At 49.7% G+C, this 238,408-nt stretch overlaps 3 protein-coding genes across 8 annotated transcripts; all 3 read left to right on the top strand.

The window, feature by feature from the left end:
• The first annotated feature begins 12,195 nt into the window (after positions 1–12,195).
• PPP1R16B (protein phosphatase 1 regulatory subunit 16B) lies at positions 12,196–111,967 on the top strand. 2 transcript variants are annotated; one of them, XM_042980410.1, is made up of 11 exons: positions 12,196–12,269; positions 39,408–39,758; positions 87,171–87,241; positions 90,987–91,132; positions 93,043–93,146; positions 94,806–94,930; positions 97,803–97,928; positions 98,462–98,537; positions 99,474–99,603; positions 99,695–99,863; positions 107,173–111,967. In XM_042980410.1, the coding sequence occupies exons 2-11, from the start codon at positions 39,509–39,511 to the stop codon at positions 107,680–107,682; spliced, it is 1,707 nt and encodes a 568-aa protein (XP_042836344.1). In that variant the 5' UTR covers positions 12,196–12,269; positions 39,408–39,508; the 3' UTR covers positions 107,683–111,967. The 2 variants fall into 2 exon arrangements, with proteins under 2 accessions (XP_042836344.1, XP_042836345.1); XM_042980411.1 differs by lacking the exons at positions 12,196–12,269; positions 39,408–39,758 and adding an exon at positions 54,088–54,374.
• A 2,329-nt stretch (positions 111,968–114,296) lies between these two features.
• On the top strand, positions 114,297–134,997 carry FAM83D (family with sequence similarity 83 member D). The gene is made up of 4 exons (XM_042980409.1): positions 114,297–114,791; positions 125,996–126,163; positions 130,360–130,484; positions 133,568–134,997. Exons 1-4 carry the CDS (start codon positions 114,315–114,317, stop codon positions 134,556–134,558), a joined length of 1,761 nt encoding a protein of 586 aa, XP_042836343.1. The 5' UTR covers positions 114,297–114,314; the 3' UTR covers positions 134,559–134,997.
• A 7,067-nt stretch (positions 134,998–142,064) lies between these two features.
• DHX35 (DEAH-box helicase 35) lies at positions 142,065–207,990 on the top strand. 5 transcript variants are annotated; one of them, XM_042980403.1, is made up of 22 exons: positions 142,065–142,126; positions 147,098–147,231; positions 151,707–151,799; positions 158,736–158,813; positions 163,820–163,924; positions 166,039–166,100; positions 166,943–167,012; positions 169,202–169,261; positions 175,593–175,705; positions 176,891–176,987; positions 177,855–178,013; positions 179,913–180,123; positions 184,393–184,517; positions 187,247–187,301; positions 190,733–190,828; positions 192,632–192,726; positions 194,621–194,698; positions 196,205–196,334; positions 198,463–198,544; positions 200,405–200,476; positions 203,129–203,240; positions 206,761–207,990. In XM_042980403.1, exons 1-22 carry the CDS (start codon positions 142,087–142,089, stop codon positions 206,803–206,805), a joined length of 2,112 nt encoding a protein of 703 aa, XP_042836337.1. In that variant the 5' UTR covers positions 142,065–142,086; the 3' UTR covers positions 206,806–207,990. The 5 variants fall into 5 exon arrangements, with proteins under 5 accessions (XP_042836337.1, XP_042836340.1, XP_042836342.1 ...); XM_042980407.1 differs by lacking the exons at positions 142,065–142,126; positions 147,098–147,231 and adding an exon at positions 153,193–153,277 and having other exon boundaries at positions 151,734–151,799; XM_042980405.1 differs by lacking the exons at positions 142,065–142,126; positions 147,098–147,231; positions 151,707–151,799 and adding an exon at positions 153,302–153,361.
• Positions 207,991–238,408: the final 30,418 nt, after the last annotated feature.

The following is a 238,408-nucleotide window of genomic DNA, read 5'->3' as shown; positions in this document are numbered from 1 at the left end:
TTGGAGCCTTTGGTGCAATGAGAGGAGGGGGGGCCGTGCAGATTGTGTTTTCCCAAGATGGCCGTAGGACTGTCTCCCATCCCACATGCTCTTCTGACAGTGTGGCTGTTATAGGCTGAATTGAGTCCCCCCAAGTTCATATGTTGAAGCCCTAACCCTAGTATCTCAGAATGTGGAGATAAGGTCTTTAAAAATGTGATTAAGGGGCTGCCTAGGTGGCTCGGTTAAGCGTTGGATTTCAGCTCAAGTTACGATCTCACGGCTGGTGAGTTTGAGCCCCAAGTCGGGCCCTGTGCTGCCAGCTCAGAGCCTGGAGCCTGCTTCGGATTCTGGGTCTCCCTCGCCCTCTGCCCCTCCCCCACTCACACTCTGTCGCTCTTTCCTTCCAAAATAAATAAGCATCAGGGTGGCCCTAATCCAGTTTGACTGGTGTGCTTATAAGAGGAAACGTGGACACACAGAGACACAGGGGTGGGCACACAGAGGAAAGACCATGTGAGAACAGAGCAAGAGGGCCGCCAACTGCAAGCTAAGAAGAGAAGCCTCAGGAGAAACCAAACCCACTGACACCTCCATCTTGGACTTTTAGCCTCCAGAGCTATGGGAAGTAGATTTTTATTGTTTAAGATGTTCAGTCTGTGGTATTTTGTTATGGCGGCCCTAGCAAATGACCACAGTGACCTTGACATTCCTTCCATCCCGTGGCGGACCGTGTTCCCTCCCCTTGAGGCTGGGTGGAGACATTCACGCTTGAAGCAAGCTGCCATGTTGCGAGGAATGGAGAGACCCCACGTAGATGTTCCTGTTGCGGACCTAGCTGAGGTCCCCGCTGACACCCAGCAAGGACGTCACACACGTGAGGGAAGACACCTCCAGGTGATTCCCGCTCTGAGCTGTTGAGTCACCCCCAGCCCCTGAGTCTTCCCAGCTGACACCCCAGACATGTGGAACGGAGACAAACTGTCCCTACTGTGCCCTTTTCAAATTTGAGATCCACAATTTATGAGCATAATAAAATGGTTGTTTGCCCCACTCAGGTTTTGGGGTAGTTACATAGCACCATGAATTCCCAAAGGCTCTTCTAGAGCAGCTACCATGAGCCTGGCTCTCTCACGGAAAGGCACGGATCGCCCCTCTCCATCCAATGTTCTCCCCAGCCTTGAGGCAGAGCTGTTGCTGCCACCTGGTGGCCAATAGAATGCGAGACCTACTCTTCTCCCTCACGAGCAGCTTATTCTCACTCATTCATTCAGACATTCACAATCCCTGATGGTGGCGGGTCAAGTGTAGTTTTAAAAAGAATAATCTGGGGTGCCTGGGTGGCTCAGTCGGTGAACCATCCGACTTTGGTTTAGGTCATAATCTCACGGTTTGTGACTTCGGGCCCCGCATCTGGCTCCTTGCTGTTGGCGCAGAGCCCGCTTTGGAACCTCTGTCCCCCTCTCTCTCTGCCCCTCCCCAGCTCGCCCTCTCTCTCTCAAAAATAAATTAAAAAAAACAAAAAAAAAAAAACATGAAAAAGCATAATCTAACACTACTGTTTCTTGTATGCGTTTGTCTTTGGTCATGAGATTTCATTTACAAGTCCCCAATCCCTTAAACTTTCCTTTAAAATCCAAAATTCTCTGAAAAGTGAAAGGTTTTCATCAGTTTGCAAAACTCGCTCAATAGCTAGACCCAATCTGAACTGACGTGAGGCCATGCATCGTCTCTCACCGACATTTCACAGCAGAAATATTAGTGTTTGGTTATGGGGTGCTGCCCTAGATTCCCTCTAGGGGTATTATATAATAGCACTGGTTCTCTTGGGGGACCTGGGTGGCTCAGTCGGTTAAGCGGCCAACTTCGGCTCAGGTCATGATCTCGCGGTCCGTGAGTTCAAGCCCCGCGTCCGGCTCTGTGCTGACAGCTCAGAGCCCGGAGCCTGTTTCGGATTCTGTGTCTCCCTCTCTCTCTGACCCTCCCCCATTCATGCTCTGTCTCTCTCTGTCTCAAAAATAAATAAACGTTAAAAAAAAAAATTTAATAGCACTGGTTCTCAAGTGTGGTCCCCAGACCAGCGGCATCAGTATCAACTGGGATCTTGTCAAACATGGAACTTCTCAGGCCCCACCCCAGACCTGAGTCAAAAACTCTGGGATGGAGTCCGGCCATCTGTGCCTTAACAACCCCTAAGGGTAATTCTGATTCATGTTCAAGTATGAGAATCACCGATATCGAGTATATGCACCACATTATATTTAGTAAACCCCAGAGCCTGAATTCCAGAGCACATTTGGTTCCCATGGTTTCAGAGAAGAGATTCCTTGCAGACTTGTATTTTGAAATTTCAAGTCACGTTAAAGGAAGCCAGGAGATTTTTATGTGTAAGAAAGAGGGCGGTGCTTCCTTGTAGGCCTAGAGAAAGGATGACTGATGATAATAAAAGCTAACTTTCTGAGTGTTTATAACCTGGCGGGCACTGTGCCAAGTACCTGGGCTCACCAGGTCCACACAGTGAACTTAGAAAGTAGGCATCTTTATCATCCCCATTTTACGAATGGGAAGACTGAGGCGAGGGGAGTCAGCAATTACCAAAGCACAGAGAGGACCCCCAAAGGAGGCCCTGGGCTTCAGCGGAGGGATACAGGCAAATCACAGGGCCTTGTTCTTCAGTGTTCCGAAACCTGCTGGTGCCTCCCTTTGGCTAAGCTCTACGAGAAGCCAGAGAACAAGGGAATCCCTACGGCTTAGCCCACAGCGGTGCAGAGCAGAATAGATCTACGGGGGCCACTGTTTCACACTTCTACGGCGAGCGTATGTATCATAACTGGTTGCTGCTGTGTGTTTAAATATAAAAGAATCACATTGCAAGGATCCATTTGCAACTTGCTTTCGTTTTCACTCACATTTTTGTTTTCTACATTTGTCTGTGTTGACACCGGTAGCTCTATTTTAGTTCATTTTCTCTGTTGTCTAGAATTCCATCATAATAAAAGAGCCCTTCGTAGGGGCGCCTGGGTGGCTCAGTCGGTTGAGCGACCAACTTCAGCTCAGGTCATGATCTCACGGTTTGTGAGTTCGAGCCCCGCGTCGGGCTCTGTGTTGGCGGCTCAGAGCCTGGAGCCTGCTTCGGATTCTGTGTCTCCACCTCTCTCTGTCCCTCCCCTGCTCATGCTCTGTCTCTGTCTCAGAAATAAATAAACATAAAACAAAATTTTTTTTTTTAATAAATAAATTAGCCCTTCGCTTATTGATCTCCAGTCCCCTGTTGGTAGATATTCAGAATGTTGCCCATCTTTTACCATTACAAATCAAACTACAATAAATATTCTTAGACCCCTCTTTTCCTACACCGGTGGGAGCCTTGCTCCAGGCCAGGTCCTCCTAAAAGTGGAGTTTCTGGGTCACAGGACATGCATATCCAACTTTTCCAAACAAGTGCAAAAGTCCTCTTCAAAGTGGCTGTACCGGTGTTGGGTTCCCCCTCACTCCAAGGGATTCCTGTGTCGTATCCCTGGCCTGTTCCTCCCTTGAGAGGAAGGACTTGCTTTGCCTTTCTGCCGGCCGGCAACCTTTCTCCCCTGGGTGTTTTGCTTGCCTTCGCTCAAGAACGCAGAAGCCGAGCCTCCTGTGTGGGGATAAGCGCTGCTTCATCTGCCCAGCCTGGATTTCTAGCATTCCGCCAGACCCTTCCTCTCTTGTCCCAGGCGTAACCCAGGATGAGCGCTTTGGCTTTCCAGCGTGGGTGTTACCACTCAGGAGTGGAGAACGACTTTGTTTGCTCCGGGTGGTCTCTGTCCTCCCCCAGAGGCAAAGAGTGACAGCGGCCAGATGGACACAGAGCTGAGGGCCACCACGGCGACCACAGCAAAACACAAACCTGGAGCTGCCCGCTGTCCAAAATGTTGCCGCATCCGGGAGCTGTTTATTGAACCCCGGAGCGAGCTGGGACCGGCGGCAGGGCCTCTGTAAGCCCTTCCCACACCTTGTGAAGCAGGATCCCTTCATCCTCCCTGTGCTCCTCCTACAGACAAAACAGACCTGGCGCCTGCTGGGGGATGCGCCCCACCCATCTGTCCGCTGGGAGAGGACAGGACAGGACAGGACAGGAGACACACACTGGGGACTTAAACTGCAGAAACTCCTTTTCCCACAGTGCTGAAGGATGGAAGTCCGGGATCAAGGTGTCAGCCGGGTCCTGTCTCCAAATGCAGTCACATTCCGAGGTCCTGAGGGTCCTCCCCACATTTGAAGGGAGGGGGGGGGGGTGGAGGGGGAAACACCATTCAACCCCTCACACTGTCCAAACGGGAGAGGCAGACCTGAATCCAATGGTGACAAAGAGATGTAAAATGATAGCTGTGGTCCCGGGGACCATGAGAGCCAAGGCCAGGGGGTTTAACTGAGAGGCTTCCGGGAAGCCTTCACTGAGGAAGTGACATTGGGCTGAGACCCGAAAGACGCGTGGGGTTTCAGCAGAGAACGAGGGAACAGGATGTTCCCGGAGATGGGAGTACCGTATCTGCAAGGTGTTGGGGAACTGGAGGGCAGCCAGTGGGGGACGGGGGGGTGCTGTTAGCTGGGGGGGGGGGGGGAACCTCCAGGGATGGTGAGGCCCTGCATCAGGGAAAAATCACCTGGGCACCCCTTAAAACCACAGACCCTGGGCCTCACTCCAGGCCCACGGAATCCGAACCTTCAAGGGACGGGGCTCCGGGATCTGCATTCCTTGCCAGTGTCCAGATTTTGTTATTTCGAAAAATATCAAACTCGCAGAGAAATCGAAAGCGAAGTACAAGGAACCCTTGAATACCCTTCACCTAGATTCACCGATGGTGAACATTTTGGCACATTTAGGCTTTTCTTTCTTCCTCATTCACCCTCCCCTTGGCAGGCATCCCCGAAGAATGAGGGAAGGAGCTGTCCTCCATGACCACAACACCGTGATCGCATCTCAGAGTATTAACGTTGCTTCGGTAATGGCATCTAATATACACACAAGAGCTAAATTCTCTATAGTCTACAGAATTCTTTTGTAGCCCTTCACTTCCTCAATCCAGGATCCGACCAAGGTCCACGCTTTGATGCCCCTTTATTCCCTCTTAATCTAGAATAGCTCCCCACCTTTAAATAAAAAATTAACTTTGTAAAAGAGAGTCCAGGCTGGTGGAATGCCCCACATTCTAGATTTGTCTAAATTTTCCTCATGATTAAAATCAGGTTAAGTATTTTTGGCAAGAATATGCCATAGAAGGTGACGCGTACGTCATATTGCATCACATCAGGGCACACACACAATGTCAGGCTGTCCCATTCTTGGCGAGGCTGGGTTCCATCACTGGGCTGAGGTGGGGCCTTCTGGATCTCTCTATTGTAAAGGTGCATGTCCCCCTTTTTAAATCAGTACATAATTTGGGACGTGGTCATTTGAACCATGTGAACATTCTGTCATCCAGCAAATTTTTACTCAGTGGCTCTAGCATCCATTGATGACCCTTCCTTCCTCAATTGTCATTATAGTGGTGACCGCACGGTGACATCTGCATTTTTAATAAGTGCCCCAGGTGATTCTTTTACTCAGGAAATTTGGGAAATCCTGCTTAAGTCAAGGTAAGAGTTGCAGGAGAAGGAGATCACTATGGCATTGGCAGCGGGAGGCATTAGCTAAGACCTATTGTTCTTTGGGGATCAGTTAAAATGCATATTCCTAGGACTGTATTACACCAAAGAATGGAAAAGCACTGCCAAAGACAGGCCTGGGGAGCAGCGTTTTAACACCCTCTTCCTCCCTTTGCCCTAGGTAATTCTGTGCTCTGTGAACTTTGAGAAACACAGACTTAGGTGGTGATCCTTAGCCTGGATGCACATCACATTAAAAAAAATTTTTTTTTAATGTTTATTTATTTTTGAAAGAGACAGAGCATGAGCGGGGGAGGAGCAGAAAGAGGGAGACACGGAATCCGAAGCAGGCTCCAGGCTCTGAGCTGTCAGCACAGAGCCCGACGCACGTCTTGAACTCACAGACTGTGAGATCATGACCTGACCCAAAGTTGAACACTTAACCGACTGAACCACCCAGGCGCCCCAAGGATGCACATTGAATTTTCAAATCACCTGGGGAGTTTTTGTGATCCCTGTATATACGTGTGTGTTTATTTTTTTTTTAATGTTTATTTTTGAGAGAGAGAGAGAGAGAGCATGAATGGGGGAGGGATAGAGAGACACACATACACACACAGAATCCAAGTCAGGCTCCAGGCTCTGAGCTGTCAGCACAGGGCCTAATGCGGGGCTCGAACTCACAAACTGTGAGATCATGATCTGAGCTGAAGTTGGACACTTAACCACCCAGCCACCCCAATAAGTGTGTGTTTAAAAGTAGGAGCCGCATCTCCAGAATCCGATTCAAGTGGCCTGGGGCATCCATCCTTTCCAGCGCTCCCTCAGTGATTCCAACGTACCGCCAAGATCGAAAGGCACTGTGTTACGAGAATTCTCTGTAAACGGAATATAAAAATGAAATCCCGTCCGCCCCCTCCCCCAGTCACCCTGAAACTCACAGTATCCCCAGCACGGAGCTCACCTGCTAGCCGAGAACATCTAGTGTTCCCTCCACACCTCTATGGGTCTCCCACTGTGTGCAAACATTTCTGACCGTGCTCTTTGGGAAGCTTACAAAAGAGGTCGAAGAAAGGTCACTTCCCTCAAAAGCACGAGGACGTGGGAAAACACACACACACACAAACCCGTGCGAGTATTGTACAAAAGGAGTTTTACCGACCAGGAAACTGACACCCTGGAAGGGGAAATGACCACCCAGCAGGTTCACAGTGGAGCCAGGACGCTTACCCAGCATGCCTTTCTACCACCCTGGCTCATTTTCCCCGGAGCCCACGCTGCACCCTCTGCACTCCCTGCTCTCCTGCCGACACCTTCACCAGCAGCACCTGCCTCCCAGCAAGGCTCACCGGGGGCCAGCCATCGCAGGACGTATTTGTTGAATGAATGAATGTAGCCAGCCCGGCACCTGCCCACCGGCTGGTACTAAGAACCAGTGGCTCAAATAACCTCGAAAATGAATCCCTGTGAGTGGGATTAGCTCATTTTTCCCACAGACTCAGGAGCCTCTGGGCCTTTCTTCTTCTGGACCCCTTGCTTTACCTCATAACAACCATATAATGAGCCCCCGTTCTACCTCCTGTGTAATTATGTAACTGTGAGTTCACTTGAGCTGCACTTGACTAGTGGAAAGTTACGTAGATATTTAATTCTGTATTTGTAAACACCGATGTGTCAGATTTTATATGTTGGGGCCAATCTGTTTATTTTTAGGTCCTCAAAGATTTCCTGCCATCTATTAGAATGTTCATTGGCCTTGGACTGTATCCTAATGTCTCACAGACCATAGGTGAGCTCAAGATATAAAGCAGGGCTTTGGTGCCTGGGGACAGGGGACAGGCTGGGAGACACAGTCCTCTGGTTGCTTTCAAGGGACCAGTTTAACTTTTTTTTTTTTTTTTTTTTTGGTGAAAACTTTATTGCGATCCATATACTACACAATTCACCCACTTAAAGTATACAATCCAGGGGTGCCTGGATGGCTCAGTCGGTTAAGCATCCAACCGGCTCAGGTCATGATCTCACGGTTCGTGAGTTCGAGCCCCACATCAGGTTCTGTGTTGACAGCTCAGAGCCTGGAGCCTGCTTCCGAGTCTGTGTCTTTCTCTCTCTCTCTCTGCCCTTCCCCTGCACACACTCTGTCTCTCTCTCAAACATTGAAAAGATTAAAAAAAAATAAAGTGTGCCATCCAGCGGGCTCTGGTATATTCATAGTTGGGCAGCCATCACCGCATCGGTTTTACTATGTTAATCACCCCCAAAAGAATCTAGTGCCTTTGATCAATCATGCTCCCCTTGCCCCCCAAACCCTCTCCCCGTTCCAGACAACCACTGATCTGCTTTCTGTCTCTATACATTTGCCTGTTCTGGACATTACCTACCAGTAGAATCGTACAACCTGGGGTCCTGTGTCTGGCTTCTTTCGAGGTGCGTCCGTGTTGTGGTATGTATCGGTACCTCATTCCTCTTGATCGCCAAGTAATACCGCATTGTGTGGACATATATCGCATTTTATCTACCCATCCAACAGACGATGGACATGTGGGCTGTTTCCACTTTGGCGCTGTTGTGCAGAATGCTCTGTGAAGGTTCGTGCACAGGTTTGTGTGGAGGCATGCCTTTATTTCTCCCGGCTGTGTAGCTACCAGTAGAATTTCTGGATCATCTGGTAACTCTACGTTTAACATTTTGAGCAACTGGCGGGCCGTTTTTGAAAGCAATGACCCCATCTTACATTTCTCCAAGCAATGTATGAGGCGTCTAATTTCTTCACTTCCTTGCCAGCCCTTGTTATTGCCTGTCGTTTCGATCACAGCCTTCCTATTAAGTTTCAAATGGGATCACATCGTAGGTTTGATTTGCATTTCCTTGATGGCTAATGACGTTGAGCGTGTCTTCGTGCACTTACGGGCCACTTCTGTATCTTCTTTGGAGAAATGTCTATTCCGATTCTCTGTCAAATTTTGAATCGAGTTATAGCAAACCCTCGGTTTGCGAGCATAACTTGTTCCGGAAGCATGCTTGCATTCCAAAGCACTTGTATATCAAAGCAAATTTCCCTGGAAGAAATAAGGGACACTCAGATGATTCATTCCACAACCCAAAAATATTCATATTAAAATGATTACGATACTGTAATATAAAACAAAATAACAAAGAAAATACAAAATGTAAAGAAAAATAAACAAATTAACCCGTACTTACCTTTGAAAACCTTCCTGGCTGGTGTGCGGGAGACAAGAGAGAGGAGGGTTATTGTGTAGGACGACTGTCACTATCACTAATGGAATCACTGCTGTCTGTTGGCTCAACGGAATCTTCTGCACGGGGGCCATCGTAGACACTCGCACGGATGTTGACCACAGTCATATACTGTATGTAACGTAACTGGCAATAAGGCAGCAGAGGAAAGGGTTTCTATCCGCAGGCAGCCTGACCCCGGATGAAGCAAAGCATTCCTAAGCTTACTCTTGTATGGGAAAGCAAAGGACTGTCCCTAGATGCTTTGAAGTGACAAAAAATACAGTAGTGCCTGTTGTGGGCACCTTCCAACGTTCTGAAAACTCACTGATTTCTGCCAAGCACTGAGGCGTTAAGACCAAGCATCTGAGCATGAGAGACAATCACCCAGAATCCCACGGGGAAGGAGGGAGAGGGAGAGAAGAACCATTGGCTCAGTTGTGATCATGTGACTTTTGGCATCAGGTACTACTTGTATTGCAAGACATCGATTGTTTAATCAAGTTAAAATTTATTAGAAATGTTGGCCCATCTGGAAGAACACTCGTAGAACGAGTTACTCGCAGACCAAGGTTTTTACTGTTTGCCTTTTTATTATTGAGTTGTAAGAGCTCCTTACATATTCTAGATACAAGACCTTATCAGATTGCAAATCTTTCCTCCCATCTGGTGAGCTATTGTATTAGTTTGCTAGGGCTGCTGTGACAAAATGCCACATTCTGGGTGGCTTAAACAACAGAAGTTTCTTTCTCACAGCTCTGGATGCTAGAGGTCCAAGATCAAGGTGTTTGCAGATTTGGTTTCTCCCAAGGTTTCTCTCCTTGGCTTGTAGATAGCCATCCGTTCCCTGTCTATGTCTTCACAAGGTCTCCGCTCTATGTGTGCATCCCAGATGTCCTTTTCTCCATTTATAAGGACACTAGTCATACTGGATTCAGGCCCTATCCTAAGGGCCTCAGTTTGACTTAATCACGTCTTTAAAGGCTTGTTTCCAAATACAGTTAATTCTGAGGTACTGGGGGTTGGGACTTAGACATGTGAATTTTTGCAGGGACACAATTCAGCCCATAACAGTTACTTTCTCTTCACTTTCTTGATGGTGTCCCAAATTAAAAAAAAATTTTTATGTTTTTATTTATTTTTGAGAGAGAGAGAGAGAGACAGAGCGTGAGCAGGGGAGGGGCAGAGAGAGAGAGGGAAACACAGAATCTGAAGCAGACTCCAGGCTCTGAGCTTTCAGCACAGAGCCCGACGCGGGGCTCGAACTCATGAGTTGTGAGATCGTGACCTGAGCCGAGCTGGACGCTCAACGAACTGAGCCACCCAGGTAGGTACCTTGATGATGTCCCAACTTTTGAAGCACAAACTTTTTTTTTGATAGGACCTCTCTGTTTTTTTTTTCTTTGTTGCTTGTGCTTTAGGTGCCACATCTAAGAAGCCATTACTTAATCGATGGTCACAGTTTATGCCTACATTTTCTGATGAGTGTTTTGCACCTTTAGCTCTTACGTGTCAGTCTGGTCCGTTTTGAGTTAATTTCTGTACACGGTGTGAGGTAGGGGTCCAGCCTCATTCTTCTGCACAAGGAAATCCATTTGTCCCAGCGTGACATCCAGTTGTGCACGAAAAGATTTGTTGAAAAGATTATCGGTTCTTCATTACATTGCGCTGTCACTCCTGTTGAAAATTAATTGGTCGTAGGTGGAAGGGTTTATATTTGGACTCTCAGTTTTATCCCATTGTCTGCATATCTGTCCTCGTACCCATACTTCACTGCCTCGATTACTGTAGCTGTGTTTTGAAATCAGGAAGCGTGAGTGCACCGGAACTTTTGGCATCAGATACGGTGAAAGGTGTGAATGAACAATACAACATGGGGATTTGGGCCCATCCTCAGGGCTTCATGTCAGGAACATAGGCTCCAAGTTCAATACCTGCCTTAGATGGATTCCCGCCCTCTGAGCTCACAGCTGGAGCCGGGGTGGGGGGTGGGGGTGGGGGGGGTGGTGAATGAGGGAGGGGGCTTTCAGAGGACTTGAGGGGCCCCAGGGCCTGGAACAAGCCCAGCCCTGAGTTTTTCACCTTCCCCAAGGAAGGTTACTGAGTTGCCTTAGCAAACAGGAAATCCCTAAACTCGGGTTCTACCGGCCACCGCAAAAGGACATTGCTAGTGTGATGGCCAAGAGGAATTCTTCCTTCAAACTGGATTGCTGGGGCGTGAAAAACTGTGCATCACCCCAAAACTCCCCAAACTTAAACCTTGTCTGCACCATCACTGACTGGCCCTGGGCTGCCTGGGGCTCTAAGCTGAGGCGGAGAAAGCTCAGGAAACAAGGCCCTTTGTGGACAAGAGAATGCTATTGTTCTAAAGCCAGTGTTCAGGGAGTGTGGATTCCAGAGAATGTTTTGGTATGGGTTTTTTCCCTTTGTTAACTTTCTCTTCTCTTCCTGGGGGGTGGGGTGGGGAGTAGGGCCCTCTCAACAGCGACGCAAAAATAGTTAGATCCTGTAAAAAAAAAAAAAAAAAAAAAGAAAAAAAAAAGATGGTGTTCAGAGTGCTGAGGCCTTCAGCCCCGGAAAGAGGCTCGAATTCGATGATCGAAACCACCTCGGTGTGTTTTGCTTTTCGTTTTTTCATTTTTACCACTAGATCTCCGGAGGGCAGCCCCTTTCTGGATGCTGCACACCTCAGACAGTGACAGACGTCAGCGAAGGTGCGACCACTTCCTTCCTCCTTCCTTAGCCTCCTTTCTTTACAGAAAGAGGAAATGATGACAGTCCATGTCGCAGGCCACAACCCCCAAGCTCCCACCGATCTCTCCTCACCCCCCACCCCCGCCCCGTCTGGGGAACCTGCCCCCACAAACCTGTCCCCAGGGCAAGGCCTAGTTGGGCTTCTTGAGGTCCCGGAAAGGCTTCAGACTCAGGCTGCGCAGGCCTTCGAGGTAGGAGACCTGGGTTTCTGGCACTGGTACTGATTCTGTATGACCTCGGGCAGGTTACTGCTCCCCTCTGGGCTTCATGATGCCCTTCCACGAAATGGGAGCAGGAATGCAGTCCTGGGCTTCCCCCTTTCCGCGTTTGGTGATGGTGAGGAGAGGGCGTGAAAGGGGGAAGACTGTAAGGACGACTGTTCCGAAGCCTGGCAACGTCCATGGCCCTCGATTTCCGCTGCTCAGTGGAGGGGCCCGCACCCCCAGGGTGCCGGGACCCTTCTGTGAGCTCCCAGGACGGCGGGAGGAGCAGGGTGAGCGTGCCCACCCACTTCCCGGGAGCTCAGGCCCCGCCTAGGGGGAGGAGCCGAGGGGCGGCGCGGAGGCTGGCGGCCGGGCTCAGCCAGCTTCTGTCGCCGCACCGGCAGCTGCGGCTCGGGGACCGACTGACAGAGCCAGGGCCGGAGCCGCTCGGGGCCGGGCTAGGGAGAGCGGGTGAGTTCCCCGGCGACGCCGCCCCTCCCTGGCTGGAGCCGGCGGGGAAGAGGATCGCGGCGGGGAGGTGGTCCCAGCCGCGGAAGGTCTGGTTGGGGGTGTGTGGGGCGCGTGGGCCAAGGGCCGGCGGCTGGAGGTAATTGGGGGAGGGGGCGCTGGAACGGCGGGTGCGGGGAGCGCAGGCCGGGGCGTCGGGCTGGGGTGGGGGCGTTCTCCGGGTCTGGCGCGCCTACGACGAGGCTGGGGTAGGGGGCGCATCGGCAGGCTGTTGGCCGGGGCCACCGGGGCCCGCTCTTGGGGCAGCCTGTGGGATTTCGGCTGCTTCTGCCGGGGGTCGCGGTGCCGCGAAGCGGGAGCCACAACCAGCATCAAACGGCCGGGGCGCCCAGCCTCGGGGCCCGCCGTGGGGGCGCCGCCCCCTCGCGTGGCGGCGCCAGATCCCCGCAGGGAGCGCTTCTGCCCGGGCGGGAAAGGTCCCCAGGGCGGGCGCCCCCGCGTGCGGACCCGCCCCGACGCTGGCTCCAGCTGACAGCGCCCGCCGACCCCGGGAGACCCCGCGCGCTTCTTCCCCGCGGGAGGTGCTCCCGGCCTCTCCAAAGGGCCGCCGTGCGCGGGCTGCCGGGTCCCCGCGCCAGGAGCGCGCCTCTCCTCCCGAGTCCCGCGCCCCGACTCCGGCCCGAGGAGCGCCCCCGAGAGCCTGGGATGGGCAGAACCCGTGCAACCCGCCCCAAAGAGGTCGCGCGGAGGGGTCTGCCCAAGGTCACCCGGAGCGCCCAGGCTGAGCTGCCCAGACCGCCCGAGTGGAACGCAGGGAGGGGGAGGCGCCCGCTGCCAGCCTCCTTTCCCTGATGCAGACTCCCTCCCTCCCTCCTCCTCCCCCAGTCTGGAGCCGGCTCCTCGGGAGCCGCTGCTGATGCAGCTCCCAGCCCCGAGCGGATGATTGAGCCGAGGCGAGCTTTGAATCCGGTGTTCCCGGGAGGGCCGCGCTCAAAGCCTGGGACCCGGGACTCCCGGGCACTCGGGAGCGGGGAGAGAGGTGGCTGCATAAGCGCTTCTCAGAACCGAAAGCCGAGCTGCTTGCGCGCCCATGTGATTGGATTCCACATAATGGGCCCCTGTTCTCGCTGTCAGAAGCGCTCACCAGCTCCCCGCGGCCGCGGGCACCAGGTGCCGCCTCTGAATCGCCCTCTGTGGAGGACCCAGGGCCCCGAGGTACCAGGCTCCCTTTCCCGCAGGGCTGTCTCTGGAAGGGGCCTGTCATTAGCCGCCTGAGCCCACGGGGTACTTTCCTGAGTGCCCTGCCATTTCCTGCGGCTGGTGAACCAGCGAGGGGAAAAACCCTCCATCTGGGAGGCTTCCCCCTAGGTTGGTAATAAAGCTTCTTAGCTCAGCCAGTGACTGGCGCTGGGCTGGAAGGCAAGGCACTTGGCCTCCAGGAGCCTCAGTTGCCTCTAAGACAATGGGGCTAATACTCAGGCCGTGGGCAGGGGTGGCGAGGGGACCCACGTGAAGTGCTTGGTGCAGTGGAGCGGGACGGGAGGAATGCTCTTAGGTAAATACTGGCGCCCTTCCTAGTGGTTTTGAGTGGGGTGTGTCTCCTTTAGGCAGGAGCAGGCCGTGGAGTCCTGGAGGGTGGTTCTGCGGGGGCCGGGGGAGTTTCCACATCTTCCCCCAGCTTGGTCACAAAGCTCCAGCCTGCAGGCGGCTTGTGGGCCCTGGTGAGCGAGTCCTTTCAGCTCGCCGCCTGCTCACAGAGCCATCCCACACAGATTTCCCCGGCCCCTTCTCTCCCCCCTGCCAGCAAGATGCTGGAGACAAGATGTCACCCAGGCCACTCTGGACGTTCGACTTTGAACCCTCTGGTCAACTGGAGCGTACCCAACAGTGTCGCCCACCCTGAAACCTTCCTGACCCGTTTCCTGGTCCCAGCCTCTGCAGTGGCTCCTTCAGGAAGACCAGTTGACCCTCCCTGTCCCTCTGTCAACCTCCTCCCACTGGGACATTCACCTGCACATTCCCTGGTTAGCGTGCGGAGGCTCCTTGCTTCCTGGAAGGACACGCGGGCAAGGCCAACGTATGCTCAGACTTCATTCCGGTCACTGGTGCTGGAGGGAAGGTTAAATCCTAATCTAGCTGCTAAAGTCTGTTTGGGAGCCTGAGGGACAGGGGGAAGGGGATGCTGACTCAGGAAGGTGGGATTTTTCCCCAAGGCCAGAACCTTTCGGCAGAGCCCATTTGGACTGTTGGAAACTAGGGCCTCAGTTTCTTTTCAAAACCAGCCCCATCCCCAGAGGGACCTTTCTCTGGCCGACAGAGGTTGCAGCTAGCCTGGTTTTGCAGATGGCGGAAGGCACCTTCCTGGATTCCTGTGACGTACTTGGACCCTCAAGAACCCCACCCAACCTTGCTGCCTTCCCCCAACTAGCTGCCCCAGCCTGTACCCTGCCTGCACCTCGGACTTGAACCATTTGGCGTATAGTGGGTCCCGCAGGGCATTCTGCCAGCAGAGATCAGGACAAACCTTCTTTAGCCCGAGCACATCTTAGAGGCTGGGCTCAGGGAGGGCTTGGACCAGCCTGCCTCCTGCAGAAAGCTACAAAGTTTGCAGACCACGAGCACCAGGCAGGTTTAGTTCAAATGATAGCTCGATACTTAAAAGCTGTGTGATGACAGGTAAATTACTGCTCTCTCTGAGTCCTGGTTTTCTCATCTGTAACATGGGAGCCAATAACACTGCCTACTTCGTGGGGTTGTGAGGATTCTGTGAGATAATAATGCACAGAAAGTGTTTAGTGCAGCACCTGGTGTGGGCAGGAATGCAGGAAATGGTTATCGTCACCATCACCACCATTTCCTCCTCTGCCTTGGGCTGTCAAAGGCCCCACCGCCTCCAGTCTGGGGGAGTCAGACCACTTCTGCCTCTAGCTCTCAGGACAGGGAAAGCCTCTTGGCTGGGGAGGCCTGACTCCTGGGAACTGGAGTCCAGCCTGGGCCTGTCCCCAGGAAGTCTGTGAGTTAGCCTCTCACATCTGGCTGCCATTTTCCAGGATTTGTGGGTTCATTCGATAGATGTTTACTCCATTGTAAGACCTTGTGCTTAGCGAGGGATTTCAAGATGAATCAAGCAGCAATCAGGGCTCCCCTCTGCGGGGGAGAGGCAGGCCTGGAAACAGATAGCAAGGACACCGTGGGATAACAGCTTCACTGGTGAGAAGGGGAGGGGAGAGCCGAGGGGTGGGTGGACAGGTGGCCGGGGCTAACCAACCCAGGTTTCCCTCCTGAAGCTGCCACCTTGCTGCTGGCTGGTGATGGACAGATGCCTGGGTAAGAAACTCAGTGCAGGGCCTTTTAGATATTAATCAGAGCTTTGCACATGTTAGTTGCTATTATTACTAGTCTGTGATGACCGATGACAGGTGGGCAAGCTGCTGTGGGAGCGCGTCGCGGGCCTTCAGAGACAGTTTTCCAGGTGGCGGGTACTAGAGGGGCGGGCAGGCTGAGCAGAGGGAGCGGCTTGCGCAACAGCACAGGGGCTTGAAAGCGCTTGGTGTCTCTGAGAGCAGTGGGCAGAGGCCGCGGCTGGAGTGCCATCACCATAGGGCGTGACGGACGCTGGGGCGGCAGGTGAGGCCAGGGAGGTGGGCAGAGGCCATCCTTCCGAGGGGTCCCAAATGATTAAACACTCGCTGACCCGAAGCAGGCACCCTGCGGCCTGTGGAGGGCTGTCCGGTTGCACACCCAAGAAAGTCTAGGATTAACTTCTGCACGGGAGGGAGGGCTGGCCCCGGGCTCATCTGCCAGTATGTTAGCTGTCCCTTCCTCTTCCTTCTACTAGGAAAGCACGGAGATCCCCTCCTTCTTCCCGAGATGCTTTTCCTACTTCTTCATCTGTTTCTCTCTTCCTGGGACTCAGTAGCTCATTTGAAGGAAGGGGATGTACGTGGAGGAAGTGCCGTGATCTGGCTCCTTATTGATTATAACATTGTACCAGGTGCCGGTACACTTCCTGGAGGCTGGTCACTGTCCAAGGTCTTTGCTTGCATTGCCATGGAATGCTCATACCGACTGACTTGAAGTGGATGCATTTATCCCTGTTGTACAGAAGGGGACACTGAGGCACCAAGGGTGAGGCGATTCGCTAAGGGGCCTGGGGCTCCTAAGTGGCGGGAACTCATGTCGGGGGTCTCCAAAGCTTCCACGTGCTGTCCCGTACCACTTCACTCATGCTCCTTGTAAATTGCTAAATGTTTCACTCATGCAGAACGTCTGGTTTCTTCCACTGTGCACCCTTGGATGCTGGGCAGTAGGCACCTTGAAGATGGGTCACGGTGGGGAGTTCTCTGGCTGCCTGGACACTGCTGCATTCTCTCCCTGCCCTGATTTTTGGGGAGGCCCCGTGGGCAGGCATTTGGCAAAGGGGAGGAGGTGTTCTTGGATGTCTCGGAATTCAGGGCCGCATCCCTTGGCCCGTAGGGTCCCACAAATGTGCCTTGAGGCAGGCAGTTTGTAACCTCATTGATGTGGCAGGTGGTGGTTGAGTTCTACCGGGACCCGCTAGGAAGGAATGAGTCTTTTAGGACGGCTGGTCAGTGCAGCGTGCGCGCGTCACGTGACCTTACCTGTTTTCAGAAGGCAAAGGCTCAAATTTCCTTTTCCATAGGAGGCGGAGTTTAGGGCTGGGGTTCAAATCCAGGTTCTGCCTTCCACTGGCTTTGGGGCCTTGGGCAATTTCTTCTCTTCCTTGAGCCTCAATTTCTCCACCTGGAAATACAGATCATATATACTATATACATAATATGTATAATTTGGAGTTGTAATAAAGACTTGTAATCATACAAAGAAAACCTGGCTTCCACGTCGTAGATAACATCGGTATAATATCCACAACATTGACCTCTGTGGTACTTATCGTTGTTGTGATCATATGGTTATTTGTGGTCATTACTTTTTGAGTCTGTCTTACTCGCTAGACGAGCGGTTCTCAGCTGGTAACAGTTCGGCCCCCAGGAGTCCTTTGGGAATGTCTGGAGACATTTTTGGCTGTCACAACTGGGGAGGTGCGGGGTGGGGGGGGGCTGCTACTGGCGTCTAGCGGGTACAGGCCAGGGATGCTGCTGAATTTCTTGCATCACACAGGACAGCCTTTCATAGCAAAGAGTTACCCAAATGTCAATAGTGCCGAGGCTGAGGAAAGTTGCACTGGGCTATGAGCCTCATAAGGTCAGTGACTGTGTCTAATTCATTCAGCTCTGTGTCCCCGGTTGCCCAGCATGGAGCCCCGGTACATGGGAGACAATCAATATGCATTAAAAGGATGAATGAGGACTTGGAAGGCCTTGTGTCCCCTGGAGTCCCAGAGGTTTGGCTTGTAGGACATTTTGAATGGGCAGGAGAGATTTAGATGAAACTGAATGATAAATGGCCAGTTGGTGATGCAGGCCAAGGAAATTCAGACCAAGCTATTTTCCTTCGCCAGCAGGTGCTGGGGGGCCCGACTGATCTGAACCATTGCTGCAGTCACCAGTGCATTTTGGTCACGTGCCCGTAGGACTCACCTTTATCTGGACGAGCCGGCCGGGGCAGGCGAACTAGGTGCCGACAAGGAACGCCCTGTCAGCGGGGCCCTTGGGATTTGCCAAGCTGGGCCACAGCTGCTGTTGCCTTCCTGTTTTTTCCCTTTCTGGTGGAATGAAGGAAACCCACTGAATGGCTATTTTTCCACTGACATTTACAGCAATGTGATAGGCTTTGGATTAATGAGGTCAAGCTCCAGTGTGAAATCTGCCTGATAACTTGAAGCTGGGCCAACAGGAAGACACGGCTTGTTTTCTTTGGGCTATTTGATGTCTTTGGATGGCTTTGGCCAGGGAAGCAGGGGTCACAACTCCGTACAAAAGAAGGGAATGTTTTTACGCCCCAGAATTCCAGAGGCTGGTGTTGTTGTCTCTTTTTCAATTCATTGGGAAGGCTTATTTTAAATTTTTTAAAATGTTTTTATTTATTTTTGAGACAGAGAGAGACAGAGCATGAGCAGGGGAGGGGCAGAGAGAGAGGGAGACACAGAATCCGAAGCAGGCTCCAGGCTCTGAGCTGTCAGCACAGAGCCTGATGCCGGGCCCGAACTCACGGACCATGAGATCATGACCCAAGCTGAAGTCAGACGCTTAACCGACTGAACCACCCAGGTGCCCTGGGAAGGCTTATTTTAATGCCGACTTAGAAATAAGTAACTCATTTAAGCAGAGGTTCACTGTGAGCCCTAGGCTGGCTGCCGAGCATGGATCTGGGCTATGCAAAGCTGTTTTTCTGGGGCTGTCTGGGAGTCCAAAGGAAAAGATCGGCCCCAGAGGGTGCTTGGACAGATTAGAGGTGCGCACGAGTTAGAACTTATTCTGATGGGGGACGCCTTCTTGGACAATGTGCCTCAAACTTGCTCATGAGTCATCTGGGGGTTCCTGTAAAACGCACAACCTAATTTAGTAGGTCTGGGTCCTGAGTGTCTGCATTTCTAACAGGTTCCCAAGGGGGAGCCATTCTGCTGGTTTGTGAGCTGTACTTTGAGTGGCAAGGGTCTGGGGAAGCCCACGTCTCCAGGGGAAGGGTCTCTGGTGTCACTCACGCAAACACAACAGCACTCAGCTCGTCACTCCTGTTGGCCCAGCCATCTGCTCTGCCGGCTGGCTTGCAGGGGCACATGTTTCTTGCTCCCCCTCTCCGTGTGTCCAGACCTGGGACCAAACATGAAAACGAGGCCGCTTGCTCCCAAGGGCAGGAACAGGTGGGGACGTCTGGTGCTTCCAGAGATGTGTGTCCAGGGACATGCCGTTCCCACGTCACTGATCACCTGGGGCTTGTTGAACATACAGATCCTCAGGCCCTGCTTAGCCCAACCCGCCTGTATCAGAACAGGCCCTGGGAATCTGTGTTTGTAAAAAGTGGGCCAGGAGATTCTGATCCACAGCCAGGCTGGCAGAGGGGAAGCTGGGAGGAAAGAATGGCTACATGTGGAAGTGAATCGCTCAGCAGGCGTGATATGTGAGGTTGTGGACTTGTGCACTGCCCGATGGCACAGGGAGGGGGCAGAAACCTCGTCTGCCCCACTTGCTAAGATCTGCACCCTGCAGGGTTGCATCTGCCTGGAAGGAAGGACACCTTTTTCTTAATCGTAATAATAATCGTCAACATCTGGTACGTATCATGAGGCAAGCACTGTTTATTTAACCCCTTTAGTCTCATCCTCGCAAACTGTAGAGGGGGCATTACGGCGACCTTGATTTTACTGCTGAGGAAAGCGAGGCACAGAGAGGTCCAATGACTTACGTCAGGTCACATGGCCATTAAGTGCGGGAGTCAGGATTTGAATACAGGACGTCTGGCTTCAGTGTGCTGGCACTTAAATCATTATGTTCTCTGGCTTTTCTCTGGGCAAAAACGCCGTTGCGCTTCGGGGCTGTCCCAACTCCGAGGAAGTTCCTTTTTCTATTTCTTTCCCAGATAGGGGAAAGGCTAGCAGTGGCCTTGGCCGTCCCTGGAGTCAGACCTGGGTTTGATCCCCGCCTCTAGCACTTACTGTAATCTTGAGCAAATTACTTGCTTAACTCCGCTGAGCCTCAATTCCCTGCATGTAAAATAGGAAAAATAATAGAATAGGCTGGCATGATTAACCATTTTGCTCCATGCAGAGGATGTACTCAATAGTATCTGCAATTTTGATTACATCAGCATCCGTCACGTCTGCCCTGGGAGCATCCCTTCAGAACAGAGGGGATAGGTGTGCAGAGTCCTGGGTCATTTACGTCCCTGGGGCCTGAGCTCACCCAGATTACTTATTTACGTCTATTACTTACTTAGGCATCCCTAGCCTTTACTTCTTGGCACTGGTCAGAGGCCCCATGTACATTCCAGCTTGGTGAGTTCTCAGAATTTCTTGGCTCCCAGACTGATTCAGAGTCTCAATCAGAACTGGCTTTATTTTCTGTCATCCAAGAGCAACTAAAGGCACGCATTCCCATATTTATTTCCTTCAGGGCTCTTGGCCCTTCTCGGTGTCTGTCCCTGTCTCCAGGTTCCTTTCTGGAACTCTGTAGACATCATTGGCGCCTCATGAACTGGACAGAGAGCGAATGTTGCTTTATAGACATTGCCTATTGCCTTATAAAGAAATAAGGAAGATTTTCTCCAAAATTTCATTAGTTATCTTCTTTTTTTTTAAATGTTTTTATTTATTTTTGAGACAGAGAGAGACAGAGCATGAGCAGGGGAGGGGCAGAGAGAGAGGGAGACACAGAATCTGAAGCAGGCTCCAGGCTCCGAGCTGTCAGCACAGAGCCTGACGTGGGGCTCGAACTCACGGACCGTGAGATCATGACCTGAGCCGAAATCGGACGCTTAACCGACTGAGCCACCCAGGCGCCCCAGTTATCTTCTTTTTTTTTTTTAAATTTTTTTTTTTAACGTTTTAATTTTATTTTTGAGACAGAGAGAGAGCATGAACGGGGGAGGGGCAGAGAAAGAGGGAGACACAGAACCGGAAAGCAGGCTCCAGGCTCCGAGCCATCAGGCCAGAGCCCGACGCGGGGCTCGAACTCACAGACCGTGAGATCGTGACCTGAGCTGAAGTCGGAGGCTTAACCGACTGAGCCACCCAGGCGCCCCCCCAGTTATCTTCTTTTACATATAAAGCCAAGCTTTTGTTTTCTTATTGCAGCATTTTATCCTGTTTAGTTATAAAAAGAATACAAAATCATTGTTAACATCCGAATAGTACAGAAATGTGGAAAACAGAAAGTGAAATGTCCCCAACCATCATCTCCAGCCACTCATTTCTTTTCCCCAGAAGAAATCCCTGGATGTTTTTGAAACTTTCCATAAATGTCTTATATACATACATACAAACCCCTATTCATTTATGTGTCTGTCCTTTTTTCTTGACACACCTCTGCAGCATGCTTCTGAAACTCCCCCTTTCAGCTCATTTATCTTAGCACATGTCAACATACCTCTGTCTCTAGGGCTATGTGGTACTCCAGGAATAAGCATTTATCGTAATGGATTTTCTAGTTCCTTGTGACAGTGAAGGTTGTTTCCAGTTTTTCTCCTACTAGAGCTGTGAAGTCACAGCATCCTTGCCGGTGCAGCATATCTCTTTGTACCCTGGCGCGATGTGATCCCTGTGGAAATTTCCCCGCAGTTTGAACTATGATGGGCATCATCAAACTCTCCTCCCAAGAGGCCAGACCACTTTCTATCCCCTCAGCAGTGTGTGCAGATGCCTCTTCCCCACCCTCTTCCCGCAACTATGGTTTTGCCAGTCCAATAGGAATAAACTGGAAAGAATGTTTCAGGGGCCACGTTAATTCTGGTTTTATAACCTTTTAGATTCTGCCTACATAAGCGTTGTTAAATATTCAGGAACTACATTTTACCTGGCCTTAAGCTTGGGATTAGAGATCTAAAATTAAACGAAGCCAGTTTCTGCCCTCAGGTTGATCCCTGTCTTCTGGAGGAAGCAGACACGTGGAAAGATAAAAACCAAGCAGTGTGGTCCAAGCGTGCCAGAGGAATGCGTAAACGAAGCTAACTTTTGCTCGATAAACTCTATCTGCATGAACATCACAGATGAACTTGTAAAATACAGAATACACCCTGTCCTGAGGGAAAAAGGGGTACTTGAAATCCTCAGAAGAAAACCACTTGATTAGAAGCAGAAAAATCCTGCAGCTCACCCCTAGTGGGGGCAGCAGAAGAGGCAGGTAGCTAGGAAGGTAGGGAGATAGGAAATTTTCAGAGAGTCGTTTTGGTGGTTTCCGGGTTTGCTCATGGAAACCCATCAGTCCGAAGGAGGTGGTGCAGAATCCCCACTGAGTCTGTAGCACTCATTACCGATCACTCACGCCCGGGCAAACGTGCACATTAGTCCAGAAAGAGTGAGAGCAAAGGAGCAGAAAGCTGGATCCGAATACCCACGACCCTGGCCCTCGCAGAGGCTGGCCGTGGGTGGCAGGAATGGGCGGTTTCCCCAGGGGTTAGGAGGAGACGAACTCCGGACGGTACCCACCGTGGGGCAGATGCACAGGAAGGGTATTCAGTGAATGGGAGGACATCAGAGATGCCTCTGTTTTGTAAGTGGGCCTCCTACTTGAAAAGAACAGAACCATTTAGAAAGGGGTATGATCACCTAGTCTGCCCATCTGTAGACTATGGGGAGCCAGGCCATAGCTGTACATTTGCTTGGGGCCACAGTCCCGATGTCTCTTCATTCACTTGGGATGATTTAAGTATGACACAAGGTGGGGAGCAGTTGAGAATATCTGAAACCACGCTGTGGGGATGAACATAAGCATCATTTTACAGCAAATCACCTAAGCGGGGGCACACAGAGCCCATGAAGCTAGGGGCAATCTTATCCCACCCTTCTGTGGCAGGGGCCCCGGGAGGGGTGTCCTGAGTCGACTCCTCAGTGTTCCCCCATTCCCCCCATCAGCCAGATCTATTTTGTCTGGTTTGATTCTCCAGTGCTGGTTCCAAACCAGGATAACTCCTTGTGACGCATGGATGGAATAATCTCTGAATTTTCAGTCTCTCGGTCTCCTGATTTCCTGTCCACTGTCGTCCCAATGGAACACCTACTGCCTGCTGGGGCGGCTGTGTGGTGGGACATAAAGGGGAATGATATGTATCCCTTGTCTTTGGAGGGCATCTCGTCCAAGGGAAGAGGCAGATCTGAAACTAACAATTACTACAGAGGGTTGAGCGCCACAGGGGAGATGTGGTCACGTGCCTTGGAACTGGAGGGGAGGAGAATGAAACCCATTTGGCACAGGGCAGATAAAGAACAATCCAGAGGGAAGAAAAGGAGCATTGAGACAATACTGTGTAAAGGAGACAAAGCGGGTGTTGAGCTTGGTGCCTGGAAAGCACTTCAGGGATGATGGATATGATCCCAGTGCTTGTAGCCGCTCTCAGAGAATGGGGAGTCTGCCAGGTGGAGGGACAGAAGGGTGATGCCACCCTGTGGAACAGAATGAAGGAAGGTGAGGAGGGGGGGTGTGGTGTAGTGAAAATTGTGCGGGCCGTGGAGCGGAGAAACCCGAGTCTGTGTTCAGATCCTAGTTCTGCCCCTTTCGAAGTGTGGCTTGGGCCATTCAAGAGTAGCCTCCATTTCCCAATTTGTCCGTTGGGGACAATCATGTCTGTCTTTCAAGGCTGGCTGTGTGGATTGCAGTAAATCCGTGTGTGGCAGAGTCTCGAGACAGCAGAGTCTCGGCCCCTGGGGGCTACCATTGCTGAGGTGTGAGGCCGGTCGGTCTGGTTCTGTGTAGCTGGAAAATTAAGCGTTAGCAGGTTGGGGCTGGGGAGGGAGGTTGGGCTGGCCAGAGATAAAGCTAAAATGCCCAGGCCAGACACCAGATGGGCTGTGAGACTGAGGCGTCTACCCATGACTCTGGAGGCCATGGGGAGCCATGAAATGCTTCCTTACGAGGGAAGCGCTGTGGCATCAGACTTAGTTTCAGAATGACCACTCTGCCAGTGGTGTCTGTGGTGGGCCGGAGGTAAGGGAACCACTTTGGGAGATGCTGCCTTCCCCGATCCTGTCTCGGCAACCCACAGCTCACATTAGCCTGGTGAAAGTTCTGGTGAGTTCTGCAGTCAGGCACTTCCTGGAGAGACAGTCTAGAGTAGCGGTTCAGAGCATGGGCTTTGGTGTCAAGGCCAATGTGGATGTGGATCCTAGCCCTGTTGCTTTCCTGGCTGTGTAAACTTGGCAATCTCTTAACCCCCCTGAGCTGTGCTCAACCCTTCTGTAAGAGGAGGGCTCACAGTACCTTCCTCATTGGCTTGTTGTGATGATTACTTTTTTTTTAAGAAGGCTCCATGCCCAGCGTGGGGCTTGAACTCACTACCCTGATATCAAGACCTGAGCTGAGACCAAGAGCCGGAAGCTCAACCGACGGAACCACCTGGGCACCCCTTGTTGTGCTAACTGAACGAGACAGTGGGGACGAAGCAAGAAAGCTAGCTCTAGGAGTTCACTAAGTGCCCAATAAAAGCTGATCATCAGAATTTTTAAAATCACATCTTTGACCATGAAACCCCCGTTCCCCACGTGACACCTATTAACCATCTCTGGAGCTGCTGGTGTTACGACAGAAAACATCTTGCTTTAGACTTTTCTGGAGAAGCAGCAGCACTGTTTGCTCCGAGAAGTAGTAAGGAGGGTTGCCAAGTTCTAACACAGTGGTTCTTGGATGTACATTAGCCCAACTGGGGAGCTTTTCGAAATGGCAATGCCTGGCTGCACCCGAGACCAATCAAACCAGAATCTCTCGAGGTGGGCCCCACACACATCAGTATTTTTTTTTTTTTTTTTTAGTTTTAATGATTTATTAAGGTAAAACAAATATAGGAAAGTACACAACCCTGAAGTGAATGAATTGTTCACTGGCTGCAGATGCCCAGATCCTGCTCAAAAACCAGAATCTTACCAGTATTCCTGCAGCCCCTTTTAGGTCCCTTTCCAGAAGCTCCTCCACCCCAAAACCGCTATGCCGATCAATTGCCTGCTGCTGAATTTCACCTAAATGGAATCGTGTAGCATGCACCGTTGTGTGTGTTTGGCTTATTTTGGTTGACGCCGTGAGAATCTTCCGTACTGACGGGTGTAATTGCGGAGGTTACACTAGGTGTAAGTCCTAGTGTGACTGAGCCATTCTTCTCTAGACTACTGAGGGTGGGCATTTTGGATAGTTTACATACCTTAGGACAATCACAAGCCGCGCTATTGACATTCTTCTACGTGCCTTTTGGGGAACGTATGTAGAAATTTCTGTTTGGGTATACTTCTAGGAATGAAACTGCTGGATTAAAACTGCCGAGCGGTTTTTAAAAGTGGTGGTACCAATTTATATTCCCAGTGTATAAGAAGTCTTGCCAAGAGCTGCTATTTTCTGTCTTAAAAATTTTTTTGGCCGTGCTCGTGGATGTATAGTAGTCTTGCTCTGCGGTCTTAATGTTAAGTTCCTAGCATCTCCAGGTGATTCCAATGTGGAGCCGAGTTTGAGAACTTCTTTCTTCACAGGATTTGAAAAAGCAGGGAGCGCCTGGGAGGCTCAGTTGGTTACACGTCTGACTCTTGGTTTCAGCTCAGGTGATCATGATCTCACGGTTCGTGAGTTTGGGCCCCACATTGGGCTCCACAATGACAGTGCAGAGCCTGCTTGGGATTCTTTCCCTCCCTCTCTCTCTCTCTGCCCTTTGCCCGCTCACATGCTCTCTCTCTGTCTCTCTGTCTCTCAAAATAAACAGAGAAAAAGGAAAACACCTCTTAATACGACAGGATGAAGAAGGGCCTCCCCGTCGACTCCCTCTGATGTCTGTACGCAGAGTTTTTTACAGACCCACTGACTGTAATCAGCCACTGGACCATGCTTTTGCTGTGGAAGGAGACTGCGGAGGTCTGACAGCCTGCCCCTCGTTCCTGTGTGTGCTTTTTGTCGGGCACATGGTGCCGTCAGGAATGATCTGGAAGCTGGAAAGAGGCCACAGTGGGACTTTACTCTCTTTTCCTACTTGAAGACCTGACAGAGAAGGAAAGGAGCTGAGAAGGGGCTGGTGGTCTCAACAGATGTTGTCAGATGACCGATCTGGTCTCTGGGACCAGGGTTTAAGATTCTGTGTTGTGTTTTTGCCCCTCAAAGCTTGCCCGATACCTGGCACTTGGCAGGTACTCAAAAAAGGGTCACTGAACTCAGTATGAGAGAGAACTTCGTGACTGTCCTTAGTGGAAAGCACGAGGCAGGATGCCGAGGAAGGCGTTGGTGGGGGTTTAGCTGATCTCATGAAGAGTCTGGGTCTTCTTCTTTGCTGTGTCGATAGTTTCTATTTGCTCATTTGTGTTCTTTTACACCCTCGAGCGAAGTTACAGGTAGCTGCTTTAAATCCTTATCTGTTGACTTCCAACATCTGGGGCATCTTGGGGTAGATCTCTGTTGATTGCCTTTCCTCTTGACTTTGGGCCACGTTTTCCTGTTTGTTTTTAATTTTTTTTTTCTAGTAATTTTGGATGACATTCTGAACCATTGTGAGCGAGACTTGAAGAGACCGTTGATTTTATTATGTTCCCCAGAACGGTAATGATTTCCTTCGTTTGTTTTATCAGGCAGTTAACTTGACCAAACTCAAACTCTGAACTCAGTTTCCCCTGTGTGGACAACAGCTGGAATCTTTTGTTCTGTTCCTTTGGTCTTAGCTGAGCTGCTTGGAACCTCCCCCCATACATGCGTCACTCAGAGAAACTTGGGTGGAATTTATACTCAGAATTCGGGGCTACTGTCCTGTGGCTATTTTCTGAGACCTGTCTCCTCACTTTCCAGGTGTAGTCACTTGAATTCTGCCCTCTAATTGCTCAGACAATAAGAGCAAAGGTCTCCATCCACGTTGTAGCCACCATGAACGTTAACTGGGTTCTGTCCTTGGGGAAAACCCTATAAAAACACGGAAGTCACCATTTCCTTCTTACGGGTGTTGATTCCCCTCTATTTTCTGTATGCTTGTAATTGAACAAACCGAGTGCCTTCTGATAGATGTGTGTGTGTGTGTGTGTGTGTGTGTGTGTGCGCGCGTGCGTGTGTGGTTTATAATAATTCTATGTGAGAGGCTACTCTGCCATTACCTAAAGCAGAACCTTTCTGATCAATAGTTTGGTTCATTCAGGGACTCTCAGAGCCCCCTTATTTTACTGCCTAGCACATAGTAGATGGCAATAAATTCTTATTGATTTATTGAGTAAATGCATGAGGTCTTAAGTTAAAAAACAAAAAATGAAAGTGAATCAGGGGAGAAAAACTGCCAGAAGAAAATCCTGAAACCAGCTCCCCCCGGGTGACACCAGGTATAAGATAGGGAGGGTTTTCGGTAATTTGCTGGGGGAAATGTTGAGTGCAGGGTTGTGATTAGGGCCCCAGACGTGTGAGGATAGACCGAAGTGGCTCACGAAGTGAACCTGTGTTTTCATCGCGAGGAGACAAATTCAGCTGTGACAGTAACATCCCTTTCAGGGCATTGCGTCTGTGGCTTACTGAGAACTGACCGTGTTCGGTGGAAATACAGCTGGTCAGAGGGGAAGCGCAGAGGTCTGCCTGGAGTGCTGCACGCTCCAGAGGAGCCAAGGGGAGAGAATCAGAAGGGAGGCTGGCTGGCGATCAAAGAGCGGAGGAAGGAAAGTAATGAAAGGCAGTCCAATGCGGCTTGTTCCTCGCCGCGTGCTGACCTGGGAGGTCACAGACCCAGGACAGAGGGACTTCAAAGGCTACCTAATGCACAGAAGTGTCATTTAGCGAAACCCCGGGCATCTGGAAACTTCCTGGCTAACTCTACTGAATTTCATCTGGTGGAGAGGAGAGGAGAGGGGAGGAGAGGGGAGGAGAGGAGACAGGACAGTTGCTGGTGGGAATCTGGCTCAGGAGCTGTTGGGGGAAGTAAAAATGAGAAAGTGCTCACCAAGAAAGGGAAGGCTGGGCCCACAGGGGTTTAGGAAGGCAGGTTTTATGAAACTTAGGGTGAGTTTACAGTTGACCCTGAAACAGCACAGGTTTGAACTGCATGGGTCTACATATCCGTGGATTTTTTTTCGATACACTACAGTCCCAGAAGTGTATTTTCTCTTATGAATTTCTTTCTTTTTTTTAACCTTTATTCATTTTTGAGAGAGAGAGAAAGAGAGAGAGAGAGAGAGAGAGAGAGCATGAGCAGGGGAGGGGCAGAGAGCGAGGGAGACACAGAATCTGAAGCAGGCTCCAGGCTCTGAGCTGTCAGCACAGAGCCCGACGTGGGGCTTGAACTCACAAACCGAGGGACCATGACCTGAGCCAAAGTCGGATGCCTAACCAACTGAGCCATTCAGGTGCCCCTCTTATGAGTTTCTTAATAACATTTTCTTCTCTCTAGCTTACTTTATTGCAAGGATATGGAATATAGTACATATAACATACAAAGATGCATTAATCCATTGTTTTTGTTATATTATGTTAGCAGTAAGGCTTCTGGTCAACAGTGGGCTATTATTTTTTCTTTTCAAGCAGAGAAGATATTAAAATTACCTAACCATCATGGCACAGGCACAGACCAGTCAGAAGAGAGGCTAGCCACCAACCACCAGAATATCAGCCCTCCTTCCAAGTTCCTTACCTCTGAGTCTCAGTCTTCCGGTCTTTGAAATGGGAACAATACCTCCACTGCAGGGTTGGTGCAATGGTTCCGAGGGCCATTACATGGAGAGAGCCTGATACGTGGGAAGTGCACCGTGGACAGACGCTGTCCTTGTCACTTTGTACTGTTTATCCCTGGGTTAATTTCTTCTACACATCTTATAGCTTCTCTGATGCGATGCCTTAGTTTCATTAAGTCATTACATTTTACTTTCTACTGACTTCACTAAGTATTTGTTTTAGTACAAATTCAGCTGTTCGTTTTCTTAGTCAAAGTGTCCTCCTGCCTCCCTGATCACTAACACTGTGGATTCTCTGAAATCTTGCATTTCATGAGGAAGGTCTTTTAAAGTTTATTTATTTATTTTTGAGAGAGAGGGGGAGAAGGGAGAGAGAGAGAGTGCGTGGGTGGGACAGAGAGAGAGGGAGACACAGAATCCCAAGCAGGCCTCATATTGTCAGTGCAGAGCTCGATGCAGGGCTCGAACTTTCGAACTGTGAGATCATGGCCTGAACTGAAATCAAGAGTCAGAAGCTTAACCAAGTGAGCCACCCAGGGGCCCCATGAGGAAGGACTTTTAAAGCAGTTCAGGTTCTTGTAGGGTTTTCCCTAGTTCCTCCTCTTCTTCCTCTCCTTCTCCTCCTCTTCTTCTTCTCCGTTTATGTACCTAGACTTTGGAATTAAGCAGACCTGGGTTCACATCCCAGCTCGACCACTTATTGGTTGCATGGTCAAGGTGGCCACTCTCTGCCTTGACCTTCCCTCCTCTTTCTTCCTTCCTCCATTGTGGGACTTTCTCTCTCTCTCTCTCTCTTTTTTTTTTTTTTTTTGCTGTCCTCACTTCCTTGGAATCTTCTCTAAACCTCAGTGAACAAACAATATGAAAAACTCCTTAAAATTTCCATCTCTGCTACTTCCAATTGGCCAAGAACACCCCCCCCCCCCGGCCCAAAGGGGAGGAGAGAGCTTGTTAGTTTCTGAAGTGGAAAGAGGTCTTGTTAGGAAGCAGACCACAGTCCCCTTCTTCCTTTATGTTGGCAGTGGTGTTGGACCCGCGATGTTTGGAACGGACGAGAAAGTGATCCCGGGCTTGTAGTAGTGACTCTGCCCCTCCCCCTTCAAGAATGGACCCCATCCGGTCACCAGAATGTGTATCTCCTACTCTCCAGGGGCAGAGCTGAGAGAGGTGGCGGTCAGCTCGCAAGCTGCCCTCCTTTGCTTGAGCTGGCTCAGCATACACTTCCTAGAATCCGGATCCAGTCAATTTAAGGGGTTGGTTCTTCATTCTACCCCCTTGAAGTTATTAGAGAATAGGGTGAATTATTAGAGAGATTCCTACTAGAACCTATACTGCGATTTGAAGGGCCCTTCCACTCAATCTGATAACTCTCTAGATGTTTGTGTTTAAGGATTTTGAACAACGGGGCAAAGGCAAGTGTTGAAATCCAAGGTTAGGCAAGCATGCTCTGAGATGTGTGCTCAGTAAGCATGCAAGCCACTCCTCACTGCTTTATCCGTGGCAGACATTACTAATCGATCCCACCACTCATTCCTCCTGTTGTCACACATGGCCCCATAAACCCTGCCTTCACAGCGCTCCAAGTAGCCATCACTAACCTGAGAGTTGGTGCAACAGAGAAAAGCTTAGCCTGGGCTGTCAAAAAAGAAAGCTTTACCGGGCAGAAAGAGGCAGGCAGAGAAGACAGAGGCCACTCTAGGCTTAGCCAGTGTGAATGGCCATCCCCTGTTCAATAAATGTGTAACCCAGGAGGGCATTTTGTGGCCACAGGTGGCCTCCTTTGGAAAAGGATCCTTCCAGCTGCAAAGGGAGCTTTTTCTCTCCCTGCAAAGAGAGGGGGTGGACCACACTCCCTGAAGCCTGGAGAAGCAGTATGTGTAATTTGACTCCTGTTTCCCCGTGCTTAGCTCTTACATAAGCTTCTTTAGAAGCCTGGCTGTTTGGTGCAGCACTGTCACTGTGACTGACTAATGTTCGTAGACATCATGTCAGCTTTGTGTGTGCCCCATCCTTGGCACCTTCCCTCTGGCCCCTGCAGCCTCCCCCACACTTGACATTCTTATCCAAAAGTACGTGGGCCTCTCTGTGGGTTCAGGTTCGCGGGGAGAAACTCAGCATGAAAGACTGATGTGTGCATGGGTTTTCCTTCACCTGTTCGAGCTGTGGTTTCCTTTGAAGCTTTCTTGGAGCTGAGCCTGTGTGAGCTGCCTCACCATCACGGGCAGGATGAATCCAAAACATCGTCAATCAGTGTCTATTTGGAATAGTCCTTACAGACTATCTAGCCTGGTGGTTACCAAGTTCTGGGCTGCAAATGTGCATGATGGAGTACTTGCTCCTAACACAGATGATCTGCCTGCCGGGCCAGGATGGGGGCTCCCTGGGACCGTCCCACCCTACCAGCCCACATGGGTGGTGGGACCTTCTCTCTCAGCAGCCTCGTGAGTGGCCTTGGAGTCCCCGATGGTGGGGACCCCAGCATTGTGCCATGGCTGGGCTTAGTTCAGTTGTCAACGGGAGACGATTTTTCCCCATGCCAGGCTGATCCTGCTTCTTCATTTTGCTCGTCCATGATCCCAACCCTGTCCTCTAGAGACCTGGAAAATAGCTCATGGCTTTTGTTAAGGCCTGGTCTTTTCCTGCCAATATGGCCCGGCCAGTTCAGTTAGAGGTCCACTGGGCTATTATTATCCCCGGTGCTGGGTAAGACTCTTTTCCCAAGAAAGTTCAAGTTGTGCAAGTTACTTGATCCCTCCTTGTTCTTGCTGAACTTGTGGGCTTTTGAATCCTGCCACCCTCCCTCGCCCTGGTTCCCCTCAAAGTCTTGCCCAATCGGGTCATGGTAAACGGGCTTCAAGAGACAGTGACAAGTCAGGGCCGAGCCCACGGCCGTCACTCAGAGGTCCGAATGAAGGAGCCCAGCTGGGAGAGGCAGACTTGAGGAGCAGGCCGTTGGGGACCCGAGTCCCCAGATTTAAAACCAGAATGTCTGTCTAGGATGACTGTGCTTGAAGTCTAGAAGGTACCTCCCAGCAGGGATAGGAGAGTGAGTCCATCACATCCCATGAGGATGGGGTTGAGGGTGACCAGGCTCATTTCTAACTCAGATAGTTGGAGCACCGAGGGTGCCGGAAGTCTCTTTGCTCATGGGTAAGGCATTTTTATACTGGGGCAGGGGAGCGGGGTGGGGGTGGGATGGGGGGGTGGGGTGGCGATGCTGTTATTCAAAGATGCGTGTTGCGGAAGGGTGGGGGCGTGCATCCTTTAGGAGAGAAAGTGGGTCCCAAGTGAGATCCAAGGAGGAGGGCAAGCCAGTGCTGTTTGTTTTGTTTTCCCCTTTCCCTCGTGCTCGACAGCACAGGAAGCGCGAGGAGAAAGCACGCACGGTCTTCCTCTAGGATCCTGCCAATATTGTGTGGAGGAGAATAGCCGAAGAACAAGGGAAAAAAAAAAAAATCTTCACATTTTAACGGCGTGAACTTTGAGACACCGTCTGACTCATGTTTTGAAGGCTCTTCAATTTGAATTCACCTGCCTCCGTGTTGTTTTTCTCAAGCGCTACTAGGCTCGGGTCCAAAGAGGGGTCAGCCAGGTTCTCCCCTGGGATTGAGGAGTCCCAAGGCCCGGGCCCCCTGCTCCCATCTTGGGGTGGGGGGCGGGGGGTGGGGCTGCTGATAGAACCTGATAGAATGTGGCTTTGGCCTTCCCTCTCTTCCTCGAGGCTGGCCTTCGGCGTGGGGCCCCAAGTTTAGGCCGCTGTATCGGGCAATGTGCCCCAGCAAGAGGCCACTCATCTTGCTTCAGACAACAGTGCCTTCTGGAAGTCCAGAAGCCCCTAAGTTAAAGGACCCTCGTTTCCCTCTTCCTACTCCCAAGTATTGGTTCCTTCCAAAGGCTGGTTTCCGGCTGCAACTGGGGTTCATGTTTCCACTTCAGGGGCAAGAGGAAAACAGAGCTCCTGACTGGGGGCAGTTTAGGTCACGTGCCTACCCCCAGCCAATCACACATGGCTGGGCTTTGGCCCTCGCTGACAGGTTCTGGCCAATCAGGGCCCAGCACAGAGTAACCCTGGGGAAACTACAAGGACCCCCAGCAAGCACACTGTGTCTTTCAAGGGACCCATGCCTTTCTTCCTTTTCTGGTTTCCCCAGAGACCCATCATTCCCCAAACGACACTCCTGTAACGGCCGTCTTCTTATTTTCAAGGAGGAAGGGGTTCTGTAGAGTGTCCTCCCCTTTTCCCCTCAAGGCTCAGCTTTCTGGAGTGCAGCCCCTGCTCCCGCAGGTGTATACCGACTCAGTTTACCCCTTAGCAGACAGCAAGGGTTAGTAGAGGCACCAAGAGAAATCAAGTTCAGATTTTGTCAGACAGAAACCAGAGGCGGAATCGAGGCTCACCCCAGATGCCTGTCCTGCCCTGCTGAGGTCAAGTGGCGTGGCCTCAGACTTCCGGCTGCCCACCATCAGCCTCTTTTGTTTCATCCACCCAGACCTCATACAGACACCTGTGGGAGAATTAAGTACCTGCCCTATTTCCCCCTGCTTCTGATTTCTCTCCTTATATCACACACACTTCCTGGGTGATCTCACCCCAACCTGGCCTCTGCAGACCGCTTCCACACCTGCCTCGCCAGCCTGGCCACGCCGCTGACCACGCCACTGACTTTCGGCCACATGTGCCCAGGTCTCTGCAGGATGGCCCTTGTGGACGTTCCCACAAAACACTGGGCTTCATATATCTCCGTGGGGCTGGTGTTCCTACAAATGAGGACCTCCTTGGGGATCCCCTTTAAGTGCTGATGATGCCGTTGGTCTCCCAGATCCTGACGGTTTGGGCTGTGTCCCCATCACCATCCAGGGCTTCCTCTGAGAGTGCGGACAGGTGCGCCCAGGTCTCGGAGGGGGCCGGTCCACAGCCCATAGGAGCCGGGACTTCTGTGGGCTGCCCCAGCACCCAGGCAAGTGCCCTGCCTTGGGGGCCGCCCAGCTGCTGTGTTAGCAGCACGATGGCAATTCTTTAATTAGACCAAGCAGGGTTTTCTCGGATGGGGGTGGGAGGAGGTGTGTGGGTCTATTGGGGGAAACTGGGTCACCTGAAAACCAGCAGTCAAGAGGGAGCTGTCCTGGAGCTCCAGCTCCAGGGAACCTAGAGGGGTGAGGCAGGAGGGGCTGGCAGGGAGAGCAAAGTCAGAGGAAAATGTGCTCTGGCCCCTTTTATTGGCCCTTGGGAGGCACCGTCCTCACCTTGCTGCAGGGGGCTGGGCAATTGCCCTTAATTCTGTTCTCCCGAGCACACTGCCCTAGCCAGGGAGGACACTGCAGTGAGTGCCTTCTGTCTGCCTGGGGCCTGATGCCATCTATCCAGTGGCTAAGGACTGTGCCTGTCTTTGGCCCTGCTGTACCCCTAGCCATCAGCACAGTCCTGGCATGTGATAGATACCGATACCCAGGAAATATTTGTCAGATGAAATCATGAGTGCACATGAGTGCTTCCCTTATAAAATTGTCATTGGCCATCAATAGCCCGCTGGATATCCCAAACGCCAATCACTTAAATTTTTGCCGGCATTGAGTGCCATCATTATTTCATATTTTTGGCAGCCACCTTGCTAGTTTTCCACGGAAGTGGATTCATTTCAAAAGGAAATCTTATTTATTTTTTTTATCACCACCATAAATAAACAGTAACTGCGAAAACAAATCCACAGAAAACAAAACAATGTTTTTGCCTTCTATCCCCAACGCTGTGAGCCTGAGGCCCGCCTTCTCTTTGTTTACAAGGGAGATTGACAGGGTTATAATGATGTTTAAGGTCTATGAGCACCCCACAGACACTGTCTCCTGGAGAAAATCTGATGGATTAAAAAAGAGGCGAAGAAGAGAATTTGCTCTTTCTCTGAGTTCCCATGATATTAAATCTTGTCCCATACTTTTGAAAATTTTCTTGGAGTGGATTCTCTTTACACACTTAGGGAAACACTTGGCTAAGAAGATGGCTGGGAGTCCTTAGAAAAGGATTAAGTGCTTTAATTAACAGGATAAGTGATTGGTATGCTTCTTATCTTTAGTCTTGGCAGGCTTTGGTACCTCTCACTTAGTGGGTGATCAGTAAACACTCAATATTGCAAAAAGAAGTAAGTGTGTACAGAATGTGAGGGCCAAAAGCAATCTTGTGGAATACTCAGGCCGATCTGACCAAAGGGGAAACGGCGTTCTCCAGTGAGTGATGGAGAATCTGTCGCCTCCTGAGACCACAAGCCCCTCGCTGAATTGTTTGTTGGGCTGCTCTGAGGACAGGTGCACAGCACTGTGCCCCTGCGCCCTGTCCTGTTCTTCCCTGGGGAGATACATAGACTCTCTTTTCTTTCTGGGTATTTGGAGACTGCTGTCTCATTCTGCCTAAGACGGGGCTTGCGAACTCAGATGACCACAGGAGCCGGCAAAGTGATGCCAATTAGTGAAGGAGGTCAGGTGGGGTAATGGGTGGGAGGGTTGTGTCCCTACCTGCATGGGACAGTCCTCCTCCGCATCTGCGGGTTGTTGCCGCGTGAGCCCCGTGTGGCCGGTGCTGAGATGGTCTAAGGAAACCTGAAGATCTGATTTTGGATGTTAAAGGTTCAACTTGTAAACATTAGCAATACATTACAGCGTGATAAAACATGGTGTGGTCCAACACCCAAGCAGCGGCCAGCCAAATGCGACGTGGACCAGGGGGCTTCCCAGTGAAGTCTGGCCCCTTGCCACAAATTGCCCTCCCCCCCGCCCCGCCCCTTCTTCTTTTTGGGCTGAGCAGCCCATTCTCCTCAAGCCATGACTGTGGGTGTTGGTCCCTAGAATTCCCTCCATGGTGGTCAGCCCCCCTGCATGCCTTTAAACACCGCCCAGCTTCCTCTCTGCCTTTGTCTGTCCTTTTCATCTGGCAAACTACTCTTCCTCATCATTCCTTTTTTTTTTAATTTTAATGTTTATTTATTCTTGAGAGAGAGAGAGAGAGAATGTGTGTGAAAGGGAGAGGGGCAGAGAGAGAGAGACACACACACAGAGTCCGAAGCAGGCTCCAGGCTCCGAGCTGGCGGCACACAGACCGACGCGGGGCTCGAACTCATGAACCCCAAGATCATGACCTGAGCCAAAGTCGGATGCTTAACCGACTGAGCCACCCAGGTGCCCCTCCTCCTCCTCCTCCTCCTTCTTAATGGTTGTCCCCTGCTCTGGAGAGCCTTCCTCATAACCCCAGACGGACTGGCTCTTCCCTTTTCTAGCTAGGATGTGACGCTAGGTAAATTACTTAATCTCTCTGTGCCTCAATTTCCCTCTCTGTGAAACGGGGATGATGATAGTACCTACCTCATTAGATTGCCAGGAGGATTAAAAGATTTTGTAGATACACTGTAGACAGACAGAAGACAGACAGACTGGGGTTTCCTAGAAGGTAAAGCTAGTCCGTGTTCCATCTCTGAAGCAGGGCTTGTCACAGAGCAGGTATGCGTTCAGCGTTTGATCACTTGAGGAAGTGGGGAGAAGTGAATATGTGGTCCGCCAGCTCTGGCCATCATGATGAGATGATGTGGTTGTGAATACAGCGCTTCCGAACTCCCCACTTTTGAAAAAGGCAACCAAAATATCTATCTAAATGGCTAAAATACGACACAGCGACAGCACCAAATGCTGGTGGAGGAACCGGAATGCTCATACATTGCTGGCGGGAATGAACGATGGTACCGTCACTCTGGGAAACAGTTTGACAGTTTTGTTTTGTTTTCACATAGAACTAATCATGTCATTACCACATGGGCCAGCAGTTGTACTCTTGGGCATTTGCTCCAAAGAAGTAAAAACTTGTATTCGCACAAAGCTTGCACATGAATGTGATAGCCCCAAGCTGGAAAGAGCCCAGACATTCTTCGGTGAGTAAAGGGTTAACACACCGTGGTACATCCGCACAATGGAACCCTACTCATTTTCGAAGTGACAAAATTCTGGAGATGGGGACCAGGTTAGTGACTGCCAAGGGCGAGGACGGGAGTGCTTTGAGAGAAGGGAGGTTAGGGATCCTCGGGTGATGGAGCTGTTCATACCTCGACCGTGGTGGTGGACACACAAACCTACACGTCGGATGACGTTGTGTAAAACTAAACACACACACACAAACGAGTTCATGTAAAACCAGGGATTTTTTTTTTAATTTTTTTTAACCTTTATTTATTTTTGAGACAGAGGGAGACAGAGCATGAACAGGGAAGGGTCAGAGAGAGGGAGACACAGAATCTGAAACAGGCTCCAGGCTCTGAGCTGTCAGCACAGAGCCAGACGCGGGGCTCGAACTCACGGACCGTGAGATCATGACCTGAGCCAAAGTCGGACGCTTAACCGACTGAGCCACCCAGGCGCCCCCAGGGATTTTTTTTTAAGTTTATTTATTTATTTTGAGAGAGACAGAGAGAGCACAAACGGGGGAGGGGCAGAGAGAGAGTGGGAGAGAGAGAATCCCAAGCAGGCTCTGTGCTGTCAGCGTGCAGAACCTGACCCGGGGGTTGAACTCATGAAACCGTGAGCCCATGACCTGAGCAGATATCAAGAGTAGGACGGTTAACCGACTGAGGCACCCAGGCGCCCCAAACCTACTCTGAGTGGGTTGCTAGGTTGTGTCAATGTCAGGGTCCCTGGTTGTGATCTTGTCCTACAGTTTGGCAGGATGCTATCATAGGGATAAACTAGGTAAACGTTGCATATTATTTGCCACAACTGCATGTGCATCTACAACATCTCAAAATAAAAATTTTAATAAATTACTTTAAAAAGCATTGCATGGGCGCCGCCTGGGGGTCTCAGCCGTTAAGCATCTGACTTCCGCTCAGGTCGCGATCTCGATCTCGCAGTTGGTGAGTTCGAGCCCCACATCAGGTGAGCACGAGCCCCGTGTGGGGTGGGCTTGCGCCTCCCTTCTGGTGAGCTACAGCCCCGGTTCAGGTAAAAACACAAGCCCTAGGTGAGCCCCACTTCTCTCTCTCCACCCCCCCGCTCCCCTCCCCTCATTCACTTGCATCTCTCTCTCTCTCTCTCTCTCTCTCAATAAAGAAATAAAGAAATAAAGCATTGCATGGTATTCAAAGCAAAACGAAACAAAAAGCAACCAAAGGCTGTAGGCCTGCTGTTTGTTTGTGTTTTTTGTTTTGTTTTGTTTTGTTTTTTTGCTGAGTCTTACCTTCAGCTTCTGTTTACATTTGAATCAAGTTTACTCGGACCCTTAGGGCTTTTGCCCTCCAGCCTGGCCAAGCCAGCCCCTTCCCCATTTGCTTGTCTGCCCTCCAGACTGGGAGCTGGGAGGGACCGGAAGAACAGCCTGGCCCAACCTGAGCTCCCAAGGGTCCAGGCTAAGGCTGAAGCCTGGTCTTTAGTGTCTGGAGGATGGACAGTCTGGGAGCAGAGCAGGGAACCCAGAAGACCAGTGATCACTTCCTGAAGCCCAAGGCTATCCTGACTCCTTGGGACCAGCAGGCATTAAGGCATTATGCAAATGCAGACCTGCACCAGTCTCCAGTCTAATTACCCAACATCCCACAATCATCCATCAGCCTTGCTGTGACTTCCCGGATGGGCTGCATTTACATGTCCCTGATCTTCTTCCTCCAAGCTGTTTCTGCTGTTAGTTGTATAACCCTTTTTGGTCAGCTCTCTTTATTCCTATCAGTTCTGGGAGGTGGCTACAACATTATAAAGGCGGGAAAACAGGCTTAGAGAGGTGCGAGTGATTGTGCCAAGACCCTTTCCCTGTGTGTGAGAACCCATAGGGTCTGTGCTGAATGAGGGACAGGGACCCGCTGGAATGAGATTGAAATTTTGTCGACTTCGTGTTGTCCAGGAATCTAGGAGAGCAAGAGGTGTGATTTGTTTATTTATTCTTTAAAAAAAATTTTCTTTAACGCTTATTTATCATTGAGAGACAGAGAGACAGAGCATGAGCAGGAGAGGGGCAGAGAGAGGAGGAGACACAGACTCCAAAGCAGGCTCCCAGCTGTCAGCGCAGAGCCCTACGCGGGGCTCGAACTCACAAACCGCAAGATCATGACCTGAGCCGAAGTCGGGCGCTCAACCGACTGAGCCACCCAGGCGCCCCTATTGTTTATTTATTCTGAGAGAGAGAGAGAGCACAAGTGGGAGAAGGGCAGAGAGTGAGGGAGAGAGAGAATCTCAAGCAGGCTCCTAGCTGTTAGCATGGAGCCCAATGTGGGGCTCAAACCCACAAACTGTGAGATCGTGACCTGAGCTGAAACCAGGAGTCGAGGCATAACCGACTGGGCCACCTAGGCGACCCACAAAAGGCATGATTTAAAAGAAAAATTTAAGGTCATCCAAAGAAGAAAACTTGAACTAAGATGTTCTAGACTCCTGTAGGTAGGCAACTACCAAACTTGCCTAAAGTGGTCTTAGGACCCCTTTATGCTCTTAAAATTAAGGATCTCCAAGAGATTTTGTTTTTGTGGATTATATCTGTCAGTATTTACCATATTATAAATTAATACCGAGAAATGTAAAATATGGTATTAATTCCTTTAAAAATGACCAAAACCCTTTATGTGTTATAGCAGTATAACAAGCTCCTTATATGTTATAAGACTATAACAACCTTCTGTAAAATAACAATGCAACCCCAAAAAAGCAGTAATTATGCGGCGCGACGGGGTAATCACGCAGCTAAGGCTGCAAGGGTCACCATATTGCCAATAGATAAGTGTATCAAATCAACGCTTTGCGCCCTAGACTTCCGCAACGTTATAGGCCAATTATATCTCAATTTAAAAAAAGGAGTAAAATAGAAAAAGCAAGTGTTCTGAACACGGGGCGAGCGACACCCTCTGATCGGTGTTCTGAGCCTGACCGGCGTGTCCATCTGTGTCTCTCTCCCCGCACAGGCCCCACCATGAGGCCCCAGTCCCGCAGGAGCCCCCGCGCTCCGCTGGCACCCGGCGCACCGCGCTAGCGCCCCGCCGGGGAGTGGGGAGGCGCCAAGGCCATGGCCAGCCACGTGGACCTGTTGACGGAGCTGCAGCTGTTGGAGAAGGTGCCCACGCTGGAGCGGCTGCGCGCCGCCCAGAAGCGCCGGGCCCAGCAGCTGAAGAAGTGGGCGCAGTACGAGCAGGATTTGCAGCACCGGAAGCGCAAGCACGAGCGGAAGCGCAGCACGGGCGGCCGGCGGAAGAAGGTGTCCTTCGAGGCCAGCGTGGCCCTGCTGGAGGCCTCCCTGAGGAACGACGCCGAGGAAGGTAGGCCGCTCCGCCCTCGGCCCCGGGCGCCCCCCGGGGCTGGCCTCCAGGGGCTGCGCGGCGGAGGGGTGCCGGCGGGGTCTGGCCCCCTCCCAGGTTTGGGCAGCCCCGCAGGTGCTAGCAAGGGCGCTTACTTCGCGGGGCCTGAATTATCGGAGACTTTTTTTTTTTTTTTCTAGCCTTTGGCTGATGAATTCCATGCTGATTTCCCTTCCCTCCGTGAATGTTTATGACCCCCCCCCCCCTTGCGCATTTCTATTCCAAGTATGGTGAACAAATTGGATCTGGTCTTGCCCCTCCAAGAGCGCCATACTCGAGGATCTTGCATTTAAGGCCCTGTTGGGCGCCCCGCCACCGCCCAGGGCGCTCCGTGTGCGGTTGAGTTTTGTCTGGCCTTGGCTGCAGAGCCGGGCGGGTGTGGAGGTTAATAGCACAGGCCGGAAGTTAGACTGCCCTCACTTCGGAAGCTGGCTTTGTCTTTTAGACCCGGGGTGACTCTGGCAAGTAGGCGGCTCACTTCGGTTCCCTGTACCTTAGTTTGCCCCTCTGTAAAGTGGGGAGAAATGCTAGTATCCGCTGCAAGGCCTTGCTGTGAGCATGAAATGAGGGAATACCCCCGAGTTCTTGGGCATGGATAGTCTCTCATTCTGTGTGAGGAGTTATTAGTATGTTTTATTTTATTATGTTATGACTATAGTTTATTTCATTATATTTATATAATGAATATGTGTATATATATAACGTTTGTCTAATATACTATTTATATGTGTAATTATGTTTATACATAGAGTGTTCATAAAGTCTGGAAACGGACAAATATATACAATGTTGTCTAGGACATTTTCACTCGATAAAGCGAACAAATAAATGAGCACGAACACACATAGAACAAACAAATGAACACAAACACATACAGATACACTCATAGAATCCGTTTCCAGATTTTATGGATACCCTGTACTTGTTACATTTTACTTAATTATGGTATTACCTGTCCTCCATCCAGATATCACGATACCCTAAAGACACGTGTAATGGGCACCCATGTTACAGATAGGGAAACTGAGACCCAGAGCCTTGACCGAGGTGGCAAAGCTGGGACCAGAAAGCTCAGGATGCCAGCTGTTGTCGCTGGTCTCATGGCCTCGTGGGTTTGTTTCCCGTTATATGAATGACTGGAGGATCCATGATTTGACCAAAGCTCTCTTCTCTGAACGTGCCCGGTCCTTGTGCAGCTGAGGTTTGCGTATGTGTCCTGTGCCCCCTCCAGTCCCCTCCTTCTGTACAGGAGTCCTTTCTGGCTGTCCCTGGAGAGGCCTAGCCATGCTTCCTGGGTCCCTCCGGCCTCCTGCCTCTGCACACCCTCAGACACGTGGTGCTAAAATAGTTGTTGAAAGAGGGACGGCACTTTCTGCACTAGAGGGTGTTGGGTTTTTCGCACATTGCTCCTCAGGTTCTAGCACCTTCTGAGAAGCACAGTTCTACTGCCCCGGCTATGGTGTTCTGGGAACTGAGCAGAAGCATTCCCGGAACCACTCAGCTGGAAACCTCGCAGCTGAGAGCCTGGGGTGAGCAGCCTGGGGGGGTGGGGGGGTGGGGAGAGAGAGACAGAGAGAGAGAGAGAGAGGGAGAGGCTTGAAATGTCAGGCTCAGGGGACCGGCCCTGCGAGGCTCCTTCCCACACGAGATTTGCTGGGTGACGCGGCAGACCCATCCCACTCAGTGGGCGACACATCAATGATGTCTGATTTTTGTCGTGGGTGGCGGTTCATCATCTCTTCTTTTGCCGCTCGTCTTTTCCTCCCTCTTTCCCTGACAAAGCCCCACTCCCCTCCCTGAAGGGGCTCTGTGAGCTGGCTGACAGCTCAGAACAGGGGCGCCTGCCCGGCCCCAGCGTGGGCCCCACACCCTCATAGGCGCCCACGTGCCGCTGAGAAGGAGCCCTGGGCTCGGGGCCAGGACCTCGAGCCCCCTTGGCCTTGCATGTGATCTTGAGCAGCTAGTTTCACCTCTCTGGGCCAGTTTCTGGGTCTGTAAAATGGAGTTTTGAACCTTGTCCTCAAGGGGGGGTGTGGCAAGAATTAGACAAGATGCTGAATGTGACAGCTGTCGGAAAAGTGACGCTGAACGCAGCCCCAGGGTGGTGGGCATTTTAACCCGCTTTTCCCCTCTGTGTGTGTGTGTGTGTGTGTGTGTGTGTGTGTGTGTGTGAACACACTTTTTAAAGAACCCAAATATCCATAAACACATTCTTCTTCTAAAACTCAACACAGAGGCGTACACAGGGTCCCTCCCTCCACCCCTTCTTTCTTTCTGTTACTTTGATGTGCTTCCTTCCAGGCGTTTTTCTTATTTACCTGTGTGTTTGTAGACTTGGAGAACTCAAGAGGCTAGTTGGGGTTTTTTTGTTTGTTTTTTTTAATGTTCCTATATTTTTGAGAGAAAGAGACAGAGCGCGAGTGGGGGAGGGGCAGGGAAAGAGGGAGACACAGAATCCGACACAGGCTCCAGGCTCCAAGCCGTCAGCCCAGAGCCCGACGCGGGGCTCGAACTCATGAACCGTGCGATCGTGACCTGAGCCGAAGTCAGACGCATTACCGACTGAGCCACCCAGGCGCCCCTGTTTTTGTTTTGTTTTTACCCAAGTGATGATACACTGGATATGTTACTCTGCAATTTGTTTTTCCACCCACGTTTTTCCAACGTGTCTTGGAGGTGTTTTCATGACGGTACCCTGGGATAATAGATCTGTATTATTCTTTTTTTTTTTTTTTTTTTTTTTTATTTTATTTTATTTTTGGGACAGAGAGAGACAGAGCATGAACGGGGGAGGGTCAGAGAGAGAGGGAGACACAGAATCGGAAACAGGCTCCAGGCTCTGAGCCATCAGCCCAGAGCCTGACGCGGGGCTCGAACTCACGGACCGCGAGATCGTGACCTGGCTGAAGTCGGACGCTTAACCGACTGCGCCACCCAGGCGCCCCTGTATTATTCTTTTTAACTGCTGTGTAGTATTCCGTGGTTTGGATTCACCAGAATTAAAAAAAAAATTTTTTTTAATGTTTATTTTTGAGAGAGAGAGAGAGAGTGGGGTTAGGGGCAGAGAGAGAGGGAGACACAGAATCCGAAGCAGGCTCCAGGCTCCGAGCCGTCAGCCCAGAGCCCAACGCGGGGCTCGAACTCCCGACCCGCGAGATCATGACTTGAGCCGAAGTCAGATGCTCAACCGACTGAGCCACTCAGGCGCCCCATCAGCAGAATTTTTGAACTGGTTCCTCATTGATAGGCATGGAGGCTTCCTCAGTAGTTTTGCTTTGGCCCAAGTGAACGTTCCGTGCACACAGGCAGCTGTGTCTCAAGGACGGATGTGGGAAAATGGAAGAGCCGGAGGCAAGGACATGTGTATTCAATTTGAATGAGCAAAGTGCTGGCCCCTGGGGCCAGCCGAGCGAGGGTGGACGGCCAGCGTACTGGGCGCTGTGGTGGGCCGTGGGGTGGGGTGAGCGGTCCCCCCGGGGTCCTCAGGTGGCTGGGTTTGGGCAGGGGCGTGAAGCTTCCATCAGGCAGCCGGCAGTCTGGCCGGGCTACGCTCAGCTCCTTGGCAGCATGACAGAGCCCGCTGCTCCCAGCTGGCTGCGATGGTTTCTATGTGCCGGTGGAGCTGGTGTTGGGGAGGCTGCAGGGGCGTCAGCTCGCGGCGGGATGGGAATGGGGGTGGCAGCTCCCCCGCTCCCTTCAGCTCACAGCAGTGGCTGAGTCAACCTTCTCCACCTGCCAGGGCAATGTGAGTCGACCCAGAGAAAGGCAGCGTTGGGGAGGGACTCTCTGTATTTCCTTCTCTGGCTCTGCATTGCCTTCAGGCTAACGTCCGGGCACCAGGGACCCTCCTTGGCCTTGGACCTGCCTGAATCCCACCCTCAGGCGCCCTCTGCCCAGCATCGCCCCATCCTCCAGCCATCTCCCGTTCTTCCCATACGTCCTGCGTTCTCTTACCTCCCCGCCTTTGTATATGCAGACCCCTCTGTCTGGAATACTCTTTCCCCTGACTCCTGTAACCCTAGGGGTTGGGTCTTGAGTCTTGGGGAGCTGTCTGTGAGCCTTCTCTGCACCCCACTGCACCGCCAGTGAGAGCAGTAACTGAATAGACAAGCTGGCGTTTACTGAGAGGCTGTGCAGTGTCGTGGCCAGGAGCAGGCACTCCAGAGCCATTTCTCCAGGATTCAGATCCCACCTCTGCTGTGTCCCAGCTGTGCAACCGTGGGAAGGTTACTAAACTTCTTGGGGCCTCAGTTTCCCCGTCTGTGAAAATGAAGATGATATAATACACCTGCCTCAGAAAGTTGTCCTGGCGCTGGGGAGCCGGGGTGGCTCAGTTGGTTAAGCGTCCGACTTCGGCTCAGGCCATGATCTTACGGTTCGTGGATTTGAGCCCCGCGTCGGGCTCTGTGCTGGCCGCTCAGAGCCTGGAGCCTGCTTCGGATTCTGTGTCTCCCTCTCTCTTTGCCTCTCTCCTGCTTGCCCTCTGTCTCTCAAAAATAAATAAAAACGTTAAAAAAAAGAAAAAAAAAGTTGTCCTGGGGTTAAATCGACTTTACAGATGTTGGAGTGGCATGCTAAGGAGTAGATGAGTGCTATAAATTGTTGCAATTCTGCATTATGCGTGGTCTCCACTTACATAATCCGTTACTAGTATATACACCGATTGTCATCATTACTATTATTTATCGAGTGCTTTACTTTGTATCAGACGTCATCTCAGTTCGTCCTCACAACAACCCTCTGAGGTAGAGAGTCAAATCCCGTTTTTTAAAAACAGCTCTATTGAGTTTTAATTTACATATCGCAGAATGTGCCCATTTTAAGGGTGCGATTCAATGATTTTCAGGACATTTACAGAGTTGTGCGCCCATCGCCACAACCCGAGTTTTGAACATTCCGTCACCCCAAAAAGACACTTTGTGCCCACTTGTAGTCACTCCTGTCCCCAGCCCTAGGCAGCCACTAGTCTGTTTTCTGCCTCTGTATCTTTGCCTTTTCTGGAATGTTCCACGTACAGGGACTCAGCTAATATGTGATCTTTTGCGATTGGCTTGTTTCATCTAGAGTAATTCAGGGTGCGTTCAGGTTGTGGCATGTATCAGGACTTTCTTCCTTTTATCGCCCTTTAGTATTCCATCGTATGGATATGCCACATTTTGTTTCTCCGTTCACCGGTTGAGGAACATTTGGATTGCTTCCACCTTGAGTTATGGTGAATAATGCTGCTAAGAACAGTTGTGTGCAAGTCTTTGTGCGGATGTATGTTTTTATTTCTCTTGGGTGGTTACCTGGGAATGGAATTGCTGGGTCACATGGCAAATTTCTGTTTAGGAAACCGCTAACCTGTTTTCCAAAATGGCTGTAACCATTTTGCATTCTCCAACTTCAGTTTGGCTATGTCACTTGCCAAAGATCTCTTAAGTTTTTAGTGTCAGACCTGGAACTTGAACCCAGATCTGGTGTCTCCGAAGTCCGTGCTTTTTAGCATCTCCTGCTTTGGATTTTCCTGAGAAAACGAGACAGCCACTCACCTGTGGTTCTGATCTGTCTCTCCCGGGGCCTTAAGGCCCTGCTGCTTCTGCTGGCTTCTTGGGCCCCTTGGATCGGAGGGGTCCCCGGATAAGCTCTTCATCCCTAGCTGTCACCTTTTCCATGGCCACATGAGCGAGCCTCTGTTGAAACCACCGAACATTTGTTAAGTTGTCAGGGCTTCTGTTCTCTCAGAATGTGCAGGATTTTCTTTATGGAAACTCTGTTCACATTCCCAAAAAAAGTTTGAGTGGTTCTTCTATAGCCTAATTTTAACTCTTCAACTGTTATTCATTCTCACGGTAAAGGTTTTCAAACTTTTTTTTTTTTTTTCAAGCAGTGGAAACTTTTATGTGAAATTATGCAGAAACTCAATGTGTAACATGCGCGAAAGAGCCAGTCTGGCTGAGGTTGCTGGGGGGGGGCAGGTGTTGTGGCTACTGGACCCTCAACCACCATCTGCCCTTCGGACCTCTCCCTGGCACGCAGGTGCACCGACAGACATCTGGGCTCCGCATGTTGTGCTTAAACGGTCGACTCATCCAAAGGAAATACAGGTCTGACTTTCACTTTTGATGATTTTCAAAAGGGAAGTTTCTCTTCTCTTAATTTTAAAAATCAGTCATCCTTGTAGGAAATTGTTAAAGTACAGAAAAAAAAAAAACCCATTAAGGCAGTAAAATCAAGATACCCCAAACAGCAACAACTATCAGTAACATTTTGATATTTTCCTATTACTCAGGGTCCTGATAGGAAAGAAATGGTGCCCTGACATGAGGTAGTTTGAGAAAAGTTTAATAAAGGGGCAATGGCCAAAAAGCTTTGGGCAATAGTTCTCAACCTTTTTGGTCTCAGGGCCCCTTTATATTATTAAAAACTGAGAACTCTTAAGAGCTTTTGTTTACCTGGGTTCTGTATTGATATTTACCACTAGAAATGAAAGCTGAGTAATTAAAATAAACATGTGCTCATTAAACCATAAACACCAAGTTATCTGTTGTTATCTAGACACTAGTTATCTAGTTATCTATTGCTACATAGTACGGGAGCTCAAAATTTAGCAGCTTAAAACAATAAACACTTACTGTCTCACACAATTTCTGTGGATCAAGAATCTGGGGCCAACCGAGCTTGGGTGGTTCTAGCTTAAGGTCTCTCATAAGGTTGCAGACACCCCAAGGCCTAATGGAGCTGGAATAGCTGTGTCCAAGATGGCACACTCGCATGGCTCTTGGCAGGAGGCCTCCAATTCTTGCCATATAGCCCTCTTCACAGGGCTGCTTGAGTGTCTTCGGAACATGGCGGCTGGCCTTCTTCAGAGTGAGTGATCCAAGAGAGCGAGGGGGAAACCACAATGCCTTTTATGATCTAGACTTTAAAGTCACATATCATCCCTTCTGCCATATTGTGTTCATTAGAGATGAGTCACTAAATCGTTCAAAGGTAGGGGGATTAGGCTTCACCTCTTGAAGGGAGGAGAAATGGTGGGCATGTTCCAAAACTACCACACATGTTAACATAAATGTTTTTTATGAAAAATACTGATATTTCTCAAAACAAAAAACATAGAGTAGCCTTGTTTTATACTTTTGCAAATCTTTGTAAGGTCTGGCTTAAAAGAACGTGGCTGGATTTTTTTTTTTAATCTGCTTTTGCTTCTCTCTGTTGTGATATATTATTTTGGTTAAAGTAAATGGACAAAATCTTACTTCACACAGATATGTTGGAAAATAGAGGAAATATTTTAATTGCCTTTTCAGATACTTGTGGATATTCTTTAATACTCAACTAAACTCAACAGGTGGTAGTTTTTTCTTATTTTATTTTATTTTTTATTTTTTAGTTTATTTTTATTTGAGAGAAGGATAGAGAGCAAGCAGGAGAGGGACAGAGAGGGAGACAGACTCCCAAGCAGGCTCTGCACTGCCAGCACAGAGCCCGATGTGGGGCTCGAACTCACGAATTGTGAGATCATGACCTGAGCTGAGGTCGAGTCAGACGCGTAACTGACTGAGCCACCCAGGCGTCCCAACAGGTGATAGTTTCTTGATGATTAATCTCAATGTGGATTCTGAAACCATATGAAGTGTTAGCTTTTCTTAACTTTGTTATGTTAAAATCCATTGGTGGCTTTGCGTTTTGAATTGCTCTTTTATCCATACCTATTTTTTTTTTAATGTAATGTATTATCTGTTAGAAAATATTAGCTCATTTCTTGGGGGATGTTACACCAAAAGTACAAGCAACAAAAGGAAAAAATAAGCAGGTGGGCCTATATCAAACCCAAAAGCTTATCCACAGCAAAAGAAACAGTCAACAAAAGAAGAAGCAAATTACGGAATGGGAGAAAGTGTTTGCAAACTATGTATTAGATAGGGGGTTAATATCCAACATATATAAGGAACTCATACAACTCAATAGCAGAAGGCCCAAATGATCCAAATAAAAATGGACAGAGGACCTGAATAGACATTTTCCCAAAGAAGACATGTAGACGGCCAGCAGACACATGATAAGATGCTCAACATCACTCCTCATTAGGCAGATGAAGATCAAAGCCACAATGAGGTATCACTTCATTTAAGACACAGAAGAACTGTAATGACTTTGTGCCCATAGTAATAGCAAGGTAGATGGAGCAAAGAACCAAACCAAGAGAAAGCCCTGGGACACCTCAGATGCTATGTGCTGAGCCAAGAAGAGAAGGAAGGGGACCAGTAGTCATCTGCCAGGTGGAAGAAAGACAACTAGGGTGGTGTGGCATCTCAGAAGCCTAGGGAGGGAGGCATTTTTATTTTATTTTATTTTATTTTATTTTAATTTTTTATTTTAATTTTAATTTTTTTTTTGAGGGAGGCATTTTTAGAAGAAAGGTCTGTCGGTTGACTCAGATGTTGCTTAGAGGTTGACAGTTTTTTATTGTCTTAATACGGTCTTTGCAAAGGAGATTTTTAATGACGCCCTCAATCTCCCTCGTCTGAATGTACCAAAATGTATGTAACCACTCCCTATGATTGGATTTTCAGGTTGTTTCCAATTTTTGCTACTATAAATGATGCCATAGTGATTATCATTGTTTATCATTGTATGAAAGTATCTGGTCACGACTTTGGTTATTTACTTTGGGTAGATTTGAGGTTCATAGATTTGCGATATAAACATATGCAAGGCTTTGGTATAAATTGCTTATTTGGTTAATTTGCACCTCCCTCAGCCTGTGTCCAGCCTTGCCTCCCCTCTGCCTTGCTCATCGACACTGCTGGATGAACAGAAAGGTGACAGATTCAATATAGGGAAAATAGTCCTGTTGTCTTAATTCATATATAACTAAGAAGTTTAATGTTTATTTTTAGAGTGAGAGAGAGAGAGCACGAGCAGGGGAGGGGCAGAGAGAGACACACACACACACACACACAGAATCTGAAACAGGCTCCAGACTTTGAGCTATCAGCACAGAGTCTGATGTGGGGCTCGAACTCACGAACCCTGAGATCATGACCTGAGCCCAAGTCAGATGGTTAACCGACTGAGCCGCCCAGGCGCCCCGAGAAGTTTAAGGTTGAATACCTATTCATAGGCTTACTGGGCATTCATTTTTTTATTTCTCCGAGTTGTCTATTTTTTTGTGTCTCCATTTGTTCTACTAGCTTGTTTCTTTTTCTTAATTGATTTCAACGACGGGGTAATGTTTGTGGGTGACAGAGGAGAGAAAGGGAGGAGAGACAGCATGAAAATGGTGGGGAGGATGTCAACCCTGTGCTGTCATGTATGATGCACACACTTTCTCAGAGAGAGAGAGAGAGAGAGAGAGTGTGTGTGTGTGTGTGTGTGTGTGTGTGTTTGCTTTAACATTTTGTGTATAGATCGTTTTTATGTAGTTAAATCTAATGATATTGGCTTCTTTTCTTCATTATTTTGTTCTTTGCTTTTATCCCTTTAAAGCAGGGGTGACAAGACTATGGCTTGAATGCCACCGTCTGTTTTTGTAAATAAAATGTTATTGGAACACGGCCACACCCAGGCATTTACATATTGTCTATGGCTGCTTTCACACGACAATGACAGTGTTAGGTGACGGCAACAGAGACCACGGGACCTGTAAAGATGAAAATATGCCCTTTACAGAAAAACGTTTGCTGACTCTTGCTGTAAAGCGTTTCTTCATCCAGTGTTGTATATTAACCTACATGCTCTTCTAGATTTTCGTGGCCTTTTGTAAATAAATTAAACACTTAATTCTTTTGGGACTCGTTACAGCGTAAAGTAGTAACTGAAAATCTGTCTATATCCATTTTGTTTCCAAGGCATTATCAATTGTCCGGCTTCCTTCCCTTGCCGGGGAGTATGTGATGCCATGCTCGTACTCTGAGCCTTGTCGGTGAAGAGAAGGGTGACTTTCCAAGCTGTTTATTGTGTTCCAGCAATCTGATTCTGTGCCAGTTACACAATGTTTTGATCCTAGCTTTCTAGTGTGGCTTCATATACGAGAGAACAGGTCCTTCCTCAAATTGCTCCTTTTTTTGCAAAATGTTCTCGGTTATTTTCAGTCGTACACGTCACATTTAAGAACTTTCGGTCAAGCTTTCCCACTAGAGCTCAAAAATAGATTCCTCCAACATTGATTAATATTGTAGATCGGTAGAGAGTTCCGGTTTCACGAGATGCAGAGAATTCTGGAGATCGATGGCGGTGATGGTTGTACGACATTGTGAATATATTTAATACCACGGAACTGGACACTTGAAAATGATGAAGCTGGTAGATTTTGTGTGTATTTTACCACAATTAAACAAATGAAAAACATTAAAAAGCAACCCCCCCCCCCAAATTTAGCCAGGGACTGGAGGGAGGGGAGAAGGGGGAAGTCATTGTCTAACGGGTCCAGAGCTTCGGTTGGGGAGATGGAAAAAGTCATAGGGATGGATGGTGGTTTCGGGTGCACGGTAATGTGAATGTGATTAATGTCACTGAACCATACACTAAAAAGTGGCTGATATGGTGAGTTGTATCTTCTGTATATTTTACCACAATTGAAAAAAATTCATTTGGGCCAAACTGATTCCCTTGTCATGAGTTTTGTCTAAGCAGGCCAATGGCACCTGTCTCTACTGGGCAAGTATTCTTTTTTTTTTTTTTTTTAATGTTTTTTTTGATGTTTATTTTTGACAGAGGAAAACAGAGCATGACTGGGAGAGGGGCAGAGAGGGAGACACAGAATCAGAAGCAGGCTCCAGGTTCTGAGCTGTCAGCACAGAGCCCGACGCGGGGCTTGAACTCAAGAGCCGTGAGGTCGTGATCTGAGCTAAAGCCAGACGCTTAACCGAATGAGCTGCCCAGGCGCCCCTGGGCAAGTATTCTTTTATGCCCTTTAGGAAAGCTACAGATATTTTTTTTTTCTGTTACCATATAAGTCCTGTTAATTTCTTGAAAGGATGGCTTTAAGTTTTTATGTATTAATTTTGTGGAAAGCCATTTTACGTCTTATTTTTTTCAGTCGGTGCTTTTAGGGCTTTCGTGTAGAAAATAACCTTATTTGCAGATGATAAGGTTATCTGTTCATTCTGGTGTTTCACTGAGGCTGTCATGCCTATAACCTCTGCTCCCACCTCTTCTCTCTAGGCTAACAACCCCCGGTCCTTTTACGGATTTTTATAAGATGTGACTTTGAGATTTGTGAACATGCTCTCCTTTGTCTATAGCTTTCCCAAGTCTGATCTGGCTCACCCTCAGGTGAATGGAACTGTCAGTTTCCTCATTCTGGTTGAATGTGTCTATTCGTATGGCCCAAATTTCCATTGGCTTTTTGGCCAGCTGTCAACTCATATGGTGTTTATAAGAAACTAAAACCCTCAAGTGGGTGTCCCATTAGTGAAGTTACATCTTCCCCATCCTGTTGTTATGCAAGTGATTTTATTTTTGTCTTTAAAAAATGTTTATTTCATTTATTTTGAGACAGAGAGCATAAGCGGGGGGAGAGGCGTAGAGAGAGAGGAGAGGGAGAGAGAATCCCAAGCAGCCTCCACACCTCAGCACAGAGCCCAAGGAGGGACTCCGTCCCATGAACTGAAAGATCATGGTCTGAGCCGAAATCAAGGGCCACTTAACCAACTGAGCTAACACTGAGTGCTTTTTTAAAAAAACTATCTGTCGAAGTATATTTTTCATACAGAAAATGACAAAATTGGTTCCATTTTCATAAGTTGTGTGTGCCTATGTAACTCGTCCTCACTCTGAGCAATGGGACGTCGCTGGCACTCTAGAAGCCTTGTAGGACACACAGGTGATTTTCAACACTGAAGTCGAGACTCTAAATTTATCCTGTTGAATTTTGAGCCCATTATCCACCTGCTCAAAAATTTGGACTTTGAATGATATAGTAAGACTTCTGTGCTACCAGTGACAGGAAATCCAACTCAAACTAATTTAAGCCTATGTGGCTACAGGGGGCCACCAAAAAGTGTCTCTGAATAATAGATCACTGTCAGCAGCTCAAAGTGTGTATTTTGTCCTTACGGTAACCTCCTTAGGAATAATTTCTCTTTCCAACAGTCTCCCAGGTTCACCAAGTCCCAGAATTGAATCTCATTGGCCAAGATGCCTACCTCGGAGCCAATCACAGGGGCTAGAGCGCGGATACAATGCTGTGATTGGTCTGATCTAAGTCACGTGCCCACCCCTGAAGTCAGTTCCTCCCAAAACACATGGCCTGACATTTGGAGATACGTTATACCTGCCCCAGGGAAAATTGGGATGCTGTTGCCAGCAGGAGGGAGGATGGATGATGGGCAGACCATAATTAAATATGTCCACCTTAGATGAAATATTCACCGGCACTTTCTATTCCGTGCCATTCACAAACACAATGAAATCAGCATTTGCCTTCTACCCCAGAGTTAGTTGTTCAGTAGAACTTTTTCTGATGATGAAAATGCGATGTTACGGTAGCTGCTGGTCACATGTGGCTCTTGAGCACTTAAAATGTGACTAGGAGCCTGAGGAACGGAAGTTTTAATTTTATTTAATTTAAAATCATTTTAGGAGTCCCCTGTGGCTAGGCTACAGGTTACTGTATCAGACAACACAGTCCTGGACCCCATCTAAATCCTTGATAAGAATGTTAAGCAGGCTACAGCCAAGGAGAGCCTGGGACGCAACCAAAGACCCTGCTCCTTACTCATGTATCTGAGCCAATCATTACCCATCAGGGATAGTTGTTTATCTGAAATGAATTTAACTATACTGTTTTGTAGTTGGTATGTGGGAACAATAGCAGGAGTCTCTACTATAAAAAAAAAGAGAGAGAGAGAGAGACTTCTTGTCCTATATAAACTTGGAAGAAATTTTCCTCGGAGGATTGAATTATAACAAAACATGCAATGGATCAGGGTAGAATTTCACGCACAGACATTCATGGAACACAGTCTGGACATCTCCAGACTGGCACCAGTGGTTCAGTAGTGAACAGGAGGCTGGGTCAGGCCATAATGGAGCTCAGAGTCTAGCAAAGTCAGTATTTGAAGAGTGGATTGTGTTAGAGAGCCTTGTGAAGAACAGATGCCTAGATAGAGGAGGCTAGGAGATCACCGATGAGCAAGGCCATCTAAATACTGTCCAGGGGTCGGGACAATGTGACCACCAACTTTTGAAGGTCACCGCCCCTGGGGAAGGCATTGTGATTATGAAAAAGGAGACTTCAACCCATCTGGACACAATGCCGTTAAACGTGATGATCATGTACTTCCTTGCGGCCCTCTGATTATAACTTGGCTTCGCAGCCAGGTCTGCCTACAGGTGCAGAATGAGTTGACCATGCGTCAGTGAATTTCTGGAGTGCAAGACAATTCCTATCCTCAAGGGAGACTGTATTGTGGTTTTATTCAGCGGCCTCCTCTACTCAGATGGTAGGAGGCCACTCTTGGGCGAAGAAACCACTTGTGGTAGGCTGGTACATGTGGTCAGTCACCAAGATGAGGCCAGCCCTGGGGCGCTCAGCCAACTGGCACTCTCCTGGAACCTCCTCAGACCCCAAACACTGTGACACCCGATGAGTATTTCCCCTGGATATTGATAAGGAGCTACGTGAGAGGCCGTCCGCTGCTTGCTGGAGACTAGACGCACCCTCTCTTTAACATTTCTCAGTCCAAACTGACCCTGTTGAGAAGACAGAGGAGATATTTGGGGCATGGTTTATTCTTGTCTGGCTTCTCGGAACCACTGTTGCCTTCACAATGGAGTGAGAAAACGGTCAATATTTCTGCCAGAGGAACTCAGGGGCTCTTTAAATGAGCAAATCCTAAGCCTTTCTACAACTTTCACCAGAGCCAAAGTCATTCAGTAACCATGTGGAGGAAGGCTGGGGTTTAGCAAATAGAAGAAGGTTCTAGAATCTGCTCCAAGTATTGCATCGTCCTAGTACATCCGTCCCGTGTTTGTGCCAGCAAGCAGAGCTGATCCCACCGCCCCGTCCTCTGCCCGTCCCGTTTGGTGGAGACAGTTGTGTCCGGGGCAGAGGTGAAATCTAAATGAAGAGGTAGGAAGGTTGCTACCTCGGGGAGAGGGAGGTGCTACCTCCATCACCTACACGCGGAAAGCTACGTGAAGCCCAATCTTGATGGAGGAGCCAGTGTTCCCGGTCCTTCAAGAGAAACCCGAGGACACAGGCTTTTTGGCTTAAGGATCCCCATTTCCCGGGGATCACAGAGGTAGTCGTGGCAGCTCTCCAGGTGAGTCATCAGCAAGAACTCTGCCGTCTCGGCTGCCTGTTGTTACGTAACAAACCACCCTGAAACACTCAGAGGCTTGAAACAACTTCCCAACGATCCTTTGGATTGACTGGGCATTTCTGCCGCTCTTACCTGGGCTCCGTATGAGGTTGCAGCTGTTGGCTGGGTCGGCCAGTGTCTGGGCACAGCTGGGATGGCTGGGATTCTCTCTCCCTGCGGTCTTTATGCCGGGCTTCCCGCAGGACTCCAAGAAGGCAAGCTCCAGTGCACAAGCATGTGTCTGGCCTTTGCCTGCATCATGTTTGCTGATGTCTCATTGGCCAAAGTAAGTCACATGGCCAAGCTCAGAGTCCGTGTGGGAGGAGTCTGTACATGTGCATGGGTACTGAAAGGCGTGATTCATTGGGGCTGTGATTGTTACAATCGACCACACACTCTAGACTTTGCTTTGCTCTATACCAGAATCCCAGCAACCCCGTGTGATAACCCTGGGCATATTGTTTTGGTCAAATGCTGTGATTGGTTGTTGATATATTGCAATGTCCGGGATGTACCAGGTGAACCAAACACTGTTCCATCTTGGACCCTGGGTTGAGGATGCCAAGTATGTGATATGCATTGACTCTAAAACCATGTGGCAGTCAGGATTCAGCACTGGGGAATGGTTCTCGTGTTTATTTAATTTTATTGCTTATTAACTACATAGCCATGACAATGATTTATGTGATTTCATAATATTATGTTGAACCCTCAGTAATTGGGGTTAAAGTCTGGATCAATGTTGAAACAGAAGCAGGAACAGAAAAATAATCATCAGCCAGATGGAACGAATTATTAGTTCACAAACGCAGCGTGCCCGAGAGATAGAATCTTTAAAAACATGGATGGCGTAGGGAAAATGAATCGGAGGGGGCTTTCGGTGGAAAGGTGGGGAAGCCTTGCAGAGATGGTAATAGGCCTTGGGAGTTATCACGGAGTCAGACAAAACTAAGTTTTAATCTCTATTTTGTGGCCTCGGGTGAATGCCTTGATCTCTTTGCGCTTGGATTCCTCATCTGTGAAGTAGAGAGAATAGTGACTGTAGAGAGAATCTGTGAAGGAGAGAGAATAGTAGAGACTAGAGATGCAGTCTGGACAGCACATACAGCCACTTAGCTATTGCTGTCATCTGCCGTTAGCCTTGGTTATCATGGGCCAGAGGCAAGGTTAACATCTCTTCTGTTTTCTTTCGGATCCTTCTTCCGCTCACCCCTACTGCCATAACGACTCCGTTGCCCCTGTCTGCACTTACTCAGTGCCAGCCTCCCATTAGTCATTCATATAAGAGTATTCCGATTGTAGTCATTTACACTTTAGTGTGAAAATTAAGCCGTTTTACAGCAATTCTTGTCCCAAGCCAGTGGGAAATGAAAGGTTTGGGCCACCCCACATGATGTAACACTTAAAGGATGCTTGCATCAGGGGGTCCTTTTGGACTCCCTAGAGTGGAAGGGCCTGCCCCCTGGAGAGCTTCTGTCAGACTGTCGACTGAGACTGTAGAGCCCAAGGTGCCTGGAATCTCCTGGTTTCTGTGTGTCCCCTCGTAAGGCGGCCGCAGATACCTGTGTTGCTCAGCCTGAGCCATTTGAATGTTCAAAACCCGGCTGTAATTATAAAACCTCTTTGGAGGGACCCTAATTAGCTTCTATAAACGGCTTTCTCTGACCTTTTGAAGTTAATACGATCCCTTCCCTTGTCATTAAGAAAAAAAATACCCTAGATTATTTCGCAAAACTTCTCCCAAGTTCCTTGGCCCCTAACGTTTTGTCAAAGAGACATGGCGGCCAACCTTCCTGTGGATGGGCAAGGTTTCTACACAGTCATTCCTTCCGGCTCATGACTTTCTTCTTCCTTTGCTGCCCACGGATGCTGAAAATAACTTGTTTTCTGGCAAGTTTGGGATGAGATTCCTTATGATTTAATCAGATCCATAATGAAGCTCTCCTAGCTTTTAGGAGAGAGCATCTCAACCTGCAGGGAGGGTATGGGCAGGGCTCTGGTGAGGTGGGGGGGAGCCTCTGGGCTTGCCGTCACATCTGGAACCAGGAGATCTGCTACAGGGCCGTGCTACCCAAGCTGCCAGGGTCCCTCCCCCCTCGCTGGGACTCCTGGCTCTGCCTGGCAGCGTTCCATGCCCTGCACCATGTGGGCTTTGCCTTCCCACTCCCAGTAGCCCAGACCAAAGGCCTCACAGATAATAAGCAGGAAACATTCTGTCTCTAAACATCAGCTGCTTGGTCCAGGAAGACATAATTTCCTGCAGAGAGGGGTATATATAGACCAGGACAGATTTGTCCTGACTAAAGCCAAGATTCCCTTGATTGTTCCAAACTGATGTTAACTCTAGATCATGCAAAGATGAGAGAGAAGCTGGGGAATCTGGCAGGGTAGCTGGGCGCCGAGTGATCCTCTGAGTGGCTGACGCGGAGTTGGATAGCGAAGGAACAGCTAAAGTAATGGGAAAGTAGCTGGAGAGAGGGAGTAGCTGGAGGGAGAGGGAGAGGGAGAGGGGGAGTAGCTGGGCCGTCAAGGGCTGGTTGGAGAACGGAAAAGTAACTGGCTAATGACGGTAAGACACAAGGTGGGAGTTCCTGCCGTGGGACCGTAGAAGAGGCCCCGACCTGGAGCAGGGACCACGCTGCCCTGCGTGCTCCAGGCACCTCCATTCTGCCACTTTCTTAGGTCTTGCCGGTGAGAAACGAACTCTGTCTGAGGGTATGTCGGTTGGCTCCAATCCAGTATGCTAGTGGGGCAAAGCTCTCCGGGATTCAGGCTGGTGTTGTGGCAGTGGGGTGTGGGTGCAGTGTGGAAGAAAGTACGTTTCTTCCCTTCAGGGAGGGGCTCTCTCTTCTCTCAGCCCCTCAGAGGATGGGTGAAAAACCGCCTGCCAGAGGCCTCAGCAGAGCCCACGTCCGAACCCCCACTGCCCCGCCGTCACCTTCATCATTCTCTCCGCCAGTTGTCATTGGCCACTTGAGTGTCGGGCACTGTGGCATGTCTTCGCATGCGTTATCTCGTTTCATCCTTTTGACAACTCCGTAAGATAAGTATGACTGGTAGCCCCATTTTACAGGGGGATAAACTGAGGCTTAGTAAGGTCTAGTTGCTTGCCCAGCTAAGCAGCAGAGCAAAGCATTGTCTGTGCTCTGAGTCTTATGCCACAGTCACGGATTACACCCATAAGGAGCATAGTCCCTCTTCAAAAGCCCAGTTCTCCCCATTCACGTTTAAAAAAAAAAAATTTTAATGTTTCTTTATTATTATTATCATTATTTTATATTTGAGAGAAAGAGACAGTGTGCGAGCAGGGAAGGGGCAGAGAGAGAGGGAGACACAGAATCTGAAGCAGGCTCCGGGCTCTGACCTGGAGCCCAAGGTGGGGCTCGAACCCACGAACCGCGAGATGACGACCTGCGCTCAAGTCAGACGCTTAACCAGATGAGCCACCCAGGCGCCTCTCTCCCCATTCACTCCTTAAGAGGACTTAGCAAGGTCTGGTCCAGAAGTGAGGGCTCAGGTAGAGTGTCCTACTTGAGTGAGGAGCCTGAGAGAGAAGCCAAGCGCCCGGGGCCCCCACCTGTGGGTGGATGCAGCTGCCTGTTAGCCGTGTTCCAAAGCCATTCCCAACGAGGTCTGTTGGATAAAGTCACAATTTAGAACCTGACTTCCCCAGGGTGTACCCACCACTGGCAATCGGACCTCATTTGCACTTAGACATTTATAGTCCATGGTGAATTTCCATCATCTGCACAGGCTGAGGCATCGGAGTAGAAAGCTCCTGGGCTTGGGAAGTTTCTCCTTCCGTCCTCTTGGGACGCATGTCTTGGGACAGATGCCATGTCAAGGGTCGTGCCCAGCTGACGTTTTCAAAAACATTTTCTGACACCAGGTGCTTGCAAAACATAATGTGGAAATAACTTCAGGCTTCGGGAAATTGTTTTAGTTCAAAAAAAAAAAATTTACATTTGGGTCCCGAAGAGCCTGACTGTATCTCATGAAAGCAGTGCAGTCTCGTTGTCATATGTGACGTGATGCCTTATTTAATAAGCTGCCCGTTCCGAGATAAGCCGTTCGCTCCCGAGGCTCTTGGTTGGCAAAACTGTTTTTCGCTAAGAGAAGCTTAAGGTTAAGCTCTAATTAACGGAGGGGGTTGGATTTTATACAGATAGATCGGTAAGTAGGTTTGAGGACATGTCAAATACACCATTTTTGTCTCTGCAGCTGAAAATATATTCATAAAGCCCACACAACACTGTAGATTTCTTAAAACTCCATTTTTGGCAAGTGTATTCTGGTCTCGGTGTGCTCTGGCTAATAAACAGCCTGTGACTCATGACACTCAATGACTGGTGATTGCATTGACCTGGGTGTCTCTCAGGGCATAGCTCTTGGGAGCCAAAATCCCCCGAGTCTCTCCTGGGTGGCCATGGCCTGGGGACCTCAGCCAGGCACTAGGATTCTGTCTTAGTCAGCTTGGGCCGTCCGAGCAAAATACCATAGACCAGGTGGCTTAGACAATAAACATGTATTTTCTCATATTTCTGGAGGCTGAGAGTCCAAGATCAAGGTGGCAGCGTAATCAGTTTCTGGTGAGAATCATCTTCCTGGTTTTTAGATGGACGCCTTCTTACTGTGTCCTTATATGGCAGAGAGAGAGAGAGAGAGAGAGAGAGAGAGAGAGAGAGAGAGGAAGCCCTCCAGTGTCTCTTATGAAGCCACTAATCTCATCACAAAGGCCCCATCCTCATGACCTCATCTAAACCTAATTCCCTCTTAAAGGCACCATCTCCAAATGCCATTGCCATTGGAGGTTAGGGCTTCAGCGTATAAATTTGAGGGGGACACAGTTCAGTCCATAGCAGGCACTTTGTGTTGTCAGGCCAGAGGGCCAACTTCTTTGATATCGCGGGGGGTTCCTTGCGATCGGGAGAAGCTGGTAGGGAGTCGCCAAGGAGGGCACAAAGGCAGCCTGAAGTTAGGAGGTTATTCCCAAGGGGTGGTTGTGCTGAAGCGAAGTCCACTGTTGATTGGCAGAGCTCGGGGGTCCCAGGTCCTGGCAGACTCAGAGTGTATCATTTTTGGAAGAGAATCCTGGTCTAAGAGAACTTTCAGGTAGAGAGGAAAAGAAAGGGAGGCAGAGGGAACGATCAAACCTGATTTGCTGGGTAAATGGATGGACCTACCAGCTGGCACCCTGTTTGGACAATACGATTTGAGCACGGGGCTACGATTCAGGTCTGCAAAACCATGCAGGGGGCAATGAGCTTATTAACCAAATCCCTGGAGTTACTCAGAAAGGTGTAAGGAAGTAGGGATGGGGAGGGGAGCTATATTACCAGAGAGGGGTCCTGATTCTCTGTTGCCATATAAAAAAACACTCCAAAACTTAGTGGTTTATTTTATTTATTTATTTTTGTATCTATTTTATTTCTGAGAGAGAGACAGAGACAGAATGCTAGCGGACGAGGGGCAGAGAGAGAGGGAGACAGAATCCGAAGCAGGCTCCAGGCTCCGAGCTGTCAGCACAGAGCCTGACGCGGGGCTCGAACTCACGGATCTTGAGAGATGATGACCTGAGCCGAAGTCAGACGCTTAACCGACTGAACCACCCCGGTGCCCCCCACAGCTTAGTGGTTTGAAACAACCACCATTTTATCATGATCTTCCATGGCTCAGGAATTCAGATCGAGCACAGCAGGGAAATTTCGTCTCCGCTCAGACCTTAGCTAGGGTGACTTACGTAGTGGGGGTGGGGCCTCCTGGAGGTGGCTGGGCACCTCTCTGTCTCCGTGTAGTCCAAGAGCTTCTCCACATGGCCTGTCCAACATGGCGGCCTTGGTATAGTCAGACTTCTTATGTGGTAGCTCAGGGCTCTCGGAGCACATGTTCTGGGATCCAGGAAGTCAGAGCTGCCTATATCTTGAGGCCTGAAACAGTTACAAAGCCCACCCAGATTTAAGGAGAAGGGGTGAAGACCCCGCCTCCTGAAGGCAGGAGTTTGATGCACACAATTTGTGGCCATCTTTTTAATCTGCAACAAGGTGCTAATTGCTGTGACATTTTGAAGTTTATGTCTTCCTCACGTAACCATCCAGCATGGGTGTTCATGGGTTACCTAGGGCTGGAGTTGCCTAGCGAACGGGGAATGACTGCTGATGGGCATAGGGTTCCTTTTTGGGTTCTGGAATGTTCTAAAATGGATTGTGGTGATGGTTGTCCCACTCTGAAAGGCCCTCTTAGGTAACTCTCCTCCATGCCGTGACCCTGTGCCAGGATCCTTCTATCCTTAAGCTCTGCCCTCCAGGTCTGCACCATCCAGTAGAGACATAATGCAAGCCACATATGTCATTTTGGTTTTTTTGTTATTTTTTAAATATGAAATTGTCAAGTTGGTTTCCATACAACACCCAGTGCTCATCCCAACAGGTGCCCTCCTCAATGCCCATCACCCACTTTCCCCTCCCTCCCACCCCCCATCAACCCTCAGTTTATTCTCAGTTTTTAAGAGTCTCTCTTTTTTTTTTACTGTTTATTTTTTATTTTTGAGACAGAGACAGAGCATGAACAGGGGAGTGGCAGAGAGAGAGAGGGAGACACAGAATCTGAAACAGGCTCCAGGCTCCGAGCTGTCAGAACAGAGCCCCATGTGGGGCTCGAACCCACGGACTGTGAGATCATGACCTGAGCTGAAGTTGGACGCTTATCCGACTGAGCCACCCAGGCGCCCCAAGTTTTTAAGAGTCTCTTATGGTTTGCCTCCCTCCCTAACTTTTTTTTCCCCTTCCCCTCCCCCATGGTCTTCTGTTAAGTTTCGCAGGATCCACATAAGAGTGAAAACTGTGTCATTTTAAATGTCATAGTAGCCACATTCAAAAAGGTGAACATAAACAGGTGAAATCAATTTTAGCAAATTATGAATAGACTGAATAGTATATTTTCTTTAACCCAGTATATCCAAAATAGTATTTCAACATGCAGTCAGTATAAATACTTATTAATGAGATATCTTACCTCTGGGGGTTTTTTTTCACTTTTTAATGTTTTTATTTATTTTTGATAGAGAAAGAGTGTGCATGCGTGCACGCACGCAAGTAGGGGAGGGGCAGAGACAGAGGGAGACACAGGATCTAAAGCAGGCTCCAGGCTCGGAGCTGTCAGCACAGAGCCCAAGGCGGAGCTCGAACTTGTGAACCGTGAGATCATCACCTGAGCCCAAGTGGGTCGCTTCACCAACTCAGCCACCCCGGCGCCCCCATTCGGGTTCGTTTTTATAGAAGTCTTTGAAATCTGGTGAATGTGTTGACACTATATGTCAATTCAGATTGGACACATTTCAAGTGTTCGTGACCGTATGTGGCTTGTGGCACCATCTTGGGCTGTAGACCCCCAGGTCCTGTCCATTCAGGCCAGGGATGGCGAACGTGTGGGGATGGCAAGGGAGGGTTCTGCAGGGTTCCACCGACGCCGTTGGTGCCCACATTCCATTGACCAGGACTCAGAGTGTGGTCCTGCCTTTACAAGGGAAATGGGGGCAGATACTCTAGCCATATGCTCAGGAAGAGAAGGAACAGAGTTTGGGGAACACACAGCAGATTCTGCCCTAGCAGCCGACAGTTTTTGGAGCACCTACTGTGTGCTCGTGGGCCTGGTCAGCATGCTTTGCTTAGGTTTGGAGCAGGTGGGAGGAAGCTTTGCTTTATATACTGTTTGCCCTTGACTCAGTTTGTACAGCTTAAAGGGGCATCCAACTTACTGGCACCTGCTATGTGCCAGGCATTTCGAGTGCTTCATAAATATTCAAATATTCATTGAGTCCTCCTGACAGCCTTATGAGAGGTTCTGTTAATTACCCTGTTTCTGGGTAGTGGGGACATATGCACAGAGAGATAAAGTAACTTGCCCAAAGTCACACAGCTAGTTAGTGGCGGACCTGGGAACCGAACTCAGGCCTTCTGGCTTATGCCCCGGTCTCCACACTAAGCTGCCCCCCTCTGCAGCAATCAGAGGTCATGGGACAGAGGGGGTCATATGACTTCCTCAGCCCGTAAGGACCTCCTACACCCATCATGGGAGATCTTCTGGGACCCGGGCGGGCTGTGGCCCCGGAGCCCTGTCAGGGTTGCTGCTGCTTTTGTGGTTTCTCTGTGGGAAGGTTGCACTGACGGCTCTGTGGGGAGACAGAGGAGAGGATTATCACACAGCAGCACCTGGTCAGAGCGCCCCGTTCCCCGGCTTGGTTCCCTGTGGCAGTCTCCTGGCCTTCTCTGTCAGTTCTCGTTTTCATACTCACCCTGCACCGACAGCCTCTTCGCATCTCCCCAGTTGTCCACGGGGAGCCAGCCCTACCCTCAGTTTGCAAGTCCCTCAGCAAAATGGGAGGCTTGGCCAGACAGCAGCCTCTGCCCCCAGGGCCTCCCTCCGCTGGCAGTTCCAGGGTTCCTTCAGCCAAGTTCCTCTGACTTACGAAGCCCTCCACGTCCTCCTGGGGCCTGACTCCTGTCTCCTCTGGACACATCCGTGAGGCTCACCCTTGCTGCATCCCCATTGGTCAGGCCCCTGAGTCTTGGGGTATCCATAGGTCACAGGCAGCCAGCTCTGGCAGCATGATGGTGTTGGGCACTGACCCCAGGGAGCTCATAGGCCAGTGTGATTGGATCACATCCGAATCTAAGGCTCAGTGAAGCCCCAGCACCTTGGCGGGCCACCACGGGTGCACTGTGACATTTTCCCCTGAGTCAGGAAGCGGATTAGCAAATGGTGGAGAGCAAGGACTTGGCAGTCGGCCAGGCCTGGGGTCTAGTCCTGACTCTGCCGTGGCCTTGGGCAAGTCACTCCATCCCTCCGAGCCTCAGTTTTACCATCTGTAAAATGGGGACACCAACAGGATGCTGCAAGGTTTCAATAAAGAAATGTGTCACCTGCATGGGCATACTTCCTGGCACATAGCAAGCCCCTGATAAACAAAATCTTTCATTTTTGTTAGGATATCCCCAGCATATAACTGGGTCACGGCTGACGGCTTCCGTTGAAGGCCTTGTCTGAGTTCTGCCCCTCAGCCTGGGCCTTTCGGCTGGTAATCTTTAACCCCCAAGATGCCCCTTTGCCTTTGTTTGGACTTTGTTTGGACTTTGTTTGGGCTGGTTCCTTCTGTTCTCATTGTGAACTCAGCGAGTTCTGCTAGGCCTTGCCCATGAGCAGGCCTTGCAGCCCCAGAGACCTTGACCCTGAACCAGCCGTGATGCCTGGCCATGTCTCCCCTCTCCCCACCCCGCCACCAAGTGTGACTTCAAGTTCACTCTGGTCCTCCGAGCCCCGCATTGTGGAGTAGCCCGGGGACCCGCCTCTCCGGGGAGGAGTGCGGTGCCCATTAGGGTGGACAAGGCAGTGGGAGGTTAAGACCTTGGTCGGTGACCCGGACGTGGGCACCAGGGTGGGGGGTGTGTGGGGCCTAGATGCACCAGCAGAGGTGCAGGTAAGAAGTCAGTGCTTCTGAATGACTCTGAGGGACTAGCAGTCTCTGACCCAGTTTGGGAGCCACCGGCCCCTCTCAGAGCTGGGACTGCAGAAATCGATTTGCAGACGGGCACACACTACTTAATTAGCGTGGCCTCCTTCTGGCTGGGAAAACACCGTTAAGTGGGCTGGGTTGGCCTGAAATCATGCCAGTGGCCCCAGCCCCAGTCCCATCGGCCTCTCTGTCCCTTGGGCTCTGTCCTCTTAGCCAGGCTGGATTCAGAATGGCCCGAGTTTCCGGTTTGGAGCTGAGACAAATACTACTCTTGTCCAGGCCCGGGAAGCACCTGGCTCCCACATGGCAAGGTGAAGTTGGCCCTGGGGCCTGGGGTGTGCGGGGACCAGAAGGAGGAGAAGTAGGGGCTTCCCCCAGCGCTCTCTGCCTCCCTGCGCCTTTCTGCCCGTGTGCTGCCCTGCCCCAGCTCTGACTGCTTCCTGCGTGGCCCTGGCTCCTTTCTTTGCGTCACCTGTGTGCCCGTAGCGTGGGCTCGACGTCACAGCTGAGGGGACAGGCTCAGAGAAGTTGTCACTTGCCCAGAATTTGCACAGCCAGGAAGTAGCAGGGCAGGATTTGACCCAGCTCTGCCAGGATCCCGTGTCTGTATCCTGGCTTCTGTGCAAACTTGGTCAGCCCCTTGCCGAGCCTGTCTCTGATTTGAGGACAGCTTTCAGCACCTGTATTTCAGAAGCCTGTGAGGTTCGATCCCTGCCTCTGGTTTTGGAGGGAGAGTCGTCACACATGCTGTGGAACAGAGGAGCCCCCACGCCCTAGGTGTTGGGTCTTCTGCGGGCTGAGTGTGTGTGTAGCCGGAAGAGGGGGGGGCGCCTGTGGGTTCTACCGTGGGCTTGCTAGGTGAACTTCAGCCGTGAACTTGATCTCGGAGCCTCTTTGCCTTGTCTGCGAAATGGGAGTAACAGCAGGATGTATCTCACGGTTGTCCTGAGGGTGAAATAGGGCAACATACAATGAGGGCACCTAGTGAGTATCCCACCCGAACTCCTGTTGTGGGCAGCCCCTCGGACCCGGCACAAAGGAGGCTGCTTGCTTTCCCCTCACACTGTGGACGTCTGGGGTGTAAGGCAAAGGAAGTCCTTTCCCACAGTGAGGGCACAGCTGGGCGTGCTGGGGCAGCCCGGGGTGGGGGGCAGGCCTCCCTGGCCCAGACACAGCTCTCCGTGCCTATGTCAGGAATCGGGGTACACCTGCGGAGTTAAAGTGCTCCGCGGTCTGGAAACTACTGGGTTTTCAAAATTTGAAAATGCGGATGGAACTAGAGTGTATTCACGCAAAGCAAAATAAGTCAGTGAAAGGAAGACAAGTATCGTCTGATTTCACTCCTATGTGAACTTTAAGAAGCAAAACAGCTGAACAGGGAAGGAAAGGAAAAATAAGATAAAGACAGAGAGGGAGGCAAACCAAAAGAGACTCTTAAATACAGAGAACAAACTGATCGAGGGGAGGTGGGGGGAGGGGATGGGTTATATGGGTGATGGGCATTCAGGAGGACACTTGTTGGGATGCACACCGGGTGTTATACGAAAGAGATGAATCACTGGGTTCTGCTCCCGAAATCAATACTACACCATATGTTAACTACCATGAATTTAGATAAAATAAATAAATAAAAATTTGAAGTGCCATTCACATAACATAAAATTAACTGTTTCCGAGTGTATAAGTCACTGGTATTTAGTACATTCATAGTGTTGTGCAACCATCACCCCTACCTTCTTCCAGAACCTTTTCATCATCTCCAGAGGAACCCTTGTTCCCATTAGCAGTCACTCGCCAGCGCCCTCTCCTCAACCCCTGGTAAACACCAACCTGCCTTCTTTTTTTTTTTTCTTTTTTCTTTTTTTTTTAACGTTTATTTATTTTTGAGACAGAGAGAGACAGAGCATGAAGGGGGGAGGGGCAGAGAGAGAAGGAGACACAGAATCTGAAACAGGCTCCAGGCTCTGAGCCATCAGCCCAGAGCCCGACGCGGGGCTCGAACTCACGGACCGCGAGATCGTGACCTGAGCCGAAGTCGGACGCTTAACCGACTGCGCCACCCAGGCACCCCTAACCTGCCTTCTTAATCTAAGGATTTACCTACTCCGGACATTCCATGTAAATGGAGTCATACAATATGTGACTTTGCTGTCTGACTTCATTCGCTTAGAATAATCTTTTCAAGGTGTATCCGTGTTGCAGCATGTATCAGCATTTCTTTCCTTTTTATGGTTGGATAACAGCCCTATGAATGGATGTGCCACGTTTTGTCTATCTGTTCATTGGTTGATGGAGAACGGCTGTTTTTTCGGGTTTTTTGAAATGGCTTTTTTCTAAAAGATAAAAAATAAAAAAAACCTGCTGGGTTGTTTTTAAAGTTTATTTATTTATTTTGAGAGAGAGAGAGTGAGCAGGAGAGGGGCAGAGAGAGCGAGGGAGAGAGAATCCCAAGCAAACTCCGTGCTGTCAGCACAAAGCCCAACACAAGGCTCCGACCCGCAATCTGTGAGATCATGACCTGAGCCGAAATCAAGAGTTGGACCAACTGAACCACCCAGGCTGGCCTAAAACTGCTGTTTTTAAAAAGGGCTTGAGGAGAGGGCAAGTCTGAGCCCAGAGGGACACACACACACACACACACTGCAGTCCAACGGAAGCCCCCCTCCCAGCCCCCCCACCCCCCGCAATGATGGGCAAAGGGCACTGCAGACGTGGTGCCTCCGGCCTCGTCAGCGCATTACTGCTCAAATAGTCAACCTGGTGCTGATGGGAGTGATGGAGGGGCGGTGGTTCCAGGGGTGGGGATGGTTAAAGGTCTACCAGGTACCCAGCCTGTGAGTCACCAGAGTGCATGGGGCAGCCCTAGGGCTTTGGAGTGAGACTGTCTGGGCTCAAATCTGTGCTCTGCTGCTTGTTGGGTAATCTTGGGCGATTTGCATCACTCAACCTCTCTGTGCCTCAGTTTCTCTTTTGGCCAAATAGAAATACTATCACCTTCTCAAAAGGGTGGCACCAAGGACTAGATGGAGCCTTGCTTTATTCAGCACAGTGTCCAGCATAGCGGAAGTTTCCAAAGTACGTTAGCTATCAGCTGTCCTTATTCTTTGACTATATGAGTTGGGATTTGCAGGCTTGTGGCAGGTGCCGAGCCCCTGACTGGGCCTGGTCCCTGCCCGGCATCCTCATGGCATGGTTCCATCTATTTGAGTGGTCGTCTTGTTACCATGCATCCCTGTGACCGACCCCCCAAGGCAAGGGCTGGGTCCGGTTTGGCTCAGCCCAGTATATATGCCTGGGAAATCTGTATGAAGGCTGCATACCCACATTGCTTCTGCCTTCTGCGTCAGGAGTCAAGTCCCTGCCCCCGTGAGCAAAACTTATGCCTTTTTATTGTGAGACAATTTTAGATTCATTTTAGATTAAAAAAAAATAATAGATCCCCTTTACTCTTTGCCCAGTTTACTCCAATGGTAACATCTTATAAAACTATAATATAGTATCTCAACTAGGAAATTGACATTGATAGAATCCATCAATGCTACTCAGTTTTTTTTTTTTGTTTTTTTTTTGGCCAATTTTCATGTGTGTGTGTGTGTGCGTGTGTGTGTGTGTGTGCGTTTAGCTCTGCAGTTGTCTAAATCACAGATGGAGATTTGTGTGACGAACACCACAGTCAAGATACAGAATTTAAAAATATTTATGACATGCATATTGAAATAATAATATTTTGGATGTAGTGGGTTAAATAAAATGTATTATTACAATTAAAATAATACTACGATTAAAATATAGTATTAAGATTAAAATATATTATTATTAAGGGGCACCTGGGTGACTCAGTTGGATAAGCATCCAGCTCTTGATTTCAGCTCAGGTCGTGATCTCGAGGTTTGTGAGATCGAGCCCTGTACTGGGTTCTGTGCTGACAGTGCAGAGCCTGCTTGGGATTCTCTCTCTCTCCTATCCCTCTTCCCTCTCCCCTCGAATTAAATAAGTAAATTTAAAAAACGTTAAAAATATATATTATTAAGACCTATTCTTTTAAATATGAAATTTATTGTCAAATTGAAAACCTATCTATTTTTTAATGTTGCCACCAGAAAAAAAAATATGTGGCCCACATTGTATGTCTGTTGGACAGTGCCGGTCTTGAACATCACCATCCCTCCAGAAAGTTCCCTTGTGCACCTTCCTAGCCTGTCCTCTACCCGCCTCCTGGCAAGTACTGTTCTGATGGCTTTTTTTTTTTTTTTTAACCACTACAGGTTAGATGTTTTGTTTGTTTGTCTGTTTGGGGTGAAATCCACATCACATAAAATTAACCATTTTCAAGTATACGAGCCAGTGACATTCTGTACATTCACAGTGTTGTGCAACCACCACTTCCATCTAGTCCCAAAACATTTTCACGCCCCCAAAAGGAAATTCTGTACCCGGTAAACAGTCACTTCCCATGCTGCCCTCCGTCCAGCCCCTGGCAACCAGCGATCTGTTTCTGTTTCTCTGGCCGTACCTTATAAATGGAGTCCTGTGATATGTAACCTTTCGACTGTGGCTTCTTTCACTTAGCATGATGTTTTCAAGGTTCACCCAGACGGTAGCATGAATTAGTACTTCATTCCCTTTTATGACTAAAGATATGTACGCACTTGGATTGTTTTCCTCGTGAGCTGTTTTGTGCCTGTTGTGAATGATGCTGCTACGAACATGAGTGTGCGTGCGTTTGAGTGCCTCTTTCCGGCGATTTGGAGGCACGTACCTAGGAGCGGAATTGCTGGGTCGTGCGGTAATTCTGTTTCAGTGTTTAGGGAGCTGTCAGATTGTTTTCCAAAGCAGCTTGCACCGTATTGCATTTCCCACCAGCAGTACAGGCGCGTTCCAGGTTCTCCACATCCTCGCCAGCCCTTGTTTTGTCTGCTTTTTGATTATGGCCACCCTAGTGGGTGTGAAGAGTACCGTTAGTTATGCTTGTTCTAGAACTCATTCAAAAGGAGTAACAGCATCGACTCCTGTGGGGGGGGGGGGCTTCTTCCAGCCTACCCGTGAAGATATTTGATGTGTGTGGTTGAATGCCTGAAACACTGTGTCATGGCCCATGGAGGACTTTAAAGAGGAAGAGAAGACTCTTTTAAGGCATAGGTGACAGCTCACTCCCCCCTCCCCCGAGATCACCTGCTATGCCTTGGTCGGGACAAGAGGATGGTGGGTAGTGAGGAAGGCCAGTTGGGGAAGTTCTCTCCGAGGACTTCGGGACACCTGAAGGATGAGAAGGAGCCAGCTGTGTAGAAAGTCAGAAGAGGGTGGGCTAGAGGAGAGCGTTCTAGCAGAAACGGTGACATAAACAAAGGCCCTGAGGCAGGGAAAGGGGGTTCAGCGCTAAGTTGGGAAGGGTGTAGAACCGGTGGGAGCATGAGGGATGTTACTGCTGGTGATGGGCCATGGGGTGGGGGCCACAACCTTGCGTTAGCTGCGAGTGGGTCCCAGGGCACGAAGGGCCACACCCCCATGCCAGCCTTCTTGCTGCCTTCCCAGCCCCAAGGGGCAGCTCATCTGAGATATTGTGGCTCATCCCAGTGTCTTGCAGCCTCTCGAACTGGAGGGTGGGGTGGTGGCGATGGGGAAGGGCGCCGTCAGGGGCACCAAGTCCGAGATTCCAGGACGCAGGCCTGGAATCCCCACAGGGACTCTTGCGCGGTTCCCAAAGCAGGCCTGTAAGCTTAGCCTTGCCGACACACCCACAACCCTCGTCCTTTCAAGTTCATGGGGGACAAGGTTGCGGGGCAGTGCATGGCTCAGCCCGGTGCTCTCCCCTCCCTGGGGAGCTGGGCACTAAAGAGCTCTGGCCAGCCTTCCGGAGCTTCGAGAACAATTTGTCCTGCACACAGAGCCCTGGCCCCAGGACCCGAGTGTACCTGAGCCCCATCTACAAGAGGAAAACTGACCCCAGTTCTGCGTTACGTAAGGACATCTTTGGAATTTGGCTCCCTTTGAAATGAAATGGGAAAACAACACTCAAACAAGCAGGTGTGGGAGTTCAATAGGAGGGAAACTCCCTTAGGGTCATCTCTGGGTCGGTCTGCTTCGAGTGTTGGTTTATTCATTTAGCAAATGGTGCCGGCACCTACTTTGTGCCAGGTCTCATGGTGGCAGTGCAAGAACAGATGGCCAATAAATGCTCGTGGGGAGAAGGAGGGGAGGGGCAAAGAGAGAGAAAGCCAGCAAGGGAGGGATGGAGGGAAGGAGGAAGGAAGGAGGGACGGAGGGAAGGAGAAAGGAAGGAGGGAGGGAAGGAGGGGGGAGAGGAAGGAAGGAGGGAGGGACGGAGGGAAAGAGAAAGGAAGGAGGGAGGGAGGGGGAGAGGAAGGAAGGAAGGAGGGAGGGTAGGAGGGAAGGAAGGCAGGAGGGAAGGGAAGGAAGGAAAGAAAGGAAGGGGTAAGGAAGGAAGGGTAGGAAGGGAGGGAGGGAAGGAGGAAGCATAGATGGACAGAAATACCCTTGCAGAGCTCACACCTGTGCCCATAGTCATGTGACTAAGTACAGTCTAGCTCAGTGTTGGTCAACAGAAGAATCATGTGAGCCACATACTTAATTTTAAATTTTGTAGTAGCCACATTCAAGTGGAAAAGAAACAGGCGAAATGAGCTTGTATAACGTGTTTTCTTTCACTCAATATATCCTTTCAACGTGCAATCAGTACAAAACGTTACTGAGACATTTTCTGTATCTTTTTTTGGTATAAATCTTCAAAGCCCGGTGCCTTTTACACTTACAGCGTATCTCAGTCTGGGTGATGCGCGTACGAAATGCTCCCCAGCCCCAAAGGGCTCACGGCACCTTATGGGCCACGGTGTAGGGGGACAGGTGCCGCGGACGAGGTGCACACTGCCCACTGTGGTGGGCACGTGAATCAAGGTCAAGGAAGACTCAGCCGAGGTGGTACGTTCAGTCTTGCATTCGTTCACTCATTTAGTCTTCGTCTGGTGATCGCCGAATGTCTCCTACAGTGGTGTGAGGCTGGGCAGGGATTTAGCTGGTGGGAAAAAGGGAAGAATATTCCAGACCGAGGGGAGGGCAGACTGCGAGCTGGGAGAGAATGGAGCTCTTGTCTGTCTGTCTTGTTCACTGCTGGACGCCCACACCTGCACAGAGTTGGTGCCTGGTGAGTATTTGCGGAGGGGACACGGGGGTGGAGGAGTAGGGTGTTTCTAGAGCCCGGGAGACACAGGAAGGAATGATGACAGAGGAGGCTGGAACACCCGCATCACCGGGAGGGCTTGTCAAACTGTAGATCACTGGGCCCTCCCCTGAGGTTCCTGATTCGGTAAGTCTGAGGGAGAACCACAGGATTTATGTTTCCAGTGAATTCCCCAGTCCTGCTCTTGCTGCTGGTACACACTGTGAGGACCTTGGGGCCAGTCCACCAACAGTGTGAAGGCAATGGGGAGCCATAGGAGGTTTTTGAGCAGGAGAGGAGCACCTTCAGGTCTGCGATTTGGGAGACGGTGGGTGGCCGCTGGGGGCAGGGGATGGCAGTGTCCTCCCCACTTGTCTCTAGCCAGGTCAGCGGCACCTTAGCTCAAGAAGGTGCCTCAGGACCCATTCCATTCTCACACAGTACGGGAGCCTGGGTTGGGCCCCTACAACAAGAAAGAGACCCAGGCGATGCCTGACTTGTTTTCGGCACTGAGGGCGGTGGGGAACCGAAGCCCTTAGTCAGCTGCAGGATTCAGCGCAGACTTTCCCTGGTCAACAGAGATCTGACTGTGCGGGAGGGCGGGGGTCAGGTTGGGGCGCTGGGGGCCTGGGCTGGTAGCTGGATGGTTCTGGCTCAGGGTTTCTCTGGAAGTTGTGGTCGGTACGTGACCCGGGCTCCCGTCATCTGAGGGTGTGAGTGGGGCTGGAGGTTCTCATTCACTGTGGCTCACTGGCCGTGGCTCTCCCACACGGCTGGTGGCAGAAGGTCTCCGTTCCTCATGACGTGGTCTTTCCACAAGGCTGCTTACGTGTCGTCCCGACATGGCAGCTGCTTCCCTGCAAGTGAGTGATCGGAGGAGCAAGACCGAGCCCACCGTGCCTTTTGTGACCCAGCCTCGGAAGCCACACTCCGTCCCATGGTGCCACACGCCGGTCAGCTCTGGTCAGTGGGAGGCCTGGGAGGAAGGGAGGCATAAGCAGTGTTTGGCGACGGGCTGCCACACCCAGGCTGCCCTTTGCCTCTATCCCAGGGTCATCCCACAAGATTGCCAAAGATGCTTTACACCTGGAGCCACCATTAGGTGACTTAGAGCGTGAGCACTGGGTTCCACATTCCTGTGGGTGGCTTGTGTGTGTGTGTGGGGGGGGGGAGGGCCAACTAAATCATGTTGTCATTGCTGTTATTACTGTCATCCTCATCAATACCTTATAATCTCCCTCTCAGATAACCTGATGAGGTTATAACTCCTCTTTTACTGATGGGGGAAACTGAGGCTCAGATAGAGGAGAAGACATGCCTGAGATCAGGTCACTGGCTGAAGGGGTCTGAATTCTTAGCCACTACCCCTGTGTTTGCATGCCAGGTGCCATGCTTGGGTGGCTTGCCTGTCCCCCCGACGGTGCATTCTGGTGTCCCCTCTCCAGGGTGCGAATGACCGTAGCAAAGGTCAGACTGGCCCTTTCATGCCTCTCAGAGCCTGGTGCCGGACGTGCTGGCAGAACAGGAAACAGGAAGGTTCCGGGCTGCCGATCCCCTGGCTCTGGAGACCTGGGGTCCAGCTTAGCTCTAAGACCTGTGTTGAAATTGTTATGGCAGAGCAAGCATGGAGTTCAAGTGTGGGGCTACTGGAGTCTCTTACCACCTGAGTGGTTTGATTAGCAAGTTGATTAGATGCACTGTGACTCAGTATCCCTAGCTGTAAAATAGGAGTGATCAGAGAGGCTGCCCCCTTCCAGCCCGGGGCCATGGTGGGGATCCGGTGAGCTAATTCCTGCTCTGTGCCAGGCACACAAGGCAGTGCCCGGCACATGTGTGTTCTTGCTATTGCTGGCTTGTTAGATGCTGATGTGTTTGCTCTCTGTTCCCGCATCTGGCTGAGTCCTGGGGACAGGACCGTTGGGGACAGTCCATTCTCGTCTGCTGCTGGGAGCATCAGCAAATGATCCCCAGGTCCCAGGGCTGAGGACATTCCCAAGTTCTGTATTTAACTCTGCTCCGGCAGCAGGCTGGCCCTCCCCAAGCCAGGCCTTGCTAAGAGCAGTGGGTTCCAGAAGCTCTGGAAAACCTGCAGACTTGCTCCCCTCCTGGCCCAGCCTGCTCCTCTCTGATAAAAGAGCGGGGTTTTTCCATGTCCTGTAGCAGAAACGCGTCTGTCTCCCCCTGCCCAGCCAGGCTCTCTCGTTTCTACACGTTTCACAGGTGGTCCTGCAGCAGCCAGGGGGCGTGGGTGGGGGACAAAGGACAGGGGCCTTGGGCGGTGGGCCTGGGTGGCAGGCAGCTATCCTGTTAGGAGACGCCTCTGTTCCGCTGTGGCAAGGGTGCTGAGTCTGTACCAGAAATGACAAAACCGAACGCCAGCACACGAAACCCCCTAGCCGTCAAACAGGAAGCAGGGCCCGGATAAAAATACCCTCCTTCCTGCAGCTGCAGCCTCCACCACACTGGTTTCAGAAGGTCACGCTCTTAACAGGAAACTCGGCTGCGCTGCGTGGCTGAGTTGGGGCTCCGGGGGCTGAGCTGGTGGGGAGAGAGGCGACAGCAGGCTCTCGGGGCTTTGTGCCCCCGTGTTTCTCAGCAGGTGCAGACATTGAGCCCGATCTGCCCATGGCCCGCCTGGCCACGATGCAACGGCCTACCTTCGATGTGTGTTGATTTCTTCCTCTCCTACCTGGCACCACGAGGCTTTTATTGTGGGAGGGAAATGACTGCGGTTTTCAACATGCTTTGCGAGCTAAAAAGCCCTGCACCAGGGATCAGCAAACTTTTTCTGTAAAGGGCCAGATAAGAAACACCATCGGCCGCGTGGGCCACCCAGTCTCTGTTCTGACAGAGGAAGCAGCCAAAGGCAATACATAAACAAACGAGCCTGTGTTCCAGTTAAACTTCATTTACGGGCACTGATTTTTGGCTTTCATGAAATTTTCCTGTGTCATAAAATATGATGCTTCTTTGATTTTATTCCCCCAACTGCCAAAAATATGTATATATATATAGAACCATTCTTAAGTTGTAAGCAGTTCAAAATTGCACAATGTTAGCCATTGGACCATAGTTTGCCGACCCCTGCACAATGCAAACAAAGGGGTTATTATTATTATTGTTTCTATTTAACATCCTACCCAACACAGGAATTTCAGCTTCAGCATTTGCTTCAAGGGGTCAGCCAGCGTGAGACCTCATTTCTGCCCTAGAAATTTCGCAGAAATGTAGTTCTTACCGCTTGGCTCTCATGGTGTGTGGAATGTATCATTTTGTGTTTTAGTGAAATTGGAACATTCTGGTTACTGGGGCGCCTGGGTGGCTCACTTGGTTGAGTCTGACTTTGGCTCAGGTCATGGTCTCATGGTTTGTGGGTTTGAGCCTTGCGTCGGGCTCTGGGCTGACAGCTCGGAGCCTGGAGCCTGCTTTGGATTCTGTGTCCCCCTCTCTCTCCGCTCCTCCCCACTCACGCTCTGTCTCAAACAAATTTTTTTTTTGAAAAGAAAATTCTGGTTATGAAAGTAGTGCATATGTATTTTTAAATGCTTGGAAAATTCTGGCCACCATAAAATAAAAATCACTGATAACCACCGTTCGTATCTTAATGGTTTTTCCAAAAAGCAGCGTGTGCCTGTGTGGAAGGCATTTTTCCTTTCTAATTGAGATTGCATTGACTGTACAGTTTTGATCTCTCATTTTCCATTCTACGCTATATATCAAGCAATTTCCCACATCCTTAAAAATTCCTCAAAGATACGAGCTGCAGAATATTCCATCATATGAATGTTCCATAATTTACCTAATCAGTCTCTAATTGTTTAGATGTTGGGTCGTTTCCGGTAATTCTTTATTATAAACAATGTATATAAACAGTGCTGCTGTGAACGTCCTTGTCCATAAATCTTTTTCCGCCACCCCTCCTCTTATCTTTAGCATGTGTATGTGCTGGAGATTCCTCGCAAAAAAACACATAGTTTTGACTTATATATGGACGATTTTTGTTTTGCTGGATTTTGCTTGGTGTATTATGCGATTCACAGGCTTTCTTAACTGATAATTGCTTCGTTCTCCCCACCCCACCGCTGACCCAGGCAGCCACTAATCTGCTTTCTGTTTATGATTTCATTTTGAAATATCTTTTTAAAAAACCACCGTAAGGGGCGCCTGGGTGGCTCTGTCAGTCAAGGGACCGACTCTTGGTTTTATGGACCAACTCAGGTCCATGATCTCACGGCTCGTGAGTTCAAGTCCCACATCCAGCTCTGCACTGACACCGCAGAGCCTGCTTGGGATTTTCTCTCTCGCTGTCTCTCCGCCCCCTCCCCTGCTCTCTCTCTGTCTCTCTCTCTCTCTCAAAAAAATAAATAAATAAATAAACTGAAAAAAAATTGTTTAAATCCATTCTGCACCATAGTAATGTTGCCACCCCCACTTTCTTTGTTTTCGCATTTGGTGGTTTATTTTTGAGCATTCCTTTATTTTTACGCTCTCTGTTATTTTGTTGGGATGTATCTCTTGTAAGCAACACACAGATGAATGGTGTTTTTTTTTCTCTTTTTGACAACCAAATCTTCACTGCTTTATAGGGGAGGGTAGATGATTTCATTTATTGTAGTAGATAGTTGGTTTTTGGTCATCTTGCCTCAGGCCTTGTGACATTTATGTTTCTATGTTCTTTCATTCTGTGACTTTAATGAATACTATGTTTTCTTTTACCTTTCCCGTTGGTATAGAAGACAAAATCCCGGTTTTACTTTCTCCGGTGGTTCCCTTTACAATTTCAAAAGTCTTGTTTACTTTCCTCAGCTAGACAGGTGGAAGCCCAGAGTGGGATTTGCTGGTGTTCTGTGTGACACAGCACTGAGAGACAGAAGCAAGATGCATCGTCTTTAGGAGAAAATTGAGAGCCAGGCAGACAGACTGGGGGGGTGGGAAGGATGTGGTGATGGGACAGGAGAGTGGAACCAGGGAAAACAGACAGAAGGTTCAAAGTGGACGGGTGGGAGCTGGAGGAATATCCCCCTTCATAGGCAACTTGTTTCCTCGTACTAAATATTGATAGGAATGGGTTTTATTCTTAGTTATATATGGGTGAGTCTCTCCTGTCACTAGTTATGCCTGAAACACCAGCTGTACCTGGAATCAACCACACTAATATGGGTTCTCGACACTTATTAGCTAAGTGAGTTTGAGCAAATCATGGACGTTCCCTGGTGAACGAGCTGATTATAGCACCTAAATCATAGGATTGTTGTCGTGGTTAACTGGGATGAGACATGTAGCATCTGGGCATTCTTCTGGGTATTCTTCTGGGTATTCTTCACGCTTGGAAAATATTCAGTAAATGCTACATATTATTATGATGGCTGTGAAGCCATTTTCGTTTTCATGTATATGCAGCTCCTGCGTGTAGAGCTGGGAATATTTTTATCTGTTACTTGCATGGAGATATGAAATAATTATTTTTTAAAAAAAATTTTTAACGTTTATTTATTTTTGAGACAGGGAGAGACAGAGCATGAACGGGGGAGGGTCAGAGACAGAGGGAGACACAGAATCAGAACCAGGCTCCAGGCTCTGAGCTGTCAGCACAGAGCCCGATGCAGGGCTCGAACGCACGGACAGTGAGATCATGACCTGAGCCAAAGTCGGACGCTTAACGGACTGAGCCACCCAGGCGCCCCTGAAATAATTACTTTAAAAAATGAGGAGCAATAAGTAGACAGAGAAGAGAGGTGATAGAGCGATGGGGTTGGGGCAGCAACAGGAAGAAGTCCCGAAGAGGAGTGCAGGGAGTTTGGGGAGAGAGGGCAGTTGGGGAAAAAAAAAGAACAGGTACCTTGGAGAGTTCCCAGGAGGCCAAGGCTCTGGAGGGCAGAAGGGAGATCAGGTTCCCAGATCCCCAGAGAAGCTGCAGGGAGAGGTACCGGGAAAATTGTGGAAGCAGAATTAGTGAAGAACAGGGACCTGGCACAGTTGGGGTCCAGTATGTTCATGAATGGAATGGGGGAAGTTCCAGGGTCATGTTTCCGGACTGGCGGTACCCTCACTTTGAGTCTGAGGTGTTGATAGGCACAGGTGCACCTGGGTGGCTCAGTCGGTTAAGCGTCCAACTCTTGATTTCAGCTCAGGTCATGATCTCACGGCTTTGTGAGTTCGAGCCCTACATTGGGCTCTGCGCTTTAAGCTGTGGAGCCTGCTTAGGATTCTGTCCCCATCTTTCTCTCTGCCCCATCCCCACTTGCTCTCTCTCTCTCTCTCTCAAAATAAATAAAAAATAAATAAACATTGAAAAGACAACAGTAAATAGGCACAGCCTTTGTAGCTTTGGTGGAGAAACCTTACAGACCCACGTCTTCTCTGATGAGATGAGTTAAATTCAGTTCTTTCTCCCTTTGAGGAAATCTAGTAAAATATCCGCTGCTACATTAAGAAGTTATTCTTCTCCCACCCCCACGTTTCAGAAAGACTCTGCATTTGTCACGAGCATTGACTGTAGCTTATTTTGTATCAAGGTTTCCCTGGTCTCCTTCTGTTTATTTATTTATTTAGACTGAATTTTCCGAGAACAGTTGTAGGCGCACAGCAAAAATGAGGGTAGGTACAGAGATTTTCCATATACCCCTTGGAACTACACATGCATAATCTCCTCCATCGTCAACAACCCGCACCAGTGTGCTACTCTGGTTACCATTGATGAGCCTACATTGACCTATCATTAGCCTACAAAGACCCCGGTTTACATTAGGGTTCACTCTTGGTGTTGTGCATTCTGTGGGTTTGGACAAATGTATAATGTATAATGATGTGTATCCATCATTATGGTAGCATACAGAGTGTTTTCAGTGTCCTAAAAATCCCCTGTGTTTTGCCTATTCATCCCTCCCCCCTCCTAGCAACCACTGATTTTTTTTTTTTACTGTCTCCATAGTTCTGTCTTTTCTAGAACATCATATAGTTGGAATCATACAATATGCAGCCTTTTCACATTGGCTTCTTTCACTTAGCGATATGCATTTAAGGTTCTCCCATGTCTTGTCATGACTGGACAGCTCATTTCTTTTTAGCACTGGATAAATATTCCATTGTCTGGATGTACCATGGTTTGCCCGCTTACCTGCTGAAGGACCTCTGGGTTACTTCCAAGTGTTGGTGATTATGACTAAAGCAGTTATAAATTTTTGTGTGCAGGCTTTTGTGGATATAGTTTTCAACTTCTTAGAGTAGATACTAGGGAGTGTGACTACTGGATTATGCGGTAAGAGTATGTTTAGTTTTGTAAGAAACCGTCAAAAGTTGCTGTACCAATTTGCATTCCCACCAGCAATGGATGAACGTTGACTGTATTCATGTGGGTCTATTTCTGGGCCCTCTGTTCTGTTCCATTGATCTGTTTGTCTCTTCTTCCACCAATACCACACTTTCTTGATGATGGTAGCTTTAGGGGTAAGTCTTGAGGTCAGCTGGTGCCAGTACCCCAACTTTGTTCTTCTTCTTCAATATAGTGTCGGGGCTTTTGTCTTTTTCTATAAATCTTCGAATCGATGTGTCAGTATTAATAAAATCACTGACTGAGATTTTGGTTGGGATTGCATTGAATGTATAGATCAAGTTGGAAAGAACTAACATTTTGACAATATCGAATCTTCCTGTCCGTGAACATAGGCTATTTCTCCATTTATTTTTCTTTGATTTCATTCATTCGAGTTTTGTAGTTTTGCTCATATGGATCGTATACATATTTTTCTTAGATTTTCCTGGTATCTTTAGTTTCATTTTCTTAGGAGAGTTTTTTAATTTGTTAATTCTCTCAACAACTACTTGTTGAGCTCTTACTCTAGGTGCTGGATATTCCAGATAAGAAGACAGACAGGATTTGCCTGCACAGAGTTGGCATTCTAAAGGGTCTGCAATCCCTTTTCCTGCGCACATCTAATACTAGATATAAGTTACACATGTGCAGAGGCTTCTGGGTAGCTGATGCGAGTCCCTGTCAACAACTTCTGTCCAGCCAGACCATGTGTCTTGGGCATGGAGGTTCTAGAAAAGAAAATATTATAGCTACATGCCTGACATGCCCTTGGCCATCTTGCCTTCCTAGTTTTGAAGGTATCGGAGATGCTAAGAGAGAAACCAACCTCTTTGTATAAGTCAAGGAATGAAGATTCTCTCTGAGATGAAAATGTCTATGGCCTGGCCTGGGAGCAGTTTTGTCCAGAGCACGAAGTATAGACCAGCCCAGGAGAGGATGCTCTGGCCAGTTCTGAGGCTTGGGTAGAGACCGAGCAGGCTCTCTTTACCACCGCAGTCATCAGATATTGACTGGGATCCCAAACCATCTCATAGTAGCCAAAAAGTTTACGGTTCCTACTCTCCTACCCCTCCAGCCCTTTCACTAGACCTCTTGGTCTAGTAAAAACACAGACAAATGCATGCACAAATACATCATAGTGTTAAGTGTTTGGGGGAGGGAACAGGAAGCGCATGAGAAGGGTGCCTCCCCCAGCCTCGGTGTCAGCTTCACAGAGGAAGTGACATTTAAGCTGAGACATTTAACCTGAAACCCGGTTAAGAATTAACCATGAAGTGAAGGCTGAGAAAGTCAGGCAGAGGGATAGCCCATGAGAAGGGCACGAGAGTCAAGAGAGAGGGTGGTACGTGGTGGTCCTGGAAGGGTCCGGGTGGTTAGGAGGGAAGATGCCAGCAGAGGTGGGCAGAGGCCAGATCATGCAGGGCCCTGGAGGGATCAAGTGGCCAGTGGCCTCCTTCTTTCTTTCCCGTTTTAAGTAAGAATCAAACATCTATTGTTTACCAGGTACTGTCCTACGCACCGTGGGTACAGTAATGGATGAGACAGATACTGTCCTCACCTCGTGGAACCCCCAGGCTGGCAGGGGAATGAGCTCTCAGCAGGGTGCTCAAGGCCACCTTAGAGCCCCTTCCTCTTTTTTTTTTTTAATGTTTATTTATTTTTGAGAGAGAGAGAGAGAGAGGGAACACGAGCAGGGGAGGGCAGAGAGAGAGAGGGAGACACAGAATCTGAAACAGGCTCCGGGCTCTGAGCCATCAGCAGAGAGCCTGATGTGGGGCTCGAACTCACGAACCATGAGATCATGACCTGAGCTGAAGTCGGGCGCTTAACTGACTGAGCCACCCAGGCGCCCCCTCTCCCTATTTTTTTTTAATTGAAATATCACTCACATACCACAAAATTTACCTGTTTAAAGTGTGCAAAGGATGCCTGGGCGGCTCAGTTGGCTAAACGTCTGACTCTTGATTTTGGCTTGGGTCATGATCTGTGGTTCGTGAGATCGAGCCCCGCGTTGGGCTCTGTGGTGATAACTTGGGATTCTGTCTCTCTCCCTCTCTCTCTTCCCCTCCCCTGCTCATGCTCCACCCCCCCCACCCGCCCAATTCAAAATAAATAAATAAACATTAAAGTGTGCAATCTGTGGTCTTTAGTATATTCATAAGGTTGCGCAACCATTACCACTGTCTAATTCCAGAAAATTGTTATCACCCCAAATGAAGCCCTGTACCATTAGCCGGTCACATCCCAGGGCCCCTTGCCCTCAGCCCGTGGCAGCCACTGAACTACTTTCTATCGTTATGGGTTTGCCTACTCTGAAAATTTCATACAAATGGAATCATACAACACGTGGCCTTTTGCATCTGGCTTCCTTCCCTTGGTGTGATGTTCTCAGGATTCATCCATGCTGTGGCATGTGTCAGCATTCAGTTCTTTTTCATAGCTGCATAATATTCCACTATGAATAAACCTCATTTTACTTATTTCTTTATCCATTGCTGGACATCTGCGTGTTTTCACTTTCGGGCAATTATAAATACTGCTCCTAATAAACGTTTGTGGGCAAGTTTTTGTGGGGAAACTTGTGTTTATTCCTCTTGGGTCTATACCCAGGATTGGAATCACCGGATCACTTGGTGACTCTATATTTACTTTCTGAGCCACTGCCAGACTTCTCCTCGGCGGCCGCCCCATTTCACATTCCCACCAGCAACATACAAGGGTTCCGGAGTCCCTTCCTCCTTGCCAACCCTGTTATCGTCTGCCCTTTTTTCTTCCCAGATGGATCCTGGAGAGAGGCTCCCTGGGGAAGAACAAGGCCTGGCTCCTGGGGCCTGCACTTGGGGATGTGGCTTTGAGGGAAGCCCGGGTCTGCCTTGCCCACCCTCCACCGCGGCTGAGTCACCGTCCGGCCTCTTGGGGTGAACCGGCCCCTGCAGAAGCCACCATTAGACTCGACTGAATCTCTCCCCCCAGCCTTGGGGCGGCTGGGCTTCCCTGGAAGCAGCTATCTCTGGCTGTTTCTGCTCCAGGGAGGGGGGGGGGCAGTGGTGGGTGGAGAGGTTGCAGTCGAGTGATTTTGGAGGCGTGGCGCATCGAGGGCCCAGGACAACCTTTCTGAGAGCGCTGGTCCTCCTGGCAGTGTCTGAGCAGCAGGCTGGGTGCCCGGCCACCCCGACAGCACCCTGGGAAGGGGGGGAGCGGGAGGGCAGGTGGAGGAGCTGGTTGGACCAGGCTGTACGTGCTGGACCCGGGAGACTGTGGAGGGGGAGCAGCCCGGTGGGTTGGCGTCGCAGCTGGCCGTGTGCCTCCCGCGTGCCTGGCATCGGGTGGTGGTGGGGGGGGTCTGCCTAGAACAGAGGTGCAGCAGGGAGATGGACAGAGGATGCATTGGAGCTCAGGCTTCTGTGTCTACCCCAGAGCTGCCACTCATCTGTCACGGGACCTCAGGCTAAGTGTTAACCTCTGTGCCACCGCGTCCCCGTCTGCAGGCTGCACTAAGAGGTCGCTGTGATGACTATCAGGGATCACTGTCTTCATTAACCAGCACTGAACACTGAATGATCGGCGATGGTCCCGGCCCTTCTGGCTTTTCATCCTGTCTGTGGCTCTCTGCTGCATTCGCCCTGCTCCTCTCTCTGCCGTCCACGTTCCTGCCCGGGCCCTCGTGTGGCCACAATTTTAGCCAAGCGGTGAAGTGTTCAGCTTTTGGAGGCAGCCAGCCGAGGTCAGAAGTTCGAGCTCTGCCGTTCCCAGACACGTGCCCTTGGACAAGTCCTTTCCCTGGCTCGAGACTGAGCCTCAGTTTTCCCATCTGTGAATTGGGGGCAATAATAGCAGGCAGGTGATACTAGCCGGCCGTTAATCCTCATACCGGATCAGGAGGACTAACGGATTGAAAGACAAAGTGCTTAACGCCGTGCCCGGCACGGTTAGGGCTGGCTGCACAAAGAGTAACGGAAGGTGTCAGGCAGAGGGCATGAGGTCTGGGACCCTGGGCAGGAGGGGACTGATGCGTGTCCGTGCCCGGCCTGGGAGTGGCCTGAAGGACTCCAGCTGCATTGCCAGTGGAGGCTCAGGGAGGGATATTTGCTGCTTCATTTCTGTACAAAACCTGTATTGTGGCTTTTCAGTTCCTGAGTCACACGCCCTGTGGTGTGTGCAGGGCTGTACGCATGTCCCCAGGGCTCCCTGGTCCCAGGGGCAAGCAGCTCTCTGGGCCCTCCCCTCCCTCCCTCCCCCTGAGCAATCTTCCCTTCCTCCCTCGCTTCCTTCCTTCGTCCATTCACACAATAGACTTGCTTTTTAAAATTTTTATTTTTAAATAAAAATTGAATGTATGTAAGATATACAACAGGATGTTGATCTAGAGAGAGAAATGATTAATAGAGTGAAGCTAATTCACATACCCATCTCCCTATATAGTTACCTTTTTTTTTTTTTAGATATTGGCCAAAGGGCACAAAGTTTTAGTTCGTTATATGGGATCTAATGCACAGCATGGCGACTATAGTGAATGCTTTATTGGGGCGCCTGGGTGGCTCAGTTGGTTGAGTGTCCGACTCTTGATTTCAGCTCAGGTCATGATCTCACGGTTCCTGAGATCGAGCCCTGCGTCGGGCTCTGTGCTGACAGCGTGGAGCCTGCTTGGGATTCTCTCTGTCTCCCCCTCTCTCTCCACCCCCCGCCTGCTCTCTCTCTCTCTCTCTCTCTCTGAAAATAAATAAATAAATATTTAAAAAATAATAATCGAAAACTAGGAATTTGCTGAGGGAGCAGATTTCTGGTGCTTTTGCTACAATAATTTCTGGAGCCCCTGCTAGGAGCCGGGCTCCCTCACAGAGCCCAAAAAACTAAAGAAAGAGTTATATAATCATTGTAGACTAATCAGCCTGTATTCACAAATTGGGATAGGCACTGCTGTGGAGCTGAAATGCAGAAATGCAAGGTACTATGGGAGTGGGTAACTCAGGCAACTTGCCCGAGACTGGGGTGATCAGGGAAGGCCTCTCAGAGGAGGTGACATTTCAGCTGGGATCTGAGGTTTGAAGAAGAGTTCGCTGGCCCAAGAGTGAGAAGAAGGAGGGCTCCAGCCACAGGAACCTGCACGTGTAAAAGCCTGGAGGAGCTCTGTTTTTGTTTTCTTTCATTTTGATTTGGTAAATGAAAGAAGCCAGCGGCCACTGAATCGGTCACTGAGGGATTCGGGGAGGGCCAGAGACTGCATCACGCGGTGCCTCGGAGGCAGTGGAAGGATGTGGCCTCGTTGCTGGGCGCTGGGTGGAAAAGGAGGTGAGACGGGGCGGGGAGGGGGGAGGAGGGCCGGTGAGTGGGTGCCCCACAGACATGACTGTGCAAGTCACATGGCCGGGCGGCAGCTGCTCAGCCCCAGAGCGCCCCCCGCTAGTGTGGATTGTCCAAGGTCCGCCTGGGGGGGCAGACACCTCTGTCCTTCGGTCCAGGGCCGGGAGCAGGTGTCACACAGACCAGCTCGAGGTCAGGCCGTCTGCTCTGTGGGGTAGAGTGGGTCAGGTGGCAGAAAACCCACCAGCTCATCAGCAGTGATTTCTCCCCGCAAAGGCAGCCGCCACCAGCTTCCTGCCGAGATGGGTCCCTTCACCCTCACTCGCTACAGCTGGAGATGGAGGGGAGCAGACGGCCCTGCTTGGCCCAGATTCCAGCCAGATTGCCAGGGAGGTGTGGGCGGAGCGACAGGGTGGATGCCAGGAGCAGGAATACAGGAGAGGAGGGTGGGAGCCACCTCCTTGCCATCTCAGGGGGACCTTGCTTGCATGGGGGGCGGTGGGGACCACCTCATTGCGGTCCTTGAGCCAGCAGAGGCTTGGAGCTCCCTCGAGAGAGATGCTTCTGTCTTTTACAGCCAGGCCAGGAGCTTGTGAGAAATGCGAGATGTTGACGGTTTCATCCCCAGCGCCCGGCGCCTGGCGGGACCAGGCGGGAGCTTAGTGGTTGTTTTTTATTTGTGTTTTAAAAATAAGGGGCGCCTGGGTGGCTCAGTCGGTTGAGCGTCCGACTTGGGCTCAGGTCATGATCTCACGCCCCGTGAGTTCGAGCCCCGCGTTGGGCTCTGTGCTGACAGCTGGGAGCCTGGAGCCTGCTTCCGATTCTGTGTCTCCTTCTCTCTCTGCACCTCCCCTGCTCACCCTCTGTCTCTCTCTCTCTCAAAAATAAATAAACATTAAAAAAATTAAAAAAAAATGGTGGTAGTAGCTTTCGGGAGATGAGCCTGGAGGGGTAGGGAGACAGGACTGCTGGGTACAGCTGAGCAAGCTGCACACTGCACAACTCCAGAGGAAGCCATTCCCATAGACCGTGATGAGAGGAATGCAGCCTGGGAATTGTGCAAGGTGGTAGCCCTGTAGGCGGGACCCCACCACGCAGGACCTTGAAGCCCAGCAAACATTTTCTGTAAAGGGCCAGAGAGTAAATATTTTAGACTGTGTGGTCCATACAGCCTCTGCTCTGCGACTCAACTGTGCTGTTCCAGGGTGAAAGCAGTCATTGGCGATATGTAGATAAATGAAATGTTTCTTGTTCCAATAAACAACCTAATCTACAGAAACAAGCTGCCTGCCAGATTTGGCCCGTGTGCCATAGTTTGCCCACCCCGGTGAAGGCCACGAAAGGATTTTGAACTTCATTCTAAGAGCCGTGGGGAGCCATGAGAGGGTTTAAACAGGAAGTGAGAGGTGCACGTTCGCAGTTAACACGGTTCTGAAAGACCTGACTGTGCCCGCAGGACCTGCAGTGTTTCTTCCGTCCTGTGTGTGGATCACTCTGTTAGTGCTGGTTCCCACTGGCCTCAGGGGCAGAGTGGAGCAGCCCTGTGGTCAACAGTCAGGGCCTCGGAGTCGGAGGACCTGCTTTCCTCTGCTTGGTCTCCCGTGACTATGACCCTTTGTCTCTTCTTCTCCACGAGGGGAATCGTTACAGACAGGAGCCCCATGAAGGAAGGTGGTTCTGCACGGACCTGGGGGCACAGGAGGAGCTCAGTAAGGAGGCACTGTGGATGGATGTAAGAATCCTTTTTCTTGCTGAACCGGAGGCAGGAAAGCCGGGTCGCGCCCTGGGCGCGTGCCGTGGGCTCTTTGCTCCAGTGAGCTGTGCCCAGAGCCAGGCTCCCAGCTGGAGCAGAGCACACTTCCAGGGACACCGTGGCTCATACATGCGAAGGGCTCCGTGGAGATGGGGGTGATGCTTCGTACCTCTTGGGCTGAAAATAACTGCCTGCCATGGGAGTGATTCCTCATCTTGGGTTCCCAATAATTCCTGCACACGGACGCTGCTTTTGCAGCTGGTGTTTAATTTCTGTCTCCAAGAGTGTCTTCTGGACAGGGAGCCTGGTCCCCCCCACCCCCACCCCGGCGCTCCCTGCGGGATTTGATGGCTTGCCTCGTATAAGCAGAACCTTCCCAGAATCCGTCCTGTACAGGGGCACAATGGCCACTTCTACTCTCCCAAAGGCCACCAGCCAGCCCCACGGGCTCTCCACTGGCCCGTGGAGCGGCAGGCTGGGCCTCGGCGATCAGTGATCTTGCCATAACTCTTACCTGCCCCGAGGCTGTGGGGGTCACCACTGCAGGGTGGTCTGATTTGCTCAGAGCCGGAGAGGCTGTGTCCTTGGGCTGAGCTAGGGGGCTGCCGATTAGGCCACGGTCCAGGAAGAGTGGCTGAGGACTTACTGTGTGCCAGGCCTCAGGGAAGGAGCAGTAGGTGCCAGGTCACCGTCCTGCCCTTTTGGGGCTTAGTGTCCTACGGCAGACAGACCCAAAGCCCCTAATGACCCAGATAGTTATGTAATTTCGGTTGTGAAAGGCTATAAACTAGATTCAGAGGAGCTGTGGGTGTATGTTAACAGGGGAGTGCCTCGTCTGGGGAGTTTGAGCTGAGACCTGAAGGTTGAGGAGTGAGGCAGATGTGTGTGTGTGTGTGTGTGTGTGTGCATGCGTGTTAGGGGCAGATGTATGAATGAAGCTGGATGGATGGATAGCGGATGGGTGGATGAATGAAGGGACGCATGGATGGATGAGTGAGTCTTCCAGGCAGTGGGACGGGCTATGCAAAAGCTCAGAGACCAGAGGATGCAAGGTGACCCTGTAACTGATGAAAGACCATTGTGGAAGGTGTTTGGAGTTTAAGGAATGGGACTGGAGAGGTAGGTAGGTAGGAGCACCATGTACCGCTGAGCAAGTTGCGCACTGCTCCAGGGGGTGCCGGTCTTATAGATGGCGGTATGAACGGTGCCCCCTGGACTGTGCAAGATGGAGGGCTGCAGGAGGGATCCCATCATGCGAACACCATATGTCTTAGGAGGGGTTTTGGACTTTGTTCCCCGAGCACTGGGGAGCTACGGAAGGCTTTTAACAGTTGGCGATGGGGCTCATTTCCATTTATAGCGCCCCAAAGCGGCGCTGTCCAATAGAACTTTCTGTGAGGATGGAAACGTTCTGTTTCGGCACTTTCTAATACGGTAGCCACGTGTGGCTTTTGAGCACTTGAAATGTGGCCAGAGTGACCAAGGACGTGACTTTTGAATCCTTATGAGTGTAAGTTTAAAAGGCTGTAATAGCCAGATGCGGCTGCTGGCTCCATAGTGGACAGGCAGCTCCAGAGACTGAGACCATATCCCCCCCCCCCCCCCCAGACTCCTGCCCTGCTGGAGACGTCGCCGCTTGCCAGAAGGCTGGGCAGAGGCCTCAGGCTCCCCCCTCGTGTGGACCTCAGTTCACCCTCGGGCCAGGGAGGCCACGGGCCTGTGGTTCTAGGAACTGGGCCTGGTGAGGGTAGAGCTGAGGGGCCGCGTCCATCCCCGCTGCGCCTGAGACCTCGTCTCTTCCCCTGCTCCCACCCCCCGGGGGTGCTGAGCCGGTATCCGTCCTGCAGAAGCAGCGGCCGTGTCCCTGCCCTTCCCAGATCCCCCCTAGTTGCCCCACAGCGGCTCCTTGTCCGTATGGTGGAGAGCCGTTCACACTTGCCTCCTGTGCCCAGGATGTTCGCATCAGGACCTGGGCGCGGTGGGTCTTACCTGGGCCCCCCGCACACCTGCTCACTCCTCTGCCCTCCGTTGCAGTGCGCTACTTCCTGAAGAACAAGGTCAGCCCTGATCTGTGCAATGAGGACGGACTCACAGCCCTGCACCAGGTAAGGCCAGGTCCTTGGACCTGGGGTCCCTGGATCCCTGCGCCCCAGCTGAACGGTCACGCCATCTCCTGGCCTTTTCCTGCCCACAACCCCCAGGGCGGAGGGGAGGAAGGGCAGCCTCAGCTGCCTCGTCTGAAAGGCTCTTGTCTACTTGGGAGATGCGCGGGTCTGTCACCGACACGCCCACGGAGCCCCTGGGCACGCGTGCGTGCGGCACACGCACAGCCTCCCGGCACAGGGAGCCTTTGTCACCGCGTCCTCTCTGCCCAGCGAAGGGCTCGACAAACAAAGCAAGTTTGCTCTGAGCTCGAGGTTTACGAAGCATGTTTGTTCGCACCCACCGAGGCCTCCGTCCACCCTGGTGGGAAGGGTGATTGACAGGGAGGCCACGTGAGCCGCCTAGCGTCGCACAGCCGTGGTCCGTGGCCATGAAGCAGGTGCCCTCGTGGCCCACGTCCTTTCCGGGGCGGCGCGATGGGCCAGCCCCCCCTTGGCCCGAGAGGGGCTGTTCTCGCTGTCATCACTCAGCTGGATGCTGCCAGAGCCTCCTAGCTGGGCCCCGGCATTCAGTTGCCCTGCCGTGTTTCGTTCTTCCCGCGGTGGCCTCAGGGACGCTCGGGCCAAAAGTCTGATGTTACTCAAAGCACTCTTGCTGTCCTCCCACGTGGTGCCTCGAGGCCTGGCCCCTGACCAGTGCTCTGTGCTCCCTGCCTCTCCGGGCTCCAGCCGCATGGCTTTTCTGTTCCTTCCACACACTGGCTCCTCCCACCACGTTTCCCATGGCATGTGGGGGTGTGCCCTGATCAGCCCCCGTGTGCAGCAAGAGCCTGAGAGCTGTGCTATCGTATAGTGTCCTTTTCTTCTGAGCACCTGCTCCGGTAGCCATTTTAGCCATTCGATGCTGGCCTCCCTCTATCCAGACAGAGCCCATGTCTCCTGCCCATTGGTACGTCCTACCATCTTTCCCCGTGCTGGTATACGGTCAGTGCTCCATATGTGCGTGCTGACCTGAACACACGGAAGTCTCCCGGCGCCCTGGCCCAAGTTTCTGAGCAGGTGGACTTGCACGCAGCCTGGCAGGTGGGAGCCCAGGCTGCCTGAACCCCAAGCTCTCTCCCCGAGAGCGTCTCCATGAGCTCACGAGGGCAGGAAGGGATGGACGGAGACTGGCCGCTGCCCTACCCGTGAGCCCCAGGGGCAAGCCCCACCCCCAGCCATCAGCCCAGTGGCTTCCTATCTGTCCTTTTGGCTTCTCTTCCGCTCCGCAGGGCTTCATTCACCCACTAATTCTAGCTGTGTGATCTTGGGCAAGTTACATAAGCTCTCTGTGCCTCACTTTCCTCATCTGTAAAATAGTAAGTGCCCACCTCACTGGGCCGTTGCGAGGATTAAACGAATACGCATGACAGCCCTTCAAGCGTCTCCTGACGCTGCATAAATATTAGACGGCATTATCGTTATTGAAATTTGTCACCTCGTTCGCTTCTGTGCAGAGCCACTTATGTGAAGTGTAGTTGATCCTCTCAACAGCCCTTTGAAATATTATGGTTCCCATTTTTATAGCCCAAGAAACCGAGGCTCAGGGCCGGCACTGTCTAGTAGAATTTTCTAGGGTGATGGGATGTCCTGTGCATCTGCACTGTGCAGGACGCTAGCCTCGCGGGGCTTTGCGGCACTCAGAATATTGCTCTGAGGATTGAATGAGGTCGTCTGTGGCCAAAAGTTAGCGAGGTGGCCCTAGCGGCACCTCAGAAAGCACTAGCCGGGGTTATTTGATAACATGACAGGCTGTTATTGCCACTGCCCGGCTGTCATTACTGTGTCACTGCGGCTGCATCCAACACAGGCTGGAAGCGCCTTCGCACGCCTGGTAAAGGCGTGTGGCTCTCCTCCCCTTGGCAACAGGGAACCTTCGGGGCTTGTAAACTGGGACTCATGGATTGACGAGGAGCTCTGTGGGTTGAGGGTGTGGGAAGGGGGGGCGACGGGTTGGCAGGGAGAGATGATGAAGCCGCATCAGGGCAGTGGGGCTGGGGGCAGTGATTTAGAAGGCGGCATCCACACCCCATGAGAGATTGGATGTGGGCAGTGAGGGGGCGGGAGGAGTCATCCAACCGCAGGTGCCATTTCCCACCTTGGGGAATGTAGGGGAGGAGGCCTGCCCACCCCACCACCTACCGCCTCAGCGTGCACCCCAAACCCAGCCCTTCCTCTGGCCGAGCCTCGGAGGTGCAGGCTGGTCCAGTCCCTGGGCATCCCTCTCGTAAGGCTGCAATTCTGGGTGCACAGTCCCCTCCCCTTTCAACCTGAGCTCCTCCGCTACCCCGTCCTCACGTTTTCTGTAGCCCTAAGGGTGGGTTCTCTGGCCCGGCTGTCCCCTGACACCAGGGGCTGACCTGCTCCTGCTGTGGACAGGAACTCCCCAGACCCAGCTCGCAGTGACAGGGGCCCCTTGTCGGTCCCCACTCCCTCCCTCCAGTGCCTTTGGCTCCCTCTGCTGGCCGTGCTGTGCCACTGCATGGTTCTCTCCACCACCTGAGGCACACCCCTCTGGGGTCACCCCTCTGCCCCACTTGTCTGGAGAGATGCCCTCAGACCCAGCCAACTCTAGACAGGCTGGAAAGAGATCTCTGGCATTATCTGCACAAACGGTTGCTCTTTTCCCACATGTCCTTCTGGCACTGAACCCTGGCTCTGCCGGGGGTGGGGTGGGGGGCCATGGTGCCACCCTATCCCCAGCCTCATCGCCACGTAGGGCCATGGGCTCCCAAAAGTGCCCCTGATCCTTCTGCTGGCATCCAGTCCCTTCTCCCCATGTCCACAGATAGTCCTGTCGGCCCAGCCACCATCGTCTCTTAACTGGATGATTTTGCCATAGCTTCTCCCTGTCCCTCTCCTCCTCAAAAAGTGCTCACATGCAGTCTGTTCTCCACATGCACCCAGAGGAAGGATTTTTTTTTTTTTAAACAAGTCTGATTATGTTGCTCCTCTGAGTATAACTCTGCCACGTCTCCCATTGCACGGGGACCAAGCCCTTCCCTGGATGGGGCAGCACTGAGCACAGACGCCTGCTTTGTCCCCTGCTGGCTTCTCCATCCCGGTCTATAGAGTGACTCCCTGTCTTCTTCCTCCTCTATCCTCGCCTCTGTCCTCTCAGGGCCCTGGCTTGAGGCCCCCCTGTCCCCTTAGAATCGTTCACTCTCTGTCCCTGGAGTTTGGGGGCTCTGGTGGCTGTCAGAGGTGTTTGTCTCCCTGGGGGGCTATGGGTTCCTGAGCCTTCCCTGTCCCCAGGGCTGACCTAAATGTGGACAGGCCAGAGCATAAACCTGGCTGTGTCCTTTCAGGGACTCTGTCAGGGTCCCCAGAGCCCTGATGTGGAGGAGGGTTCTTTGCGGGGGGCGGGGGAGGCTTGGTTACTTGGGGCTTAAAAAAGAACAAGATTTTGAAGCCTCATTCAAAATTTTGTTTCGTTTCCACCACTCACAAAGTATTTTCTCTCTGCCCCTTGGATTTTTAATATTTCACTTATATTTTTATCTTGAATGTTATTAACTTTCTCGTGGGGAAACCGAAGCTCAGAGAGGCTATGTGGCTTGCCCAACGTCACACAGTGTGTGAGTAATGCAACTTGATTCAAATGCAGACAGTTTGGCTGCACTGTCCTTCTTGTGGCCTCTCGAGGGGAACCCCGCAAGGGCCGGGGCCCCGCTGAAGCTGACCCTGTGTCCCCCCTCACCCCCCGCAGTGCTGCATCGACAACTTTGAGGAAATCGTCAAGCTGCTCCTTTCCCATGGTGCCAACGTGAATGCCAAGGACAACGAGCTGTGGACGCCCCTGCATGCCGCGGCCACCTGCGGTCACATCAACCTGGTGAAAATCCTCGTTCAGTAGTACGTGACCCTCTCTTCCCCAGGGACAGCCTCCCCTCTGCCTTTGGTGGTTTTCTATTTGTTTTGTTTCTGCCTTCCACCCCTTCCTACCCTCCTCCCCGCTCCGTCTCTCCTTTTCCTCCTGCGGTGCCATTTTCTCTGTCTCTTGTGGTGCCTCGTGTGTCTCTCTTTGTCCCCATGCCCTCCCTTCACCTCTGTCTCTGTTTCTCTCTCTCTTCCTCTGGCCCCCAGTTCCCTTCCTCCCTCCACCTCTGTGTTCCTTTCCCACTCTTGTCTCTCTCTCTCTCTTTTTAATATAATTTATTGTCAGATGGGTTTCCATACAACACCCAGTGCTCATCCCAACAAGTGCCCTCCTCCCTGCCCATCACCCACTTTCCCCTCTCCCCCACCTGCTCTTGTCTCTTTTCAATCTGTCTCTCCCTGTGGTTTTCCCCCAAACTATTAGCACACGACATAAAAACTCACCTTTCTTGCATTGCAGGAATAATCCCGATCAGTCTTGGTGTGAATCCTTTTAATATGCTGCTGAGTGGGGGTTGCTAGTATTTTGTTGAGGATTTTTGCATCCGTGTTCACAAGGGATATGGGTCTGTAGTTTCCATCTCCTGGAGGGTCTTGGTCTGGCTTTGTATCAGGGTAGCATTCTTTTTTTTTAATTCTCTTTTTTTTCTGTCTCTGTGGGCCCATGAGTTTACATTAATCTCTTCTACTCTCTTTGGGTTTCGTTGCCATTTTTGGTTTCTTTTGCTATTAAAAAAAAAAAAAAAAAAAAGCATACTTGCTTCCTTGGCCCTGTCTCTCAAATGTTATTTACATGCTTTTCTTCAGGACAGAACCTGCTTTGAGGGGCACCACGTGGCAGTGTTTTTCCTAGGAATATGGCCATTTCTCTATATGCTGTTCTGAGGGTCCTTTCCTGCCCTGGAAGGCTTTCCAGTCCGCTCAGGTTCTGTAGACACACAGAAAAGACAACGTTCAATTTTAAATTATCGCACATCTGACTGAGCCGCGGGGAACATCGAGTGGCCACAGCCTGATCAGTGATGGTGCCCAGAGGAAAAGGGAGTGCCAGCCGAGTACAGTGGGTCCCCAGCGCTGATCTGTACCAGAATCACGTGGGGCGTGGGTTCAGAATACATAATCCAAAGCCGCACCCCCAGAGACTGTGTTTCAGGAGGTCTGGAGCGGAGCCCAGGAAGCTGCAATGTATTTCGGTGATTCCCCGGGTAATTCTGCAGGGCATCTCAAGATCGCGTGTGGGAACCACTGGGCCAAAAACCAGATTCTGCCAGAGAGCCCCAGGGCTCTGTCCTGCCCCTGTCCTGTCAGCCTTTCGGGCCAGGACTTGGGAGAAGGTCGGGGGGAGCCGGTGGACAAGGACTGAAATAGAGCTGGGGTTTGAACCTTGACCCTCCCGCATGCTTGCTGGGTGACCTTGCACAAGTGACTGCGCTTGTGTGAGTGTTTGTTTCCCCTTGAGTGAGATGGGTCCGCAATAACAACTCAAAAGGACTAGCACGAAGAGTCACTCAGACGATGTGTGTATAGGGCTTAGATCAAGCCTGGCTCTAAGCAGATGTGTGATAATTTATGCCGTTAGTGTTATTTGTACTATCGTCACCAAGGAAGACTTTGACATCTGTCCTCAAGCGCCTGTCTGCTGGCCCAACAGAGCAGCAAGCTGGGGGTGGTCTGCTTGGGACGGCTTTCCTGGGAGCTCCCATCAGAGGCCCCCGGGGATCCTGAAGCTGCCTTCCTGGCTGGGGTGCCCCAGCGAGGCGGAGGGGTAGTGGGTGCTGGGGTGCCCAGTGGGGTTGCGGGGGAGAGGCTGGGGGCGGCGGGGGCGAGGCAGCCAGACCAACCCTAGCCACCCCTCCCCGGCCCTCACGCTCACTCTTTTTCTGCAGTGGGGCCGACTTGCTCGCCGTCAACTCGGATGGAAACATGCCCTATGACCTCTGTGAGGATGAGCCCACCCTGGATGTCATCGAGACGTGCATGGCGTACCAGGGTAAGCGCGGGGTACCACGCGTCACGTGGGCACAGGTGAACGCGTTAGCTGGCTGCAGGCCCGCCTCATGCTCCGCGCTCAGGAAGTAGGACGGGTCCTCGTCGTGGTTGTTATCCGGGTGACTAACAGGACGAGGCCACAAAAGGCCCCTGGAAAACGTGCTGTGCAGGAGGGAGGCACTGTTCTCATCACGTCACCCACACGCGCGGGCGGCCTCAGCTGGCCTCATCTCCTCTTCATCAGCTGTGACAATTCAATTCAATAAACATTCACAATAAAGATATATTCCCCTTTGGAAACATAATCGAGAGTCAAGAACATTCGCGGGTGCCCGCTCTGTGCCAGGCACCACGCTGGCTGCCAGGGGCCGGGATAAACAAGATGTGGGCTGTTCTCAGCTCACAAATGAGCCGCAGAGAGGAAACAAATGTGGCAATCAGAGACCTGCCCGCCCCCACCACCCCGCACACATATTTCTGAAGGCCTCCTTGGAAAGAAGTCTCCAATCCAGACCCTTGACTGCAGTCTGAGGTCCGGCCGGGACCCTGCCGTTGAGTCTCCTTCCGGGTTGGGGCAGTAGCCACCGATGTGGTCGCTGGCCCGGGCTCTCCCTATTCCTCTGCTGCAGGGGTCCTTCACTTTTGTACCAGTCTGGTGAATCCAGGGGCACCTCTTCAGGAATAGTGCTTTTAAATGTGGTTCTCAAATTCCCAGCATCATAGCGGAGATCAGTCATGTTAAAACATGGCTACCAAAACATTTTTAAATGTGTTACGTAGAAACTTCGTTAATTCACGAAACAGCAAGAAAATACCTGCAGTTTTCTGTTGGTGACGGTCACGGGCACCTGCTAATTCTGTGGATTTTCCCCACGTCCCCGGTGGAAGGAAATAACTGTATTTCATTTCATGGTTGGTGATAATAAACGTGTAATTTTTTTCCCCTCCTTTCGAGTTTATAGACCTCCCCTCAGTTCTGCGCAAGAATGTTTGATTTGACGGACATTTCTGTAGAACATGTCACTTTCGCCTTTTTAAACACCATGAAGTAACTGTCAGTAACGCTTAGACTTTTAGTCGGAGATTCAGGCTATCGAATGTTTGTCCGGGTCCTTCCACTCCAGTTTATTCAACTTGCCATTCAGAAGTTACATGTTCGCTAATTCATTCATGCCCGTAACAGAAATTCATTAAGCATTGAGCCCTCGTGCTACAGACACAGCCATGGGAGAGAGGAAGGGAACTAACAGAGAGACCCTGGTCAGACAGGTGGTCGAGGCAGGGGGGGCGTCAGCAAAGGAGGTGATCCCGGCCAGACCTGCAGGATAAGACAGGGCCAGCCGACTGAGCTGTTGCAGACAGGCAGGTGGATGGTAGGGATTTCTGGTGTAGAGAGACAGAATATGTAGCAGTAACCAATCCTATTTAAGTGCCTCCTGGGCTCCAGGCAGGCATGGCCCTTGACCTTTGGGCCAGTGCACGGTGTGCGTGTTCACTGGGCCTGGGAGACAATGACCCATGGGCATGTCTGTCTTCTCCCTTGCCCGGCAGACCTCGGGGAGCAGGAGCCGTGCCTCGCCCTTCTGCCCCGCCACCCCTGCCCGCTCGGGGCCTAGGCCCGGAGTGCTGACTCAGTGTCCCCCCCCCCCCACCCATGCAGGCATCACCCAAGAGAAAATCAACGAGATGCGGGCAGCCCCTGAGCAGCAGATGATTGCGGACATCCACTGTATGATTGCAGCGGGCCAGGACCTTGACTGGATAGATGCCCAGGGTGCCACACTGGTGAGCAGATGGGCCAGACGGGTTTGGGCTGGGGCGGGGGGGTGTCAGCACCGGAACCAAGACCAGCTGTGGCCGAAGTGGGCCAGCACCTGGTGGAGGTTAAGCTTATACAGTTGGGGCCTTGAACCTCCCCCAGACGGCTTTGGGGCCAGAGTTGGCTCTGGAATATGGAGGTCAGCAGAGCGGGGGGCTCACCCCCTTTGAGAATCTGGCCACTTTCAGCTGGGGCTGGGAGTCAGGAGCCCTGCTGTCCGCCCGTTCTGTGTCCAAGTTCCTCCTCTACTTCGAGCTGCAGGTGTCCATCCTGAGCTCATGATTTCCCCCTCCTCCAGGGGTGGCTGGTGCCATCATTCATCCATCCAGTCGACACAGACCTCCGTGCCACATGCTTTACTAGACTTTGGAGAGCTAGAACAGTGAACCTTCTCTCTCAGATCTGCGTGATTGGCTCCATTCATCCTTTTGGCTCGAGTGTCAGCGATTAGAAATCTTGACCTCTCTCCATAGGCTTTCATAGGACGATGCAGCCTAGTACTGGGGAGGGCCTGCTTCTGAGGCTCTAAACTGAAAACAAGAGCAGGGCCTTGAAAGCCCGGATGCCCCCTCCCCCCCCCCCGCAACCCCTGCTGATGGCTGGGTCCTGGCCTGGGCTTGGGGTCCGTGCTGGTCGTAAACACTCAGGAGTCTCAGAATCTTGAGCTGACCAGCTGGGGTTCACCAGCAAGACCCCTCAGTGCCCCTCAGGCCTGACCCGGTGGCCCAGGTGTGGTTACTGAGCTTCCCCCACCCGGTTCCTGAGCCCCACCCTCTGCCTTATGCCTTTTCCTGTTCACTGGGTCCCTGCTCAGCCCAGCGCTAAAAGATAGAGTTAGGTAGTGAGACTGAACACGGCAGTATGAAATCAAAGCTAAGCTGTCCCAGGGCATGGCCCACCCTGGCTGGAGCTCCTTTGGGTGTGTGGCTGGACCCTTTAGACACACGGGTCTTCTCTTGGGCTGAGGGCTGGCCTCAGGGTGGCCCAGACCACATGGGCCAGGCCCCTACTGGGTCTCAGGTCGTCCCAGTAAAGTGGGGATACGAATAGCACCTTCCTCACCAGGTTGTTGGGAGGAATAAGTGAGATTCTGTATGTAGGTGCTTAGCACAGAGTCTATAAACTCTCAGTGGATGTTAGTGATTAACATCTTTTTAAGTTTATTTATGTGTGTGTGTGTGCGCGCGCGCGCGCGCGTGCATGTGTGTGTCTGTGACAGAGAGAGAGAGAGAGAGTGAGCGAGCTCAGGGGACAGGGGGAGAGAGGGAGAGAGAATCCAAAGCAGGCCCACGCTGTCAGCGTGGAGCCTGATGTGGGGCTCGAACCCACGAACTGTGAGATCATGACCTGAGCTGAGAGCAAGAGTCAGACACCTAACCAACCGAGCCGCCCAGGCGCCCCAGTGTTATGGTTATTCTAGCAATATCACTCTCCCGGTCGTGCCATTTTCTTCCCAGCCAAGTATGAGGCCCCACAGTTTGTAATGTCTGGCTGGCCTGCTCGGTGTCCTTCTCCACAACTGGCAAACCACACGTTTGTAAATCAGATGATTGTTCTAATTTTCATATATGCCTGTACCAGATCACACCCCGGGTTTATTCTGAAAATTAAAAAAATAAAGGAAGACCTCTATTTGCCAGAACCTCATAGCAACCTTACCCCGGGATGGGGCAGCGTCTGACCATCAGGGCTGTGTTCTGAAGGGCCACTTCCTGGGGTCATGCCTTCTCTGTCCCACTGACCGGAGCTCTGTGGCCGCAGACCTCAGCCCCGCCAGAGCTCTGGCGTCCTTGGGATCTCAGCTCTATCTCCCACCTTGGCTGGGCAGTTGGTTTCTCTTTGCCTCATCTCCTTACTCCTTCCTTTCTTCCCAGGGTGCACCTTACCATCACTCACGGCCCTCCAAGACAATCACTTACTGTTTGTCATGCGCTAAGCACTTTATATATTTTCTGGAGGTCAAGCAGATGGGATATTTGTGGTCTGCAAGGCGGCACCCATCCCCAGAGGCCTTGAATGGTGCTGGGTAGAAGAGTTGTGGCCTCAACATGAAGCTTTCCCTCGTTGGATGTGTTGGTTACCTATCGTTGTGTGACAAGTGACCCCAACACTTAGCATCTTAGAACAACAGTAAATATTTGTTATCTCACATGGTTTCTGTGGGTAGGGAATTGGGAACAGCTTAGCTGGGTAGCTCTGGTGGGGGCCTCTCACGAGGTTGCGGCCATCTGAAGGCTTGACTGGGGCTGGAAGATCCACTTCCAAGATGGCGCACTCACATGGCTAAGAAGTTAGTGTTGGCTGTTGGCCGGAGGCCTCAGTTTTTCACCTCCTTACAACCTCTCCTTGTGGCTGCTTAAGGGTCTGCGCTACACGATGGCTGATTCCTAGAGTGATTGATCCAAGAGAGCCTAAGGTAGAGCCAGCAATGCCTCGTATGACCTCACCTCAAATCACACACCACCACCTCACAATGTCTTGTTTGTTAGAAGCGGGTCACTTGTTCTGGCCCGCATTCAAGGGGAGAGGAATGAAACTCCATCTCTTAAGGGAGGTATGTCAAAGAATTTGTAGACATTTTAAAACCACCATGTTGGGCCTCCGAAACCCCTTCCTCAGAGCTCAGCACGTGGTAGGGACTCAGTAAGTGCTGTTGCCTTAACCACAGGGGCTCTCAGACCCACCACAGGATGGAGAGTGGCCTTAAGAATGCTTTGTAATGTGGCTGGATTTCCGACTCATTCTCTTCCATTCACTGCCCCCCGGAATGAGCTGGGATTTGGGGAAGAAGTGGGACTGGTGCCCGTAGGGAATGCTCACTTTCCTTCTCTCCTTCAGCTGCACATAGCTGGAGCCAACGGGTACCTGCGGGCAGCCGAGCTCCTCCTGGACCATGGAGTGCGTGTGGACGTGAAGGACTGGGATGGCTGGGAGCCCCTGCACGCGGCCGCCTTCTGGGGACAGGTAAGTCTCCGCCGTCGGGCTGGGAGGGAGGGCACGCAGGACCAGCCCGCTGTCCTTTGGGCTGGCAGAGGGTTCACAAGACCCACCGAAGGGGTTGACCACAGCTAGTTTGTGGGATAGGAAAGGACCTTGAGAATTTGCAAAACCATTCGACAGGTTGTGTCCTAAGAAGATGATGATCACATTTGCCACATTAGAAAATTCCTCACATTTTTGATTTGAGGAGTTTCTCCTTTTGTTTCCCAGATACAAAACTCTGATTACAGCTGTTGCCGTCCCTCCTTGGATTCCTGACAGCTCTAGATTTACAGCTGACTCCTTCTTCTTCTGTCCCTTGGCATGGCCCAGGCATGCTGGAGGAGGTGTCACGCCCATTGTGTGGACAGGATTCCTGGCTCCAGGGTGCAGAGCCTTCCCTGGGAACCCGCTCTGCCCCATCATTCTTTATGTCATATCCTGAGAAACACTGGGCACTCTTACTACCTCCCAGGCTTTTTGAGCCAAAGGGGAATGTGGGCTTCTTCCTGTTTCAGATGCAGATGGCAGAGCTATTGGTGTCCCATGGGGCCAGTCTCAGTGCTAGGACATCCATGGATGAGATGCCAATAGGTGAGTCCAGCATAAAAACTAATATACACGTAGGTACTCATTAATTATTTGATGGATAGTGGAGTAATTGGATAAATATAGAGTTGGCTAGACGGTGGATTCGTGTGTGGATGGATAGGATGAATGAATAAATTAATGAAGGGTAGTTTAATGTGCAGATGCACAGCTGGATAGGTGGATAGAAACGTGTATGGGTAAGTGGATGAATGTATGGATGGAAGGTTGGATAGATGGATGGGTGGATGGATGGATGGATGTGTGGATGGATGGATGGATGGATGGATGGATGGATGGATGGATGGATGTGAGGATGGGTGGATAGACAGCTGGATGGCTGGCTGGATGAATGGATGGATGGATGGATGGATGGCTAGATGGATGGCTGGCTGGCCGGATGGATGGATGGACAGCTGGATGGCTGGATGGTTGGATAGATGGATGAATAAATGGATGGGAGGGTAGGGGATGAATCTGTGGATGGATGGATGGGTCAGTGAACATCTGTGGATGGATGGCTGGGTCAGATGAATGAAATGATTAGGTGGATTGAATGGGTAGGTATATATGATTTGATATACATGTAATTTGGGGCTTGGACTACAGAGAGTACTTGCTTGTTTCTCTTGATGTGTCTTATATCACTGGAGAGTTGATGACTCCTGTTGGAAACTACCAAAGGGGGATGGCTCTTCCCACAGCTGGGAACCTTAGGAGTTGTGACTGTACAGATCCTGGGGTTCCTGTTCTTATCCTCTAAGGATTGGGGTGTAGCCCAGGAAGTAAGGCTGGCATTGTTTTCTTTCCTCCCTGGATGATGCCCCAAAAGATGCTGGGAGTTCTCAGGGTGTTGGGATGGCAGCTGCCGTGGCCTGGAGGGCCCTCAGGGGCCACTGGCCCCTGCACTGCTCCCCACAACAGTCTCCTTTGCCCCTTCAGACCTGTGTGAGGAGGAGGAGTTCAAAGTCCTGCTGCTGGAGCTAAAACACAAGCATGACGTGATCATGAAGTCACAGCTGAGACACAAATCGTCCTTGAGCCGGAGGACCTCCAGCGCCGGGAGCCGTGGGTGAGCCAGGGCCGGCCAGCCTTGGCCCCTGGGGATGCTCCTGCCCGTGGCCCCTGGGCACAGCCCTCTAGCACCTCCTCTCTCCCCTCAGGAAGGTGGTGCGGCGAGCCAGCTTGTCAGACAGGACCAACCTGTACCGGAAGGAGTATGAGGGAGAGGCCATACTGTGGCAGCAGCGGAGTGCGGCCGAGGATCAGCGGACCTCCGCCTACAACGGGGACATCAGGGAGACCAGGACAGACCAAGAGAATAAGGACCCAGTGAGTGGCTTCATGCCCCTGCCGCGGTGTCAGCCCTGACTTGGGAGGTGGCCAGGACCCCAGCCCAGTCTTGCCTCTTCTTCTCGGGGCCTTCCAAGGGAGGGTGGCCGGGCAGTGCCCTTCAACCAGCCGGACCCCATCTGATGCTGGTGGCTCCTGTGGTTAATGAGGCGATCCTGGGGGTTGTGAGAGTCAGAGCCAGGAGCTTCGACACACAGTAGGGTCTCATAACAGACAGGAGGTAACTGCCATGCGCCTGCTTGTGCTCCCGCAAACCTAGTTCTGGGCTTCCCAGAAGGGAGGTTCAGTGCAGCAGCCATCCTGGGAGCTAAAGGCACTAAAACTTTTTGGCCGTGGTGGGGAATAACAAGATGCTGACCATTGTGTTTACAGAACACGTCGGTTGGAAGACATTTTTTGAAAAACTGAGGAGGGTAGTGGGAGGACCTCCAAGAAGCCTGCTTGAGGAGTAGCCAGGGGTCTGGGCATTAAACTTTCTTTCTTTTTTTTAGTATCTATCTGTCTATCTATCTATCTATCTATCTATCTATCTATCATCTATCTATGTATTTATTTAGAGAGTGAGCAGGGGAGGAGCAGAGAGAGAGGGAGACAGAGGATCTGAAGTGGCCTCTATGCTGACAGCAGAGATCCCAATGCGGGGCTCAAACTCACGAACCGTGAGATCGTGACCTAAGCCGAAGCTGGACGCCTAACTGACTGAGCCACCCAGGTGCCCCATGGGCATTCAACTTTCTTAAGGGAATGATGCTGTGTTGGTTTCCTAGGATTGCTGTATGTATCACATTACCGTCAAGTTGGTGGCTCAGAGCAGCAGAGATTTATTCTCTCGTGGTTCCGGAGGCCAGAAGTCTACTATCAAAGTGTCCACGGGGTTGGTTTCTTCTGGGGGTTCTGAAAGGGTATCTTTCCACGCCTCTCTCCTAGCTTCCGGTGGCTCGGGCATTCCATGACTCCAGTCTCTGCTTCTGTCTTCACACGGCCTTCTTCCTTGTGTGTGTCTGTGTTTCTGTTTTCTCTTCGTAGAAAGACGGCAGTTGTTGGATTAGGGCCCAGCCTAACTCAGTGTGACTTCACCTTATTTTAATGTATTACATCTGCAAAGACCCTACCTCCAACTAAGGTCACATTCGGAGGTGTGGGTTGGCCGTGACTTTTGGGAGGACACTACTGGACTCAGGTTCCATGCATGGCTGCTGTCTCGCTTCATGGGGCCAGCAAGTTTGGGGCCAGCGCAGAATTGCTGGGGACAAAAAAGGGAGGGGCTGACCATCCCAGCAGTGGTCTGCCTTTTTTGGTTCTTCTACCGACCATGAGCAGCTGAACACATCTCTAGAGAGTGCGGCTTTGGTGGGATGCGAAATGATTAGCTGCCCAGAGTGCCCACCTGTCGCAGTGGGACCCTGCTTCCCAGCTGGAGCAGAGAGGTCACGTGCAGCCTTGTCTCACCCGCAGGGGAAGGTGCCCACTGAAGGGAATCAGTGGAGCCTTGGCTGGGGACAGAGAGGGCACCTCGGAGGCTTTGTTCTGCCTGGTCCCTAAGCTTGGGGGTTGGGGAGAAAACAGCTCTAGACTGAAATCAAATCACATTTCAGATGCCTTCCACTACACGTTATTTACTTTTCCTTCGTGAGTTGGATTTACGTACGGTAAAGTACACAAATCTTTTTTTTTTTAATTTTTTTTAACATTTATTTATTTTTGAGACAGAGAGAGACAGAGCATGAATGGGGGAGGGTCAGAGAGAGAGGGAGACACAGAATCCGAAGCAGGCTCCAGGCTCTGAGCTGTCAGCACAGAGCCCGACGCGGGGGCTCGAACTCACGGACCGCGAGATCGTGACCTGAGCCGAAGTCGGACACTCAACCGACTGAGCCACCCAGATGCCCCAGTACACAAATCTTAAATGGATTTTTCAATGGACTTTTATAAATGCGTGCCCTCAGGCGAACGCATAGAACATTTCGATCACCCCCAGGAAGTTCCCATGTTCTCTCTTCCAGTGGTCCTTCCTCCCCGCCTCCCCAAAGAGAGACGCTACTTAACTTGGAACGGTAGAGGTTAGTTTTGTGTCCACATCTGCATACGAATGGATCCAGGTAGTAGGTGGTCTTTTGTATCTGACTTCATTCTTGACTGTGAGACTCGGCTATGTACAGGCACGTAGCAGCAGAGTTCGTTCGTTTTCATTGCTCTGGAAAGTTCTGTCGTTTAGCTAGGCTACGACGCACGTGTCCATTCTCCTGCTGGTGGAGGAGCAGGTTGTTCCTGCCTTGGGTTGTTTCAAGTTTGGGGCTATTTTGAATAAAGCTGCTCAAAACATTCTCATCCATGTGTTTTGGTGGGCATCAGCACTATTTTCTGTAGGCTCTATACCCAGAAATGCAGGATGAGTCATGGGGAGGCTACGCGAGATACCGCCAAGCACTTTGCCAGAGTGATAATACCCATCTACTCTCCCAACAGTGCTCAGGACACGTGAGAGCTTCTTGCCAATCCTTGGTGTACTCATTCCTTTCCATCCGAGCCATCCTGGTGGGGTTACTGTGGTAGCTCGCATTTTATTTTATTTTATTTTATTTTATTTTATTTTATTTTATTTTATTTTATTTTATTTCATTTTATTTCATTTCATTTCATTTCATTTCATTTTTTTCTATTTTAGTTATTTCATTTCATTTCATTTTTAAATGTTTATTTTGAGAGAGAGAGAGATAGAGTTGGAGAGAGAGAGAGAGAGAGACAGAGAGTGGGGGAGGGACAGAGGGAGACAGAGAGAGAATCCCAAACAGTCTCCACTCTGTCAGTGCAGAGCCTGATGTGGGGCTTGAACTCACGAACCAGGGGATCATGACCTGGGCCGAAACCAAGGGTTGGACGCTTGACCGACTGAGCCACCCAGGCGTCCCTTGCATTTTAAATTGGTATTTGCCTGATGGTGGTTGGTGGTGAACACATTTTCATGTGCTTATTGGCCGTCTGGTTATCTTTTTTTGTGCCACGTCTGTTCTTCTGCCCCTTTTTGTTGGGCTGCTTATCTTTTCCTTATTGATGGGTGGGAGAGAGACCGAGATTCTTAAATCCTCAGGGAAGCAGCTCCTCCTTCACACCTACTGTGTTTGTTCAGATCTCCCAGGCCAGGGACTCTGCCATAAGTGCTCAGTTGGCGTGGAGCCGTGTAAATCATTAGCCCTGCAGGGAATTAGGGTGGGATGGGGGGTGGCCTGAGTCTGTTGATAATTTCTACGGCTTCCTCGTCAGACTGCAGTTTATTTAGGGGTTTGTTGAAGGCAAGAGAATGGGCCATTTTGCCTCTGGGGGTGGGGTTTCAGGCCTGGGGAGAGATGGCAGCTTGAATTTTTGTACTTGTTTTCTTTACTTCCAGAATGGTCCTGGAAAGAGACCATTCAGAAGATGGCTGTCTTCCCGCCAGTTGCCCAGCCATCTAGCGTCAAGGACAGCTGTCAGGGTCCAGGGCCCCAGATATCAGTCCCAGCCCCCGGGGTAAACCAAGGAGATCACAGGGCACAGCTACAAAGCCCACAGCTCCTTCCTTTTTCTTACCTCCCCCTTTCAAGGCTGTAGGTACTGACAGGGCTGCGATGGTCTCTAAGACAGACATTCTCCAAGTGTGGTCCCTGGACCAGCAGCAGCGGCATCACCTGGGAACTTGTTGGAAATACAGATTCCCAGGGGCGCCTGGGTGGCTCAGTCAGTTAAGCATCTGACTTCGGCTCAGGTCACCATCTTGCAGTCTGAATTCGAGCCCCACGTCGGGCTCTGTGCTGACAGCTCAGAGCTTGGAGCCTGCTTCACATTCTGTGTCTCCCTCCCTCTCTGCACCTCCTCAGCTCCTGTTCTGTTTGTATCTCTCTCAAAAAATAAATAAACATTAAAAAAAAAATTTAGAAATGCAAATTCTCTGGCCTCGCCCCAGAGGTACTGAATCATAAACACTGGGCTCTGGGTTTAACTAGCAATCTGTGTTTTCACCAGGCCTCCAGGGGATTCCGGGGCACACAAGAGTTTGAGGACCATGCATCTGGGGGGGAGTATCTGCTCAGCTTGACCCGCAAGTCAGGTTTCTGCCAAGACTCTATCCGGTTAACCCCCAGGGCTGGCTTTGGCACACGCTTTTGGCAGAGCTGAATCCCTGGAACTCAGGAGTGATGGCACAATCCCATCTCTTAACCAGTAGCTCACAAACTTAACTGTACGAGAAAATCACCTGGGGTGGTGTTTTTGGGTTTGTTTTCAAAAAATTCTGATGTCTAGGTTGCAACCCAGACAAATGAAATCTGAATCTTTGGGCCTGGTGTCCAGGCATTGTACGGATGTATTTAAAATTTTTTTTAATGTTTATTTATTACTGAGAGACCCAGAGAGGGACAGAGCATGAGCATGGGAGGGGCAGAGACAGGAGAAGACACAGAATCTGAAGCAGGCTCCAGGCTCTGAGCTGTCAGCACAGAACCCGACGTGGGGCTCGACCTCACAAACTGCGAGATCCTGAACTGAGCTGAAGTTGGCCGCTCAACTGACTGAGCCACCCAGGCGCCCCTGTACTGATGTATTTAAAAAGAAACTCATAGACTTGATTTTTTGGAGCAGTTGTAGTTTATAGAAAACATATGTAGAAAGTACATAAAGTTTCCACACACACCCCTCATCATGTCCCCCGATATCCACTGGTATTAACATCTTATATTAGCGTAGTAGGTACATTATCATTGATGAGCCAATATGGATATATGATGATTAGCTGAAGTCTATTGTTTATGTTAGAGTTTACTCTGGATGTTGTACATTCTGTGGATTTTGACAAATGTGTAATGTCACATATCCATCGTTAAACTTTTATACAGAATACTTTCACTGCCCTAAAAATCCCTGGTGTACCTGTTCATCCCTCCCCAACCCCCTGGCGACCACTGATCTTTTTACCATCTCCGTGGTCTTGCCTTTTCCAGAATGTCATAAAGTTGGAATCACACTATGTAGCCTTTTCAGGTTGGCATAGATATGTGTTTTTAACTCCCCAGGTGATGCCATTGTGCATCCGTGTTTTAGATCCCTGCTACTCAAAGGGTCAGTCTGGAATTTTCTTAGAAAAATGCTGAAATTCAAGTCCCAACCCAGATCTGGTGACTCAGCATGTGCATTTTAACAAGAGCCCCAGGTGACTCATATGCACATGAAGTTAGAGAAGCACTTATTTAGACAATGAAGAATGGTCTTTTTCCAGGACCATTCCGGAAGCAAAGAAAATAGATACAAAAATTCAAGCTGCAAAAAAAAAAAAAAAAAAAAAAAAAAAGCCTCAAATGTGGCTTCAATCTGCCTGTGTAGCTTGAAAGGAGCCGTTAAAAACAAAAAGAATATGCACACATACATGGAAGCTGACTATAGAAAGGGCCCCTCCCCTTACCATGATTTAGCCCAATTGTATATTTCTTGGAGATCTTTCCAAGAAATGGAAATTCTTGGAATCACAAGTCAGCGCATGAAGATTGCCTTCATTCTTTTTACCAGATGCAGAACGTTCCAGCACAGCTACTTGCCATAATTTCCCCACTGCCTAATGGTGACTTCCAGACTTTTCTCCCCTAAGGGAGCATACATCTGTGAAATGAAGTCCTAGAAATGGGCTTGCTGGTGTAGAGTATGCATTCTTCCTTAAAAACCAATTTTTTTTGGTGGGGTGTGTGTGTGGGGGGGGGGGGCGGTGATGTGATATTATCCCCCAAAGAGGTGTGGTGGCAGTTTATATACCTGCCAGTTTTCCCACACTCTTGCCAACCCTGAGGCATAACAGACTTTTAAAATATTTGTTGGGGCGCCTGGGTGGCTCAGTCGGTTAAGCATCCGACTTCAGCTCAGGTCACGATCTCGCGGTCCGTGAGTTCGAGCCCCGCGTCGGGCTCTGGGTTGATGGCTCGGAGCCTGGAGCCTGCTTCCGATTCTGTGTCTCCCTCTCTCTCTGCCCCTCCCCCATTCATGCTCTGTCTCTCTCTGTCTCAAAAATAAATAAACGTTAAAAAAAATTAAAAAAATATTTGTTAATGTGATAGGTAAAAATATTCTGTTGCTTTTATTTTTATGTCATTAGTTGTTAGTGAGACTGAATATTGTCTCCTGTGTTTATATGCTATGAATATTATTATTATTGTTGGGAGCTGCACATTAGCGTCCTTTGTTGTTGTTTTTCTGTTGGGTAATTGGCCTAATATATATATATTTTTTTCAATTTTTAAAGTTTTTAAAAGTTTTTATTTATTTTGAGAGAGAGATAGACAGCAAGTGGGGAAGGTCTTATAGAGAGATAGAGAGAGAGAGAGAGAGAGAGGAGGCAGAATCCCAAGCAGGCTCTGCCCTGACAGCAGATGCAAGGCTTGAACTCACAAACTATGAGATCATGACCTGAGCCGGAATCAAGAGTCGGACGCTTAACCAGCAGAGCCACCCAGGTGCCCCTGGGTAGTTGGGCTTTTTAAAATGGACTTTTAAGAGCTCTTATTTATTTGGGAAATTAGTCCCTTTTCTGTCATATGCGTTGCAAATATTTTTATGTGCCTTTTGACTTTATTTCTGGTGAGTTCTGCTCTGCTTTTTTTGTCACCAAATATAGCCACCTTTTAGTTTCTAGTTTATAGGCAGCAGCTTCTTTCAAAGCTCTCGTTATCCAGGGGTTTCTGGGTTAGAATTTCTGCTGTTTGGAGTGGATATTTGCTGGGAGTACAGAAGGAAGATGACAAATGACCAAAAACTCAGCTAGAAATGGCTTACACAAAACAAGAATTTATCGGCTCATGTCACCGCAAAGTCTGGGGCCGACTGGACACTGGGGCTCAAGGTGCACCCCTTCAGTCTCCCTTTATGTCAGCGGCACTGTCGACATGCTGTCTCCCCCAGGCCCCCAGCTTCCATCACTGTGGCCACCCTCAAGTTCTGCATAAACAGAACTTCTGTTTCCCAGTTGTTCTGGCACAGATCCCAGGGATGAGTTTTGTGCAACCAGTTTCAGCCAAGAACCAATTCCTGCAGTGAATCTGCCGACTGGCCATGCCTGGGGTCATGGTCCAGTCCTCACGGCAAGGATGGGGATTGGCCAGCTCTGTCAAAACGCATAGATCGGCGAGTCCCCTGAAGCAGAACGGAGGTCCTGTGAGCTCGGTTGGGAACATGGAGCGAGGACAGGTCCAGGCAATAAGGCCCTCAGCAGAGGTGCAAGCAGGGAGTGGGTTTGGATCCTCTGCCCGGCTGGTAATGTTGTCCTTCTCCCCCTCAGAACCCCCGGCTGGAGAAGCCCGTGCTGCTCTCCGAGTTTTCTACCAAGATCCCACGAAGTGAAATGGACGGGCCTGTTGAGAATGGCCTCCGGGCTCCAGTCAGCACCTACCAGTATGCACTGTCCAACGGGGATGTCTGGAAAGTGCACGAGGTGCCTGACTACAACATGGCCTATGGCAGCCCCGGCGTGGCCGATGCCACCTCGCCCTGGAGTGGCTACAAGGAACAGAGTCCCCAGACGCTTCTGGAGCTGAAGCGGCAGCGGGCTGCGGCCAAGCTGCTCAGCCACCCCTTCCTGAGCACTCACCTGGGCAGCAGCATGGGCAGGACGGGCGAGAGCAGCAGCGAAGGCAAGGCCCCCTTGATCGGAGGCAGAACTTCACCCTACAGCAGCAATGGAACCTCGGTATATTACACGGTCACCAGCGGAGATCCCCCGCTCTTGAAGTTCAAGGCCCCCATGGAGGAGATGGAGGAGAAGGTCCATGGCTGCTGCCGCATCTCCTAGTCTCTGTGTGACGGAGGAGAGAGATGCTTCGGGGAGGGGTCTCTGGAATCCACCCACCCGGCAGCCCTGGCTGGGGAGACATCAGAGGGCAGCTTGCGGGGAGGTGGGCTTTGCTTTCCAGAGCTGAGCCCACCTCTCACCCAGCGGCCCATAGCATCACCACTTCCCACGGCTCTGCTTCCTGCTGCATTGTCTGCCGTCAGAAACAAGGCCCCATCGTGGCTTCCTGACTCACCCCGCTGTCAGATTTTGGGGGGGGGGGGCGCTGGGATTCCATTCCAGTTCTGTTGTCGGTTAAGGCTTCTCTGGACCGGGACTCGCATATCCCATATCGGTGCGCACGTGCACGCGCGCACACACACACACACACACACACACACACACACGCTCAACCCTGTGTAGGAATGACACAGCTGGGCTCATGGGAAGCAGGTGGGACTGAGAATTTGTGGGTTCTTCCCAAGAGGATTGAGGCTAAGACTCCGTTTCATCACCACTGCCAACGTGGCTTTAGTAGGGGAGGGGGGCTGCGAAGCTGAGACCCACGGTCCTGCCCAGGGTCACGCGGGGGGGCCTGGGCTACCATCCACATCTAGCAGGAGAGGAGGTCCACTCTTTGTTCAGAGGAAGCTCTGAACCCACGTGGGGTCAATGAGACGGGCAATGGCCTTCTCCCCACAGCCTTGCCCATGCCGGAGGCCAGCTGTGTGACCACCCAGAGGCCGAGGTAGAAAACCAGGCTAATGCCTGGGATATTCCATGCCTGGGATAATCCAAATCCTATTTTACTTTTGGATGGAAGTGTCAAAAATTGGAGGTGAGGGGGAATAAGGTTAGTGTTTCCGAAAGTGCGTTGGATAAAAGGATTCTTTTAGGCTGTAAAACTACAGGTGGGAGAGAACTGAATTTGCTTTCTTGCTTTCTTTCGTGGATAGCATCATGATCACTGGGTTTTACTGACTGGTGTTGGAAGAATGAAGCTAAGTGAGGAGCTTCGGTTGCAAGGGCTTTCCAGGGCGAGGAGTGAGTTTGTGTTGTTAATTTCTACAACCCTCTCTGGTGACCTGAGAGAGCCCAGTGCCCTGGCCAATCTTTGTGAATATCCAGGTGATTTCGGTCCAGCCTCTGTCAGCCAGACTCCCTCAGGCTGAGTGAGCCATCGGAGTGAACAGTGAGAAACTGCTGGGAGCCCCCACCCCTCCCGGGGTAAATGCCCAGGACCCCCAGCCCAGATTTGCCTTTTCTGAAATGCTCGTTGAGACAAGTTTTCCAGTTGGCCCTTGTGAGGTCCTGCTTGGCCCAGGGTCTCCCAGCCTGCTCTCGCGGGAGTGGTGACACCCCAGGGCTGCAAATCCAAGGCACCCGTGGCCAACACCCTGCATTGCATTCAGGACAGCGGTGATGGGGCTAGAGAGGGGCCTCACTGCAGCCCAACAGTCTCAAAGCCCTGATCTCCCTGATGCTGGGGAGGGAAAACCAAGCTGCCCACCGTCTCTCGACTGCATTTTCTCAAGAGCCCCTTTGAAATTGCTGCCCACGAGTTGGGTACTGTTCACAGGCTCAGCCAAAACCTACTGGTGTACTTCATAAGCCGCAGGTTTGTTCCCTGCTCTGTGCACCTTTCACTTATCCTACAACTACCTCCTTAGAGCTCTAAAGGGACTCCTTAGGTCCAAATTCTGGGATTTGGGGGACAAATCTGGGTTCCCTTTAAACTTCTTTCTGAGCCTGTGAGAAATTCTCCCTGAGGGGCCCCTGGGCCAGGGAGCCGGGGCTGGAGGAGCCCCCCGTGCCACAATTCCAGTAAGGGGGTCTGCTGTTTATCAGCCCCAGTCCCCTCTGTGGCCTCCATGGCCCCACAGCCCAGAGAGGGAGCTGGATCCCAGGGGCCTGGCTGATGCTTTTCCAGGAGCAGGGCAGCTGGGCCAGAGAGCAGAGGGCTCAGTGGAGTCACTGTGCACCTGGTGGCTCCTGGGAGCAGGGAGGGTCACAGCAGCAGGCCAGCCCCACCCCAAGTCCAGGACAGATCCAGTGGAGGGTGGAGGGGCAGCTCAGGAGACTGCAGGCAGGGATGTGTGATGCCTCCCGTGCCCCTGGCCTCTGCGGCAGTCTCTCCGTCACGTCAGCCCATGGCTGGAGCGGGGCAAGAATGATCAGAACACACATACCTTTGACTTTAAAGCAGTGTTCAGATTAGACTGACCCTGAACTCCTTTTGAGCCAACTTAAGCTGTAAGCAGAAGGGTGCCAAGGGAAGCCATACCCTCCCAGGAGAGGGCTGTGCAGGTTTTCCGATCTGCTGGCTCAGGGGCCAGAGACTGAAGGCATTCGTTGCCCACTCCGAGCCCTTCTGGCCGCTCCCTCTTTCCCCTCACTTCCTGCCTCCTGGGCCACGCATCTCCCAGCTGGAAAGAAGGCCGGGAATCCCAGCGGATTCCCCGACAGCAGCCAAGCGCAGACTCATGGGCATTTTAGCTCTTGTTTTCAGTCCGGGTAAGCCGTTCCTTGTTAGGGCTTCGAGTACCTGGGAACTCAACCTATGGGTCTCCGTGGTGTTGAGGGACAAGGCGGGGTCAGGGTCATTCATGTATTCGCTCATGTCGTTTATTGACTAGCTGAGACATACCAGGCACTAGGTTAGGCTCTGGGGGTAAAGGAGGAGCAAGACAAGGCGAGGAGACTTCGTTTTACAGTTTTTATCCCTTGACGACCAGCATCTGATACCTTGAGGTCTCAGGAGCCCCTCTGAAGTTCACCTGAGACAGAGGGACAGCATCCTGGTGTAGCTTCACCTTGGTTTCTAGCTCTGGAGTCTCTAGAGTGGGAAACCCATCAGCAGCGAAACTGCCGTCCTGGCCATCCCCGGATAACATCTGCCACTAAATGCAGATGCTGGCTCTTGAGTTCCATGGAGACAGCATTCCAAGTCTGTCTGGGACTTTCAGGGAGAGCTGCCTTCAGGCCAGCATCTTTGGGGCATCGTAGACTGGCAGATTTGAGGTCAGTATGTGGAAGGACAAAGAGTCTGGAATTTGCTGCTGCTTGCACCTCGGGTTCTGAAACTCACTGTCTCTTGCTCATTTTTGCTCCTTTGTTATGGAGTCCCCCTGCCCCACCAATGGATAATGGGAGGTGTGGAACTTCTCCTTTAACACTGAAGCCTTTCCTCATGCATCTGCCTCCTCCTGGCAGGTGTGGATCAAGGAGCGGGGAGAACGCTGGCAAGGTATACCAGATGCTCAGCTCACTCCTGAGCCCCAGGTCTGGTGGTAGTTCCTGGCTGATTACGGGAGGCTACTCACAAATCACGTGCCACGTGGCTCACTGTGAGCTCTGGCCTTTGCTCCCACCCTGTGCCCCCGGACCACTGACAACTGTGGCTGTCACCGGATAGTTCCTGGCCAGGAGCTCAGGGAAGTGGAGTAAACCTTAGGCCCAGGTTCAGGATGTAATTCACCAAATATGCAGCTGCGATTGAACTGCTCCAGTATTGGATCAGGGTCAGTGGGCTTAGGAAAGCAAACAAGGGGGTATCCCTGTTCTACAGCGCCATGGTTTGCTGGCTCTGTAATAACGAGACCGTTTTTGGCAATTGGTACCAGATACCTTTTGGTGTTGAGCTCTCTCTCCCACTTGCCTTCCCAGAGTAGGTTTTACTGGGGCACTTTCCAGAAGGGCAGTTTTTACAAGATGCTCAGAGGGACTGCATTTAACTCTTGCTATTGTAGCCTGGGGACAGCCTCCGCCATCCCAGTGCATGTAAGAGCGAAGGGTCATGCGGTCAGTGGTTGACTCTCCAGAAGTGACCCCCTTTGCCAGAAGCTGTAGACCTCTCCTTGATAGGAGTCTCTTGTTGGCCAGTTGGCCAGAGGGCCTGCTTCCCATGAACATTGCAAGTGCCACAGTGCGGGGCCTGGCTCTGTGCACCGAGGAAAAGTCTGCAGACACCCAGCCCTCCGCAATAATTCACCAGACCAGAAGCCACTGATGTACAGAGAACACTGAAGAAAAATGTATTTTATGTGAAAAAACGTTAAAACTCTGTATACTGTATCAGCAGCTTTGTGTAAAAAAAATGGCAATCAAGAGAGTCTAATATATTTAAAACTTTTTTAAAAAAAAAATCCTCGCGGATCTTTGATATTGTATTGAAGTAACTTCCAGGTAGCTCCTCGCCGCGTGGCAGTGGTGGGCCTCGATCCAAGACCGTGGCTCGACCACACCCCAAAGGGGCGTGACCCTGGGGTTGCTTCCAGCTGCCAAGGCCTGTGACAGAATTCACTGTTGAGAGTTTTTAATTAAGATTATTAAAATTCCTTTTAATAACACCTGCTAGTGTGGCTGTGGTCATTGCGGCGAGCTCACTTGAATTATGCTGAGTTGAATTCACCAAGAGATGATCTCTGGGATGGAGGGCAGGGGAGGGCTCCTGGTCCCCGTCCCCACGACAGAAGGCTCTCCTGGAAGGCCCCTAAAGCAGAGGGAGCTCTGAGGGCTCAGACTCGGAGTAGATGTCTTTCTAGATTGGGGGATGGTGAAATCCAATGCATCGGGGGATGGCGAAACCCAAAGAAGGGTGGTTGGGAATGACCTTTACTTTGTCAAATGTTCCCTTTGGAATAACATGGAACCCTGTAATAACTCATAAGTATATGAGGTTTTTTCCCCCCTACTTTCAAAGGTTTATCTGGTAGCATGTATAAGTAACGGGGCTGTCCTTCTAGTTTTGGAGTGCACCGGCCCACCTGCCTTACCGTTTTTCACCCCTCCACCCTGGTCCTCCTACTGGTAAAATACTCTATACTACTTTACATTACTACAACACGACATTAGGGGAGACCCTGGTTATTCTCACTTTTTATTTCCAGCAATAGGGGCATTGACAAGCTATGTGGCTGCACAGCCCCAGACTGTGGTCCTTGTCTTTGTCATAAGCGGAAGTTTGTTGGTGTCTTGAAAGAGGGTAGAGAACCGTGCTCTCTTGGATCCTCCTGGATCACATTTACGAAGAAGCACTTTACAGTTGTATATTTACTTTCTCATTCACACAAAGAAAACGTGGCCTGAGAGCTGACTATTGGATTTAGTGCTGTGGAGCTCCTCATGACCTTGACAAGAGGTTTTGGTCGCGCAGGGGAGGCACAGCCCCTTCGACTAGTTCAAGAAAGAATGGGAGGAAAACTGGAGACAGCCAAGTAGAGACAACTGGTTTCAGGTTTTATGCTATAAAAATAAGCAGAGAAATGGAGGGGAAACTCTAGAGGAAGGTCAAGAGAAAGTTGATTTAAGATGAAAAATACTCCTGGGGCGCCTGGGTGGCTCCGTCGGTTAAGCGGCCGACTTCGGCCCAGGTCATGATCTCGCGGTCCGTGGGTTCGAGCCCCGCATCGGGCTCTGTGCTGACGACTCGGAGCCTGGAGCCTGTTTCGGATTCTGTGTCTCCCTCTCTCTGACCCTCCCCCATTCATGCTTTGTCTCTCTCTGTCTCAAAAATAAAATAAAACGTTAAAAAATATTAAAAAAAAAGATGAAAAATACTCCAATATCAGTATGCTGAGAGGAATGAAGCAGTAAAAGAAGGGAAACTGATGATCCGGGAAAGAGCATTGCTGTAGGGATACAGGTTACTAGCAGAGGGGCTGGTAGCTAATGCCCCAACGGAAGGATTGGTGTTAGGCTCAGGGACAGTTCATTGGTAGTAACAGAAGGCCCAGAAGTGGGCGGAGATGTAGACGGGTAGGTAGATGTGATGGCAGCATGTGGTTCTCTCTGGTTGCTTCTATTTTCTCAGTGAAATACGAAGCAAACGCTAAGAGTAAGAACGAAAGGAAAAGGTAGGGTGACTGAGGGAAATGTAGGCTAGCAGTCAATCTTCAGGATCCACTTGAGACTGTGAATTTAAGGCACCGACAGCTTGGTTGCGTAGTCTTTCCCCCAGGACCGTAGGGCTGCCCAGGTGCAGGGGAAAGTAGGTGAAGAGTGGGGTTTAACCAGGGTTGGGATTTTGCCAGGGCAATAACTTGATGGGCCGAGAAAAGGAAAAGCTACCTGAAGGTGTAATCAAAGCCAGTATTTTTTGAACGGGTTTACGAATGATTTAAATGCAGGGGATTACGGAGACAGGACTGGTCAGTCACGCCCAAGCCCGGAGTGAGAGCCCGGGAGCAGCGCGGCCAGCAGGGGGCGCGCTAGGATGGAGGGGGCCGGACTCTCAGGCTTCAGTTCGGGATCCGCTACCTGCGCCGCGGCCGGGTCACTGGGGCTCGTTACTCCCTCTCTCTAGCTGACCCTTAAGAGCTCGGCTACCCGCAGGCCCGGAGCAGGAGCAACTCATCAGCGTAGCCGTGGAGCCGCCACGTTGAAACCCCACGGAGCGACCCCAGAGTTTGGGCTCGGTCGCCGCCGGCAGCCAATGCGGAGGCGCGGGGCGGGGCCGGGCCGCGGAGCAGCCAATCGCACATCAGGGGGAGGGGCCGTGGTGGCGTTCGCAGCGCCTGGATTCCGCCGTTAGAGGTGGCAGCCAATGAGAGGGCCGGGACGCGGGCCGGTTAGATTCAAAGGTGCGTATAAAGCTGCCGGCACGCCCGCGCTCGGCCGACTCTGCAGCGGTCCTGTTCTGTCCGGTCTTCGCAATGGCTCTGCGCCTCGAGGGTCCGGACGAGCTGCCCGCCGCCTGCCTGTCGCCGTGCGGGCCGCCCAACCCGGCCGAGCTGTACAGCGAGGCGCGGCGCCTGGCGCTCGAGGAGCTGGTGGCGGGCGGCCCCTGTGCCTTCGAGGCCTTCCTGCGAAGAGAGCGCCTGGGCCGCTTCCTGAACCCGGACGAGGTGCGCGCCATCCTGCGGGCGGCCCAGAGGCCCGGTCAGGAGGGCGCGGCGGCGGGGGCCGAGGACTCCTTCGGCTCGTCGCACGACTGCTCGTCCGGCACCTACTTCCCCGAGCAGTCGGACCTGGAGCCGCCGCTGCTGGAGCTCGGCTGGCCGGCCTTCTACCAGGGCGCCTACCGCGGCGCCACGCGCGTCGAGGCGCACTTCCAGACCCGCGGCGCGGGCGCCGGCGGCCCCTACGGCTGCAAGGACGCGCTGCGCCAGCAGCTCCGCTCCGCGCGGGAGGTGAGCGCCCCGGCTCGGGGCCCGGGGCGGACGGGAGGCCCTCGGAAGAATGGAGCGCGGGGCCGGGTGGTCCCGGGGGCCCCGACTCGCCCCTTCTGCGTGGCTTCGCTCGGATCACTGATCACTCGGCCGCTCGTTGTGTCAGGGACGTGGGGGGGAAGCCGCAGTCCTCAAGGAGGAGCATTGTGGCCGAGGTCCAACTCCTGACATTCACATCCCCTGGGGGAGGGGACCAGAAATACTTCTAGTTCCACATTTTAGTTAAAACCAAACGAGAGTGCTAATTTTCCTGGCTGCCAGCCAACACTGGATCCCATCTCCTAAGAAGTAAGTGCGTTACCTAGGGAAACATTCCAGAAAGATTGTACCCAGAGACAACTTTGGGGCTTAGGAGTCTGTTAATTGCTAGTCACCGCCGCGTGTCTTATCTTGTAGAAAGCCAATACATTCCAGTGGTAAACTGAGAATCCTGCCTCTTTCCGTCCTGCCATTGACCAGAGAAATTGCTCTCTCTCTCTCTTTTTAATGCTTATTTATTTGTGTGTGTGTGTGTGTGTGTGTGTGTGAGAGAGAGAGAGAGAGAGAGAGAGAGAGACAGAGACAGAGACAGCGACAGCGAGTTGGGGGAGAGGCAGAGAGGGAGACAACAGAATCCGAAGCAGGCTGCGCGGGCTCTGAGCTGCCGGCACAGAGCCTGATGGGGCTGGAACCCTCCAACCGGGAGATCATGGACCTGAGTGGAAGTCAGACACCCAACCTCCTGAGCCACCCAGGGCGCCCCAGGAAATTGCTCTTTCTGTGAATGAGACGGGCAGATACCCCTGCTTTGGGTCATCTCTCTTCCCAGTGGGTTTTGGTGCTGTTGTCTTGACTCTTAGAATGGGTGGGGTGGGAAATCTCGACTGCAGCAGGGTGCTGGGTACCTAGGGGTCTGCGAGAACGTAGCACCAGGTGAGTGGGGTCGGACACCCTAGTCTAGAGCCGTAGTTAGCTGCCACCTTGCTTGCTGACTGGCATAGTGCCCATCTTCCTAGCGGCCGCCTGTGCCAGGAACATGACAGGTGAAGCCCCAGGCCATGGTTAGACTCAGGAGGGCTGGTACCTGAGTGTATCTGTGGCTTATGATATCTGCATCATTCTGGCGGAAACAGTCAAGCCCAGGAACAAGCCCAGATTCTCACCAGTGTTCTTGATGCTGCCTGTTCCTTTCCTGCTGGTGGGGTTGCAGTGGGTAGAGGGTAGTGTGGGCTAGGGCTTTGCTTTTGGGGGGTTAGGTGCAGGCTCCAGCTACGCTGGTATCAGCCGTGCAGTGCTTTGGGTGTGCTGACGGTCCTTTTGATGGAGCAGACACTCGAGAAGAGTAAGAGGATGGAAAAAGGCCTGATGGTGGGGTGCATTTCCAGGCTTGCCTCCAGGAGGGAATTTGGGCACTTGCAACTTGAGAAAAGCAATGAATAGGTCTCCATGAAAGAGAGGAGAATTGCCCTAACCTCTTGCCCAGCTCCGTTTCTTAGTGGTAGTGAAGGGATTCTGGAGCTAAGGCCAGAGGGAAAGCTGCCTGTCGACTCATGTGCTGGCCTTAGAAGGGGCTCGAGGCTGGCCCTCAGCCACCCTTTTGTCCTGGGGGCATTCTGTAATACTGGCATTCCAGGGTAGAATGTCCTGCCCTGTTCTGTGCCCCAGTCCAGCCACACACTCACATCTTCGAGATGCTGTATTTGGAACCTGGGCGATTTTAATGGTGAAAGGTGGTACATTACCTTTAGATCTGATTAATATTTTCAGTGTCTCTGCCGGATGCCAAATTGCTTGCTCATTTGGCACCTACCACGTATTGGATGCTGTGCCAGGGGCTAGGGGCCGCAGGTGAAGGGCATGATGCTTGCCGGACACTTGAGAGTTGACAGTCTGCTGGTGGAATGGGTGGGGAGGTGGCTACAGATAGAGACGTTGGAGGAAGAAAGAAAGCAAGCCTCAGGAGAGGTGGTGACCTTGGATCTGGGTCCAGGAGGATGCGTGGGACTTGCCAGGCCAGAGGGTAGAGACTGGCCCAGAAGTGTGAAAGGACCTGGCATGTTTGGAGGCAGCCAAGTTCCTCACAGCTTGAACAACGAGTAGGCAGGGTTAGTGGTAGAAGGGGAGGCTGGAGCCATGCTTTGCCCGCTAAAGAGCACTGGGGAGCCATTGAAGGTTTTGAAGGAGGAGCATGATCAAATTGGCGTTCCTGAGCAGTCATTCTGGTGGGAGCACAAGGGAGCCCGGGTTAGAGAGGGCCGAGGCTGGTGTGTGGGGTGCCTGTAAGGAGGATGCCATAGGGATTTAGCGACCAGAAGAGGGTGTGTGCTAAGGCAGTGCTGTGGAGTTGGGCAGGGGAAGTTTTAATGGCAGGACTCGGTCATTCGTTGGCCTGGGAGGGAACAGGAGAATGAGCAAGGCCAAGGAGAACACGGGAGAGGCAGGGTTGGGGAGGACAGAGGTTTTTTTTTTTTAGCTTGGTGGGCAGTGAAGCTACCAAATTAGGAGGAAGAACAAGGCCGAGAGTGGGGACCCGGAGACGGGTTGGATTTGAGACATGCTAACCTTGAGGCCTCATCCCCTTTACTTTAAAGAATACGATAATGCTCTGCGAAGCAGGTAGTCCCGAGGTAGGTGCAGTTATCCCCACTCCGCAGGTGATGGAGCTGAGGCACGGAGAAGTTAAGTTGCCCCGAGGTCACATAGCTGGGGAAAGACAGAGCCAGGACTCCCAACTGAAGTACGGCGGCCCTCAGCCCCCGACAGTCCCAGCGCTCGGCCTGGTGCCGTGCAAGGATTAGGCGCTGTCTCCGTCCTCAGGTGGACAGGGCCTTATGGGGGTGATATCATAGCGAGCTAACCGGGTGGCCCCACCAGAGCTGCGGCTCGGGGTAGAGTTGCGCCTTGTGTGCACAGGAGTGGCTGCGTCACTCCGGCTGCGTCCTTTGAAGTTCAGTCCCTGTGACAGCAAGGACGCTGACGATGCCGGTCCCGGGCTGTCTCAGGATGAGATGAAAAGCTGTTACGCATCTGTATCCTGATGGTATGCTTGAGCCCTTGCAGTGGGTCAATTTCTGTGCTGCACCCTTTACCTGGATTCTCCCATTGAACCCTCCCACTGTTAGGAGGAGGCCACAGGTAAGAAGAGACCAGGCCCAGAGAGGTTAAGTAACTTGCCCAAGATCACAGAGGTAGCCCGTCTGCCTAGCTCCCAAGCCCATGCTCGCAATCTCTGCTCCCCGAGGATTCCCTGGCATGAGAGAGGATTGGCACCTTGGCAGTTTTCAGCGACAGGCTGAAGGTTTTTAACAGTTTCTGAAGATTGGGACTTTTTATTTCCTCCTTGCATATCCTATAAACAGGAAAACGACTAGGACAGGACGAATACTTCCTGTCCGTTTCGGGAAGAAGACTGGAGTGGTCAGGATACAGGCCCAAGAAACCGGGGTCACCTGGGAAACGGAGGTGTCTAATCCTAGCTTTGCAGCCTGGACGGAAGGTTTTCGGACAGGTTTCATCCTCACCTGGGACCTGGGCCGCATGCAGGGTGTCTGGCAGGGAGAGGAGAGGCGGGGCAGAAGTGACAAAATGGTCTGAGCGATTCCGCCTGCCTTTCCAGCGAGTTCTTGTCCCAGAGTAGGTGTGACCGGGGCTGGGAGTCTGCCAGGCCCTCCACTGGCTCAGTTTCCGAGCGCCTTTCAAAGCGTGGGCATCCTGCCACGTGAGTGAGGGACGGCGTTGAAAAGACACATGATGTATGTGCAGCCTGGCTTCTGAATGCAGGCTGACTGCTGACCTGGTCGAGCTCCACCAAAGCTGGAGGAAATACTGACTGCTTTGGACCCGAGAGCCAAGATGTTGGCTTCCCGAGGGAATTCTAGAATAATTTTGAACCGAACAGGATTTTTCCCTGACACACCTACTCTGGAGCCTTTCCCTACATTACTGAATTTGTCGAGGAGACATTTTTTTCTTTGCCTCTGCTGCCCTGTGAATCAGCGTGTGGCTGGGCCCCACCTCCCCAGGGGTCAGGTGGGAGTGGAGACCTTCCCTGGATGTGCTGCGTGCCCCCACTGGTGATGGGTTTCTGTGCTGGCCCTTGGGGTATCTCTGGGTTTTGAATGGGAGTTCATGGGCAGAGCCCATTCTGGAGGTTCCACACTCCTCAGGCATCCTTCTTACCAGCTGCCCGTGTTCCAGAGAGACACCTGCGCTGTGACGCGCCCTGGGGCATCCATTTGATAACCTGAGCATTGGGAGAAGTGTCACTGTGTTGACGAAGAGTCCTGCCAGGAGTGGCTGCTGAGAAATCTGGCCGAGGCCCCTGATGTGCGTGTGGATGTATCAGAACTAAGGTGCTCCTGGTCTTGTTTAACGCTCCTCTGAGTTTCAGTAGAATCTGTGCAGTGTGATCAGTTCCTGCTCCGGATGCCCCAGTCAGCCCGGGGCGGGCTTTCTCAGCATCACTCTGCCGTGGATGTTTTGGACCAGATCACGCTCTGTCTTGGAGGGCTGTCCTGTGCCTGGGGTGCCCAGCAGCCTCCCCGGGCCCCGCCCACAAGATGCCAGAAGCACCATCCCCGGCCAAGAGTCGTGATGTTCAAAAAAGTCTCCCAAGGGGGGTTGGGGAGGATAGGGAGCTATTGCTTAAAGGTTATAGAGTTTCTGTTTGGGGTGATGAAAACCTCTTGGAAACAGATAGTGGTGATGATCGCACAATGCGGTGAACGTAATTCATGCCCCTGAAAATACACTTGAAAATGATGAAGGTGGCAGATTTATTATCTATTTTACCACAATTCAAAGAAATTGCCAGATGTCCCCTGGGGAAGAAAATTGTCCCTGGTTGAGAAGCGCTGGCCTAGAAAGCCTGTCTGATGCACAACTTTAGGCTGTGCCTCACCAGACAGGGTGGCTGCTTTTTATCTCTTCCTTTTGGTTTTATGAGTCAGGTGAAGGATTTTGGAATTGTTAGCCACTTCATTTCTTTCTTTTTATTTATTTTTTATTTTTTTTAAGTTTACTTATTTTGAGAGAGAGAGAGAGCATGAGCAGGGGAGGAGGAGGAGGAGGAGAAAGAGAGAGAGAGGGAGAGAGAGATTCCCAAGCAGGCTCTGCACTGTCAGTGCACAGCCCAATGTGGGGCTCAAACTCACGAACCGTGAGATCACGACCTGAGTGGAAACCAAAAGTCAGCTTAACCCATTAGGCCGCCCAGGTGCCCCTATTTTTTATTTTATATTTTTTCAAGTAGGCTCCACGCCCAGTGTGGAGCCCAGTGTGGGGCTTGAACTCGTGACCCTGAGATCAAGACCTGAGTTGAGATCAAGAGTCAGACACTTAACTGACTGAGTCACCCAGGTGCCCCTCTTTTTTTTTTTTTTTTTTTAAATTACGGTAAAATACACGCAAGTCGATTTGCCATTTTAACCATTAACTGGGCTTGAGCACATTCACATCGTGTATCTGTCTGTACCATCTGTCTGCAGAATGGTTTCGTGTTCCCTGACTGAAGCTCTGCCCCCGTGGAACAGCCACTCCCACTCCCTCCTGCTCTCGGTCCCGTAGCCACCTTCTCTGTCGGCCGGTTCCTTCCTTCACTGTTTCCAGCTGGCGTCCATCAGGCAGCAGGGAAGCCACAGGATCATCCGGATTCCTTTACAGATACAGGATTATCCGGATTCCTTTACAGATACAGGATCCGTTCGCTCGCCAAAAAAGTACTGGGTATGCGGGCTTTCTAAAGACACTGATGCAAACGATATAGCCTCTGGAGGGGAATTTGACCATATGCAGCAACACTTCAGTTGTATTTACGCATCAGCCTAGCAACTCCACGTGTGTGTGTCTGTCCCAAAGAGAACACTGGCAAAAACACGCATAGACGCGTGTAGCAGGCTGTTTGCGGCACTACTTACCATAGCAAGAGGCTGGGGGAGCTGAGATGTCCTTCAGTAGAACGGATGCGTCCCCAGAGTGGAGTCCCCTGCGGCTCTGAGAAAGCAGTGACTAAGTGTCTAGGGCCGCACCGACCAGTGAAGTCACCGTTAGCCACCAGTGGCAATTTCAATTTATGTGCATTCAAATGAAATATGAAAAACTCAGTTCCTCTGCCTCACTAGCTATATTTCAGGTGTTCAGTCTCCACCGGTGGCTAGCGGCTGCTGTGTGGATGGCACAGACCTAGCACGTTTCCTTCCTCTCAGAAGCTTGCATTGATGAGCACTGCTCTAGAACAGCGTGCATCACATTCTGCCTTGTAATCTACAGGGGGATGTGAACACACACACACACACACACACACACACACGTACATAATACACATTCTTGTTTATAGCAAACAAGTATGTACATACATGGGCCTAAGGCAGCCTTCTTTATATTCAAGAAAATGGAAGATGAACCAAAAATGGATTGAAGTGATTGTAATGCAGAAGGAGGAAGGGAAAGGAGAAAAAGGGAAGGGACAAGGACGGAAGCTAGGTGTCTCTGAAAGCACCCTGTTTTGTAAATCGGACGTCGGAGCCAGGTAAATGTTTTACGTAATTATCAATAACTCAGAATGATAGCCCCCTAAGTCCCCCAAGCCCCTCTGGATGCTTTTTCTTTCTGAAAGCCCAGCGGGCATGCGTACTTCACGCTGGGACACGACGGCAGCCACGTGGCTGCCACCGTGGCCCGCGAGCAGTTGGCGCGCCTTCCCGCCTCCCGGGAGAGCCGCTGTGCCAGGCTGCAGACGGAGGCCACGCCAGCACCTTAGTCCGGCACTTGAATGGTTAATCGTACACTGACAGCCCATGAAACCGAGAGAGACCAACTCGCACAGGCAAGGTTAGGGTCGACCGTGGACATTTGCTTTGTTTCTAACTCCGGAAGATAATGCCAAGTTAACTTAAAAATTTTTTAAGACATTTCAAGGAGATCGTTTCTGTTCTATTTAAAACCTGTAATGAATGGGGAGAAAAGAGGTCTCTTGTTTTTGAGCGAGACCATCTCCAGAAGAGTAGGTGGGAGAGCACGGGGGACCTGGAGGAAATGGGTTTGAGAGCCATGTGGTCCGCGCGAAGAATCCAGTTGCCGGGCTGGCATTGGCCACCGCCCCCCCCCCCCCCCCCCCCCCGGGCAGGTTGACGCGTCATTGAATGTGCGCAGACCTCTGGCAAAATTCCAAGCGTGTTGCACACGTGTCCTTGCTTTGTGGCCGTGGGCGGGAAGGGAGGGAGACCGTGGCGGACTTGGGGCTAAGACACACAGGCTGCCGTGTGAGGGCTTCCTGTGTGCCAGGAGCCATCAGGTGCCCTCTCTGGACTGAACCCACTGCAGCCGCTACCGGATCGGCAGTAGTATTTGCAGGCGACAGGAGGCAGCGACACCTAGGTACCGCGCCAGCGGGCACGGGGTGCTCGAAAGCGGAGGAGCTGGCTTCCGCGTCAGGTCCGCCTCTACAGCCTGTGCTCCCAAGGTTTCCTGATTTAGTCCGTTCTGGGTTATTCGGCGGGACCGCCTGCAGAGGGAAGGTGCCCATGTGCTACGGCACTCCACACTTCCTGAACGTTCGTCCTGTGAGCTGTTTCGTGTTATTAGTAATCCTCCTCCGACGGGCTCCATCCCATGTCCTTTGTGAAATATTCCACTGGTCCCTTCAGGATGTATTCCAAGCTCTGTCCCTTGAACACTGAACCTCAGGCTTGTTTGGAATAATATTTAACCCTCTTCTAATAGGTGGCTCTAGAGTCGCTCAGGCCGGGGTTGAGACTCCAGCTCCTGCATTTGTTTAAGAATATCCCTACGAACGAGTAACCTAGCCCCTCCAAGCTTTATTTTCCTCATCCGTAAATCGGAGATAACAATTACTGGTGTTTTGAAATCTCTAGATCTCTCTTTAGAGCTTTTGTGCAAGAAAGCAAATGGAAAAGCTCCCAGGTCACGTGAAAAATGAACGTGAATAGAGTGTCTGCTTGTCCCCAATACACAATAGCGCAGTGGTTGCTACTGTGTAACTGTGTGTGTCACTCGATCCCTTGGTTTAAATCATCAAGGAGTAGTTGCAGTGACTGTGGCGGTGGTGGGGGGCACCTTTGAGGATGGTGTGGGGCTTGACACAGTCACGGCTGCTCTAGATGTGGCTGGAGATGTGCAGGAACTATGGGGTACTGGGCGGCAGACCAGCCAGCCGGGCTTCTGGCGGCTAGATGTTTCCTCCTGTAATGACTGATTTGCACATAGTTGCAGATGGGGGTCGACCTGGAACAGACTCTCAAAAGTCACCTCTTGCAGAGCTTTCTAGCCCTAAGAGATCGGGCAGGCTCTTGGCGGCACAGGCTGGGGTAGGCAGTGCCCACAGTGGCCGTGTGGGGGCTTGATGGGCACAGGATGCCCCCTTTCCAGATGCATCTCTCCTTTGTCCATCCCGCATGATATCTCAGGGAGTGGCAGCAGGGACCGGTTCCAAGTCTGGGCATCCTTGCAGGGCCCAGAGACCTGTAGCAGGAGCCCCAGCACCTGGGAGACAGGTCCGGCCTTGGAAAGCAGACACTTGGCTGGCCAGCGAATGAGTCCAGGCCATTGCTGAGCTCAGTGAGGAGACTGTCCCTTGAGAGATTGGAGAAGCCCCAGGTCTCGTTGAGTCTGCAGGACTTGGTTGCACGGGGCTGGAGTGGGGAGAGTACAGGAAAGCAGGGGTGGGGTCTTGAAGGAGGGAAGGTCTTCGTGCTCATTGCTTTCCTGCGCAGGGCTGTGCCTCCGTCGCAAACCTTTCAAGAGTCCCGCTCTAGTAAGAGAGGGAGGGGATGTTGGGTCCAGGGGGAAGTTAGGGAGGGAAGCACTTGCACCCACCTTCTTAACACCTCGCGTCCCGATCCAGTTATTTTCAACACCCACAGGAAAGGCTGGGGCTTTAACACCAAATAATGAAACCAATGACAAATTAGAGACTTACTCACCACCTAACAAAGGTGGCGTTTGTATTGTTTGGTTCAGTGGTGAATCAAAGCCCAGTTTGGCAGGCCCTGCTCCTGCGTCCCTGCCTCCAGCAACCCTCCAGCCCTCTCTAAGCCAGCCAGCTGGGCGGGGTTTTCTGTCCCTCCCACGGGGAGTCTGGGTGCACGTCCATGCGCTGCCTCTGTCCCCCATTGGCCTGGGTTTCTTGAGGACAGGGACGGAGCCTGGATGTGTCTTCCTCCAGCTTTCTCTCGTGAGCTCTGCGCTCATTCCTACACGAGTGTGTTCAAAACCTCTGTGGAGGTGTCACCGCCTGGTTTTACCGCCTGGCTCACCCGTCTGTCTCTCAGTCCTGTCCCGCTACTCCCCATCACGCACACTCTCCGTTCCGGCCACGCTGGCCCCTGCCCCATCATTCCCTGCCTCTTCTGCCGCCACGTGGCTTCAAGACCCTCCCCTTCACTTCTCCCCTGTCAAGACTGCGCCCTTCTTCGTGACTCAGCTCAAAGGCCCTCCCCGCCAGGAATCCTTCTCTGCTCTTGTAAACATTTGAGGGCCTGGAGCGGGTCTACCGCAGCTTGACCATCTCCTTCCCACCTCCAAGTTCCCGTGATGTGATCGCCTCGTCCAGTGTGTATCATTCGGCCCCCCTGCGTGCGTGCGTGTCTTCCTTTTGCGGACAAGTCCGGCGTCTGTCACATTCTGTAGAGCCGTCTTTTCTGCCTGGCCCAGGCTTCGGCCTGCCATAGACTCTGAAGAGGCGCTGGCCGCAAAATGGAACGCCCGTCTCATGCCCGAGCTAAGCCCTTTCTGTCTTTGTCCCCTGCGATCCCGACAGCAGCCCCTTACATAGATGCTGTTACTGTCCATCTCTTCCAGAGAAGGAAACTGAGGCTCCGCAGCATGCCTCGGATCACATGGTGGTGAGCTGCAGAGCTGACATCTGTGACCAGGCCTCTCTGCCTTTTGCCCACGATGCTGTGTGACCTGGGGGTGGATACAACTCCAAATAAGATGCATAAAAGCACGTGGGAGGCCGTGAACTTCTCGAGATGCCACCAGTTCAGAAAAATCACGTGCCCGGGGGGTTGAGGCAAACCCTTCCCCAGGAATAGCTCGACAGCTGGGGCTTCATCAACACTGGGGAGGGGCAGGGATAAGTAGCCAGAGAGAAATGGATCTTCCCAGACTCCTCATAGCAGTGACTTCCTGGGAGCTGGCCTTTCAAGGTCTCTCCAAGGTCGCCTCCTGGTAGGCGAGACTTGGGGTGTTGGAGACAGACCACGGGATCTCCTGTTTGTCTCCGTTTGCTTCTTGAACACCCACGTCCTTGAGGGGTCATGACTGTCGGGTACTGTCTTGAGTCCTCTAGGGTCACAGAGATGAGTCTATCCCATTCCAGGGCCTCCGTCCCCATAGAGGAAGTGAGACCCATAAATAAATTACCTTAATGTTCGAAAAGGAGTTATGTGGTCTTAAGAGACACTAGTTTTCACTGTTGAAGTGAGGAGGAGGGAGACCCCCTTCCGGCCCAGCCTGCTGCAAACCGTGGCCCAGGGAGCCGTGGCCTTAGCTCGGGGCCCCAGCTCTGGCTTGGTGTGCAGAGACTTGTACTGAGTCTGCACATTCTGACACCCCACAGCCTTGGAGGGATTTCGCTGAGGGCCCCACTCTTAAACTTGCAAAGGGTGTAATGAGAGGCTTGGCGGCTGGAGCGATGCCTTCCCGTGGTGAGCTGTCTGGACTGGCGAAGGGAACCCGCGAACAGATACTTGAGGGGATTTTGTACCTTGTGCTTCCTGTAACGTAGTCATTCAGTTCTGACCACATGCCTATTTTGCAGACGCAGGACCAGACCTTGGGAACGACTGTAATTTGCTTAGGGCCGCATGGCTGAGGCATCTCGGAACTGTAGTCTGATGCCGAGTGTGGAAGATTGAGCAGCAGGCATGAATGGAGTGCTGCCGGGGAGAAAAAAGGACTGGTCCGAGGAAGCGTGGAGGACAGTGGCTAGGAGGCGATCGGGAGGGTCAGCTGGGCCAAATCCAGATGTGGCCTGAGTGTCTTTGGAGAAGGAGGTGTCTGCGGTTGGGGGCAAACCGATAGCGCAGAAGGAGAAGGGAGGAAGGATCCCGTAGGGTGGGGATCCTTTCCCGGCTCGGAGAGGGGCTCCAGAGTCTGGACGGTGCACCGTAAGCTGGTGTTCCCGTGAGCCGACAGCTTGCTCTTCCCTCTGCCTCACGCCATAGGTGATTGCGGTGGTGATGGATGTTTTCACGGACATCGACATCTTCAGGGACCTACAGGAAATATGTCGGAAACAGGGAGTCGCTGTCTACATCCTCCTGGACCAGGCTCTGCTCTCGCAGTTTTTGGATATGTGCATGGACCTGAAAGTGCATCCTGAAAAGGAGAAGGTTTGTGTTCCATGTTTCCAGTTTCTCCTTAATCAGCAGTAAGACTGAGCCTCTGTAACCTACATGATCTACATGATGGTGCAGGGTGGGGCGGGGGTTGGATCCCCATGACACGAGAGGCAGTGGAGGCTGTGGCCAAAGCCATTTGTCTGCAATCTCGCAGAAAAGAAACCACAGAGCCAGGTTTCAAACCTCGGCCTCCCCTGAACAGCCGGGAGCTCGGCTGTTGGCCGCACGGGGCTGCCTTGGAGGCGCTGCTTTTGACAGTAGCGCCGGCCCGGCCACCGCTGACGGAGCCCCTGCCCCGTCCTTGGCACTGTCCTGGGCTCCTGACAAGTGTTAGGCAACTCCGTCGTCACCGCAGCCCTGCCGGGTAAGTACCTGTTTCAGCGCAGACGTGGTGGCACAGAGAGCCCGGGGTCTGCCGCTGGAAAGGAGCGGGGGTGTGCCTCCCTCGCAGTGGGCCTGCCTCCAGCCCCGTGTTCCTGATCACCGTCACATGCTGCCTCTCCGTTCTCGCTGCTGTAAAATTAGGCTTTTCACGTCCTTTGCTCTGAGCATGACAGTAATTCAAACTGAAGTCTTTAAATGTACGGTTACATAACTCAGCCAGCTTGTTCTCTGTAGCAGAAAGAGGCAAGCGGCATCGTCGTATTTGTTATTCATCTTTTTCAATTAAGCAGCTTAATGTGAGCTGTGAGCTTTGGAACTTAATTCATCCACTTGGCTCATCACCTATGTGAGCACCTTCTCTGAGCCACTTAACTGTTCCAGGCGCTGGAAATAAAGCAGTCAGCAAACCGAACAATGCATTTGGGCTTCGGTGCTATAGGCTGCTTGCAGAGTGGACATCAGCGCGCACCCCCCCCCCCGACCCTGTTGTCAAGTAATCTGGTTTACAAAATTTGGCTATTAAACTTCGAGTTCTTGGTGGTCGTTTTCCCAAATGGGGAAACCGAGGATCAGGTTGTTGCTAACTTATCACGGCCGCTACAAAGCCAATTCCTGGCGGAGGTAGAATCGGAGCTTGGAGCCAGGATGAAATGAGCCAGCCGTGTGACCCGCACTCGGTTAAAGTACGAGGTCAGGGGGACCCAAGGCAAATGCATGTCAGGCGTGGAAAAGCACGCAGACATTCAGCCTGTGACTGCTTTTACACAGAGCCAGGGGAAGCGATGGAAGATGTGCTGTTTGACTCTGAGGCTCTCCCTGCAACGAGGGCTGTGTGCCAGCAGCAGGAGAATCAGAGTGGCTCTGGCCACAGCTCTGATCGTGAGATTGGCTTAGAGACAATCCAGTTATCCAATCCAGCATTATTTGCCGACTCACTTGCACAGTGTTGACTGTTGCCTTGAGGAGGAGTCAAAAGGAAGTCTGTACCTTTGACCTCAGCATTTCTTGTAGTGTCTTTTTTTTTTTTAAAGATTTTAGTTTTTTTAAGTAATCTCTGCACCCAACACGGGGCTCGAACTCATAACCCTGAGACGAAGAGTCGCATGCTCTACTGACGGAGCCAGCCAGGCGCCCCAATTTTTGTAGTGCCTTGACTTCTTCCTAGAGCAGCACCGTCTTCCCTGGTGGCTTCTCTCACCAGGACGTGTCTGTTGGTGAGTCTGTACCCTCCCCCAGTGGGGGCTGACATCTGCCACGCCCTCGCTCTGTGGCTGGTTCTGGACGCTGGGTGTCCTGTCTGTAAGCACTTGGTCACGTGTTTGTGCGTAGGCCCTCAAAAGCGCTTTGACTGCAGTCACAGAGGCCTGTACGACATTTGGGTAAGCACCGACGGAAAAGATGCAGAAAACTACACCTAAATGTGCCCACAGTGACATTTTTGAATGCCTGCTATTATATGTGGATCCTTTGAAACCTGGGTCAGGAATCGGTATCTCCTCCAGGAACCCCCTGCCCCACCTGCTCCAGGGGCACCTCTATGGAAGGTCCTAGTTTCTTTGTTTGTTTAATTTTATTTTGAAATAATGGGATTTTCAAAGGAATTAGCGATAAGGAGTTCCTGAATAATCTTTGCCCAAATTATCTAAATGTTAACATCTTATAAACCTCTGTGTAAATTTCAAAATTGAGATATCAATTTGATATAATACCATAATCTACAGACCTTCTAAGTCTCACTGATCATTCCACGAATGCCCTTTTTCTTATTCAGGATCCAACCCAGGACCGAATCTTGCATTAGTTGTCCTATCTCCTTAGCGTCTTCTCATTTGGAGCTGCTCCTCTGTCTTTGTCTTTTAGGGTGTTGGTGCTTTGGAAGAACATTAGCCAGTTTTCTGTAGGATTTGGGTTTGTCTGATGCTTCCTCATGGCTCAATTCAGATCATGTTTTGGTAAGACCACGGAAGTGATGTTATGTCATGCCATGGTGTTTTTGTTTTGTCTTATGTTTTTATTTTAAAGGAACAGTAGGTTCAGGGCGCCTGGGTGGCTCAGTCGGTTGAGTGTCCGACTTCGGCTCAGGTCATGATCTCGCGGTTTGTGAGTTCGAGCCTCGCGTCGGGCTCTGCTGACAGCTCAGAGCCTGGATCCTGCTTTGGATTCTGTGTCTCCTTCTCTCTCTACCCTCCCCGCTCATGCTCCGTCTCTCTCTCAATTCTTTTTTTTTTTTTTTTTTTTTTAATAAAAAGGGAACAATAGATTCACAGAAGTTGCAAAGGTCATACATAGAGGTTTCCATGTGTCCCTCACCCGGTTTCCCCAATGGTTACATCCTATGTGACTTCTAGTACAAAATCACAGCCTGGAATCTGGGTTTGGCACAACATGTGTTGACAGTTCTATGCCATTTTATCACATGTGTGCACCTATGGAACCCCCCCTGCCATCAAGATCCAGAACTGTCCCACCACTGTCGGGATACAGGACTATTCTATCACCACAACCATCTCCTTGCTCCCATTATGGTACCATCTGCTCTCCTCTCTGTGCCCTCCTCCTCGTTTCTAACCCCTGGAAACCAGTAAATTTATTCCCCATCTCTATAATTTTGTCATCTAGAGAACGTTCTATAAATGGAATCATATAGTATATGACCTATTGAGATTGGCTTTTTTCATTCTGCATAAGGCGCTTGAGATCCATCCAAATTATTGTATCAATTGTTAGTTCTTTTCTGCTGCTAAGGAGTGTCCTGTGGTGTGGTTGTGCCACAGTTTAACTGTTCACCCGCTGAAGGACTTTAGGATAGTTTCCAGTTTCTTACTATGATGAATAAAGTTGCTGTGAGTGTTTGTGCACAGATTTTGTGTGGATGTAGGTTTTCACTTCTCTGGATGATGTCATACCTTGTTTTTTGAATCACGCGTTACTTTTCTCTCCCTTATTCCCTAAAGGTAAGGAACATGCCTGATACCTCTATTGTCTCAAGGCTCAGCACACGGTAGGGACTTTCTTTGCTTATGGAATGAATGAGAGAATCAAACAAAAATCTTAAGCATTTAATTTGAATTGTGTCAGGTTTCTAAAGGCATAAAGCTGACGCTGTACTGATTTGTTCCAAATAATGCAGATCGTCTTAGTGTTTTACATACCATCGGATATACATTTATGCGGGTCATTTTCCAAGGATGATTACGCACTGTGGGGCCCCAGCGTATTACCGGAGTACCTTTTTGATAAATTCGTAGGAGATGTGACATTGTTGGTGAAGCCACATGTGATGTGTGTCCGCCTCAGAAGTCCCGTGTTAGAGAAGGCTCGTCCTGTTCCCCATACTGAGGATGGCATGGGGGTAAGTGAGGGTGGGCTGTTAGTCATTACTGATGCAGTCAAATAAGAGAGTAGGAGAAATCTCAGCTTAGCTCCCTTAAGCCTTCGTTAAAATGACATTTATTATTAGTGTGTTTTCTTTGCTGATTTTATCCCCCACATTCTGTTTCAATGTCATTTCTTGGATTCTGGCGTGTCAAAGAACGAGTGGCTCTTCTTTGAGAGCGCATGTACCCGTGAACCAAGAGTCTCACAAGTCCGTGTGAGAACAGGGCACACGAGAAGACGGACCAAGTGAAGTGACATTCGTCGAGTCCTGAGAACCGCTGGCTAGTGTGCGTGTGTGCCGTTACCGAAGGGGACGGGGGACCGCTCCTTTGCCACCTAGTGCGTCTTTTCGGGAACTGTAGCCCAAGCCCTCTGTCGTTTGCTCACTGGCCTGTGTTTCTTTTCCCCCTGTTCCCCGCCGACAGCTGATGACCGTCCGGACTATTACCGGAAACACTTACTATGCGAGGTCGGGGACTAAGATAGTTGGGCAGGTGCACGAGAAGTTCACACTGATTGATGGCATTCGCGTGGCTACAGGCTCCTATAGGTAAGTCTCTAGCCTGCCCGTGCTTGTGACTCTGAACTTTGTAGTGGGTGCATTTTAGATAAAGGAAAAGCTGCTTTTCCTCTCAACGTGAGCCTCCATGGCCGGGCGTTCTGGTAGGTGTGCATCTGTGCGTGTGAGGACGTCAGTCCGAGCGGCCTTTTGCAGGAGGTGGTTGGGGTGCGGGTCACCTCCCCTGCCCTGGGGGGCCACGAAACTAAGGCGTGGATGTTGAACCTTGCCTGGAGCCCCTGCCAAGGCCTGCGGTGGCCAAACTGGGGTTACCGGTGACAGGAGCAGTCTCAATTCCTGTTCCTTGGTCCCCCCCGCCCCTTGTCCCTGTTCACTTGCAGGTAAGGGTCATCACAGGTCTCAGCGTCAGTGTGGAGGGCAGAGCCGAAGCTGTTACCTTATGCTTAAATCCTTCACCTTCCTTCAAGCCTTATAACTTAGTGCTTTAGTCTAGAAAGTACTGATCCAGGTTTCTAGCCCCAATTTTGAAGTCTTAACTTGGCAGTGGTATCTTACGGTAGAGTGTCGTTGAATAGAGGGTGCAGATGATTGGATCATTGATTTTCACGAATCTCCAGAAGTTAAGATGCAGCGTGTTTACTTACGTGGCTCCAATGGCAGTGTGTCTGTGCATTCGATCGTCTGACAGTGTGCGTGAGGCATGTCTTGAGTTTAAAAAAGAAAAACTCATTTTTGGAGAAACGCGCATTCCCGAGTGATGATTGTGTCAGCCCTGGCAGATGTGCAAAAGGTTGTGGAAGCTGAGGGGGTCAGATCAAGAAACTCTTGGTGCCTTTCTTTTCAGACAGTACCATCATTGCTCAGAACAAAATTCACACTTCCTTGAGACTTCCTTTCATAAGACGTTTATAAATAACAGGAGGAGACTAGATTTTCACCCGAAGCAAGCTTTATCTGCGTATATAAACTTAGTCCCAAATGGTTTTTGGCCATCCTGAAATATCAAATATAAAAATTACCCTCTGCAAATGAGATATGCTACCATTGAGGATGATGATGATGATAGGTTTTTTTTTTTTTAAGTCTATTTATTTATTTTGAGTGAGTGAGAGAGAGACAGAGAGAGAGATTGAGTGGGGGGAGGGGCAGAGAAAGAGGGAGACAGAATCCCAAGCAGGCTCCGCGTTGTCCGCATGGAGCTTGATGCAGGGCTCGAACTCACAAACCATGAGATCGTGACTTGAGATGAACCGAAGAGCTGGTTAACCAACTGAGTCACCCAGATGCCCCGAGGATTATAGCTTCTATTTGTTGACGGTATTTTATACTCCTGGTGTTGGATAGGTGTCTTGTTTGCATGATCTCATTGAAGGTTTTCAGAATCTTTCTTCTGGGGCTTTGAAGGCAGCTCTCAAGGTAGAGACAGAGCTGACACTATGTTTCATGATCTCTCATTTAAAACATCCTATTCCTTTTTAAAAATTTTTTTAATGTTTATTATTTATTTTTGAGAGAGAGGGAGACGGAGTGCAAGCGGGGGAGGGGTAGAGAGAGGGAGTTACAGAATGCGAAGCAGGCTCCAGGCTCTGAGCTGTCAGCACAGAGCCTGACATGGGGCTCGAACCCACAGACGGCGAGATCATGACCTGAGCTGAAGTCAGGCTAAAGTCAGATGCTTAACCGACTGAGCCACCCAGGTGCCCATAAAACATCCTATTCCTGATACAAACTTCTTTATCAGTGGGGTGATCGGGAGTGTAGAAAGCTAGCTCAAACTACTTTATGCAAAATAGAATTTATTGAGTTCCATAACTTGGGAGTGTAGAAAGGTGCAGTTGGTTTTCAGTTCATCTTGACCTGGAGGGCATACATTGATCAGAATATTGTCTCCTGGTCCTACTTTTTTTCTAGTTGATCTTTATTCTCAGTCACGCTCTCCCTTTGAAGGCAAGGTCCAGGCTTACTTACATAGCCTTTAGTATCTCTCCCAAAGAGAGAGACTTTCTTTCTGCCTGCACTGGCATCAGTCCTTGAAGAATTACTTGGTCCTAGCTAGGTCACGTGCCCATCCTGGGTAGGTCCCTGACCCAAGTGGGTGGCATACTCTGGTCAGCCTGGGTCATATGTCCACCCCATTGTGATTGCAGGAAGTGCCTAAGAAGAAGGCTGGGGTGGATGGGGTTCTATTACTGGAGGAAGAAGAATGCCTGACAGGCAGGGCACATGGCCACTAATCAGCCCTGAATGTGCTACTGTTCCCCATTGAAAATGGCAGCACTGGCAGCACCTGGGTGGCTCGGTTAAGTGTCTGACTTTGGCTCAGGTCACGATCTCACTGTTTGTGAGTTTGAGCCTCGCGTCAGGCTCGCTGCTGTCAGCACAGAACCCACTTCGAATCCTCTGCCTCCCTCTCTCTCTGCCCCTCCCCCGTTTGCTCTTTCTCTCTCAAAAATAAATAAACATTAAAAAAAAAGAAAAAGAAAAAGAAGGGGCACCTGGGTGGCTCATTTGGTTGAGCTTTCAATTTCAACTTCAGCTCAGGTCATGATCTCACGGTTCCTGAGTTCAAGCCCCACATTGGGCTCCGTGCTGGCAGTGCAGACCCTGCTTCGCATTCTGTCTCTGCCCTTCCCCTGCTTGCACTTTCTCTCTCAAAATAAATAAAAATCTTAAAAAAGAAAGGAAGAAAATGGCAGCATGGGATCAGGTAGTAAGGAGCACTGCACTAACAGTCCTTACGTCCTGGGGTCTAGTCTGCAGTCTAGACCAGCTTCCCGCTGGGACATCACTAGCTAGTTTCATCACTTCTAAAATCAGGGTGCTTGCCTAAATCTTTTTGAAGCCCCTTCTAGTTTGTAGAAATGCTGAGGCTGTGGATGTCTAAGTCTCAGTGTGTTGGTTAAACAGTTGGCCTTTTTCTTTCTGTTACCGCATACATACGTTATGTATGGGGTTGGGGTGTTGAATTTACACCGGATGGTGGGTATGCTGTCACCAGAGTTGTGACTCCTGGAGCAGGATATCTAGGCTTTATTGTTCATTTTGACAGTGAGTAAACTAAGAGTGCTCATGCTTACCAGCTTCTGTTTGTTTGTTTGTTTTTAATCCTTAAGTTTTACGTGGACAGATGGCAAATTAAATAGCAGTAACTTGGTCATTCTGTCTGGCCAAGTGGTTGAACACTTTGATCTGGAGTTCCGAATCCTGTACGCACAGTCGAAGCCCATCAGCTCCAAGCTGCTGTCTGACTTCCAGATCAGCGGCAAGTTTGACCATCTAGTCGACAGTAAACCCCTGTCTAAGGAGCTCACGTTGGGCGGCCTGCTGCGCCTGCGGCTGTCTCGGCTCTCGAGCACCCCCAAGAAGGCTGAGCTGGGGTGTGAGGCCCCCGCTGAGGGCAGGGCAGAGGCCAGGCACCAGAACTGCGAGTCCTCCACCGTTGGCGATGAGGACGATGTCATCAGCTGCCAGGACAGACCACAGGGCAGGAGGAGGACGACCGATGCGGCCACCCAGACGGAGCCAGGAGAGGAGGTTCCAGCAGTGAGCACGAGCGACGCGGGGACACAAGCCAGCGTCACCACGGCATGTGCCGGGACCCAGACCGCGGTCACCACCAGGGTCGCGAGCTCCCAAGCTGTGGTTCGGTCCACGTCGGCCACCACCCAGACTGACGTGGACGAGAATGTTCTCTTTTCTCAGGGCACCCAGTCTAAAGAAGGGTCACCAGTGTCCAGGATGTCTGTGTCCAGATCTCCCAGTTTGAGGTCCTCCTCCTCTCTGTCTTCCCAGGGCTCTGTGGCGAGCTCCCTGGGCTCCCAGACGTCCAGCAGAGCCCCTGACTTTGTCCCCGCTGGACACGCCAAGTACTGGGGCGCCCCCCACTTGGATCTGTGCTTGCGAGACTCCTTTAGGAACTTGAATCAAGAGCGCCAGTTTCACTTTGCTGGTATCCGGTCCCGGCTCAACCACATGCTGGCCATGCTCTCCAGGAGAACATTCCTTGCTGAGAACTACCTCGGTTTTCACTCCGGAAACGTTACCAGAGCATCAGTGAATCTCCTGGCTGTGAGAGACACCGCGCTGTATCCCTCCTACCAGTGACCGCTCGGCGTTCAGCGCCTCCTGGTTCCATCAGGCGCGCGGTGCTGGTCCACCGAGCACCCTGCTTTACCGTTTGTTCACCTAACCTTTGGTCCCCCCGTTCTTCCCTGAATTCTATAAACTGCACATTATTTTATGTGCTTTTATCCTGTTCTTGTCATGTATAAACCAGGTGTTGGTTTTATGGTCGAAACACTATGGGTACAATTTCTTTGCACGACTTTAACTGATATCTCTTAAAGAGAGTGTTTGGGGTTCTCAGGTTCATTCAGGTAAGAGATAAAATGTGTGCTGTGTTTTTTTAGATTTGTGTGCTCTTCTGTTTTAGAGATTTGAACACTAGGTCTTATCAAAATCCTGTTTAGAAAAAACTTTCTTATTGTCTGTCTCTTCTTCAGGTATCTGTGTTCTTAGGATTAAATAAATACAACCAACTTTTGTTTGGTGATGGCTTGAGTGTTATTTTTCCCCGCTCTTTTCTTTTTAACCCTAGGTGTGTGTCACAAGTAAACGCACATAACAGCTATTTCTGCAGAATTTTTTAATAGAGTTCGGGTGGGGAAGAAGTAGATGACCCAGATTGTTAAGAGAAAATACCCACTTAAAAGTTAGAAGACCTAAAGTAAGTTTCAGGGTCATGCCTTCCTCAGGGATAGGAATGTTGGCGTTACTATCCGTATAGTTTGAATGAGGGAACTTGCCAGGACCTGCAGGTCTTTTCATGTGCTCTGCTTGTCTTTTCTTGAAAGAAAAAGCTTGAGCCCTTTAGACAAGGACCTTGGTTCTTTGCTTCTCTGCCAAAGGCGGCCTTAGTGTGCATTCCCGGATTCATCCCTGATATTAACTCTAGTGGCCCCATGGGCCCAATTTCATCAGATGGGTGTACTGACATTGATTTAGCAATCTAATATCCTGGAGTAGGGGCAGAAGAGGACACTGACAATTATCCCAGATTCCTAGTTCGGTGGCAGGCGATGCAACTGGTTTCTACACCCTGCTAATCAGGATTGGTATGGCTGTGGAATCCTGTTTTTGTCCAGTCTCATTTGTGTGGCCAGACCAGAGGAAGAGAATTCAGAGGTGGCTTCCTCCTTCTGATTCGGTCAAAGCAGCAGAGATCTGTAATAAGGGAGGGCGTTGTCTGCCACGTCGGCACGTTGCCGATGCAGCCGGTCATGAGCGCGCCTGCAGGTTTTCATGCATGCACCAGGCCTCCCTTACGGTCACCAGGTTATTTGCTGGATTCGTGCCTTAATCTGGGCCGCGAAGCCAGCCAGACAACCGGTTCCCGTCTGACTGTAAACAACTCAGGCCCAAGCCTCACACAGACATAGTGCTGGTTGAAACCATTTGCAGATGGAGAGAATTTCCTATATGCTGTCTCTGACCCTCGCAACCAAGTCGTGGCTGGACAGCTGTTATTCCCAATAAACAGGCAAAGGAACTGAAGCTCAGGTAAAGTGGCGTATTCTAGGTCACAAGGCTGATAAAGGCAACGAACACAGGTTTTCAGATTCTGAGTCTGGTACTTGGTTGTACGACTGTCTGTCTGCAGGGAGCGTAGAGGCATTACAGGGTGTACCTTGGGAAATGCAGTTAATCCCTGATGAGTTCAGAGTTAAAATTTAACCTGAGTGACAAATGTAGGCACATCTGAAATTTCAACTCAGTGTGTTCTAAGGAACTGCTGATAGGCGTTCGTACAAAAGGCTGTGCATCGGGGTAATTGAGGATAACTGAGTTTGGGAATTGATGGATCAAATAAATTTAAATGGGATGACTCGAGAGTTTTGAGAGAGGTGATGATCCCAGTGATTTTCTCAGAGGAGGGCAGGTATGTGGCCCATGACAAACTCATCTGCCCACAGAGTCCTCTTTCTGTGGAGTCGGACCCCAAACCATTATTCTCTGAAGGTGTTGCCAGTGATTAGAAATTAGAACAAGAGAAATATGGGATCCCAAGAAAATGGCCAGGTCTCTTGGAGTAAAGCTTTTCTGGCACTTGAGCGTGGAAAGATCATTCCGGGGCAGAGCGTGTCAGGGTGAGGTCTGAGGACCACCTGCATCAGAGTGAGCTGGGTCCTTGTTTCCAATGTCCATTATTGGCCCTGCTCCCAGGGGAGGGGAGGGTGACTAGGGCAGACTTTTGGTACAAAATATTTGTTGCCCCTTCTGCGAGAGAATTATTTCCTCATCTAATGGCAGGCTTAGCCATTGCAAATTTGGCTGTAAATATTTCAGAATATATGTCTAAAAGATCAAAACAAAAAACAGCTCCCTTTTAAAAACCACGATACCAAGATCGTACCTGAACAACTTTAAAAATTTCCCGGTATCATCAAACGGTGTTGAAATTCAGTTGTCTTATTTTCTCCTTGCTGATTTGTTTGAAATTAGAGATCCATACAATTTTAAGGTCAACCCAATTGGATTGCAGGGTCGACATTCTTTTGAAAAACTTAAGCAGTCAACTGGAGAGCTGGCTACCCCACCCCTGTAGGCAGTTGGGTTGGGGAGTATTTATCTTTTACTAAGGGAACTTGAGGTTACTCAGAAGAAAACCTAGGGTACAGATCGTGTAAAGGAAAAGTTACATGAAGAAGCCCAAGGGGGGATTGGAATGAGGTTACATGTGCGTGCCATAACGACCAGCACACTCCCTTTGGCAGGCCACATGTTTACCTTTAAGCTCGATAGCTGAGGCAGAGAGAGAAACCTGGTCAGACCCACCATTCACAGCATCCGTAAGATTAAATTCGGGTTCAGGAAGAATTCTTGTGACTAAGACCAGGTAAGAATTTTTCACAAGGACCCTCCTATAAAGATGATACTGGGGGAGGCACCTGGCTGGTCCCGTCAGAAGAATGTGTGGCTCGTGATCTTGGGGTCGTGAGTGCAAGCCCCATGTTGGATATAGAGATCACTTAAATAAATAAGTAAACTTAAAAATGATACTGTGGGGGCACCTGGATGGCTCAGTTAAGCGTCTGACTTCAGCTCGGGTCAAGATCTCACGGTCTGTGAGTTCGAGCCCCGCGTCGGGCTCTGTGCTGACTGCTCAGAGCCTGGAGCCTGTTCCGGATTCTGTGTCTCCCTCTCTCTCTGCCCCTCCCCCACTCACACTGTCTCTCTTTCTCAAAAATAAAATAAAAACATTAAAAAAATTTTTTCTAAATGATACTGTGAAGAATTTGGATAATAATGCCCTGATGATAAACCCCACGACAGATACTTTGAGGTGTGCCCAGACACTGAACGCACCAGGGCAGTTGTCGAAAGCTTTAGTGAATTGAATGTATTCAGACACTCTATGAGAATACGCCCCAGTTTGCTTGGCAGAGTTCCAGTTTATGTCTGTAGATCCCCACCCCCTTTCAGTCCCAGAAGTGTCCCAGCTTGTACCATAAAGCATACGGTCTTCCTATCTTGAAAGCACCTGGTAGGTCTGAGGAGGCCTTCCCCAGCGCATCCAACTGCATAGATGTGAATCGTCCCTCAGGCCAATGTGACAGTCACTCCCCTGATAGCTGAATCTCTTTCCTAGTGGATCTCCATACCTCTGCACCCAAATCCTCGGAGCTAAGTAACACTTTTGCTTATGCTAATATATATGTGTGTGAACTCGTTCATTTGTGTGCAAGCCAACAAACCAGACAGATTTACCTAAGTTACAAATTGCAGAGGGCTGCACGGAGACCCAGGGGGAAATCCCAGTATCATGCAATTCTGCAAAGAACGACCTCTTTTTGGGCTGGAGCAAAGCTCTTTCTGATCTGGCTTTGGGGAGGAGACCCAGGGCAGTTAGGACTTTTTCTCAGAAGCCAAGAGTTCTAACACACGAATGCATGGATGGTGTAACGGACATCTGTTATTTTTGCTTCCTTCAATCCACCTCTGATAATTTCATCCTGAGATTTCCCTCTGAGGAACGATTCTGCTTCCAACTCTCAGTCCATGTGGTTCTGGTGAAGCTGACCACAGCCACAGCTGACTCGGGGTGGAGCTAATGACCGAGGTTCAAGCCACTCAGCACATCATATTCTGTGGTCCTGGTGATTGGTTCAGGGATGGAAACACAGTCAGATACTATTTTTTTATTTGAGAGAGCGGGGGAGAGAGAGACAGAGAGCGCAAGCAGGAAGGGGGAAAGGGGACAGAGGAAGGGAGGAACAGAATCGTTAGCTGGCTCTATGCTAAGCATGGAGCCCAACTGGGGGATTGATTCTAGGACTTGGAATCATGACCTGAGCCAAAATCAACAGTCGGATACTTAATGGGTTGAGACATCCAGGCGCCCTGGCACAGAGAAACTTCTTAACATATCCATGACACGTGGTTTTGAAGAATATTATCTTTCTGGAAAAGCAATTATTCACAAGTTACAAAATATACTATGTAACAAAATGATCAACTTTCATGGAATTGTTGGCAATGAACTAAATTCTGGATGCCATCTCAAGAAGCAAGTTTTAATTTTAGAGTAGTTATTTTAAGGCCAATCTTTCTGAAAATAGTTAAGAAGAATAAGATAGTCTATTAAAACACTCCTAGTTTGTGACAATAAAACCACACCATCGGCATCTAGGTTATTAGGTGTTTCCTCTAAAAGAAGTTTGTGAAAGCAAAACAACCCACTAGGGACCGTCGGGCTTTGAGAACTTTCTGAGGCCGATGAACTAATTCTCATCTAGGAGAGCTAAGCTCTAATGGTTTTAAATGGCCCATGTGGGTGAAAAACCACTGGCTTGGGAATTAGAAAGCCTGAATTCTAGTTTCAGTTCTGATGCTAAAATTAGCTCATTGGGTCTGACCAAGTCCTTTTAATCTCCAAGAGCCAAGGTTTTTTTTTTTCTTCAATAAAACAAAGAATTTAGGCTAGATGTCTCCTCTAGCTTTAAGATTATGATCCAGTAATTTGGGAATGGCCAATCTACTGCCTCTTTCTAAATAGGAAGACTTCTTCATGTAAGTCAGAGTGATTTCTAAAATATAGAAATAGGGGCGCCTGGGTGGCTTGGTCGGTTAAGCGTCCGACTTCGGCTCAGGTCATGATCTCACAGTCCGTGAGTTCGAGCCCCGCGTCGGGCTCTGTGCTGACAGCTCAGAGCCTGGAGCCTGTTTCAGATTCTGTGTCTCCCTCTCTCTCTGCCCCTCCCCTGTTCATGCTCTGTCTCTCTCTGTCTCAAAAATAAATAAACGTTAAAAAAAAAATTAAAAAAATAAATAAATAAAATATAGAAATAATAAAAAGTGGCTTTTATTTCATTTTCCCTTGTATTCATGTATAAACCCCTCCTTCTATACTTTGGCCCTGAGTGAAAATAAAAGAAGGATCAATGACATGAAGAATTAAAACTAAGCATAAAGCACGGCGTTCACCTGTATATGATTCAACAGGTGCTTTGTTACTGGGCTATGAGTATGAATGTGACAGGATCTTTATGAAGCTCTCCATGTTAATAGTGGAGGCAAATTATAGTTCAACTAAATAAGTGGTAACACAATAGTGAACACACTGGTTCTGAGTCCAGAGGAGGAAGGCTTAAGCCAGTGAATTTATTCTTAGAGCTGGCCTGTATATTTTTATTTTATTTTTTAAAAGTTTATTTAGAGAGAGAGAGAGAGAGAGAGAGAGAGAGAGAGAGAGAGAGACGGAAGGGGCAGAGAGAGAGAGAGAACCCCAGGCGGGCTCTGCACTGTCAGCACAGAGCCTGATGCAGGGCTCAAACTCGGAAACAATGAGATCCAAACCAAGAGGCTGATGCTCAAACTCAGAAACCAAGAGACTGATGCTCAATCGACTGAACCACCCAGGTGCCCGTATATTTTAAAGATGAATAAAGAGTTCTTGGCAGAGAGATTATCATGTATTGAACCCTATTTTTATTACTGTGGAAATAAATCAAAGGGGATATTTGGAAAATGAATATAGGTATGTAAATTCTGATGTATTTTTCCCCCTGGTGGATTTGCTCTATTTGAGTTAATGAGAACCAACATTGAATGCTTATGTCTTACACTGTTAGGTATTTTACATGTTATGTCATTTAGCAGAACCTTTGAATAACTCATTTTACATGATTAGATTACATTACAGCAAATGGCAAAATTAGGATTCCAAATCATATCTACTTATCTCCAAAGCTCTTGGTCTTTCCATGACTATGCCATTTCTCATAAATGCAGAATTTTCTTCACAGCTCTAAAAATGCATAACTTCTGAGGCCTAGCCCTTCCTATTAGTTGCCAACCCATAAAATATTTCTTCTCTTCTTTGGGCTAGCGGAATCCTTTTCAAGCTTGTTGACTGAAAGAATCATCTGTGGGGCTTCCTAAAATGCAGGTTCCCAGGGCATACCCCTGAGATTCTGACTCAGGATTGGATCAGGGCCTACAATCTGTATTTTTATTTAAAAAAAAATTTTTTTAATGTTTTATTTTTGAGATAGAGAGAGGCAGTGTGAGCAGGGGAGGGGCAGAGAGAGAGAGAGAGAGAGAGAGGGAGACATAGAATCCAAAGCAGGCTCCGGGCTCCGAGCTGTCAGCACAGAGCCCGACGCGGGGGCTCGAACTCACACACCGCGAGATCATGACCTGAGCCGAAGTCGGAGGCTCAACTGACTGAGCCACCCAGGCGCCCCTACAATCTGTATTTTTAACCAGCACTGGAATCCTATGAGCAGTCAAATTGGAGGAAGTACTGGGTTAGTACCCTAGCCTAACTTACCTGCCCATTTCTAAGGCTCTTATTTCAACCCATTCCCCCCCCCCCCCCGCCACTGTTTTTCGAGCATTACTTAAGAGCATTACTCTTAAGGCTCCGGGAAATTTCCATACCATTTCCGATGGCTTTATTCACTGATAAGTACTACTGTTTATCAAGCATTTATTTCATTCACTATTCACCCTCCCCACCGCCTTGGACAGAAACTGCAAATAAGGGGCGGAAACCGCAGTACCTGGGCGTACAGTGGGCTCCCAAGAATTATTTACTAGACCGGCAAACTCACGAGGTAGTTACTATGAACCTTCATTTGAAAATACGGAGGAAACTTAAAAAAACCCAGTAGGTCTGGGACGGCTTGTAACATAATCAGCACGTAACAGCTAATTCGGGATGGATTATCTCTGTGCCCACCGCGCGCCGCCGGTAGCCGCAAGACTCTGGTGCCGGCGGCTTTCTCCCAAAGCTCGTCCTTCCGGAGGTGTACGGCGGCCACGCAGTCCACGCCAAGCTCCTGGGCAGGGCATCCAGAATCTTCACACATCACACTGAAGAGCACGGAGAACGGCGTCCTTTCCCTCAATATGGCGGGCCCGGTCACGTGGGCCAGGGGGCGGGCCGGGGCGGTCTTGGAGAACCGCTGTAGGTCACGTGGCTCGGGGGTGGTGGTGACCACGGGGGCGTGGCCGTAACTCCGCCGGCGCCTCCTGGGCCGAGGCTCCTCGCGGGCCACGCCCCCCGGCCCCTCCGGGGGCTCACGCGCAACGGAGGGGTGGAGTCTCCCTCGTGACCTTTCACCCCAGCATGGCTGCGCCCGTGGGACCGGTGAAGTTCTGGCGACCCGGTAAGGCCCTTGGAGGAACGCTGGGCAGATGCGGCGGCCTGACTTTGGTCTTGGCCCCGCAGCCGGCGTCCTGGGGCCTGCGGACCTGCTCGCGGGCCTGACCTCGGTGGGCTGGCCACCGCCGCCGCGGAGCTGGTGGGTTCTGTGGCTCTGGCGCTCACCGTGGTCCGGACGGATTCGGGGGGTCCGCCCCCAGGCTGGGCAGAAAGTCTCTGTGTCACCTTGTTCGAGTCTCAGCTTCCCCGGGCCTCGTTTTCCTCGCTCCTGATGCGTGTCTTGCCCAACGCTGGAAAAGCGCTGAAGCGCCCACGCGTGTCCTGTTACCGTCCTGGGGCTACGCTGGGGCGGGACGGGCGGTGCTGCTCAGGGCTTAGGAGCTCAAGCTTTGGAGTCGCGCTGCCGGGGTCAGACTTCTCGGCTCTGCCCTGTGGTAGCAGAGTTCCTTGGGGCAAGTCACTTAATTTTTTGAGTCGCCTTGACCTCTTCACCTGTAAAATGGGTAGAATAATAACTATCCTGTGGGATTGAATAATGAGCACAGCGCCTTGCCCGACGTAGAGTAAGTCCTCATAAAAAGGGAAAGAAGCCTTGTTTTGTTTTAGGGTAATTCTTGCCCATCCCGAGTGGCTACCAGAAAGTGACCATCCTCCTTCGTATTGGCTACCACCGCTTTCTCTCTTGCAGGCAAACACGAATCTTAGTCGCAAAATGCTTGGCCTGATTTGCTTTAATTTCTTCATTAATCAGGATTTTATAGAATGTGTACTTGCCAGATCCTGCTAGATACATTAGTTCCTCCCCTTCCATCAATTTCTTGTAAAAAGCAAAAGTTTCTTAACAATTACCAGTTTGTTTTTTTCCACCACTTGCACCTCTGCATGTCCGGATGTGCAAAGTAGATTGCAGCAAAAAATGAAATGAGAACAGAGTTAGATGGAATTCTAACCTTGCATATAAGTGATGTAGGAGAGAAGCCCAAGCAAGGGATGTGTTAATTCTTTTTTAAAAAATATGTAGTTTGTCACTTAACGACAGTTTTATTCAGTATTTAAAATCGTCAGCCAGTTATCCATCATGAATTTTATTTGTAGCCAGAAATTAGATCTCATTAGGTAATGAGATAGCCTGCATTTTATGTATTCAAGCCTTTATTAACAGGTCAAAGTGTTAAGTATGATAAAGGCCTGAATGAAATGTTGAAAATCAGAACAGGATACTATTTTGGCTAAAGAACATGTGGTTATTCTAAGCATTCTATTCTGTTATTTAGCTCATTTGTTGAGGGTATACTTATTGAACACCTAACCTTGTGGTCAGGAGACAGGTGACCAGGCTGCTGCTCTGCTCTCAAGATTTATTCTTTTTCTCTCAGTTAGAATATGAAGTTGGGTATCCTTTAATTTTTTTTTTTATTAGTTTGTTTATTTTTTGAGGGGGGGAGGGGCAGAGAGAGAGGGAGAGAGAGAATCCCAAGTAGGCTCCACGCTGTCAGCGCAGAGCCCGATGCAGGGCTTGAACTCACTAACTGTGAGATTATGACCTGAGCTGAAATCCAGAGTCGGATGCTCATTCGGCTGAGCCACCCAGGCGCCTCTAGGAGAGATATTAAAATGAGGCAGAAAAAGGTGATGGTAAGGAAGATAGTCTCCACAAGTCAGTCTGTAGAGCTATCCTTGACTGCCATATACTAAACCGGTGATTTGGCAAAGTCACGTAAGTGCTCTGAGTCTCAGTGATCCTCATCTGTAAATTGGGCATAACACCTACCAAAGGATTCTTTTGAGGATTAAATGAGAATGCATGTAAAGCTTTTAGCACTAGATACACATTAAGTATTATCATTACATAAAAGTATAGGAGAGGGAAAGATTGTGTGGATAGGAAGTACTTCATAAAGATAGTGACATTTTTGAGGTGAACATTGAAGCACGAATAAGGTTTATTTCATGGAGAGGTAGGAGTACAGAGCTGGGCAAAGGGCACAGCATGAACAAGGCAAAATGGGATGTGTGCCTCAAGCATGTCCTAAAAACCAAGATAATTGAGTAGCAAGATGATGTTGTGATAGGATAGGTTATATTTTGGGTCGAGGCAGGAGATGATGGTATTCTATTTCTAGTTCGTTATTGGGAAAAAAAATGCTGGGACGCCTGGGTGGCTCGGTCGGTTGAGTGACTGACTTTGACTCAGGTCATGATCTCACAGCTCTTGAGTTCGAGCCCCGTGTCGGGCTCTGTGCTGACAGCTCGGAGCCTGGAGCCTGCTTTGGATTCTGTGTCTCCCTCCCTCTCTGCCCCTAACCCACGTGCCTTCTGTCTCTGTCTCTCTCAAAAATAAATAAACATTAAAAAAAAAAATTAAGAAAAAAAATGCTGGTCATGACCCACTACATGCTTTCCATAATCCACTAATTGGGCACCACTCAAATTAAAAAACTGGTTTAGAGGGAATGCCAGATGGGAGGGTGTGGGTGCTGCTGTCATCCTTGTTTTGTAGATGGAGAAATGAAGGCATTTGTGGTTTGCAGGATTACAGACGTGTACTCTTGTAAGGAAAGAGAATGCTCCCAAGGGAAAGGCAGCCATAGGCGGTCAGAATGGGAGGTGGAATATACATAGAAGGAAGCAGTTCTGATTTGGTCAACTGAAGTCTTTCTTTCTTTCTTCTTCTTTTTTTTTTAATTTATTTATTTTGAGAGAGACAGAACTCCAGCCAGGGAGGGGCAGAGAGAGAGGGAGAATCCCAGGCAGCCTCCACGAGGTCAGTGTGCAGAGCCCAATGCAGAGCTCAGGCTCCCGAAACTCTGAGATCATGACCTGAGCCAAAAATCAAGAGCCAGGTGTTTAACCAGCTGAGGCACCCAGACTCCCCTGAATGAAGTCTTTTGTCAGGAGGAGACATGTTCCTTATTGATTGGCAGTAGCTCTTGTAAAACATCTCATAACAATATACTTGGATGTAGGTTAGAGACAGGGAGGGGTGGGGTAGTGAAGATACCTGGGTGGATTGAACTGTGGTGGGGGGGAGGAAGAGACCTTGCGGGAGCAATGCTAGCATGTTCTAGACATGCTGTAAAAGTTTTAAATGTGTTCTGAAAAGGAGGGAATTTGCGACAAAAACAGAGCTGGTGAGGCTAAGGTATTCTTTGCAGATTTTTCGTGGGTAAAGTCTACAAGAAGTTATTAAGATGTAGCGGTAATAAGAGACAAAAGGAAAGGAAACCTGCTTCTTTGAGCCCAGGCTTTGTTCCAGGTCCTTTTCTATCTTTTATCTTGTTGAAAGGAAGGTCAGCGTTTTGGCAAAAAACAATACAGCAGTGCCCCACTTACCCGATTTTTGGCAATCTTGGACCTCTGGAACACAACTGTGTTCCTCGAAATAAATGGAAAAGGGATTAAAGATCTGTGGCAATGATTCTAAACTTAGCTCTAGGGGGTTTATGGACCACGAGCATTTTGTCTCCTGACCAATTACATTCTGGTGTATTTTTCAGGAGAGAGAGTCCATAGCCTTTACTAGATTGTCGAAGGGATATGGGACCTCCAAAAAATGTAAAAATAAATCAGTGGCTAAATGTGCTTGTCACAAAGCCCCTGTGTTTCCACATAGCATTATCATCTCCATGAGTTCAGAAGGCCTGGGGGATGATAGTTTTGGATAAGCATCTCTGTAGCGCCCCCCAACAGAAGGCGGTGGGGCACGTCGTTGAACTTCCAGGGAGGGTTTTCATGACTCCCAAAGACATTGCGCGCCAGTGCTGACCAGCTCTAGCTTTTGAAAATAGCTTCCTTATGTCACATTATGTGTCACTTACCACTTCCAGTTTCTGTTCGAGGGCTACACAAATGAATCCCCGTGAAAAGTTACGGAAGCTGATCATAAAAATTGGACCCATGTTCCTTGTAAGGCATTTTCCTTCTCAGGCTAAAATCCACGGTACCTTGAACAGTATTTCATGGTGGGATATGGCTTCCCTACTCTTCACCCTCCTGAGCATCAGTTTGTCATTGTTCTTACCAAGCAGCTGTCGTGGGAAGCTGTTGTTTAATCTGCTGAGCACAGTGGTTTCTTGGAACAGCGCTTTGCACCCAGCCACCCCGGTTCTGTGATTCACAATGGGGGCTGCCGCCTAGCGCATCCCACTCCACTGGCCATGGTTGATCGGATCAGGCTGGGCTTTGGACCTGACCTGGGAGGAGAGGCTCCCCACCCTCCAGACCACACACACCTGGGACTCCCGATCCCCCTTACCTAGTCTTTTATTTTCTCTTTAGCACTTAGAACCACTTTGTGCACTAAGTTACATTCTCTTGGGAGGCAGAATAAAAGAAGCAAGCAAGCTGCAGAGGGGAGGGCCTGCCTCTGTAGTGTTCGCTGCGGTATCTCTTGCCCTCCTGTCCTTGTTGGGTGAGCGAACGGGTGATCGGTGAGGGAGGGTGAGCCTGAGCTCGCCCTGTCAGCAGCCTTGATTCCAGCTGCTACAAGAAGCCAAACTTAGCGACAGAAAGGAGCTGATTGATAGGCTCTGAGATGAGAGAAAGAAAGCCAGCACAGCTTTGGAGTACCCGGTCCCTGGCGTCCCCAGGCCTTGCCGCTGGAGTCCTGCGGTAGTGCCGCCCCTCCTTCGCCTCTGCCAATTCCCATTGGGTTTCTGTCACTTTCAGTAATTAGTAGTAATATGTGGAGGCCGGGCCTGAAAGCGTTGTCCTCTGTGACATACAGTTACGTGTGGCCAGTTTGGAGTCCAGTGGGACTCTCATCTCTGTTCTTGACACTTTTAGGGAAGATCTTTGTATTTTCCTAGGTCCTTTCCTAGATGCTTTCCTCAAGTTAAAGTTGATTCTCTTTTAGTAGTTTGAGATAAAGCGCATTGCTGGTGTTGTTTACCTTCGTCTTTGAATTTGCAACGTCTGCACATTTTTCTGTTCGTTGGTTACATCAGAGCATCTGAAAAAAGCATTTCTGTTGCAGGTACAGAGGGACCCGGCGTCAGCATCTCTGAAGAGAGACAGAGTCTAGCCGAAAATTCTGCAACAACCGTTGTTTACAATCCTTACGCTGCCCTTTCCATAGAGCAGCAGAGGCAGAAGCTGCCGGTGTTCAAGGTACACTGAATAAGAATGCGCAGTCTGTTGGTCCAAAGCAGCGTGCAGTGGCTCCGTACTTGGTACTGAAGTGGATGATGTCCTCCAACTCTTAATGATTCTTTAGAGGGGGCGCCTGGGTGGCTCAGTCGGTTGAGCGTCCGACTTCGGCTCAGGTCATGATCTCACGGTTCGTGAGTTCGAGCCCCGTGTCGGGCTCTGTGCTGACAGCTCGGAGCCTGGAGCCTGCCTCGGATTCTGTGTCTCCTTCTCCCTCTGCCCCTTCCCCACTCATGCGCTCTGTCTCTCAAAAATGAGTAAACATTAAAAAAAAAATTAAAAAAAAAAGATTCTTCAGAACACAGTGAGCTCAGAGCTACCCTTATGTAAGGGGATTAGCTTTTCAAAATATGTGTGTGTTAGTTAACCATATCAATCTTGAAAGTCCTTAAGGTTTTTTTTAGTTGAATCTTATGTATTGAAAAACTTTGCTTTCAGTTGTGGACAAATTAAAATATAAAGAAGAGTAGAGAAAATAGCACAACGAACTTCTATGCCTCCAGCTTCAACAAATTAACCAACGTATGGCCAGTTTTAGCTTTATTAAAACATTTTTTTTTAATGTTTATTGTTGAGAGAGACATAGACAGAATGCAAGTGGGTTAGGGGTAGAGAGGGAGGGAGACACGGAATCCGAAGGAGACTCCAGGCTCCGAGCTGTCAGCACAGAGCTTGACGCGGGGCTCAAAGTCACGAACCGCGAGATCATAACCTCAGCCAGCCGGATGCTCAACCAACTGAGCCACCCGGGCGCCCCTTAGCTTTATTTTTAAAGGCAAATTTTAAACAAGACTAGTTGGGAATGTGAGGTTGTTTCGGTGGAAGAGGTCAACTCCAACTGACCCAGTGACGGGATGTGGGTGGTTGTTATGGGCTGTGTGCACATCCAGACACTTGATTTTATTGGTCTCATGAAGGGGACATATTTATCTCAAGAGGCCAGAGCATAGGCTAGAATTCAGAATATGTTCATTTATAGCCATAGTTCTTCAGTACGGACAGACACGGTCCATGGACACACTTTCTCCCTGTTGCCAAGACCAGGTGGGAAGCCAAATTGTAATCGGGAAGTTTGTGCAGGGCCAAAGGCCATTTAGATATAGCTGAAGAATATTTCTTTCATATAGCCCCCCATCAAGGGTGATGAGCTCTCCCTGCCTCACGAGGTGCCTCTGGAATGACCCGAGTAGGTGTGGCCACCAGCACCCGTGATTGTCTCTCTTTCGCTTGGACAGTGCTGGGGGAAGGCTGCCAAGTTCTTCCGCTAAGGGAGTCCCTCTGTATAGACCGTGCTAATGATTCCTCTTCTATTAATTCGTGCTTTCTCCAAGTGGATTTGAAGCAGAATCCTTCTTACTTTAGCCAAGTCACCTTGGTTAGAGCTTTATGTGGCCCCAAACATTTTAGTCACTCGTGTACTGATGTTTCTGGATTTCTCCCTCAGGTGATTAGCCTCATCCAGTACGTGTGAATGTAAACAGGTTTGCCCCTCAGGAGATAAGCTTATAGGTTCACTGTTGCTGCCTCACTGGTAAGGGACAGCCTGAACTGCGGTGAAGTATCGAGACTCTGGGGCTCGACTTTAGAGTTCAAACCCAAGCTTCATCGCTTGTGTGCTGTGCGATCTTGCTTGACCATCTGAGCTTCTGTTTTGTTATCTGTGACATGGGACTGATGGCACCTACCTCAGAGGATCCGTAAGGGGCCCAGACGAGCTAATCCACATCGAGCCTTTAGCTGGGTACCTGACATACAGTAAACATTCGAGTACACAGATAATTACTGTTTACCAAGTATTGAATTTTGGCCTTTTCTGGACTGTTCTTCATTCTCCAACTGAACTTACAAGATATGATAAATGAAACAGTGGGAAAAAGCCATCAAGATTTAACATACGTTGACGGAAATTAAAATGGTAAGAAGAGGGATATAAGTTATTGATAAGCAAAACAATTTAAATTTAAGCACATTTTGGATCTCTTGAGATGTTAAAGATAAATGTAGACAAAAAGGGTAAAAGTTAACTCACTCACCAACCCCTGCGCCATTAACTAAAAGTAGATTTAAAAACAAACTGAAATGAAAGGGGCAATAAATTTAAAGTCACTCCCTTTCCCCTGATGACGTTACAAGGCTGCCTGCTCCTCGACTGCCTCCTGTCGGCTGGTGTTCCCATTAGGGCCCTGACGCCGCTATGAGAGGTTTCCTCTTACTCCCTCAACAGCCGCCTCTTGAAGCTCAGCCCCCCCCTCCTCACCAGCTCTTGGATTTCCCTGCTTGGGCCTCTGGGTGGTAGTGTCATTCTCTGTCTCCCAATCGGAAATTTTGTCATTTCTCTCTCTGTTGTCACACACTGGACTTCTCCATTCGCAGTCCTTCGTATTTAGGACGTGACGTATGAATTAATTGCCTTCTGTTTTTTCGTGCCCAATCTCGTGTGGTGCTGCCCGGTTTTCTCACAGCACTGACAGCCCATCCAGCGCCCCCCAGGAAAGTCCAGATTCTAGCTCTGTGCGCACGGCCTTTCACAGGGAAGCCCGGACCACCCTTCTCGTAATCATTTCCAAACCATTCCCGGAGCTTTTCGTGGGCTTTTGTTGGTGCCCCTTGAATAGAGTTGGTACTATTTGCTTGTTTCCGTTTTCTTTCTTTTGCTTATGTTATTTCCCTTTCCTGGAATGCCTTGTCTGTTTCTGTCTGTATTCAGATTGTCTTTCAAGTTTTCCTTGACCATCCGTCCATTTATCCATTCCCCCATCGACTGGATGGATTTTCCATTTACAAAATGCCTGCAAAGATCCCAAACCTCTCACCTTCCCTTACCCAAAACAAAAGAAAGCACAAAGTCCAGCGTGTAGGCTAGTCAGTATAGGTCACCTGCAGCAGGCTCTCCTTTGGGGGCTTGAGATATGCCGATTCCTGGGCTCTGTCCTAAACCTGCTGAATCAAACCCTGAGGGTAGGGCTGGGAATCTTCATTTTTACTTTTTTTAAGTGTTACTTATTTTGAGAGAGAGAGAGAGAGAGCAGGGGAGGGGCAGAGAGAGAGGGAGAGAGAGAATTTCAGGCAAGCTCTATGCCAACACCGCAGAGCCCGACACAGGGCTCGAACTCACGAACCGTGAGATGGTGACCTGGGCTGAAATCAAGAGTCGGACGCTTAACCGACTGAGCCACCCAGGCGCCTTAGGAATCTTCATTTTTTAACAAATATCCTAAGAGGTTTTTCACACTAAGATGTGAGAACTACATGCTTAGACCCCATATGCCAAATTCAAAAACCCCAAACAGCCAGTACCTTACTGGGTCAGTTAGGCGGCCTTTCTGCTCTCCCAGTCCTCACCACATTATTGGTGCAGAATCAGATGGGTTGAGTGGTGGTCAGAGTGTGGGAACTTGGCAGGGCTTCCTTCATTCCAAACCAGGTAGTTAGGGAATACTTTCATGACTCTCCGGAATATCAGGTGCATCTGTAAACAAATGCGGGTACAAAAATATATCCTGAAGCTAAGCAGATAGGATGTGGAGATGATCTGAGTTTTCAGGGGCCAAACCAGTATTTCTGCTCACACTAAATGGGTAAAGGAAGGCTCACTTGAAATCTAGATGCAACCTACAGGTGCTGTAGTGTGAACTCAGATATAGAGGTAGAGGTGAAAGCATATTCTTTTTTCTCTCTTTCTTTCTTTTTTCCCCCCAGTTAATAAATGGAAGAATTTGTAATTAGATAATACATAATTGTACAAAGTGTAAAGGTCTCCTTCACATCCTTGCCCCTCCCTGGCCACCCTCTTCCACTCCTGGAGACGTTACAATGACCAGTTTCTTGTTTTGTTTTGTTTTGTTTTGTTTTGTTTTGTTTTTCCCAAAGAGAGCTCGTACATAAGCATATATGTATTTACCCTTTCTTTAAAAGCATAAATGGTAGTGTATTATTTACATGGTTCTGTGTCTTGCTTTCCTCTCTTAACATACCTTGTTGACCATTGGTTATCACTGCAAATAGACATTCGTTCTTTTTAACAACCATGTGTATTCCGTTATCGGAGTGTATCATAACTGACTTAACCCCGTTAGTGAACATTTAGACTGGTTGAAGTTTTGGCTGTTATAAACAACCCTTCAGTGAGTGTGCTGTATGTGTACTTCTTTGTTCACATGTATTAGTACGTCTGCAATTAAACTCTTTGGAAGTGACAATGTTGAATTAAAGGTTAAGTACATTGTATATTTTGGTGAGTTACTGCTCTCAATTGCACTTGGTTCAGCTTATATAGACACCAACAGTATGTCTGTGAGTTGGCAATACATTTTGATAGTTCTTTTTAAAATTGACTTGCCTTTGGCCGACAGCTCATTTCACAATGTTTAAAAGTCTTTGTTTCGTTCTTTTGAGGAAATGTATGGCTTTTTACAATGTAGGGTTGTATTTTTCAGCTTCGGAATCATATATTATACTTGGTCGAAAACTATCAGACAGTGGTGATTGTCGGAGAGACGGGATGTGGAAAGAGCACACAGATCCCACAAGTGAGTATATGCTTCGATGTGTCTTTGCACTTATATTTGACTGGAAGGGTTTTGTAACTTGAGAACTCTCTTTACTATAATTTGCATTTTTAAGATCTGCCATTGGAGAGAAAATATCAACCCAACTGGATGTTTTTTATTCAACTTCTGGCTCTTGTGGTTTCTTTGATTAGTGTCAAAGTAACACTTGTCTTGGATTTAATATAATTCCACAGTAACGATTGAATAGCCATACTCTGAAAGGAACTGGGGGGCTCCTTCAAAGAGGTGTAATGTGTAGTTTTGGCCTTCGAATAGTTACAGGTGAAGAGGAAAGTAAAAGGAATACTGCCATAGTTGTAAATAAAAATGGACGACTAAAGAAATACCCCCCGTGGGAGTGGAAGGAACCCCCCCGTGCAGGGCAAAGCCCTATCTAGCGTGGACACAAGTCGACAGAAGGATCGGGAAAGGCCTTGTAAGAGAAATGACATTTAGAGTAGACGTTGAATACCCATGGCAGCTGGTGGGAAGACATTCTCCTCCAGGGAATATTGTGCTCAGGGCTGCTGGGGTGTGAGAAGTGTTTGGGATTCAGCAAGAGTTCACAGTTAGGGTGAGATCAAAGTATGTCTTATGAGGGTGAAGAGTGATGTGTAAGTAAGTGGTCAGGGATGGGGGTCGTTGCAGGTCTTTCTTTCCTTTTTAATGTAGATTTTTATTGAAGTATAAAACGCATGTTGAGAAGTTCTCATGTCATAATTGTACAGCTTGATAAATTTTCACAAGTGAATATACCTGTGTTACCAGCACCCAGATCAAGAAGCAGAACACTATTACCAGAGCCCCAGAAGTCCCCTCGTGTCCCCTTCTGGTCTCCTGGCCTCTCCTCCTGTTCCTGCAACACAAGGGTATTTCTTATTCTGGCTTCTCATACCACAGATTTGTTCTGCCTTTTTTTTTTTAATTAAAAAAATTATGTATTTTTGATAGAGAGAGGCAGAACACAAGTGGGGGAGGGGAGGAGACACAGAATCTGAAGCGGCCTCCAGGCTCCGAGCTGTCAGGACAGAGCCCGACGCGGGGCACGAACTCACAAACTGCGAGATCATGCCCTGAGCCAAAGTCGGCCGCTTAACCGACTGAGCCACCCAGGCGCCCCTGTTCTGCCTGTTTTTGAACTTGTATAAAGAGATAATATAACTTCTTTTACCCGACCCAATAATGGGTTTAGGATGTGACCCAGACATAGGTATTTCTTAGAAGGTCCCCCGGTGATTAATGTGTAGCCCGGGAAAGACAGGCGGAAGGGAACGGACAGCAGTAGACGAAGGACGGCAGGGCACATGGCGAGCTGCAAGGAAGACAGGTGCACGTGGTATCAAGCCCTTAGCAGATTACTTGCTTCCTGCAGAGAGCCACGGGAGAAGGGCCACGCGAAGTTACCAAGAGACCGCCAGAGAGTCGTGATAATCCCAGCCATCATCACCATGAAACAAGTAATGAGTAGTGAACAAGTGCTACATAAAGTGGTCACTTTGCACATGTTACTCTGTTTAATTCCCAGCGACCCTGCAAGGCAGGTACTGTTATTATTACCTTCGTGTTACAGATGAGGACATTAGCGGTGATGTGGAGGAGGGAGCAAGGGTGAAAGATGGGCCACGTGAGTTGAGGTGGTCTCAGTTTGTTTTGGAATCAGTCTGTATGCTTATTTAGTCATCTCAACATAACTGTGTTATGTTAACAAAGAACCTGAAAATCTCGGTGGCTTAAGAACACAAAGGTGTATTTCTTCTTTACGCCGTGTGGTCTCGGGTCGATGACCCAAGATGGCTGCTCCACATGGTCAGTGGGACCTAGGATGCTGGCCCAGTTCTTGTCCGGGCCTTGGGAGTAGATGGCGGAATTGTGAGATGGCTCAGGTGTCAGGACTCGTGACTGGTTGTGGCACTCCTCACGTTGCCTTGGAGAAAGCAAGTTTCATGGCCAGGCCCGATAGCAGTAGGGTGGCGGTATATATAATCCTCCTATCAGGTGGGTGGCAGATATTTGGATCCATAGTACAGAACAGCACAACGATCTGGTCATTTCCCCCAGCAAGGCTTAGCTGCCAGGTAACGGAGAGGGCCTGCTGAGCAGCGAGTCCAGGGAAAGGGTGGCCTGGAGGCCAGAGAGCGGGGTCTGAGGATCCAGCCTGGGCAGTGTGGCAGCGAACGAAGGTAATTCGTTTTAAATTTTAAGGTTTATTTTAACGTTTACTTTATTTTCATCTTTTTAATTTTGGAGGAATATTTAATGGGTTCACATCGTTTAAAATTCAAAGGCATGGAAGAACATCAAAAGAAAGGATTTCTCTTTTGCCCTATCTTTTGATCCTCATTTCCTTTATACAGATACAACGGATGTTAGTAGTTTTGCAGATAGAGATTTTCTTACTGCGTTTACAGAAAAGTGTGCGTGTACCTCTTTTTAAAGCCCAAATGGTGGCACGTATCCATGCTTTAATATACCTGGTCCTTTTTTCCACTTAATGTGTTATTTTTCAGTTGCATAGATTCTACGTAATCTATTTTACCAGTTCCCAGTTGAGAGGCATTTAGGTTGTTTCCAGTTTTGTGTTATCGCAGTGATGAAGTGAATCAATTTTCATATGTATCATTTTGTACGCATATGGGTATACTTACAGAATAAATAGAGGAGTTATGGAGGTAATGGATCCAAGGGCACGTACATTTGAATTTAATTACTTTTAAGGAACTGTATTTTCTTACAGGCACTGTGTTTTTTTAATGCATTCTTCTGGTACACAGTTGAAAAAAGCACAAAAGAATAAATGGTAAAGCGTGAGTCTCCTAAGCTTTGCTGGTGAAATTGGCTAGGTCATTGTGATAGATGATTATATTATTGGTCCGCATATCTGCTACCCCTCGTGTGGACGGATCATCTCCCTTTCCTCACCACAGAGTTTCTCTTCTCCGAGATTACCACAACTTCTTATTATGGCCTAGGAAAATTGGACAGGCTGAGTGAGGAGCTGAAGGTCATGGCAAGAATATGGAGCAGGTTTTCTTAACAAACCGTCTTGCTGGATTTATATAATATCTTTCCTTGGAAAAGTACTGCATGCTGAAGCACCAAACACCAGTTTTGAAATTTCACAAACTATATGTAGAACCCAGATGATATTTTTTCCCAGAGCTCTGTCAAAACAATGGATTATGCAAACAAGCTTCCTTACTACAATTTTTATTAGTGCTGTTTTTGATGGAGTGCTTCCTAATCCCACTCCTTAACAAGAGGACCGGATTTGGTGACCCTTAAAAAGAGCGGAGATGGAACTCAGCGTGACATAACACTGCCTTTTGATAGCAACACTATACCTGCTTTCCAGCAGCTATACATTTCCATCTGTCAGTGGTCATTAGCATGCAGAAGTCTGAATCACAGGTGTATTGAGGAGACTGGCTTCGTGGACAGGTTGTTTGTTATTATGGGAATTCTTTTTCTTTCGCTTACCACTGTTATTAAGAGATTGACTACAGTTAGTATGTTTTATTTTGGATGGGAAAATTGTGTCCCAGTTTTGTGACAGGGCTGTGGTTTGCAGAGCTTAAATTCCAGTGCTTAGATTTTTAATCTGTCCCGGGACAAGTTATGTGATCTCTTTGCTTGCTTATCTCTAAATTGTTGATGATGCTGTTAACCTTCCTTATAGGATTTGTTGCGAGGATTAAATGCGCTTGTGTGTGCAAGGTGCTCAGCACGGTTCTGGCGCTTAATAATGTAGTCCTTGACTCTTGGCTATTATTTCATTTTTTTTCTTAAGTTTTTTTTTTTTTTTTTTTTTTTTAGGGAGAGCATGCAGGGGAGAATGGCAGAGGGGGAGAGAGAGAGAGATAGAAAGGCGTGGGGGGAGGGAGGGAAGGAAAATCTCAAGCAGGCTTCACACCCAGTGAGAAGCCCGACGCAGGACTTGATCCCATGACTCTGGGATCATGACCTGAGCCAAAGTCAAGAGTCAGATGCTCCATGGACCGAGCCACCCAGGCGCCCCGTAGCTATTGTTTCTTGTGGCTCTGGTTTTGCGTTTGTGTTGTTTGGTGTGGTTGGTAGTGTCTTGTGTATGTATTTAATGTTTAATAGAAGAGAGAGAAACTTGACAGTTTTTATAGCAAAAAACCTACATTATCTAAAACATGTTGTTCCTTAGTCATTTTTTCTTAAACTGTTATTTCCAGCTAATTTTGGACGAACGGAAAAGTTGCAAAAACAATGCAGAATTCCCTTAAACCCCTCACCCCACCTCCCCTAGTACAGTAATCAAAAGCGGGACATCACTGTTGGTATGGTGCAACAGCTGGGCTGGAGATCTTACCCAGTCTCTTCAGTTTTCTCACCAGTGTCCTTTTCCAGTTCCAAGATCCGGGACCCTATGTTGTAGTTAGTTGTTATTTCTGCCTAGTCTTCTCTAGGCTGGCACGGTGTCCTAGCCTGGAGTCTGTCTTTCTCATCTTTCGTGACCTTGACATTTTTGAAGAGTACTGAGCATTTATTTTCTGGAATCCCTCTCAGTTTGGATTTGCATGATGTTTTCCCATGATTAGAATGGGCTGATGCATTGATGCATTTTGGGAAAGAATACCACAGAATTGCTGTATCCTTCTCAGTGCGTCATATCACGGGGTTTGAGATGCTAATGTGTGATCACTGGTGAGGTTCATCTTGGTTAAGGTGCCAGGGTTTGCCTATAAAGTTACTGTCTTTCCCTTTGTAGTTGGTAAATATCCTGGGGGGAGATATTTTTAGACTGCAGATACTCCCCTTCCCTTCAGGATTTGCCTCCTAACGTTAGCATCCCTCAGTGGATCTTTTGTTTTTTTCTTTTAATTAATTTATTTTGAGAGAGGGAGAGAGAGAGAGAGAGAGAGCGCACAAGCAGGAGAGGGGCAGAGAGAGAGGGAGAGAGAGAGAGAATCCCAAGCCAGCTCCACACTGTCAGTGCGAGGAGCCCGATGCAGGGCTCGAACTCACGAACTGCAGGACCATGCGTGACCTGAACTGAAATCAGATGTTTAACTGACTGGGCCACCCAGGTGCCCCTCCCTCAGTGGATCTTGTCTGCAGCAGTTACTCAGGTGTTTGCTTAATACTTTTTTCTCTTTTTTTTTCCTTCATTAAATGGAATCTTCTGTAAGGAAGAACTGTCTTTTCTCACTCATTTATTTATTTATTCAATTATTTATGTACATCAATGTGGATTCATGGATCTATATTTTGTTCTGTGGGTTAAAATCCAGTGCTATCCTTTTTAGTTTGTTCGTTTGATCATCAGGAGCTCCTTTACTTAGGCCCTGTGTTCTTTCTAAAAGCCTCCGTCCTTTTTTTTGAACCTTTCCTTACCTTCTAGTACCATAGGATGTTCCAGGCTTGTCTAAGGTTTTCCCTGCACTAGACCTGGAATCCAACACTCTGCAAGGAGCCCTGGTTCCTTTATTGGAGAATGGTGTTTAGAAATCAAGATTTGGGTGCTAGGGTGCCCATTGCTACTGAGGTGACATTGCTATGAGTCTTCGGTGGGTAGATTTAGGAAATCTTTATGTGACTTCCAATCCCCACATATAAGAGCATCTGTATATCTATGTCAATCTGTATACGTATTAAAAACCTTGAACTTATGCCGATACTTCTGATTCCAGTCCCACACCACAGGGCTCATTTTAGCCTTTCTTGATTTGTAACTTTTCTCCAACAGGGAGAAACTCAGACCTCATTGTTTACAGTATGTTAACTTATGTGTTAGATTCTAGTATAAACATAAAGCACTTTTAGAATTGCTAACCCATATGCCCATTTGCTTATTTACTAACATTTAGTAACTGGATCACAATTCTCTTTGTCTTTGGCTTTACAGCATCCAGTCCAGACATTGTTCTCCAGTTACTTAGGTCAGGTCTTTTCCACTGGCTTCGTTGTGATCACGTCATTCATTTGTACTACAAAAAGGGCCATGTGTTAGTGTTTGTATTTCCTTCTGATTTCTCTTCACTTACATCTCGGTCAGTTTGTTTATTTTTTGGGTACTTGAAGAGCACATGAAACATGACTGGCTCTAAGAGTCAGAGCTCCACAAAATCATCTACTCAGAACATTGTCACTCCCTCTTCCTCCCCTGCTGCCCTGTTTCTATTTCTCCCTTTTTCCTGCCCATCCTTCGTAGACCGGCATTCTCTCTAGTTCCTTCCCTTATTTCTTTTGAACGAGTGAGCAGGTACGTTTTTATGTAGTGGCATTTTTGTTCTTTTTTTCCTACTGTAGAATATGTACTCCTGGTGAAACAATGTCGATGTTATAAAAATATATAACTGATAACCACTGTTATCCACTTCAGGCTTTAAAAATGTAAACGATAAAATAAACATATAACAAATGAATACATAAAGCAAATAAATATGTAAATAAATCAGATAAATACACATAATCAAATTTTTTGTGTACTGATGTAATGGCGTACGTACACGGACAAAACCCAGTTATTTTTATTTAATCTGACTAAGATGTTTTGTATGGTTGATATTTACATTGAGTTGGCTCAGCATGTACTTTAAAATTCTTTGTTCTGTGGATTCAGCAGCGTTCTGTGTGACCCACGGATAGCTGTTTATTCCTCCAGGCAGCACTGGCACCTGGAAATTAGTAAGACCGGAGCGTCAGAATGTTGACCATGTGCCTTGGTTCTTCTGATTATTAGCTCTGATGTGAACGCAGGCAAATTACCTAACATGTCCAAGCCTCAGGTCCCTCATTTGCGAAATAATTTCCAAAATGTCTGCTGGGATAAGAACCCTCTGTTACTAACTTTGTCAGCGATTTTGACACAGGACGAGGTTACCTTGGGGGAAGTGGGTTCTGGAGAAGTGGTGTCGCGTGCAAACTTAGGTGTGCTTTTTTCTGCAGTACCTTGCAGAAGCTGGCTGGACGGCCGAAGGAAGAGTCGTGGGAGTGACCCAGCCCCGAAGAGTGGCAGCTGTCACAGTGAGTCTCTTTTCCCGTGTTGCAAAAACCCCATCTGCATCTTTTGTTTTCAGTGGCTTATTTTGTTTTCTTGTTTCCTGAGAGCTCCAAGTGAATACGAAGTGGCTCCTTAAGTATTTTAATTCTTCAGTTTAAAAAGAGCTGTGACCTGCTTATTTTTGCAAAGTTGGTGCTTATATGAGCTTGACGAATTTTTAAAGTAGTAATAAAGTACAGAGGAAATCACAACAAACAAAAAATAATGAAAAAACGAAAATCTCATCGCCCAGTGAAAACCTTTTGAACATTTGTGAGCATCATTCCCAGCTCTGCTTTTATGTTCACATAAAGATGAATCGGTTGGATGGACGGGAGTAGTTCTGCAAACATGGGGTCCCGGCTGTGCATTTGCCTTTGTTGGATTTAACAAAAGGGGAAACTGGAGTGAAGCAGGAGTCGGTGCTGAACGCAGGAGAGATGGATGTTCGCCACAGGAAAACGTATGAGAGCTTAAAAACTAAGAAAGAAGGTTCCAAAGAGCTTGACGATGTTACTTGTTTTTGAAACCCCGTTCGGTAGTTTCCTGTGACAGACAAACAAATGCACACTTACTCTCTGTATATTTTCTCCCTCCGTTTGTTATAGATGCAGCGCTAGGATTTTTAATTTCAAGGGTTATAAATACATGTTCTTTTCCTGTAATCACCAATCACTCCCACAGCTGATGAACTTTAATTCTAGTTTAAATAGAGCCAGTGTTCATCGCCAGTTCTCTTCCATGGTTTTGCTAACCTCGAATGGTTCATTTTGCCTTACTTCTTCATTGGCTGAATTTTCTGTGCCTGAGAACGTTTGATTGTGGTCTTTGTTACGAAGTTCTTGGTTCACACTCTCTTTCCCTAGGAACTGTGCAGACACTGTGCACTGCCCTTGGCCTGGAGGATCACTGTGTAGATGCCTGAGTTCCAGTGGGTTCTCTCCGCTGCCCTCCTGGCTCACTTTCCCTGCTTGTAAGCTTGTTTTTGTGCCAGGATACATCTCGATGCTGATTGTTCTGTCTCATTTTTTCTTAAATATGGAAGAACTTTCCGCCTTCAGGTTCAAATCTCAGGTTTTCTTCTGTTAGATGTTGGCAAACTTCTGTTCCATGTATGTTTTCTTTTGTGTAAGGGCATCAGTTCAGTGATATTAGATATCCTTTGTTCACTTTTAGTGTCTATCACCATCTCTGGAATCATCTGCTCTTTTGTGGTTTCTTTTGTAAGATTTCTCCAAGGCTGTCTGCAATGTTTGTGATTGTTTTTAGTCAAATGTATTCTGTTTGGGTTCCTTTATATCTCTCTACTTGGGTCTCATAATCACTTCTTCGAAGGTTTTTTTCATTTTGTTTTGTTTTGTTATTTGTTTTGCTTTAAAAGAGAAGTGAGGGGCGCCTGGGTAGCCCAGTTGTCTGACTCTTGATTTCAGCTCAGGTGGTGATCTCATGGTTCACGAGTTTGAGCCCTGCATTGGGATTCTCTCTCTCCCCTCCCCTGCATGTGCACACACCCTGTCTCTCTCTCTCTCTCTTTCTCCCTCAAAATAAATGTCTAAAATGGGAGGAGATATTACAATACATTACAAATTTTAAAGGTGATAATATTACAAATTTTTTTTTAAAAATCCAGAAAAATAACACAGTGTTATTATTAACTGCCTGACACATTTCCGTAAATCCTTTTGGCCGGCAGTTGTTGACTGCCTTGCCATGGATCGCCTCTTCACACGACAGTGATTTCCTATTCTTTTTTTTACAGAGGGAGTAGAGCAACATTTTCGTGTTTCCCTGGAACAGTCGATTCACATTTGCTTTTTATTATTGCCACTGAGGAAAAGTTTCTTTAATTTTGTAAGTGGTTGTTTGTAGCATTGTATACATTTGGGGAATTGTTCTCAAATCTGAGAAAAGCCTCTCAGGGGTCTGTCCTATGGAAGCTGTGAGGTTTGGGGACCTCCACAGACTGACTTGTGACTTGCCCATTTAAGACCTTAATCCTGCTTGTTTCTTGGGAAAGTCCCTTTTTCGTGTGTGCCGGAACCTAGGATTGAACCATGGAAAAGACTTTTAAAATTTCTTTTTAATTGCTTTTTTGCTTGTGTTCCTGCCTTTCTTTCCTTCCTGGTCGGCTTCGCTGCGGCGGGCTGACGTTAGTACTTTGATGATAAGTGCTCATCCTTGCAATGGGCCACCGACGGCCGCAGAATGTTGAGGCTCCGTTGGGCCTGATAACGCACGGCCTCCGCCCACATCTCTTCTCCTCCTTTGCTGGGCCAAGGTGGGGCTGCGGAGCTCGAGGCGCAGGCCGTAGTGATTGCAGAGGTCTGTCAAGGCTCATGACAAAATTCTTTGGGCTCTCTGACTTAGGATTCGATACTTGCTGCCTGACTGCATGCATCTCCTTCAGTCCTCTCCCCCTTGTGATTGTTTGCTATCAAAATGGATTTCCACTGAGACATGTCCTGGGTCTTCTGGACCCAAACACGCTGCTGTTTCTTGTCTTCCTAAAATAAGGATTGTCCGTCCTGACCGTTAGGGCCATGGTGTCACATTAAAAACCCCCGTAGTCGGCCATGGTTGACCTTGGAGCCTTTCTAGAGTCAGGCCTCAGGGCATCTGGCAGCTGTGCTTCCCAGTTTGTTGTCTGGCCTTGTGGCTCTTTCCTCCTTTCATCGGAGATACAGGTTGTGGCTGATAATATGTTTTCTTTCTTTTATTGTTTCAAATGAGCTCTTCAGAGGAATGCCTCTATTTTGTCATCTTTACCTGGACAAGAAACTAATCCTGTTGCCTTGAGTTACTTGTGCTCTGTACTGAGTTTTAATTATTGTGTCATCTTTTTTTTCCCTAAAGTCCATTTTCTAATTGTCTTCAAGGCAGAAATTATTGATAAACATTTTTTCTGAGCCTGTGTAAGTAAAAACAGAGATAACAGTTGGGAAACCACTAGACTTAGTAACCTTCTATGTCACTGAAAGATGACTCAGTTACTTAGGAATTAGAGCAATTTTTCCTGTATGTAGTTCGGACTCCCAGCTCTTAATCACTCCGTGTTTTGCTCCAAATTTGTAGCTATGGGTAATTTCCACGAAGCCCCATGCCTTCTCTTGAAAGGGCAAAGAGTGTAGAAATCAACGGGGTAGTATTAATAGAGCTGTGAAGTTGGGAATGCTACATCTCAAAAAGTACTTTGTGTGCAGACTAAACTCTGAAAACCATCTCAGAGCCTGAGAACAGATCGCGCAAGCCTTTGCTCGATCTCCGTGAGAGGCGGTCCGCCTAATGAGGAGATCTGTTGGACTGCTAGGGTCTGGGTTCACCTTCAAGACCAGGCCCTGCCTTGACCTGTGATTCAGGACAAGCCCTAACCCTGTCTTACTTCAGTTTCTTCCTCTGGGAAAACAAGGGTACCTCGCCCACCTCGTGGGCCGTGCGCGTATTTAGCGAGATACAGTTTTTGCAAACTTGGAGCACAGCACGGGCCGGTGGTTAGTGCTCGGTGACTGGGTTCTCCTTTTTGTTTCCTTTTCCCTGTGTTTGTTTGCCTGTGTCAAAAATATAGTATTTACCCAGTCCGGTTGATGCAGTCATTGGGAGTGAAACTTAAATAGTAGAGGTAAAAACCTGTCAGAAAGCCTTTTCAATGTCCAGTGATGTGATCGTACATGAAAGACTAAAATAAAAAGTTTGAAAATAAAATATCTTGGATAGCAGATGCGTCCGAATCATGAAGTAATAAGGCTTGGCCCGAGGGCTGAGTGCAGGGAGGCTCCGGGCTCCTGCCCCTGGGGCCACCGCAGCCCAGCGGCACTGGCAGGAAGCCCTGCCTGCAGACAGCTCCTGTGCCGGCCCACGTCCCCGACCCAGGACTCGGAGACTCCGTGGAGAGGTCGCCTCACCTGTGGGAGCGGTCGCCCGGCTGCCTGCCTCGCGTGGGGGGCCGTGTGCCAGGTCCCCGGGAAGCCTCTTTACTACCGTTTGCCTGTGGTTCTTTTCAGTTAGGTAGTTTATACGGTGAACATTAAACTCTTTATTTTCTTTTTATTGCTCTCCCACTTTGATATTTATCTATTATTTCAAATATTCTCCATTAATAAATTGACAGCCTTTGCCTTCGAGGGGTGGTGGGAGTTCTTGCCGTTGGGTTTTGTCTTCTCTTTCCTGTGTTCACCTCTCATTTGTCATATGTTGGTAAGTGAAGAAGAAATCTATAGATTGTGGTCTTTCTAATATATTGTTATGTATCTTGTTTTCTACTCTTACTTTATTAAGGTAACTTGGATCCTTCATTAACCTTCTCACCTGCTTATCCACCCTGTTCCTTTTTTTCATCTTTTAACCTACGTTCTTCTTTTTTGTTTCCCCTTTTACTGCTTTTTTGGTAGCTGGGGCACTGTTGCAAATTGTTTTAGGTTATCTGCCTCTGGAAACGTCATTGCTTTGCCTCCAAAGGGAAAATGAACTTGGCCCAGTGTTGAATGGGATCATTCCTGTTCTCCTGCCTTCATGGTCCAGTGGAAGGTACTTTATTTCGAGGCGTGAAGATGTGAAAATTTGTCCTTCGTCCGTGTGCTAAAGAAAGCTTTACTAGGGTGTAATCTTGTCACTTCTTCAACTTTTTGCTTCGGCCGCCAGGAAATGCCGAGCCGAATTTGTGGCTCAACTGAAATCATTTTGGCACATCCATGTTTTAAGATTCTCTCATTGGCTTTGATCTTTTGAATTTTATCTGCCATTTCTTTGGTCCGTAACATCTTTATGTGATTCCATTGTGCGGCTTATTGTTACACGGTAGTTAATTATAAGCTGCCTCAAGTTGGGTGTAGAATAAATCACATGCTTGCTCTCTAATGACCTGCCCCTTTTCTTCTCATTCTCCATGGTGTTCACATACTATTCAAAAAATAAGGGACCTTTAGATTTTCCACAGGATGTGCTCTGTGCAGTAATTTCTGCGTCTCTGTTTTCAGCATGATCTTTCTTCCCAAAGGTTGCAGGGAGAGTAGCTGAGGAAAGGGGCGCGCTGCTGGGCCACGAGGTGGGCTACTGCATCCGCTTTGATGACTGCACCGACCCACTGGCCACGAGAATTAAGGTGAAGTGCTCACACTGCTTTTCGTGCTGTGAACCAAGAAGATTATTGGGGGGAAATTGCGAACGTGCAGCCTCACTGCTGACGGGGACCTTGATGCCATGGCAGAAAGTGTATGAAATCACCCTGCCCTCAGGGAGATGAGTCCGCGGGAGGTGCGGTGCTCTCCCAGAGAGTCCTTGAATCATAGCCCAGAAGGGACCTTGGAAGGAAGGTTAAGCCCTTGGCTCGACAGATGAAGAGGTTGAGGGCCCGGGAGGTTGAATGGCTTGTCTGAGGTCTGTGCCCGTTGGTGATGGAACCAGGACTCGAGGCTGTCCTTTCTTCCGTGTGTTTTATTGTTTTTCCACCAATTCACACAGCTGTCAAAACGAAGAAACTTGCCTGCGAAAGACTTAACAACAGGGACAAGGCAGTATCAGTTGATAAGCATGGAATTCCCAAAGTTAGAACTTTGCCATTTTTACAGGATGACAGATTTTACTTGTGTGTTCTTTGACTAGTTGCTACTGTTGAAACGATCAGTATCCGTGGTAATCAGTCAGCATCAGTATACAGTCACCGGGGCGTCTGCTCCTCAGGGCAGTTCTGGAGTCGTTCTCATCAGACAGTACTGCAGAACCATGAAAATGCCCTGATGAAATGGAAATTGGTTCTGAGAATCTCCATGACCTCTCAATTTGCAGCAGAGGAAAGTTGAAAAGAATCAGAGGAACCAAACAAGGTGGTGATTTATAAAAATAGGGATCTTATTTTCTACATTTCTGTATTTTGTTACCTTTGAGATTTTGCTAGGTCAAGGGAACATTCTTCTGTACCATCAAATATATTGAAAGTAGGTAATTTAGCAAATTGTTAAAACGGTCGTTTCTGAGTCTTTCACGAGAAGCTTCCGTATTCCATTTGGCCATCATTTTTAAGGTGCTCTGCTCCTACCTGGTGCCTGTCGTCGGGGGTGGGTCCTCCTCCTCACTGCTCTGCGTATTTGTGGCAGCTGGTACCAGGCTCAGGATGGAAGCACATCCTGTTCTTAAACACGAAACAAAAAGTAGGAACACTAAGCTACAGCATGCGAGGGAGATGGTTAGCCTGGTTAAAGTACTGAGTTATTTTAGATGACATTAATAACGTAGTTACTACTGCATGTTTTTGAAGCATTTTATAAACATTCATTAATCTTAAATAATAATAGCTGATATTCTTGAACACTGTGTGCCAGGTCCCGTGCTGAACACTTTACGTGTCCTGTCTCTCTTAATTATACCACAGTAACCCTCCGAGGTACATGCCTTTATTATCTCCGTTTTACAAATGAGGAGTCAGGCTCAGAGAGGGTAGGTAACTTGCCCAAGGTTCACACAGCTCGTGAGAGGCGGCAAGAGGATCCGGGCTCCCAGCCCACGGACACCACAGCCTTTCTTAACCACCGCCCTATCCAGCCTCCCTAAGATGATAGCAGGCAAAGCCCAAGTTAGCAACCTCAGAGCTGCAAGTCTGAGTTGGAACATTTTAAAAAAAATTTTTTAAATGTTTGTTTATTTTTGAGAGAGGGAGAGACAGAGTGCAAGCTGGGGAGGGACAGAGAGAGGGAGACACAGAATCCGAAGCAGGCTCCGGGCTCCGAGCTGTCCGCACAGAGCCCGACGTGGGGCTCGAACTCAGGAACCGTGAGATCATGACCTGAGCCGAAGTCGGACGCTCAACCGACTGAGCCACCCAGGGGCCCCTGGAACATCTTAAGAACGATGGCCTCAGATTCATGGCCTTTCTTTGCGCAGACAGGGTTTGTCTTCACGGCCATTCATCCACAGTACCAGGAGTGCAGGCCCGGAGGAAGCAGGGTTGAGCCGATGTCAGATAGTAAATGCGGGTGGGATTCTGCTGGAAGATTTGCAGGCCCCAGCCGCGGACCCCGTGATTGAAGTCTTGTTTGCGAACAGTTCCATGGCTTGATAACAGAAATGTCGGGGCATTTCCTCAGTCCTCTGTGGGAATTACCTTGTACGCATACTGGCAAAGAGGCTGTATGCATTTGGTTACACTTGAGCTTTGAAAAAAAATCATGAACGTACAGCGTAAATGAATTATTTCTAAAACTTTGTGTCTCTGTTTTTTAGTTTCTGACTGATGGAATGTTGGTCAGGGAAATGATGGTTGATCCGTTGTTAACAAAATATAGGTAAATGTGTTTTTCCTATGATAACTTCCCCGAAGTTTGAAAGGCACACAAGTAGATTGAGAAGCAGTTGTGTCAGTAGCTGGGATTTGCAACTGCCTTCAGTTGGCCCAAAGCTTTCCCTCCTTACCTGGCCTGTTTTGACCTTTGACGCTTTCTCAGAGTTTACTGACAGTAAAAAATGGGCACCTTAAAAGCCCTGTCATTATTTGAATAATCTGTTGACTCGTCATACTTATCTTGGCCTCTGTTATATCCCCGGCTTGATGGTGACTGTGGATGCCAGCACAGAAATGGGCGATGTTTGTTGGATATTATATGCAGAGTCCAAATAATTACTTACACTCTGTGTGTCTTTGTCCATTACTCATTAACGTACCAACGTTGTCCTACACAGGCTCTGGGGTATGTTGGGGAAGGATGTCGCATTTGACACCCGTGTATACATGTGACCCATCTGTGCTCGCATGTCTCTGTGCTGTTATCTGCAGCCTAACAGTCTTCGGGTAGTGGGGCCTTGCTCTTAATTCTATGTGCTTTGTGGGGTTATGTGTTATATTGTGATTTAAAAGTCAGGTATTAGGTCCTATGAGAATCCAATGTGGGTTATAAAACTCTTTAAAGATAGCAAAAAAATATGCACCGTTCTTCACCAAGATATGTCAGTGTCACCATTCTTGTTAGCTGAATAGTCGTCTCCTTGACAAAGACGAGTTACTTAGCTCTCCTTTCGATACAAGGTGATTGCATGGGGACTAGATACCCAGAAGTCCCTTTGATGGTCTGGGTGGGATCATGCAGGTGGTTTGTTTGATGCTCACTGAGGTCTTCCCTTTGATCCTTAGTGCCATCATGCTGGATGAAGCCCACGAGAGGACCTTGTACACAGACATTGCCATTGGCTTGCTGAAAAAGGTGTGATTTCGCCACCAGACTTTTCTTTTTCTGTTTCTGTTTTGTTTTATTGCTTGGTTAGGAAAGTAATTGTAGCAATTTGGGAAATCCAGTAAAATATGAAGGAAAGACATTCAAATGATCCATACTTCTGCTCACTCAGAGAAAATTACTGGTAGAATGTTGATACGGTTCTTTCTATTCTTGTGTGTATCTGTGTGTACCTGAATCTGTGTTGGCATAAGAGGCATTGGATGGTATGTGCTAACTTGTATCTCGCACATCTCTCTTAATATTACATCAAGATCACTTCTCTGTGTCATTAAATAGTCCCCGAAGACATTATTTTTAATAACGGCTATATAATCACATGTCTCTCTCTTGCCTTACTGTTAGGCATTTGAATGGCTTCCAGATTTGAAGTATTTTCTTTTTTTTTTTTTAATTTTTTTTTTTAACGTTTATTTATTTTTGGGACAGAGAGAGACAGAGCATGAACGGGGGAGGGGCAGAGAGAGAGGGAGACACAGAATCAGAAGCAGGCTCCAGGCTCCGAGCCATCAGCCCAGAGCCCGACGCGGGGCTCGAACTCACGGACCGCGAGATCGTGACCTGAGCCGAAGTCGGATGCTTAACCGACTGAGCCACCCAGGCGCCCCTGAAGTATTTTCAATAATACTTCAGTGAGCACCTTTGTAATGAAATCTGTTGCATTTGTTTCTTTTCTTTTTTTAACTTTTTACTGTAGAAGGTTTCAGGTATACCACGGAGTAAAGAGAGGGGCTTAATGACCCCTCTGTGGCCATCGTCCGGATTCACCTATTACAACTCATGGCCAGTCTTGTTTCAGTTTTACCTCGCCTCCCTTCCCCGTACTTTCCGATTGTTTTCTTTGGACGCAGTCCTAATCGCAGGAGTCTAGAGAGAGGTAGGTGGTAGAACAGGGTGATTAAAAGCATGGACTCCGGGTCAGACCGCCTGGGTTCAAATTCTGACTCTGCTGGGTTTACGTATCTCTCAAATGGGGATAGTAGACGTCTACATCTGTGCTAGTACACTTTCGCATACGGCCGCTAGCCACCCGTGGCTAGTCGGATTTCAATTAGTGAAAATAGAATTAAAAATTTAAACGCAGTTCCTCTGTCACATCGACTAAATTTCAAGAGCTCTATAAGCATGCGTGGCCAGGGGCTACTGCACTGGACGGAACCTCTCTGTCACTGGAGAGAGCTCTCTGGGACAGAGCTGCTCTGTATCATAATTTATTGTGAGGCTCAAGTAAGATCGTGTACAATTCGTAGGACGGTACCCGGCACAGAGTCACAAATAGACTGTGAGGTCCCACCTTTGTGCAAATTAGAAAAAGATGCCCACACTAAGAGTCTGTCCACAGTTAGGTGAGGGGAGGGTGGTCTGGACTTCAGATGCCCCTAGCCGCCTCAGCCAGGCATCTTTGTGCAGCACATAGGCCACACGGCTGTACGCAGGGACCCTGGAATAGCGCGTGACTTAGTTTACGTTAGTTCTGTTAGTTGCCATTGTTCCTGTTATTTTTGTTATTTTATTCTTCGGCCAGAGATTTATACTTCTGATACTTATGAGGGATTATCCCACCTGCTTGTATCCTCTTGGGAAGAGTATAACAAGAGGCTCATGTCACTGCATCTTTGCCATTCCTGAGTAATTAGCCTTAAATAGATTTTTGCCAGTGTGATAGATGAAAGAAATGTCATTGTTACTGTATAGTTTTGCTACAGTTTATATGATCGTTGCTTCTCTGCCTGTTGACCATTTCTTTCTCTGAATACCTTAAGATCTTTTGTCCATATTTCTGTCTTGGTGTTAATGTTTATTGTTTGTTTGCTTTTAATGAATTTTTTTATGCTTTAACTGTGTATACTGTCTGGCTATCCAGAGACCCAAGTATCAGGAAAAAATGGTTTTACCTTTGGTAAATTCAAATTCAGTTCTTAAAGCTCCTTTATGCTTTGTATAGACATTTGTTTTAGCTTTTTATTTTGGAAAATTTTACTACTTACACAGTTAGCATAGTATATTGAGCCACCTTTTTACCTGTCACTCTAATACCAACTTATAACTGTAAGCTCTCCCCAGGCCCCCCAAAAATAGACGCACTGAATTATTCTGAAGTAAATTTCAGGGACTAGATATTGCACTGTATCATTGTTTCTTAATGCCTTCTTTTTTAGATTCAGAGAAAGCGAGGGGATCTTCGATTGATTGTGGCTTCAGCCACTCTGGATGCAGAGGTACAAGCATTTCCCCCACCCCCCGCTGTCCCCTGTAAGCACTGGGATTGTTGGACGTGTCCATGGGAAGTTACCTGTAACGAGAGCTGATCTCTGGCGGAATGGCCTACCTTCCCTGTGGGGCCATCCGATGTCCTAGATTCCGTTTGATCAGAGGATACTCCTTTTTAGCTTGTGGGTGGAAATTAGCCTGTAATCAAGTGAGTTCATAATTACCTACTTGTCTTGTTTCTCTACATACTGTGTTTCTCTTCACGCAGGCAGTTTCTTTGTTACTATTCTCGGTATGAGGTTATATTTCTTGGATTTATTTATGACTGTGGCATTTATGTTTAGATTTTTTTTGCATGTGCAGTTGAAGTTTTCCCTGTATGTATAATAATTTCCATGTTATTACTTTGATAGCTCAGCTTACGTTATTTTTCTCTCTTACCAAGTAATATTTTAGTTCTAACAGCAGTTCAACTTAGATAATTTTGATCACTTCCTGTATGTAAATATATAAATAAATATAAGTATAAATATATACTAATAAAGTAAGTATAAACATATACTAATATACTGTGCTAAGCACAGTGCTGGCTACGGGTGATCGATACCCTCCCTGAACTTCTTGGGAAGCTGACACATAAATAGATGTTTACAGATCAGTATGTCAAGGTGCTGAGACGGCTAAAGCGAGGGCTGCTTAAGTCTAGCTGGCTGGAGGACGTCCAGAAGCTTTCACAGAAGTCAGACATCCCATTTGGGTTCAAAAGATGCGCAGAAGTCTGCCAGAATGGCAGGGGTGGGGAAGGGCATTCTAAGCAAGCATAGAACCACGGGGGCATGATGCCATGTGTCCAAGGGGCTGTGAGGCAAGTGGAGGTGGGAGTCTTCCCTTGCCTCCAGGGCCTGTGGGGTACGATCTGCCCCCAGTCCCCTCTCTTGTCACCTCTTTGACTTCCTCTCCGTCCACAGTCTCTCCTATGCACCTCACACCCGGCCTCATCTCCCTGTTCCCCAGAAAAACCCAAGTATGCTTTTACTCTGGCGGGACCCTCTCTCTAGACCGTGCTCCCACACGTTCTCGTGGCTCCCTCACTTCATCCCGGGTTTGACCGTGTATTAGTCTCTCTGAGAGGCCTTTTCTCACTCCCCTGACTGAAACCGCGCCTTGCTGCTCTCCATTATCGTACTCTGCTCAGTTCTTCTGTTTAGCATTTGTTAGTACCCAGCATTGTATGCATAGCCAATTGTTCGTTTGTTGTGTGTCTCCCGTCAGTAAAATAAAAGTTCCGCGAAGATTGGGACTTGGAATGTCTTAGTATTTTATCCCTTTCACCTGAAACAGTGTCTGGCACAGAGTAGATGCTTATAGGTTTAGGGAATTTTGACAGAATGGGAAGCCCTGGGAATTAAAATGGAGAGGTTGGGAGGGGTCAGATGATGGAAGGTCTTATAGGCCAAGCAGAGGAGGAAGGATCCACCCCATACCTGATTGGGAGCCCTGGGATAGTGTGAGGAGGGGCAGTGCCTTGATCAACTTTAAGTTCTAGAAAGATCACCCTGGGTGCCCTGTAGAAGAGGCAGGAGTAGATGTGGAGAGAGATACCAGTCAGCAGGCCAGTTCTTTCATCCAGCTGAGATGTGAAAAGGGCCTGGCCCCTGGCTCCTGGCCTCCCTGTGGCTTCAGGGATTCAGAGAAACTTGGAGAGAGAAAAAACTCAGTGTGTCTAAGAGGGGTGTCTGCGTGTGTAGCCTGGCTGATTTCTCGGACCTTGTCAAGGCCGTCTCTTGTCTTTAGTTGGCTCTTGATAACTTTTGGGTCAAAGCTCTTTGTTGCCCTCTTGAATTACTTCTCACCCCATAGCCTATGGCATCTGCCGGCACACCGGTTAGAGGGCTCTGCCCCACCTCACCTCCCGTCATTGCCTCCGTGCCCACGTTGCACAGAGCATCTGCTTCTGTTTGACCTCTTACCTTCGTCTCCCCTTCTCTTTTAAAAATGATTGCCAACAGTTTTTATTGTGTTTGAAAATGATGACGTCCCAGTGTTTTCTTAGAATTGTTGTGGAAATTTCTTGCTTCCAGTATCCTTTCCTTGTCTTTTGGTGTGGCCCAGAGACTTAAAAAAAACGGCTTCTTTCCATTCTGCCTATAGTAGTTGATATAGGTGGACTTTCTGGAAGTAGGTTTTTTAAGTGGGAGAGTGGAGTGTAGGAAGCTTGGCACGGCCTGGGGGTGCTTTATGATGCAAGGCATGCTGGGCCTTTGCTCCTTCACCCACCCTTGCTCAGCTTCTCCTCTGTGAGGGGGAGGAGCCTGTGTGTGCGTGAGCAGGGATCTCGCGGGCAGGAGTCAGTCCTATGTGACTGAGGGCGTCGGAGGGTGGGAGTGGGTGCGCGTGGGGCGTGGGGTGGGAGTCCCTACGTGAGAGGAAGAGGGTGAGAGAAATCAGTGTACTGGAGTGAGGGAGTGGGGAGAGTGAGGGTCGAGGTGGCAGGATGTGGCTACAGCAGCGTTTGCCCTGGAGGCCCAGGTGTGCCAGACCCTCTCCCCTGGCTTCTCAGCTCCTGGCTCTGTGGGCGACGGACTAATTCCAGGCCCCCCTGTCTGGAGGGGTAGATGCCATCTGCTCTGGTTTCAGGGCCTGGGGACACCTAGCCTGGCAGCGAAGACACCGGTGACCGCGGCCTGGTGGGGGCAGAGGCAGGCGGAGTACGATTGGGCCCATCGGATCGTGGCCTTGATTCGGTTAGCTGCTTTGTTAATGGAAGCTTAATTGTGCGAGCAATTCTAGAACATGACCAGGTATAATTAGGAAGTATTAATTGACCATTGTATCACAGGCTATTGTTTTTCTTTTATGTGCTTCCATCCACATGGCAGGAAATCTGGTTGCTGACAATGCCGAGGTTTTTTGTCACTGGTCCAGCTGCTTGCAGAAGACTGATTTGTCTTTCCAGATTCCTAGAGAAGGAACTGAGGGTCAGCTGGGGTCAGGTACCCCCTCGGGACCAATCTGCATTGACCAAGGGCTGTGGGCCTGTGGTGTAGACATGGCCGCTGGGAGCCCACTTCTGTGGGTCAGGTCTGGGCAGCTGTCGGGGAGGGCAAAGTGGTGAGCTGGGAAGACAGCCCAGCAGATGTCCTCATCGTTTACACTCTGTTCCAGAGACCGTCCTCTTTTTGTCATTTGATGTTCCGGGCCGTGTGTCTGTGTTGGTCCGAGCCCACCTCTTTGAGACCTGACTCACACGCTCCTTTTCCTGGTGCGTTGAACTCCTTCCTCACCTCGCTCTCGCCGCTCCTTCATTCGGCCTCACGCTGTATTTATTTGGTCTCTAGCCTGTAACTCTATGTAGTATGTGTTTTATGTTTCCAGATGAAGATGAAAGGTAATTATCCTGAGGCTAAAAATCTTGTGCCTCCTCAGTAACACTGAGTTTCATTTCCTGAAAGAGCAAGTCCCTGTCCGTTCTCTTCGGCACCACATGTTCGGAATGAGGTGTAGCCATCCTCCTTGTTCTGCTTGGCTTTTCGGTAACATTCGGTTCTGTTCACCAGGCCCCCCCCCCTTTTTTTTTCTAATGTTTATTGATTTATTTTGAGAGAGAGCACGAGCAGGGGAGAGGCCGAGAGAGTGGGAGAGAGAGAATCCCAAACAGGCACCTCACTGTCCGCGTAGAGCCATCGGCTCAGAGCCCGACGCGGGGCTTGAACTCCCAAACCGTGAGACCTTGACCCGAGCCGAAGTCAGGAGTCAGCCGCTTGACCCACTGAGCCACCCAGGCGCCCCCACCAAGCCCTTCTTAAAATCTTCCTTCTCAGTCTGCTACTTCTGGATCCCCGCCGTCTCCCCTCTGTCCTGCCTCCCTGCGGCTTCCCCTCAGACTCCTTTGCTGGCTGCCGTTCCTCCTCAGGGCTGCCCGCCTCCGCGGCCTCTGGTTCAGCCGACACTTTGTGCTTGTGGCCGTCTCGACCGCGTTCCTGTGTTCCCGCTGAGTTGTTCGCAGCTGGCTGGTCACCGGCCACCTGAACTCACAGCCCCGTGACTGTTGCCTTTTCTGTGGTACTCTCTCATCGTAGTTGTTCGGTCGCAAGACTTGCATTGCTTCAGGGAGTGTTATCCCTGACCAAGAAGTAATTCTGTCCTCTCCACTCCCTGGCTGCCGGGCCCCGTCAGTCTTACCTCTGGCATATGCTTCGCTTTCACCCGGCCCCTGCCCAGCGTACGCCTCATTCTCTCCTCTGAGCTCTTCCGATAGCTTCCTGAGTTAGTCGGCCGGCCTCCAACCTCTTCCTGCCCCTGCCCGCCTTCACAATGGCCACCGGAGCCAGGCATCCAGAAGGCAGGTCTGACGACGTCACGCCTGTCCTCACCGCTCTCGCCTTGTGCGTCAGGTGAAGTGCCCGTGCGGCATGACGTTTGGCCCTTTCAGAGCGGTAACACGATCGCTTACTGATGATACATACTTTAGGCCAGACCTGTGGACTATAGTCACGTACACGTACAAGTCACGACTACAGTCACGTACGCTTTATGTGGCCTGTGTGGCGGCCTTGCAGGGGAGATAGCAGTTTGTCTCTTTTGTAGACAAGAGGACTAGTTCCGAACAGGGCTGGCCTGCCCTAGACCTTGGGCCCTCTCCTCTGTCGGGGGCCCCTTTATGTCTTAGTCTGCACTCTGCTCTCATCCTGGGGGCGGGGGGGGGGGGCGGTGTCTGATCTCCTTCCCAGCCAGTGATCGTCTTCCTCATCCGTTCAGGCTCAGCCAGGGGTGCTGCTGCCTCTCTGAAGCCTTCCCTGAAAGCCACTCAGCCTTGACCTTTCGTTCTCTCCCAGTCACTGGCAGCTTTGTTCTGGTCACGTAGTCACTCTGCCTCGCTTTGTGTTGTGACTGGTTCTCTGCGCGCCCGTCCCCTGGAGTATTCAGTCTTTCTAGTGTGGAGGAGCCGTCCCTGCTCGGTTGTTTGGGCGTCGCTTGCAGCCTGCCTGTGCTACATGCACGTCATCGGACACAGGAGGGCTGAAGTCCCTTGAAGGGAATTTATCCAAAAGGGAAGTGAAGAATGGTGCCCTGTGGTTCTTCATAGCAAAACATGGTCCTTTGCTGGCATGAGGCACTTGTATGTCTGTGCCGACTCTTCTCAGACACAACTTTGAGGTCAGCGTATAGCATCCCATTTTCTGTAGTTCAATCCGGTCGACTGTAGAAGAAGTATTCCTCCACGTGCACTCACTCGGTACTCGATGCCGTCCTCCGTGCGCCCCCGGCTCCCGGGCACCAGGAGCGGGCCGCGGCATGGTTGGCAAAGATAGGCGGGGAAGTAAAGGAGGCAGGACTTGTGATCACGTAGGCAGACCTCCCAGGATAATAGAAAGGGATGCCCAGCCAGGCCTCGGGGGGACTGGGATATCACCGGCGGGACTCAGATGACACACTCCACCCAGCAGGGTTTCCGTGTTCCTCTGCCGTCGGCACAGCCACTTCCTGTCTGGCACTCGCTCCCCTGCCAGCTTCTCTGTGTATCTTGGGTCATGTTCTCCGAGAGGGGATCTTCAGTGGTGCCTCCCTGCTGCATCTTTGGCCAGAGCTCTCGGGCCAGGCCTCCCTATAGACTGCCAGTCTGGTGGTCAAGTGCTCCCAAGGAGGACATAGCCGCCTTTCCCAGAGAAACTGCCAGGAGCTACTTCTGTCCGCTGGGTGCTGTGGGAGGGCTCAGGTGTGTAGCGCGTGACCTCCCCCATACGCAGTGTTGTGCCCGCTCCCACAGGGCATGGAAAGACGGAGGAGACACCGTCCCTGCTTAAAGTCTGAGAAGGTTATCGTAAATAGGTATCCGTAACCATGGTCAGGACCGTACCTGGTGTTCATGGAAGTGTAAGTTTCCTCTATTAATTGATAACCTGTGTGATCACATATGTGCTTTCCAGATCGGCCCGACTTAATCTGTGTTTAATTTGCATCACACCTTTTGACCCAGTTTTCTGTTAAATAAAATACAGAGGATGAAAATAAGATAAGTAATATCACAGCTACATGTTGACCCAGATCCATTAGTGAATAGTTTTGCAATCTTCATTATTTTTTATCAAACCTTAGTAGAGTCAGTCCGTCATTGAAATGTCATTCCTCAAAATTGCAGTAATAAAAACACAATTTTTAGTAGTTATTTTATAACCCATAGGCCATGTAATATATATCCAGTCTCTTCTACCCAGCCCCTGCTCTTCCAGTTTTATATTATTTTCTTTCTTTCTGTGAGTTACTGTGAATCATTTTTTTTTTTAGAGAAATTAAGTTTTGTTTTGTTTTGTTTTGTTTTCTGTTTTGTTGTTTTAATAGAAATTCCGGGATTTCTTTAATCAAAATGAGACCAGTGACCCAACGAGGGATACGTGCGTGATCCTTACAGTAGAAGGGCGAACATTTCCAGTGGACATCTTTTATCTACAAAGGTTGGATGACCCTTGCCTTTTTAATGATGGTCGTCAGCAGACCTGGCCTGTGTTGTGGAACGAGAAGCAATTGCATCCGCTCCCAGCCCCAAGGGCAGTATGCCAGGCTGGGGAGAGGGGCATGTTTCGTGTCTCCTGTCACTGGCAGGATGTTCTGGAGCCCTGTCGGTGTCGCTGCTCAATGCGTTTGAACTCTTGACACCGGTGGGCAGATTCCCGGGCGTCTGTGGTCACGGTCTCAGTGGGAGAGAGCCAAGGGGTAACGAGATTACAGGGAGGAGGCCTGGTGGTCTTCAGAACGGGGGTTTCCCAGGCTGCCTGTCTGCGAGAGCAGCAGTAATGGTTTGAATCATTTGTTTCTTCGCTCTCTTCATCTTTGCAAGAAGGCCTGGTTGACATGGTTGGGAGGAGCCCCCTTGGGTAGGAAGGGTGCATCCTAACTCCTACACCTAGTCACCGCACAGACGAACACCAGGAGCCCGGCGCGGTGGTTGATAAGGCCAGAGCTGGGAGTCTGACTTCTGAGTTGTTCTCGCTGGACAGCGCATCCATTAGCTTCGAGTACCCCACTCAGACTTGCTGCCAGTGATCAGGAGGGAAGATAGAAAGAGTGTGTTTAGCACTGGAACCATAGCCCTCAGTTTTCACTGACCAGCCATCTGTGCATGCTAAAGATAGCACATTTATTTGCATGAGTTTTTATTTCTTTGCAGGTAAAGCTAAGAATCATGGTATCCATGTAATTATGGGTTACTTTTTTTTTTAATGTTTATTTTGAGAGAGTGAGAGCATGCGCGTGTGTGTGTGTGTGTGTGTGTGTGTGTGTGTGTGTGGAGAGAGAGAGGGAGGGAGGGAGAATCCCAAGCAGGCACCACACTGTCAGCACAGAGCCGACACAGGGCTGGATTTTAGGAACCGTGAGATCATGACCTGAGCTGAAATAATGAGAGTTGGACGCTTTACCTGACGAGCCACCCAGGCGCCCCTATGGATTACTTTTGAATGCTGCCTTAAAAAAAAAAAAGGGAAAAAAGTGAATGACTATTTTATTTATTCACATACTGTTCACCTGCCAGGCAGGCCCAAACTAACTTTCATGAGGTTTTGCTGCTGGATTATTAGGCTAATTAATCTATAATTGATGAGCGTGTCCTAGTGATGAATTTATCTCCTACGTCTTTTCAGTCCTGTTCCAGATTATATCAAATCAACTGTAGAGACTGTGATGAAAATTCACCAGACAGAGGGAGATGGAGACATACTAGCATTTCTTACTGGCCAGGTAATTCCACTGGAATTTTCTCTGATAAACAGACATGTTAAGGCAACACCAAAATTAACACAGGGGCGTGTTCCTTTACTTAACTATTCATTTCAGATTTTATTGTATCTTGTGATTAATTAATTGCATATAAAATTGTTTGGATTGATGTCATTCATCTACCGACTGGATTGTCAGGGAATCATTAGCTCCCGCCTGTTCTATCTGCAGAGGGTTCAGTGTATTTTAAATTTATTAGTTGGTTCCAAAGTAAACGAGGCAGTCAGCGGGCTGTTGTGCTAACCGTGGTGAAATGCTGTGTTAGGGACCCTTTGTGCATGTGCGTTGGCTGCTGTATGCCTCTTTCCCGGCGACACCACCCCTCCTGGGGTGGTGAGCGGGCACATCCCTGGAAAATCACCTGAACAAGCCCACTGCTCACTCAGGGTTGGAGCACTGTTCAGAACCACCCTCCAGCCGTAGTCTTTTCCACTGTCGAACACTTTCCACAGGACGGTAGTCCTTTCTGGGGAAAGCTTGTAGTGATTTTATGTGTCACAGCTTGTCCACATGTAGGACGTGCTTTGTTTACCACAGTACGTGAAAGCCGAGTAAAATAGTCATTGTTTTTGTTGATTGGGAGCTCTTGTATTCACTGCAGATAGTATAGATGTCAGTAATGAATCTGACAGTTGCAAATTTTCACCCCATAGGCACCACTGTTCAGTAGCATTTGATTAAAAACCGCCCCAGAGCAGAGTGTGCTCGCCCTGGGAATCATGAATCCCACCACAGTTAAAATTCCGGTCCTGAATTAATATTTTCTTTCAAAAATGACGTGCTTCAAACTGATCTCGGGTTCTTTGGTTCCTGGTTCGATGTTTTTAGGAAGAGGTGGAAACGGTCGTGTCTATGCTAATCGAGCAGGCTCGGGCGCTAGGGCGAACTGGGATGAAGAGACACCTCCGGGTCCTGCCCATGTACGCAGGACTGCCTTCCTTTGAGCAAATGAAAGTGTTTGAAAGGGTGTCACGCAGCGTCAGAAAGGTGAGACTAACCCGCTGACCAGGGCCTTGGCAGCCATCTGTGATGGCTGGGAAGGTTTTTTGTTTGTTTGTTTGCTTGTTTTTTAATGGAAGTGAAACTTGGTAAGACTTTTAGGTCCAGGTTTCTGTGCAGTAGAGCTAAACGCACACAATAAATCACAATGAATACGGTGTTCAGAAATCTCTAAAGCTGCCCCACAGAAGGATCACTGTGACAGCAATGATCAGAACAAGTGACTCCTCTCTGCCTCTTTTCTGTCTGCTTAATATTGTTCCCTATGGCACGATACTGGCTTGCTTGACGTGAGTGTCTTAGTGAATCGTGTAGATGAGTTACTACAAATGGTTTCTAAACCGTTTGTTTTAGGCATCAGCAGTTAGCCTATGGAGCCAAGTTTAGATCAGTTCATTCAAAGTGTGGTTTTAAAAATATTTAGCCTGGAAATTGGGGTGGGGAAGGGTGTGGTGAGAAACATGAGTTGGAAGGAATGAGCAGGTGGCCAGCCTGTGTCCCGCTCGTTGTCCCCTGGGCCTGGCTCAGCTTTCCTTCCCAGAGGACGAGGAAGGCCCAGACCTGGCCTGAAGCTGGCTTGTTGTAGCTGTTTATCAGCAAGCGGATGGTAGAGAACACGGTGGGTGAGGGCTGGTCTGAGGATCCACTCCCGATTCTGACCACTTGGGAGAAGTTGCCCAGCCTCCTGGTCGTTGGGGTGGAGCACCTCAAGCCTGCGAGCCCGGGGACTGTGGCCAACCAGTCAGGAGACCTGGACTCTGTGCCTGAGCTACTCGGAGCCTGGATGGGTTTCTCAACCTCAAGGCCCAGTTTTCTCAGCTGCGAAGCATAAATAACAACAAGTTTGGGTAGGTGGGTCTCTAGTATAAACTACTAAGTGTGTATTTTTACAAAACGATAGATGGAGAAGTGCCTTTGAAAGGTTCTGAGTGCTGTTATGCATGCTCCTTGCTGCTTCACATCTTCCAGGGGCAGTGCCTGGTGCACTTAGAATAAAATGCCAGCCCTCCTGGTGGCCCAGAGACTGTATGCGATCTGGTCCCGGCTGTCCTCCAGCCTCCTCTTGTACTTCCCCTGGATTCTAGCCTCCCTGGCTGTTTCTGCTCCGAACTGTTTCTTCTGCCCGCATCTCCAGCAGGTTGGCTGGTTCTCGTTACTCAGGCCTCAGCCCAAAATCTTCTAGAGAGACTTTCCTTGGCCATCCACAGTAGCGTACCACGTTATTATTATTTAACACATAATGAGCACTGCACCCAGTAATGCTGTGTTATTACTCTGTTGCGTTTTCTTCGTAGTATTTGTCACTCTCTGAGGTTGTCTGCTTGTTCATGCTCACGGCTTCTTCACCCAGACTCTCCCACGAGGATGCAGACTCTGGGAGAACAGGGGCCCTGACTTTCTTGTTCCTCGTACATCCCTAGCGCCTTGAGCAGTACCTGCAAGAGCACAGACAGATTCTCAGAAATGGTTCGAATGTGAGCAAATAAATGAATAAGGATGTACAAGGTGGTCATTTCCTTCAGTGATGCAAAAGGCAAAAACTAACATTCGTTGAGTCTTTATTATGGGCCGAGCACCAGGCTGTAAGTACTTTATGTATATAGTTCGCACTTGATCCCCTCCACAGCCCAGGAGGGGTGGATATTACATAGGTGAGGGACTGTGCAGGAGGGCAAGTAACTTGTCCAAAGTCACACCTTAGGCAGATTTCAAGCCCAGGGCACACTGACCCTAAAACTCCTGTCCTTTCCAGTCTATTAAACTGCCTCGTACAGATTCTACACTGTTGGAAATATCTTCAGTAAATCTTGTAGGATTTTGAGTAGTTTCTTAACAGTGAAAAGATCTAAGCAGCTCTTTTTTCCTCTTCTTCCTGTGGGGACCCAGGTGATCGTAGCCACCAATGTGGCTGAAACCTCCATTACAATCAGCGGGATTGTGTATGTGATCGACTGTGGCTTCGTGAAACTCCGAGCCTACAATCCCAGGACAGCCATTGAGTGCTTGGTGGTGGTCCCAGTGTCCCAGGCATCAGCCAACCAGCGCGCAGGACGTGGCGGCCGCAGCCGTTCGGGAAAATGTTACCGCCTTTATACAGGTTAGTGTGGCTTTCCTTAAGGGTTTTTGACTTTCTCATAGTGAAGCCTGAGCACTGGAGAAGATCACGCGTTTTCCCTAATGGGCAGAACTTCGCATAAAATCCAGACCCCCCTCACAAGGCCCTCTGCCCTCGGCCCCTGCTGCTTTCTTGACTCTAAACTTAGCACATTTTTGCTACTGCTCCCATCGGCCAGAGCGAGCCCATGAGTCAGCAGTTATTTGCCGTCCCCGTTCCACCCTCACGTCTGGGTGTAGGCCTGCCTGTGGCCGTGTGACCTTGCAGCCTGGGCCTCATGTCTCGGGTCCTGTCTTTCTTACCTTTTCCCTCAGCTTAATGTGCTGCTTTCTTGTTCCGGCATCCCTGATTCCTGTGAGGCCTCACACTGGGTTCCATCTTTACCTCTGGTTCAGAGCGTCTTTGCAGAGCAAACATGGCAAGCTCTGTCCTGAGACCACTGATGGAACGGGTAGTTGTTCCACTCCAGTCACCAGGCTAGACTCTGAGGGAGCAAAATAAAATTAGGATAAAGACTGTCGCAGTCCTCACGGAACTTTCTCTCCAGCTTGAAGACAGCCTTGCCTTCGGCGGTGATATCTCTACAGCTGCTTTCTCTCTCTGTGCTGCCTTTTTGTGGGCGATGGCACCAAGGTTTCTCCCAGTTGTCCAGACCTAATTTTCACACCATTTTTAATTCTCTCCTGTGTCCAGTATCCATCTGCACTCATTTCCCAGATCAGGGCTTTTGTCATTTGTCTCTTCTTTCCTTGGTAACCATCCCCCTTGTTCAGTCCTTGATGTTATGCTTTCTTGTAGCGAATGTTGACGGGGGACCTGCTGTATGCCAGTCATCGTGCCAGGGTTTGGAGATCCAGGCCTAGGCGAGGTGTGGGCTGCGGGCACGTGGCGGACAGCCAGGGGGTAGAGGCAGCCCCTGACACAGATTGGCACGTCACGGTGTGATAGGGCTGCCGTAACGGGATGAGCCTTGGAAGCAGAGAACAGGGAGTTATCCCGCTGGGGAGGGCTTCACGACTGAGTATTTGCACCTGATCTCACTGGCTGCCCAGTGGTTATCCAGGTGAAGGGATAAGCACCAGGCAGAGGGAATGGAAGGTGCAGGTACTTGGTGTGGAGGAAGCGAGTAAGGAGTGTTCATGGGACGTGGGGAGGCGGAGCCTGAAGCCAGAGTGGAGGGGTCTTCCACCACTGAAGGCACGAAGGAAAGGTTGGAGAGGAGAGCACTGAGCCTGAAAGGATCTGGAAAGTTAGGAGAAGAGAAAGTTCCAAGATACTTGAAAATAAATGTATTGAGGTGGAATTCACATTACATAAAATTAAGCATTTTAAATCGAACGGTTCAGTGGGATTTATTACATTTATAGTGTGCCCCACTGACTCTGTCTGATGTCCGAATATGTCCATCGCTCCATACCCATCAAGCACTTTCTTCTCATTCCTCCCTGCCCGCTGGCAACCACCAGTCTGTTCTGTCTCAGTGGATTTTTCTGTGCGGGATATTTCCTATAAATGGGATCATACGATATTGACCTTTTGTGTCTGGCTTCTTTCAGTTTAGCATAATGAATGCTAAATGTTTTCTGGGTTCATCTCTGTTGTATTCATACTTCATTCTTTTTTTTTAAATTTTTATTTATTTTTGAGGGAGAGAGAGAGGGGGGGAGAGAGAGCGCATGCGCATAAGTGGGAGAGGGGCAGAGAGAGAGGGAGACAAAGAATCCGAAGCAGGCTCCAGGCTCTGAGCTGACAACTCAATGTGGGGCTTGAACTTACAAACCGTGAGATCATGACCTGAGCTGAAGTTGGACCCTTAACTGACTGAGCCACCCAGGCGCCCCAGCACTTCCTTCTTTTTTGATGGCTGAATAATATTCCATTGGATGGATATACCACAGTTTGTTTATCCATTCATCAGTTGATTATTTCGGCCTTTTGGCTTTTGTGAATAGTTGCTGCTATGAAAATGTGTGTTTTGAGAACCTGTTTTTAATTCTTTTGGACATAAACCTGGGAGTGGAATTGTGGGGTCATATGATAATTCCATGTTGAACTTTTTGAGGAACTCTTGTTATTTTTAAAGAAGAAATGGCCCGCATTATCTCGTGCTCCAAAGAAGTGAAATCGTAGAATGCGGACTGAAGATAGGCAGGTAGATTTGGTTGAAAGGTCACTGACTTCCTTAGCAGGAACAGTTTCAGTGGAGTGGGGTTGGGTAGGGTTCACCCGACAGAAATGGGGTGCGTTAGCATCCATCCTCTAGGCTTTTTTGGCTAACCGGCTTCCAGATGCGCTTTCACAGAATGTAGTCCTGAGCAGAGTGCTCTCTGCTCAGACCCTTCACTGTTTCCCAGAGCCCTCCAGAACTTGCCCTCACTTATGTTCTGCCACGACCCACGTACCCTGCTCTGCCCCGCATCCGAGCTGAACCGTGCTCTTCCCGAACATACCTTCTGTCTGTCCACGCCCATTTCTCATACTTTTGATACCTTTCCTTGGGTTGTTTCCTCTGCCCGGCAGATCCCCCTTATCCTTCAGATCCTTTCTCAAATGGCAGCTTCCTCATGAAGTGACCTCAGATGCTTCCTCTAATGACTGTGCTTCCTCCTTCCCTGAGCCTCCATTTTCCTTCAGGAGGACCATTCACTGGGACCCAGCCTTGGAGTTTACTGTTTCCGGTCTCGGTGCCAGCCCTTTCATATCACTGAAGTGTCTCACAGCTGCTCCCGCAGCTCCTGGCCCAGGGCCTTGTGTAGTGGAGTCCTCAGTGGAATTTAATTGAGTGTCCTTGAACTCTTGGGAAGCACTGCTTCCTGAGAGCAGTATCTCAGCAGGGTTGTCTCGTATCTGATAACTTTGCTGTCCCTTGGCCAGCAGTGTGCTTGGAAAATGTGGTTATCCTACCAAAAGCTGTCCCCAAATACTCTTGAAACCCAGAGGGAGGATCCCATTTGGAACTTCCTGTTGTCGCCTGTTATTCTGAACCTTCCAGCTAGACCTGTGCATTTGGCAATCTGCATCCATCAGTCCTCAGAATATTGGTTGTTTCTGAAAACATTTTTGAAGTTCTTCAGGGATAGTGCTGTTTCTTCATGATACCTTTTGTTGTTGTTTACTTTCCTTAGTTAACCAAAGCCTTATGATCTGCATGGGGCTTGGGTGAACCTTGTGTTAAAGAGGGTGTGCGTAGTTAAAATGTTGACTGATTAGAGGGATTTGTGGGTGGAGCATGCTGTGTATAATCCAGAAGCTTACTGAATACATACAGAAGTGATTTAATCCCTTCCTCCCTCTTTTTCCTCCACCCTGTTTGTCAGGCTTTTATTAAAAGGCCTCCCAAAGCCTCTTCCTACCCCTCTCCTGTGGCCTCCCATCTTGGCATCACCTTGTGGTGCTTTTTCCTGTCGGTCACCTTTTGTCACTGACGGGGCATGTCAGCATTCCTTGATCTGTTTGGGGCAGCATCAGATTCTGAGTGTGACGCATACCTGGCCCGTTGGTTTTAAAAGATAGATTTGGACGATTTTTGCCCTTTGTAAGATTTGGTCATTTTCTCTATTGTGGTTACCGTTTTGGTGATTTGCGTTGAGATTGTTCTTGGCTGATATGTACAGTTCTTGCTTTCTAGACTTGCTGCAGCCCAGGCAGAGGGTAATGGTGCCTGGGCACCAGTAGGGATTCAGCAAGTACTTGTTGCTTTGATTAATGTTTTACTGGCAAAAAGCACATTAAAAAAGGCTCTAAAAGTAAAAGGACAGACTTTTATAAAGATACTCTCTCTCTCTCAAAAATAAAAAAGAGGGAGGGGGTCTCCTGGGTGGCTCAGTCGGTTAAGCGTCCGACTTTGGCTCAGGTCATGATCTCACGGTTTGTGAGTTTGAGCCCCGCATCAGACTCTGCTGTCAGCACAGAGCCTGCTTTGGATCCTCTGTCCCTCTCTCTCCCTCTGCCCCTCCCCACTCGTGTTCACACATTCTCTCTCTCTCTCTCTCTCTCTCTTTCTCCCTCTTCCCCTTTCTCTCTCTTTCAATAAAAGGCATATTGTTTGTTTATAAAGGTATAAACAGCTAAGGTATTTTTATATAGAGTGGTCTTTTCTAAATACGAAACAACTTTGTTTTGTGACATCCTATGCATCCGATCCTAGAATCTTAAAGCCTCTTGTCAGAGACGAAAACCTGTGCCTTGGGCGTAACGATTGCATTTGACTGTGGCATTTGACCCCAAACAGTTCTGATTTCCTATCCTCAGAGGAAGCCTTTGACAAGCTGCCTCAATGCACTGTCCCTGAGATGCAGCGTAGCAATTTGGCACCTGTCATCCTACAGCTGAAAGCACTAGGGATCGACAACGTCCTCAGGTTCCACTTCATGTCGGTAAGTCCTGCTCTCTGTCTGCATGCCCACTGGTGAATGTCAGGACGTCAGATAGAGCAGAGCACGTCACTTTTCTTTTTTATTTCCACTTAGCTCATGCGTCGTGTGTCACTTTGCACCAGGCCCTTGCAGGGTATGGGGGAGTGGAGGCAGACGGCAGACGCAACGTCCTGTACTTGTCTGCTGTGGGGGGAGACAAGTAACTGATTGCAGTGCGTGGGCCTGGTGCTCTGAGAGACCAAGGAAGGCCCCCGCCCTGGTTAGTCGTGTGTGAAGTGAGACCTGAAAGGCAAGAAGGATCTCAGCACGTGGGAGGGACGGGAGAGCCAGGACAGCCAGCGTGTGTGGGCCTACGTGAGGGAGCTTGACAGCTGGGGGAGAGCTGCAGGGACGTCCTTGTGGCCGATCTCATTCCGGATTATTTCGAGACAGGTTTCCAGGAGTGAAATTATTGGGTCCAACGGCCATAGCCATTTTGTACATCCTTGACATGTGGCCAGATTGCTTTTATGCCTGAAGTCCGGTATTGCACGATGCCCACTCGTGGTGCCTTCATCATGCCGTTTTGTTTTCTTGTAGAGCCTTGCTGATTGCATTGGTGGCAGGGAGGGAGGAAGGAAAAATAGCTGTACCTTAATATTTGATTTCTTAAAAGACAGTTAAAAAAAATTTATTGTCCACTTTATATTTCTTCCGAATCGTTAAGCCGTTTCTCTGTTAGAATTAGTGTCTGTGGTGATTTTTAGGAGTCCTTTAATAAAGACATTAACCTTTGTCTGTAGTATTTCTTGGAAATGGTTTTTCCAGTTATTTGTATTTTACTCTTTTTTTAATTTGTTTTTTAAATGTGCAGACATTATAAATATTTCCACAGTCAAGTCTTTCTGTCTTTGTCTCTACGATTTGTTTTGTTGTTCCTTTGCTTATGACACACTTCCTCGTATCTAGGTCAGTTAATAAACATTCAGTCATGTTTTCTTCCTGAATTTTTATGATTTGAAGACTTGAATTTTAACTCTGTTCTGCCCCGACTGCATTGTTGTGTGACAAGCCTGGGTTCCCGGATGATAAAGTCCCTGATGGCATATACATGTCATGATGAACTAGGTGAATGAAGGAATAGAAAACGTCAGCCTGTGTCCCAAAGAAAACAATTGTGTGTTCACCATAAATATGGAAAAAACGCACGCTTTGATTACTGGTGTGTGCAAGAAGTTATAAAGAAAAGATAACAGTACATGCAAATTAGAAGCTTAAGAGGAACCTCACATCTAGGATGAAAGGAATATGTATTAAGGCAGAAATGACGTATTAGCACTTGAGAAAGTGCAAAGAGTTTTCAGGCGTCCTTTGGAACTTGTGAGCTACCTGCTGGGGAAGGAGCCGAAGGAAAGGAGGCAGCAGAGTGCGTGGACAGTGGAAGCTTACCCATGTGGGAGACAGATATGTGCGGACTGAAAGAGTTGTAAGGCACCGCTTTACGTTAGTTAAATGATCCCATGAAGCCAAATGGTAAAATCCAAAGCTGGCACGGTTTGGGACGGCAGTTATATACTCCCGTTTGAGTCCCTGAGGGCTCTCCGACATTATCTAAGGAGCCTTAGAAATGCCTGGTATTTCTTCTCAGGGAACTTTCTGCTGAAAAAATAATTCAGAAGAAGAAAAAACACTTCGGTGTATGATCATGTTTATGGTATCATTGTGTATCAAATTTTTAAGTAGAATAATGAAAATCATAAATTTGTGGACAGTTGAAGAATGAGGAAAATACGTATAAATTCATCTTTGTTGATTTCTCTCTGGTTATTTTCTCCTGAAACTGTGTTGTTCTTTTTTTTTTTTTTTTTTTTTTTTTTTTTAACAATTGAAATCACAGGGTACATGTAACTTTGTATATTTAGCAGTGTTAATTATGTAGCAAAGAACTGGAAACCAGTCAGTTGCGCAGGACTAAGACAATTGCTTACTTTACAGAGTATGACCTTGTCGGAATATTATGCAGCCATCCAAATAATCAGGGTGAAGTTTCTATGGGTGAAAAAACACAATGAAAACAGAAAATCATACAATGAGAAAAACAAACTAAAATTATACATAAGCAGTCCTTCCAGCTATCTTAAAACATAGTGTTCACACATACGGTCCCAAATCAGATGAGGCCAGAGAGAAATACTAGGTGTGTGTAGTTAGGTGAAAATACGAGGGATGTGATTCGGATTCAGAGAATCAGACTGAAGGTCACAATAGCAGCTTTGCTTAACTTCAGATTGCCTCGCATTCTCTGTTGTTTTCAGCAATTCAGATCCCGCCTCTGTCATTTGCCCTCTGTAGTCAAGGCCTGGAGCCGGGCTCTGGGTGGTCCAGGGTTGGCCACCGGGGCTGCTGGAATGGAAGGTGGAGACCATGAAGTAAAAAAATCAGAAATGTCCGATGGGAGTGGAGAAAAACAGGGAGGTTGTTCAAGATAGGGAGCCATCGCTCCTGATGGAGGGGAGCGTGGGGAGCGCTTCAAGGGGCAATGTTTAATCAAGCTGAGGTTGAAGACCGATTAGCACTAAGGATGCTGAGGAGAGAAAGGACACCTCAGGGGGCGCTGACATGAATAGAGGCCCGGAGGCCGGGAAGTATGGGGCACGTAAGAGGGAAGAGCGGCTTTGAGCAGGAAATAGTCACATTTTGTGTCTGGTACCCGAAAAAATTAACTTAGGAGGATTTTTATGTTTTTACAGCCCCCTCCAGCACAGTCGATGGTTCAAGCATTGGAGTTACTCTATGCTTTGGGAGGTATGCCTGTCTCATCCATGTTCTCTAATCTGTTTACTAATAGATGGTATTAGGTAGGTTGTATTCACACTAGGGCTCTTAGTGTCTTTAGGAGTGGGATTGGTTCTCCCCACATATACAATCCTTTTAATAACGCTTAAGCTTTATTGAAATAAAAAAGGTGGGATCATAATTAATAGATGAAGTCCACTTATGACAATGAATACCTAAAGCATGTCAGTACATCAGAAGTTATTAATAACCATCATTGGAGCCACACTCCTGAAAGACATCTAGAAGATTGCCTACCAGTATTTCAGGTGTTACCTCTCCAGACCTTTTTCTCAGTCCCTGCACTGCATCCTGAAATCTCAGGCTCACTATTGTCTCCCTCTTCCCCCATCATTCCATTCTTGGAGTTCCCTGTGGAGAATTGGGTTGATGACCAGCCTGTGGAATTCTTTGGGGGCAAGGAAACACCATGTTATCGAGGAACCTCTATTCTCTCGTTTAAAAATGTAGTGTTGGAGGGGCGCCTGGGTGGCTCAGTTGGTTAAGCGTCCGACTTCGGCTCAGGTCACGATCTCGCGGTATGTGAGTTCGAGCCCCGCGTCGGGTTCTGTGCTGACTGCTCAGAGCCTGGAGCCTGTTTCAGATTCTGTGTCTCCCTCTCTCTCTGACCCTCCCCCGTTCATGCTCTGTCTCTCTCTGTCTCAGAAATGAATAAATGTTAAAAAAATAAATAAATAAAATAAAAAAAAAAAATGTAGTGTTGGAGCCTGAATGGCTCAGTTGGTTAAGCTCTTCGTCTCGGCTCAGGTCTTGATCTCTGGGTCACGAGTTCAAGCCCCATGTTGGGCTCTGCGCTGGATGGGAAGCCTACTTTAAAAAAATTAATGAAAAATAAATAAATAAAAATGTAGTGTTTATCTTAAGATAGAGAAAACTGTAGCCTGAATTCATCTGTTCAGGAAGTACCTACCTTTTCTATGAATGTTGCCCCAAGTGAGCATGATGTCTGGTATGGTAGTGAGTTTCAGTAGAGGTTTTGTCCTTTGAGATTGTTTTGTTTTTAACATCTTTATTGAAGTATAATTTACATACTGTGGAACTTACCCATTTAAAATGTCCAGTTCTGTGGTTTGAGTATATTCACAGGGTTGTGCAGCCATCACCCCACGTTTAGAACATTTGGAACAGTTTTATCACCTAAGAAAGAAACCCCGTACCCACTCGTGCTCACTCCCACTCCCTGTCCCCTCCTCCTCGCAACTGTCCTAGGCAACTGCTAATCGAATCTCTGTCTCTGTAGATTTGCCTGTTCTGGACATTTCACAGAAGTGGAGTCACATATATGTGGTCTTTTGCGATTGGCTTCTTTCATTCAGCACGATGTTTTCACGGTTCATGTATGTTGTAGTGTGTGTTGATAATTCATTCCCTTTTATGGCTGAATAACATAGCATCGTGTGGGTTGGATATACCAGATAGTATCCTTATCCACTGAGCAATTGATTTTTGTACAAATACAAAATTTTTGTATTTTTGGCTAATACAAATAATGCTGCTCTAAACCTTTGTGTGCTAGTTTTTGGTGGACATTCCTACCAGCCGTGTATGAAGATTCCACTTGCTTCACATAATAACATTCGAGCAAGTTGCCAACACCTGTTATCTGTGTTTTGTGTTATAGTCATCCTCATGGATATGAAGTGGTATCTTGTGGTTTTGATTTGCATTTCCCTAGTGACTAATGACGTTAAGCACTTTTTCCTGTGCTTATTGGCCATTCGTAGAACTTTGGAGAAATGTCCATTCAAATCCTTTGCCCATTTTCCCTTGGGTTATTGTCTTTTTATTATTGAGTTGGAGGAGTTCTTTATGTATTCTGGGTATACGTTTCTTATCAGATCTGTGATTTGTAAATACTTCTCCCACTCAGTGGGTTGGCTTTTCACTTTTCTTGATGGTACCATTGGTAATACAAAAGCTTTAAGTTTTCACGCAGTTCAGTATACGTATTTCTAATTCTGTTGCTTGTGCTTTTGGTGTGTTAACCTAAGAAACCATTGCCGACCCATGGGCATGGATATCTCTTAGGTTTTCTTTGAAAGGTTTTTATAGTTTCTAGCTCTTACATTTAGTACATCTGTGACCCCCCCCCCCTTTTTTTTAATGTTTATTTTTTTGAGAGAGATAGCTCAAGCTGGGGAGGGGCAGAGAGAGGGGAGGACAGAGGATCTGAAGTCAGCTCCGTGCTGACAGCAGAGAGCCCGATGCGGGGCTCGAATTCACCAACTGTGAGATCGTGACCTGAGCAGAAGTTGGACCCTCAACTGACTGAGCCACCGCGGTGACCCTGTGATTTTACGGGTTAATTTTTTTGTATGGGGTCCATCTGTATTCATTACCTTTATGATACTTCTCTGGGAAGGAATAGCCAATGACTGATTTAAAAGATCGTCAGTGATTTAAAAGGCCTTTGGGTGGGTCTTCCTCGCGTCAGCCCAGGGAGAGTGTGAGCTGGTTTCCATCCCTTGTTCTCAGGCGTGTAGTAGGAACCCGAGAGTCGGCTTTCCTGGGATAGTCTGTAACGAGTATGAGGGAACACTGACTACATAGTTTTTCATCTGGCTTGATTTTCCTCCAGTCCAACAGAATGGAAGTTAAAATTATTTTCTCTTTCTTCACCTCCCTGAATAAGCTGGAGAAGGCAGGGGGAACCACCTGACTTAATTAACAGTCACCGGCCGAATTACCACCTTTCAAGAGATGATTACATGGGAACAGAAGAGAAATTGCCTTTTCTGTCTTACTCTGAGCTCTGCAGCTCACACTCTCTCTGGGCCGGCACACCTTGGGAACAGTCTAAACGGTAGTAAAATAATAAATAGTCACCGTCTCAGGAATCCAGTCCCTGTATATTGGCTAGTGGTGAAGAGACAAGGAGGGATGTGGGGAACTGGGACCCGCCCAATTCAGTAGACTGCCCAGGAGGCAGTTGGATAAACACTTCTGGCGCTGGCATCCAAGAGAGATGTGGGCAAGTGTTCGGCTTCAGAGTCGCTGGCCTTGTACTTGCTCTCTTACCGCGGGAGGAACAGACGGTGCAGGATGCCATTCTGGGACATCTGCACTTGAAAAGAGCAGGCTCTGGGGTGGGTGATGGGAGCGGGAAGGAGGGGAGGCTGCAGGGCCCTTTCCCTGTAATTCAGTCCTTGAATAGAAGCTGTTACAAGTCTCCGTTTTTCAAAATTGGGTCTTCAGGAGCCCAGAGGGGATCTTTTCTTCTTTTACTGTAACAGCCGTCCGGTGTCAGTGGAGTTTGGTAGCATGATTCATCTTTTGGGTATCTTTTTTAGCACATATCGCCTTTTATTCTCTCGATAACTACATCTTCCAACACAATGGTACGTGCCTTCTGATTTTCCTTGTTGTTGTTCTTCTGGCAGGTCTGGACAAAGACTGTCGCCTCACTGAACCGCTTGGCATGAGAATAGCAGAGTTTCCTTTGAATCCCATGTTTGCAAAAATGCTGCTTGAATCAGGTAGGTGGAGACGGACAGTTCTCATTGATTTTGTCACCAACTTCTTCGACTTTTGTGCACCCTGGGGAAGAGGGCACGGAATCTTCTGAGGAGCGAAGGAGCTTTCCCATGATGCTGTCTGATGTGGGGCATGTTGTTAACTTGGGATTCAGTGTCTGTCATCATTAATTCAGCAAAAACTTCTGTTTCTTTTCTGGGGGCCTAGACCTAACGCCTGACCTGTTTGAAAAAAAAAACAAAACCAGAGAAGTTTTTTTCTTTTTTTTTTCATTATGGTAAAAAATACATAAAATTTACCATTTTAACCATTTTTAAGTGTACAGTTTTGAGGCATTGAGTACATTCACATTGTTGTTCAACCCCTATCACTATCCACTTCCAGACCTGCCAGAAGAACTTTTTCATCTTTTCAGACTGCAACTCTGTACCCCTTAAATACCAACTCCCTATTCCCTCCCCTCCAGCCCCTGCAACCACCTTTCTCCTCTCTGTCTCTATGAATTTGACCGTTCTGGGAACCTCACTTCCGTGGAACCCTACAGTGTCTGTCCTTCTGTGACCGATTTAGTTCACTTGATGTACTGTCTTCCAAGGTTCATTCATGTTGTAGCATATGTCAGAATGTCCTTCTTCAAGGCTGAATAATATTCCATTGTGTGTATGTACCATTCATCTGTAGAGGGACACTTGGATGGCTTCCATCTTTTGGCTGTTGTGAATAGTGCTGCTGTGAACACGGGCACACGAGCATCTGTTTGAGTCCCTGCTTTCACTTTTTTGGGGTATATACTTTACAGTGGAATTGCTGGGCCACCCGGTAACTCTATAATTTTTTTGAGGAGGCACCGTACCGTTTTCCCCAGAGGCTCCACCGTTTTGTATTCCCTCTCCCAGCACACGAGGGTCCCAACTTCTCTGACGCCTTCAGATTTTTGTGAGATTATGAGTTAAGTTCATAAGTCAGAGATCTTCTCATTGTACGTCAGAATCATCTGGAGACTATAGTTTCTGTGTTTCTCCCCCCAGCCACCATCCCCGGTGGGAAAGGAAATAAGAATTTTTCTTGCCTTTGGCTAGCTTGTGCACTCACTAGGAATTTGCAAAGCTGTATTTCAGACTAAGCCAGACTAAGCATGGTGGGAGTTAGCTATACTTGTGTTTAGGAGTGCCCGGATGACCTCAGGCTTACACTGAGAAGCGGGACTCTTAAGTTTGGGGTGGGGGGGGCGCATATCGGTCGTGAGGCAGGGAGCTGTGGGAAGGGGGCCGGGCAGTGCAGTTTGCTCTCACTGTCCAGTGCCCTGAGGCATTGATTGCCACAGACCCAGTTTCCAGGGCAGGGTGCTGCCCTGGTCTGCGTGTGCCTTGAGCTTGCCAGGTGGGGTGGGCCCTAGCGAGAGGGAGGCCACCCCAGAGGAGGGTATAGGAAGAGAGAAATCACAGAGGGGACACAGCCCACACACTCCCTGCTGCCCCTCTGTTCCCTCTTGGGTTTTGGCCAGGATCCTCTGTCCACATGGGAGTAGGGAACCGGTGTGGAGCGGACCTGCCCCGAGTGACGCGGCCCCCTGCCCTCCCGCCCCCGTCAGCTGCCGAGCCCAGAGGCTGTGCTTTCTCAGAATCCTCCCAGGCCTGCTTTCACCGGGGCCACATACGGGACGTTAAGTTCAGCAGGGGAAAGTGTTCATGTGGAAATGTATGACTTTGGTTGACACTGTGGTGTAAGGAAAATAACAAGATGTCTTTCACTTCTCAGCGACACAATATGTGTTTGAAATCAAACGTGCTTTTTTTGTTTTATAGGAAATTTTGGCTGTTCTCAGGAAATTCTAAGCATTGCAGCCATGATGCAAATCCAGAATATCTTTGTGGTCCCCTCAAACCAGAAGTCTCAGGCAGTAAGTTCAGCCTTTTCCCCAAGCCATTCCTACCTAAGTCTTTATTCTGGGCTTTCCTTGTTGAAAGGACCCCGGAGCCACCGATGACAGGGCTGTGCAGATGGAGTCTGTGTGCATTCGCAGTGTTTGCCTGACATTGTGCCTCATTCCGTTGTATCTTCGTAAACCTGGAAGGTAGACACCGTTCTCACCATTTTTAGAGGTGGAGGCCCAGAAAGGTTAGGTAACTCGTCTGTGATTGCACAGCCATGGGGCAGTTGCCTTTCACAGTCCAGAGACTCCGGTCTTACCTGTGTCCCGCCGACTTCCCCATAAGGGAGATGGGCCTTCAGGCTGCTCCGGGACAAGCCGGGTGGCACACACTAGTGACGTGATGAGTCGTGCCTAGGCACAGCAGGCTGCTTTTGGTGGAGGGGCGCTCCGAGCCCAGGAGACGGCAGGGCCCCCCGCCTGAGGCCCGGCACCAGACAGCACTGCAGGAGTGGGTGCTGGGGAGACTGGGGAAGTCAGCCCCTGGCGGTGAGGCGGGCCAGGTGAGGTTGGGATGGTTCCTGCAGGAAGAGGCCGAGAAGCGGCCGCCCTGCACACACGGGAACTCAGCTTGGGTGTGTGCCGGGGAGGAGAGACTTTCTTATGGGCTGGTGTCCCCTTCCCTGACAGTCGTGTCATATGTTGTAAAGTTTGCCTGTCCCTGTGCCTGGTGGTTATGTCCATTTCCTCCATTGTTTTTTTGTTTGTTTGTTTGCTTTTCTATTATCTTTTTTTCCTTTTTTTCTTTTTATTTATTTATTTTTAATGTTAATTTCAAAGGACAGAGAGACAGAGCGTGAGCAGGGGAGGGGCAGAGAGAGGGAGACACAGAATCCCAAGCAGGCTCCAGGCTCTGAGCTGTCAGGATAGAGCCCGATGCGGGGCTCAAACCCACAGACCACGAGATCATGACCTGAGCTGAAGTCGGATGCTTAACCGACTGAGCCACCCAGGCTCCCCTGTTTGCTTTTCTGTTAATCTCACGCTCCTCCTTCAGAACAGGCAGACTCATTTCCAAGGTGAGGAACCTGAGGTCCTGACCGCCATATGTCTGAAATGGCAGCACGTCCCCGTGGCGGTGCACCCCCTCCGCTGCCCTGCTCTCCTCTAGCGCTTCTTACCACCTGCTCTAGTATATGTTTGGCTCGTTAACCTGTTGGGTTTTTGCTCCCACCCCTGTTTGATTCACTGTTACATTCCAAGTGCTTAGAACAGCGCCTGGCCTCTGGTGGTGCTCAGGAAATACCAGTCAATGAAGGAATGGATGGAAAGCAGGGAGGCGGGTAGGTAGGTTGGTTAATTATGTGGTATTTGAGGCAAGGAGAAAATTGTGCAGATAAGTGTATTTGTGAGCTCAAACCTGTATCGTACGTGCTGCTTCTTGAACTCCCGGGAGCAGGGTGGTGTTGCCCAGGAGGTAACAGAAAGGAAAATTGAGAGATGGGGTCTGAAAGGATCGTGCAGCTGGTGATAGCCCACAAATACAGTGTCTCCCACGCGCCAGACAGCTGCCCCCGCCCAGCCCCCTAGAATTTACGTTCTAGTGGGGGCTGGAGGGGTTCTTCTGGAAGAGGTGGTGTTGACTGCACAGAGGAGGAGAGAGACGAGAACGCTGACATCTGTGGCCCGTGTTACAGTGAATCACCTTAATCCTACAACAGTCTCGATGGGTTTGATACCCTGATTTGACAGATGAGGAAGTTGAGGAAGAGAAAGGTTACGTCACTAGTCAGGTTTTCAGGGAAGGCAGAGCTAGCGTTGGTGCAGACCAGGTCTTTCTGACTGTGCAGGCCATGAGCTGCTCACCGCGTGATGTTAGCTCCCGGTACAGGAGGCTCACAGGAGTCAACTTTGTTCTTTCCAGATGCGAGTGCACCGAAAATTTGCTGTGGAGGAGGGTGATCATCTCACTATGCTCAACGTGTATGAAGCGTTTATCAAAGTAAGCACAGCTCCCACCTGAAAGGCCCCTCCACCCCACTCGAAGTGAGCTAGGAGTGGGGAGTCCAGAGGTTCAGTTTATAAAGGAATGACCGAGAGACCTCCTATCTTCCTATTAGATTATTGCCAGGACTTCTGATCTACGGGCGGGGCCCCTGCCAGAGTCCGTGGTGCGCTTTTGCCTGGAAGAACGCACGAGTCGCCCTGGCTTTCCCCTGCCTGGAGACGTGGCCGGCTGGCCGTGCCCCTCCAGGGCCCGCGCTCTCCCTACTGCCTCACACCCGCCGGTGATGCTGGTTCGCACTAGCTGGCATCTGAATACCAAGTCCTGTTCTATTTTCTGCCAAATAAGCGAGGCCCTGAGTGGCATCTCCAGAGCTGTCTCTGGGCGTGTGAGATGGCGTGACAGGCCGTGGGTGGGAGGGGCGTGTGGTGAGGACCCGTGTCTGTTCACACGCCGTACCCATATTTAGCCGTAGGTACTGTTCATTTTTATTGTGTTTTTCTGGAATATTCTTAACATTTTGTAAAACTAAGCAAATAATGCGGCTTGAAATTGTCACTAAAAACCGCTGAAAAGCTGTCCTGACAGCTCTAAAGCTGATGAAAACCATAAGAAATCTCTTATATATAGGAATGGGTGGGAGGGGGAAATTAGATGCTTCAGGTTTTCAGTATCTTGTATCATTTTCTTAAATACTTTCTTAGAAGAGGAGAGGTACTGAATTTTTGTTTTGCCAGAGATCTAAGGGAGATTATTCAGTTAATGAACAGTCTTCAGAAAAGCCCCATCTCTTAACTGAGATCATGAATTATGAGTTACTTCAGTTAGAATTCGTTTGTACCGGCACAGCGTGCCGTCTGCAGTCTGAGGCTCCCTCAACCAGGGGAGGGCGGGCACAGGTCTACACCATCGTCGTGCGGAGTTGCCTCCGAAAGTCTGTGAATTACATCTTCTTATGTGAAACATCGTCCTTTCTGGCTTACGGCATAATTTCAGACATAACATTCCCACGGCAGTAACTCAGTGTAAGACATAATGATCATGCTTAGGAATGTAGAATAAAATTAAGCACTGTTGATAGAAAAATCATACTTTGGGGATAAATAATAATAACTTGCACATTATTTCTAGATTGGCAAGTGCTGCTCACCTGTAGTCTCGCAGATTGATAAACTCGGAGAAAGTTGACTTACAAAGTTAATTGACAAAGACCCACAGGGAAGTGGTTCTTGCTGATAATTCGCCACCCGGGTGGGTATTTCAGATAGGAAACAACTGCTTGTCAGCACGTTCTCCGTTGCCCTTGAGCGCAGGGACTGAGCTGGAAGAGCAGTCACACGGTGCACGGTGGTCAGCGCCCGTTTAGGGAGGTGGGGTCGAAAGGGACCCGTCGGCACCGGAAGCTCTTGTCCCCATGAGGAAGCGGTGCGCCTCGCAGCTTAGCCGTGATCGAGAACTTGTCTGTGTGTCTCTCACTCACCCTCTGTCTCGGTCGCCCTGCAGCACAATAAAAACTCTCAGTGGTGCCAGGAGCATTTCCTGAATTACAAGGGTCTTGTCAGAGCTGCGACAGTACGAGAGCAGTTGAAGAAGCTTCTTGTCAAGTTTCAAGTGCCCAAGAAATCTAGCGAAGGTAAGAGCGGGCCACCTCGCCAGGGGACGCCCCGTTCTCTGCTGCTCACTCACACCCCTGGACATGCTGGTGTGGTGCTGATGTGCGGCACGGGGCTCACAGGCATGTGTCGGTGAAAAGCTGAGCGTGTAAAAGTAGCCTGTTTTTTCTAAGAAGGTCCATTTTTATTTCTGAGGGTTTTTTTTTTTTTTTTAAGTTTATTTATTTGTTTTGAGAGAGAGAGAGAGGGAGAGAACATGAACGGGGGAGGGGCAGAGAGGGAGAGGGAAAGAGAGAGAATCCCAAGCAGGCTCCGCACTTGTCACACACAGGGCTTGAACCCACAAACCGTGAAATCATTACCTGAGCTGAAACCAAGAGCCGCCTGAAGTTAGTTGATCTAGCGCCTGTCACTTAGCAGACAGATGACAGCCTTACTTCTACATCTGTGTTTCCTAACCTGTTTTTCATTATCAACCCCTCGGTCAGGAGAAAAGTTACATGAAATTAAAATTCTTCCTGGTGGCGCCTGGTGGCTCAGTCGGTTGAGTGTCCGACTTTGGCCCAGGTCATGATCTCACAGTTCGTGAGTTCGAGCCCCACATTGGGCTCTGTGCTGACAGCTTGGAGCCTGGAGCCTGCTTCAAATTCTGTGTCTCCCTCTCTCTCTGCCCCTCCCCAGGTCCTGCTCACACTCTGTCTCTGTCAAAAATAAACAAACTTAAAAAAAAAAAAATTTAAAAAAATAAAATAAAATTCTTCCTAACGAGAGAAGTTAAATACGAAGGAGAATAAGATTCTGTAAAGTAGGGTTGAGCCTTGGTGGGCCATAGCCATTGTAATATCTAAGATTTTCCCCCTTCCCTGCCCCCAAGAGCCCATTTTCATCCCTTTGGAAGTGATGTCACCCTGATAATGATAAGAATGTATGGTCTACGTAGAAATTTCTTTTGGGCAGCAGTTGGAGAGAAGAGACTAAATCTTGGATCAGATTGTGGTTAGAAATGTAGATTTGAGATTTATCAGTTCTGTGCTGAGGAACAATAGAGAAAATCATGGAAACACAGTAAATTACACATTTGAAACTTCTAGATGTTAAAGAAAATGCAAATAATGAAAATATTTTCAGCAGATCTAAGAGATAAAAAATTAAAAAGCTTATCATAGAATGAGTTCCTTTAACATGCTCCAAAAAAACACTAGTTTCCAAGTTGATAAATGGGCACAAGTTGATAAAAAACTCACAAAAGAAGAACTACGGGTAGTAATTGATAAACATACAATAAAAGAAGGGGTGCCTTTTTGCCAAAACATTGCCGGTAAGAATGCAGTGAAACTGACATTGTTCTGCACTGTTGATGGCTCTGTAAATTATACCACCTTTTGGGAACTTATTTACGGACATACTGTATTTCATTGGCTCTACGATGCCGTCATTTGTAAGGCATGCTGTTATTTTATGTACCACTAAGAAAGAAAAAAGTACTGTCACGTATAATTACAAAATGCTGTCCTGATTTCAGTGAGTTAAAGGGGAAAAAAAGAGTAGAATGAATGAAATACCGTATGTCATAAGCCACCTCCGTGACCTTATGCTTTGCATAATAATTTGGAATGCGTCCTGTGGACATCATCTCATAAATGGTCAGGCTGTATCCTTGGAAGATGATCACTGTAGCAATACAGATGCCAATCAAAATGGAACATTTGGAAACTTGCAAAGAATTACGTGCAGTAGCTCATAACCACAGAAATAACGTTGTGTCTTGCGGAAGAAACGTTATTCGCACAAGATTGTCTCCTAAAAAGGAGTTTTTGGTCACTGGCCAGCCTGTGGTGTGCTCTCTTGGGTTCTGGTGCCCAGCCTTGGTTGGGTCATCCTGTGGCCTAGGAAGGTTGGGGCATCCCAAGTTAAAGGGACAGTTCAGCGTGCTTCCCTCAATAGCCAGTTGTGGGCGGGTGGGGCCTCCATGGATACTGCCAGGGCAGGCATCCGGCACCGGGAGGCATGGGGCTGGGGCTGGTTCAGGACGGGGTTTCAAGGAGGCTCGAAACAGCCTTGGGTGGGGCCTCACAGCACAGGCTTGAGCGGGCAGAGTATAGGGCAGGCCGGGGGCTCACGCATCACTCTGTTTGCCACCTTGTACAGGTGATCCGGATCCCGTCCTGAGGTGCCTTGTTTCGGGATTCTTTGCCAATGCAGCAAGGTTTCATTCCACCGGAGCTTATAGGTAACTAGTACCTTGCAAAGTCATTTGTTAAAGGAGAAATCTTAAAAATGACCCAGCCCCCTTAGAAAGCTGATGTGCCAGCAAAGTACAGAAATTAAGTTAAATAAGTTGTCTTTATCTGCCTGCTTCCAGAGGTCAGTTGAGATTAACTACATAGCTTTAAGCATAATATCTTAACTTCACGGAAATGATTCCCAAATATTTAGCCCATCCATAGGTTGTAGAAAGATGACAATTACAAGCCTGGAGGCTGGAAATGTTTCCATTCTAATAACAGAATAATACAACCAGAAGGGACTATTAGAGACTGTCTTTCCAGGAGAAGCTCCCTTGGCCGTCGGCAGTTGGTCTCTAGCGATCTGGGGGACCGAGACCCCGGCCTGCCCTGATGCACCGTAACTTTGGTCTGTGGGTGTTGGCAGGTGTTTCTTCCGGCGCTGGATCTGCCTGTTGCCCCAGACCACATCCCGTTTCTTGCAGTTCCACTTTCTGGGCAGAAAATCACTGGTCACCAACACCCTCCTAATAACCTCAGAACCTCGGCCGTTCTGCTCCAGAACTTCACCGGAACCTGTTCAAAGTACATCTGTTCTTTCAAACGGGAGCAATCCAAAGGCTTTCTCCCCGACTTTTCTTTGCATTTCCTCCTCATACTATTTTGTCATTACCCATCTTCCCTCAGAAAATACTCTGTTCCCATTCCCTGGGGGGAGGTCAGCCACGATGTTCCCTCCCAGACACCGGGCTTTGTGAGCGAGCCCAGAGTTGCACTGAGCTCTGGCAGCCAGGTCTCTTACATCTGCTATCCTAGTAGCTGACTGAGCCCCTGCCCTTGACATTTACCTTTGGTATGTTCTATACCAGTTCCATACTAGTATGGCCAAGTTTTCTAGCCCGTGATCAGTGTCCTGATTCTGTTGCCCGTCATGATGAGCTCCCCCTCCCGGCACTGAGTTGTCCATGTTGGAGGCAACTCTGGGGAGGCCTGTGAGCTTCTCCAGTGAGGCCTGTCATTTTGTTGTCATTTTGATTGTCCCACCTGCCTCAAGGGTATTAATAAGCAATTTCTACCGGTATTGAAAAAATTCTTTCACTGGAGTCCTCAACTAAGGGCTTCATAACAGGGTTTAGTGGTCAGTCAGTTCCTCTGAGACAAAAGTTCAGTGTCAATGAGCTCAGGCCACCTGGTGGCACAGCCAGGAGCCCAGCATGTTGGTTTATTACAGATCTGGAGAGGAGCTCACCCATGGTGCTCGAACTGCTTGCCTGGCACCCACAGAAACACTCCATAATTAGGGTTTGGGTGGCAGCATTCTAACGTGTTCATGCTCTCCTGTGATCGGATCTTACTGTTGTGTTTCTGTAGTTATTTTTTTAGTTAAATTGGATCAAATCCGAGTTGGAATTTGAAATACTGTCTCAGAGAAATGGATGGTCCCATACTTAACCTTCTTCTTCCCCTATTTTTATGTCCCCCATGGTCTTTATCTTTACTACTTTGTGGAATAGAAAAGTTTATAGAGGTAACCATGTATGGTATTTCTCTCCCTAAGGAGATTGTTGTGAAAAAGAACGTGTGTAAGATAAACATAAACGTGGGCAGAGCAGTATGATTCTCATGTTTTTCCCCGAATGGCCACATGCTGTTTTTTTCTCCTCTTCCCTTTTTTGCGTGATTTGTTCCTGACTTCCGGGGGGCAGCGGGCAAGGGGTCAGTCAGGGCTCTAGAGAATATACAGAGAACAATCGGCCGAGTCAAGTATGATCTGCATATATTTGTTGATAATATGAACCATCTGTGGGAGAGTCCTGCTGTAAGTATTTCAAACTGACTTCCGATTAAATTCTTCTGTTCGCAAGGACTATCCGTGACGACCATGAATTACATATCCACCCTGCCTCGGTCCTCTACGCAGAGAAGCCGCCTCGCTGGTGAGCACCCCCCTACTCCTTAGCCTAGTAACGGCTCAGAAGGCCAGGCCTGGTTCCCGTTCACCCCTGGGCCCCCGGGCCTGGCACTGTGCCAGGAGTACACATTTGTTGACTTTGTTATGCTGAGTCGTCCACAGGATTCTGCCCTGTCACAGATTTCCTTATGCAAATGGTGATGTTCCTCTGCTCATTCGTGGACTCAGCAAATGTTCATTTTCACCCACAGACTAGATGCCAAACCCTGCACTGGGCACAGCAGTGTGGAGGCGAATTTGGGTTCTGGGCCACAGGCCTGAGCATCCAGCACCTCAGGACAAGGGCCCGGGGGAGGGGTAGAAAGCACTGAGGTTGGCACCTCATGTGCCAGGGAGAGTGACGGCTGGTTTCGTGGAGGAATCGACATTTGCTCTGGGGCTTGCAGATAGGAGTTGTTGGGCAGGAAAGGATGAGAAGGGAATACAGACTGAGGAAGCAAAGTCATGGGAACGTGAAGAACTCCCTTTCTGAGAAGTGGGGAGTCATCGGGGCGGCCTGCCCCAAAGTGGTCTGGGAGGCGGTGCAAGTCTGCGACATGCCTGGAGGAAGAGACACACGCTCGAGTTAAAAGGAGGCAGTTAGACTTTTTTTTTTTTTAACGTGTATTTATTTTTGAGAGAGAGGCAGCGTGTGAGCAGAGGGGCAGAGAGAGAGGGAGACACAGGATCCAAAGCAGGCTCCAGGCTCCGAGCTGGCAGCGCAGAGCCCGATGCGGGGCTCAAACCCACGAACCGTGAGATCGTGACCTGAGCCGAAGTCGGATGCTTAACTGACTGAGCCATCCAGGCGCTTCACGTTTAGGTTAAGTTTTTGTCTGCCCAATTTAATAATAGAGAACTGGAGCCTACCTTTTGTATGTCTTTTTCAAATCTCATTTTTCTAGTAATTCATTTGTATTGTGTTTTACAAAAATAATTTCTTTCCCGACGGATTGGAAAATTTTACAATAACAGCTGGTTCTTCACCACAGCTAGGTGGAGAAGCCTAGGCAAGAGCGTGCCATGTGTGGAGAGGGGAGAGGGGATCACGGCAGGAGAAAGTAGAGGGCAAGAAGGCCCATTGTAAGGTACTTGGCACCCCAGAGTAGTGGTTTCCAAAGTGTCATCTCCAGGTAAGCATCCGATTCACCTGGAAGCCTGTTAGAAAGGAAGATTTTCAGGCCTTGCCCAGCCTTTCTGAATCAGAAGCTGGGGCGGGGTGGGGGTGGGGGGGTGGTCCAGCAGCCAGTTTCAACAAGCCCTCCAGGTGATCTGATGTGGGGTCAAGTTTGAGATCCTGTCCCCAAGACCAAGGAATCAGACTCTGTCCTGTAACCAGTGCAGGTCCAAAAGCAGGGCTGAGCCAGCGCAGGGCTTGGTCAGTCAGTTCGGGGTTTAGAGATGTTACCTGATGTCGAGGCACCAGGGTGGCTCAGATGATTGGGCATCTGACTTGGTCTCAGGTCATGATCTTGCAGTTCGTGGGTTCAAGCCCCACATCGGGTTGTCTGCTGTCAGCATAGGGCCTACTTCAGATCTTCTCTTTGTCTCTCTCTTGCTCTCTCGCTCTCTCAAAAATAAACAAACATTAAAAAAAAATTTTTTTTAATGGATTAAAATACTCTGTCCATTAGTGTGCAGGATGAGTTGAAGAGGGAAGCGAATCTCCGTTCTAGATCCTTCCCCAAGGGTCTGCTGACTTCGGGATGACTAATTTGGGAGTTGCTTAATTTGGGAGACTTCTTTTTCCTGCTTCATTCCCAAGGAGCCCTGAAGGGCAAAGGGAGCGTGGCTGAATAGGGCCCTTCCTGAGGCAGCCCCGTAACCTTAGGGTGGCCGAGGAAGCACCCTTCCCCTCCTGCTTCTGCAGACGGCCCCCCTTCACTGGATCCGCCCTTCAACAGCCGATTATTTGCCGGCTTCAAAGGGCGCACGGTGGCAGTGTGGCTGGGTGATTATAGTTGTTAGGGGAGCCCCGAATCAGCAGTTTGGGCGCTCAGAAACGGTATCTTATCTAAAAATGCATTCTAAAATCTGGGGATTTGAAGTGATCTTCTTGGCTCTTGGTGTCTTTTACCTCAGCCTCAGGCCAACCCCCCCCCCCCCCACCTCCTTTTTTCTCTTACGTAGCGGTGTAATTTATGTACAGTGAGCTCATTGGCACCTGTCCACACCCATGTAAGCCACACTCCAAATAGGATGGAGAATGTTTTCATCTCTAAGAACCTCCCTGTGTCTCTTTACAGTTAATTTCCATCCCCTTCAGAATCAGGTAGGTCTTTGCTTCTATTTCTGCATCTTCTAATAGAGTCAGGTGTTCTGTTGAGAGTTCTGTAAATGCAGACCTGGAATCCGGAAAGGTCCTGTGCTGATAACAGATGCTCAGACACGAGTCTGAACAGACCTGACGTGTCAGACAACAGTCATGTCAGACTGAGTCTCGCTTGTAAAGTGGACACACTTACCCACCCCTCAGGTCATGAGGCGCGAGCGAGCAGCGCGGACGCGTCTGTGTGTGGTCTCTGGTGCACGCGATGGGTCCCTGGTAAACGGGAGGGGGAACCCGCTGTCTCTGATTGCCGTGGTGCTTGATTTTCATTGTGAGACACAGGAAATCCATGTTCTCTCCTGGTTGCAGGGTCATCTACAATGAGGTCATACAGACCTCCAAGTACTACATGAGGGACGTGACCGCCATTGAGTCTGCTTGGCTGTTGGAGCTGGCTCCGCACTTCTATCAACAAGGAACGGTAGGGGTGAATAGAGACCGTCCCTCAAAACCACCCGTTAGCTGCCTCTCCGTATGTTGAAGTACAGATCGGTGCTCCATGCCCGTTTAGTGCCCTAAGTTTGTTCCCCCTCAAAAGTGCATGGGGTGAAAAGGTCACTACCATATCTCTGCCCCATTCTGGGTAAAAGCACTGTACCATTTGCTCATCGTGAAGTGCGCTTAGAGGTATTTCTTTAGAAATAATCCCTCCAGCCTGAAAGACAACAAAGAGAATGTATCTTCAGCTCTTCCTCTCCCCCTCTGCTTTTTTTCTTCGAAAGAAATTACATCACACTTTGGACCATGTTCACAAGGAGTGGCACAAATGTTCTCTGGTGAAGATTGCCTCACAAAGAACACAGACAGGTGTGCGAGCTTAAACCCGGAGTGGTTCACACAGTGGTGGGTGATGCTGAGCGCTGGCATTACCGTGAACGTCTGTCCTTCTTCCCTGCCCGGCCCACGCGCAGGACCCGCAGGGTGGTGAGCCTTGCAGAGGAGACCCATGGTCCTGTTTTCTTTATTTTCACCAAAAAATGGTCTGTTCATCGGGCGAGGGGGGAAGGCCATACATTCTTCTAATAAGATCTTTAACTGAGTGGTGGTTCTATATGGAAGGCTGGCGTGAAAACAGGTAAACCAGCGTCCACAAACTTCCGTTGACTGATGCTGTTTGGTCTGCGTCCTGTATTTCACCGGATGGTTCAGCGTAATCACACGTCGTGAGGTTATTGGAATGGTTAGAGTGAAGTCCTCCATCTTGCTGGTGGTTTTCTGTCGTCTGAATTAGTTTGGTTTTGTTTTTCGTTTTCTCTTTTTTCCTGCCTTGCTATCTGTTGCCCAGTGCCCAAAGACAGTTGCTTCAGATACTTTTTCAGTTTTACCACTGTGTGCCCCAGAACGGAAAGTCCAAAACCTGTTACGTCATCAGGGTCGTAACCAGACTGCAGTGTCCTCAACCCAAAACTTGGATTGACGGGCGCATCTAAAAATGGGGAGATCTCACGATGAATATGGATTTCAAGTTTCTCTCGAAATGTTAAGTCTGCCGGCACTGGGCCCGCATGACCCGTCGGCAGCAATCAGCAGGGGTGAGGAGCGGCTGCGCGCTGTGACTGTCACTGTCCCGGGGCCACAGTCCTGCTTCACTTGTGTATTAATTCACTTGCTCAGCTCTGGGACACATTTGAGTTGTGGCCCCATAAATGGAAAGCTCTTCTCATCCCTTCCCCTCCAGCAATGTCAGGGGACATTGTTCTTCCAGAACTTTCTTACAGTATTTAAATCTTATCCAGTCAAAGGAAAACTATCTCAAGCCTGTATAGTTCTTCACATGTCCTCATACGGATACTTCAGCTGGGAACGAGATCAGCCGCAGGCACAGATCAGAATTCAGAGTGTGTCGCCCGTGCTGGGTCCGGCTGGCAAGAACACACCTGGAGTGAGGGGGCGTCTGCCCCCGAGAACCTTTCGGGTGGGAAACAGCAGAGTTCCGAGGTCCAGGAGACGTGGGCAGAGCCGCCGGCTGGGAGCTGAGAGCGACACGCTAGGGAAGGGCTGGTTCAGGTCGTAGCGTGCGGGGGCTCGAGGGGAGAACCCGGAGCCGTCTTGGACTCGTTCTTTGGGGAGCAGGATTGACCTAGAGGCTGGGTCCTTTTCCCCTCTCAGCTCGGAACCACAGTTGGAGCCCAGCAAGTTAAAGGGCAGAGAGCCCCCAGGAGTTTGAAGAAAATGACAATCGCAGGTTTCTGCACTGGCCTCTTCTCTCCAGATGCCTGTGGTCCACTCATCAGTCCGTTCAGATCACTGCCTGCGATCGGAGTATCTTTAGAGATGCCTGGGCCTCTACAGGTCATCCGGTGCCACACCTTCACTGTACAGGCGAAGGCCCTGAAACCCCCCAAGAACCTCGGTCCCTTCCTACCCAGACGGTTCAGAGGTCCTTCTGTATGAACTTGCCCAGAATGAACGGACTTCTCCAGGAGCCCCTCAGGTCCCAGTGGCTGCCCACGTGTGGTGGATGCTCCTTTGTGGAACATAGCGCCCCACGCCCCCCCCCCCCACCCGTGATCCCCGGCTCTGTTCCTGGCACCTGTGGTGACTTTCCATCGCTGTTGTCTTCAGAGTGTCACTCTCACCCTGTGTAGGGGCCTGAAATGGTCCAGAGTCGGCTGTGTTCATACTCAGCATTCTTGTCGGAAATGAGCACCAAAAACGGTCCCACAGGCGTGATGACGTCATCCTCACCCCCAAGCTAAGGGCTGTGAGCGTCTCACGTTAGTTGGAGGGGTCACACTGGGTAAAGTGTGGGGAGGAGAGAAATGACTCCCAGCTGGAGGCAGCAGGGTGACCCGTTCAGAGATTCGCCTTCTTGTCCTTAAATTGTATGTCCTGATTCTCAGAGATGCCCTTGGGATCTAGGAAGAACCCTAACCAGGGCCTTTGCAAGAGCCCGTATGGGTCCTTTCTCCAGCTTACGCGGTTAGGAGACTTCTTGTGACTCCCTTAGACTTGTGTCCCACTCACTCCGTCAACTGGTGCATCGTGCTCGGTGGTGTGTGGCATCTTTTGCACCCCGCGCTCTTCCAGGGCCTGCAACTCCCCTTCGGCAGTGGCGCGGCCGCCTCCGCCCACGTGGGTGTGCGGCCGTCGGGTGCTGGGCGTGAGCGTGCTGGGGACTGGCGGTCCGATTGGGAGTTCCTCCAAGATCCCTTGGCTGCTTGTTTGTGACTGTCGAGGGGATACCAGGGATACCTCAGATGGTAAACAGAGGTCCTTTATCAAAAGCGTGTGTTTACATACTCTGCCTTAAATGCATATTTCACAGTTTCCGGCACTTCTGACTTTACCTTAGAACATCAAGTCTGATGGAAACCCTAAATCTATCATCCGATGCCCATGATGATGTTGTACATCGTACGTTGTACTGGTGGAGAGCAACGTTTCTGAAAGGAAAAAAAGGTGTCCTTTTCCTGTGCGCCTTCCCTGCACACGCACTGGCAAGGGGGTGCACGGGGGTCAGTGCCCCGAGCACACGCACTTGCACGCGGAGATGCTTGGTGAAATGATGGATCTCCTTGTTCCTGAGGGGAGGAGGAATGGTTCCTCCATTTCCTGGTTCCTTGACCATTTGCAAGAAATTCCTGGAAACGTGAAGTGACCTGCAGCCTGAGCCCAGTCCCCTGAGCACGGAAGGTGTGGCTGCAGTGCTGTCCCAGGGGCTGGGGCAGAGGGAGAGCATGTTCCATTGACACCTTCCCGCAGAGCCCTGGCTGAGCAGGCTCGTCCGTGGCGGGCTGGGCCTCGGGCTGCTGTGCCTTCCCAAAGCCGGTCCATGGCCTTTGTCCATCACTTGGGCTTTTTCCCTCCAGACTGTTGCCCGAGCGGCATGGCGTCTGCTGAGAAGGTGTGAGCCAGAGGGTGGCTTTGGTTGTATATGTGGGCGTTGTGAAGTCCGGTCTCTGGGCACCCCTAACTCTGGTGTTTCTTTTCTCTTGCAGCACCTGTCCCTCAAAGCGAAAAGGGCCAAGGTCCAGGACCAGTGAGCAGAGCTCAGCCGCAGGGGCCTCGGTGCCCTCTCCTCCACACTGTGGCCCCCCAGCCCTGGGTAGTGAGCAGGCCCCGGCTCACATGGAATCTTCCGCTGTCCTGCAGTGGGCCGCAGCCCGTCCGTTAGCCCCTTCCTTCCCGTTGCCTTCCGCGTTCGCGTTCCTTGCTGGGATCCCGGGGGAGTCTGTGCATGAGCAGGCATCCCGCTGTGCCGCACCCAGGCCGAGTGGGGGTGGGAGGGCCGGGCTCTCTGCTCACTCAGCACCCTCGCTGACCCAGCATGCCACTTCCAGCAGGCACAGAGTTCTGGCCCAGCTTCCTGGGGAACCAGGAGGAAAGCTAGCCACCGCAGGCAGAAGTGCTGTGCAGGGTGGATGAGGGTTGCTGGGCTGGCTTCGCTTTCCGTGGCGGGGCCACGGCTGTGCTGACCAACGAAGTCCGCTGCCAGGTGTGACAAGCATGCGTCTATGAAGGGAGGAGACCGCACTGCAGTTTCTGCTGGAGTCACTGAGGCGCGTGTCTGGCGGGCACAGGGCTCCCCAGCTGAGCAGCTTCTGTTCTCCCTCTGTGCCGTGTCCCTGTCTGTACGCGGCAGGAGATGCACAAGGCTTGGTGATCGGCAGGCAGGACTCGTGCGCACTGTCCTTTGTTAGCAGAGAAGATTTCTCTCTCTCACAAGTGGGCTTAGCTTTCTGTCTGCGTACGACGACACCACGTCCTGATGCCATCAGCTGAGCACCGGTGAGCTCGTCAGCTCAAACCCCGTCGGGAACCCTCTGTCGCAGAAATTCACAACCGTTTAGAGGCTCTAAGCTTCTGTAGCTCAGGAATACAACTTGTATATTTGGTTTTTGTTTGCTTGGGTTCTGTGAGAACACCGGGGCAGTCCCTCCAGCAGGCCCTGATCTCGGTGCTGTCCCGGGGCTTCTTTGCCGTGATGACGTTTGCGTTTCAGCACATGCCGATGCAGGTGTTTTTCCCCTTACTGTTTCAATGACCTTTATTTTAAAAACATGTAGCTTGAAAATTTATTTTTGTACCGATCTTAGTTTGGATGTGCCACTTTTGGCACCAAATATGTATGTCATTTTTATTTCCATTTTGTAAACATGTAAATAATAGTGATAACTTGTTAATAACAGTAAACCTTTCTACCTAAAGTAAACATGTTCCCTCCCGCCCATGGTACTCGTGGTCTGTATTTTAACATGGTCCAGTGAATTCTGAGTGAGGGGCTGACATTCGCTAAGAAACCTGATGATCTGGTGCACAGTAGCCTGTGCAAATCTGGTGTCCTGTACCCCCGAGATGGAGTTTTCTTTGCTGGTGGCTCTTTTCCTGTCGCCGGTCTCCCCGAGGGTGCCATCACAGGGGCCCTGGCCCAGCGCTGCTCACCCAGTCCCTCAGCACAGCCTGGGCACACAGGCTGTGTGCTGGTGACAAGCGACTGGGCTGGTGGGCGGGCGAGAGCTACCCCGTGGGAGGGACCACAGAGGCCAAGGTGGCACTTAGAGGCCAGGGCAGCACCCAGAAGAGGCTTCCTCACGACAAGACTCTTTCCTTGTGAACGTAGATCGTGCTCATGTCCCGCCCTGTCTGTGCTGTCCCAGCTGAACGTTTCACTTCGACTGTGAACTTGGCGGATGCAGGGCCCCAGCTCCGCGCTCGTCTACTGTTGTCCGACGTCGGGGCAGCCTGTGACCGGCGCTGCTTGCTCTCGGTGGCCCGGGTGCTGCCATTCAGTCGGGGCCCCCTCGGGCCTTCTGCCCTGTTCTCAGCTGCGCTTTGCGGGCCCCAGTGCCGATGGGCTGGCTGGTCCTTCGGGGGGTGGGGGGTCACGTGGTGCCGGCCCCACACTTTTACCAGCTGCCCTTCCAGAATGACGGACGTGGAGTAATGAGCATTCTGAAAAGCTGAAGTGAGTCTGTAAGAGACCTTTTAGTCTTTTTTTTTTTTTTTTCATTTTTGGTGCTACACGTTCCTTCTTTTAGAAAATGATGGCGACAATTACATGGTAGTTTGAAACTCTGTTCCTTGGAAAAGTAAAATCCCAACAGCCTTACATCAGTCTCCCCGTTCAAAACGAATTCAAAACAAACACGAAAACTGGTTGATGAAATCCGCAAGGCAGGGACCCCTTGGATTGTGGGCCAAGCAGATTTGGGGCCTGCTGGCGACATCAGCATTGGGCAGCGCAGCCCTGGGAGAGTGACCTTCCTGCCGAGCAGCTGACTCTCCGGTGAACCTTGGGAGCCGCTGGGAGGTTCCCTTGTCTTGATGTAATTGGAAGGATTCGAATTAGCGGGACTCGGCCCCCACATCCCTTACCTCATCTTTAGATAAGATCAGATATTTTCCACTCTCATGACTCACCTGGAATCTTCCTCAGGCTTCTAACTCGTGCTGAAACAGGATGGTGGAACTCTGCATTTCAGTTTAATCCTTCCGTCATCGAAACTGGAAATAACCAATCAAATCATTTTCCACACCGCTGGCCACTTCGGATAAGTAGCTGGAGCCTGCATGGCAGGGCTCCTAGAGACGGTCCTCAAGGTCATTGCTCCCTCTGGCAAGCCAAGATGACGTTCCACTGTCTCTGGCGGATCACGGAGGTGCTACCTTGTGATCTTGGGTGGTATTGAGCTTGTTCCAACAGGCCGTCTCCCCGCTCACAGCAGGGATCCCAGTGTGGCACCTGCCCCCGGCCCAGGGGCATACGCGGCCTCAGCCTCCGCCTGGGTTCTGCTGAAGGCAGTGAGCCAGCCAAGGAGGCCAGGAGGTTCGCAAGGGAGCCAGTGTGGTGGTGCCCAAGACTTGTCTGTTAACCGTGGCCCTGAATCCGGAGGTCCAGGCTGGGCTCTTTGCTGGCCCCGGACTCAGGGGACAAACACTTACATGATCCAAAAGGAGCCCAGGCTCCCTGCCTCCTGCCCTCACCCCTGGACCCCAGGAGCCCTGAGGGCAGGATTGGCTGATAAGGGCTTACCTGTCTGCCCTCAACTGGTTTATTTTAGCCTTTTCTTCCCATCCTGCTTGCTTTCTGTTCTGTTGTTACCGCGTTTACTCTTAGCACCTGTTGCTTGACTTCCACTGGGGCAGATGCTTTGTCCCTTTAGTCTTTACTTCTCTGACTTCTGCATTGTTTCCCTTTTTACCATGAAACTTGAAAATGAATATGGATGTGTGGGATTTGCTTCGTTTGTCTACTTTTTTTAAGAAGTATTTTTACCTTGGGGCGCCTGGCTGGCTCAGTCGGTTAAGCGTCCGACTTCGGCTCAGGTCATGATCTCGCGGTTTGTGAACTTGAGCCCCATGTCGGGCTCTGTGCTGACAGCTCAGAGCCTGGAGCCTCCTTTGGATTCTGTGTCTCCCTCTTTGCCCCTTCCCCGCTCGCACTCTGTCTGTGTCTCTCAAAAAATGAATAAACGTTTTTAAAAAAAAAAGAAAAAAAGTATTTTTACCTTAGCCTGTATTCTAACTTTTTAAAAAAAGTTTTTAATGTTTATTTTTGAGAGACAGCATGAGCTGAAGTCAGATTCTCAACCAACTGAGCCACGCAGGCGTCCCTAACTTCTCGATCTTGTTTATACTTTATTTGTTCCTAACTTTTATTTTGTACTTTTAGGTACAAAAAGAAATCTCATTTAGTTAGGTTTTTGTTTTTGTTCTGTAAATATTTCCTAACATTATTTTCATTTTAATATTACCAGTTATTTTTTTAAACATTCATTTAAATATTTAAATGGGGCTGGAGCCCATGAACTGCGAGATCATGACCTGAGACACTTAACCGACAGAGCCGCCCAGGCGCCCCTGTTACTAGTTATTTTTAATGTTTATTTTGAGAGAGAGAGAGATGGAGCACAAGCAGGGGAGCAGCAGAGAGAGAGAGAGAGAGAGAGAAAATTCCAAGCAGGTGCCATGCTCAGCACAGAGCCTCACGCTGGGCTCAAACTCACGGACGGAAACTCACGATCATGACCTGAGCTGAAACCAAGAGTCGGACGCTCAACCAACTGAGCCACCCAAGCGTCCCTTAATATTACTATTTTTTAAACTCACCGGTACAATTTACTTTCCATTTCATTTCCCCTCCATTACCCGCCTTCTGCTATATCTTAGTCTGCTTCATTTGTTTTCGTGGTTGGCGACAGGCCTAACTGGTAGGTGTGGGAGCTGAGCGAAGAGGTTTGTGGTGGTTGAAATGGGCAGAGGATTAACTGCCAAGAATAGACAAGGAACTCCTACAAATCAACCATCAAAAGACAATAGAACAGAAAAATAGAAAGCATGGGCAAGGGGAACGACCAATTTAGAAAAACAGACCCTAAAGTCTACCCCGCCTATGGAGAGATGTTTCAGTCATCTAAACCAAAGCAACCATTAGCTCTTTGCACCTGTCGGATTAGTAAAAAGTGCAAAGGTGGGTAATGCCAAGCGTTGGCAGAGATGTGGGGACCCCAGTGGAATGTTGGTGTGGCCATGCTAGAGGGCACCGTGCCCCACAGTCCAGAAATTCCACGTCTGGGTAAATGTTCCCAACAAAATGATCACCTGGGCGCATAAGGAGGCACGCGGGAGGCTGCTTAACCCAGTGGGAGTGTGGTAGGAGGGACCGGAGTAGTTGGGAGGGGATGAGTCACGTCCATCGGCAGGAGGACGTTTAGGGAAAAGTCTGGATGACACCGACTACAGAGTACTACAGAGCAGTCTCAAGGCACAGACAGCGTACAACACGTGCCTCAAGAATAGCTGAGTGAGAAAAGTGAGAAATAGACACGACAGTACCATTTACAGACGCTAAAAATAATGTGCAAAAGACACAATACAGCATTTGCAGAACGTACAGATGTGCATTGTAAGGGTTGCCTGTTGGAGGCGGGAGAAGGATGGGGGTGAGAGGAAATTGACACACAGGACAGGACGGAAGAAGGAGCCTCAGATGTTCAAGAGACTTGGCTCTTAGGGCATTTATGCTTTTCCTGTTCAGGGTTTTAGACAGGGTTACCTGTGGCCCAGACAGGCGGGGGTTACGTGAGGTTGATCTCGGTGAGCCTGGGGCTGGCCTGCCGGCTCACATCCCTGCAGGGGCCACTTCTGTCCCGGATGTGATGTTCTGATGAACACCATGGAAGGTCTTAATGCTTACATTCCTCATCACAGCGTGTTTCTGCTCAGACATCTGCTCTCATGATGCTTGTGTAGCTAATACTAACCCCCCCACCCACCACCCACCCCCCGCACGGCGGAGCTCACTGGCAATCCAAAAACCAGCAACAGCCACAGGCCTTGTATGGCCACCGAGGGGTGAGAAGCATGCGGCCCTGTGGTCCCTTTCAGTAGCGGGGAACGAATTTGCTGGAAAAGCCCTCCCCAGACTTCTGCACGGACAGACTGTGGCAGTGGATGGTAGCTTGTGTGATTTATCTGGGCAAAGGGCATCCGTATGTCTGAGACAGGAACCCATAGAATGCATGACATCATTGTGAGGCCTTCCTGCCGGTCAGCATCCTTAAGATGGAATTTATGCCTTCAACCCCCGGGGCCTCTTGTCCCTCCACTGCAGCTCTTGTCCCTCCTTGCTCTCAGAGCTGGCCTCGATCATGATGAGGCTGACAAGAACAGGATATGCCATGGCTCTGAAGATCCCTTGACGATCCTTTATCATCCAAGCAGTGTGTAAATTTCAGCCGTCGTTTGCTGCCCCGAGGTGTGGCTCCTTTCCCCTTGCCATTGGCCTGCTCGTCATTTAGGACCAGTTCAATTATCGCCGGCATCCGGTTTTCCAAGAATTGCCTTGGAAGAGAAATCTGGGCCAGGTTAGAGAGGCAACATGCAAACTGGAAGAGGCCACCGGGGAGCTTATTAAATTTAAGTCTTACTCTAAACTTTTTATTGCTTGGCGAAAGGGTGTTAGAAATCATCCTGGCCTGGCCTGCAGACTCAGAAGGAGGGCAGATTCTGGAACAGTTGCCTGTCCCCGTGGTGAGCGGGGTCATGGAAACCCAGCTTCTAGGGGAACGGGGAATGGAAAGGTTTCCCGTTCCGGGATTTATAAATCAAGGTCAGCTCTCCTGAACTGTGACGATGCCTGGCCCAGTTCTGAGTGGGTTCAGATGGGATAAAATTTTAAATTTGGTTTTTGCCAATTGATCAGTGCATCATGGCAGCCAGAATTGGGGTTAAAGGCTCTGCTTCCTGGTGACCTCTCCTGAGGGCTCTCCTGCCTCCTGTGCAGGTTGGGGGGGGGGGTCTGACAGCCACTGGGTGCGGGGATAACTCATGCTGGCCACAAGGACACACACCAGTGAGCACCACTGGACGCCTCCCGAGTGATGGGGGTGAGAGCACTGAAACCTGAGTCAGGAGACCCGGATTTAAAGAGCAAAGGCCAGAAATCTTTATTAAAGTATAATTTACATTTGATGAATGCACTCATTTTAATTGCATAGTTCAATGAGTTTTGACAAATATACGCACCACAAATGACCACCTCCATCAAGTAGAGAACATTTCCATCCAAAAACCTTCCTCGTGACCCACAATCTTCTGTCGTCAGCTCCCTTCCCCAGCCCCCAGCTTAAGGCATTGCTATTCTGCATTCTATCACTATGAATTACTTTTTTTTTTTAACTTATTTTGAGAGAGAGAGAACAGGGGAGGGAAAGAGAGAGAGGGAGGAAGAGAGAAATCCCGAGCAGTTTCCTCACTGTCAGCACAGAATCCTCCAGACTCCATACCACCAACTGTGAGATCATGACCTGAGCTGAAATCAAGAGTCAGACATTTAACGGACTGAGGCACCCAGGGGGCCCCACTATTAATTACTTTTGCCTTTTCTAGAATTTCATATCAATGGAATCATTCGTGTCTGGAGAAGACCCGGGTTTAAGCCTCAGTCCCACAAAAAGATAACTACGGGGCCCTTGGCAGGATGGGGTTTCTGTCTTGAGCTCAGTTTCCTTACCTGTAAACTGACAACAGTTACTTACAACATTCACTCGCTCACATGGGCACGGGTGCCGAGGTAGTTCTGGGCTGGGGGCCACTGGATGATGGGGCCTCTGCTCTTTCAGTCCCACTGGATCCCTGCCCCATCCTGCCACACCTATCACACCTTCCCACGATCTCAGGTCCTGCCCCCCCCCAAAGGAGAATCATTTTATTTAAATAAGAGGTACATGGGGTGGCGCAGTTGGTTAAGCGTCCAACTCTTGATCTCAGCAGCTCGGGCCGTGATGTCACAGTTTGTGAGTTCGAACCCCACATCGGGCGTTGTGCTGACAATACGGAGTCTGCTTAGGATTCTCTCTCTCCTTCTCTCTGCCCCTCCCCTGCTTGTGTGCTATTTCTCTCTCTCTCTCTCTCTCTGAAAAGAAATACATTTAAGAATAAATAAACGAGAGGTATGGGGACACCTCAGGAAGACTGGGATGAAGGGATGAGGCCCCCAGATGGGCAGGGGTGGCTAGGCATGAGTGGGGGAGAAGGATATGTCTGGAGGCATCTACAGAGGCCTGGACTGGGGCCTCCTTGGCCTTGGGGACACCGGGCCTTCCCTGGGAGAGTGAGCAAAGGCATGAGGGGCTTCAGGACATTCCAGGTGAGCGGTGGCTAGTGGAATCCCCCCCAGACCCTACATGATAAGACAACACTCACATCTGACACACCCAGAAAATCTTTGAGATCGGAGAACTGCACACACGCAGGCACACCCCTACATTCAAATACGGATTGATCATCTGCGTCCCAGGCTCCGGGAGATGCAGCCCCGAACACGGCCAAGCCCGTGCTTCCCTGAAGCTCACACTGAGAGACTAGGATCCCACGTTTAGGCTGCACTTCCTTAGGAGTATGGAAGGTCCTCAGTGTGGCCTTGAGTTCCATCTGGTAAAAATCAGTCTTGCGCCTCTGCTCAGCTTTGGAAGCCGCAGAATGGGGCTGCACCGCCCTCTGCTGGCCATATGGTGGTAGTGACTCAAGACTGGGCGGGCCGTTCCCGACAATGGGCTGCGGGAAAGGGGATGGTGCTTTTGGTCCCTTGCTTCTGCCACCCGGCAGAGCAACTATGGAGGGGCAGGGGTAGTGAAGACCTCTTCCCCTGTGCCCTGAGCTCCTTGTTATTTCCTGCATTACCCACATCCCCCTGTGAGTACTGTAGCCAGGGCGCAGGGGTGCAAGGGCACTGGCTCTGGGGGGGAGGGGGTCCCAAACAGACCAGGTTCAGCCCCTCGCCGCTGACAAAGTCCAAAGGCCGAGAAATGAGTGGAGGTGAAACAAGAAAGGAATTTCGGTGAGGCCGACACCAGGAAGACGGTGCACTAATGTCTCAAAGACTGCAAAGTGCCGAAAATACTTCCAGGGACCTGCTGGACCCCTGTTTATTCTAATGGGGAAGCCATGCTTTGTGCGACAAGCATTTTGCCTGCAGGGTCTTAAGCACAGGAATGGGCACACTGCGACCGGGAATGATACGGTGTCAGGCACATAGCGGAGTAATGGTGGGATTGGAAATGGACCCGAGGAAAGGCAGGGACCCCGACGAGGACGAGGTGTCAGGAACACTGAGGAGGAGGCAGCTCGCCGGGGGCGCACTCCAGGGGCTTGCCTTTGCTCCCAGGGGAGCCGAGTCCTGGCAGAAGATGCCAGAGCGCAGCGTCCCGCGCTCCCACAGCGCAGGCAGAGGCGGTGCTGCGCTCAGCAGCCGGCAGGGGGCGCTGGCGCCCTGCGTTTGCGCCGCCAGGACAAACCGACCTGGCCCTGGGTCCTGCGTGCGCGCTGGTGCCCAGAGCCCCCCAGACCCGTGTCCCTACCCGGCGTGCGCTCACCACCTGGCCACCCGGCACGCTCCCCGCTGCCCTGGTCCCGGTGTGAGCGGCTGGGAATGGAGGACATCGCCGAGGACAGTCCCTTGCTCTGCCCACCCTGCTTAGGGCTGGACATGACCCACCAGATCCTTCAATCGCGACAACCTCCTGGAGGAAGGCATGAATCTTCCCAGTTTACAGTCTGGTTTATGATAACAATGATCAACAACAGAAATCAAATGATACCAGCTAAGCTTTATGGAGTTCTGATTACTCGGCTGGCCAGGCACCTTCAGAGTGGAGTCAGGGCAGGCAGGGGAGGGGTGTAAAGCTGGCCTCCAGGAAGTGGCCATCCTCATAGACCCCTGCTATACCGCCAGGGTCCTTTTGGACCTGAGAACCTGGTAGGAGGAACCGATGTGCCAGAGTAAATCTGAAGGTCCGGCGGGGGGGGGGGGGGGGGTGTCCGAACCATCCAAGGCCCGCCTGTATCTGGATTTCTGTCCATTGCAACCATCTTTCCTGTGGCCTTGAGTGGCCAGAACACCCGGGTCACCGCCCAGGAACAGGAGGCCTAGCACCTACTAGGAAGCAATGGCCAAGGTCATGGTTCTCAGAGCTAAAGCCTGATCCCAGAGCTGTGTCCTTCTGTGCCAAGGCCATGTAGTCGAGGTCACGGCCATGGCTTGGCCTCATCCCAGTCCAGGCCCTGGGCTATTGGACACCAGCCAGCGAGCAGCCCCCTATGTGGGGGGAAAGTCCCCGGCAGAAGGTAGGGTGGCAACAGGGTTAAGTGCCTGGTTTTTGTAGCCGCGAGGCTTGGGTTCAAGTCCTGTGTCACCAACCTACCAGCTGTGGGCCTCGGGCAGGCTTCTTAACACTCCTGCCTCGATTTCCTCATCTTTAAAATGAAAATGAGAGTCATAGTACGCCGTATCTGTGTCAATCACGCTTTAGCCTGGCGCCTGCAAAATTCTTCAGACTAACCAATCCTGACCTGCTTACCTTGCCTTGCCCGTGCCTCCTGTGAAAACTACAACCGCGCCTCTGGGCCGGGCTCTCCCCCGGTGCCCGCCGCCTGTGGATCTGCTCTTCCCTCCCCCCCCCCCCCCAGGGCCCTGCCAGGTGTCCTCTGCCCCCCCTTGGGGACTGTCACAGGTTCTTCTTTCAAGGCCCTTGTCTTCGTCATCTTATCCCGCCTGATGCCGACAAAGTCCCAGGTACGTTTTAGAACAACCGCGTAGGACTGTTGCAGGAATTAAAAGACTTTCCTAAGCCGCCAAGCAAGAGGTAGCTTTTATTATTGCATAATAATAAAGTAAGATGTGCTGTTTGTAGCAAGAGCGTCCCTCTGGGTGACTTGGAGCGTGAACTCGGAGTGAGGAGCGGCCAGGGAGGGGGGGGAGGGGGGGGGAGGGCGGCCAGGTGCTCGCTTCCCTTGGCAATGGCACTGAACGCCCAGGCTGCCAGTGAATGCCGGGCAAGGAGGGCTCTAGAAGCCAGTAGAGGGAACGGCCCCCACCCTGTTTGGCTGCAGGGACTAAATCCCCAGTCAGGGGCCCTGGCAACTCCCCCCACCCCAGAACCCTCTGCCCAAGTGGGGAAATCGCCCATCGATGGCTCCGTCTAATACGAATTTACTGAGTCCTTTCAGTGACCAGACACGGTGTGGTTAGCCCCTTCTATCAGCGACGCTCAAACTTTTTAGTCTCAAGAGCTCCTCATACCCTTAAAAATTACCGGGGAGCTCTAAGAGCTCTGGCTAGTAGGGGTCGAATGTGTCAGTACGGAGTTAAAACTGAGAAGTTGGGGCGCCTGGGTGGCGCAGTCGGTTAAGCGTCCGACTTCAGCCAGGTCACGATCTCGCGGTCCGTGAGTTCGAGCCCCGCGTCAGGCTCTGGGCTGATGGCTCAGAGCCTGGAGCCTGTTTCCGATTCTGTGTCTCCCTCTCTCTCTGACCCTCCCCCGTTCATGCTCTGTCTCTCTCTGTCCCAAAAATAAAATAAAAAAATAAAAAGAGAAAAAAAAAATAAAATAAAATAAAACTGAGAAGTTATAACCACAGTTGCCTATTCGTTTAAGACGGCAATAATAAACGCATTACGTGTTAACGTGAGTACTTTATGAGAAGTAACTACATTTCCTAACACAAAAAACTTAGGGAGAAGGCAGCGTGGTGGTGGTGTTTTACCGTTTTGCAAATCTCTATCGGGTCAAGCTTCACAGAAAACAGCTGGGCTTTCATAGCTGTGTCTGCGTTCAGGTTTCTGAGACATCACATGTCATGTAGTCTCTGGAACCCTCCGCTGAGAGTTAAAAGAAATCTTTAATTGGGAGCAGAAAAAACCAAATAGCATCTTCGTATTATGAGCATAGGTTTCACGATAATGGACACACTGGAAGGGTCTCAGGGAACCACAGAGGTCCCCAGATCATACTTTGGAAACTGCTGCCTTATGTACTCACGGGTAGGTTCTAATATGTCACACAAATGATGGAACTGAGGCACAGGAGGTTGACGCAAGGTCACACAGCTGGGGTTCAAAGCCAGGCCGCCCCGAGAAAGGAAAGACCTTGACTTTGGTGTCTGTGGCCCTAGCGCTCAGCCCCGAGAGTCGGGGCAGGGGCTGGACACAGACAAATGGAGACAGGCAGGATGAGCCAGCGGAAAGGGGAGCCGGGTCTGTAGTTGGGGGGGGGGGTTGGGAGGGGCCCGGAGGGATCAGTTAGTCACCAAGTGGTCTCGGTGACAGGGCTGGAGACGGCAGCTGGCCGCGGATGCAGCCTCGGGCTGGAAAAATCAATAGGTGATCAGCGGTCCAGGGGCACCGCTGTTCATCAGGTGCGTGGAGAGGCAGGGGCGGGGGGTGGGGGGCCTGAAGGAAATATCACTGACCCCCGGCAGGATTGATCAAACAGCCAGACACCCAAGGCCAAACTCACTAATAAAGTGAGACGTTCAGCTCAGCCAGGCGACTGCTGGCTGAAGGTCTTAAAAAAACCGCTTAGCTGGGGAGTTCTTGCTAAACTGTCTTTGTTTCTTGAGGCCAGTGGGAGGGAGGACTGGCTGGGGGCAGGGGTGGGGGGGAGGGGTGCGGCGTGGCCGGGCTGCTGTGGGGCCAGCGTTTTGCGGCTTGAGGCAGGGCCCGGACCGCAGACCCCGGGAGCCCGCGTGGCCCGTGTGCACGGGCATGTGCGGCCACTGCAACGCGCACCGTTTACACGCAGCTTGTGAAGCACCTACCGTGCTCACACGACACGCTCACACGTGCCCACACGGTCCGCACAAGGGTGCCTTGCAAGTGCACACGCAGGTACATGTGCTACAGCACACACTCCGTTTGCATTTGGCCGATGAGCACGTGTGCTTGTGGCTTAAACTCTTTCTTCTTTTTTTCACGAATATCACCACTTCCTCCAAGGTGCCAGGTTTGTTTGTTTGTGTTTGGAGAGGGGGGAGGGAGGGTGCTAGTGACGGAGGGGCAGAGAGAGAGAGAGAGGGAGAGAAAGGGGGGGAGAGAGAGAGAGAGAGAGAGAGAGAGCGAACCGGGAGATCATGACCTGAGCCGAAGTCGGATGCGTAACACCCGAGCCACCCACGTTTGTAATGACCGTCATGGTCATTACCGGGCGAGTGGAGGGAGAAGTGGAGATGGGAAACTTGTATCTAAGCAGCTTAGATGTACCGTAGAGACTGTGGACGTGAAATGGGAGTTAAGGAATGTTTTGGCCAGGAGTTGAGAGAGAAGAACCTGGGGAGGGGGGAGAGGTGCCAGGGTCGCTGGGATGGGGGAGAAAGTCGAAGAAGAAGAAAAGGACGTGCAAAGGGCGTGTTAAGAAGTGGTGTGATGGGTGATGACTTTGGCATCCTCGTCTCCCTCTGAGGGATCCGGGCAGAGAAAGAGTAGACGGGTCCCTAGTAACTTTCTGAGCGTTGGACTTTGTGACTTGTTAAATGTGCCACCATACCGAGCCTGGGCTTATGGGCACACCGAATTTATTTGGGTTAAATAATGGAGTTATTCACATTATGGATTACGTTTTACGGAATGCTCTTGTGGACCAGAGATTGTGCCAAGAGCTTTCCGTGTCTCATCTCCTACTAGCCCTCGGGGGCAGGTATTACTTTTATTTCCATTTTGGATGGGTTCTTTGGAGCTCAGAGGAGTAATCGCTTGCTTAAGTCATGTGGCCAATAAGGGACCTGCAGCTCTGGTCATTATTTCAGAGTCCTTGGGGGGTGCAGTGTGGGTGCTGGGGGACCCGGTAGGTAGACCGAGCCTACGTCTGGATGGAGGAGGGGACATTTCCCATCATTGTACCTTGCCCTGAATTTGGGGAGCAGTGCCCTGGTGTGAGGGGCTGAGCATCTGACCTGCACACCTTTCAGATCCTTCCCCCCACCAGCAATTACAGCCTCTCCCATCCTCCGCCCCCTCACCCCAGAGCCCCCGATGGGCCCCATGTTCTGTCGGTATTGACGAAGGCCACGTGGGTGCGTAGGAAGGTGTTGGGCGGATCCTCTGTGCTCTGGTCGCTGACTTTAACTAGAGTGTGTAGGTCTGAAACGCTGAAGCTATTGGGGTTTTATAAAAGCATAGGACAGATTCACTGAGACTGATTGAGGATCTCAACCAGGGGAGAAATGTAAAACCATGTTTTCTCAAAATATGGTCCTTGGACCATCCGTATTGATGAAAATGGGGGTAACTGGGTCCCTCCCAGACTTACTAAGCCAGAATTTCTGTGGCAGGGACCAGGGATCTGCATTTAAAAGACTGTCTTGAGTAATTGCTCTGCACATTCTCATTTGGCCCTTTGTATTTGCTGTTCCCTCAGTGTGGCATGCCCTGCCCCAGGTCCCCCGTGGTCACGGACTCCTTCAGATCTCTGTGTGATGTGATCTTCTCAGAGACGTCTCCCCTGCCTGCCTTACCTAAAATAACACCGTTCATTCTCAACCCCCTTCCCCTGCTTTATGATTTCTTATTTATTTTCACTGCATGGATCACTAGCTAAATATATATATATATACATATATATATATGTATATATATATTTTATTAGCTAAAAATATATATAAAATATAAATAAACATATATGTAATATATATATAATATAAATATATAAAAATATAATATAAAAAATAAAAATATATATAAAAATATAAATATATTTTATTAGCTAAAAATATATATTTATATATATATAGCTATATATATTAGCTAAAATGTATATATATATAATATGAATTACACACAGCAGTATGTGTCATGCATTATGTTCTATATATCGTGTGCTATATATCACATATATGATCTTTTCATCCGTCCTCACTTGTCAAGGTTTGGGGAATGGGAAGGGCTACAAATGAACTACGTGTGACCACATTTTCCAAAGGCAAATCTCACGGAATTCTAAAATGGTAAAACAGACTTAGTTCAGAGTCTCAGGTTTTGGCTTCCTTAAGGCCAGGGTATACAGAAATGGAGAGGTAAAGAAAGAAAACCGTTTTCTGCCTGTTTGTCTGGTTTTCAGACATTTGTCTGCGTTTGTTTGGTTTTGTTTTTGTAGGTTTTGACTGGATCATGATTTCCAAATATAGCTATAGATACAGATTATGAATTCAGAGAGAAAACGATAGTGACAATTTTGTGAAAAACACGTATGCATATACACATATGTACGTACAGGTTTCACCTCATCTTATTCCAAAGGGAATAGAAGAGGCTTGACCTTCTGCCGTCTGAAGAATGTCAGGGAGACAGGCTGTTTTGTCTGCAGAATGAAGAGCTGAGAGGGTGTATTGGCTTGAGTAATGGAGCCCCGAAAGATACGTGTGCCTGGAACCTGGGAATGTGATCTGCTCTGGTCTAAATGTTTATATCTGCCCCCCTATTCATGTTGAAGTCCTAACCCCCAAAGGTGATCGCATGAGGAGGTGGGGCCCTTGGGAGGTGATTCAGGTGTAGCCCTCTAGAACAAGGTCAGTGCCCTTATAAAAGAGCCTGCGCAGAGCTCCCCAGCCCCTCCTACCCCATGAGGACCCAGCAAAAGGATGCTGGCTATGAACTCGGGGAGAGGGCCCTCACATGGCTTTGCTTAGCACCCTGATCTCGGACTTTCAGTCTCCCAAACTGTGGCAAACAAATTTCTGTTGTGTATAAGCTACTCGGTCTGTAGTATTGTGTTAATGGCAGCCTGAATGGAAGAAGGGTCTTTGGAGATGTAGGATCTTAAAGTAAGATCATTCTGGATTATCTGCATGTGCCCGAAATCCCATGACCAGTGTCTTTAGAAGAAGGGAAAACAGAGGAGAAGAAACAGAGAAGAAGGGGACGTGAAAACAGTGCCCCAGATTGTAGTGCTGCGTCCAGAAGCCAACGAATGCTGAAGATTCCCGGCAGCTGCTAGAAGCTTGGACAGAGGTATGGAACAAATTCTCCCTCAGACCCTCCAGAAGGAACCAATCCTGCTGACATCTTGATTTTGGACTGGCCTCCAGAGCTGAGAGAGAATGCTTTTCTGTAGTTTTAAGCCATCACGTTTTGGGGAATTTGTTATGCCAGCGCTAGGAAACTGACAGAGTGGGGTGGGAGGGGGGGCTGGTAAGATGCCGTTCTGGAGAAGATGAGTCTTGGCGTGTGAAGGGGGTTGCGTTCACTCTGTGTGTTCCTGCAGGAGCATGGAAATCACAGGTACCCAGCTCCCAATGGCGAGGACTTTCTACAGGCAGGGTATTCAGGATGGAATGGATGCTGTTGGGAAGGAAGGAGCTCTCCATCACTGATGGGGCCATGGGAGAGTTAAGACATCTGTTATGTAGTTGAACTTGACAACTTTGAGGCCTCCCCCAGCCTTAAGAACCTACGCACTAGTGCAAAGAAAGAGGTAAAAGTCTGATGGATGACAGAGGACTGAGACTGGATGCCCAGGTTGGTGCCCAGAGGCCTGGGAGGTGGTGACGGTGGCTGGGAGAGAAATGGGTCTGTGGCAGGGGAAAACGCTGAGCTTGGCTGCTGGGCGGGCAGGGGCGTCTCCCCGGCTCTGGAGCGTCTGCAGGGCTCTGTCCTCGGTGAGCCTCGGAGACCATCCCACAATGCTCCCTCCCGGCTATCTTCTGACAAGGTTGTCTCCATGCTCCACGTTCCGTGTCTCCATCGCCTTGGACGCGATGTTCACAAGCCCTCGAGGAACAACATCTCTCAACAAGCCCCAGTATTTTCCCAGCCAAGAACTCGTTTCCAAGTTCATTAACACTGGTTTGGCATTCTCTTCCCATTGTGTGCCAGGAGCTGGTGTGGACAGATTTGGTAACATCACGGACTGGTGCGTGTTAATGACTGATTGTTCCGTCAGAAAGGAGTGAACTTAATTTTGTTTTTAAGAGTACCTTTTGGATTGGCAGTGGATGTTGGCATGGGTGAAGGGAAACAGCACACTTTTATGTGTTCGGCCGAGCTCTTACGGAGAATGGTTTGAAAATGCCGTTGAGATACAAACTGTGGGCGGTGGTTTGGGGTTCTCAGCCTTCAAAACTCAGCTGGGCAAGAAAAGCAAGTGTTTAGATTATTTCGTGGTTGAATTTGGTTTCTGTCTCAGTACCGTCCCCTCCCTTCCGAATGCACGTACCCTTTCACCATCTGGCAGATAATGAAATCTAGTTAATTCGAGATAAACTCACCGCTTATGGGGTTTCTCTTACCCCCTTCTTCCTGAGGGCTCACTGTCTTTGGGGGTGGTGGGTGCTTATGTAATAGGTCCTCGCTGGATGGTGAGCCCTCACCCCCAAGATGGCATCCATGGGGGTGTCTGCGGACCAGCCCTGGATTGGTTGGTGGCATTTGCTCATTGCCACAGGACGCTGAGACTCCCTGTAGGGTCTCAGTTCACTTCTCTGATGTTCTCAGAAGCACAGAGACAGTGAAATGTTGCAGACTGAGGCTGTGTATCCCCCTCGGCCATCGCGGCTGACATGACGAGGACTATAGACAGGAAGTGGGTCCAGGTCATTGCCACCTTCAGATGCCAGTCTCATCCAAGGCACTACTGCTCCTTCCCCGTCCTGTACTTAGCACTAACCCTGAGCAGGTGCCCCGTGAGACCTTCCCTGGAGGCCATCAGGATCAGCTTCTTACTCCCCGCCTTCCCTACTCAAAGTTTTCTCGGTTTCAATTCTTTCTTTGCAGGAAGCAAAGCTCCTTCAGGATGCTTCCAAATATTACATCCTAAACCCCAAAGCCAGAATTTCCTGCTCTGTTCTCTTCTGCTCCACTCGCCCCTGATGGCAGGCTGGTGCCTGAATGGGGGAGAGCCTCCGGGGGCAAAAAGCAACAGGGCTGACATGACGTTTGTCCTGTGTATTCCACTGTTCGGCGACATCCAGAAGAGGCACAATCACAGAGACAGAAGGTGGACTAGGGGTTGGGGCTGGGGGAGGCGAATGGGGAGTTCCTGCTTAATGGGTACAGAATGCTGTTTGGGGGGCAAAAAACACTTTTGGGGATGGATATTGGTGATAGTGACACGGCGATGCCAATGTACTTAACACGACTGACCTGTAACTTAGAAACGGTCTGCATGGTACATGTTACCTGATACATATTTCTTTTCTTTTTTTTAAATATAATTTATTGTCAAATCAGCTAACATACGGTGTATACACAGTGTGCTCTTGGTTTCGGGGGTAGATTCCTGTGACCTGATACATATTTCACAATAAAAATAAGTAAAACAAAAAAACAAACAAAAGAAACAGGGCAGGAAAATCCCATCTTGATGAATGCTGGACAACAGCTTTCTGACATTGCCCAGAGAGATGCTCCACTTGGGGAAACTGAGGCTACGGAAACCCCTTGCTGAGGTGTACAGGGTTGTGGGCGAGGAGGCAGGTTGCAGCCTGGTCTGTGACAGTGGGACCCTGGGGGACAGCTTGCGTATCCATCGGGGGGTGCGGGGACTGAATCATTGTGGAGCCACACTCGGAAAGGAACGAGCCCGGCTCTGAGCAGGTGTCCGAGTGGAAGATGTCCACGGCAGAGTGTCTCGGGAGCAGAAGAGTCGGGCTCGTGCAGAAACACCTCTGTGTATGGGACGGGATGAACTTGCTGGATGTTTGAGGTAAAGGGGGTGTTATCTCCCCGCCGCTCTCTCTTTCCTCTCTCTTTACCAGATAAATGTTTTATTTTGCCTGCAATAAAGAGGCGTTTTCCTCTTTCACTAAGGTGGGAGGCTTCTATTCTCCATCTCTGCTGTGCATGTAATCTTTTGTCTTTTTTTAACATTTAAAAACTTGCGAGAAATAGCTAATATACAGAATAGTGCATAAAGTGTAAATGTCCAGTTTAAAGCAGACAGCCTGGGACCCAACACCCAGAATTAAGAAATCAAGCCTTGCTAACACCCCCATGTTCTTCTGTTGAGTCAGTTCCTCCAGGAGGCAACTGTTATGCCTAATGTTATAGTAATCATCATTGCTTTTTTATCTAAATGTTTATTTATTTTTGAGAGAGAGAGAGAGAGAGAGAGAGAGAGAGAGAGAGAGCGCCAGTGGGGGAGGGGCAGAGAGAGGAAAAGATATTGTGCTGACAGTAGAGAGCCCGATGCAGGGCTCGAACCCATGAACCTTGAGCTCATGACCTGAGCCGAGGTCAGATGCTTAACCCACTGAGCCACCCAGGCGCCCCTCATCATTGCTTTTTGAAAAAAAAAATCTTTTTTGGGGAATAATTTTATTTTGATTATTATATATTTTCAAAGTTTAATTTAAATTCCCGTCAGTTAAAATATCGTGTAATATCCGTACGTCACTTGGTTCTCGTCACGACAGGGGCACTCCTTAATCCCCATCACCTGTTTCCCCACCCACCCCACCCCCCCCTTCCACCTCCCCTCCAGTAACCATCAGGTTGTTCTCTATAGTTAAGAGTCTGTTTCTTGGTTTGCCTTTCTCTCTCTCTCTTTTTCTTCCCCCCTTTCCTTGTTTGTTTTGTTTCTTAAATTCCACATATGAGTTAAATTATATGATATTTGTCTTTCTCTGACATTTTGCTTAGCATAATACTCTCTAGCTCCATCCACGCTGCTGCAAATGGCAAGATTTCATTTTCTTTTATGGCTGAGTATTATTCCACTGTGTGTGTGTGTGTGTGTGTGTGTGTGTGTGTGTGCGTGTGTGTGCGTGTACCACATCTTCCTTATCCATTTATTATCGATGGATATTTGGGCTACTTCTGTATTTTGGCCACTGGAGATAATGCTGCAATAAACATAGGGGTGCATGTGTCCCCCCCATTTTTAAAGTAGGCTTCACGATCAGTGCAGAGCCCAGCTCAGGGCATGAATCACAACCCTGAGATCAAGACCTGAGCTGAGATCAAAGGTAGAGAGGCTAAACCGATGGAGACAGGCGTCCCCCATGTGCCCCTCTGAATTAGTATTTTTGTATTCTTTGGGTAAATACCTAGTAGTGCCATTGCTGGATCATAGCGTGGTCCTATTTTTAACTTTTCGAGGCACCTCCGTACTGTTTTCCGCAGTGGCTGCCCCGGTTTGCATTCCCACCAACAGTGCCAAGAGGGTTTGGGCAATAATTTTAGATTGACAAAATCATTGCCAAAAGAATATCGAGAGTTCCTTCACACCCTCTCCCAGCTTCCTCTGTTGAAAACATCTTCCATAGCCACAGCACGTCGACCCGACGACGAGATTCACATCCGTACAAGGCTGTTAACTGAGTTAACTGAGCTACAGATGTTATTTGGGTTTTATCGGTTTTTCCACCAATGCTCTTTCTTCGGTTCCAGGATTCAGCCTAGGATCCTGCGTTTGTCCAGTGGTGGTGTTCCCTCGGTCTCCTCCAGTCTGTGACAGATTCTCGGTCTTTCCTTGTGCTTCGTGACCTTGGCCCTTGTGAAGAGAACTGGTCAGAAATTTTGTAGGATCCTTGCTTTTCTTTATAGCCTTCCTCTCCTGAGTAGGTATCCTTGAACATCATAGTTGAGTTTTGGCTTTTTTTGAATTTTATGTGAGTGGGATTACATCATAGGTATTCTGTGTCCTACCTTTTTTATTTAACAGTATGTTTTGGGGGACTCATCCATGGTTTTTATGCACAGCCAAGGTTCGTTTTCTGGGCTGAATATTCTTCCATTGTCTGGCCATACCGTATTATGATCGTAACAATACAATGGCTCTATTTGAACCATTTTACATTTGATAGGCTTGCTTGATAGGGTTATTTCCAGTTCGGGGCTATCGAAAACAATTCTACCAGGAACCTTGTTATTACAGGTACCTCCTGAGGTACCCAGACCACACTTCTCTGGGGCAAATTTCCAGGGCGGAAAGGACTCCTGGATCACACTGTCTAACGTATCTTCCACTTGACGAGGCAAAGCCACACCGTTTTCCAAAGTGGTCGCACACCTTCCAGCCCCGCCTGCAAGTCTCTGAGGGTTCCCTATGCGCCACACGGCTGGTTTCTGAAACTGAATTGAGTGAGTCAAGGCCCTGGCAGGAACGAGTGTACATCCGGAGCTTAGAAGAGCGGCAGGGTTTGATTTCAGAGAAGTTAATGAAGAGACCAGAGGTGCGTGGGCAGGATTAAAGGGGCCATAAAGGCTGTTGAGGTGCCAGGCACCAGAGACAACAGGGAGCTGTCACGCCTGGGGCTGATGCCCCCCGGGAGACAGGAGAGGAAACGGGCCCCCCGCCCCCACCCCAGGAGCTGTGGGCACAGAGCCTCGCTTCTCAGCTGGTTTCCTCACTGCCCGGTTGTAGGTTGATTTGTGCCCCTCTGCTCCCCCAGATCTGTCCAAGCCCACCTTATTGGAAATAAGTGTGACCTTATTTGGAAATAGGGTGTTTGCAGGTGCAACCCAGTTAAGATGGGAGCTGTCTGAGTCAGCTCGGGCCGCTGTCACAAAATACCACAGACGTGGGGTTTAAACATCCATTTCTCCCAGTAATGGAGGTTAAGAGCCCAAGCTCAAGGCGCTGGCAGATGTGGTCCATGGTGAGGAACCACTTCTGGGTTGTAGACGGCAGGCTTCTCGCTGTGTGCACACACGGCCTTTCCTTGTGGAGAGACGGGGAGAGATTGCTCAGGCTTCCTCGTCTGGTACGGGACACTAACCCCATGGTGACCTAATCCAGACCCAAATAGTCCCCAGAGGCCTCGCTGCCTACCACCATCACGTTGAAGGTGGGGCTTCCGTGTGCGAATTGTTGGGCGACGCAAACATTCGGTCCATGCCCAGGCACGTTGGATTCGAGTGGGTCCTTGTCCAGTGACTGGGTGACTGGTGTCCTATTGAGTGATTGATTGATTGGTAGGTTGATTCCTTTATTTATTTATTATTCTGAATCGTATTTAAACCCAAGTTAGTTAACGTGTCATGGTTTCAGGAGCGGAATTTAGTGGTTCGTTCCGCACCCATAACACCCAGTGCTCATCCCAACAGTGTCCTCCTTAATGCCCCCTCACCCACTTAGCCCATCCCCCGCCCACCTCCCCTCCGGCAGCCCTCAGTTTGTTCTTTTATGCTTTGTTTCCCCTCTCAGTTTTTGTCTTATTTTTCCTTCCCTGCCCCCTGTTCATCTGTTTGTTTCTTCAATTCCACATGAGTGAAACCATATGGTATCTGTCTTTCTCCACCTGCCCCATTTCACTTAGCATAATACCCTCTAGTTCCATCCGTGTTGTTGCAAAGGGCAACATTTCATTCTTTTTGATGGCCGAGTAACACTCCATTGTGTATATATGCCACATCTTCTTTATCCATTCATCCATCGACGGACATTTGGGCTCTTTCCATCCTTTGGCAGTAGTTGGTAGGGCTGCCATGAACGTGGGGGTGCATGTGTCCCTTCGAATCAGCACACCTGTATCCTTTGGATAAATACCTAGTAGTGCAATTGCTGGGTCGTAGGGTAATTCCGTTTTTCATTTTTTGAGGAACCTGCATACGGCTTTGCAGAGTGGCTGAATTCCCACCAGCACGACGACTGGTGTCCTTATAAGGCTACAGGGACAAAGGCAAGGAGGCCTCACGATGATGGACCAGGGGCTGGAGGGGTCTCGCCACCAGCCAAGGAGCTCCAGGAGAGGCAAGGAGGGAGCCTTCCCTAGAGCCCTCAGAGGGAGCACGGTCCTGCCGACACCTCGATTCGAGACTCCCGGCCTCCAGAACTGAGAGAGAAGGCACTTCGGTTGTTCCAAGCCACCCTGTTTATGCTGCTGTCATAGCAACCCTGGGAAATAAGCCCACCCCCTCCCAGCAAGGAGACTTTTGAGACATCCCCCACCCCCACCCTGTTACTCCCTCCTTGCCCCTGGGACATGTCAATGCCCCAGGATGTACTATATGTCTATTTTTGTGCTGTGGCTCTTTGTGGGGGCCACAGTCCATTGTCACATGTCAGGTTTGTACTCCCTGAGTGTGGTCAGTTCTATCACTGCAAGGATTGCATACAGAAATGCAGAAAACAGGATGGAGGTTGGTGTCTTAGGGATTACACGGGGCAGTAGGGTATCGTAGATGAAAGTTTGGATTCTGGGCCAGACTTCCCGGGTTCTGATCCTGGTTGTGCTTCTCACTGGACTCTGTGCCTCAACTTTCTTATCGGAAAAGTGGGGATATAATAGTATCTACCTTATAGGGTTATTGGGAGTATTAAGTGAGTTCATGGGAACAAAGTGCTTAGAACAGCGTGTGGCATGTCGTAAGTGCTGTGTAAGGTCTATTATTACTCTGTAGGGTGTATCTATATTTGTATGTGCCCACAGAAAGTTCTAGAGTACCCGTGCTACCCCAGGGGAGTAGAGCTGGGCTTACAGGAGAGACGCGTTATATTTCCTATTCTTTCATATACTTTCCGTTTTTAAAAACAAGCGTCTAGCCCATGTACTCATCGCTTAAAATATTTTTCTTAAAAATTTTAACTCCTTGGAAGCAAAAGATAAGCTTTTGGAAAAAATGATAAGATTTGCACCATTTAATGTGGAATATAAGACGTGACAGACCTTCATCAATCTCTTTTTCACTGCATGTGTGGCTTCAAAAGAAAAATTTATGAGCGTGCCTGGGATTGGGGTTTGACATGCGTGGTCCCCTAGAGTCAGGGTTCTCCAAAGTTCTGCTGGATATGTGCAGGGACTGAGCTCTGGCCCGCAGCTCCCCACACCCACCCCTTGTGGGCCTCCTAGGCCGCCCCCCCCCCCACTCCCCACCTCCCAGCACCTGCCCTGGTTGCCAGGGAAACGGTCCTTTATTGAGTGGAGCCATCCCCAACTCAGCCCAGTGATTTGTCCTTGTCTAATTATTATTACTCTCTGCATTTTGCCTTTGGATGAGTAATGGGGGAGGGTCGGGGGGTGGGAGGGCACAGGAGCCGAGGAGCAGTGATTTGTGGGGTCGGCAGCTCATCTTTGAGAGGAGGATATTTATCTTTCTGGGAGCAGAAAACAGCCCAATGGAGACCAATTCAACAGTTCCCGTGTGGGTCTGTTTGTGCGTTCACGCGCGCCGGTGGGGAGTCCCCCACCCGGAACGTGTGTGCACGTGAACCTGTGCAGGAAGGTATGCGTGGTGCGTGCAGAGCCAGCAGACCCCCGATAGCCACGAAGCCTGTGTACGTCCACATGTGTGTGCACACCGCATCCGTGCTTTCGAACCCGGGTGTGGCTGCTCGCGTGCATTCGCGGGGTAGCCTGCGGGGGTGCGCGCTGTAGACGAAGCAAGGGCAGCCCGCCTGTGTGTGTCCATCCGCGTGCATACACGTGGGCTACATCGCAATCAAACCTGTGTGCTTCTGTGTGTGCACGACTACCTTCTGTTTTCAAGCAAGGCGTGTCCTCGTAGACGAGGGCTGGGCGCTTGTCTGTGTGTGAACACATTGCAGACGTCGTTAGGAAAACCAGAGAACCGACCCTGAAGTCGGGGTGCCCCCCCACCCCGGAGTCACAGACCGCTGAGATGCAGACCTAGAGGCTGAATAGCTTTGCATACCTCACAGAGTGGCGGCTGGAATAGATTGCAAAAATGTTCCGACTCCTTCGCTTCTGCTTGAATGCATGCCCTTTGGACGTGACTTTGGAATAGAAGGAGAAATGTAGGGGCACCCGGGTGGCTCAGTCGGTTAAGCGTCTGACTTCGGCCCGGGGTCATGATCTCACGGTTTGTGAGTTCGAGCCCTGCGTCAGGCTCTGCGCTGATGGTGTGGAACCTGCTTGGGATTCTCTCCCTCCCTCTTGCTGTCTGCCCCTCCCCTATTCTTTCTCTCTCAAAATAAATAACTTAAAAAAAAAAAAAAAGGTGAGGTGTATTTCCTCACCCCCTTGAGCTGGGCTGGACTTGAGACCCTTGGAGCGATTTGTTACGTAGCCTCGTTGTGGCAAAATACACACCCGATGCTGAATAAAAGCCCTGCCTGGGCACGGAGATGCCTACACACAGTGAAAGCGTGCACGACACATGTGCACGCAGGAAGGGGTAGCTCAGGGGACTAGGGTTACTAGTCAGTTCTCTCTTGCTGCGCAAAAAATTATCCCCTGATTAAGAAATTTAACTCAACAGTTATCTCAGAGTCCCCGTGGGTCAGAAATCAGAGAGGGGCTCAGCCGACGCCTCTGGCTTAAGATCTCTCCTGAGTTCACCGTCGAGCTCCTGGGGCTTCCGTCTGCGCTGGCTAAACCCTCCTCCTCTCTGGGAACCTGAGGATTCCTGTCCCTCCTCAAGCTTCAGGATCCCCTGCCTGGAACCCTAGTTCAGAGGTCCAAATGGAGGGCTTCCTCTCCAGGCCAAATAGCCTCAGCCCAGTGCCAGGACCAGGGCTCGGGAGGAATGAATGCGTACGTCTGTCAAAAGCAGACACGTACGCGTGGGGGTCCACAGCGGCTTTATTCACAATAACCCAAACTGGAAAACATCCTCTCGTGTCTGCCAGCCGTAGAATGGAGAAACTGGGGCCTGTTCCTTCACTGGGATGCTCTGTGGCAGTGAAAAAAATAAAGTACCTCCCCGCACAACACGGTGAGTCTCCTGGGCATAATGTTGAGCCAAATAGGCCTACACCGCGCGAGTCCCTTTATATCAGCTTCCAGAAGCAGGCGACGTAATCTGCGGCCAGAAGGTGGGAGAGCGTTCACTCTGGAGGGGTAGGGCTGGAAGAGGATGTGAAGGGTTTGGGGTACGGATACTGTTCTGTCTCCCCGCCCCCCCGCCCCCCCCCCCCACTCTTAAATCTGGCTGCTGGTTTCAAGGACGGGTCAGTTTGTGAAACTCCACACAGAGCTTTTGCCTTTTTCCATGCATACGCTGTGCTGGAATAAAAAGTGCACTGAACAAAAAGCCACACTACGGAAAATGAAACAGCGGGGTGCGGGGTGCCGGGGCGTGGTGAGGGAGGGGAAGGTGAGTTACTCCAGGTTGCTCTGGAGCATCAGCAGGGACTAGGTCCTGCTGGGACTGTCAAGGCGAATTCAAGATGCCGAATGTTCCCCGGGGAGCACTGGGGGTGGGGGTGGGGTGTAACAAGCAAATACCGTGTTTCGACTTTTGTTTCAGAAAGCTCGCCCTGGAGCTGGGGCGCAGAAAGATACCAGGGGCCGGAGTGGAAGCTGGAGGCGGGTTAGGTCCTTGACATGGTCCCGGGGCAGATGGCAGAGGCTTGGGCTCCCGGGAGGCAGGCGGGGACCCGGAGAAGCGTGGGAGTCTGGGAGACATCTGGGAAGTTGAGGGGACAAAGCTGGAGGAAGTGACGTGGGGGCTGGGCGAGGGGGACAGCGCAGGAGGAATTAAGAGACGGCATCTCTTGTGCAGAGTTTACTGAGGATAACGAGCACCCCTGGCATTTGACTAACGAGCGTAGTGGCTTTAGTGCCAGGCCTGGGGTTGGAGGCTGGCTCCCAGGCGCTATTGATAGGCGCAAGCTGAGCTTCCAGAAGGGCAGGCTTGGAGAGGAGGCTTTTGGGAAGAGTGGCGGGGTGTGTGCCCTGCACGCTGTCTCTGGGAAGTTGGATGCCGCGCATCCTGAGACTCGGGGGGTGGGGTGGGGGAACCGTCCGGGTTCCACCCTTCTCCCCAAGCCCTTACCCATTCAGATCATCTCTCAGGACTGACCGCCTCCTCTGTGCCCCTCACCTCTACCCTTTGCTTCATTCCTGTTCCCGCTTCGCTTCCCGAGCTCTGAACTCTTGTGAGGATTTTGGTGACTTGCAAAAATGAGATATCCAGCATCTGCCTTCGGGAAGAGCCGGATCCAGGGATGTGACCAGCGACACCGGGGATCTGCTCTGCTTCACCCCTCAGCGCGTCTTTCCTGTTCTTAATTCTCAAAGCGGCTACTACAGCCCTCGACTCACACCTTCGCTGTTCGGGAACCCAGAGCTGAGAAGGGTTTTAAATTTTCAGGGGCGCCTGGGTGGCTCAGTCGGTTGGGCGTCCGACTTCGGCTCAGGTCATGATCTCACGGTCCGTGAGTTCGAGCCCCGCGTCGGGCTCTGTGCTGCCAGCTCGGAGCCTGGAGCCTGTTTCAGATTCTGTGTCTCCCTCTCTCTCTGACCCTCCCCCGTTCATGCTCTGTCTCTCTCTGTCTCAAAAATAAATAAACATTAAAAAAAAAAATTAAAAATAAATAAATAAATAAATTTTCAAGGTGGTTCCAGCAACTATCCCAGGACTGACTCTCATTGCTGTGAACCAGCCACAGGTCGGGCAGAATGGGTATTTTGCCTGGCCGGGCAGGTATCGGTGCTCACTAGGAGGGCAGGCTGGGTCGGCCTAGCTCAAACCACATGACACGGAGCCAGAGTGAAGAAGAATGGACATGGGCAGGCGGGACCCCTAGACATGGACCCCAGACCTCGCCTCATCCCTGCCTCCCGCTGGATCCCTGACTTCCGGGATTGGAAACTTGCCCTCTCACACGGCCTCATGGTTGGCCCGGACACCTTCCTTTGGTTGTTTGGAGCGGGAAACTTTGCACTAACCTTATCAAGCCCTGTTCCCATCCTGATTACCCAGGAGCACTGTATGAGGGTTCGCTCCCGGGGAAACAGGGGTGGGATGCATGGGTATGACTGATTTACAGAGAATATACACATGCAATATGTAAAGAGATATATTATAAGGAATTGGTTCACGCTGTCGTGGAGGCTGACAAGTTTTAAGAGCTGCAAGGTGAATTTGTAAGCTGGAGCCCCGGGAGAGCCCACGGGGTAGTTTCAGTCTGAAGATTAGCAGACTCAACCTCCAGGAAGAGCCAATATTTCAATTTGAGTCTGAAGGCCAGGGTTGGGGGTAGGCGGGGACAGGAAACTGATGCCCCAGTCCGGAGGCCATCAGGCAGGAAGAATACTCTCTTACTTAGGGGAAAGTTATCCTTTTGGCTCTGTTCAGGCCTTCACCTGATTGCACGAGGCCCACCCACATTAGGGAGGTCAATCAGCTCTACTGGGTTCACCAGTTCAAATGTTAATCTCATTGAAAAACATCCAGAATACTATTTGGCCAGGTGTCTGGGCACTCTGTGGCTCAGTCCGGTTAACACATAGAATTAACCGCTGAGGGTACCGAAAGGGTTAGCTCTGACTCTACAAGGCTAGGTCAGAGAGCTGGCCAGAGGGCTGGGCTGAGGCGGGACCCTGGCAGAACGTCCTCTCCGTGCCCAGAACCACCTTTATGCCCACCTCTGAGCAGGCTGTGTGGCTCGTCTGCCTGTATCTCATCCCTAAATATTGTCTCTATTTTCATCAAGGCCTAGGTGGAGAGCTGGGAGCCCCAGGGAAGGCCTGTTTCCAGATTTTCTGCACAGGACCCAGCCCTGTCATCCATTCCCACCCTGTTCTGTGCTCCACACAGGGCTGATCCCCGTGAGCTGTGACTCCGGGGCTCTGTGTGCCCTGATGTCCAGGCGGAGGAGATGGTGGGAGCCCCGGCAGGGTGGGAGGGCCTCACCTCCTCATGGAGGTATGCACCGGTCCCTGCTCTGACCGCTTCTCACCCTGCAGGCCCAGGGGCGGGAATGGCTCCTGCAGGCTCCTCTGTCCTGCCAACAGGCCCCTCATTATGTCTCCTCAGAATCCCATCGGGGTGTGCAGGTGGCCACCCAGCCCTGAGAGTCTTCGGCCGGCTGTTCCCTTCCTGCCCCCTCCCCCCGCCCCCAGGCACAGGCAAGAGTGTGTGTTAGTGCTTTGTGTTCTTCTTGTTTAATGTTTATTTATTTTGAAAGAGAGAGAGAGTGTGTGGACGAGGGCCAGAGAGAGAAGGAGAGAGAGAATCGCAAGCAGGCTCCACGCTGTCGGTGCAGAGTCCGAGGTGGGGACTCGAACTCATGAACTGCGAGATCATGACCTGAGCTGACATCGAGAGTCGCCCTGAGTGCTTTGTGTTCTGAGAAGGCTCCAATCGGCCCAGCTTAGCTCGGTTTGCTCTAAACCAATCCCCTCCCTACTTCATTGTGACAATGAATTGGGGCGGTTGGCTGAGCCAGGGTCGCTTTCGTTCACTGCCTCTTATTAGTTGCGTGACCTGTGGCAAGTCAAGGCGGGGGAACTTTCTGAGCCTCACCTGCCTCGTCGGTGACGTGGCTGTAACAAAACCTTCCCAGAGGCCCCTCTCCACAGCTTACTTTATCTTGAACAGTAGACTCTGTTTTGGGGGAGAATTAAGTTTGGCCCCTCATTCATTCATTCATTCATTCACTCATTCAGTGGACTCTCCGGGCTTCACAATGTGCCAGAAGGTGTGTTTGACCATATTATCCATCAGGTTAGAAGCAATTTCCTTCCCTTTTCCCTGTCTTCCAGTCTAAAGACTTAAAAAAAACCCAACAACTCTGTTGAGGTATGGTGACCCTATAATAAAACTCATACATTTTATGTTTATAGTTCAATGACTTTTTTTAAGTTTATTTTGACAGAGAGAGAGAAAGAGGGAAAGCATGATGGGGGGAAGGGCAGAGAGAGAGAGGGAGAGAGAGAATCCCAAGCAGGCTCCACACCGTCAGCAAAGAGCCTGATGTGGGGCTGGAACTCATGAACTGTGAGATCACGAACAGAGCCAAAACCAAGATTTAGACACTTACCCACTGAGCCATCCAGGCTCCCCTAGGTCAGTGACCTTTGACAAACGTATACACCTGCGTAACTCCCACCCCAGTCACGACAGAGAACATCTCCAGGACTCTGGCAGGTTCCCTCCACCCCTTTGTGCAATCCCACCCACCCCCTCACCCTCAAACAACCACTGATCCGATTTCAATCACTTTCCCTCAGCTTTAAGTTTTCCATTTGCTTTCACTGTTGCTAGTATGTTTCTTTTCCCTTTTTCTTTAGGGTGCATATCTCCTTGGTAAAAACAATATTCTTTTTTCTACCATCTACCTTTTCAAACCGTCGTCAACAACGGCCGGATACAGCAACATTGTACACAGACACACATCCATGGTATACCTTCACACACACATACATGCAATACACACATCCACACATATACACACATATTTTAGATTCAGGAAACTTTTCTGAGGCTCAGAGAGACATATACCAAGGTAAGGCAAAAAACCACAGTTTTGTTTTTATCGAAACCCCTCATGTTAGTGCACAGACACACACACACACACACACACACACACTCACAGCCCCTGAAGCCAAGGACCATTTGCTACCACCTTCTGCTCCCCTGTCAGAGTCAGAGCAAGAAGAGAAAAATCGGAATTCTTGCCCTGTCTCAAAAGTAAAAGGGACAAATTAGTTTCTTGTCAGTGCACTGCAATAAATACGTTGTCATTTTTATCCCCCAGTGAATCATAGTCTCCATTTCTCCCGTAACTATTATACAGTCTGCTGGCACTATATCATTTTTTGGTAATTTTATTTTCACCAATTGTTTTATGAAATTTTTGAGTTTTATGGACACTAAAACAAATCTAGCCTGCGAGTGTTATAGCCCTTTAAATCATCGGCAGGAAATCTCAAGGTTCCTCCAGACTGTGGCGGAAGGAGGCTTTAGGGAAGAAAGATTGCCCCTAGCTTATAAACTGAGCAAAAACCCAGAGATAAGTTTGTAAAAGGGACATAGATCACGACGGGTGAGAACTGGGGTGTAAAACATCTCCCTGCTCAGCTCCTGTAAGAATAAAAATGGACTTTTATTTAGCAGAAACGCTAAAGTAGTAGGAGGGAAGGAACACACAGTTCTGCCCCTGTTTCTCTGCCACGATGGCCGAGTGTGTGTGAGCCCCACATCACCTCTTCACTGCGGGGTGGGGGGGGAGAACAGCCAAGTTAGGGACCCCCAAGGGGGATGCTGAGTGCGTCCCTGCCACTCTCCCCTTGCAAATCTCAAAGTCACATCCCCGTGGTGACCAGTGAGAAAAGCGATGAAAGCAGATTCTAAAACGAGTGGTGAAAAAGAAAAAAAAAAACCTCCACGAGAGGAGAATAGCTAAATCGATTTGGAAAAAGGCTTGCCTTACCAAGTATTAAAATGCATGATAAAGCTACAATAATAAAACCAGTATGTTACCGGCATAAGACTAGACGGACAAATCAGTGGAGTGAAATTGACAGCCCTGACTGAGTCCGTGAAAAATGAAGGATCGCGTATCAGCAGAGGAGGGATGGATTATTCAGTAAGTGCTACCCGTAAATCTGGTTATTTGGAAGGCAGTCCATTTAGATCTTCATCTCCTTGTAGAGCCCCCCAAAAATAAAAACTAGGTGGGTGAGATGGTTAAAAGTAAAAAATAAAACAATAAAAGTCTAGAAGAAAGTATAAAAAGAATTATTTGATCTCTAGCTGAAAAGTGTTTTATCCTTGACCTTGGATAGAACTGCCAAGGAAAATGATGGACGCGTTTATCTTTGCAGATGCTTACACGCCTGTATTTTCAAGACATATTCCCCAAATAAGGTCAAAAGTCAAAGTTACAAGATTAATTTTTGACATATGTGACAGCAAAGGTTAATGTCCATAAGTTCATAAAGAATCACTGATGCTTAATAGAATGGACAAAGGATAAAACCGTATAATTCACTGAACAACGTATATAAATACCTCTCAAGCATAGGAAAACATTTCCAACCACACTTGTTGTAACAGTTCATTTTAGCTGTCAACTTGACTGGGCCAGGGGGTGCCCGGACATGGTCAGACATTATTCTGGAATGTGTCTGTGACGGTGTTTCTGGATGAGATTGCCTTTCCCAATGCGGGTGGGCCTCATCCAATCAGTTGAAGGCCTGGCTAGAATGAAAAGCCTGACCCTCCCATGAGTAGGAGAGAACTCCTGCCTGACAGCCTTTGAGCTGGGAAATATCGGCGCTTCTTAGCTCTTGAGCCTGCTGGCTTTTAGGCTAGAACTACCCTATCTGTTCTCCGCACATCCTGGGACCTGTCAGCCTCCATAATCACGTGAGCCAATTCCTTATAATAAATCTTGTGTTATATATGTCTCTCCATATCCCATTGGCTCTATGGTTCTCTGGACAACGCTGCCCAGTAAACTAGTCGTCAAAGAAGTCCAAACTAAAATCCCCATGATTTGCTAGTTCTTCTCGCGCCTCTGGATTTATCGAGGATTCTCTGGGATCCTCCCCTTCAGCATCTAGACATTCTCAAGACCCTCGCGACGTAACGAAAGCCTCTCTTCAGTCTCTCTCCAGCCCTCCCCAGCCACTAGCCTCTCCCTCGGGTCCCTCTCACAATCTACTTTCTTTAGGCTGCCCTCAAGGTGTGAACTCCCCCCTGTGCCGTCCAGTTGTCCAGTCGTGAAGCATGTAGGCCTG

The sequence above is a fragment of the Panthera tigris genome, chromosome A3 (genome assembly GCF_018350195.1).
Source record: "Panthera tigris isolate Pti1 chromosome A3, P.tigris_Pti1_mat1.1, whole genome shotgun sequence".
NCBI classification, from domain to species: Eukaryota; Metazoa; Chordata; class Mammalia; order Carnivora; family Felidae; genus Panthera; species Panthera tigris.
The sequence above is the reverse complement of the archived record's forward strand: the minus strand, read 5'-3'. Positions and strand labels throughout refer to the sequence as shown.

Excerpts from the sequence above, each read along its gene's own strand:
- DHX35 (XM_042980403.1), top strand. The coding sequence starts at position 142,087 with ATGGCTGCGCCCGTGGGACCGGTGAAGTTCTGGCGACCCG. Across the intron at positions 163,925-166,038 it reads CACTGGCCACGAGAATTAAG|TTTCTGACTGATGGAATGTT; the intron begins GTGAAGTGCTCA and ends TCTGTTTTTTAG. Across the intron at positions 192,727-194,620 it reads CAAACCAGAAGTCTCAGGCA|ATGCGAGTGCACCGAAAATT; the intron begins GTAAGTTCAGCC and ends TGTTCTTTCCAG.
- FAM83D (XM_042980409.1), top strand. The coding sequence starts at position 114,315 with ATGGCTCTGCGCCTCGAGGGTCCGGACGAGCTGCCCGCCGCCTGCCTG. Across the intron at positions 114,792-125,995 it reads AGCTCCGCTCCGCGCGGGAG|GTGATTGCGGTGGTGATGGA; the intron begins GTGAGCGCCCCG and ends CTCACGCCATAG. Across the intron at positions 130,485-133,567 it reads GTGGCTACAGGCTCCTATAG|TTTTACGTGGACAGATGGCA; the intron begins GTAAGTCTCTAG and ends TTAATCCTTAAG.
- PPP1R16B (XM_042980410.1), top strand. The coding sequence starts at position 39,509 with ATGGCCAGCCACGTGGACCTGTTGACGGAGCTGCAGCTGTTGGAGAAG. Across the intron at positions 39,759-87,170 it reads GAGGAACGACGCCGAGGAAG|TGCGCTACTTCCTGAAGAAC; the intron begins GTAGGCCGCTCC and ends CCTCCGTTGCAG. Across the intron at positions 99,864-107,172 it reads ACCAAGAGAATAAGGACCCA|AACCCCCGGCTGGAGAAGCC; the intron begins GTGAGTGGCTTC and ends TCTCCCCCTCAG.